Genomic DNA, 288,358 nt, shown 5'->3' on the forward strand with positions numbered 1-288,358 from the left:
GGAGGGGAAAAACAGAGGAATCGCAGAAAAATCCACAAAAACACGGGGACCACTTGAAAACTCCAAATATACAGCAGGCGTCAGGGTCGGGATAGAACACACGACCTTCTGTATACCAGGCAAGGTAGTTAACATCTCACCACTGTGGCGCCCCATACAAACGTTTCATTGTACGAAATGCATCCCTCAAATTATCATCCACACGTGTGTCCACGTGTATTGGCGATGCACATCGAATCCAGATGAGAGAGTCTATCTCAAGTGGGATTATTTAGAATGCTTCTGTTATAAATTTGGCAAACCACTTATCTACCTTTCTCACAACTTTCACATTTAATTCACACGCTTTCCAACTGCTGTCTAATTATAATTATTTTTTTTATAATCGTTGAAACTTTTACGGACTCCCCGCATGTCACGCATGCCATTTTTTTAAAATATTTTTTTTATATTTCAAGAAAGTATTTGTGATTCACAAATGCAACAGGCGATGAGTCAATCACACAAATAGCAATGGTTTAGTTGACAGTAATTGCATGCCCTCAATACTGAAGTGTCTACGCACACGCGCGCTGTATGCTGTGCAGATGAATGGCCTGGACTGTGTATCTTCCCTACCACCATACACCACCAGAACTCCAGATGGTTCCCCAGATTTCGATACACCGCAGGGCATACATTTACACGAGCAACGTTTGACTCTAATTTTAAGTTGTAATTGTTTGTCCTCATTAAACATCTAAAACAATTTTTAAACTAACGTTTGCCTGTTAAACGCGATGATTAGACATTTAACCGCTTAGCCAAATATACAACATCCAATTATCAGCACGTGCACGAAAAAAAATGTGTTGAACAATTAACCAATGGATTCAAAATGACTCAAGGTCGATTTGTAATTGTATGCAGCAATTACATCGGTCATTTAAAGGACATGTCTTTTGAGAGGATTCTTTTTACACGTTTCTTCAAGTTTCCCAGTAACTAGGTGATGCCCGTTTCAAAATTCATTTCCACCTCCCGCTAATTCGCATGCTCTACCTGTGCAAAGTCATTTAGATGAAGAGGATGAGTGTGAATACTATACCCCGTGTGTGAGCATCAAGAGCTTCTAACGCAAGATCCGGAGGGGTTTCCAAGATGTTGTGCAGAATTGGGGGGGGGGGGGGATTTCACGTGCCACACATTGAACGCCAATGTGATTCATTTTATACAAGTGAAAAACTTTACGGTGTGATGAGAACTCATCTACTTTTGGGTGGTACATTTTAGGAAATGGAAAATAGGCGGCGTACACACATTTATTTTGTTTAACCACAGTCATAAATTTAAAAAAAAAAGATTTCAGACTTATTGTATGTTTTCCTCAGAGCCGCGACGGGGCGAGGAGGTATCCCAATCGTAATGCCACTCCAAACGGTGTGAAAACAACGCGGGCACGAACACTTTTGGCTCCTTCAGATTTAACGGGGGCAACTGAAAATTAATGACCACGCTCATCCTAAACAGCGGACGCTCGCAACACCGGCACCAACCCCTTGTTCCGGGGGGGGGCCTTGGCATAAATTTTCAGCCCCCTCTGTTGTGGTTTTATTTATGCGATTTTTTTTTCTCTTTCCCGCAAGGTCAAATGAAGTACTCCTTCTTCTCCTCCGTGTTGTTCTGCGCGCCGTCCGCTCCCACGATTGGAGTGTCCGCCTCTTGAGTCCCCTCGGCACCCTTCGCCTCGTTGGTCAGGTACGTTCCTGCGAAACAGGTGGTGGAAAAAAAAGAGAATAAAAAACAGTTATTATAGATTTGAAGTTTTCGTGACTGCAAGGATCCATACTCTTTGGTTCTTTCGGTAAAGTCACGTTGGTGAAAAAAATAAAAAAAATATTTTTTTTTCATTAAAATTGTATTATTATTTTTATTATTTTAATTTTATTTTATTACTTTTTTCACTTACGTAATAAACAAACAGGCTGTCTGTACAGCGCTAGCAGCAGAGGGACAGCTTTGAGCTCTTCTGCCTGGAAGAAGCGCCAGAAAAGCGAAAGCCCTCGTCGTGGACGTGAAGCCGGATCATGGGTGAGGATAAACAGCAGAGCAGGGCGTGCCTGACAAGCCAACTCCATCCCATTATGCGCGCAACTGTATGATGAGCATTTACATTACTGGATTGCCTATCGTCACACCACTCTGACAGCCTGACCTAAAAAAACACGTGGCGAGATGTTAACCACCTCGCCTGGTATGGAGGAGGTCGTGGGTTCGATCCCGACCCTGATGCCTGCATATTTGGAGTTTGCGGTGTCTCTCTCGGTGGTCGCGTGGATTTTTCCCCGGGTCCTCCGAGTTTTTTTCGCTCAACACTTAGAATCAACATCGCGCGTTTAGAGTATTTGGCTGCTATAAATTTCCACACAATAAGCCAATTTGTTGAGCTGTCATTTGTGGCCAGGTCGCTTCTGAAAAAGACCTATGCAGCTCAGTGGGCCTTACCTGGTAAAATAAACATTGTTTAGTTTGTAGTTGAGTTTAAGACGTATAAGCGAGTGGGGGTCAGATGTGTACTTTAAGGGGGTGACATTTAAAAAGTAAGAAATGTTACAGTAAAATGCCCTGTCCGGATGTTGACCAATGCACCATCCTGGAACTATGGTCCATTAAAGTTCAACGGCCACAACAATTGTTGTTCACACGGGCCCCTAATTAGGGTTTTTGGTGACATGTCAGCGACCTGTTAAAACTGTGTTCAGAAAGTCTGTGTGTATACAGGTCGCAAAGTCATTGCGGCCAAACGCATTGAGGCCACCTCCACCGCATCGCTACCAACGCTTCATATCCTCCATCTCATCGCTATCAAGAATGGTGACTGCTTAGCGCGCTATCCAAAGATGCGCTCCTGCAGCCGTCTGGAACGCTCTTCCTTCCGATATTAGGAAGCCAAAGGAGCTATGCACTTTAAAATCAAGATCGCAAACGAATTTCTATAGAACTGCTTTTCTTGTTTAGTTGTCCTTCACCCGGCACCCACGATGAGCACGGTTGGCTACGTACGGTGTGAAAGAAGTTCAACATACATGTATGTATCTGTATGTACAGTACGTATGTTGAACTTCTTTCACACCGTGCGTAGCCAACCGTGCTAATTGGTGGTACATACACACCCTCCACCAAAATCCCGCAGCTTCTCAACACAGTAGACACACAGTGACCTCGAGAATCTGACCTGTCAGTATCCCACCATTTGCTCTCCGGTCTTTCCCCGTTGGCTGCATACACATGGCGCATTGTATAACGGTCCACCATAGAAATCCACCGTTGTAAAACGTAAATCGTCGGCGGACAACATCGCAAAGGGGCCCCGCATCGTGAAGAATATTTATCAGCTGCGCATTCCACGGAACGTGAAAATAATTTCATGAACAATCACACGAGGTGTATGAGCGTCGCCCTCCTGAAATTAAACGCTCATTGTCAGACCAAATTGAGCACTCCGTGCACGTTTGCACGCATTGAAATATCACAGAGATCTCCCTTTGGGGGCTCGCGCGGGTGAAATGAGATGCATTTTTACTATCGAGCATTTACGTTCTCCTGAATTGCCACCAGCGGTCTCGTGCACACACACACGCAATGGCTCTCGATTTGTTTGCGAGCACAAAGGAACGGGAGGCAGTAAAATGTAAATTGCTGAGTTGGCATAAAAAAAAGAAACTATAAGCAGCCAATGATATAGCATTCAGAGAGCGCAGCACAATTTTGAATGACACTGAGCAGTGACGCAACTGAGAATGAAAAAGTACCTCAGTTAAAAGCTGTCTGGAGCGAGTCTTTATCTCCACATTTTTTTTCGCAACTCTTGGCAACACCGGTGCTCTTTAGACTTTTCACGGCGGAAGAAGGAGGGGGGGGAGAAATGCCATCTCGTCTCTCTCTTTTTTTTCTTCCTGCAGCGTAAGATAGCGTCTGTCTCTTTTTTACTTATGCTCTTTAAGGCTGACACACTGCGAAAGACTTCCCCTTTTCATGCCTGCCTGGTACAACTGCGGCCCTCCCACCGCCCCGCGAGTGTCTACGTCATTATTCTTTGCGCTTTATTCAGTCAAACCCATTTTTTTTTACCTCTTCCAATTACACAGCTGGCAGAGTATAAATGCGCATTCGCAAGGGCAATCCTCCCCACGGCCAATTAATGTTGACACACGCGACGCCGAAAGAAGAAATCACTCGCGGGGAGAACCGCCGGGGGGAAGTGTGGCTATTTACCACGTGTTGTGCTGACACTCGCTCTAACGCCAGAAGGACTTGGAGAATATCTCTACGCGAACACGTCTGGGTACTTTTCATTAGGCAGCGATACGACATTGGCCCTCGAAATATATTGCTCGAGAAGGATACGAATGCATCTAAGCTGGGCCCAAAGAGTGACCAACACAGAAGTAAGATAAAAGTTGCATGTAGAATAAGACCTGATGCAGACAGTGATGAGAAGGAAACGGACACTATTTGGACACGTGCATAGGATAGATAATAACAGGAAAAAAATTTGTTGTTCGGAAAAATGCAAGGAACCTGAAATAGATGAAGACCTCACAGAGACTGGCTTGACGAATACAGAAGAGAGAGGTTGGTGCCAAAATGATGTGGCCACTACTTGAGAATATTGACACAAATACAGAGAGGAAAGTGGAAACGAATTACAAAATGTGCAGTCGACACCTTCGGGTTCTCTGCCCATCGATTGTGATGATATTTATTTTTCATGATGACAATTAAGACAAAAACACTTTCAAAGTTATTAGAAAATATTTAACTGGTTTGCTGACAGAACGAGTTTGTCATCCAAATATATGCAGCATAAATGCTGTACGATTAAAAAAACACAAAATTCTAACATCCACATTTGAAACAACTGTGCATAGTAAACATAAATATGCCTGTGCACCAAACATATATTTACAATAATTTAAGCCAATTTAGGTAAAATAAAAACATGAATAATTCATCCGAGATAATGTTGGCAGAAAAAAACTACATTGCACGAGAAAAGGAAGTCTTACCACACGAAAACATTGTATACTCTTAATCCATAGTAAAACAAAAACTGCAAGTACAGCATTTATCACGAAGTGGTGTTTGAGAAGACTTAGTAACAGAGCTTCAAAGCAATGTTTCCTTCACTGTCCATTCTGTTCCAGTTTCTCATGGCTCACAAGATCAACCAGCCAAGCTCTGCGGCCCAAACGTCACTCAATGCAGCTTGCAAGCCATGAAAATCCAATGTCGAAATGCCTATTAAGCATTGTGAAATTTCCACTTCAATTAATGTTTCATCCAAAGCCTAGATTGTGCAATTGATTGAAACCGGTGGCTCAAGTTCAAGAGCATCTCAGAGACATAACAATGAGCAGTGCCTTGAACCAAATAATGTTCCGATCTGTATGAAAATTTGCTGACCCGCCCATACTAGAACTTCGTAGTTCATCGGATTCCTCCAGGAAAAATAAATATTCTGATTCTGATGTATGTATGTTGAACTTATTTCGCACCGTACGTGGCCAACCGTGATAATCGGAAGAGCGCTATCTTGAGGGCGGGGGGGGATAAATACAAAAAAAGGAAACTTTGTTTCCATCAGGGTCAAGCACACGCTTCATTTAGTTGTGCAGCGGTGATGGATCCTGAGCCTTAAAAAGTCAAAACCCTGCTGTGCGTCGGGAAACTGAAGCCACCGTGAGCCCACTGGCACTCAGCCAGCCTTCAATTACCTCCGTTGGCCATCCCCACGTGGGGAATTTAAAAAAAATGCACTAGATCACTCATCTCACTCTCAATGTAATCTAAAGCTGGGACTGATTTCCATTTATCAGTTGCTAAATATTTAATGCATGAGACTTGACATTTAGGTCCATAATTATTATCTTTTTTTTAGCTCTCGCATGTGGCTGCAGCGAAAGCCGTTTTGGCATTTTCTCTTCACCAATTATGTCCCAATTGTGCTTTTGGCTCCTACACGGACAGCAAAGCATATTTCATTCTGGATCCACCCATGACAGCCCATCTACATGTGATTTTAGGGAACATCCCAGAAGGTTTATGACAGCTCTTCGCTTGATATTCTACGACGGCCTGTCTTAACATAGCCCCGAGCCTGCGCTTTTAAATCTTTATTTGTATGAGAGGTTCTTTTGGCACATGTCGATTAAATAAGCCAGCGGTGACTGAATTAAGGTGGTTATGAAATGTATACATTGATATTGGTGCGCCTTGGCTAATATGATGCTGGCCACACGTGAAAATCTTATTTGAAATGAGACGGACACTCAGAACAAGGGCTGGTAATATTAGCAGCAGCAGCAACAGCAGCTGCCTGAAAGCGATACAATCGAGGGAGAAATTAAGCTGCTCTATTCAATTCCCCAAGAAGCTGTTAACACGTGGAGTGAAACGTCGGACAACTTCCCGACCAACCCGCGGTAACAACCCCCGCCAAGGACACATTGGACGGTGAGCCAAACCCAAGGATCTCGACAGTTTCGATTCAAAACTAGCATTGCATCACAAGGCATAAAAAACTATAAAAAATAAACTATTTTTATTTTACCAGGTAAGGCCCACTGAGCTATGTAGCTATTTTTCAGAAGCGACCTGCCCACCAATGATAGCACAACGAAGTGACTAATCACATGGACATTTAAAGCAGCAGCCAAATACTGTAAAATGCACGTTGAATCTAAATGTGGAGGGGAAAAAAACGGATGACCCAGAAAAAAAATCACGCGACCACGGGGAGAGAGAGAGAGACACGCAAACTCCAAATATACAACAGGCGTCAGGGTCGGGATCGAACATCACGACCTCCTGTATACCAGGCGAGGTAGTTAACATTTCGCCACCACGGCGCTAGCAGAGTTGAGCTTTCGGGGTTCATCAGCTGCCGGACCTCCACCACCCTGACCTCTAGCGGCGTCAGGGGTGGGGGTGGGGGAGGGGGGCTCCTCACCTTTATGCCTGGCCAGGTAGCGTCCCAGGATGACGAGCAGGCAGAGAGTGGCGAACACCGCCACCGCCACGACGCCGCCCACCACCGCGTGGTCCGCCCCGCGCGCCGCCAGTGGCACCATATCTGCACTCCCCACCCCCACCGAATACAAAAGATCAACCCTCTCCCCCCCTCTCTCTGTGTAGACTTAGTAGACTGTGGGGGGGGGGGGGGGACAAAGTGCTGGTACACACGCAAAAGTACTCGCCACAAATGAACCGCAATTATCTTCTTGGTTTTTTCGGTAAAGTCACGTAGAATGGAAATAATAAAATAATAAAAATAAAACATTATAAAATCATTCTCACGACGTTTCGGCCACAACGCAAGCAGCCGTCCTCAGGTGAAGAACAGGTCTGTCGGAAAGACAGCGACAGACCTGTTTTTCACCTGTTCTCCACCTGAGGACGGCTGCTTGCGTTGTGGCCGAAACGTCGTGAGAATTATTTTATTTTATTATGTTTTATTTTTATTATTTTATTATTTCCATTCTACGTGACTTTACCGAAAGAACCAAGAAGATGAATCCCTGCAGTCACGAAAGCTTTAAATCGAAATTGAACCGCAATTATTTGACCTTGCTGATCTCTCGTCAAGGAGCAGTAAACCCTCAGGCGAAACTCCGGTCATCCTTGCAGCGGCGGCGGCTTCTGGCGAAACCGCTGAACAAGGACGGTCACCGCATCGTTCACTTTCAGATGCGCTTCCACGGCCATCTGGAACGCCCTTCCTTCCGATATTAGGAAGCCACTGGAGATATGCACTTTTAAATCATCTAGATTGAAAACTCATTTGTTGCGAACAGCTTTGTATGTTTAGTTTGTTGTCCCCCCCCCACACCTTCGATTAGCACGGTCGGCTACGTACGGTGCTAACGAAGTTCAACATACATACACAGATTTCTCCTCTTCCTCCTCCTTCTTGCCTTTGCACTGCTCGACTTTGGAACTCCCTCCCATCGTCTCTCTTCACAAGCACCCGGAGCTTCGTTCAGTGCAAGGAGCTCCTGTGTACTCAACTGGTGTCCTGTCACCAGAGCTCCGAAGCGCTGACCCCTTTGCGTCCAGGGGGCCTTTGTTCGTTCGGCAGCCCCTATCTCAAAATAATGCAGCTCCACGCGGGACAAAAATCCCCCCGTGTTAACCTTCACACACTGTTTGGGAAAGTGCTGTTCGCGAGCACCCGTGAAGGCCGGGAGGGCACACGAGAGGGTGGGTTGGCCAGCACCACGCCCAGCCACCTTTGTCTCCCCAGTGGTGATGTTTACACACCACACCAGATACTCATCTTGATGTATTTATGTGGCCAACCATGCTAATAAGAGGTGCGGGGGAAGGACAACAAACTAAACAAAAAAAGTATTTGAGGACGAGTTGACCTAGGGGAGGTCCAGGATTGGTTCCGACATTCGTTAGTGGTGTTAGCCATGAGCAGGAATCGAACTCAGGTAGATGGGTTGATAGCACAGTGCGCTAACCACTACACAGACACACACAACTCTGTGCATGAATGCATCGTGCATGCACATAGAGATGGGGTATATGTATATACAAACATAAAACAGGAATCAACAAAATATCTCGGCTATAAATTTTAATATTGATGTAAAAAAATAACATCCCAAAATGGGGCAGGTTTTTTTCTCCCTCCACCGAGTAAAGATGAAGAACCATCGATTCCTTGTTTTGTTGCTGAAGAAGGCACAATTTATATGACCGTGTATCAGCAAGCATCAAGCAGTGATAAAAAATAACGTGACATAAATCCGCGGGAATAGTTGAACGTAAAACATTTTGTTGCAAATCTCCAGAAGGCATTGGAAAACTCATCATGAACGGGGTGTTTTAATCAAGTACGGCAATGCTTGTCGGTGAGCGTAAAAAAAAAGATCTGTTTCTGGAAAAGAGAGATGCTGACGTGCACTTTGCTGGCTCGGGTCGCGCTGAAGGAGAGCGGTTGGAAGACAGCTGGCGACCGCACGAGAGGTGCAAAGAGCAAACGGTGCCCGGAGCAAATCGAGAGAAGAGCTGAAGCAGCCCCCCCCCCAATGCGCTGCCGCGAGCTTCGTAAAATAATAAAATAATAATAAAGGGACGGTGCGGGCGTAAGGATTTTTTTAATTGCAATCTGTACGTACGTATGTGCGTTGGACTACTCTCGCACTGTACGCAGCCAACCGTGCGATTCGGAGGTGCGTGCGAATGGGATGAGAGCGAGAAAGAGGCCGTTTGTAAGCGTCACGATTACCCCTCATCGTTGGCCACTTACAATAAGCTGGCGCTGGTCCACACGACAAACGTTAAAACATTTTTTTGTTGCAACGAAATTATAGTGAGCCGGGCGGTGGTGGCTTTGGCGCGCGGCCTGTGATCCGGCACTGTGGAGGCAGCGAGGGGTTGGTGGATTATCGCACACAGATGTCACGAAACTCCCTTCCTGTGAGCGTCGGTGTGCTATGCCTTGGCCCGCTGGGATAAGGCAACATTTCGACTCCACCTGCTCCATCTGTGCTGCACCCACAGGCACGCGTGACTTTTACTTGGGTGCTCCTTTTTCCTCCCAAATGAAAGCACTCATTAACTGGCCGATAGTGCCTTCATATATGGAGGACCGCAGAGCTTGGACGGGGGGGGAGGGAGGGTAATTTGGCACCAGCTCACTTCCTGGTTGCTGCCTTTCCTGCTGGTCTGCGTTGCCTCGTGCCTCTGAGTAGTTCTCTCTGTTCGAGAGTGAGCGGATACTCTGTGGTGGCGCGTTGAGATGATCATGACGTTGTCTTTACCATTTATCGGGCAGCTAAATTCAACTGCATCTCAACACGCTGTAAAGACAGCACGGACACACGCATCACAAGGATCGTCGAGACAAGGAGGCACTGTGAGTAGGGGATATGGCTTGTGACCCCTGCCGTTTGTTCCTCTGTCTCGGATGAATTTACCCCACCACTCTTTTCATTTGCGAATGTACGTTGAACTTATTCTGGCACCGCACACAGCAAACCGTGCTCCAGCCAAGTTGAAGCGGAGGAATCCCCCTGCAGAAAATGGGTTCGACTGGGGCTGCGGATAAAATAAGTTGCAGATCAAGGAAGTGCTCTCCTATATATTTGTATGAAGTTTAAGGTGATGACTATGCACATGTAAGAGACAAGCAATCATTCTGTATGTGGAAGAAACGAGGGAGGGTCTTGGGTCTGAACGTGGATTGACGAATCCAAGTTTATTTTGAGTAACCAGGTAAAGCTACTCAAGACACCAAGGATGAACCTCGTCTGCAACAATGATCTGGGTTGCCCAAAGTGGCTTTACTGGGGACAAGAGAACGTGTGTGAGCAGCAGCAGCAGCACTAGAGCAACTGTGGGATCTTGTTGCAGTAAATACGAGGTGACGAGGACGAGGAACAACAGAGCGTCACCCCCACTGCTGCCCGTAGAGACGCGAAGACAGCAAGCAGTCCCTCGTGGTCTCATGGCGAGGGACTCGCATAGGACTCGGCTAGGTAAGGTAATTTACCCTTTTTACCGGGTAAAAGGGTAAAGGTAAAGGGTAAAGGTGTCGACATGCCAAGGGGTAAGGTAAAGGGTAGGGTAAAGGTAGCTCGAAAGAATTACCTGGTAGGGTAAAGGTAGCGCGAAGTATTACCCGGTAAATACGGTGCCTTGTTTACCGATAAAAGCTCCGTGGCGCAGTCCGTGGCCTCCATTTAATAAGTAATATTTAAAAAAATACTTTTGTTAAAAACACGCTTTTATGAAATGTACGAGTAATGGCAGAACTCCACGACTCCAGGAAGTGGCCCCGAAGCTTGCCATAACGTCAGGGACTGTGGCCAATTACAGCCAACGTCAATTGAGCGTGAACAATTAGACCCAAGCCGAAACATAACATATACAAAAAGAATGTTTAAAAATATATATATATTTATTTTATTATATAATATAGTGTTGTCATCAGTATGACATAAGTATACCAAGTTTGCAGTCGATATCACATTGGGAAGTGTGTTAAAATTGAGTTACAAGATTTGAGGATACGACTACGACAACAACGACGACAATAACAAGCGTGTAAAATTGGAATCATCGAGAGTATTCTATATGAATAAAGCGCTCTACCTAGCATTTACCGTTATAAACCTTGTTCATGTGTAGTAGTACCCCAGTAATTACCCTGTAATCGGGTAATTTGTATAAGGTAAGGAGGGTAAAAGGTTGGGTGAAGGTAGGCTCGTTGCTTTTTACCTTTTACCTTACCTGCTAAAGGGTAAAAGGTAGGGTAGAGTGATTGTATTGTGGTAAGGTAAAATTAAGGTAAAGGTAGGCTTGTTTTTTTTTACATTTTAACTTTTACCTTACCTTGCCGAGGCCTAGACTCGCGTGTGAATTAATGGGGCCCAACCCTCCCAACCCCTCCTGCCCTTTGCTTCGTAGCCGTCACCGGAAGATAAAGCTGCACGCGTTCACTCTGCCTGCGGTTGTTTCTTACTCAATTTGTTTTTCTTCTCCTACGAGCGGTTTACCGAACCCACATTAGCACCAGCCGAGTTAAGATCCACCACCGACAAAGACGGCCACGGTGGTGACGTTTGTAAACGAATGAAAGACGCTATTTGGTGCCGCAGCATGCTTGTCCGGGCTCCTTCTCCGCCAGCAAAGCCACACGCAGAGTCACCGCGAGGGCCCCATTATTTAAAACGTCTCACATAACAGCTGGCAGAAAGCTTATCCCAGCGGCAGTAGCACTCACGATTGCTCGCTAATGCCGTCAAAGGGGGTGGTGGTGGGGGGGGGGGGCGCTTGGTGCAGCAACTATAGAGCTCTTAATTCTAGATTTGGAGCTTTCGTGACTGCAAGGATTCATATTCTTTGTTTTTTTCGGTAAAGTCACGTAGGTACAAAATTAAGCGGTTGTGTTTTCGCTACGTTGTCCCCACCTGAAGAAGGATGCTTGTGTTGCGCCCGAAACGTCGTGATTTAATTTAGTTGTTTTCATTTATTTGATTTTTTACCTACGTGACTTTACCGACAAAACCAAAGAGTATAGAGCTCTTTTTCAGAAGCGACCTGGCCTCAATGAAGTGGCTTATCACGTGCAAATTTATAGCAGCAGGCAGATACTCTGATTGAATGTTGATTTTATATGTGGGGGGAAGCACCGGAGAAAAACCCACGTGACCGTGGGGAGAGAGAGATATGCACATTCCAACTACACAGCAGGCGTCAGGACCGGGATCGAACCCCGCCGCCCAGGTACCGAGGCTCGGAGTCAATCTGAGAGTGAATATTTATCGCCGCCTCGTTTGTCAATGTTGTTGGCAAGCATTGTCGCGTGACGGGCATGCGACGGTGCTTCAAGGTGAATCTTTAATGTCTCAATGGACTAGAGTGGCGAACAATAAACGAATGATGTGACACATCTTTGTGATGTAACGCTTATTGATTGCATCCAGCGAAACCGCAAGCAGTCGCCCAGGTTGCAACAGTAATGTTTACGACTTTATCTCGCAAGAAAAAAAGTTGGAGATATTTTTTTAATTAGTTGGAGATCAAAGAAAATGGAACCTGAACCCATTCATTTGACATATTTGTGAGCAAGTAATTAAACTATTTTAAGACCACACATTTTCAGGTTATTATCCCTGCACGATGTGCCTGCTACGTGGAAAAATATACATATTTAAGTTGGTGATGCGGGATTCAACGCATTCGTACTGTTACTTGCCATGCAGACATCGGCAGTAGTTGTTCACGTAACTAGTTTTCACACAATCAAGACGAATTGTGAACAAGTGTAACTGGTGGGGTTCCTTTATATAAAAAAATAAATAGGCACACATTTTTTTTCATTAAGCTGTTTGAAAGCGACAGACTGAATAAGCACCCCCCTCCCACCGCACACTAAAAATGGATGGCGTTATACACTCTTCCACAAGTGTGACTGTCTGTGGTACACCTACAAATATATTTTCAGTCACACTCTTTAATAGCGTGCTAGAATTTCACGTCACGCGATTTTGGACAATTTTTACCCCCCCCCCCCCCATAGTCACACGGCGTCACAAAAAGTCAGACCCCCCCTCAAATATGACGTCACAAAGCTCTGCCCCCCCCCCCCCAAAAAAAATAAATATAACATGCTTCAAATCGCTTTAAACTATTGTCATTGTACTGAGTATTTAATGTGGCGCTGCACTCTGATGTTGTAGGAGAAAACATTTAATAAACGTCTATTTAATTAAGTAGAACGTGATGTCTATATTCATTAAAATTTGCGCATTTTGATGTGACGTCACATTTTTCAACCCCCCCCCCCACCATCGTCACACATCGTCACAAATGTCTGACCCCCCACCCCCAGGTGCGTGACGTAATTTATGGACGGCCCCATTAACATGTAACTGACTTGTAAATGTGTAGTGACATCGCGGGATGTCACTGTGCTGTGCCAGCCCTAGAGAGGCACGGCGTGCGATGTAACGACATCGCGGACACCACGATGGTGTGGGTGTAGTGCCGGCCCCAGAGGGGCTCGGTGAGCGATGGTTGCTTGCGCTGGGTGGCATCACGCTCGGCGTGCAGTGCCAGCCCTACAGGACAGGGTGTGGGTGTTCCCATGGGTTACTGAAGGCCGTGGCACTCCGGTTGACCCGAGAGGACACGTGACGGGTTAAGTCTCCACGGGAGCCCCAAGTGGGGGCTAGGGGTGGTCACGTGGTCGGGGTCCAGATCCTGCTCGAGGATTCTGGAAGGTGGGCGTGGCCAAGGGCAGAGCCGGCCACGCCGCAGAGAATATAAGCCGGGTCCCCCAGAGGGGCCGGCGTTGTTGTTCAGCCTGAAGAAATCTTCGTCTACGTTCTACATTCTCCGAGTCTCCAACACGTGGACCTGGACCCGAGCTTTGGTCCAGTCCGTCGTAGCTAGTGACGTTGTGACTAGTGCAGTTAGCCTGGTGGTCACCACCATAGGTTGTTATTCTGTTAGAGGGCAGTTACCCCGTGTGTTGGTGTTAAATAAACGTGTTGCCTCCAAGAGCACGTCTGCGACTCAGTTTAATCCACTACAAATGTATCAGCAACAATCGCCATTTAATATATGGAGTTTTATCACAAACATCACACGCTTTCTTTCGTAAAACATTTGGCACGATTTTTCACGCAAGAGTAAGTATTATGTTCACACATCTTATGATCGGGTTGGGAGTAAGTTTTCCTGTCAGGCAGAGACTTATTAATACATTTTCCAAATAAAATCATAACTTAAAAGACATTTCTAGATATGTTTTGCCCTCACCATCAAAAGTTTGTTTTCTCAATGCACAACTCAATATTTTCCATTATCTGCGATGGTTGTTCAATTCTCTAAATTCATTCGCAACACCACATTCTATTAACACACAGGAACAATTATATATAAATAATGTTCGACCACTTGCAGCATCTTAAAAAAAACGAACGTCTCCATCTCGCTGAGAGCGTGCGAGTGTTTGAGCACATTAATGTGCATCCGCGTGCGTTCATCTGTGTGCGCGTGTATGCATACGTGCGTGCGAGTGTGTGTGTGCGTCAGTGTGTAGGAGGCGTTCATTATGCATGCAAGTTCTGCACACATAGAGCGCGCTTAAGGACTAAACAGCTGTGCTATTCTCTTTTTTTACAATTCCGTTGAAATTGGCAAGCTATATTCGTAATGTTCCTATCGTGATCCAGTGCTCATTTTAATTCCTGTTTTGTTTTGGTGTTGTCGTTTGCACATTTCCCTTTTCATAAATGTATACACTAACGTGCGCACACACACACGCACACGAGCAAGATATTTTAATCACCAGAGTTCACATTTGCGCAATGTCAATGTCTTAAATGTCAGGCCTCATGCTGCATTATGCATTGAGCATAAATTGTCAAAATAATCACAAGCTGAACATTCAACAGTGTATGCCAAGTCAAATATTCAGATTTAAAAAAATAAAACTTAAGTCTGCTCGGGGTTCTACTTTTGTTGAACTGAACCTAAAATTGATCACAATCTTTCAGAATAGTTTTTCTGGCCATTATTTTCAAGTTCAGGCTGTCAATGTGTGTTCGAGATCTTCCGAAGTAGGACATGTGTTTTTTGTGTTGATTCACAACCAGGACAAAAATATTAGAAATGGTCGTAAAATATTGCACCACAAAAAACAAATGAATGCTCATCACCGCATAACACCGCTCTGTCAGTGTGGCACAATGATACTCAATGTCTATCTTACAATGGGTCAGAAACGCACGTCGATTCAGAAACCCGAATTTCCCCTTGGCGCATTATTCTAAATAGGTCAGGTGGTTCTTCGTAGAATTAAAAGTTAATTCAAAGTGTTTTAGAAGAACGCGCGATCCACACACACACGCGCGCGAGTGTACAGCCCACTTCAGTAAAGGTTAACGCAATGAATATTAGGGTAAGTTCAAAATTAGCATAGTGTATAACCGACTGCCACCTCCCCGACATCCCAAGCTCTTGGGATAAAATATCCGAGGAAGGACAAACATTACTTTAAATGACTATATTTCAATAAAGGCAGTAATGCCATTTTAATATTTCGATAATCCATCTTCACAGTGAAATTACATTGCAATAACCGGAGAGAGTCAGGTACATTCACCCTCTATTTTGACAGAGCTATGAGGTTAATGAAATTGTAAAAAAAAACTATAAATACCACGTTTGATGGTTTTGTATTGTGAACCAAATGAAGCAGCAATACCCCAGCCAGGTGGCTCAGTGGTCCAGCGAGAGGCTCACAATCACGAGGTTGAGTACAAATCCGGGTTTGACTTAGCCCATCAACTCTCCGGGGTCGATAAAGTGAGTCCCACGAAAACTACTCTTAACCAGAATAATCGAATATAGGAATTACATGTGAAAAGCATTACTCCGTTTCAAGACGATTGTACGATTGGAAGTTGACCTAAAAAATAAATACTGCTTTGTTTTAAGGATAATTACTTTCCTACTCCTCTTTCCTCGTGCTAATTCACTTTAGGGGGCCAGTGCAATCACTATTAATTCACTTACAATTTGTAAAATAAGTAAAAAATCACCGAGTTTACAAGACAGCTGTTTCCGCTTCCAAAACAGAAAACACAATGGAAACAAAGCCAGTCGAGATCTCAACGCTCATAAATAGACGTCGCCGATTGTCTGAGGGCATGTCTCAGCCCCACTTAACGAGCAATCGGATTGGCCGTAATTGGCGGCCCCGCGTGGACAACATAAACACAACATTAATAAAAAATTTGCTTTAGTTGAAACCATGGGGTCCTATGGGAGGTGAAACGTAACCCGAAAAACCAGTTTAGCGATGTAACTGTTAACCGAGGGACTACTTCTACTGCTTTCTGAGAAAGTGAACAGTGGTTGACCTGTTGAGAAACTCGCCCCCCCCCCCCACCATGGGAATGTGGCATTTTCATCGCCGTCTAAAAGGGCTGTACACAAACGTACTCTTTGGTTCTTTCGGTAAAGTCACGTAGTTAAAAAATTAAATAAATAAAAAATGAAAACTAAATTTGTGATTTAATTTAGTTGTTTTCATTTTTAATTTATTTAATTTTTCACCTACGTGACTTTACCGAAAAAAACAAAGAGTATGGATCATTGCAGTCACGAAAACTTCAAATCTGGCTGTACACAAGTCAAGTTTATTTGTGTAGCCAGGTTGGGAACTAATAAGTATAACCCGTAAAAACAAAGTTTTTCACTATAAATCCTTTATATGCGTGGCAGCGAACTTAATATAAAGGATTTAAAAATATATTCGCCTGTGGAGGACGCGGGGATCGATCCCGCGACCTTTGGCATGGGAAGCGAGGGCGCTACCAACTGCGCTACTCCGCCACGGCCTTTGGAGGGGTTACGCTCTGGGCTCTTACACTCTGACGTTCAGCCAAAGCCATGAATGCGTTCTATTTGAATATATGTAAAATAAAAATTGTTTGCCTAAAAAGTGTAAAATTTTGGGAATTATTTTTCACGAACAATAATTGTCTGGCACAACGAGTCTGTGTGGAAAATGTCAGCTCGATTGGATCACCGGAAGTGGGTTAAAAAACGACCGAAAGATTTGCACGGTCCTAAGCAAGCAAGCACCCAAGCAAGCAAGCACGCGAACTTAATATAAAGGATTTAAAAAAGAGACCAGCATGGGTCTCATTTGCAAAAAAAAGGTGACCTGGGTCTGCGAAGTGACAAAAAGCAAAAAAACTAATTTAAATAACGAGTACAGCAAACAGGAGATGAGCACTGTCTTCATTCTCTAAAACGAAACTATTTATTGTATTTCACCACTGAGCTATATCGCTCTTTTTCAAATGATAGCTCAACGAAGTGGCCTATCACGTGAAAAAAGTCTCGTCATGCAATGGCCCAGCCCTTGTGAATGCCATCAGGGCATCTCAATGTTCACCTGAAAGCGGACGGTGCGCATATTATTTTTGTGGTAAATTTACGCGCAGTATTAATCAGGGCGACAAACGAGTGGCGAAGGCGGTACCGATAAGGCCGTGTCCCCGCCCTCAAGGGTCATCCACGTGACCACGGGGAGAGAGACACACACATTCCAAATATACAGCAAGAGGCAGGGTCAGAATCGAACCCACGGTTCTCCTGTATACCAGGCGAGGGAGTTAAGATCTCGCCACCGTGGCACCTTCATTGGAGAAGTGACTCTGACTTGAACGACTGAACAATGCGCGGCGCTCTCCCATTGTAATCTCCCCCGCCTTCTCTGTCCGGTCAAATCCGAGCCCAGCGATCGTATCAGGGGAGCAATCTACACCGAGACACTGCAGACGACGCCAACTATTACCCCGGCGTCCACAATGTACGCGCGTTTCTACAGCGATAACCCCCCTCCGACGAGGAGATGGCGCGATGAAATCGGCTCGTGTGAAGGCGCTCCGTGTATTGTTACACCATCGGGTCTCGAGAAATGTGGAAGCCTTCATCCAGCAGTGGATTGAGCATTGCAGGATTACGACGATGAATATCTCTGTGCATGCACTATGCATCGAATGAAATCGTGAATAACGCCTCTTTTTAATTCAGCGGCACAAGTCACTGACACCGCAACCTTCGTAACCTTGCCAACGCGCTGTCAAGGAGCGATTGCATACTTGGGTTGCCATTAAAGTGATTCATGTGGAACGCTCAATCTTTTAGAACTCCTCTCCAAATAACTGTCAAAATAACGGCTCTTTACAATTGTAAGTACCCTAATAAATCCGACGGCACCTGTTTTGCATGCCCTTTGCGCAGAAGCAGATGGTGTTGAGACTCTGTCATACACAGCAGAAATTAGCGACACCGCACGCAGCGTTTCAATGCCGAAAGCCCTTAATTGAATTTTCTTTCTTGCTCTGTGGGACCACCGAACAATTTCGACGTCTCCAATCTGCTTCAATGGCGATACATTCCTCAGGATTGTATCGCTCTACATGCGTATGCATTCATTTATTTATTTCCAAAACATTTCCGACCAAAACAAAGCGCCAGCGCTCGTACAAAATGCGCCCCCCCGGGACGACGTCTGTTGAAATCGTCTCGTGTGTCGGTGCTGGCCGGATTGACGCATCGAGCGACCATTTGGGGGGGGGGGGAGGGTGCGGTGGGGGTGCGGTGGGGGGTAGGCGACGGCGGTGGCCTGTTGTGGCCTTCATCCAGCAGCACACTGACGATGCCAAATAACGACACGGAACTAAAGAAAAGGCCACACGATGAGGATCTTCATTCGACTATGTGTGGACTTCATTTAGATCTGTCACAGAGTCAAATAATCGCTCATTCTGATGTGAAGGATCAAGGGATGCTACCCCCTCCCAATGTATTGATGATGAGTGACATACATCCTGTGCCCTTCGACTTCGGTTAAAAAATAACTGTGGCCAAGTCCCCTCAATAATCTCATGGGGGTTTAAGAAATGTCTGAACGCTTGTCGCATTCCTCTGGCATTTGAGATGAGTTTTTTTTTTTGCGATAATAAATAATGAAAAAAATCCAAATAACATGTTGGGTACAACTTGAGTCTCTGGGCAGCACCCAAAATGATGAAATGTCATGGGCATTGACTGCCGCCGTGGGAGAATGTGGCAGTGCGAAATTAACCACCCGGACACACGCTGAGAAGTTCTCAATGGCAGCGGTGGCCTTCAGGGGAATGCTCGGTGTATGTGGGTGGGTGTCAGCGACGCGTTTGACTTCACTTGACCACTGCTTTTACTTGAACACTTTTAAACATGTCCTTTCTTGGCATATGCCAACCAACAAGCAAGCAGCCGCCAGGGGTCTCAGCCGAGCGGAAACATAACTGAACCAGGGAGGGAAGGTAAGCCAAAGCAATACGGTCAGTGAGTATTCTTTGTTTAACCAGCAGATAAAATAACTCATTGAACCACGTGAAATATTGCCTCTTATGCATGGGAAACTTGATACAGCTGTCGTGGCTGTGACGGTTCCACCTGAAGACGGAAGCTTGTGTTGCCTCCGAAACGTCGTGATTTTTATTTTTTAACTTTTATTAATTTTAATGTTTTACCTACGTGACTTTACCAAAAAAACCTAAGAATATGAAAACTTGCTTTAACATCAATGATGACAATTACCTTAATCTAGGTTAAAAAAAAAACATCGAGTCTGAAGATTATTTTTCAGGGGAGACCTGCATTTAGAAGTTTGGCCAATTACATGAATGGGTGTTTGGAGGAAACCATAGTTCCTCAGTGAAAACCCACCACGTGCATTAGGGTGTAAATACTCAAAGCTCGGCAGAGATGGATTCAATCCACTGCTGAAATGCAATCGCATAGCCAACTCGCAGCCTAAGCCTACAATCACCTGGTCTTCCCAGGCAGTCTTACATTTAGGATTTAGCCAGGCCTCAACTCTGTTTAGTGTCCGGCGAGATCGGGCACGCTCCGAGTGATGTGATCGTGAAAGAACCTGGCCTAATCCAACCAACATCCTCTGCTTATGCGATGTAAACAAAAATAACCACCCCCCAAGCAAGTGAAATAAAAAAGAGACATTGCTACGCAACGTTTGCAGAGTTGTGCTCATTAATCACGGTCCCTGGGTAATCATAGGGAGCTGCATCTTGCTGACAATGCTCCAAACCCCAGGAGCATAGAAAATTTGTAGCGTAATGCATTGCAACAATATATATTTAAAAATAACAGCGCACGCTGGCCAACACTGCAGTGGTGGGGGGGGGGGGTACATGGATGTTTAAGAGCACAAAACTCACAACTCCTCCTTTTCCTCACTCTCCCGCCCCATCACCCTCCGCATGAGCATACTGCCTCTACCTGACAAGCGTCAGGTCTCGGTGACTACCTGCATCTATTCAGCGCGAGGAGGTAGATGATGTGGTGGACCCGGGGAAAGCCTGCTGTTCTGCGTCGCCCATACCGATTAGTCTTGCCTGGGGAAGAGGACGGTGGGAAGGAAGGTTTGGGGAAGGAGTGGGGTGGAGGTCGGTGGGCGGGGGGATAAGGGGCGGGGTGGGGGGGCTTTCTCGGCTGTTTGATCCATACCTGCACGTGTCGGCTTTGCTGCAGGGGAGCTGGCGGTGGGATGGATTGTATTGGGGTGATCTGTGCTTCCGACAACAGCAAAACAAACAAACAAAACGTGCGTGCATGCATGCAAATGGTAAATGACAAAACAAAAATTCCGCAAAAAATTCGAGAGAATTTTTAAATCATAAATATGGAAGCATTTGTTATCGTGGAAACGTTTATATATAAAAACAAATATTTGGAATTGTAAAAAATAAGTAGAGACACAACAATAACCACACACTCATGCAAAGCAAAAACAAAACTTCTTCACGGCTATTTGGTTCATCTGTTCTGGCAGGTTTCAGTGTTGTTTCTCACAAGTACACCCACCATCGCCCTTGCACCCCCCCTCCCTCAATAGGCCCCTGGGATTGGGAACACAAAGGCACCAGTGTGCATTGGCACGAGGTGCAGGCGGGAATGAGAATGTGGTGGCTGGGCAGTAGGGATTGGGGTTCGGGGATTGGATGGTAGGCATGGAGGTGTGGTGGTAGGCATCAAGGGGGGCGGGGGGGGGGTGCGGTCGTAGAGGTGTAGTGCCTGGGTGGTCAGGATGGCTTGGTGTGATGGCTGGAAGGTAGACAAGGGGGTGTGATGGTTGGCTGTTAGGAGTGGGTGTAGCCTGACATTTGTGGCGCCGAAGTGAAGTTTGCAAGCTCTCCCCTTGGTCGCATGGATTTTTCTCCGGGTACTCAAAATTTTCCTTCCATATTTAGAAACATGCATTTAGAGTATTTGGCTGCTGTAAAATTCCACACGATAAGCCACTTCATTGGGCTATCATTTTATGGCCAGGTCGCTTCTGGGCCTTATGTGGTAAAATCAAATAAATATGAAATAAAAATACATATTTATATTGTAAGGCTGCGAATTCAAATATTTCTGGACGATCAATTTAATGAGTCCCACTTTGTGGGGCAAGTCAACAACAGTTTTAATTTCGGAAGACTTGTCCCTGCCATAGGAACGTGACATTTCCACCACTGGCTCAGGGCCATAAACAAGACACAAATAGTGCCCCATGCTCCGTTGAGTAGGAAAGCACTTTAGAATTTGATTTACTAGATATTCGCATGTTTGCTTAAAATTGCCTGTAATGTGAGCGATGCATTAGTTGGGTTAACTGCTCATGCGTAGTGATGACATAAGGCAATTCATTCTCACCTTTCATCTCCTCAGGATGGCTATGGAAGTGATGATTATTTGTGCACGTTTAAATGGAAGAGGGTTTTTTTTAAGGAACTAACAAAACCACAAAAAATAATCATGAATAATGATATCTTGGTATTTCTTATAAATGTGTTTTCTCTCCAAAAAAATAACTACACAAAAACTACTGTTAACCGAAATAACTATTAATCAAATATAGGAATGCCATGTTAAAAGCATTAATCTATTCCAAGACGATCAGAAGTTGACCCTAGTCTGCAAAAGAGCTTTTTTCAACTGCCAAAAACAGAAAACGTAATGTAAACAAAGTCAGTCGAGGTCTCAATACTCATAAATGGACGTCGCTGATTGGCTGAGGGCATGGCTCAGGCCCACTTTCGAGCGCTTGGATTGGCCGAAATTGGCACCTGCGTGCATAACATAAATGTACCGTTCAACATTTTAACATTAGTCGGGAAACCATGGGATCCTATGGGAGGCGAAACATTAACCGAAAACCCATTAACCGATATCACTGTTAACCGAGGGACGACTGTAGTCCATCGTTCTCACATCATGCGAGAAGCAGTCTCGCCGAACATAACGGCACTTAAAGTTCTTCCTATAAATGTGCCCTCTGCTTGTCCCTTAAGATATGATTGGATACTAACTGCGTATACACATCGCTTTTCGAAAATATCTGCAAGCGAGAATGTAGTAATGAGACATGGCCACAGACGTTCAAAATGGTTACATTCAACCAAAAGAGGGCCTGGAGACTATCACAGCAGGTGAGGTGGGCTGATGCAATAGAATTTTAGGCAAAGTTCACTTTGTGTAACCAGCTGAGATCTCGAGAGACCACGATGAGTGAACCAGGGAATTATTTACCGACCCACACTGACCGGTGCAGTGAAGTATGGTGAAACAAGCAACCTCCATGAGTGACGCGACAATGTGGGGAAGGGTGCTCGTCCAGTCATTGATTAACGAAGAAATATTCTTTGTTTGTTATTCCACTCTCGTTCACCTAGGAACGCCTCAATGAGTCTCGTGACTTTTTGAGGAGGGTCCTTGCCAACTTTTTGCATTCGTGGGTGCGATGAACGCTACTTAGATTCCAAATGAGTCATTTTCAGGTCATTTTAAAATGTAACAAACGCGGACCCAGATGTCCGGCATGCAAGGGCCGAATCCTCGTGAATGACATCAGGGCATCTAATGTTCAGCTGGAAGCAGACGGCGCGCACAGTATTTCTGTGGTTAATTCACGCAAAGTATTAATCAGGGCGAACCATCAACCTCTGCGACAAACAAGTGGCGAAGGTGGTACCGATAAGGCCATGTCACCACCCTCAAGGGTCATCTGGCCCGATTCATCTTCATCACCATCACCCCACCTTCATCTCACGATCATTCATCAAACCCATCAACGCAATCGCTCAGTCTTCCTTTGCCTTCTTCATCAACCGTCGCCTGCTGTGCATGGCGCGCGAGCCTGCAGGCCCGGCATTGCACTGGCTCTTACAACGTTTGGAGCATCAAAAAGCCTGTCGGAAAAGATTACGTGCAATGTGGAGAACTAAAAAGAAGTCACGGAGCGGAGGCAGCAACCACACGCTCGTGGACCTGTGAGGAGGAGTGGGCCCCTCCCGACCTCCTCCCAGGGGCTCCCCCACGCAAGCCACGCCTACAAATTCGTGATTGACGCCATTCCAAAAAAAGATGGTAGGACGTATTTTCCGCGATTATGCAATTGACACAAATTATGTGGAAGCATTCCGCCGCCAATGGTTACGGGGCCTAACCCCAAACCATGTTTTGTTCTCTCCCGCGCTTGCGGCAAGAGGAGCGGCGGAACGTGGGGTGGATGTACATTTCAAAAGGCATAATTTGGCGGAATGGCGGTAAAAATATCTCCACAAATCAGGCCTCATTGTATGCACCTAAAATAAATACTTAAAGCACCACCTACGTGAACTGATTCATCAGCGAGCACATAAAAACACATCGGATAAAATGAACACGCAGATATCTCTAAAATTGCGGTAAGCTTCTTGGGAGGCACGGCTGAAATAAAACATGAAAGACATGCAACGGATCATAACCACGCCGACGATAATGCTAGATATGAAAAAAATACTTTGTTTTGAAGAGCAAAGAACCAGCTGAGGCGCACGGATCAAACACGAGCGCAATAAAACAAGGGGAACGGCACTGAATCTGAAGTGTGCGAGGCATGGAAAACAAACATTTTCATTCATATCAGAACGAGGCGACCGAATAACAGGGACAGCCACGTCAGACGCCAATCTGGTTAGGGCAGGCGAGCGAGCTCGGACGAGAGACGTCGCGAGGAGGAATGTCGAAGAGCGAAGGATGCGACTCACAACGGAGGGGAGGGGGGGACACACACTCTCTCGGGAGCGAGGCGACGGAGGGGAAATGGTAAAGGTGAAACGAGGACGTGAGTGAGAGCGAGATCGATTACATCTAGAACGCTGGAGATAAGCGCGTCTGCCGTCGAGCGGTGAAACGAAATTTCACTGTGCATAATGCGAACAAATGCGCATTAACATTCGTGCATAAAGGGAAGGCAAACGCTGGAATGAAATGAAAACTGAGAGAGAAAAAAACGTGTCGCAAATGTGACCGGGAGTTGGCTGAATGTGCTCTCCATGAGATGTCAATATTTGAAGTCAGGCCCAGTACTCATGCATACTGGATGAGGGCTACTTAACGCATACAGCAATTACCGATCGAACGTTACATTTTCTCGGCTGTATTCATCACAAGTGAACTCATTGTTATCCATGTCAAGACATAATGTCTAAATCCAATCTGGAAAAATTACAGGGTGCCATTTACTGCACTGTCGGTTTCTTTTTGGCGATGACGGCCGTAATAAAAATACCAAAAAGAAAAAAACCTCAGCACATCAATGCAATCGTGAAAAAAATAGCAATTGCAGAAAATGTGACGGTGAAAAATGCATGCATCGCTTGGATCCGTTAACAAGTTGGACAAATTAATTTAGAGAAAGAAAACACGAAGGGAGAAAGAGAAAACGTGAAAGTCAAGTTGGCAGGCGTCAATTGTCAACAATCGCGTTCTGGTTCCCATACACCAATTAGGGGCCCTCTTGGGGGGGCAACTGTCAATCATTTCGCCGACCTGATTTTGATCATGTCGGGTGAGGGCGGGGTCGCGACACTTTGGTAAATGGCAACGGGCTCTCTTGGGAGGGTGCGTAATGTGAGCGGCGATGGCCTAATGCCGCCGCGTGCGTGGACGCGTACGCACGAGAGCGGAGGGCCGGGGAGGGGATGGGGGGAATATAGGTCGCGCGCAGCAGAATTTGAAGGTCAAATTGAGTGACTCATATGTCACGGGCAGAAATCAGAGGAATCAACAGCGGCGCGAGTTTAAAACCTTCAGTGTCAGGCGGTGTCGTTGGTGGGAGTGGCGTGCGGGCGGGGGCGGGGGAGACCCACTATTTAAAAAAAGTGATCTGCATTAAGGAATAAACAAACACGTCGATGTACGGCGCAGTATATTCATGAGGGAAGACACACGCGTGCGCACGCGCTCGTCCGTGCGCGCGATCGCAGAGACGTGCGCGGCATGGCAAGCGGTGCCTGCGCATAACGGAACTCCGAAATGTGTTTATCGATTGGCACACCGCTGAAGAGTCTGATGTGGGGGCAGTGGGGGGGGCGGCGGGCAACGGTGGGCGGTGGCTGGGCTCGTCTGTTCCGCTGATCGTAGTAAGTTACGTGCGGAACGTGGGGCGGTCAGAGAGGGGCGGTGGGGGGGGTGGGCAGGACGTGGGGGGGAGGCGAGGGCAGGGCTGGGGCGTTGACGGCTCACCTTGCACGACGAGGGTGTACTCGTCGGTGGAGGAGCCCACGCGGTTGCTCGCCTCGCAGCGGTACGTGCCGTTGTCCGTCTTGTTGAGCGCGGCCAACAGCAGCTTGGTGCCCGATACGTTGGCGCGCTCGGGCATCTCGCCGTCGACGCGCACCCACTGCACCCGCTCGGGGCTGCGCGAGCGGCAGCCGGCGTGGGCGCACGCCGCGCGCGCACACACACGAGAACGCACAAAGACAAAGGCACCCAACGTATGGCCTCTAGCAGACTTTGGGGGGCAAGTTCTGTTAGCGAGTAGCACCAATGAAGGGCGGCACGGTATACGAGGGGGTGGTTGGCCAGCACCACGCCCGACCGCCTTTGTTTCCCCAGTGGCGATGTTTTTTTTATACACCACACCAGGTACTCATTTGGGACCGGGTCGATTCAGATAATCGTCACTAGTGTTGGCCGTGAGCAGGAATCGTACTCGGGTCGCTGGGTTCGTAGCGCTGCGCCCTAACCGCTGGACTATCGCACGAATGCGCGCGCGCGTGCACACACACGTGCACGAACGGCTTCGTATGAGCAGGACAACTCTGAATAATTGAGCGTCTCGCGAATGACAATTTACACTTTGTATCGGTGGGCCCCTTCAATGCACGTGGTAGCGGTGCTATGGCCCCCAGGGAGCAACAGGCCACGGGGTTGCCTGCAGGCGCTGCGAACGTATTTCCCCGTTGCACACGCCGCACAAAAAATGAAATGTCTCACAAACCTGAATTTTATTCTTGTTTTTGTACAGCAGTGGTCGCGATTTAGTAACGCGGGCTAGCGACAAAGCCGCTTAGCAGTTGTAAGGACAGTTTAACAAGAATTTTTTTTTACGTGTTTGCATTGGATGTCATTTTCATACGCGACGTATTAAAAAACATAAATCATTAATTGCACCGTCTGCAATAATTTCTTTTTTATTTTCCGCTAAAACGCGGCAGGCTGCAGTTCAAGAGAAAACTCTCTCGCGACAATAAAGATGAATGCAGTTAATACCACAACAAACATATTCACTCCTGCGACATTGGCCCAACCACGGTTATTAACCCATTTATTAAGAATTTCGAGGATAGCAAAAGTTTATTTTAATATCAAAATATTATTTGCGTCGACCTCTCCAATCGGGGGGGACTTTCTCATAGAAGCATTCACAAACGCTTGCAAACGTTGTCCCAAAAAAACATGATAATAATGTATTATGCTAATATCTTAACCGTTTCCTGATCCGTCCTACAGGACATGATAGAGGCATGGACGGGTTGAAGGATCAATTTTGTTTAAAATCAATCAGTTCGCAGCTGACTTTGTTCCCTAGAGGTGACAGGCTGGAAAGAGGAGGAGGGTGATGGTTGGGGAGAAGCCATTAGGGTTGCTGAAAAGCAATCGACCACAATTTAGTACAGGGCTTAGGGCGGAACGTGGCAGAGCATAATTGGGACTCGATCGAAAAAAAAACTTTAATGCTAAATACGCGGGCAGGGAGGAGGGGTGCACGGTCACACCTGGGCTTGCTCGTGGCGTTGCAGATCAACTCCAGTTTGTCTCCCTCGCGGACGCTTCTGCTGGAAGCGATGATGTTGATGATGGGTTTGTCTGTGACAAGAAAATTGCAGATGTATTTATCTTTCCACGAGCTCTTTAGTAATTAAATAGACAGACGAGAGCAAAAGCGGCATCCACTCATGCACGGTCACAGCCCCCCCACCCCACCCACACACAAATCACGAACACAACGACGACAACAACGGCAGCTGTGCAATTCGGCGGTGACTTTCGCCGCGGCTGCTCGTGCCAGGCTAGGTGCACTCGGAGGCCGCGAGCAGTGGCGAAGGCTCGATGGTGGCAGATGATTGATTATCATTATTAATATTGGGAGATTATTTAGATTATTGAACAGACAACCCCCCCCCCCCCCACATGTTATGGTTCGACCACACAGGGTGAGTGGCAGGTGCACAATTGATGCAAGATTAACTCCCACACTTCCCATTGTTATGCACAAAGATCCCCCCCTCCCACTGTAGTCTTCAAAGACCTTTGGGGCAAGTGGCGTTAGCGAGTAGCACCTATGAAGGCCAGCAAGGCACACGAGGGGGTAGGGTGGCCAGCACCACGCCCGGCCGCCTTTGTCTCCCAAGTGGCGATGTTGCACATCGCATCGGGCCTCATTTGAGGCTGTGTCGACCTAGGGGAGGCCCAGGACCCATTTAGATAATTGCTACCGGTGTTGGACGTGAGCGGGAATCGAACTCGGACGGCTGGGTTCATAGTGCAGCGCGCAATCCGCTACACTACCGCTAACCACACACACAGGTGCACATTGAAAGATGAAAGATGAAAGATTCCGCCATTAATACAAAGATCCCCCAAATAGCCTTCACAGACTATCGGGGCAAGTGCTGCTAGCGATAAACTATGAAGGCCGGCACGGCACGCGATGGGCTGGGTGGCTAGCACCACGCCCGGCCGCCTTTGTCTCCCTTGTGGCGATGTCTCACACACCGCACCAAGGTACTCGTTTGAGGTTGGGTCCACACGCACGTACACACACGTGAACGCTCACACACACGGCACACGCTACACAGATACAAGCATGTACAGGGCTTGCCACAAAAAAAGGGCTGCGTGTGACCGCCAATGCGTCTTACACTCCGCACGCATCGCGAGCCTCGCGAATTAAACACCGCCGCTGCAGGGTGATTTGCGCCTCCGCTTGCCCGTTTTCCATGGCTCGTGGCGAGGAACGCATTAAGCCCACAGCCACAGCCAACGCACGCACCGTCAGACAGTAAATAATTAAACTTCAGTTGCGCATGCGAGACATCAAGAAAAGTAAATTTTCTGAAACACTGCACGAAAAGATTAAATATCCCGCGGGGCTTAAAGGAATACACATTTCTTAACACTGGTGGACAAACTGAGCTGCGTTGAGCAGAAACGTCGTATATATTCAAATGTCGCGCGACGCATGTCCACACAGCTTAACGGCTTTAGAACGGCAAAATATTTCTCGTTGGATGGACTGCTGTCAATAGAATCGCCGCAGTCACGGACGTGGTGAGATGGGTTATAGCATGTTCATGTTCGCATGGTGCTCTCTCATTGACACACCACGTGTTGTTGCCGTTTCAGATGTTTGCTGGGATTGATACTCTTAGGTTTTTTTCGGTAAAGTCACGTAGGTAAAAATAAATAATAAACGTAAATAATAAAATGATAGAAATAATAATAGAAATAAAATAATAAATCACGACGTTTCGGGGGCAACACAAGCGTCCGTCATCAGGTGGGACAACCACAACAAGAAAAGGCCAGCGTCTCGAGAAGCTGTGACTTCTTTTCTCGTTGTCTGTTAAAAACTCTAACCAGTTTAACAGATAGGTGAAATTCCTCCCCGTAGAGGGTATTAATTCTAGATTTGAAGCTTTCGTGACTGCACCTGATGACGGACGCTTGTGTTGCGCCCGAAACGTCGTGATTTATTATTTTATTTCTATGATTATTTCTATTATTTTATTACTTATTATTTATTTTTACCTACGTGACTTTACCGAAAAAAAACCTAAGAGTTTGAGTGCCTTCTTCAGTTTTACTCTCGCTGCCTTCTTAACGACGAATGAAAAAACATGTAACGCGCCAAATAATCACTTGAATACATTCGCTGCGTTTTCAAACTTTAAGGACCCTGGGTCAGTCCGTTGAAGCCTCAGAGGGAAGGCAAGCGAAGGGACTTGCATGTTGGCGACTAACTTGTGGGGAAGAGAGGATCACTAATCGTACACGGCAGCAGTTGTATGCTGTTTTTCCCACCGTCACAGTGACAATGTTAACTCTCTCGCCCGGTATGCAGGAGGTCGTGGGTTGGATTCTGACCCTGACGCCTGCATATGTGGAGTTTGCGTATCTCTCTCCTCGTGGTTTAGTGGCTTTTCTCCGTGTCCTCCTGGCTTTACCCTCCACATTTATAAACGTGCTTAAGAGTATTTGGAGTTTAATCTTGATTTGAAGCGTGACTGCAGGAATCCATACTCTTTGGTTCTTTCGGTAAAGTCACGTAGGTATATTTAATTTTTTATAACATTTTATATAAAATTGGAGTTTGTTTGGCTGTTATAAATGTCCACATGTTAAGCGACTTCGTTGAGCTATCATTTGTGATGGCCAGGTTGCTTCTGAAAAGAGCTGTACAGCTCAGAGGGCCTTAACTGATCAAATAAAGTTGAGTAGTTTGGGAACTTGGTGGGTGGGTTTGGCTGGGATTCCCACGGAAGCCTTACCCAGGCCACGCGAGTACCAGGCCGGGCTGCACGCTTCACTCAATCCGGGCAACGCTCAGAAGCGGTCAACACCGTCAGTCAACGGCGTCCCGTGCTCAGGTCAATTTCAGCACTCAGTTGTTGTTCAATAAAAACAACAACAACAACAACCGGCAAAAACATTTAGAAGTAAAAACATTTTTTTTTCTGGGGATATCGTCGCCTCATCCAAGCAAATGGTAGATTTTATTTAAAAAAATAAAAGTTTCCCAATTCCACTTGGAGTGTTGGGACAATAATTTGAGCCAAGGGGCCGTCCATAAATGACGTCACGCGATTTTGGACGATTTTGTACCCCCCCCCCCTTCGTGACACGGCGTCACAAAAAGTCAGACCCCCCCCCCTGAAATACGACGTCACAAAGCTCTGCCCACCCCCCAAAAAAATAAAACATGCTTCAAATCGCTTTAAACTATTGCCATTGTAGTGCGTATTTAATGTGGCACTGCACTCTGATGTTGTAGGAGAAAACATTTTTAAAAGGTATATTTAATTAAGTAGAACGTGTTGTCTATATTTATTTAAAGTTGCGCATTTTAATGTAACGTCACATTTCTCAACCGCTCCCCCCCCCCCATCGTCACAAATGTCTGCCCCCCCACCCCAGGTACGTGACGTCATTTATGGACGGCCCCCCAAACTCAGCCCTCCCAAGAACGTACGTTGAGCTTTCCCCGCACCGTACGTAGCCAACGGCGCTAATTGGAAGCACGGCAGAAGAAGGGCCGAGCGATGGCCCAGCTCAGCAGCGTTCCAGTGGCTCGCGGCGGAGATGCGTGCGGCGCTCGTGAAGTGTGTGGGGCGCCCGCGGTGGCAGTGCAGGGGTGACGGACGGTGCAGGGGCGGTTGCGGTTACGTACACAGAACTTCGAGGGTGCGGTGCGAGCGGAGGGGCGGGCCGCCCCGCAGGGCCGGGTGCTCCACCTGGCACGTGACCGGCGCCCCGTCGTCCTCGGGGGCGGCCAAAAACTCCACGTGGCTCACGAGCGAACTCGTGCGGCCGTTCTCCTCCACCTCCCACGTCGTTTCGCCCGCTGTTCCAAAGACAAAGTGATGTCAGCGAGCAGCGCCTATGAAGACCGGCACGGCACACGAGGGGGTAGCGTGGCCAGCACCACGCCCGACCGCCTTTGTTTCCCCGGTGGCGATGTTTTTATACACCGCACCAAGTACTCATTTGACCTAGGGGAAGCCCAGGACCGGTTCAGATAATCGTCACTGGTGTTGGCCGTGAGCCGGAATCGAACTCGGGTCGCTGGGTTCATAGTGCAGTGCTTTAACCGCTGCGGTATCGCCCGCTGTTCACACACACACATATGACAGCAATACCATAACAATGCCAACAATTGCAATAATGACACGCTTCCGATTAGCATGGTTGGCTAGGTACGGTGCAAAAGAAATTCACAATTAGTACGTACATAATCGAGGAGCAGTCAACGCGTCGTTACCCACATAGTTAAGTGGTGAGTATGAAATCATGAAAGCCAACCCACACAACAAATTATTTCAAATGCAACATTCGTCACTGAGCCGGCATCTCTATGAACTGGACGTCGATCTTGCAGCAATTACGTATATGCCGTTTTATGTGGGATTTGAGTGGAAAAGGGAATGCACAACTCCTGAAATGCCGGCGGACAAGTCTTCTGGAATAAAACGCACTGGCCATGACCCCGCAAAGGCGTGCATATGAATGATCCCATACGGTAACAGCCACCCCCCCCACCCCCACCTCACCATGTATGCCTGGATGCCTGGAGAAATGCACGCATGGATCACCAATCATGCACGGGTGGACTAAGAGCACACGACCGCGAGGGTAGAGACGGGGATGCACACAGATGTCCGCACTCGTACCCAGAGACAGGCACAAAAATGATTCGGCAATGCTGCACAATTGATCACGAGTTCAAGTAGCGGGCATGTGTACATGTGGCAGTCATGTAAACAAACACACAATGAGATCCCCATACCACCCGGAGAGCCACTCGGACTGTTTGTGTAAGTGATGTTTGTGAGCAACTGTCAATGCAGTCTTGTTCTTATTTTGAAGTCTTGTTCTTATTTTGAAGCCTTCTTCATTGGCCACTCCCTTGCTGCCCCCCCCCCCCCCCCCCCCCCCCCCCCCGATAGCCCTTTTGTGACCCTCACGTGTGCCCTCCGTTATGGCCACTCTTTCCTCGGCCTTGGCACTGCCCCTGCCATCTAAATCGCTGTACAATTGTGCCGCTTTTAAACTCTATTGTAGAGCGCCTTGAGCTAAGGCGCGCTATGCCAACATAAGGCACAGTGTGCAAGTGAGTAGAGTAACCACAACACCAGGCTTGGCCACTTTTGTCTCCCTATTTCTCATATTCCAATTCAAGGTTGAGTTGACCCAAGGAAAAGCCCTGACGCCGTTTCCCACTGATATTAGCCATGGCCGGGAATTGAACTCAGGTCGTGAGGGCCGTGGTGCAGTGCGCGAACCACTACGTCATCTCTTGCCATGCACACGGATTCACCCATATCACATTAAGCCGTATTCATCAGGCACGCGTGACGCATCACATTCCAATACTTGAACATAAATGACATGTTCAATGCGTTGCCCACAGAGGCAAAGCTGGAATTACATTAGCGTCAAATTCCATTAAAATGATGTTGCATTAAACAAAAACAACAACAACAACAACCCCCAATATTGTCTTGTACACACGTTTCCGAAATAAACATTCGGCCCTTTTAGCAAAAAAACACAACCGCACGCGATTGTGCGCGCACAAAACGTGCGTGCACGCACATACATAATGAATCCTGCCCTGCAATTCCCTTTCAAATGCCTCTCTCGTCTGGGCTCCAAGCCCGCCTCCCCTCTCTGATCTCTCTCAGTTCACTTCTCCCCTTGGCACTCCCCCCTCCCTCTCCCGCGCCTGCCACTCGCACACATTAGACATTCGGCTCGGACAGCACAGCAGCCACGGACGGTGTTTCCCCATCCGATGCTCGTGCATGGCGCACTGAGCGCTTCTACTGGGGCACACGGGGCCGCGAGCCGCCGCCACGGCAAAAGATGAAACTGTCCAACGGATTGCTTGACACGTCGGCTTTTACGGCCAATATTGTCCATAATAACCGCACTTAATTAGCTGTGTCGGGTGGTGGCGGGTTTAACAACACATTTATGTTTACGCGATCTAAACCCCTCCCGCCCCCAATCACTTTTTTATGTCCACGGATTGTTGCATGGTCAAACTGTGGGAGATGGCAATGGGCTTCGGGAAGCCTTAATCAAGCGGTAGATGAATCGAGATCGACGACGATGACGTTCGCCGAAGATATGTGACGGTGGGCTGTGGGTAAAAAAAACATATTTCATATGTGTTCCTAGGCCACACGTTTCCATGGAATCGTATGGCCTCGTTTGATATTTTAACAGTATTAACACATTGCTAATTAGGATTGGTGGCGAAAAATAAAAATAATAATAATCGTAACCTTGTTTGTCGCGGGGTGTGGGGAAGTTGAGGCAGGTTTAACCTTTATGTGGTATCCCTGAATTAATCTTATAATTAGCACGAGCGCAGCTTTCATTACTTTCCGGCGGCGTCATTAGGCTCGCGTGGAACGCACGGCGTTCAGGGACTGCACGCGATAAGACTTCGCGGAGCCTCAAAACACGGGGGGAAGCCTCCGTGCACTTTTATGGCCGCGATGACTCTGTGAGAGGGAAGCAGGGCAGCAATCAGTCGCGAGCATAAAACACGGACATTAATAAGTAAGGAGCCTGAGCCATGGGTAAGGGTAAAAACCAAGGGAGTGTCTCCCTCTCTCTCTTCTTGCAAAGGTGTAAATTTCCCTTTACATGAGCGGGGTGGGGGGGCTGTTTTGCGAAGGCCCAAAATCTAAGCACGGCGCCACGTTGGAAGGGAGTCATACGCGGCCGTCGCAACTGCTCCGCTGCACGGCCCGTCAGGATGAATCACGTGCCCTGGTTAGAGACGGCCGAGTTGAAGCGGTGGGCTGTGTGTGTGAGCGCGCGACTGGACTCGCATCGCACGGACAGGTACCGCTCAACTTTAATAGCAACAAGGTTGACACACACACACACAAACAACAGCTGCTGTTGCTGAGACTCATAGGTGAGGAATCCAAGCCTCCCTCCAACCCCGCTCCCCCCCCAATGCATTTCCTAGCAGTCGTTTGATGAAGGCTCCATCTCCCCTCTCGAGGTTGTCCTCATGGGGACTCTGTGATGTTGCTCTGCCTGCCCAGCCTGTCTCTGGGGCTCGTTGGTGGTATTGTTGTTGTCGTTGTTGTTGTTGATTCCGGGCCCAAAGTTGCATTTATCACATGCTGCCTTGCAGTGTTTCTTTCCCCCTCATATTAAATCCCCCCCTCCCCCAATAAACTAAACCAATTTTATTTTATCAGACAATGGCCACTGAGCTATATAGCTCTTTTTCAGAAGCGACCTTGCTATCACAAATGATAGCTCAGCGAAGTGGCGGCTTATAATGCGGATATTTATAGCAGCCAAAATACAAATCTCTGAACGCGTGATGTTGATTCTAAACGTGAAGGGGAAACTCGAAGGGCCCGGATAAAAATCCACGCAACCACGGGAAGAACATGCGAACCGCAAATATACAGCAGGCGTGAGGGTCGGGTTCGAATCCACAACCTCATGCATACCAGGCGAAGAAGTTAACATCTCGCAGTCAGTGTTTTTATTGGAAATTTGGGTGGACTTCTTGCTCGTTAGGAATGCAGTGGCTTTTGAACGGTACAATATTACACAGCTAAAAATGTATCTTGCTGGAAGCTGTTTTACTATATGTTAATAATATATTCACTACATTATTATTTATTGTTAATTCATTGGTAATATCAGGTTTATGACGGAATATGCTCAGGCCATTTGTTCAATGATAAAAAATATATATTAATTGATCCAAGAAAGCCACAAAGAGTCCAACGATTCTGTTTCAGGAGGGACCTGCTACATTGGGTTTTTATTTTAAGATGTTTTCAACCAATCTATGAGTGTTTATACAAGTGCGAGAGAACCGGGGCACCCAAATACATCCCCATGTAAACTATGTATTTTACCAGGTATGGCGCACTGATCCATGTAGCTCCTTTTCCGAAGCAACCTGGCCATCACAAATGATAGCTCAATGAAGCGATCTATCACGTGAAAATTGATAACAACAAATAATCTAAATGTATATTGATTCTAAATGTGGAGAGAAAAACCTGAGTACATAATCAGTAAAATCCACACAAGCACAGGGAGGGAGATATGCAAACTCCAAATATGCAGCAGGCGTTAGTCGGGATCGAACCCACAACCTCCTGTACACCAGATGAGGTAGTTAACATCTTGCAACAATGCACGAGGGGGCAATACTATATCACCATACAGATGGAAACAGATGGCGATTAGTTCACTTGCAGTACCGCCATCTCCTGGCGAGCCAGGGTATGGCACCTCCAACATTTGTGCAGTGATCCACCAACTCTCGCTGCTGCCTCCACAGTGCTGGATCACAGGCCACGTGCGTAGCCACTCCTGGCCCGCCGCTGTTACCCAGATGTCTCTTGAAAAAAGGAATGTTAGTCTCGGTGGCTTTGACCTGCTCCAGTATAGGGTGGTGTATGCTCCATGTAGGTGATACCAATACATGGCTATACAATATATGTGTTGACTCAAAGACAGATTATCATTTAAAAATGTAACCCATCTGGAATTATTTGGAGTTTCGTGTTTTTAAATGCATGTAGGTGATGCCACAACAGCAAGAACATACAGGAATACGAAGGGGAAGCGCTTAAAAAAATCACCTCCCAGTTAAAGAGCAATGATGGTCTGTGGTAGTACACCACCGCCAATGCAGTCTGTAGCTATGTTTTTTATTTCCTCAAATCAGTTGGTCAGTTTATTTCAGGTAAGGACTAAGTAGCGGCCTGGCCAAAACGACTGATTCGATGGTAGCCAGCACATTAGATGAGGAGGGGTTGCAGGAACTGCAAATATCAAAAGTAGGATCCCCGGTTTAAAATAGCCCGCTAACTGGCTTAACGGGATCATCCGTGTAACAATTCAAACAAACTAAAACTTTTAAAACATGGCTAGTAAACAATGAAAATTGTGTATGATGAAAACCTAGCTTGCCATCCATAGTCAGATTATGCATGACACGAGTGATAGAAACTGAAACTTGCCATTTAACATGCCATTGAAATTCGGCATGAATTCTATTATAATTGCATTTCCTATTTTGTATCGAAAAAGTCCTTCTAAAAAGGGCATTCTCAAATTCCAGTCACAAATGGCTTTCCTCGTGGCATTCACAAGTGTGGCAGTAAATAGCCATAAAGCAATGACCTCAATGCAGATACAGATTGTGGTCTTGGGATATTGAGATTAAAATGTTTACATCTTTACATAAGGATTGCATTCAAACAGATGTTATCATATAATATATATTTCTTGAAAATTGTTAAAAAATATATTTCTTGGAGGAACTATTTTATCATCTTAATGCACCACGATTGCCTGCCTGAGCCTGCTTGGAAAAATGATAAACAGATTTTATTTTTAGTTGCGGCAAGAGAATGAGTCCTCTTAGTGGGTGACATTCGTCCTTAATCAGTGCAAACCCTCTGTTTGTCATGCACTGTGATCACTTAAGCAGGGCCCTCTGTGGACTAAGTGGCACGACAATTACTGCAAATAATGCAATTGTGACATGTATACGGCCATTAGAAGAACCAAAGCCACTTATAAACGCTCAATTGTTGAACGTATAAAGTCATTCTGCCTTGCTCTTAAAATATTTAATGCCTGGAAAAATATATAAAATGTGCACTGAACTCCCCCCGCCCCCACCCATCCACCCCGCTTAAATCATGCTCGGTATAAAATGCCACCGCACCGACAATGCTTCTTTATGAAGCCATAAGCTGCCGTTTTAACATTTCTGGAATAGCTAACCACATGGCACACGTGGCAGAGACGACACACACACACGGAGCGCGAAGCATAACTGAGTCGGCAAAAAAAAAATCTCACAGACGAACCCCTGCCGCGGAAGCGCCGGGCATTGTAAATCCGAGACAAAAAGGTCATTAGGCGCTGGGCTTTTTCAAAGCATCCATTAGGATTCGTCACTTCCCCGCACAGCCTGCGTGTCCAGGGGGGGGGGAGAGGGAGGGGGGGCATTAACCGAGGGTCTGATTTGCGTAGCAAGCAGTTGTTGCCGCTCGGCCTGCAGCACAATTGGCGAGATAAGTAGCTCGCAGAGCCGGCTGATCCCCACCCACCCCCCTCCCCGGTTGTGCTGAGTGCCACACATTTTTTTTTATTAAACTGCCTTAGAATTTAAACGGACCGAGCGTACATTAGAAGCGGGCGAGTGACCCCTCTGGGTGGGGGGGGGGGCGAGCACCGGGCTGTAGGGGAACAACACTGCGGCGGGGGGAAGCGAGCGACGGTGACCCCCTCCGCACAAGGGTTCGCGCGACCTCCCTTGCACGACACAGACAACGCTTGGGCTTTTTGTTTCTGAGTGGAGCGGAGTGCGTACGCCGTGCGCGCGCGCGTGCGCGTGCTGTATGCGCGCGCGCGTGCGTGTGTGCTGTATGCGCGCGCGCGTGCGTGTGTGCTGTATGCGCGCGCGCCCGTGTGTGTGCGCGCGTAAATGGAAGTGCGCGGCTGGGTTAAGGTTGACCGCCCTCAGCAAAATGTGCACGGAATACGGTCGGCTGGCTGCATCCTCTTACTTATGCATGTGATGGCTTTTACGATTGTCGAAATGGACAAAGGAGATGCGTGAGTTATGGTTCGCGCTTACAGTGGCAAAAAAAAAAATCACACACACACCAACCCCCTCTACCCGCAGCCCTCCCTCCCTCCTCACATCAGTGAACCTACCGTTAAATTTATTTCACAAAGAGAGCTATGATATATGGAAAATCATCATTGTCATCATCATCGTGTGCCAGGCTCGGCTCCAGCTCCTCGCGGACAGGGGTGCCAGTAGAGGTGTTTTGTGGGGGGCCACCAGCATCGTGATTCACCACTAGCGAGGGTGAACTTGAGTGGGGGGGGCAAAGGGACATTTAATGGTACAGGTCCCTGCCCGGCACCTCCCCCCCCCGCCCCCCCGAGCACTCACGGTTCATTCACCGCTGGATGAGAGCCTCCCCCAAGCCACCACAACCTCTCACGGTCTTTCATATCTCTTCTATGTATGTATGTACACGATGGAACTTCTTTTGCACCGTACGTAGACAGCCGTGGTGTGAATCGGAGGTGTGGGGGAATGACGACAACGCTAAAACACAAACAGCAGAGGGAGTGTTTGCGACGACTCCGTCTGCTTTCACGAGAAAAGCCCTTTCGAGAGGGAGGAGGAAGCCAGAGTTGTGGATCGTCCACTTGACGCCTCAAGGCTAAGCTCCCACTGACAATAGCCCTGGGATCACCACCGAGCTCAATTCACCTTTTGTAGTCGTCCAGATATTTCCCCGCCCGACGCCTTGTGTGTTATTGGCATCATCGTCAGCGTCATTAGCGACAGCCATGGTCAATCCACGGTTGGACGCGTGCTTCCACTAAAGCCACCGTCACCTCCCGTGATCACACAATGTAACAATTCACGGTGCAATGAACACTCGAACACGGAACTGATAAATCATCGCTCCATCTCCCCGGTTGAAATTCTCCCGGATGCGTTCCATTGAAGAGGATATATACATATGCAACGATCACGTGACATTGATGTGTGGGAATCTGTGGGAAGCTTTTAGCAGATGGCATCTGCAGAATCATGTGCTTAATTACTCTCATTTTGCTTCGTCTCACTGTGGCTTTTCTCCACCTCCTCCCTCCTCCTCCACCCCCACTCCACTCCGCGTGCCTCGCTTCTTCTCTTCACCATTGTCTAGTCAAGGAGCATAAACCATCATGCGAATCTGGCCATCCTCGCAGCGGCTTTAGGCTCGCCATCGACCGCTTTCAGATGCGCTTCAGCAGCTTTCTGGAACGCTTTTCCTTCCGATATTAGGAAGCCACTGGAGCTATGCACTTTTAAATCATCATCTCGATTGAAAACTCATTTATCTAGGACAGTTTTTTTGTGTTGAGTTTGATGTCCTTTCCCCACACCTCCATTAGCCTGGTTTGCTACGTAAGGTGCAAAGAAGTTCAACATTTATACGCAGTTTTCATATACTTGTTCCCACGATGTAACAGCTCGTTTACCTTCAGTCCTGAGCGTCAACGGAAGCAATTCAACATAAGCTCAGACGTATCTTTGTTTATGCACACATTTTCTGGCTCGAGGAGACAGTGTGCAAAGGCCAAATTATGAGATTGCAGCAGAAGCCGGATATAGGCAATTGGGGTCGTTAACATTTGAGTTTTTTCCCCACTCCCGGTAAACCACGTGAGAAAAAGCGGTCACCGGTTTACCGCGAGTACAGAAATATCTCGGGCCCATAAACGTAACTTTTTTTTAACCCTTTCAACCGAGATGTGAAGGCCAAATGCACCACGCAGTGACTCAAGCCGCCATGCCGTTTGCACATTTGTAGGTGCCAATCGGTGCTTCTATTAAAAACGTCCCGCTGGAAAAAAGAAAAATGGCTACCCGTTTCCGGCTCTCTTTCGGAAACAAATAACCGTGTCTGTTTAACAACCCTAATAAGCACACCTTGTAATCACGCTTCTGATATACGCACACATGAACTTGACTCTCAAGTGGTGTGTTAATATCCAGCTTGAAAACATAATTATCACCACCGGTGGCAAAACATAATTACCACCACCATACCACCACCCGATATTTGCAGATTTCCTATTCAACGTTGGTTTTTAAAAGGGATAACTGATACTTCTCACAGCAGTAGCAACAGAGCATGGCATTTGGCTTGGCGATAGCGATATGTGCAGACGTCCTACTCCACGTTTGTTTTAAAAGGGGTAGCTACGGAAACTTTTCACAACAACAGCAGCAACAGAGCACGATGCCCCAACGCTGCTCTTACGACACGATGCGCCACTATAGCAAGTGCAGAATTACTGAACCGGAATTGATAGCTTGAAAGCATTTAGCGCGGGCCTTTGAAAGTGCGCGGCCTGTAGCGTATGAAGCTACTTTTGCTACGAGGATCATCCGGCACCGGATGAACAGCCGCGCGTTTCATCCTGCGCCAGGGATACATCGCCTGCCACGACTTCACCCTCTTTGCCTGGACTACTTTCGCTGCGCCCATTCACCCCTCGTAGCCCACAGCGCGCGGCGGCGGGGGGGGGCTTGACCTGACGTGTGTCCGTAAACAACCGCCTGTTGAACAATCGCTTGAGGAAATATCCACCGGTAAACACGGACGGGGCCACTGCGGTGTTGTATCGAGTCGCTTGCCTTTCACATTGGGGTTCAATTCAGTTTCCTTGAGTAGTCTCCTTTACCCCCTCCCCCCCATACGCATTTGAGGGGTTACATCAGGGGCCGTCCATAAATGACGTCACGCGATTTTGGACGATTTTTGACCCCCCCCCCCCTCGTCACACGGCGTCACAAAAAGTCAGACCCCCCCTCAAATATGACGTCACAAAGCTCTGCCCCGCCCCCCCAAAAAACATATTTTGAAAATAAAACATGCTTCAAATCGCTTTAAACAATTGTCATTGTAGTTCGTATTTAATGTGGCGCTGCACTCTGATGTTGTAGGAGAAAACATTTATAAAAAGTCACAAATGTCTGACCCCCCCCCCCGTAGGTGCGTGACGTCATTTATGGACGGCCCCTCATATTAAAGCATCCAATTGTCATTGAACATTACCTCAGAGGAATTAATAAATGGGTAAGCATTTACACGTTGCAAAACGCTGTTGAAAACGGTAATTGTGGTGGTGGTTCTTGTGTTTCATCGCAATGGCTGCTCCCGCTTTTATGATGAAGTTCTCTGAGATCAATGGCCATACCCCTCCCGGCACAGAGGTCTTCAATGGTGTAGTTAATTGATGACATGTTTCAATTAACAAGACACGAGACCTACAATTTTATCAGTCGTGTCATCACATGTGGGACATCATCAGCGGGTGGCTGAGCTGCTATACCGCTCAGGCTAGCGCCGTTTCAAAAAATGCAAATTTGTACTTAAAGATTTCATACCTCAAAACAATATAAATGTGCTATCGCGCATACAGTACAACAACAATATGTTATAAAGAGCACACAAATGTAGGGGTGTTAGAGAGAGAGCCGTTATGCATGGCAGCTTATGGGAAACAAACACAGTGGGCGGGGCTACGTGAGTGCACGGGGGGGTGCTCTCAACGACGTCCGCACCAGGCAGCCCGGGGCCCCACCCCTCAGCGGGGGTGGAGTATAAAGGGGGATGTGTCAGAGGGCTCGGGGCAGAATGTTAAAGCTAAACCAGTGAAGACCGAAGATCGTCTAGCTAGAGCCCTGGACTCCCCTGGGACGCCGCCCTTGTCAGGGCCGCGCAGGACCGAGCCAGCGGCGTGGTCCCGAGAACCAGAGCTAGTGCTCTGGGACTCCGGGTACCGTAGCCCGACTTACCAGTGTCGGGCCAGACAGCCTCCCCTAGCCCGTTAGTGGAGGACTAGGAGGTAGGTCAGAGATAGCTAGCAGTGTATTCCCAGCTAGCCGGGTGAGGGGGCCGATACCCCCTCTAGTATTGTATGTCCACAGTTGTGACTACTTGTACGGAATAAATATGTGTGCCTCACCAACGGTGTCCAAGAGTCATCAACGGTACTTCATCTGGTGTCAGAACAACTACGAACATGGACACGCGCCGGACAGCTCGAGCCGGAGTACCGCAGGTGGAGGACACCGCTGAAATTGTCGAGCCCGAGACGGCTCAACAAGACATCGTGCAGCCGGGGCCGGACGCATTCTTACCGGGGCATCAGGATGAAGAGGAGCCACCATCAGAAGGGCTGAGGCTGGCTCATGCGAGGCTGGCGGAGCTGCTTTACGCCGCTGCCGCCACACTCGAACACATCACGCGGCTGGGGGCTGGTGGACCACCACGGGGCGAGGAGAACCGACGTCCGATGCGCCTTCCCGCCATCTCAACGGATTCAAACTTTGAATCTCCCGCCATCGCCGCAGCAGCTGCTGAGGGCGTGGCCGGCCTGAACCTCGGGTCCAACATCGCTCTCGCTGGGGCTGCCGCGTCACCGCCAGCGGAGGGAGCGTCATCACGGCTGCGACAGGCGATACCATCTGCAGTTCGCGCCGAAGCGCAGCCGAGTTACGGGGACAGCAGCCTGCGAGCTTCCATGGCGACCGCTGCGCTGCACCAACGGCTGCCTCCGCTCAAAGAGTTTGTTGGCGCGGAGGGCGACTGGGGCGGCTTCCAGCGACGCTTCCTCGCCCACCAAGAAATGGCACGGTGGTCGGATGCTGAGGCTCTCTGCGCGCTGCCGGCGCTCCTCGACAGCGACGCACTCGCCGCCCTTACATCGGCGCCGAGGGAGAAGCGCTCCACGCTACAGATGGCACTGCAGTTGCTGGCCGGGGTCTACGGACCTTCAGCGGAATGCAGGCAGCAGTTTTACGATCGCCAGCGGGGTACAAAGGAGTCGCCCCTGGCGTACAGGACGAGTCTCCTGGCACTGGCAAAGACGGCCTTCCCTCGAATGGACGACGACGGCATGGACGCCATGGTCACAGAAAAAATCCTCCTGCTGGCAGACGACCTGGACATCGCCGTCGTTGCACAGGAGGACACGGAGATGAGTTCCCTCCAGGCTGCGCGGCTCCTCCACGCCAACCTGCTGTCACAGCGTCGGAAAGCCAGCAGGGCAGCGGCCGGGAGTGCGGTGGCTGCAGCCACCCTCCCGGCGGAGGAGGTTTACGCCGTCGACGGCAGCAGGGGACGGGAGCACGATCGGGCCGGGATGGGTCGAGCCGCTTCGACCGTCCGTCATCACCGCCGGCGCTCCCGCGTTGCTTCAACTGCGGCGTCCGGGGCCATGTCGCCTCGGGGTGCCGCTCTCCTTGGCAGCGCGGGACGACGCCTCGACAGGACGCCGGCCCTCCTCCTCCCAAGCTCAATCAACATAATCCGGCGAGTCGCGGCACCCCTCATGTTTGGCCCAAGCACACACTCGTCACACACTCGCACACCGCAACGAACGGGGGGCCGACATTGCGCTGCGATGGGCCAACACGCACCACTATGGGGACTCAAATCGAACCCAGGCAGTGGTCAATGTTGGCCCATCGCGTTGTGGCCGCGTCGTCGGGGTCGTCGGCCGTGGTGGGACACATTGACGGGGTGGAGGTACGCATCCTGGTCGATACGGGGGCATCGGCGACCATCATTTCCGAACTCATTTACAATATTCTACCTGTCCAGAGCCGTCCTTTACTGCCGGTTAACGTCCCATTCTATGCTGCTAACGGGGGCTCTCTTGGCATCATTGGACAGATTCGAGCGCAAATTTGTATCGGGGATATCAAATTGTCGGGCCCGATTTTTGTTTCCTCCTCGCTGGCGGTTCCGTGCCTGCTGGGGACGGACTTCTTGGGCAAAATGCCGATTCGTATTTTAATAGACGAGGGATGCATTGAGCTCCCGTCGGGACGACGCATGGCGTTCCTGCCTTCCCCTACTGCGGCTCGGACGGCGTTCGTAACAGTACCAGCGTTCGTCGTTAAAACAGTTCGTGTGCCGCCGGGAGCTCAAATGTTGGTGCCTCTAAAACTTCGTCGGCCCTTCGCTGAGGGCATTGGGGACCAGGGAATTCTGCTGGGACCATCTAGGGCCGGGGTTAGTGGACCTCATTTGATTCCGGCCCAGACCGTCGTAAGAGGGGACGGGGACCCTTTCATCGCGGTCCTCAATTGGGGTCGCAGACAGTGGTAGTTCCTCAAGGGACGGTGCTTGCTCACGCGACGCCGGTGCCCTGCGAGGAACCTGTTGCGAATCACGTCGGCACTGCCCCCCGGCCGCACCCACATTCGGACAGCGATGGAGGGTGGCTCGATGCGCTTTGTGCGGGATCGACGGACCTGTCAAATTCAGAGCGCCAACAGCTTAGAACGCTACTGTGGGAATTTTCCGACGTTTTCAGTCGGGACAAATACGATTTGGGTTGCACTCATCTGCTGCGTCACCATATTGACACGGGTGACAGCGTGCCAATACGCCAGAATCCGTTTCGGTTAAGTCCCGCCGAAAAGGACCATGTCAAATCGGCTATTGATGACATGTTAGCCGCGACATCATTTCTCCTTCCACCAGCCCTTGGGGAGCGCCGATCGTCCTGGTTAAAAAGCAGGACGGCTCGTTGCGGTTTTGCGTTGATTTTCGGGGCCTTAACAAAATTTCGGTTGCCGACGCATACCCGCTCCCACGGATGGACGAATCGCTGGACGCCTTGGCGGGAGCGCGATTCTTCTCCACACTGGATTTACTTTCGGGATTCTGGCAGCTTCCTCTGGACGATGATTCAAAGCCTAAAACTGCTTTCCGTACACCGCACGGCCTGTTCCAATTCAACCGGTTGCCGATGGGCTTACACTCAGCGCCGGCAACTTTCCAGCGTTTGATGGAATTGGTTTTGGCTGGATTGCAATGGGAGTCGTGCCTGATTTATTTGGATGACGTTATCGTCTTTAGTAAAACTTTTGACGAACATCTCCAGAGGTTGCGGGCGGTTTTCCTAAAGATGCGGGCTGCTAATTTGAAATTCAAACCCCAAAAATGTCATTTGTTACGCGATTCGTTGCGTTATTTGGGGCACATCGTGGGGCGCTCAGGTATTGCTACCGATCCCGCCAAAACGCAGTGTGTCAGCTCCTGGCCGACTCCCACCTCGGTGGGAGAGGTCAGGAGTTTCATTGGCTTCACGTCGTATTACCGACGGTTTGTCGTTGATTTTGCGACGATTGCCAAACCCCTACACGCTTTAACATCAAAAGGGGTTCGGTTCCACTGGGGTCAGGAGGAGGAGGCTGCTTTCTGCTCCCTTCGGGACGCCCTGGTAAAAGCTCCTCCCTTGATTTACCCCAATTTTTCGGAACCATTTTTGCTCGACACCGATGCGAGCAACACGGGTATTGGGGGCGTGCTTTCCCAGGTGGTTGACGGCGTGGAACGGGTGGTTGCGTACGGCAGTCGGGTGTTGTCTCCAGCGGAGCAAAGATATTGTGTCACCCGTAGGGAACTGTTGGCAATTGTCTATTTCATCCAACAGTATCGCCCATATCTGTACGGTCGGCATTTCACCGTCTGCACAGATCATGCGGCACTGCAGTACGCCCTGCGAGTTCAACAGCCATCGGGACAATTGTCCCGATGGTTGGAGATCCTCCAGGATTTTGATTTCGAAACCACCTACCGTAAGGGCATTCGCCACACCAACGCGGACGCTCTGTCGCGCATGCCAACCACCTCCGAATGTGCATGCCTCCTGGGGTTGGGACGTTGCAAGCCAGCAGGGGACATGCCGGTTCCGGTCCTGGCGGCCGCCGCCGACGACGAAACATTGCTTCCAAATTCTATCGCACAACAGGGAAAAGATTCCCTGCTGGGTTTGCCTGTTAATGAATGGGGGCGCCTCCAGATGGAGAATACCTCCCTCCTCGCGTCGCGTCGTCGCGCCGGGGAGGCGGGGCGGGGGACGGGTGATGCCGACGCATGGGAAATGCACGCAGGGTTGCTGATGCATTGGGACGGGAAATCCCATCGACACCGGCTGGTGGTCCCTTCTGGGTTACGGGGTAGGGTGGTGTGGGCTGCTCATGAGCGCCTCCTCCACCTGGGTACCCAAAAGACCCTCGCCTTGCTCCAGCTTGATTTTTTTTTGGCCAGGCATGACGAGGGATGTCGCAGATCTGTTGGCATCATGCCCTCGGTGTGCGCAGCGAAAACCACCAGCACGGGAGTCAAACCCGCCTTTGCAGTCTATCAGAGTCTCCAGAGTGAACGAACTTGTCGCGCTGGATATTCTGGGGCCATTTCCCGCCACCCCTAGGGGCAATAGATATTTGTTGACCGGGGTGGAATACTTTACGCGCTGGCCTATGGCCTGGCCCCTGGCCAACCAGTCGGCAGCAGCCATCGAGGAGGCCTTTGTCCAAGGTTACGTCATGGACAAAGATGCTCCGGAGCGGCTGCTGACTGACCAGGGAAAATTTTTTTCCGGCAAACTCCTCCAACAGGTCTGTGAGCTCCTGGGAACGAAAAAAATTCGTACCTCTCCCTATCACCCTCAAACTGACGGGATGGTCGAGCGTCTGCATCGAACCATCACGTCTATGTTGTCGCAGCAGGTTTCGGACTCACAGACCGATTGGGACTTGCAAATTCAAGGGGTCCTGGCAGCATACAGATTGGCCCCCCATGCTGCAACGGGATTTTCACCCTTCTTCCTCATGTATGGCCGCGAACCTGACCCACCTGTTCGGGCACAGCTGCAGATCCCCGCGCCGCTGGGAAAAACTAAATTGGCTGACCATGTTAAATTTAACCTTGCGAAATTGACTGAGGCACGGGATGCTGCCATGCTAAATTCCGATAGGCGTCAGAAAGCGAATGAGCGCCTCAGACTGGGTCGCGCGCACGTGCTACAGTGGAAGCCGGGGGACAGGGCATGGCTGCACTGTCCCCCAGGTACCACTCGCGACCTCCTCAAAACTGGTGCGGCCGTGGCGGGGCCCCGTCGAGGTGGTCGAGGTTTTGCGGCCTCAGTACGTTCGCATCAAATGGGGGAAGCGCCGGTGGTTTGTGCACCCCTCTAGGCTGAAACCCTTCGTTGCGGTGCGAGGCCCCACTCCACACACGCGTGGCCAAACATGTGGGGGGTCGGCCGACTCAAAGGGTCCGTCTCTGCTGCTCTCGCCTGACGTGTTGCCGGCTGTCCCGCCCCCAGGTGCACCAGGAATGACGGGCTCCTGCCCAACAACCCCTACGGGGGATGCCGAGGGTCTCGCGACATCAAGCGCAGACTCACTTCGAAATGGACAGCTGCCACCGGATGGTCCGCCATCCGGGGTTGCCCCGTGTGACGGGCCTGCGGCAAGGACGCGCGCAAGAATGCACAGACTCTTGTGATGCACAAAAAGAAGAAATTTTATTTATTTTTTTATTTCAACGTGTATGGTTACTGTGCGCTGCGTCGGTGGTGTGCTCCTGGCACATTGTGTTGTGTTGTGTGTGTCTTGGGGGTTCCTTGCGATTTGTATATACGTTGCTTTTACGGAATTCGTATTTATTCGGGGGGGGTGCGTCGGGTTGTTTTCCCTTCGGGGTTTTCTGGTTCTTGTTGTTGTTCTCTTCGCGTTATGTTGAAAAATAGTGAGGCACACGCGCGGCCAGGGGGTAAATGCGCTTTTATTGTCGTTTTTTTTGTATGTTGGCAGCCGGGACGGCTGCAAGCTATGGGGGGGGGGGGGGGGGTGATGTAGGGGTGTTAGAGAGAGAGCCGTTATGCATGGCAGCTTATGGGAAACAAACACAGTGGGCGGGGCTACGTGAGTGCATGGGGGGGGTGCTCTCAACGACGTCCGCACCAGGCAGCCCGGGGCCCCACCCCTCAGCGGGGGTGGAGTATAAAGGGGGATGTGTCAGAGGGTTCGGGGCAGAATGTTAAAGCTAAACCAGTGAAGACCGAAGATCGTCTAGCTAGAGCCCTGGACTCCCCTGGGACGCCGCCCTTGTCAGGGCCGCGCAGGACCGAGCCAGCGGCGTGGTCCCGAGAACCAGAGCTAGTACTCTGGGACTCCGGGTACCGTAGCCCGACTTACCAGTGTCGGGCCAGACAGCCTCCCCTAGCCCGTTAGTGGAGGACTAGGAGGTAGGTCGGAGATAGCTAGCAGTGTATTCCCAGCTAGCCGGGTGAGGGGGCCGATACCCCCTCTAGTATTGTATGTCCACAGTTGTGACTACTTGTACGGAATAAATACGTGTGCCTCACCAACGGTGTCCAAGAGTCATCAACGGTACTTCACAAACACCGCGATGCCGTGTGTATGAGTAAGTCCTGCAAGGCCATCAGAAATCCAATCCCCTCAATAAACAAGGACATCTTCATGCCACCACTGCACAGGCTCAAACACAGAAAACCTTTCTGGCAGTATGCAAAGAACCTCCACGACGAAGACGACGACAAGACCACCGAAGCACGATGGGGGGAAGCCCTGGGCAAAGACTGCTGCAGAAATCCATCGTCAGCGACCCCACAATCCTCCAACCCGGATCTGGTCTGCTGAGGAAGATCTGCTCCTCCTTGAATCGGATCCGGACACTCCGTGGAAGATGTGGCCACTTTCTCCATGAATGGACAATTAACGAGAGTCAAGTTTGTGATTGTGGTGGTGCGACACCTCAGACCGTGCGACGTATCGTGAACGACTGCTCCAATCAGATCATTTAACGGCGATCTGAAACAAATACACGCGGCTACTCCGGAAGCAGTCGAATGGAAATCAAATCTCGACATCAGTTTGCAATCCCCAAAAATGCCATACGATAGAAGATTATAAAAAAAAATAGCTCACAGCTATTTGCCAATCCACTGCTTGATGAAGGTCTCCCCATACACTATCGGTCATGGGGAGGGTTTGGACCATACTTCACCATTTTGGTCAGTGCGGGTTTAGGTGGTGAGGAGTGGTGGGGGAGGGGGGTACAGGGCCAGTTCTGATACCACTCGCCACTGATGCTAGCTGTGTCTGGGAATCGAACTCAGGTCATCGGTTTCAAAGTCCATTGTGGAACTTACTGCACTACCACTTGACCACACGTAATATAACATAAACAACAACAACAACAATCTACTGAAAACAACCACTGTAAATATGCACCAAATTAAAATCCAAAATATTATTACTCAAATAAAATGTGTAATTATAATTTAACATAAATTGATGTATATGCATTGATGAATGTATGCATGTATGTATTTTGTATACATGTGTATGTAATACGATGCATATGTTAATGGAATAAACAAGTCTTTCTGGCATAAATACAGGCGTTTAGATGTTCAAAGACCAAATAAGACACCTATTACAAGGCACTAAGTCTGCATTCATCACACATACCCGTGGTAAGAAATGCAAACAAGTACGCTCTTGATAATGTATCCACTGTCCTTGAAAAACTGATTCTGTTGCACCAGAGGCAGATTATTTAATTCTATCATTCAGTATCTTGATACTGGAAAAAGGGATCCCATAGATAGTTACATACGCTCATTATGTCCTCAAATCTCTGCGTGAAGGCAAGGCTGGGTTGATTGGTCTATTGAAGAATTTCTAGTCACTCCAGCTGGCCCTAAATCATGGGTTCTCCTCATGCTATAGTATGGACACTTCACAGACATAGGTTCTTGGTAGGGGTAGATCACTTCACCCAAATGCTCATCAAATGTGTTTTTTTTTCGCCCGTCCATGCCTCGTCATACAATAGAACCCGATGCAGCACAAGCGTGCAATCAACGGCCATTTAACTTCGTGGTGGAACTATACAATGCTGCAATCACGTCACCCTCTATCGCCTGTCCTCACCCACGATCTCTTAAAATCACGTATGAAGCAGGCACTGACCCCGCGTGTGTAGCACACGCACCCCACGCGGTGCGCACAGTCATTTCTGATGGTATTTTTTTTATTTATTTTTACCAGGTAAGGCCCGCTGAGCTATGTAACTCTTTTTCAGCAGCGACCTGGCTATCACAAATGACAGCTTAACTTAGTGGCTTATCACGTGGAAATGTTTCGCAGCGAAATACTCTTAACGCACGCGTTTCTCGACGTGGAGGGAAACCCCGGAGAACCCGTAGGAAAATGCCACGTGATCACGGAGAGAGAGATATTCAAACTAAAAAAATACAGGTGTCAGGGTTGGGATCAAACCCACAACCTCCTGCATACCAGGCGAGGTAATTAACGTCTCGCCACCATGGTACCTTGAAGTTTATTGAAACCCCTTTGAAACTCCCCAACTGACATCAAATGCCTATTTTATTTTCATTATTTTTTCTTATTTTTTGTTGTTGTTGCTCCTTTTTTTTGCGCACAGCAGGGTGTAGTTTGTCCTGAAAGAGACATTGTTTGTAGAACAGCATTATCATTGACGGCTCAGACGTGCATGCAGCGCTGCTGTAAAACCTTCCATGAGCACTTCCTGTTCACAACTTCATAATCTTCATAATCGCGGGACATTTTCAATGATTCGTTCCGACATTGCCGTCAACAGTATTGTGCACGTGTCAAGGTCCCATAATTACAGTTCACCTTTTAGGAGCCCCTTCACATTTGGTTGTCATTCCACCGCGATTGTTTTGTTACTTTCGTCCGTTTCATTTAACAAGCCTCGTACTCTTTGGTTATTTCGGTAAAGTCACGTAGGTATAAATCAAAATAAATTTAATCACGACGCTTCGGGCGCAACACAAGTGCCCGTCATCAGGTGGAACAACCACAGCAATAAACAATTGCCGATTGATTATTGCTGTGGCTGATCGGATTAGCCGACACTCACCCCTACCCTCTCTGCGATAACATTTACTTGAAAAATTCCATCCCTAAGTCCCGCCCGCTTACCCTTGGGTGTACTCACCACAAACTTATATAAGGCCGCCTGCTGTATTGTTTCACCTGAAGATGATGGCTTGTGTTGCTATCGAAACGTCGTGATTTATTCGTTATTTTTTCAATCTACGTTACTTTACCGAAAAACCAAAGAGTATCAATTCCTGCAGTCACGAAAGCTTCAAATCAATATTGCAATTTGTTAGTTTGTTATTAAACGCTGTGGGAAAATAAAAATCAATTATCAGCATTCAAATTGTAATTCGTTTGTGATGAACAAATGTGCGGTGTGCTAATTCACAGACACTAGGAGGAGGTACTCTCTCCCTTTTATTCCGGCCTTCACAGCCTTCAGGGATAACCACACACTGGGTCTGGACAGCCAACATGCTGCTAGACCCACAGCTTGAAGAGGGTGAGGATCACAACGACAACGGCACGAAGAGTTCCTCTCCAGATTGCAGCAGCCCTGACTGTGAGTCGGAGCTCGCATTATATCCTCAACAGCGTGGCCAAGCTCCGCCCTGGGCCCCGCACCCCTCTGGATCCCCTAGAAGGCTCCGTGCCTTGCCCACAGGTGCAACTGGTAGAAGGGGCTGTTACCCCGAATTCTATTGTCTACTAATTTCCCAGCGGCATGTGCTCCAGTTACTCATTCCACGTCACTACATCACCCCCCCCCCCCCCCCCCCGTGAAAAAAAACCCAGCCGTCCCGGCAGACCTCCATACGTCGCGTAGCGGGACGACTAACACGGCAATATCCACGCAACATTCGAAATGGCAACAATCCAGCCCCCAAAATAACAGCAACCCAAGAACAAGTAGGGGCGGTCATCTGAACTGAACCGTCTTGGAACGGGTCCTTGTCGCCCGTCCCTCGTATGGATCCCGCACTGGTCCCCCAGGGATCCTGGGGTGACTCACAGCTGGCCCAATGGGCACGTCCCCCCCGGGACGAAGATGGAAGAGAGGAAGAATCGGGTGGTGGTTGTACCATCCACCCCGGTCAGCCTGTGGGCGGCACCGCCGGCGGTTCCATGGGCGTCAAGCCCTGGGATCCTGCAGATGGAGGAACAGTCTCACAGAGGCGCAATCTCCATAAACGTATGTCCGTCTCCGTCGGACACATCACACACCCGGCCATCAGATGGTGGAGATGAATTTCCCTCATGAAGTGGAAAATATAGTTCCAGTAGTGACGGGTGAACATACCAACCCCTGTGACCAACCTGGATCCGTACACAATGTGGCTTCCAAACCTCAATTAGCTCCACCGGGCCATGTCATGGCCTATGTAATTTAGGAGATGTCCCACGGGCACCTGGGGGCAATGTAGCAATGCCCTCTCCCCAGGTTTCCATGATTTCCCCGATTCATTAAGCCTAGCCAATTTCTCATTTGCAGCCTGCCGTGTGGCCGAATTTCCCCAGGACGCCCATCAAACATGCGCACTGGCTCTTTGGTAATAACCCTGACAAAGCGTTTGCGTTGCAGTGGCACAACCCTTTCCTATAGGTGACTTCAAATTAATAATCCTGCAAGATTTCAAACCATCGCGAGAGTTGCGTAGATGGCTGGTCAACGCGTAGCGCATATTGCAAAGCCGCGTGATCTGTGTGTACCATAAACTGCCTACCATAGAGGTACGAGTGGTACTGTTGTACAAAGTGCACGATAGCCAACAACTCACGGTGCGTAACACAATAGCGCTGCTATGCGGGGGACAACACCCAGCTACCATAAGCAACCACCCTCTCCACCCCATTCTCCACCTGTGACAACACAGCACCGATCCGGTTATCACTGGCATACGTATCCAACGTAAACGGCAAGGAGAAATCGGGGTATTGAAGAGGGGGGTGCATTCACGAGGCCGTCGCGCATCGCAAACAAATGTGGCCTCCACCTCCATCCACCACCAAAACCTCTGGCCCTTTGCCGTGAGAGCATGGAGCGACTTCGCGATTGTCGCAAACCCGGGCACGAAGCGGCGGTAATACGACATGAACCCCACAAAACTGCGGACCTCACCCACCGATGTGGGGGTCGGCCACTTACGTATGCACACAGTCTTATCATGATACATGGTGATCCTGGACTCGCTAACAATGTGCCCCAGGTATCGAACCGATTTTTGCTACTTGAATTTCAATTTAGCTGCCCGCATTTTAACAAATACCGCACGCAACTGCTGCAGATGTTCCTGGAACGTGCGGCCAAAGACAATAACGTCATCCAAATAGATCAAACATGACTCCCATTGGAGCCCCGACAGTAGTAACTCCATAAGTTGCTCGAACGTGGCCGGAGCTGAGTGAAGCACCATCGGAAGCACATTCAATTGAAACAGCCCTTGCGGTGTTCGGAATGTGTTTTTTTTATGTTTTGAACTTTCATCCAAGGGCAACTGCCAAAACCCTGACAGTAGATCCAGGGTGGAGAAAAACCGCGCCCTCGACAGGGCATCCAACGAATCTTCCATCTGTAGGAGAGGATACGCATCCACCACGGAGACTTTATTTAACTTCCGAAAGTCCACACAGAATCGCAAATTTCCGTCCTTTTTAACCAGGACAATGGGAGCACCCCACGGAATAGTTGATTATATCAGCGGCCAACATCTCGTTGACCGCCTGACGAGCATTGTTCTTTTCCTTGAGACTAAACCGAAATTGAGTTCTGACGAATGGGAGCAGTGCCACCCATATCAATATGGTGACGTATCAGAGACGTGCGGCCCATATCGAATTTACCCTTACTAAACACATCAGAGAATTCCCGAAACAATGCCCACAACTCGCCCCTCTGCTCCCACGACAAATCAGGATTACCCATGCACAACCGCGGCCACGACCTGAGTGGTTACATCATCCGTTTCCTAACAACACACAGCCGTCGCGTGGACCAACACCGTACCAGCCTGTATGACTGTGGTATCTAGCCCAGCATTTAATACTTGCAGGAAGGGCTCCTGTCCCCCCTCACTATCGTCTGAGCCTCTATCAAAGTGAGCCCACGAAGGGGTTAAAAGAACCCCACCCCCAGTGATTTTCTGGTCGAGCCGCTTGCGCAGCCTCAAGGGTACGAGCATCTGTGCACCTGAGGGAACCCTAACAGTTTCACGCACCAGGGCCCGAACCACAGCGTTAGCGTTTTTTTCACAGCATTAGCCATACACCACCCAGTAAGGGACTCCAAAAACCTCAACTGATGCCCCGACGGTAACTCCACACAAACCTGGCCAATTAAAATCCGGTCGGGCATCCTCTTCAAAAAATCCATCCCCAATAAACAAGGCACCGGCAACGAACTTGAAACCAACACTGGGCCCGTCCTTTCAATATCACCAATCCGTATCGATGCCTTAATTTGGCCCACAATGCCTAAAATCCCACAATTAGCGGCAACACACGGATTATGGACAGGACTTAGGTAACCCACCGTCGATGGCAGAGTCCTAAAAATAAACTCGGAAAACCATGGTGGCGAATGCCCCCGCATCTATGAGCATCCGCACCTTAACACCCTGCACAAATCCCTATACCGCTGTCATGACACGGTGTGCCAGTGCGGTCCATTGCCCGGACCCCCGCGGCCAACCCTCACGCACCGAAGCACCACCTTCGTACCCCGTATCCCTATGAGGAGAAATGGCATGTGCACCTGACTCTGACTGCAATGGGGATGCATGAGGTGGCTGTGTCGGCCAGGTGTGTGACGTATCGCGACCTGCCTTTGGACCCAGAGGAGCCGAGGCCGGGTGCGGAGGACAGCGAAGCCGGGAAAAACTTCCGCAAATCAGCACGGCAGCCCCTGGAGATGTGGCCGGGCAGGCCACACTTGAAGCAGGTAACGGGGCCCCGCCATGGCGGAGGCAAGGTCCCCCCGCGCTGGTCCCATCGTCGTCCCGTTTTGATTCTCCCCCGTGGGCTCCAACCACCCGACGCGCAGATCCAGGGAGACTCTCGGTCCTCTTGGTCGCCCTCTTCTCCCAGAAATCAAGCCCCGGCCGCCACCCCGGCATGTCGTCGCAGGTTACAGTGGGCCTGGATGCATCGGGCTACTTGAATCGAGGACAGATCATCCTCCTCTGTGGCCGGCAAAATGACGTTCATTTCCTGTGCCAGCGTCAAAAGTTTCTCTAGCACCAGAGAATCCAGTCCTGCCCACTCCATCCTTGGGTACGCATCCTGGGCCAGCGACAGCAGTGCGCTGCGGAAGGCAAGGGGTGTCTCTGTCTCCCCCTGACTCCGCATCACGAACTTCCGCCGCGCATTGGACTGCGGATGAAAAATTGCTGCCAACTGGGCGTACGCCTGACGCAGCATCATTCTGTCCACCTCGGGAATGGAAAAAAAACGCCACCAAGGCTGCAACATCCAGCGCGGTGGGAAGAATACGTAGCGCCTCCGCATCGGACCACCCCGCGAGCTCGCAAGTGGCGGCGAACCGCTGCCGGAAGGCCACCCAATCACCCCTCGCAGCCAAAAATTATTTGAGAAGCAGCAGCTGCTGCACGAGAGAAGGTGCCCCCGGATGAGCAGTCGGCGGCAGGTTAAATTCGGCGGGACCCAATTCCAGTTCTCGGTCGGCAGTGATGGCGGAGTTGCCCGCTCGCCGCCCCCGAGCCGCAGCCCCTTCCTTCGGCTCTTCCCTACCCAGCTGTCCCACCAGCGTCGACACTGTGGAGAGCAGCCCCATGATGCGCGTGCGAAGCGCCCGCAGCCCCCCTTCCGCTGCCCTGCCGGGATCGCCACTCCGGGGCCCCCCACAGGGGTTCGGCTGCCGGCCTTGCCCTGGAATCCTCCTCGCCCGAGATATGTGGGTGAGAGCCTTCCTCTTCGCGGGTTTCAGCATAGTCTATTTCCCCCTCAAGGATTCGAAATAAAAATTCCTAACAACCCTACAATATATCTAAAAAAAGAAATGTTAACACTCCTGACACCAAATGTAGTGTGCTAATTCACAAACACTAGTAGGAAGTACTCTCTCTTTTTTTCCGGCCTTCACAGCCTTAGGGGATAACCACACACCGGGTCAGGACAGCCAACATGCTGCTAGACCCACAGCTTGAAGAGGGTGAGGCACGATGAGTTCCACTCCAGATTGCAGCAGCCCTGACTGTGAGTCGGAGCTCACCTTGTATCCTGAACAGCGTGGCCAGGCTCCGCCCTTGGCCCCGCACCCCTCTGGATCCGCCAGAGGGCTCCATGTCTTGCCCACAAGGCATGGAGCTGGTAGAACAGGCTGTTACCCCTAATTGTATTGTCTATCAATCTCCCAGCAGCACACGCTCCAGTGACTCATTCCACGTCACTAGAAATGTATCAACAATATTACCACGACTAGTTTGTGTTTTTTATCTTAAATTTATTGTATACTTACATGCAAAGTCTTCATTACTCTTGGCCCAAGCACCCAAGGTTTTCAGTCAACCTTCGCTAAGTAGGTCGCTCATTCTCCCCTGCTGCCCTCACAGTCTGGAACTCCGTTCCCCCAGCAATACGTGCTGTCAACTCCCCGCCCTTGTTCAAGTCCAAGACCTACCCTTTGTCCCTTTGTCCTCTGCCCACGACTAACCACTTCTTTACAAGGTAAATATTGCCCACCATTGCAGCGTCTGGAGAAGCGGTCGCATCCATATAATTCCGAACATCTTTTGTAGGACCCTGTGAATCATACGCTTTTGTATTTTTTTTTTAAGTAACCACACGTTGGTGTGTAATTGTACGGGTGTGTCTCCGAGCGGCCTGGCTGATAATTCACCTCGGCAAGGCACGGATTTGAGAGAGCCTTTGCAGCAGCGAAAATGCGAGCGTGCATAATGACACCTGTACCAACCTTCGATCTCTTTGTTTCCACGAAACCATCGGATGTTCGCCACGGGCTTACTGCCTCGCGTCCGGCATGTCAGGCGGACCCGGTCGCCCTGCTCGATCGGCCCCTGGATGCTCGACATCACCGGCTGCTTTGGGGGCACTGGGAAGGAGCGGCAATAGACGTCGTGCAAACATAATAGTCTGACTTAATCCGTGATGCAGATTTGATTTTTTTTCATCTCGATTGAAAACTAATTTCTTTAGAAGTGCTTTTTGTGTTAAGTTTGTTGTCCTTCGCCCCCACACCTACAGTACCATTAGCACGGTTGGCTACGTACGGTGCGAACGAAGTTCAACATACGTACATACATTTAATTTTAGAGACGAAGACATTTTGTAATAATAATAATAATATTCACGTGGAAAAGTACATGATGTATGATGAAATTCGAGTAGAATATGCATGCGAAGTCTTGGAGGACAGCGCAAGATTGAGCATAATTTGGTCCTGATAGGTACACACTGACGATGTATTTTAACAGCATAATTATCTCGTGGGCTTGAGATGTTGTAAACAAGGGAGAGAAAAAATAAACACCGCGGGCTCGAGATTTCTCATTGCCAGCATGACTCAGGTCGTGTTTAAATTTACAGTACGAGCACTTAAATAAAAAAAAACCTCCACAGCAATGAAAGGCTACTCCCGTAAAGCGTTAGTTTAATGGGGAAGACTCCATCCTCCGAGGAACTTCTCAGCAATGAAGTCAACTCCTAACACATTATCGCCATGACCGCTTACATCAATGTTCACATTCGTAAAACAGCACCGCACAAAAAGGTTTGAAACAACGAGCAAAGTACAACTCCCTGCAATACACTTCCACTTCATAATCACGTTGCTTTTTGTTGTTGTTGTTGTTTTGCCTGGGGAACAACACTATTGGAAATTTGCACGGGCGGTGCATCGCTGTAAATCTGCAGCGCAGAGCAATAATTATACTCCATGCAGATATAAACTGCAACAAAACACACAACAGAAGTTATAAGTGGACGATAATTTTTGTGTGGACACGGCCGGGGGTGTTTTGTGGTGGGGGAGTGGGGTGAAGGGGGGGGGATTGGGGGAGTGGGGTAATGTGTGGGGTAGGAGGGTGGGGGAATGGAGGGGGGGGGCACGTGAGTCGGAGGTGTTTGGTGGTGGGGGAGTGTGGTGAAGGGGGGGGAGGGATTGGGGGAATGGGGTAATGTGTGGGGGAGGGGTGGGGGGAATGGAGGGGGGGCATATGAGTCGGGGGTGTTTGGTGGTGGGGGAGTGGGGTGAAGGGGGGGGGATTGGGGGAGTGGGGTAATGTGTAGGGGAGGGGTGGGGGAATGAAGGGGGGGGGCACGTGAGTGGGGGGTGTTTGGCGGTGGGGGAGTGGGGTGAAGGGGGGAGGGATTGGGGGAGTGGGGTAATGGGTGGGGGAAGGTGGTGGGGGAGGGTGGTGGGGTCACGTGAGTCGGCAGCTACCGAGGATCGTGACGTAGGTGGAGGCGAGGCGGATTGGCCGAGTGAAGAGCGCGCACGTGTAGTCGCCCTCGTCCGAGAGCGTCACGTTAGAAACGGAGATGTGCAGCTCGCGGTGCGTGTGCCGCACCAGTTCGATGCGCACGTCCTTCAGAGCTGCACGGTCACACGCAGCAGCAACAACAACAACAACAGCATTAGCACCAGCAATGGCAGCATTAGCAACAGTATGATTAGCAGCAACAGCAATAGCAGCATTAGCAACAGCATCATAAGCAGCAGCATTATCAACAGCATCATAAGCAGCAGCAGCAGCAATAGCACCAGCATAAGCAGCATTAGCAAATGCATCATTAGCAGCAGCAGCATTAGCAATAGCATCATTAGCAGCAGCATTAGCTTCAGCAATAGCAGCAACAGCAGTAGCAGCAGCAATAGCAGCAACAACAGCAGGAGCAACATCAGCGTTCACAGCAGCAACAACAGAACCAGCAAACACAGCAGCAGCAATGGCATAAGCAGCAACAGCAGTAATAGCAACAGCAACAAAGATCCCCCACATAGCTTGTTAGCGAGCACCTATGAAGGCCGGAATGTCACACGAGGGGGTGGGTGGCCAGCACCACGCCCGCCCGCTTTTGTCTCCCCCACTGCTGATTTTTTTTGTACACACCGCTTCAGGTGCTAATTTACGGCTGAGTCGACCTAGGGGAGGCCCAGGATTGGTTATAGCTATCCGTCGCTGCTTTTGTTCTTGAGCGGGAATCGAACTCGGCGTTCGCAGTGCAGTGCGCTAACCACTGCGCCACCGCTCCCCCACGGCAACGTACACACACAGAGCACGCGCATCCGGGGCCGCGTTCTTCTTGCACAAAGTCACCACCCGGGTCATCGGGCGAACAGTCGCGTGGGGTTGAAATATTCATGGATTACTTCGCACAAATCTCTCAAGTAGATGGACCGACTGTGAGCCCTCTATAACCGATAAGTTGCCCGGCAAATAAGGGTGTCCTTTGTTCGCAGTACGAGTGCGAACGCTTATTAATGCTCGATTGTATTAATCGGCTGTGTAACTGGGTGGGCCGCCTCGGATAAAATTGGCAAAGCGACGTGCGATTTAAAAAAGAAAACACTTTTAATTAACTATTGGCACCAACGTTGGTGTGCGTGGTTGAAACAGTTGGACCAACGTTTCCTCAACGTCGGTCCAACGTTCCATGTCTACTGGGTACAGAGTGATAATCTGAACTGGTTCCATGCCCTCCACTCCCTATCCCCAGCCCGCACTGACCGGCATGGTGAAGAATGTTAAAAATAATTCCCATGACTGTAAGAGCGTGGAGAGGCCTTCAATTTAGAAGTAGATTGACACGTGTCTGTTAATCCAATGCATTCATTGGTATATAGGTACAATGTGGTGATGACCGACGGTCAAAGGTCAAGCATAATAATGGGGTTGCAGCCAAATAAAGGCACACGCTCGATAGGTTAATCTGTCGAGGAGATGGAGCGATGAAACCAGTTCGTGTGCAGGTGCCGCACGGATTGTTACATCGTAGTTGCGGTGGCTTGGGGAGGCCTTCACCCAGCAGTGGATTGACCAAGGCTGTCGACGACGATGATGATGATGCTGACATTCCAGGGAAATAGGTGGATGTCTACAAAAGTGAATTCAATTAGCAGTGATGGTCTCTGAGCCATTGTCACTGGGAGGAGCTCAGCCTTGAGACTTCAAGTGGACGATCAACAACAGTTGCTTCGTCCTCCCTCTGGACAGGTTTCCTTTCACGTGAAGCAGACGGAGTCATCGCAATTCAGCCATTAACACCGCTCTGAAAATCCCACGGTCGGTGTTTGGGTCCGATTCTTTTGGCTCTCGGAGATAGAGAGAGAGAGAGGGACGCAACGTTTCCCACTGACTGGCCTCGAGGGAGATAACTGGCCTGGTTTTGGGTTTTGTTTTTTTTCAGAGCGAGGCTTTAACGAGTAGACGCTGCTAATCGTCGTGCAATGTTCTTTCTCGAGAACGCGCGTGCACAAACGCACGCGCATAGCGCAGGGGGGTCACGTGCGTGGGGTCACGTGCGTGGCGCACGGGCCGCGTGCAATCTGTGCGCGATGCGTTCCTTCGCTTACGTCGCCCCAGGGACAGCACCTGTGCTTGGAAACTCGCAAAAGTTTCATGTTCAACAACGCGAATCGGAATATTTAATTATTTGTGGAGGAACTCGATGAGCTGTAAAGCTCTTTTTCACAGATGTCCAGTAGGGCGGGTCAGAACGTTACAACAAGAAACCATACAAAAACACGATATGATTGCAAAGTAAAGAAAAGGTTAACAAATCACTTCAAAATATATACACATAAAAGCTAAAAAAAATATCTTACCAGGTAAAGCCCACTGAGCTATTAACTTATGAATTGGAAGCGGCCTGGCCACAAATGATAGCTCAATAAAGTGGCTTATTACGTGGAGATTTATAGCAGCAAAATATTCGAAATAATCTAAATGCATGTTTTGTAAATGTGGAGGGAAAAACCGGGGGACCCGGGGAAAGAGACACGCAAACTCCAAATAAACAACAGGCGCCAGGGTCGGGATCGAAGCCCTGAACCTCCAAGCATACCAGGCGAGGGAGATCACATCGCACCAATAATGTCACGCCACACGGTAATTCGCTTATCGCTCGAAGAGAGAGAACCACTCGGAGGTGCGAGGAGCCGCAGAGAATCAGGAAAGGCGGCCACGCGGTGATGAGCCGGTGCCAACAATAGCCTCGTACAATCATACATCTCGATTTGTTGTTGTTGTTGTTACTCTTCGTCAAACCACTTCTGGATGCGTCTACCCATGTTGTGTTGGTGATTGGGCCTATTTGACCATGCTTCACCATGCCACAAAGCGTAGGTTTGTGATGGGGGGGGGGGGGCGCGGGATGGGTGGGTGTATGTAAGTACGTTGAACTTCCTTCGCACCGTACAAAGCCAACCGTGCTAGTCGGAAGGTGCGAGGAATCCGAGGTGCCGATGTCGATAGCATCATCACTGATGCACGATGTGGCTGGGAAAACTAACTTAACATTTTCTTGTCGCGGGTATAGTAAAACGAGCAAATTAGAGGCCACACAATAGCGTAAGCAAGCATTAAATATGATTATTAACCTATTTCCGCCCACTGAGATTGAAATTACTACCCAAAGCAGCAGAGAAACATCTAGACGCTCCGCTTTTAAAGAGTTAAATTTTCGCTGCGTCTATCGTCATCCTCATCACCGAGTGTCGACGCCCACGACGGAAGCTCTCTCGTCTTTCGTGACCTCCCTGTGCCCATCGCGTCCCGGGCCAGCCGCTCGCGCTGTCCCACTAAACCCACTCGTTTCCTAAGCCCAGCCTCTTCTAACTTCTTCCGCAGCGTGCGTAGTCAAGCATTCTCCCTTGCAGAATCAGACTGTGATAAATGACGTTTTTTTTTTTACAATATTGTTATTCAAGAACCCCGAATACAAAGTAGATTTCGAAGAGGGGGAAAAGCAGCGGGAAACGTGGAACAAACCCGGAGCGATACACCCTCAAAACGAGGCACCGACCCAGGGCGTCTTGGCTCGCTGCCCTTCCGCGGTCGGGGTAACAGTAGGGGTAACGGTAGGGGTAATTGTAGGGGTAACAGTATGGGTAACGGTAGGGGTAATTGTAGGGGTAATTGTAGGGGTAACGGTAGGGGTAACGGTAGGGGTAACGGTACGGGTAACGGTAGGGGTAACGATCAGTAGCAGGGTATTCATGGGGGGAGATGGAAGACGGGGGGTTGGGGGCGATATAATGTAACCCAACATCAAGTCATGGTGATTGTTAACAACCAAACAGCCAAACGCGGTCGGTGCTTTGAGGGAAGGTGAAAGAGCGCGTGACGTTTTTTACAAATTCTCCAACGTCGCCATCTAAAAACTCCGGGCCCTGTTGTTCCCCCATTACATTCTCGGCTGTACATTACCGCAAATAATTCAGAGCAGTTACCGATGTAGCGCGGCCGTTGAAACGATGGTGCGAGTTTCTTAAATCTCGCACCTACGTCCACCCCAGCAGTATACAAAGGCTACACCTTGGTGAGTCGATCAGCATATCGCGTCTGGTGGGGTAATGCATGTTGAACTTCTTTCGCACCGTATGTAATCAACCGTGGTAAGCGGAGGTGCACGGGGAACTAAATACATAAAGCAGTTTCAGAAAAAAATGAGTTTTCAATCTAGATTTAGAAGTGCATCGCTCCAATGGCTTCCTATTAATTATCAGAAGGAAGAGCGTTCCAGACAGCCACAAAAGCGCGAGATGCAACGACCGCATTTGTTCGATGGTTAACCAAAAAGCCGCCGCCGCTGCTGCGAGGGTGACGGGAGTTTTGCGCGATGGTTTATGCCCCTTGACGAGATCAGTTCGAGTTAAGTGTGGGTACAACGCAAGCAGCCGTCCTCAGGTGAAGAAACAGAGCTGTCGAAAAGACAGCGTCTTAATGAACACTGCTAAGCTTGGCAGCGTATTTTAAGCTGAGTGGGAGGAGGAGAGAGCCTTGACAAAGGAGTTTACATATCAACAGAGGAATTTAGCATATTGATGACAAATGCAACCCCATATCTGCATTTGTCATCAATATGCTGCCAAGCTTAGCAGTGTTCATGAAGACAGCTGTCTTTCCGACAGCTGTTTCTTCACCTGAGGACGGCTGCTTGCGTTGTGGCCGCAACGTCGTGAGAATCTCATTTTATTATGTAACATTTTTATTATTTTATTATTTCCCTTCTACGTGACTTTACCGAAAGAACCAAGAATATGAATCCCTGCAGTCATGAAAGCTTTACATCGAAAAGTGTGGGTACTTACACCTATTCCAAGGTGTTTGGCCAGCATGCACGAGTAGGCCAACATTTCCAGGAGAGGGGAAAGTCTTTCCACCAAGCGGTCGCTGGGCTGTACCCTCCACCTACTACCAATATAGAATCTTACAATAGGGACCAAATGCTCGAACGATCTCGAGAGTTGTTTCAGTTACCATGGCGCTGACAGGGAAAAAATAAATATGAAAACAGAAAAAAATCGTGGTACATGGCGAAAAATCCTGTTAGGAGTTACGTGATGAAACTGTGATTGATAGACACTTATTAGGAACCGTGGTGGCTTGTAATATACGGCATCATTATATTCGACATCTCATATTTGAGGTAGTGATATGTCACAATTTTACTGTGAATGAGACGTGTCATTTAAATGAGCTCCTGCGCATACAAATAAACAAATAAATACAACATTGCAGATTACTTTGGCAAGCTCGTGGGCTGTAATGAGAGAATGATGACGACAATAATAATGTCAACTTGTAAATGCGCAGCACCGTGGAGAAGAGAGAACGCGACAAGGAACAACGGACGAGCGGGAAAGGCAGCCAAGCGGCGAGATTGCTTTAAAATTTCACCCCCAAGCTCTACAGTCCTCTATATATTAAGGTGTTATCGATCAATTGATGAGTGTTTACACGTGAAAGGATATCGACGCGCTAAGGTAAAACCCACGTCAGCGAGGGGGAAACACTCTATTCCATATAGGTGGAACAGGTGTGTGGGTGGGGGGTGATCCACATTTGCTGTACTGCCTTCTCTTAGCGAGCACAGATCCTCTTCGATGCTCGCGGTAAGGGAGTTTCATACAACATCTGACATCTGCGTGCGATCCGCCGACCCATTTGTGGCTGTGTAGCATTTCGGGGGGCCCTTTTGGGCCTGTGGGCCCGTCCATAAATGATATCAAGCGATTTAGGACGATTTTTGACCCCCCCCCCCCCCTTGTCGCACGGCGTCACAAAAAGTCAGACCCCCCCTCAAATATGACGTCACAAAGCTCTGCCCCCCCCCAAAAAAAATATAAAACATGCTTCAAATCGCTTTAAACTATTGTCATTGTACTGAGTGTTTAATGTGGCGCTGCACTCTGATGTTGTAGGAGAAAACATTTAATAAAAAGTATATTTCGTTAAGTAGAACGTGATGTCTATATTTATTAAAAGTTGCGCATTTTCTATATTTATTAAAAGTGACCTCATTTATGGACGACCCCTATGCTCAGCATCCGTGATTTATACAGAAAAAAACACACACACACGCAGCTTTTAGCGCGGAGCGGGGTCTGCAGCCGATTAAAAAATGGGCGTCGGCATTGTCGAGTGGCTAAAAAACATCGAGTTTTAAAGAACAGCAGCCACGTGAAAGAAATAAAAACGCGCGCCACAATCGGAGAGCGTTGTAGCCGTGCCCGCGTCGATGCCGACGCGTCACGCATCGCGGGAGGAGGGGGAAAGAATTGGAACGCGGAGGGGGAGAGGGGAGGAATGTTTTCCAAAGTGCTCAAGAAAGTCTCGTTCATTCACACGACGACGACGAACAGTCGCTGGGGGCCCCCCTCCTCCTCTCTCTCTCTCGGCACTCCGAGAGCAGGGCCTGGACCCCCCCCCCTCTCACTCACTCAGCCCTCGAGGCGTTGAGCCGTGCGGGGGGAAAGGGAAGTCCACTTTAAAACATTATTTCACGGTTGGTTTAACTTTGGCGTAAAAAAAATCTGATTTTGTTATTGGTGTTGTACGCCTTTCAAGGGATCCCTCTGCTAAAGGCGCGTTCGAGACTTGCTCTCAGGAATAGAGGAACGCTTAAGGCCCCCCCCCCCGCCGCCACCCACCAATTCCGTGTTGTACAGAATTTAATCTCTCTGTACGACGCGGAAAATGCAATTTTGATCTACAAGTTTCCATCCTGATGGTGAATTGTAAGCACTGTGTTAATAAAAAACGTTACAAGGTCTTGTATTCCACATCTGTAAACGATTTTGATATATGTTATTTTTTTTAAACCGTGCAATAACACAGCTTGGTTATAACCGACGACGTCTGCCCCCTTGCATCTTCTCTCGCAGTTGCCCACATTAGTGGCCTTGTTCGCTCTTTCTCGTGCAAATCCATTACCGTGATCCAATTAGTATCTTGCAAAGGCAATCAATCAGCAGTCAAATGGCACGCGGCCCAATGCTGGGCATGAGAGATGCACGTTGACTAGTTGCGGATGAGAGCGGTGGAATGTCTTTAACGGGTGACGTTGAAGGTTTTATTTTTGGTCTTTGTGGAGGTGTGGATGGTACAGACTAGGGCTGAATGATTTGGGGAAAATATCTAATTGCGATTTTTCTGACAGATATTGCGATTTGATTTGCGATTACATTTTTGAAAGTCAAGCTTCAGTTCAATATTCACTGTGTAATAGATTTAAAACGTGTGATGGAGCATTACCACATGATACCATCAAAATATGAACTGCTCTATATATTGTAATGCAATGATGATGGCTTAAAATATATAAATTGCTTCCAACATGTATTTATTAAAATGTTTTTATTGAAATAGAACAATCACACATAGAGCAATTGTTAAGTTAAATAAATAAAGTTATAATAATACAAAAATTAAACAATTCCAATAAGAAAGTAATAGGACTTTTCAAATCGAAAAAAATCGCAGCATTTGCGATTGTTTGAAATTACGATTTCGATTTGAAATCGATTAATCATTTAGCTCTAGTGCAGACGCTCGTGCACGAAAAAAATACCAACGTTTTGATTTAAAGCTTTCGTGACTGCAGGGATTCATATTATTGGTTATTTTGGTAAAGTCACGTAGAAGGGAAATAATAAAATCATAAAAATGTAAAACACTAAAATTCTCACGACGTTTCGACTGCAACGCAAGCAATCATAATCAAATGTGAAATCCACTTTAAAAAAAAAAATATTGCTGTGGATTTCACACCTGATGATGATTGCTTGCGTTGCAGTCGAAACGTCGTGAGAATTTTATTGTTTTATATTTTTATAATTGTATTATTTCCCTTCTACGTGACTTTACCGAAAGAACCAAGAATATACAGTATAACCAACGATTTTTTTTTGTCAACGCCGCCCCGATGAAGCCATTAAAACCTCGCCTGGTCAGTGGCGGTGGAGCCACAACAAATCGTCGGGGTGGAGATTTTCGATTCCCCCGCGGCGCAGTGAACTCCCTGCGGGAAGCAACACGGCGAGGGCTATTGCCGTCGTCTGGCCCATTATTCATTATTCGTTGGAGTTTTTTTCCAAAATATATTTTTTTAACAAGTCTTGACATTCACAGACCTTTTCATTGGTTACAGTGATCCGCCCTCGCTCTCCGCTGCTGCCCACCTCATGTGGATGTTGCCACTGGCAGGACCCTATCCACGAGACGTACACCTCTAATCCGCGCGATCACCCAACGGGGAATATGCGGGCAAGGGGCTCGCTCGTCTTTTTCATAAAAAAAACTAAAGCGGAAAGTAAGAGCGCTTTCGCAGATATTTCATTGCGATAGTGAACTTGTTCAACAACGCTACTCTCCCCAGAAGCTTCCAGGGCAAACCGAAGAACGACAACAAAGGTCACAGAGCAAGCCAATGCCAATGGAGTCGCCGAATAAAAAATGAAGCCCGCAAATGTTAACATTCTTTCGTGAATACGCGGTATTGTTATTTGACAGCTTATTGGAAACACTCACAATCGCTCCGACTGACTTTCGGCTATTTAGGAGAAATAAGCCATCGCAACGACACTCGAATGCCTGTGCTCACCCTATGACTCCGGTCGTAAATGACGAGAAACTTATCAGACATAAGAAGCAAGTGCAGGCTAGGAACAAACGAGCATAATAACAAGAATATAATAATAAACACGCACAAAACGAGGTGTCAAATGGCAAAACGTGGAATTGCAACTGTACGATCGGTCTTCACACAATGCCTTCCATGGCAATCACCACACTGCGCGCATAATGCAAGTGGTCTTGTTTTTGACATCCAGACCTCGAAAGAGTGAAAAGCGTGGCTGTTTTATTTTCGACCACTCAGCGGCAGGACAATGAGACAACTGGACAGAGCATAGCCATCATTACAAACAGCAGAATTAGCAACACAACTTCACTTGCGTATGAACAAAAATAATCATGTTTTACTGCGCCGTCACAAAACGTCTTAAAGTGCAGTGATTTAGCCTAGGGGACCCCTGAGCAGAAGCTTGTCACTGTGTGGCACAAGGTGAACACAGCACCTGCCATCAAGTCAAGTGGGCATGAGCCTGCCTGGAGAACGGGAATACACGTTTCACCCGCTTCATGCGGAGTTTCTCCAATTTTCTCGGGTGTCCGTTTTGCCTGGTCTGGCCATCGTACCTTTCTTGTTCTCAAAGAAGAGGGTTTGCTGCGCCGGGTTGGACCACTGGATGGGCGAGCCGTCCGTGTGGTCCACGTGGCAGCTCAGCTGCAGCTCTTCTCCCTCGACGAGTGTGCCATTGCGGTTGGCCCACGCACGTACGTGGCCTGCCGGGGCGAGAGGGAAGGGGGGGGGACACATACAGCGGCTCTCATTGGTGACTCGCGCTCTCTCTCTTGCTCTCTCTAAGGCTCTCTTTCCGAGCGGCGCGCCCTCCCTGCCAGGCGCTCGGCAACGAATGCGGCGAGCGGCACCGATGGGAATCTCTTGCGGTTTGAAAAAATAATTACATGTTTGCACACGTACAGGGGAACTCAGACGCGTCAACTGAAATGTATCTCAAGTCGGCTTTAAATAAATAATGTCGAGGAAATAGTGCGAATTTTTTTTTATTTAACTAAATTTCCCCTAGCTTTTTGCTCTTTTGAAAACAATTAAAATCTGTGATAGACCTTTGTCAATCCATTGCTGGATGTAGGCGTCCCACAACACATCTCGGACACGAGGGGGGAAGGGGTTGTTTGACCATACTTCACCACGCTGATTAGTGATGGAAGCCCTGGACCGGGCTCAGATAACACTCACCACTGATCTTACCCAAGGGCAGAAAACTCACGTCGCAGGCTTTCACAGTTCAAATGTTCACTAACCACTGACATCTCTTCACCCCTTACACATTTTCGAGTCATGTTTCATTTATAAACCTTATTAAATACATTTAAGTATCACCGTCATAAAGAGTGTATGCATTTTTTATATATTTTTCAATTATTGCCGAACATGAAACATTTTATTACTGTGCGAAATTACAGCGGGAGTGGATAGGTGGCATCACAGTGATCTGGGTACTGGGTTCTGATCCCAGCCACTGGAGTTTGATTCCTGCTCACAACTAACATGAGTAGTGAGTGATAGCTGAACCAGTTCTACCCCCCCACCTCACCAACTTGAAGTGACTACATTGGTGAAGTAAAATAAAAGAAACTTTTTATTTTACAAGGTAAGGCCCACTGAACTATATAGATCCTTTTCAGAAGCGACCATAACATCACAAATTATAACTCAACGAAAGCGGCTTATCATCGCGTGGAAACGTATGCAAATACTATAAACGCACGTTGATTCTAAATGTGGAGGGAAAAACCGGAGGGCCTGGAGAAAAATACACGAGACTACGGGGAGAGTGAACGTGCAGACTCAAAATATACAGGCGTCAGGGTCAGGATCGGACCCAAGACCTGCTGCATACCAGGCGAGGGAGATAACATCTCACCACCACGGTGAACCAACACAGCATCGAGAGGGCTTCATCCAACAGTTGATTTAGAATAAAAAGTTCTCGAAAAAATGACACTAAATTTCGAAAAGTACAGAGAAAAATGCAGTTACCAAATATGAAGCGGAAAGTTTGTGTCACAGCAAGAAAGATGCGTGACAATGGCCATCGCGAGACCAGGAGGTGATTCGCAGCGGATCTCCAATCACACTTTGTAATTTTCTCTGCAGCTTCCTCTCCCTGCTATCTCCTTCCGTGGCAGTGGGAACTCGACGCGTGCACAAAACGAGCGCCCGATTTGATTGCATGCACAGCGGTAGAAGGAACGTGTCCATGATTACAACGAGTCAACTGCCATTTTTTTCGTTCGTGTGTGTGATTTGGATGGCTGTAACAAGTCCGCTTCTGGAAAGAAAGCAACTTTTGTGTTGCGCATAACTACTTATTTGAAACGCATCCCCGTTCAAAATGTCTAAAACGTAGGTATTCCACTGCGATAGATTGCGCTGTTGGTGCCATGTCGTGAGATGTAGACATCTCCAATTGGAACTCTCACAAAGTAGTGCACCACCCCCCACCATGTAGGGAATGGCCTGTGGAAGATTATAATGCGGAACTATTTCTGAGATCACTTTGCGTGCTGTCTTATCCACATTCAGGGCTCTGCACATGCTGATATAAGGTGCCACGGTGGCGAGATGTTAATTGCCTCACCTGGTATGCATGAGGTCGTGGGTTTGATCCAGACCCTAACGCCTGTATATTTGGAGTTTTCATGTCTCTGTCACTGTGGTCGCGTGGATATTTCTCCGGGTCCCCTGGGTTTTCCCTCCACATTCAGAATCAACATCGCGCATGTAGAGTATTTGGCTGCTGAAGATCGCTTTTAAAAATGAGCTGTATAGCTCAGTGGGCCTTACCTGGTAAAATGAAAAGTTTCTTTGGGTTTCGTTTAAACAGTTTGATTGAAAACCTAAACGTGCATTACGCAGTGCCTGGCAAACAGGTTGAGACCATAATACACTGTCCGTTTGAGAATGCAGAATTCTCGTGGGTGGCTGCCCAAATTCCCACCCAGGATGTTAGCGGTGCCGGTTCAGTGCTGCAATCGTCGGGCTATCCAGGCACCTCTTGCTTTTTGAATCGCATTGAATTGCATTTTCAATTCGGAAAACTTTAATATAATCCTGCTCCACTTTTTCGCAGCTCGCTTTCGCAAAAGTAGATTTAAAAGAAACAAAATCACAAGTCACACGTTCTTTATGCAACTTTTAAAATTCACATTTTTATGCTGATATATCGCTCACGTTGTTTTGTATCTGTTCATTCCCGCCGGTGTGCCTGATTCCGATTGCAAGGCTGTGCCCGGCCCCTCTCAAAGCCGCATGCCAAAAAGACACATCGCGCCTCGACCGGAGTTTTCGGAGTTAATTTAAACGAGGAGCACAACTCGGCTTAATCTAATCACGAGCGCAGCCACCGGTCAACTAACGTGGGCACGAACGGCCCTCGACTGACACAAGATAGCCAGTTGACCCCGACTGATTATTATTTTTAAATGTTTTTATGCCCTTCATTTAATCAGGAGGGAGCCCCATTGTGGATTCATCACTGCCCGGCAATGAGAGACCACGGACACATGGGGACGGCGGGTCGCAGCGCCGTCACCTTTCGCTCGCGCACGGTGACGTTCAACTCCCGGCAGCGTTTCGGCCACGGCATCGCTACAAAAAAGCTCCACCCGTGACAATGACGATGAAACCGCAGCATTGTCTTGGAATGCCCCATTGCACGGTAGTGAATATTGAGCTTCAGCTTTACAGCGATTGGTCAGCCCCGACTGCTGAATGAATGCCACCCCCCGACTCCTCTGGCGTTGTGTCGGCGGTCAAGGGGCGGGGGGAATTGTTTGGCCGGGTTGGTAAAGTGGGGTGGACAGGGAAGCAGGTGAGACGTCACTAGGCACTGATGTCACTAGACACTGACGTCACTAGACACTGATGTCACTAGCTACTGACGTCACTAGACACTGATGTCACTAGACACTGATGTCACTAGACAATGATGTCACTAGACACTGATGTCACTAGACACTGATGTCACTAGACATTGATGTCACTAGACACTGATGTCACTAGACACTGATGTCACTAGACATTGATGTCACTAGGCACTGATGTCACTAGACACTGATGTCACTAGGCACTGATGTCACTAGACACTGATGTCACTAGACACTGATGTCACTAGACACTGACGTCACTAGACACTGATGTCACTAGACATTGATGTCACTAGACACTGATGTCACTAGATACTGATATCACTAGACATTCATGTCACTAGGCACTGATGTCACTAGACACTGATGTCATTAGACACTGACGTCACTAGACACTGACGTCACTAGACACTGATGTCACTAGACACTGATGTCACTAGACACTGACGTCACTAGACAATGATATCACTAGACATTGATGTCACTAGACACTGATGTCACTAGACATTGATGTCACTAGACACTGACGTCACTAGCCACTGACGTCACTAGACACTGATGTCACTAGACATTGATGTCACTAGACACTGATGTCACTAGACACTGATGTCACTAGACATTGATGTCACTAGACATTGATGTCACTAGACACTGACGTCACTAGACACTGATGTCACTAGGCACTGATGTCACTAGACACTGATGTCACTAGACATTGATGTCACTAGACACTGATGTCACTAGACACTGACGTCACTAGACATTGATGTCACTAGGCACTGATGTCACTAGACACTGATGTCACTAGGCATTGATATTACGAGGCACTGACGTCACTCAGGCCACCAAATTAATTGTACAGTGCACTGATCACTTTGGCACCATTCCATTTTATTTTATATTAATTATATTTTTGTTACAATGATTCAGATATCACTCGCCACCTATGTCGGCTTTGGCCAGGGAAATGAATTCAGGTGGCTGGGGTTCCAGAGCAGAATTCGCTAACCACGGTGAAACTGCCTCTACCCCTCGGCAAACAACACACTTTGGTAATTTCGTACAACACTTGACCCACGGCTGTGGGAATTGAACCAGCTGACCCTCGCGCAAACTGGGCCAGTGGCGAATGTGCTGACCGCTGAGGCTATCAAACCGCTTGCATTGAAAGACAAAAATGCTCTGACTTCCCTTTTTTTTCCTCCATGCGGACGGAATTGCTAGCTCATAAAAAGTGAGTTTTCTTCCAAGTAACAGCGCCTTCAATGACTTTCACATGGGGATCCGATCTTTGTTCCCATGCCGTGCAGAAAGCCACGCGAGCACAGCCCGCGAGGTGCTTCACTGGGGAAATTAAGCTCGCGGTTTTATCTGATATCAGAAATTAAATGTTAAATCGTGTCTCAGGAGAGCAGGCCATTGAGGGCCTTATGTCAAGGCCACATTAAGAGCCCAGAGGATTTCTTAAAATGACGTTCTGTAGCAACAGCGCTGAACAGAGCATGCAGAGTGAAGATATGCTGACACCAAACGCTCTACTCGACCACTGTACTCTACGGCCTTTAATAGCTCGTACTGATACCAACTGATACCACAGGCTGTAGTCGGACACCTGGAAGAGGAGGGTAAACTTTGAGGATGTCTTTCGAACAAATATATTGCGAACAAAATGTGCCCAGTCTCATCAGATGTCAGAAGTAAAGCAGAACTGATCCTGGTTAGCACCAGGGTGACCTTGCCCCATGCACGGTGAGGTTGCCGCCGGCATTGGTCAGATCTTTTGACGCTCAGGCGGGCCTTCCAGAGTAAATCGTCACAATTGTTAAGATTGCATTCGGCTGTTGTAGGGTAACAATCGCGCCTCCGATCAGCACGGTTGGCTACGTACGCTGCGAAATACGTTCAACATGCGTACAACAATGACATTAAGGCAGCCAGATATATTTTTTCAGAGCGGCATTTTTCCATGCGAGCTCTGCGGTGTTTCGCTCAACGCAGCGCGAGACTGTGGATGAGAGCGCGGGGGCACACTCAAGAATCTTCTCCTGTCCCGATAACAACTCAAGTTTTGTTTTTATCCTCGGAGCACTTACCTAAAATAAACATGGGCACGCACGCACACGCACACGCATGCACACGCGCAACATCAGCAGCCTGCACGCGCTGCGAGCAGGTTCAGTGTGCGAGTGGAAATCAAAACGACGACGATTAACGGTGCAGCGCTGCACGGTGTTTAAGTGCGGCAACACTCCACTTACCCTTGTTGTTGTTTTTCTGGCTTTCCACTGTCCCCACCCGCCGACAAGGGATCGCAGCAGAAGAGAGGAGAGGGAAGACACACACACAAGGCAATTCATAATTAAACCGCGCACACCGCCAGATATTTTATACATTATTCATTTAAATGTAAAAAAATGTATGTTCACATTCTTTTTTCTTCACGCAGTTCCAATTGACGGTGCTTTAAAGAGATTGAAAATGCCTTTTTTTTCCCTGTCTTCGCTCCTTGATGCGGCTTTGACGTGGGATTAGAAAGAAGTTACCTGAAAGAAGGGTGTCGGAGAGAGTCCGTTTCATGTGCAGGGTCTTAGGCGATGAATAGCAAGACATTCCGCTCTGATTTTGATATCTCATCACTTTCTATAGCTACCCTCGATTTATACTTCTTTATTATTAGATGGGTTTTATATATATGTGAGACAGACCTCTTTGAAATATACTTTCATAGTATTACGGCATGCTTTTAGATGTGAGGACACCACAGTGGCGAGATGTTAATAACCTGGCCTGGTATGCAGGGGGGCGTGGATTCAATCACGGCCCTTACAACCCGTATATTTCGAGTTTCCTTGTTCTCCCCGTAGTTGCATGGATTTTTCTCCGGGTCGTCCCGTTTCCCTTCCTCATTAAGAATCAACATGCGCTTAGAGTATTTGGCTGCTATAAATTACCACATCATGATACACCACCTCGTTCAGCTATCAATTGTGGGCAGTTCGCTTCGGAAAAAGATCCATATAACTCAGTAGGCCTTAACTGGTACAATAAAAAAAATGTTTAGTCATATAATTGCATATGCTGCAAGTGCAGACGAATATTACGGGCATCGTGGCCATGACTCAGAAACAAATGAGTGGGCGTGAAAAGAGAACTGCGTGACCGCACGCTGAGACAGAAAGTGCCATTGTACCGACAACCTCGTCCCCAGACGCCTGGAGGATTCGAGATAAGGCCGTGAACACAAGTTCTCTGCGAACACCCGGTCAAAATGCGATGGGCAGGTAACGTACGTGGACAGACAGGGACACGGTTTTGGCAAAGCGGCGAGACTGGCAGGGGACAGAGAGAGAGTTGCAGGGAGGAGCCCGGGCACTGCCAAGACGATGCCAGACGTGGCAAGAGCCTGTGAAGCAACTTTGTTATCCTTATGCCTTGCAAGACATCTGCAAAACTTTTTTTTCTTCGTAATTTATTGTAACAAAAAAATCTACACGCACTCGCATTCACAAACAAAAATGTTTCAGACAAGCCACGCTGGTGCTAAAACACCGCCGTCTCTTTACGTTGTTGTTGTTGTTGTTGGCTAGAATACTGGCCAAAACAATACTCGACAGTGGGGGGGGGGGGTTTCCACGTGAAAGAACAGAAACTGCGGCTGGGTTTGTGCTGCAACAACGCCGCCCTCTCACGCGCACCCCTCGGTGAGAGAGAGAGAGCACCTTTTCCCAAATGCAGGCGGAAATGCGTTACAAAATGATCACACTGGGCAGAGATGAGGTGAACTGAGAGGCCGGGGCTGACGTCGGAAGAGAGGGAGAGAGCCAGATCCCAGTGGAGAAGGATAAAAGTTGCAGTAATTCAAGGCACCCGCCCCTCCCTCCCTCTACTTACGAGAGAGGTGACGGGGGTGGTGGTTAAGCCTTCGTACAAACAACGAAGCTCAAGCACCCAACACCGCACACTCTTATCGGTTGCTCGCTCAAGAGTTAACATTCATTCGGATGGATGGTCGTAAATCAGGGTTCACAGGTCAGGCTGCGAGTATCCACCCGCTCCTTCTCTGTACTTTTTCCCAAATTCACCCGTGTCGCCGGGAATGGCTGGCGGTGGATCATAACTCACCAAGACCAAGATGAATACGTGTAACAATTAACGTGGCCTATATTTCCATGCCGCCACACGCCAAGAGAAAGGAAACGGCGAATACCGTCACATCGGCCCAAAATGTTTTTTTCACCGACCAGAATGCATTATTAATTAGTAGCATCAATTTAACTTATCGGGGAGTGTGGGTCAAGGAACGGCACAGCGGTGGCTTCCCAAATCTCTGTCCCGGATTTAGCTGTTCCGGCGGCTCTAGCGCAAGAGAGAGGTACGGAATTGCGAGCCGCGTGGGAGCGCTTGGACCACTCGAGGCCACTCGCTACCTCGCGTTGTCGAGGCCGGAATTAGAGCCCTTTAATTGGACTGCGCCATGTAAGCGGCGACATCCTGCGGCTCGGTTTGGGCGTCCTCAACGCGCTCTGTCTGCCGGCACGCGTGCGCGAAGGAGAACGCACGCGTACGCTCCGGCATGCATACGTGCGTGAAATCCTCAAGCGGGGCGGGAGGGGCGGCGGGGGTAAACGATGCTGATGAAATTGCCATTTTTACACGCACAATACCCTCCGACAACCCTGACGCGCACACGCACCCACCCACACGCGCACAATTGCGGGCTAGAGCGACCTCCACGCTGCTTTCATTTGCAGCGCACCTCCTCCACCCTTCTCCGCATCCGCCCATCCCTGCCGTCTGCCAACGTGTCTGAGACGGCGGAGGAGCGCCGTTGCCTAATGGAACAAACGTGCAGCTCATCACGGCCCTTAATAAGCGACGCGCGATGATGGATCGGCTCTGCCTCGACGAGGCATCCTCCGCGGCGCGAGCACACGTCCCGTTCGTTTCCATTTCACCGGGGCGGCGCTTTAAGGGCAAAACGAGGCGGAATGTGGCCACGTGTATTCCCATTTATTTTCGAAAGTAGAAATAAACAAGGCCACTTTTGTAAACAGAAAGAGAATACGTAAACGTTTGGATAGGGGCCGGAATGTAAAAAAAAATGATATTCGCCCGTGTAGAATATGCCATTGTGCCGCATGTCCGACTTGATCAATCGCAGATTTTGGGAGGAAAGACGGAGGCGAAATTCACCAACTGGCCTCCGACGTGATATCAGCAGAGTGCCAAAATATAAAAAAAATAGAATTGTAGTTGATTAGGGCACTCACCAGTTAGCAACAGAAATGGTCCCGGCATCGTTTGATGTGTAGCACTGGAGCACCAATGGCAAGGAAGGGAACTCACGTTTGGATAAAGTTTGCGATGATGAAAACTAAACAAATGGCACTTCATGGATAACAAATGCCGCTGCAACGAGAGTCCCACGCGGAAAACTTTTCTCAATTGAATCGGTTTAAGCAGCGCCACACGAAGCACAACTACGCTCAACAATTTAAACATTCATGTCATTTATAGTTTCATTCAAACAATGTCGTCCGCTGCCCGTGGAGTCGAGTTTAGCACCCATCCTCAGCGCGTGTGTCTATCGCAGGAGTTGTCGTGGGTACCTTCATCATCGCGAGGCCACTGCTCACAGCGCAGCCTCGCCCACTGAACCTACTTACGATGCTCACCCCGTGAACCTCCATGTTTTCCTTCACAAGGCCGGATGGTCGAAACGTCAATACATTCCTTTCCTCATAATAAAAGGAGGGGGGAGGTTTGGCTTAGAGCGCGTAAATATAAATGTGTCGTTAACCAACGACCACCCGACACAGTCAATAAGTGAGGTTCGTCACGTGAACAAAACGTGTCCATGAGTTACTACTTCAGCACACAGGTGTGTTGGAGAGTAAACCCACAACATTCACAATTTGAGTTCACGACGTTTCGCTGCTGATTACAACAACCAGATTCATCCGGCGATTACGCGATCTAACCCCCCCAAAAAACACTTTATCCTGACTAATATTGGTCGAGAAAGCCTACGCGTTTAACTCGCCTCCTTTTCCTCTTGGTGACGGCATATATGTCAACCTCTTCTAAGACGTTTCGGCCATCGTGGATGAAGAACCAAAGCGACACGAGAGGCCTTATCTCGAGCTCGCTGCAGCGGGCGGCCCTTCCATCAGCAATTGCACGGCCGCACCTATAAGGGTTACCTGCGTAACGATTACCTGCGTAACGATTACCTGCGTAACGGTTACCTGCGTAACCTTTACATGCCATTGTACAGATGCAGCAACTGCATGCGAGCTTCATGCGCAACCGCACTTAGCCAACCGTGCTAATCGGAGCTTTGCGGGGGGAGGGGGAAAGGACAACAAACTAAACACGCACAGACACAAAAAACGACTATGCGTATACATAATACTAAGATGCTCTGATATATAATACTATATACGCATTTTAAAAAAATATCAACACAGGTGTCAAATCACACTGCCTTAAAGAGGGGAACAACAATGCATGGACGAAGTAAATATGTTAGGGGTAATGTCCCCTCTCCGTAGCACGTGCAACCGCTGCCGATGCAGCCACCACCAAGTCATCTGCTCTCCCGCACATATATTTTGCGGACTGCTGCGGACCCGGACTTTGATGAAGACCACCGCCACAGACAGTGACGGGTGATGCCGCGTGCGAAGCGAGAGTGGGGGGGGGGGAAATGAGCGATTTGTGAAAGAGGAGGCGAGGAGTCTCGCGTGATGGTGGGTTTGGGAGGTGGAGGAGGGGGGGTATTGTGATTCATGGCGTTGTCTAAACAAGTGCCCCGCGCAGGGGACCGTTCCCCTGGGCCCTCTCGCCGCTTGACTGCGTCGCTCCTGCCCCTCGTGTTCTCTCGCCCGAATGTGAAAGCGCTGTCAGGACAGCGCTCCGGCCCCCCCCCCCATCCATCCGCCTTCTTATTGACTCGGCGAATGCGCGGGCTGCGGTCTCACGGATGGATCCAGACTGCAAATGCAAACGAGTCCCTGGGTGGAGCGGGCTCAAAGGATGAAGTGTGCGCCCGGCGGTGCTGATGATGACGATACTCAGAGCGTGCAGCGAGCCGGACGCTGTCTTCCTTCTCTTTCGGCCCTTGCCGTGGACTGCAACAGCCTCGGAATGTCATGGGGAATGGAGCTCCATCCCTTTCACCCCCCCCCCCACCGGCCTCTACGGATTCTAAATTGTTATAGTCACGTAAATAAATATTAGCACTGTGTAATATTTACATCGGGGGTGAGAGCTAGAACAGCGGAACGCATACAAAATATATTTAGTATATTTTATTTTATATTTTTATTTTTATTTTCATTCACTTAATTTGTAATCACTTTCTTTTACGGTACTTTTCCGAAAGAACCAAAGAAGCGGAATGCATGGTAGGCAAACGCAGGCTGCGTCGTTCAATATTCTGTTTAGCGGCTATCATTTAACAATCGGCCTCACTGTCTATTTTTCGTTCCACCCTTAAAACTCGCTTATTGTCCCTTGCTTACACAAAAGTCCTCTTCCCTCCTAACTTCCCCATCACTGACGCTATCCCTTTCCCCAACTTTCCTACCCATTCATCACGCTCACTCATCATCACCAACCACTCACTGTCACTTTCATCATCGTTTTACTTCACTGATCATCATATTCATCACGCACTACCATCCCCATCTCATTTCACTATTCTGCTGTACAAATTGTTATTTCTTTGTTCAGCGCCTGAATCAAGGCACTATGAAATTGTAATTAAGATAAGAACCTTATTTAACATCGACTGTGACGTGCCCCACCCCCCCGCGTGTTTGTACGTCCCTCCACCGCAGTGGCAAGATGTTAACTACCTCGCCTGGTCTACAGGAGGCTGTGGGTTCGATGCCGACCCTGACGCCTGTTACATATTTGGAATTTTGTATGTTCTCTCCGTGGTCACACGGATTTTTTCTCCGGGTCGCTCGGTTTTTCCTCCACATTTAGAATCAACATCACGCGTTTAGAGTATTTGGCTGCTATACATCTCCACGTTATGATAAGCCAATTATTTGAGCCGTCGTTTGTAGCCAGGTCGCTTCTGAAAAAAAGCTGTATAGTTCAGTGTGCCTTCACCTGGTCAAATAAAACAAGTTTTAGTAGTTTAAGGCAGGTCACGCTACAAGGTGTACTGCCACTCCCGTTCCCCCCTCTCGCTCGCCGCTCTCTCTCGTAGTCGCCACCCCGCTTAGCCCTCTCGGGCTTGTTGAGCGTTGCCCACAGAATGCAGGGGCACGGCCATGGAGCCACGGGACGCCCGCATCTCCCGTATTTAGAGTATAACCTGGTACAATAAAATAAATAATATTTGTTTAATAGTAATCGCTTGGAGACAACTGCCGAGCTCACGGACAGCAGCATCCCCAACCATCACCGCACCAAGGCACGGCATCCGTCGTGGGCTTTCTTTCCATTAAACAATGCTCCGGCTTTTTGTCAATGGATCACATTGTCGTGCGAGCTCACACACGTCCCTCGCTGGGATGACGGCCGCTGGTGGAAGCTCACCACGGATCGGCAGCCGAGGAGGGGACACGGCAAGAGAGGGGCAGCTACCACAGAGACGGAGGAGGAGGAAAGCTAGCCGGAGCGTCACCGTTGCGGGTCTTGTAAATGGCGAAATCTTGGGAAAGCCTCTTCCCGTCAGTGGACAGGTTCACGGCTGCCACTGATGATGGGAATGTGTCATCGGGATTTTCACGGAGAGTCGTGCATTCCCTCTCCCCTCAACCCCCCTTTTCCTGGCAGCAGTTCCACGCATTGCTTCAGGGTCTGACCCAGCAGTGGCATCGTTCAGGGCCCATTGCTCGACGACTTTTCGAGGGTCTATCTTGGCACAATTCGCAGCCCGAGCTTCGCGAGTCGTGGAGTTCGCTGCTAAATCGCTCACTGTGCCAATCTGGCAAAAAAAATTCACTCGTCGCCTGGGAGCAGCTGAGTGAAAATGCAAAACCAATTTGTCCGCGATACGATTTTGTCACGGCTATTGATGGGCTCGGTCGAGGCCAGCAACTCCTCTCCACACTCGAGAAGCCCCCCCCCCCCGCCCCCCCACAGGGTTTAATCTCACAGCGGCTGAGGAGATGCACGCGCTACGGGGCGAGGCAGACAGACGCCACGACACCGCCGAATCTACCCGGAACAATTTCCATTTTTTTTCTTCTATTCTACTTCTTCTTGACCTCGCACATCGCACGCTCATCGCGTGAGCCTCCTGACACCGGCCAAACCGCCGTGACTGCGGTGGCCCAGTAGAGGAGTTCAACCCCTTCGTGGAACTTCAAAGCCTGCTCCCCTACCTCGAATGGTTTCAGCGCTGGCTCACCTAATTAATACGGAACGACGTATCTCACCAGAGCCGGCCCCACCGTTTCTTATCTCGTGCATATAAATGACTCCCATATGGGGATCCGAAATCACTGGAGAGCATCTGCTCTTTAAGAATTCATGCGCAATTGTTCAGAGTGTTCCTGTATCATTCCTTGTTTCTTTTGTTCAGATCAGTAGGAGGTTATGCGAATGTAATGATTCATAAGAACCGCCTTCTGCAGAGACGAGAATTGTGAGAGGGAAGACGGAAGCCGCTCGAAGAAAGCAAAGAGCGAAGCTGAATCTGAGACTTATTTATTTCACGGCCAGGACAGGAAATCTGATTATTTTATCTTCGGTTTTAAATTGGACCATCACACAATTATTTACACTCAGTGTGGTGCAATAACAGCGGCCTCTGTTTTCCAGCAACGTTATTATCATAGCGCGTGCACCAGGCTAGGTGCACTTTGAGTGGCAAAGGTCACAGGGCAGACCCAGGCGTTACGAGTTAATTGCCTGGGGTTGACTGGCAGATGCCCCACCTATACTGGCCATGGTGCCAACTTTGTGGGTTTTGAGCTACACCACTCTCTGTTCATTGTTGTGCCATCGTCCCAGGCTGCCCTCCAGCTGCCCAGTAGCATCCTTCACGTGTCTCCTCCACACGATTACGATCTTGACACCGCTTGTATCGGTCATCAGTAAGTCCACTCAGCTCCAGGTTCTCCTGTACCGCGTCAGTCCATCTCTTCTGTAGTCCCATATCACACACACTTAGCCCTCTTCTATCCAGGCCACGAGGAAGCTGCTTGGTCATGCGGTGGATGGGCATGTCGTGGCTGCACACATGGCTACATGACCCAGCCAATCTGCCAGAGGAGCCCACTGATGGTACCCTGTCCAGATCTCTGGAGAATCTGTGAGCTCCTCACACAGTTCTACGTGGAAAAATCCTGAATGGTGCATTGGCAGAAAGTATAAATCTGTCAAGCAAGTGATAGTTTTCCTTCAGTGATATATGTATGTATGTTGAACTTCTTTTGCACCGTACGTAGTTGACCGTGCTAATGTGAGGTGCGGGGGAAGGACAGCAAACTAAACACAACAATCGGTTCTAAAGACTTTTTTTAAAATCTAGATTTAACAGTGCATAGCTCCAGTGGCTTCCTAATATCACGAGGAAGAACGTTCCAGATGGCCGCAGAAGTGCATCTGAAAGCGTGCGATGCAGGGACCGTTTTTGCTCGATGGCCAGTCAGAAGCCGCTGCTGCTGCGAGGATGACCCACACGGTTAGATACCTAGGTGACGTGCAGGTTGGTGTGAAGGTATTGCATAGATTATATTATGCAAATTCCACAATACGACTAGAATAAAATTTACATCACTATGATCCATATCTTAGGATCTCGGAATCTAACCAGGATAGAGCCTGATTGGCACTTAGGAACGGTGATCACCATGCACAGCAGAATATCATATCAGCTTCTGGAGCGCTACAAGGTGGTCACCAGACGGAAGTGTAGCAATTTACATTATTGTGCTGTACTTCTCCGCTCCTGCGTCCATCCTCCTCGCCTTCCCCAACCGACATTGAGAAAGCGTGGTGAAGAATGGTGAAGAATGGCCAAACAGAATGGCCAAACAACCGCCGAGGCATGGACAAGCCCCCATCCAACAGTGTACGTCAAAGCATGAACGTGAATATAGTTCATCCCAGCCAAGGCAATGTCAACAGATCATTCCTGACAAGCTTACACATTCTAAGCGCAAGCCAATAAATCTAGGACTTAACTACGCGACTTCGCTCGAAGCTTGAAACTTTCTCGCCGAACTGCATGCCTTTAATGAGAAGCCAAACAGGTTTTCCAATATCGAAGCTGCCACCGCTTTGATGTTGATGTGGTTGGCAACAGATGGCAGAAGGGTCTGGTTAGAATATACCTGAGCAGATCAAAAAAACCCCACACACTTTTCTTTTAAGCAATAATTATTAAAAAAAAGTTTTTATTTTTTGGTTCTTTCGGTAAAGTCACGTAGATAGAAAAATATTAATAAAAAGAAAGTAAAAAAATGTAATAAAAGAATAAAAATGAAGTGAATAAAAAAGTGAAAAAAAGCATTTTTTATTCACTTTCTTTTTATTATTATTTTCCTATCTACGTGACTTTACCGAAAGTACCAAATAATATGATTTCCTGCAGTCACGAAAGTTTTAAGTCAAAATATATTAAATTTTCATTTACAGGTTTTTTTTTTCAGACAGTGAAGCTAACAATCATATTGTTTTCTCTAAATAAGATGGGAAGGGGTTGTTATTTGTATGTTGGATGGACACACAAAAGAGCATTCTCGATCAATATTAATCCTAGACTCTGCCGCAACATTTAAAGAGGGAGTCAATTTTAACTGTGGCGCGAATTTTTGCATCAGCTTCAAACATTTTTTTTTTGCGGACGGCCCGTCAATGGTGTTTGACGTGCGCATGACGGCGTGCGATGAAGATCGTTGCTTTGCAGCTGAGTTTATCTCCGGCAAGCGGCAAAACAGCTCAAAGTGGGCCATATTGATTCCCCCCCGCTCCCCCTTCCCCACCCACATTGGTCACAAAAGGCACAATTGCAGCAATTCCAACCTCTGGAGCCTGAAACTCATAAAACAATCATTTCAGAAGTTTTAACATCAAAACCTCGACCCCGGGAGACCTCCCTTTGCGTTTGTTCCATTGAACCCTTTCTCTTCGCTCAAATCTTCCTTCGAGCCTTTGAGATTGTTCCTTAAGAGGGAAATAAATTGTGCAAAAGGAAAAAAAAAGCAGAAATTGAATCAATATGTTTTAACAAAATTGTTTTTTGAATAGCCATTGAATTTGCAATCGCCATGTGTTGTTTGCCAACCGTGGTAAAAAAAAAGATAATTGTTTAAATTCGGTCAATATGTTTCACTGTCTTTTACGTGGTTGCTTTTTGCAATGTTTAAAAAAAAAAACTTCAAAATTCTAAAGGCTGAGCAAAGGTTCTATTCATCTTCCTTTACTGGCATTACGCACGACAAATGCAGCGACCACCACGAGGGCATTCAGACTTGCAGCGACATTTTTTTACCAATTTCACGCAGTACCCAATGCAAAAAAAGAAAAACAGAACTTTTTTATTAATATAATTTTCCAAGAACAACATTACGTGGAAGTACCGCTGAAAAATGTCTGAAATGCTTCGCTTGTTCCGATGTTAATTTCCAGCATAATAATACAAAATATGCAATTCCTTCAAAGAATGGGCCCCTTTCTCCGCAGAACAACTGCAGCTCTTGCTACGAATCCATCGTCTTCTGCTCGCACCTATTGCACCACAGGATTCCCAATTGCTCGCAATAAATACAGACCCGAGGCCCGCGTGTTATGCAATTAACGTTAGACCCTTGCAAGTGCAATCACTCTCGCGGCTTTCACTGACGTGAAGGATGACTGCCCTTCTGTATTCAAATTACGCTGAATTGTAAATACAAAAATTCCATGGGTTAGCCTTAGTTGGCCACGGGAAGAAATCTCCAGAGTGCATTTTGCCGCGGGCCTAATTTACACAAATCCTTAATCATAAGAGAATTGTCTATAATGGAGTGGTTCCTGTGTTGGCAAAATGCCGATAGATATTAGGCGGTTGATGTGGTTAGCATGCAATGGGTGTCGATGGCATCGTTACCCTACGCAGTCAGCGCAAACGATGTGCGTTAAGCATACGACGAATACAAAAAGCTGAAGAGACGATGCAGGTGTGGGGGGGCTGCAGTGTTTAATGAATTATCTCTTCGTGAGTGGCACGGTGCCAGTGAACCGCCCACGTGAACACAAGCCTCAGAAATAACTCCTCTGCAAACAAAGCTCAGTCGAGGTGTGAGGAATTCAAAGGCTCGGATTAAGAAAACCAATAAACAATGGTGTGTTTAGTTTAGTGATATGATATAGCTCCAACACACACCGGGGTTCCTTCTCATATAGACTTGTTTGTATTTTGCTTTATTCATTTTATTTTGTATTTAGCCCTTGCCAAAGGGATTAAAGTGCCTACATTGAACAAATATCTCCGGCAATTAGCGGCATTTCTTTAGGTTTAAGGCAATAATTTGATTAATAAAACACTCGCGTTTGCAAATATATCTATTATCCTCTCGCGACAGAGCGTATTTAATTTAAATCACACATCTCGAGTGGTTAAACTAGTTATATTAGCGTTAATAGCGCAAAGTGAGTCTCTGAAGTAGTTTAACACATAAGGCCTAAAGGTATGCTTTAAACAAGAGTGTCTCGCCAATACTAATGAAACTTCAGTAATTAACCTGCAGTGCACATTAAATACTTCAACCCTCACGGGCATTCACGAGCAATACGTGACTTCCACGTTTCCTCTCTCTCGTAAGCAGCTCTAACGCCAATCCCAAATGTTCATTATGTTTAAACATTATCTGCGTTGGATTTATTAACGAATGTCCGCGAACCTGTAAGAATTATACTTTTAACGCGAGAGGTCTCCACTTTTTTTTTGCTTTGCGCCTAACCCTTCTCTGAAGTAGCCTTCAAAAGAGATGCCCGGTTTTAGTTTGTCGTTCAAAAGAAAGAGAGAGAGAGAGAGAAAAAAACAATCACAGCTTTGAAGGTTTTATTTAAATACCTTTCAAACCTAGAACAAAATTGCCCACCTCTAAGAAGAGCGTGAAATAATGATTGCAGTACATCACACGCGCCCCATCATCATCATCATCTCCGTGGCCTATATTGATACTGAACGTGGGCCGTGCTCTGGAAGCAAAGGTGGTGCCGGAATGTGAAAATCAGGGCAGAGACTTCCATTCGCGCCTTCACCGCCCGTCGCCTGAAAGTCTTTAAGTTTGCAGCGCCGCTCTCCGCAAATAGACTCCCATCTCGCCACGGTGGCTAGGAGATGTTAATACTGTACCTCTTGCCTGGTATGCAGGAGGTCGTGGGTTCTGAACCCGACCCTGAAGCCTGTTGTATATTTGGAGTTTGCATGTCTCTCTTCCCGTGGTTGTGTGCATTTTTCTCCGGGTCCTCCGGTTTTTCCATCCACATTAAGAAACGAGAATTTAGAAAATTTGGCTGCTATAAATTTACAAATTAAAACCAATTTCATCGAGATATTATTTGTGGCCTGGTCGCTTATGAAAAAGAGCTATATAGCTCAGTGGGCCTTACCTGGCAAAAATAAAAAGAGAGTTTAGTTTATATTCTTTGGGTGTTTCGGTAAAGTCACGTAGATGGTTCAAAGAAAATAACAATTTTTTTTGTTATTTTCTTTGAACCATCTACGTGACTTTACCGAAAGACCCAAAGAATATGAATTCATGCAGTCACGAAAGCTTGAAGTCAAGATTTAGTTTAGTTTATAGTCTAGATGTTAACGCACTTCTGTTCCATTCGACGCGTCAAGGTGGCTCGGCAGTGGAGTGATTGGCTTGCAATCAGAAGGGCTCGAATTCAGGTCCTGTTTGGCGGTTGACTCTGCACATTCTATCTCTGCCAGAGAAGTGACACGCGCTGGAGCAATGTTAATGATGACATCGTGTTGACTGCGAGAGATGATTCAACTTGGAGAGGCTTTCATCCAGCATTGAATATATCTTGGCTGATGATCAATGAGTGAATAATTATGGTGGTCATAGCTGGCCATTTAAATTGACCCACCCCCCCACCGCCTACTGCACAATCCACACTATCCAGTTTGGTGAAGTATGGCTAAACAACATCTATGATTGATGTGACGTGGGGACGCCTTTATCCAGCAAGTGATTAACAAAAGGATACTTATTTGTTAATTTTGACGCTTGAGTACCGACGAAAGCCTCACTCACGACTCATTTTCAAGAGGGTCCCTACAAAGCTTTGAGAGTAGGAGGCGATGAATGTTATGTGGATTCCAGTTGAGTAAATTAGCGAGGATTTTTTTTCCTTTTTTCAATTTGGACCATGATGCCAGCACACAGTGACCTAACTCTTGCAAATCACATTATGTAATCTTTTTGTTTTTTTTTATATATACGTATAATTTTTTTTCAATGAAACAAGAGCCTGATGCAGAGCATAAGCGGTAATCAGAGAGGGGTACAGATCTCCCGTGGATGACAATCCCCGAGACCAGGTGCCCCCGGGGCAGGGGATAGGGAAGGTGGTTGGCCTCAATTTAGAAAAAAAAAACGATCGCGTTAAAAATACCATAATCGTGAACGTGGTAAAAAAAATTACCACGGTCATGAACGTGGTAAAATGATCACGGTCGTGAACGTGGTAAAAATACCATGATCGTGAACGTGGTATTTTTAGGGGAGCAGGAGATGAGGGGGTAGTGTTGGGGGGGTAGAGACATCAGGGATCGTTGACATCCACTGTGAAGCGCATGGCACGTGGTATTTTTAGTGGTTATTACACCCCACAATATTAATCAGGGCGGCCGCTGAATTCCAACTGCGAACCTCTGTGGCAAGCAGCAACAGCTAGGCCACGTCACTGCACCAGGGGTATTTATATTGTTATTATTGTAGTAGTAGTATTATTATTATATAAGAAACTAGCGGAAGTACCCGGCTTTGCCCGGGTGAAAAATATATTTCTTAAAAACCTTACATATATATACACAGATACTAAGGTATTGTCAAAGCCCGGTGGGCTGTTTGTACATTTCTCCACCAACAAATATATAAGAGGCTTTCACAAGTCCAAAAAGTTGTAGAAAGTGTGGGGTAAATAGTTGATGTCAAAAGGTTCCCGAAAATTGCGGTCTGCCCCCCCCCTCAAAAAATATCTTTACCCCTCGTAGGTATATATACTAACAACACCTTACATACAACAGAGGAAGTGGTATCTATTGACTCTGTAGTAGTATCTACTGACTGTACCGTAGTATCTACTGAGCCAGTAGTAGCTACTGACTGTGTAGTAGTATTTAGTGACTGTAATAACTACTGACCATAGTAGTATTTACTGGGCCTACAGTAGTATCTACCGACTATATACTCGTAACGACTAACTGTATAGTATCTGCTGACTCTATAGTTGTATCCACTGACTATAGTAGTAACTACAAAATCTATAGCAGTATCTACTCACTCTATAATAGTATCTACTGACTCTAGTAGCTACTCACCGTGGTAGTATGTACTGACTGTATAGTAGTATATACTGACTGTAGCAGTATTGACTGACTGTAGCGGTATATACTGACTGTTTTAGTATTTACTATAGCGGTATCTACCAACTCGATAGCAGTATCTACTATCGCTACAGCAGTGTATACAGACTGAGGTCGTACCTGCTATCACTACAGCAGTGCATACTGCTGTGTTGGTACCTGTTATGATGACAGCAGTGCATGTTGTGGTGGAACCTGCTATGATTACAGCAGTGCATACTGCTGTGGTGGTATCTGCTATGATGAGAGGAGTACATATTGTGGTGGTGGTACCTGGTATGATAACAGCAGTGCATATTGACTGTACTCATCATTCACCCTCACCATTCACCACTCACAACTCACCCTTACCACTCATCCTCACCACTCACCACTCCCACTCACTATTCACCATTCACCCTCACAACTCACCACTCACCAACCTCCCTCACCAATCTCCCTCACCACTCACCCTCACCACTCACCCTCAGCACTCACCCTCACCACTCACCAATCACCACTCACCCTCACCACTCACTCTCACCACTAACCCTCACCACTAACCCTCACCACTCTCACTCACCACTCTCCCTCACCACTCACCACTCACTCTCACCATTCACCCTCACCATTCAGCCTCACCACTCACCCTCACCACTCACCCTCACCACTCACCGTCACAACCACCACTCACCCTCACCACTCAACTTCACCCTCACTACTCACCATTCATCCTCACCACTCACCCTGACCACTCACCACTCATCCTCACCAATCACACCCTCACCAATCACCACTCACCCGCACTGCTCACCCTCACCACTCACGCTCACCCTCACCACTCACCCCTCACTAATCACCACTCATAACCGCCACTCACCCTCACCACTCACCACTCACCACTCACCCTCAACACTCACCCTCACCACTCACCATCACCACTCACCCTCACTACTCACCACTCATCCTCACCAATCACACCCTCAACAATCACCACTCACCCTCACAACTCACCCTCACCACTCACTCTCACCACTCACCACTCACCCTCACAACAACCACTCACCCTCACCGCTCAGCACTCACCCTCACTACTCACCCTCACCACTCACCACTAATCCTCACCAATCACACCCTCACCAATCACCACTCACCCTCACCACTTGCCACTCACCCTCACCACTCACCACTCACCCTCACCATTTACCCTCACCACTCTCCCTCACCACTCTCCCTCACCACTCACCAGTCACGCTCACCACTCACCCTCACTACTCACCACTCACCCTCAACACTCACCCTCACCTCTCACCACTCACCCTCACCACTCACCCTCACAACTCACCCTGACCACTCACCACTCATCCTCACCAATCACACCCTCAACAATCACCACTCACCCTCACCACTCACGCTCAACACTCACCCTCACCACTCATGCTCACCACTAACCCTCACCACTCACCCTCACCACTCACTAATCACCTCTCACAACCGTAACTCACCCTCACCACTCACTCTTACCACTCACTCTCATCACTCACCCTCACCACTCACCCTCACAACAACCACTCACCATCACAACAACCACTCACCCTCACTACTCATCCTCACCAATCGCACCCTCACCAATCACTACTCACCCTCACTGCTCACCCTCACCGCTCACCACTCAACCTCACCCTCACCACTCACGCTCACCCTCACCACTCACCTCTCACTAATCACCACTCACAACTGCCACTCACCCTCCCCACTCACCCTCACCACTCACCCTCACCAATCACCACTCACCCTCACCACTCACCCTCACCATTCACCCTCACCACTCACCCTCACCATTCACCCTCACCACTTTCCCTCACCACTCTCCCTCACCACTCACCCTCACCACTCACCAGTCACGCTCACCACTCACCCTCACTACTCACCACTCACCCTCAACACTCACCCTCACCGCTCACCACTCACCCTCAACACTCACCCTCACCGCTCACCACTCACCCTGACCACTCACCAATCATCCTCACCAATCACATCCTCACCAATCATCACTCACCCTCACTGATCACCCTCACCGCTCACCCTCACCACTCACCCTCACCACTCACGCTCACCCTCACCACTCACCCCTCACTAATCACCACTCACAACCGCCACTCACCCTCACCACTAACCCTCACCACTCACCCTCACCACTCACTAATCACCTCTCACAACCGTCACTCACCCTCACCACTCACTCTTACCACTCACCCTCACCACGCACCCTCACAACAACCACTCACCCTCACAACAACCACTCACCCTCACTACTCACCCTCACCACTCATCCTCACCAATCACACCCTCACCAATCACCACTCACCCTCACTGCTCACCACTCAACCTCACCACTCACGCTCACCCTCACCACTCACCCTCACCACTCACCCCTCACCGCTCACCACTCACCCATCACCACTCACAACCGCCACTCACCCTCACCACTCATCCTCACCACTCACCCTCACAACAACCACTCACCCTCACCACTCACCCTGACCACTCACCACTCATCCTCACCAATCACACCCTCACCAATCACCACTCACCCGCACTGCTCACCCTCACCACTCACGCTCACCCTCACCACTCACCCCTCACTAATCACCACTCATAACCGCCACTCACCCTCACCACTCACCACTCACCCTCAACACTCACCCTCACCACTCACCGTCACCACTCACCCTCACTACTCACCACTCATCCTCACCAATCACACCCTCAACAATCACCACTCACCCTCACAACTCACCCTCACCACTCACTCTCACCACTCACCACTCACCCTCACAACAACTACTCACCCTCACCGCTCAGCACTCACCCTCACTACTCACACTCACCACTCACCACTAATCCTCACCAATCACACCCTCACCAATCACCACTCACCCTCACCACTTGCCACTCACCCTCACCACTCACCACTCACCCTCACCATTCACCCTCACCACTCTCCCTCACCACTCTCCCTCACCACTCACCAGTCACGCTCACCACTCACCCTCACTACTCACCACTCACCCTCAACACTCACCCTCACCTCTCACCACTCACCCTCACCCTCACAACTCACCCTGACCACTCACCACTCATCCTCACCAATCACACCCTCAACAATCACCACTCACCCTCACCACTCACGCTCAACACTCACCCTCACCACTCATGCTCACCACTAACCCTCACCACTCACCCTCACCACTCACTAATCACCTCTCACAACCGTAACTCACCCTCACCACTCACTCTTACCACTCACCCTCATCACTCACCCTCACCACTCACCCTCACAACAACCACTCACCATCACAACAACCACTCACCCTCACTACTCATCCTCACCAATCGCACCCTCACCAATCACCACTCACCCTCACTGCTCACCCTCACCGCTCACCACTCAACCTCACCCTCACCACTCACGCTCACCCTCACCACTCACCTCTCACTAATCACCACTCACAACTGCCACTCACCCTCCCCACTCACCCTCACCACTCACCCTCACCAATCACCACTCACCCTCACCACTCACCCTCACCATTCACCCTCACCACTCACCCTCACCATTCACCCTCACCACTTTCCCTCACCACTCTCCCTCACCACTCACCCTCACCACTCACCAGTCACGCTCACCACTCACCCTCACTACTCACCACTCACCCTCAACACTCACCCTCACCGCTCACCACTCACCCTCAACACTCACCCTCACCGCTCACCACTCACCCTGACCACTCACCACTCATCCTCACCAATCACATCCTCACCAATCACCACTCACCCTCACTGCTCACCCTCACCGCTCACCCTCACCACTCACCCTCACCACTCACGCTCACCCTCACCACTCACCCCTCACTAATCACCACTCACAACCGCCACTCACCCTCACCACTAACCCTCACCACTCACCCTCACCACTCACTAATCACCTCTCACAACCGTCACTCACCCTCACCACTCACTCTTACCACTCACCCTCACCACGCACCCTCACAACAACCACTCACCCTCACAACAACCACTCACCCTCACTACTCACCCTCACCACTCATCCTCACCAATCACACCCTCACCAATCACCACTCACCCTCACTGCTCACCACTCAACCTCACCAATCACGCTCACCCTCACCACTCACCCCTCACTAATCACCACTAACAACCGCCACTCACCCTCCCCACTCACCCTCACCACTCACCCTCACCAATCACCACTCACCCTCACCACTCACCACTCTCCCTCACCACTCTCCCTCACCACTCTCCCTCACCACTCTCCCTCACCAGTCACGCTCACCACTCACCACTCACGATCACCACTCACCCTCGCTACTCACCCTAACCACTCACCACTCACCCTCAACAATCACCCTCACCACTCACCACTCACCCTCACCACTCACCCTGACCACTCACCACTCATCCTCACCAATCACACCCTCACCAATCACCACTCACCCTCACTGCTCACCCTCACTGCTCACCCTCACCACTCACCCTAACCACTCACGCTCACCCTCACCACTCACCCCTCACTAATCACCACTCACAACCGCCACTCACCCTCACCACTCACCCTCACTACTCACCACTCATCCTCACCAATCACACCCTCAACAATCACCACTCACCCTCACCACTCACGCTCAACACTCACCCTCACCACTCATGCTCACCACTAACCCTCACCACTCACCCCTCACCAATCACCACTAACAACCGCCACTCACCCTCACCCTCACCACTCTCCCCCTCACCACTCTCCCCCTCACCACTCTCCCCCTCACCACTCTCCCCCTCACCACTCTCCCCCTCACCACTCTCCCCCTCACCACATGTTAAGGGCGATCCTAAAGGAATCTACAACCTTCGATGATTCCTTTGCGCGATTCAAAGAATCGATTCCTGGCGCATAGGAGGTTTCTATTTTTAATTACAGAGTTTTATTTTTATTGTTATGTTATGTTTTAAAGTTTTCAGGGGTTTTTAATTATATTTTAGCCCCGGTCAACGCCAGATATTTTCCATTCGTAGCAGTTTATATCAACTCTATAACCAACTAATATTAAACGGAAATAAGGCGATTCTAAATGAATCTACAAACTTCGATTCCTTTTCCCGATTCAGAGAATCGATTCCTTGGCGCGGTCGGGTTTAGAGTTTTAATTACACAGTTGTATTTTCATTGGGATGTTATGATTTAAAGTTTTCAGAAGATTTTAAATGTATTTTTCCCCCGGGCAACGCTGGATATATCGAGTTTATACCACAAAGTCGACGCCTGACAGACTTGCATGTCGAGGCCTAGTACCGTGCAGAGCCTCCGGCCTCGCCTAGATTGCCCAACCGGCTGAGGCTGGGTACTGGGGCCGTTAACCCCCCCCCCCCCGCGCTACAATAATACTGTCTAATCTCTATCATTTTATTATCTACCGACCCTATAATAGTAATTGCACACATTGGGGTGGGGGGAGTGAAGAGGACGTGAAACTTTGATGAATTTACCTCAGAGTCGCGTGTTAATGCGTGCGCATATTTTTAACGGGAACTATAAATGGCGTCCACCCCGCAGCGAAGTTGTTGCTACCCGTTGCCAGGGGCAACCGCCGTGGTCCGCGCCGGTCGGCGATATTAAATAAATAAATAAAGCTTTAAATAAATAAATAAAGAGAAATCGCACTAAATCGATAATCGGGCTGATTTAAAGTTTAGAGACGAAAAATCGGAAATGCCTAAGTTTACCGCGGGGCCGGGGGCGTGCCCACCTGCAAAATTTAATCTCGGCGAACCCCACGGTCCGAGAGCTACATCCCCCGCAAGGGAGCGTACGCAGACGGACGGACAGACAGATAGATAGACAGACAGACAGATAGACAGACAGACAGATAGACAGACAGACAAAAAAATAATTATATAGGTTAGATGAAAGGGAGGCACCAACAACATTGAAAACAGAATCAACAGTTCAGCATGGGTCATAAATCTTGTGTCAGAAATATAATGTGCCAAATGCATCACGCAGGGAAAGCAAAAATTTCGTTTGGTTTCACCCAGCCAATTTGGCTCCACAGAGAGCATCTTCCCGCATGGATGTCCTCTCGCAGAAACCTCTGGAAATCCAAATTCTCTCTCCATTCCCATCATCATAAGCGCACGCCCTCCTCCAACGCAACACATGTCGCGTGAAAATTTTGAAGACGAAAAATGTCTTTTCTCTCTTGCTCTCCCTGCCAATGGCCAAGCTGATTGTGGCAAATGCATAATAATTCCCTCCATGGTTAACAATCATCTCTAACCCTCTTACAAGCTGGTGAGGTGCACAGTTCATAATTATCGCAATAGATGCCATGACACTAACTCATGGGGGATCTCACATTTATATTTCCCCACCCTGCCAGCCCCAAGTCTGATTTTAGTTTTATTCCTCCAACGTTCCAATTTGGCGGTGGCTCCCTTTCCGCTGGCACGGTGCATCGAGCCCAGGAGCCCCGTCCAGCCAGCCAAGTTTGTGTAGTGTCAGTCCACGTGAACGAAAAGGGAACGTGGGAAACTTTGAGGCACAATACCACTTTTAACGGGGCATCACAACGGCTCTCGTGTGGTCCTCTTTTGTTTTTCGCTTGGCAAAAACAAAAGTGCAATTTGGAGGAAAAATGTAAATACATACCAATTATTTTTTTACATTATCATAATTTTCGTCGACATCATCATCAGCAGCCTTGATCTATCCACTGCTTGATGAAGGCCTCCCCACGTGGTTGCCATCCCTCTTGGTGTTACGATGTCACAACGTGTCCTGCTGCTACGCTTCAACTGGTCTCGTCGCCCCTCTTGGACGTGCTCTCACCATCAGCTGTCATTCCATCAATGGTCTCATTCATGTGCTACCCATCCTTTTTTACTTTTCTTAACAGTCGCAATTGTGGAAAGAAGCCTCTCTCATTTTCCGAGATATTTTCTGCTTCGCCTGGTATACAGGAGATCGTGGGTTCGATCTCGACCCTGATGGCTGTGTCTTTGGAGTTTGCATGTTCTCCCCGTGAGAACATGCAATTAATGAGAGTTTAGAGTATTTGGCTGATATACATTTCCACGTGATAAGCCACTTCGTTAAAGTATCACTTTTGATAGCCAGGTCGTTTCTGAAAAAAATTCTAAATAGCTCAGTGGGCCTTAATTGGTAAAATAAAAAAAATAGTTGAATAGTTTTAATCTTAATATGTTTGAAAAACTACAGATGCACTGACCTTCTATTACACAATAAAAACAATTGTTGAGAAAATTATAGAGAATCAAATAGAAATCTGGGTTTAGGAAAGGGTGTGTTGCTTTTTTTTTATCACCAAAGAGCAAATGCATACAGATTATAAATCACATTCTAGAAAAATAAAACAAATGCAAATCAAATTCCTTCATGCGTAGCTATTGTAGACAATGAAAAGGAAATGGATTCAGTGTAGATTTCATGCACCTATTCAAGCACTCACTAACGTAAACCAAAATACAAACGTAAATAGAAATGATGGAAATCATTTTTTTTTTAAAACAGTTCCATACACGAATTAGTGAACTGCACTTATTAACTCAATGGCCTCAGTTAAATTCCTGCCCATGGCTAACATCGGTGCTCCACAATATCTCAACTCGTTCTCCGTCTCCGCCGCTCCCCTCCCTTCACTAACCTGTCCTAACCAGCGTGGTAAAGTACAGCCAAGCAGCGTCCGCTGCTGATGCAGCATTTCAGTCTCTAGCAGTGCACTGACGAGGCGCGCTTCATACGGTGTGTGATTATTACGTCATCGCAAATGATTTCATTTTAAAATAACTTGGTTTCAGTTGGATCGTTCCAATGCGTTCTGCAGCGCGCCATTCACAGGGCACAGCAGACGTGAGAGGCCCCACGTGGGAGGTGTTATAGCCAACGTGGTTGTTTCGGTGTTGGTGTTGTCGCCGAACTAAATTTTCCAATCATTTAACAACAATCGCACATTTTCAATGGATACCCATTGCAGAGTTGTCCAACCCTTAAAAAAAACCACGCGTGTCCATCGTGGCATTTTATTTTCATAGCGTGGGGGTGTGCTCTGCAAACGGCGTTGCTCGGATTGCTGCGGCAATTCAACAAAACCACCCCTGAACCAATTAGCCCAGTGTCAAGGCTCACGACCACTCGGCAGTCAAATCCACGGCGCTCTTTCCTTGTTCGTTCCATTAACAAGTGGCGACGCTATCCATGGTAATGCCATCTTTCTGCCCCCTTCGTAACAAATCCGCAGGCCGTTCGATGGCCTGCGGGTCATTCCTCTCATCGCTTTTTTCCCATTTCCCCGCATCAACTGTGTCGGCGGACATTATCCTCCCCAAATTCTCTGTTTTATGTGACCGCCTTGTCATTTCGTAACTCCCACGACCTTCGGGGATTTTGTCGCGACAACTTTTAAATAATGGGAGCCTCCTCCTTCCCCACCCCTCCTCCTCCTCATCCTCTTGTGAGGAGCACGATGAATAAATCTGCAAGTGACTTGTTAAGTTGACCGGTGACAGCTTTGCGATTTGGCAGAGTGACGGATCTCTTCGCGGTGGCTATGCTGTCTCCGTGCTGCGCAGTTGAGCGACGGTTTCTTGGCGTTAAAAAATGCTGCTGCGCGATCACATGGCTCTTGTAAGGGAGACATCAAACGCGCACTTTGTAGAGAAACGAATGCCGTACAGCCATCGTAAAAATGAGAAAAATGGACAGCACTTTTGCGCGAAAATAATTCTAAATAATAACAATGATTCACGGGGCTTTGTCAAGCCCACTTGTGGATGAAGGGCCTCCCAATGCCGCGTTGGTTATGGGGGTTGTTTGACCATACTTCACCACGATGGTCGGTGTGGGTTGATTAAGGGGCGGCCCAGGACCAGTTTTGAATGTCGCTCGCCACTGACACTGACTGTGCCCAGGTAACGAACTCAGGTTGCTGGGTTCACCACTCTGTGTACTAACCACTGAGCCGCGACTTGAGCCAGTTTTTAATCTTCAGTAGTAATACAAAATAATGAAACAACCGTAGAGGTGGTGTTATCTAAAGTGCATTCAGTGCAATAATTCCAAATTCCATTCTCCAAAAACCCCATACTGGTGGGTATTCTGAAAATGCGAGTGAGAGAATATGATTCTCAAATTAGCATCGATCACTTTATCGAAAGCTCAAGGCTACACCTATTTAGAGGTGTCTGAGACAAAAGCGGCAGTCAAAAAGTGTCGTGCAATAAATAATAATAAGAATGACAATGGCATTTATTTTCCCCCAAACAATGACACTGAGTCTACACCAACCTCGAATAAATCACTCTGTGGAAAGGTCGAGGGAGATATATTGACCTATAATAATCGTGTCTAATGCCAATGATTTACCGAGCAAATCCTCATCGAGTCCAAAAACGATTTGTCTGGAGTGTTCCTGCCTTGGGATGTGCTGGCTAATTCTATGAACGAGTGCTTGGCATGCGGGAGAAGAGTGCGGAGCCCGGGGAAAACCCGCGCTTACGATGGGATAACATTCATAGCTTTCACACATACGGACTCAAAAAATAGTACAGTACTTCCATATTCTGGCAGTCCAAGCCTACAACCAGACCAAATAACATTGGTATTTTATAATAAAAAAAATACCAAGAAAATGCATTGAAAGTTGTTTTTATGATTATGAACGTATGATCCCGTTTAAAAAGCTTGACTTTTTCGGGAATGCTCCCTACACACACACACACCGATTATTTGGGAATGTTCTAGATCCTCCTCTGCCTATAACACCTGGTTGTCTAAGGCAATTACAAAGAAAGAGAAGATTCTGATCACGTTTCACGGGAGTGGAAGAACCCGCACACTGTAGTTTGAGCAAAAGCTTGTCCGGTATCCAGCTCAAACGAGCGAATGTGAAATATGAGATGAAATAAAAAAAAGTCTTAAAGCTTTACTCTTCCCAAAAGCTATTTGTAGTTCGAACCCGACCTTCTTTAAGACACAACCTTGAACAGCGCTGATAATACATCATCGCGGCAATAACGTTTAAAGAGACGGATTCTTGTATGCAGACGCGTCCAAGATAACATAAATTTCAGACACATAAACACACGCCGCGCACGCACGCACACACACGGGTGCGTGCGTGCGCCACCTTCACCTAACGCCATCAGTTTATTTTCCCCGGGGGGCGGGGATGCTAAAGAGACATTTCGTACGTTCCCGAACGCAATAGTGAATGGCAGCCGTGCTATTGGCAGGGAGACATATCACGCCATAAGCCCGGGTCACATCACATGTGAGGCACATTCGATCCACACCAAAAATTGTGAATTTCAAGCCCACGGTCTCACATCTGCCACCCTAGGGTTTGACTCTAATGGATGTATTGTCACTAAGGGAATGGCCCCAGACCGCTCACGATTGGCTAAGCCCCCCCCAGCCTACGGTCGTGACACAGATGTCATCATCTCATGCCAATATCCTTCACGAGCAGCGCAACACATTGTTAAGTGAGGTTGTGTCCGTGTGTACAGAAGACTATAAGTAATGATCTGGTGTATATATATGTATAAAAAAGACAAAGATCCCCCCGTTTAGCCTCGGCAGACTGTTGGGGCAAGTGCTGTTCGCGAGAATCTATAAAGGCCGGCACGGCATGGCACACGAGGGGGTGGGTGGCCAACACCACGTCCGGCCGCCTTTGTCTCCCAAGCGGCGATGTTTACACATCGCACCAGGTACTCATTTGGGGGCGAGTCGACTTAAGGGAGACCCAGGACCAGTTCAGATAATCGTCACTGGCATTGGCCATGAGGGGGAATCGAACTCGGGTCGCCGGGTTCGTAGCGCAGCGCTAACCCACGACACTAACGCTCCCCACCCCCACGGCCCTTCGTCAATTCACTGTCTGTTGAATGCCTCAAGACAGGAGTTGGTCGAGCTTGCATCACTACAACGGTCATTGTGAGTTGATGAAGGAGAAGGTCAGATATCAATCACCACTGAAGTTTATCTGTGGCTGGGAATTGAACTCAGGTCACCGGGTTTGCAGGGTGGTGCCCTAACTGCTACATCACTGCACCACTGTTTATTACCCATATTGAATATATCTCTACTTTTCTTTCCAAGATCATTAGCCTTATTATTATCGAGCTTTAATCTCGGAATGTGACCGATATTGTTTCGCATGTTAGCTAAAAAGAAATATACGTGAAAAATGGCATTTAGACAGTCGACAAGGGGGAGAGAAATTGGTTACAATTAGCTTGTGACTTATACATTCCCATGAATTATTGAGTACACGAAAGAAGTGATTTTGGCAAGGCTACGTTGTTACACAAACACTAGAATGCGTATACATAATCGCGTGCACTGCACATATTCTAACAATTCCGGCTGAAACCCCATCTGAAAATCGTTTCATTAATGTCAGTGCAATTTATCCAATTAAACGTACTTTGTTGGATTAATTGATGAGTTTCCCATCAAATCAGGTGAGTCTCACAGTGACTTGCAATTATCCGTGTTGACATTTGCAGGAAGATTTACGATTCGACAATTAAGTGAATCTCAACTTCTTCTCGTTACCGCGCCGGTGACATATAGAACCATTGGTGGGCGAGCGTTCTCAAGCGCCAGTCCTTGCATTCATGGCATACACTCGCACCCACCCCACGTCCCACAAAATCAACTCCATCGTATTATTCAAAATCTGAACGAAAGGGCTTGTTATTCATCAAAATATACTCTGGAAAAAAAGGTCATCACTAAAGGGGCACTTCATCAGGCCCCTCTCGTGAAGGTTTTTGGGAAGTTGCCGATTGCGGTCCGAGAACTTTGAGACCGACTGGACTTATTTCTCTCTTGCGAAAACTGTTTTTTCGTTGTTTGTGCTTTTTCTTTTGGTGCCATTTTTCCATTTGTTTATTCATTTTTGATTTTACCTGCTAATGGTGGGGTTTTAATTTGCTTGGGAGTAAGCTGCATATGGAAATTGGTCCTTATATATAATTCATGTACAGCGTTTTGGGATACTATTAGCATGAATGACGCTATATAAAATGAAAGCATTATAGAAGAAAGGAATCAACATGAGATCGTCTTTTGTTTTCATGACACAAGGAAAAATATGAAAGCTATCACTGTATTTTACTACCAAAGGTTACGCGGTCGCTTATTGTTACCGTACTGGGAGGGGAGGAGGGGGGCGCTGACACTTTCAGATTCCACGAAAATAAAAATTAAACACATTTAAAAGTGTTCACTTTGTCTGTCATTGTGAGACGCCTTACCTGCGTAAATGAACTGGTTCTATACTCACCATTGGAACCTCTTTTGCCAGTAAAAAATATGATAATTGTTTTTTTACCCTTCTATCTGGCAACAAAACTGACACCTTTTTTACAAGGAGTCATGTTTGCATAGACCACAATACCTGCAGCCATAATGCAAGGGTAAAAAACCAATTATCATATTTTTTACTGGCAAATGAGGTTCCAATGGTGTAAATGCTTACCCCGAGCTCTCATACTCTGATGGTGCATTGTCTTTGAGTTGTGCGCCTTTTAGCGTCATCTGGACCAAACCATGTGAGACTAGGCTCTAACGAAAGCTGTCTTGGGTGTGGACCATTCAGCGTCAAGGACAGTGCAAATATTATCAGAGTTATGTTTTTTGTTTGCATTATGGCTGCAGGTATTGTGGTCTATGCAAACATTACTCCTTGTAAAAAGGTGTCAGTTTTGTTGCCAGATAGAAGGGTAAAAAAACAATTATCATATTTTTTACTGGCAAATGAGGTTCCAATGGTGAGTATAGAACCAGTTCATTTACGCAGGTAAGGCGTCTCACAATGACAGACAAAGTGATCTAGAACTGGTTCTAAATCATTGTTAGTGAGCATATTTCGATTAAAAAACACGCACTGTTATTTTATAAATTGAAGTCAAAGTGTAGATTATTTACAGGGCCACATCTTTAATTGCGCTTCCAGTTTCAAATTCACAGATGGAAGTTTCTCGCAATTGGTGATTATATTTGAATTACTTTGTAATTCGTAAGAAGCGAGCAGCTGCAAAAACGGTAGAATTTGCATACATAATGTAGACATGCATCATGTGCACTCATTATGTATGTTGATTAATTGTGAATGATCCAACAAATAATAGATGCCCATTGTAATTTATATGACCACATTAACCCCACCCACTGGTCTTCAAGCCTGATTGGCTCACAATTGACGAAATCACATTCCACCCCCACCCCTATTTAAGACAAAAAACAGGAGGATGTATCCACGATTCGGGGTGTCGTCTGACGAGGCTGGTTGTAATTGCCGGCGAAACGTCGTACTCGAATTGCAAATGTTGTGGGTTTACTCTCCAACACACAACCGGTGTGCTGAACTGTTAACCAATTGGCAGGTTTTGTCTACGTGACAAACCTTACTAATTGGCTGTGTCGGGTGGTGGTAGAGTTTACAACGTATTCATATTTACGCGATCTAACCCCACAACGAAAACCTCTATTATGGAAGCAGCTGCAGTAACAGGAACGTATCAGCCATCGAACCCCACCGCGGAACTTGGGTTTACCCTCGGGGTCACGCGTGACCAGAGGCGCTTGATATCGTCGGCCCAGCCGCTAAGAGTCTGAGCGTCTGTTCTGAATGAAAACGGCGAAACGAAAAAATTCCCCTTCCGTCGTTGAAGAGAACGCACGTGCGCGTGGAACAGGAAGCAAACTCGGACACCGCGATAACAAAGAAAAGCGATTCCGCGAAGCTGCCATTCTCCTCGGCTTAGTGGCCTTGACACGAACCTGAATCTCTTCATTAAATCTCCCTTTACCGGCCGAATAAGAGTTCTAATTCAAATCAAAGGAGGTCTAGATTTGAAGCTTTCGTGACTGCAAGGATTCATATTCATAGGTTTTGTCGGTAAAGTCATGTAGGTAAAACATCAAAATTAATGAAAATTAAATAAAATAAAAATCACGACGTTTCGGAGGCAACACAACACCTGATGACGGAGACTTGTGTTGCCTCCGAAACGTCGTGATTTTTATTTAATTTTATTTTCATTAATTTTGATGTTTTACCTACGTGACTTTACCGAAAAAACCTAAGAATATCAAAGGAGGTCGGGCGACAACCACACACAAACACAACACAGAAGGACACTCGGTAATGCCTGAGGGACTCATCATTAACCTCATTTCCAAGATTACTTACGTAATGAAAAGCACTTTAAAATACCCCTTACAGGCATATTCTCACAGACGAGGATGCCACTTTCACACCTCGCCGTTCAATTCAGAACGAGGACAGCGTCGTTTTGACGAGTACGAGGACAGAACGGGACTCGTTGAAGAGTGAATCTACTCCGCTGAAACATCGCGGACAGCTGCCATCGCAATACATTGTTGTTCTCCTCCGTCTGCGGAGCGTTTCGAATGAACTTTTTTTTTCCAGCCAACACGAGCCGAGTATTCGGATACTGCATTCTCCTTCAAAGCACGCGCTCGGGAGGTGGCTCAGATCACCCCGTGACCGTTGGAATAGTGGCTCAGATGGTGTAAGTAATGCCTCTTTCATCCCCGGAATATTAATTGTACTGGGGACTGATTAACGAGGCTCGTTGCGAAACCGGCTCAGTAATAAAGAACAGCACGAGCAATTTCTGGGCAGGGAGGAGCTGCGAATGTGGCAAAGACGCAGTCGGCTCGCTCGCTTGCCACGAACCCCGGCTTACAATGGGTTTCAATTGGCAGCCACTGATACTTCCACAAGCACCGCCACTCCCACCAAAGAAAAATACAAAGCTCCTCATATAGCCTTGGGGACCGTCCATAAATGACGTCACGCACCTGGGGGGGGGGGGGTCAGACATTTGTGACGATGTGTGACGAGTGGGGGAGGGATTAGAAATGTGACGTCACATCAAAATGCCTAAATTTAAATAAATATAGACAACACGTTCTACTTAATTAAATAGATTTTTGATAAATGTTTTCTGCTACAACATCAGAGTGCAACGGCACATTAAATACGCGCTACAATGACAATAGTTTAAAGCGATTTGAAGCATGGTTGATGAAGTAGGGGGGGTGAGAGCAGAACCGGTTAATATATCACTTGTCACTGATGTGAGCGTGACCGGGAATTGCACTCAGGTCAATGGTTTCATAGTACAGGGTGGTCCAAATGTCATGTGACCCCCAATTAATTGATTCCAAACATTTTTTTTCTATTTTTAAAAACTCCCTATTTAAAAAATATATAAAGTTTCAGAGACATTAAATAGGGGGGGGGGTCACAAAACATCTGGACCACGGTGTACAACGCTCTAAACGAATGTACCACCGATCCTCCCCGCTTACACACACACACTCACCGTGCATGAAACGACAATTAAATAATAATGAATCGTTGGTCTACCCAGGAAAGCCACGCTGAGCGTGAAGACTCTTTTTCAAGAGGGTCCTGCTGCTACATCCTGGTGCTTGACCAACACCAATGATACCGCACTCGAAGCTGTTGAGCTATAGGAGGAAACTGGGGGGCGGGTGAAAATCCAGAGGAAACTCATGCAGAACGTGGGGGACAGAACACAGAAACTGCACGCAGAAAAGTGCCTGAGTCAGGAATCGAACCTAGATTCTTCTTGCTGCGAGGGACAAGTGTTGCCAATGCATCATCTGGCCACCCGCCCGACATTGCATTCCGTACAACGTACACCGTACAGTCAGTGTCTACGTCAGGCATCATCAGTGTCAAGCGTTGTTGATTGCAGTCTTGCAGCTGCCTCTGGCCCCTCTGGACATTCGTTCGGCACGGAGGGAGCAACTTCCCTGCTCGACAATTACACTGCACGGCGAGAACCCTGTTGTTGCGGCTCCGCGCTTCAATTAAGTTTGCAGTTTAACACGTAGGCTTTCGCGACCAATATTATTCATAATCAACTTTTTTGGGTTTAGATCGCGTTATTTATAAATGTGTCGTAACCCTCCACCACCCGACACGCCAATTCGCCATTCTGGCAAATTGCCCGATGATGCTGGATGATGCTGTATGCAATTACCAGCGAAACGTCGTACTCAAATTGTAAATGTTGTGGTTTCGCGCTTCAACACACCGGTGGGCTAAAGCAGTGAACTAATTTGTCTTTTGCCAACGTGACACTGTTTTACTGATTGGCCGTGTCGGGTGGTGGAGGGTTACGACACATTTATAAATAACGCGATCTAAACCCAAAAACGTTGATTATAAATAAGTTTGCAGATTTTACACACCCTTCGCATTTTGCACACAACGGCCTGATTTAGCCAAGGGGAATCTCAGGGATTTTAAAGTGTACATTTCTGTAACGCAATCGTTGCGCTTCGGTAATTGCATGCGGAAGGCATCAGGTGGCCGAGGAAATCAAATTGGCTCGGTGTGGCTTAGCGGTCAGTGCACTGACCACTGGGAGATACACACACACACATATATAGAAATATACACACATAAAGCCTGACGATATATGCCCTTTGCTCTACTGAATTTTCGCAGTTTTCATTACCTCGATGTGAAACGAATGAACAATTGTCAAGTGACGAGAAGCGGGCCGGCACCTGCAGGGTAAGGAGGTACGAAACATCGACTGCAGAAAATGAGCCACGTGGTCCCGGGTGCTCCCTGTCTTAAGATGTACAATAATCAAACGAGTACACAGAAATCCATTAGATGCCAGCGCAATTTATTTCACGCTGCCAAACCACGGCCGCCCACCAGCTCCCCCCCCACTGCCCCTCCACCACTGAACGCCCCCCCCCCCGCCCGCCACCGCGAGCCAGACCACAGCGAGGAGCGAGCAGAGAGCAGCTGTAAAACCCGCGAGCGAGCAAGGACGCCCATAAATTTACCGAGACATCCTCTGGGTGCATATTTACCCCGCCCCCCCCCCCGTTGCAGCTCGCTTCGTTAAATAATGCCCCCCGCCTCGTGTGCTACCGGCGAGGAGGGCTGCAGGTGGCCTGGGCATCGTCCACCGAGAAGGGGGTGGTGGTGGTGGGGTCCATCTCAAGGTGGCTGGGAGATGTTAACTACTTCGCCTGGTATACAAGAGGGCGTGGGTTCGATCCCGACCCTGACGATGCCTGCTGCTGTATTTTTGGAGTTTGCGTGTCTCTCTCCCCGTGGTGAAATGTTAATTACCTCGCCCGGTATACAAGAGGTCGTCAGTTCAATCCCAGGCCTGACGACTGCTCTATATTCCAAGTCTGTATTTCTATCTCCTCGCGGTCGTGTAGATTTTTCTCCGGGTCCTCCTGTTTTTCTCTCCACTTTCACAATCAGCATGCGTATTCTTGGTTCCTTCAGTAAAGTCACGTAAAAGAGAAACAAAAAAATAAGAAAAATATAAAACAATAAAATTCTCACGACGTTTCGACTGCAACACAAGCAATCATTTTTTTTCTTGCTGTGTTTTTTTCACACCTGATGATGATTGCTTGTGTTGCAGTCGAAACGTCGTGAGAATTTTATTGTTTTATTTTCATTATTTTATTATTTCCCTTCTACCGAAAGAACCAAGAATATGAAACCCTGCAGTCACGATAGCTTTAAATCAAAATTAGTCGGCTGTTATACATTTCTAAGTGACAATAATCCCTATCCGTTGAGCTATAATTTGTGAACAGCCAGGTCGCTTCTGAAAAAAAGAGCAAAATACCTTACCTGGTAAAATAAATGTATAAAAGTGTATATTTTTTTATGGGACTGCTCGCTTGCACACACCTGGGCCTTCACCCTGGGAGGGCTCGCATGCCCAAGTGATCTCATTCGCCTTAAAATTTGTGGCAGTAAGAAAAAAAAACAGATTCTCGACTGTTTTGGGTAAATTTTAATCTTTGGTGTAAATAAATAAAGAAGCCCCAACCTCCCCTTCTCGGACAGATGTTCATACGTTTGGGGAAATTGAATAAATGAAAAAAAAATCGGCTCTAAAATGTTTTATTCAGTTTTTGTACGTATATCTCGAGACATTTTGAATAAAAAACAACAAAAAAGGCAAGCATACCTGATGAAAGCCAGTGCAAGTCACGTTCATGTTTATTAAATTATGACTCATTGCATTGCACTGGCATCATCATTATTATCATTTTTGACCTCTCATTTCCGCATCCATGCTATAAATAATCCCGGTGGGATTCAACTTCTCGTGCACACAAACATAGTCAGGCGAGGGGAAGTGAAACCCGACGTTAGTCTCCAATCCCCTCCAAATCGGATCCCGGTAATGCCTTCGAGTGGCATTAGGGGCATCAGTGGAGACACATTACCCATATTTAACCCTTTCCCTCGATTCTATATTCCACAGGGGGAAGTCAGCCTGAACTTTGTTTTTTGGATCAAAATACCAAACACAAAAACACAAGCGATGAATTATAAATAAAGGCAGCTCTGTGGAGGCCTGTTATGCCAGTGCCAATCCATCCGAAAGGCATCCGAGCTTGAGAGTTTTGTTTTCATTGTTGTTGTCTCGTTTTTTTGCAACCGACTTTATCCCGATTGCACAATCAACGTCGTGTCACGAGGCGAAGGATCTATTAGGGGGCCTCTGACGAGAGCGGCTCGCCCATCCGGATTTCACAGAACTACCTCCGAGATCCCCTCAATTAACCTCTGGTGCACGCGGTGGCGGGCAGCGCCTTCCCACCCGCTTTGCCACTGAGAGCAAAATCCATCACGGAATTCAATGCCCAAAAGACCCACGGTCTCAATTCCTGCTCCAGTGATGCCGTCCGTTTCACGTTCATCATCTACAATGACAATTTTGCGATGTTATTTTCATGCTAAAGTGTACGTGATCATATCACGTACACATCGCGTGCTTCGTAACATTTTCACAAACGGCTTCTAATTAACTCACCACAGGGATGTTTAGTGACAGGCGGAGGGAGAAAGTGTCGGAGTTGATTGACCCCCCCCTGCCTCCTCCCCCCCGCCTCCTGGGCATCGTCGCCGAAGGTTGCACGAGGTAACCACAGGACATCATCACGTGGGCGAGGCAGCGTGGACGGTGCCCTCGCCCACGTGGGGAAAAGGCGACGGCATCGCACGCTCCGAAAAAGAGACGTCTGCCGCTAAAGGTCGGGCTGGCGACGACGAGCCGTGCCATGTCCGCGCGGCACAAGGGGCCAGCATCGCGTCTTGTCCCCGAACCGCTGAGGACAGCGTGACCCTTTAACAGCGACGGAACTAAGTGGCCGTCTCGAGGGCGTGGCTCGAGATCGATGCGCGGCCACGTCGCAGTCCGCTCCACCACCACCACCCACTTGATGGCTATCGAGCAAAGTGCCCGCTAGAATGCACTTCCAAACACTCACGCATATGTATGTATTTACGTTGAACTTATTTCACACCGTACGTAGCCAACCATGCTAATCGGAGGCGCGAGTGGAAGGACAACAAACTAAACATATAACGCAGTTCTGCATAAATTAGTTTGCCAATATAGATGATCATTTCAAAGTGCACATCTCTCCAGTGGCTTGCTAATATTGGAAGAACATTCCAGACAGAGCCGCAGAAGCGCATCTGAAAGTGTGCGATGCGGTGACCATTCTTTGTGCGATGGTTAGCCAACAGCAGCCGTTGCTGCTGCGAGGATTATCGGAGTTGTCGCAATAATTCATGCTCCTTGACGAGATCAGCAAACTAAGTTTGTAGCGTTTCACATTTATTGTTGTTGTTATCAACTGCATATCGGAAAATTCGAATGCCTTAGCTAGAAAGTGCCGATGAGAAACATCGGTTAGAAAATAGCAATTTGGGGTAGTTTTTGTTTGCAGCATCACAGCGCTCTCGAGCGCCCGCACAAGGCGTGAAATGCCCGGGACGTGCGTAGGCATTCGTGCGTCTTCGCGGGTGAGGCACAGGAAGACCGTGGCACGGACATAAAATAGTACGCGCACACTGTGGCGGATGATTAATCACGCTGGAACAGTGTCATTTGCGCTGCCGCCGCTGTCAGCAGTGGCTGAAATATTGGCCAAACTCGTGACGTTTATTAGAAAAGAATGGAGGCGAAATGGCAATTTTTCTCTATCTGCCAGCAGCTGCCTGCTTTGTCGATGTCAGGGAATTAATATTGAAGCTAATTTGAACGGCAGTCGGGGTTAAGTGGAACAAGACTAATGTAACATTCCGATCTGAGGTACCACTCGACTTCAGAGTGCCTCCGCACACTTAAGAGCAATCCACAACAGCTGGACAAAGCTCTGCAGGTGAACTGGTGTAGAAACAAAAAATATCGTTATAAGCGTACACCGCACACAGCGGACGACGACATTGACTAATTTAATTAATCGAACGCACAACCGCAAAAAATTCATTCCGTGCATAGCCACGCAATTCTTGCGCCGTAAACTGTCAGGCTCCAAACAGATGCAAGACATCTCAAAAGGAAATGAGAAAAGCCAGCAGAGTTTAAAATGCCCTCATGTGCACCCTTTCACAGGTCTGAAGCTATTTTCCGCTCAGCAAGGGCTCTTGTACGTGCAATTATATATTTTTTTGACAATTATATTTATTTATTTCCCAAAGACGGACCCAAAGGTACTTCACAAGTTTTAATCAAAGCGCTGGGCAGTCTCCCGAATGCAACGGTGGTGAATGAACGGGGTGGAGGGGCTAGAAGGGCGATGGTGGTAGACGGTTGCGATGGGCTGGGTGGGGGGGGTCCTCTACCAGACAGATCGCAGATTCTGGGCCTTAATGGGACGGCTCGACTGTCTGTCGGCTAAGACCACGGTCGTCACTGGGCCCGCGCGGTGTTGCAACGGGTCCGAACACAGCGCTCGCGTTGCTGCTGTCGAGACGCTTCGCGTCTCCGTGATGGGTGTCTTGCTGTGGTCCGGGACTGTTCTTGCTGTTGCTTTTCTGCCTTGCCACAAATTGGGGATTTGTGTACGTATGCACTTTGAACTGATATACTTTTTTTTAATTGTGATTTGCCCTCCGATCGTTTTTTTTGCATTGTTTGTTGCTGTAACTTTCTGACTTGCCCCTAATGGACATCTGTGAAAAAAGAGAGCTTCACAGCTCATAGGACATATCCAGGATAAATAAAGATTCTAATTGTGACGATGTGAACGTGCAGCAGTGCGCGTGGTAGCCACGCCACCCTTCCCCGCCACAGCAGACACAACTCATTCGTGACATCTCGCCGGCCCATTTCGTGTTGGTCGCTTGAGAAAAAAACAAAAATAACAATCACCATGTAATGGGACGGAGAGTATTTCCATGCTAGAGCGAACAAATGTTAAGGCCGGGATATTAAAAGTGTGCAGACTTACACTCGTGTGTTGCTTTAAATGTCATAACTGCCTTCCCTATTAAAATGTGGCATTCTTGCACAATATTATATAACGAGCACATAAAGACTCGGCTTCAAAGGCAACCTCATATTGTACAATTTATTTTGTATCTTCTTGTTTTTATGTTGTGATTCACTTGACACTCACATACACAGTGCACACAGATTTTAAGTACTTCTGACAGTTTATTATGAAGCATACAACAGGAGAGGTTTTTATACCCAATATTATAAACTTTGCACTTTCATTCCAGTCCAAGTAAAATTGTGTTTACTCCCTTTAATAAAAAAAAAATTACTTGGCAGTACATTTTGATGGTCATTATGAATAGCCTAAGACAAAAATCCATAAGAAGTTTTTTAAGAAAGCATTGGGGCAAGTGCTGTTAACGAGCACTTATTAGTGCAGGCAGGGCACACAACGGGGTGGGAGGCCAACACCACACACCTTTGTCTCCAAAGTGAGAATATTTATGCACCATACCGGGTACTTGACCTAGGGGAGGCCCAGGACTGCTTCAAATAATCGCCACTATTATTGGTCGAAAGCTCAGGTTCATAGTGTAGCGCACTAACCACTACACTGCCACTCCCCGCACACACACACAAGCACTATACGTTACTATGCTGTGATGAATATATATTGGATTAATTTTCAACAGCATGGCCAAACATGACACTGCTAGAATTTTCTTCAAATTTTCTGGAAATTACATGAAAGAGAAAGTAAAACCCTGAAAATCACTTCACCAGCAGTCTCTACTGGAACCCATTATCGGAAGTGTTTGTCAAAAAAACACATTTGAAGAATGTAGACATTTTTGTTTTTCTTTAGTCCCTCGGCTGACCAACATTCCTGGCAATTACCCGCTTTTTGAATTCAACGTCGCAAAGTCGTTATTCGGTCCAATTATGGGTTGTTAAAATTTCCCGCTGGCCAAAATGGATTTACTCCCAGAGTCTGGCAGTTGTGGCAATGGCGTTGTAGCCTTTCACGTCGTAAGGGTCGGCCGGGGGGGGGGGGTCAGCAGTAAATAACAGATAAGGGCCCCGTGCAAATGCCTGCAAGAGGGCCCGGCACATGAGCATGCAAGTTTACGGAAGCGAGCCTCTAATCTCGGAGGAAAATTTAGAGGAGCCCTTCGCGGCGTCCGACATTTTGTTATTGTGCTCTCCACGCAGACGCTACACTTTATCGCTCGTGCCACATGTGTGTGCGGAGTGGTCAGCGCTTTCATTTTTGCAATTTCGGTGTTTCTGCATGCACACACCCCTTTTCCACTTACAGCTATCCGTGCGCTGTGCAATATCAAACAAAGTATTTTAAAGGCTGTTTAGTTATGGCAGACTCTCTGCTTGTCCCTTGTGAAGTGAAGGGCCAATAATCACAGATTCTATTTATCCATAAAACTGACTCCATATATCTGGAAGAAAAACAACTTTGCGGATAAAAAGACGAATTTGCCGACAGACTTCGCTTACTGCGGTAGGATGGGGGGGGGAAGTCTTGGATAATTGCAACAACAACAAAAACAGAAAAGAGAAATGATGAATGATTTACAGCTCCTGCAGATAATTAGAGCCGGGGGTAATATGATTGATGAAAATAGGAACTGTACTGTAGAGCATTTATTTGTTTTCATATCTATTTATTTTTAAGGCTGCACGGAACACGGAGTAGAGCAACACCCTGCATGCTGTTCACGGATCGGGAGTTCACTTTATCACTTATAATTACTTTGCATGTTTATAATGCGTGAGTTTTGCGCACCTGTGCGTGCTGTTTTCTAATTAATTTTCTTAATGACGCATGCAAGCGCCAACGTGTGGACGGTGAAGGTTGCTTCCGGCCCATTTGCGGGATTATTAAATCAGTACGCTCAACTTCCCCGCTTCTCCGAGTGCCTCGTTATAGCGCGCCGTTGATTGATTTAATGACAAAGTTTTGATGGATGGCATTCACACGTGCCACTCAACTTGTGCTCGATGAACGGCGAGCCCACGCTGCATCGCTTTCCCGCGTCAAAAACAAGACATTTTGCTCCGTATATATGTGGTGCCGCGGTGGCGAGATGTTAACTACCTCGCCTAGTATACAGGATGTCGTGGGTTCCATCCTGATCCTGACGCCTGTCTCTCTCCCCATGATGGTCGCACGGATATTTCTCCAGGTCCTCCGGTTTTTACCTCCATATTTAGAATAAACATGACGTGTTTAGAGTATATGGCTGTTATAAATTTCGACATTATGATAAGCTACTTCGTTGAGCTATCATTTGTGACCAGTTAGCTTCTGAAAAAAGCTATACAGCTCAGTGGGCCTTACCTGGTAAAATAAAACTAGTTTAAAAATAGTTTATCGTTGTATGTATGTATGTTTGAACTTCTTTCGCACCGTATGTATCCAACCTGGTTAACTCACAGCCATAAACCAACAATATACATTTCCATAAAATTGACTCCAGAAGGGTGATGGTGCTGAAGCAAACCACCCCGACCAGTAGTCGAACTCACAACCTCCCAATTGTGAGCCGCTCGCTCTCGCGCTGAACCACGTGGCCGCACCCCCCGCCCCTCCCCACCCCTCCTAAAAACTATCGAACAAGAGGGCTAATTGGAGTCCCCATTGGGAATCAATGATAGGGCAGACATCTGTGAAACCTTCACACGCGACTCCTCGCAAGCACCGACCCATGCTTCGATAAAGTGTAGCAATATCGTGCCACAAAAGAACATTTGTTACTGACCCAATTTATTTAGTATACTTTTACAACATTTTCACACTTTTACGACAAAAGGTGATATATTTGTTGGTTGACTGGCAACTGCGCCCAATGTTTTGGGGCCTCCTAAGGTCACACAGATGCTCTGTGAGTACAGGTCTTGCTAATTAAATCCAGTTACCAGGCACAATCTCTGTGAACTTGATATCCCAATTGCTGAGGGTGGCTGATCGAGCTATAGTTAGATAAAATGGGGACTGTGGCGCCAGTATAGGGACTGATCTCATCTCTATGATCTTTGTCACAGGGAAAGAAAAAAAATCGCTATTTTAATGTTACGTTTTTCAAGTCCCACAGAAAAACAGATCTCACACACCTCCTTAAACCCACCTTACTGCCATTCCTCCCTCCTCCCTCAGCCTGTCCCTCCTCTGAACAAATATCCGGGCATCCTGTTTAGCGCGATCACTCTTCACCCGTAAGCTGCATCCCAAAACAACACTGTAATATGTCTGCTATTGGCTGCCTGTATTGTAAATGGGTACTAGTACTACTACTACTAATAAAAATGTCCAATGTTGTATTGAACGAGTCAATTATTTACCCAAGAAGCCCCATTGAGACTCAGGCGGTCTTTTCTCTTCCTGGAATGTGTTGTATGAAGATGTTTGACCAGATACAATGAACTGCATGCATGACGGCTCAGCATGGTGGGAAAGAAATCTGAGAACTCGTCACAAAAGAGGAGGCCTTGAGGTTGGCAGACAATGGCCTCCTGTTGTAATTACCTACGACATCAGACCTCACGGTGTGTTACACCTAACACGTAGCCTTTATTATGATTCATCAATTTTTGGGGGGTCAGATTGCGTAAATTAAATGTGTGTTGAACACCCTCTTCCACCCGATACAGCTAATGAATGAAGTTGTCACGTGAAGAAACGTGCCAAATTAATTATTGCTTCATTGCACCGGTATGCTGGAGATAAATCCACAAAATGTCACACAGTTGGGTACGTACAACATTTCACTGGTAATGCCCTCCAGGTTTTACTGACCTACAATAATCATATATAATGCCGATCATTCACTCAGGAAATCCTCGTCGAACCTCCAAATCCTTTTTTGCAGAAGGGTCCCGTAATTTGGTTATTGGCCAGCAGCGTTCGTCAGCCTTTCACGCGGGAGAAAACCAAAGGAGCCGCAGGAGGAGGTGACACTCAGCGCTGCCATCTCCTGGCCACACCAAAGACAAAGATCCCCCATATACCCTGTAACAGACTGTTGGGGCAAGTGCTGTTAGCGAGCACCTACAAAGGCCGGCACGGCGCACGAAGGGGTGGGCGGCCAGCGCCACGCCTGACCGCCTTTGTCTTCCCAGTGGTGATGTTTACACACCCAGGTTGAGCCGTCCTCGTGGAGGCCCAGGAACGATTCAGATAATATAATCGTCACCGGTGTTGGCGGTCGTGAGCGAGAATCGAACTTGGGTCGCCAGGTTCGTAGTGCAGCGCAGCACTAACCGCTACACCACTGGCTACACCTCGCAGCTCCACACCTAATTGTCACCGCTGGCAAGTCCCCGGTGGTCGTGGAAATCCAAGGACTATCCAAGCTCAAACTCTGCATAGTTTTGACGGTTGTTTGGTTAGTGATAGGGAGCATGGTCGTGTGGACACGATATTTCAAATTGTTTGTAGATTTGAAGCTTTCGTGACTGCAAGGATTCATTCTCTTTGGTTTTGTCGGTAAAGTCACGTAGGTAAAAAAAAAATTAAAACAACTAAATTAAATCACGACGTTTCGGGCGCAACACAAGCGTCCTTCTTTCAGGTGGGGACACCGTTGCGAAAGCACAACCGCTGTGGAAAGCAATCGAACGCTTAAGTGGCTGTGCTTTCGCTACGTTGTCCCCACCTGAAGACGGATGCTTGCGTTGCGCACGAAACGTCGTGATTTAATTTAGTTGTTTTCATTTATTTTATTTAAAATTTTTACCTACGTGACTTTACCGAAAAAACCAAAGAGTATTTCACAATGTGTAGCACGTTGTTTAAAAAAGAATGTTCGCACAGTTAACAGCAGGGGACACAGCTATTTGTGAATATCAAACGAAGAGGTGACGAGGTGTGATTGCCGTGTTATTTCAGTCGGAACAATTATTTTTGAGATAATAAGTGAATTACAGCTTGTGTTGTGCGTGCTTTAGTTTTAATCGGGACGAAGTTAATTAAAATAAATCCTATATCGATATACGATTTTCCTAATTTATGAAAACAATCATTGCCATGATCAAAATTGTACAGCCTTCTGCCAATCCACAGCTGGATGACGGCCTCCCCATGCCATGACGTTCATGGGGGTTGTTTGGCCATACGTCACCACGCTGCACAGTGTAGGTTGTGAAGTTGGTGGGGCCTAAAACTGGTACGTACAATATATCACTTGTCACTAACGTTAGCCGTGGAAAGCAGGTCACCGAATGTATAGTGGGTTAAGCATTACCCCACTGCTCCCCACGTCAAAGATGTGTGTGTGCATGCACACTATTATGTAATTGCCACAACTTAAGAGTTTTTCTAGATTTGAAGTTTTCGTGACTGCAAGGATCCATACTCTTTGGTTCTTTTGGTAAAGTAACGTAGGTGAAAATAATAATAATAATAATAATAAGAAGAATAAAATAAAAAATAAAAAGTGAAAACAACTAAATTAATTCACGACGTTTCGGGCGCAACACAAGCGTTCGTCATCAGGTAGGGACAACCACAGCGATAACATTTAGTTGTTTTCACTTTTTATTTTTTATTTTATTTTATTATTAAGAGTACTTCCCTAATAATCTATCCAAGTGCGAACCGACTTTTGTGTCTTTGGTGAACATCACACGTTTCTTTAAAAAAAAAATGCTTTAAAAGATGACGTTAATATCCATCTCTTCCTTAGATGCGACTTTCTTGCTTTCGGGAAAACATCTCCAGAGATGAAGGATCCATTCTGAACACTCAGAGAGCAGCGCACCAGCGGGTGGTTCGAGATAATGGTCCACAGAAGAATATATCAGAGAACTGCTTCCGATTTCTCAAGCGATATTTTATCCACACTACTAGGTGGTGGTGGCGATTAACCTTCCTCCCCTGCTGCACATGACGGTCGATGATTTCGCAAATTCCCAGAGCTGGAATTTAGCCAAACGCGTGAATTCTTTGCCGTGTCAAGTAATCGGTGAACCGGGCTGAGACCACCAGCTTCGCTCGACTTGAGAGTGTTCAGTTTCATCACGGGAAGCTGCGCCGCCTCGAAGCACGGGTCTCAGAGGTGGCGGTTCGGAGAATGGAGGCTCCCGGCACCACTTCTTACAGTCGATATTTTAAAAACCCCGAAAATGATATTGGTGCAATGATAATGAAATAATCCAGTATTGTACTAATGGTAGTTTACAACGGTAGCTGTTCATTCATCACGGCATTGAATCACCGTCTCAATTTTTTTTTCATAATCCAAGAAGCAAATGACGGAAAAATGACATACATCCTCACCTTAGTCAAAACAACAATGATAAAACTTCACCAAAGTTGCATTATTACATAGCTACAATTACATCACTTCATCAAGAACAGGTACCAACCTTTTTTTACCGATTCAATTAACAATTAGCAAGAATAAATTTAGATTATTTTATGTGACTGGGGGATCACAACATTTCAGAAATAATCTGTACAAACAGTACGACTAACAATAACGTTGGCTCGTAGCCACTTTTATTCTTTAATAAAGGCTGAACTCTGTAACTACACGGATGTGTCAGAGACTTCTGTTTATATATGTCTGGTGTTACTTTTAATGGAGCCCACTAATATACTAATTACATCCTCAATTGCTTCATTAATAACCAATGTTTCTGTACAGCCGAGGCATGCGTTTGACAGTGGGATGACCTAAATGTTTATTTTCCGCGTGTACTTCAAAAATATTGAAGACAACACAAAGGAGTTGCTAACGTGGATAAAGTAGTATCGTAGTGGCAAAATAATAGCCTTATTGAGAGAACTATCGCCGCAAATGTAATACCAAGCATTTGTATCATTCATTCTCTCCGTGCACAAAACCTCGCTCGCTACATTATTACGGGATAGGCATTAATTTTTCATTTAGTAATTTGAAATAGATGTTTTCTTAGAAGCACCCCCGATTCTCTCTCCTCTCTGTCTCTCTTCTTTATTTTAAAACATCCAATAACAACAAAGAGAAACTCAACACGCGCCATGACAGAAAACGCATACGAAATCATTTAGAATATTTAACATCCAACAATACGTGCAAAACAATGTGCCGTTTCAGTGAGAGAGAAAAAACGCTGTCTTTCTTTAGCAATCGTTTGAAAGAAGCAGCCGGTTCTTGTTCTGCATATCTAAAAAGTGAAGGGGGGGGGGGGAAATGCACACCGACCGACCGTGGCACAATGTGTGATTCATCGTCGAACGGAAGCGAAATTAAAATGTTGGGCCCACCACCGAGCGGGGCTGATGTGCGAGGGGCCATGGAGCGGGCGAGCACCCTCCCCCCCCTGCTCCTCCTACCACCCCCTGCTCCCCCCACACACCCCTGCTCCCCCCCTCTCCTCCCATCGCTCAACGTGCACAAGCTTGACCTGGGGCCATTCAATTTCCCAGTGCGCGCACGCGCAGCGCGGCCCCCAGAAGGCCGCGGCCGCCTCGGGGAAATAAAAGCGTTAAAAACCGCCGCTGAATTTGAGCCAGGTATATTCCCCTACCATCCTCGGATACGATATCCTGCCGAGAATGGCAAATGCTAAGGGAATGTGGGGGATCAGGAGGGCGAGTGTTGTGGGGGTTGGAAGGGTTCGGCAAGAGAAAAGATGTGGGGTGAAGGTACGTGGTGGTTGGGGGTGGGGGGTGTTGGTGGAGGTGAAGTGGAGGGCTTGTGGTTGGAGGCCACGCAGTGAGAGGGTGGTGGTGGTGGTGGGAGAGTGGTGGCGAGTCTGGACAGGTTACGGGTCACGAGAAGTGAGGTGGAGTGAGAGAGGGCAGGGATGGGATTGTTTACACTGCCGCAAGTTCATTTTGAATGCCGGGCTGACAGCAATTTACATGCATTTGTACTGTAACGGAAATAGTACCAGGTTGAACAATGAGAAAATAATTTGTCATCTCAATGTGTGGCACTGCCAAATATATTTCGGCTTTGCTCCATGCCTTTCTTTAGCAAATCAGCCCACCTGCCACTATTTCTGCCCGTACAATGGCAGGCGTAGGATTGTAACAGCAGAAAGCCATTTCATGCAATAATTGTGTAGCCCCAAATTTTTTCCTATAAATAAAACCATCATACTGATACTGCGTTAATCCCCTTTTGACAAAGAATGTGATTTACCAGTTAAAATCTGTCATAATTGTTACAAAATTGTAATACTGCATGGTGAATAAAATGCATAAACATTAATTTAAACTTACCGCCAGCTCACACATATAGCACATAATTACGGCGCATAGCCCATAACATTAAAACCATATCTACAAGCTTTTTTGTTGCAAAAGCAATATTTTTGTTCAAGACTTAACCGATGCAAAAATTATCGCCATTTCTCTCGGTAGGGTAAAGTCACAGCCAAGCATACGGGACGTGTCGGAGAGAGCTTGAAATAGAGGAGATGGAGCCCTGAATTCAGTTCACGTGTAAGTGCTAGGTCAAGTTTTACATCACAGTATCATCCCGAGAGGTAGCGGACGCTTGGGGCGGCCTTCTAAAATGTTAACTACCTCGCCCGCAGTACAGGAGGTCGTGGGTTCGATCCCAACCCTGACACCTCTATATTTGGAGCTTGCACGTTCTCCCCGTGGTGGCGTGGGATTTCTCTCCAGGTCCTCCGGTGTTCCCTCAACGTTTAGAATCAACGTGCATTTAGAGTATTTGACGGATATACGTTTTCAACGTGATAAGCCACTTCGATGAGCTATCATTTGCGGCTAGGTCGCTTCTGAACCTTACCTGGTGAAATGAAATAACAATGTTCGGTTTTAGTTTGAAATCCGAATATACTGAGGGGAAGAAAATGCTGCCAAATTTCCTTTTGAGTCTGAAAGTTCAACTGTGCTTTGTAATGAGGGATGTGGGGATGGGGGGGGGGTCCGTGCACAAAGGGGAGACCCTCATTTTGCAAGGGGGAATTGTGCTTCGTAAGAATGGCTCAAAATCCCAGTGGGCGCAACTGACCCACATGTTTGTTCATTTGCGCCTCCAACCAACTGCCCCTGTGCCCCCCCCCCCCCCCCGGTTCCCTCCCCCCCGGCTCCCGACACCCAAACTACACAATTCCACCTGCAACCACCCATAATCTGCGAAAGTTTCACTGCAGCAGTATCTGCAGCAGACCGGTGAAGGCACAATCTTGTTCAGCCGTGTCTCAGGAATATCCACATAAAGTCAGCGGTGAATTTAAAACACGGTAATTAATCAAGTAAGGAAGACCGAACAGAAAATGGCTTAACGACCACATCAGAGATTGGTTCCAGAAATATGTGGCACTACTTGGGCATATTGGCACAAGACAGAGGAAAGTCGGAAACAAATGACAACATGTGCAATGGACACCTATACAGGCTATCTCCCATGAACCATGATGATGTTGAATTATTTATCTTGCTCACAAAGCGGGACACTGTTGTGGTGGAATGGTGAGCACACTTGACTTGGAATACCGAGGTTTTCCTGATTGATCTTCTGGCAAGGCAGTTCAAACAACGGGGCAAGTTTATTAAATCCCACCCAGCAGTTCGTGTGCAGTGGGATGAAGACCTAATCATATTCTTTGTTCTTTCGGTAAAGTCACGTAGAAGTGAAATAATACAATCATAAAAATTAAACATAATAAAAAATTCTCACGACGTTTCGATTGCAACACAAGCAATCATCATCAGGTGTGAAAACTACAGGAAGAAATGTTTTGCTGTAGTGGGAGAGATGCTTGGTAAGGGGTTATATAAGTTAGAGAGGGGGGAGGGACAAGGGGGGGATGAAGTTCCGTTTGCTCCAACATCTTCCAAGACGTCTGTGCCAGCGTGGAAGAGAAGGCCAAATACCCTCTAGACAGGCTCTCTCTCGAAAACTCCCTTGAGTGGAGGCCTATCCACCAGCGGTGGCCAGTGACTTCCATAACCAAGTGGTGCGTTTAAGACATTGGTGTTTACAGCGTTCGTACCGCTGCCGATGTGAAGACGAGCATGCGCGTGTCCCCACGAGAGAACTGCGAGCACGTGCATCTGTACGTGCGAGGCTGTGCGGATGCCTACGTGGGCATGCATCATTTAAACTCTTCAAATGAATAATTTTGTATCTTACCAGGTAAGGTCCACTGAGCTATATGGCTCTTTTCAAGAAGGGACTTGGCCACAAATGATAGCTAAACGAAGTAGATTATCACGTGAAAATGTATAGCAGCAAAAAAACACTCTCAATGCACGTTGATTCTAAATGTGAAGGGAAAAACCGGAGGACCCAGATAAAAATCAATGCGACCACGTTGATAAAGAGATACTCGCAAACTCAAAATACACAGCAGAGGCATCAGGGTCGGGATTGAACCCACAACCTCCTGCATACCAGGTGAGCTAGTTAACATCTCGCCACCGTGGCACGCCCTGTCGAGGCAACACTTCGTCGCAATCTGCAGCACCGCAGCATGGAATGCATTATCAGTGTAAAGTAAGTCAACGATGCTTTCTCCGCGAGCCACTGGAGATTTCTGCAGAGCCGCACTGTTTTTTTCAAAACACAACCATACGACGAAACTTCAAATGACACATTTCCTTTACGGACACTCGGTGTGAATTATGGCGTAATTAACTGCCAACGCTGGCCATGGACACGTGAAAAAGCAAATTCAATATAATTATGCTTGGTAAGTGAGTTGGTTTCATTTTCCGTAATGGCAGCTATATATCATCGCACGTGCCTTGTCGCGTTTCTTTAGCGTGCCCCTACTCTCTCTACCTTTATTTTTAATGCCCCCCCCCCCAAAAAAAATACTGCCGGATGATATTAAAGCAACATTTCCTCTACGATTTTATTTCGTTTCTCGTCAATGAGCTCCGCATCGCAAGGTCCGGAATGCCATTTGAAAGGTGCTGGGATAGTGAATTTCCCAGCGCACGCAGCCATGAACCTGCTCGGCATTCATTAACCGTCGGATGACATTTTGGCCGCTTCTTTTATTTCCTTCTTCCGCCTCTCCTCATTTTATCGGCCATTATCGAGCTAAAGGGTTGAAACCGGCCGCTCGCCGGGGCATGCTGAGAGAACGAGAGTGGATCGCTGCGAGCGGGCGAGAGAGCGACGGATCTATGGGTACCGTCCCATGCACACCGAGAGGTTCAGGTGGTGCCGAAGCGGCCACCGTGAGTGCCCTGCGAAATTTACCCCAAGAAATCTGTGGGGGAAAAAACGCATCGTAGCTCATCGGATTCCTCCCGTCAAAAATAAAGACTCTGATTCTGAAGTGCTTATAGGAGCATTTGATATATTACACTAAAACTGGATTGTCAATTCTAGATAAATTGGGGCGCCACGGTGGCAAGATGTTAACTACCTCGCCTGGTATACAGTTCATCATGGATTTTATCCTGACCCTGACGCCTGTATATGTGGAGTTTGTGTGTCTCTCTTCCCGTGATCGCATGAATTTTCCTCTGGGTCCTCCGATTTTCCCCTCCACATTGAGAAACATGCGTTAAGAGTATTTGGATGACATACATTTCCACGTGATAAACCATTTCGTTGAGCCATTATTTGTGGCCAAGTGGCTTCTGGAAAAGAGCTACACAGCTCAGTGAGCCTTACCTGGTAAAATAAAAGAAATGTAGTTCAATCGTGGCTGAGAATACCAATTGAATGAAGGTATGTCAAACGACGCAGTGTCGCTCGTAAAAAGAAAACAACTAATCATATAACGATGAGCATTCGAAGTTATCAGACTGTGGCTTCTGCAATCCACGTGCACGTCTTCCCATTGCGTTAGAACATTTATCATCGATCTAAAAAAATGCAACCATCTCCAACTCCACGCCTCCACTCTTTCCGTCACTTTATGCGAATATTGTGAATCTTGCAGCAAGATGAGTACAAGTGACCATATACTTGAATTAAAACAGGTCAGTGGAACGATTCTAATAATTGTATATTCAAAGGTGCTTTTGTGGGGGGATGGGGGGGGATATGCTTGAGCGATGGGGGTTTAATTTTACTCAACGTTGGGACTGGGTAACTTGATGACGATATTGATTTTTTGTTTTGCACGGCGCTCCGATGCATTCCAATAACGACACCGGCGCATTCTGAACGGGTCATCGCTTTCTAATTGCCCTGCGCTCTCTCTCCGCCCGCCGGGTGAGCCCGCTGAGTGTCCCGCGCTGACAATCCGTGCCCTTTGACGGGATCTGCAGATTGTTGATGCACATGACTGACCCCCCCCACCCTCCCCTCCCCTCCTCCAAATCCCGTCGCGCTGCGTCCACAATCACGAGGGGAGAAGGGCGGCATCAGTTTAGCATGCAGGGACGTTCCTGCACAGATGGGGGTGGGGGGGGGTGTTAACAGCCACGAAATATATTAATAATAGAACATTTCCCTTAGCCTTTAAACTTACCCGGTCTTGGCCCCAGACCATCTGTGCTGCGTGAACAGATGCTAGAGTTTTTACGCATCTCAATAGCATCACCGGTTATTGAGACGAGCTTCCCCTGGTTCAGCTAAAACTCCCAAAGCCGCGGCTGGGCACATTTGTGGCGTGCGGTCCCCGTGTGCGTCGCGCATCATTAAGTGCAATGGCAGAGTTGCAACAACAACAACAAAAACACACACAGGCAAGGGAGACGCGAGCGTTTGGTTGGGCGAGAGCGGCGTGGACAGAGAGCGCCGGTGGTGGCGCGCTGGTAAGGCGGCGGTGGTGGTGGCGGCAGTGGCAATGGTCGTGGTGGTTGCGGCTTTGGGGACGACGGCGAACGTCGTGAGACGCGTCAGCGGACTCTCGCGTGGAGCGCATGCACCGTGACACGGAGGGAGACGCGCGTGCGTGTGGCCCCGCTCGGAGGCCTCGCCCTGTTCGCCCGGCTCGCTCGGGGTGAGGCTCGAATCTTGCGCGACCGGACCCAGCAGGCACGCAAGGCCGCCACCACCGCGCTCCGTTCCCAGCCGGGGCACGAGGGAGTCGCTTTGCTCCGTAACAATGCTCACTTCACACCTCCGTCCACCTGTCATGCCCCATCGAAAGGTTACGGTACTTGATCTTCTGCCCAACTTAGCCACGTGTTATTCACACGGTTGGCTACGTACGGTACCGAAAAGAATACATACATTGTGGGGGTGGGGGGGGGGGCAATTTTCGCTGGGCTGAATACAAAAGAGGGCCCCCCCAAACGGTACCTGTGACTGGTGTAATAAGGGGTCCCCAAAACGGAACTTCTCTGCAGCCCTGTGGGTGTTGTAACTTGTAGTAGCCATTATGTACATATGTACAGCTAGTCCCTGGGTTGAGGAAGACCCGACTTACGGAATTTCGACCTTACGGAAATGCTCTCATAAATCATGTTATAAAATGCGTGGAAATGTTTGCGATAGTTACGTAAGCGCAAGTAAGTGCAGCACGCTGAGGTTGCGGATGAATACCGTGGAGCTTCACTCGGATTAAGGCAAATGGAATTTATGTTGATTTGGGGGGAAATTTATTCATATTCTTGGGTCTTTCGGTAAAGTCACGTAGATAGGTTCAAAGAAAATAAAAAAAGAAGAAAGAAACTACGACGTTTCGATGGCTTGTGTTGCGCACACATGCGTGGCTCCCTGGCAGCGCAGGGAATGGGGTGATTCGGCGCGGAGTCACAGATGCGTCTCCCCCCTAGATTAGCCCCACAATTAAATGGGCTGCAGCACAAGGCCATCTGCGCAACCCACCTCGAGTTGAGCGCAGCACCTCCCGCACAACGTGCACTGCAGCGAGCCGGCTCGCAGTCGGAAAGACTGCGAATTTAAATTCCTGGTTGGGTGACTCAGTTCATCATCCTTCTGGGGTCGATAAAACGAGCGCCACGTTGTGGTGAAGTAACAAGTGTCATTGTCCTGTAGATAGACGCGCCCCCTTGCCATAGGAATGTGGAATTTCCACCATTGGCTCAGAGCTGTGAACAGGATACAAGCATCGCCTGAACAAAAATAATTGAGCAGGAAATCACTTTGAATTGTTTTGGACAATGTCTGTGGACATCTACGGGCTATCTGCCCATGTATCATGATAATGACGACGACTCACTCTGATCTGGCAAACCGCGGCGACAACTGACGCTCACAATCCTCTGGGCCACGTTGCGATATTGGCGGAGCGTTCATTTGTTCGTCATCACGCGCACCGCAGGCAGCGCCGATCCCACGCGCTCGAGGTCTGCACGCACAATGATCTGACAGACACCTAATTATGAACATCGCAAAACTACAACGCAAGCCATTGCAATTTACTCAAACGGGAGATTTTATTTGCATATTAACAAACAAAAAATTAAACGCGATTAATGCAAAATGATTGTTTTGGGCTGCAACATTCGGATCAGCAAGAGGTTCATTTCACTCATTGCTCTTTGCCACTTAATTGCTTTTTTTCCCGTGAACTTGATGAGGGCTGGGTGAACTCTTGTGACCCACTACATCAATCTAAATTACATTTGCCTTGCTGCAGTGATGCCAGACCTCAATTTGTAAGTGCAAAGCACGGTGGGAGGAGGTGGGGGGCCGTGTGGTGTGGAGGTGTTTGGGTGTTTTTCTCCCCCCCCCTTCCAAACCACTCAACCTTTACGCCTCCTCCTCCTCCCCCCCCCCTAACCACCTCTCGACCTAATCACGCTTTTCTCTAAGAGGTTCTTTATAATATAGCTCATATCGCGAGATGCACTGATTTACAGTTAATTCAGCCATCGATCCCGGATTGCAAAGAAAAGAAGAAGCAGAAAATAAAACACTCAGCAGCAATCAAATGCCACGGGTCAATTAGGAGAGGCGAAACAGCGCGAACGGCACCAGGAGCCTGAACGTACGGATGGGATACCTGGACAGTGCATATCACCATTTGCATCCGATCATGATCTATTGAAGCAACCGTCTGGCAGTGACTGTCTATCCATTGAACAAGGATGGTCGGTCATTGCATCGCGCGCTTTCAGAACACACTTAGGCGGCCGTCTGGAACGCTGTGCCTTACGATTTTAGGCAGCCACTGGAGCTTCGCAATTTTTTTTATCTAGATTGAAAGCTCATTTTCTTTAGAACTGCTGTTTGTGTACAGTTTGTTGTCCTTCCCCCCCGGGCACCTCCCGACGAGCACGTGTTGATTACGTAAAGTGCGACAAAAGTTCAACATACATCAACATGCAAAGGGTGATGCATATAATCCAACCGAGCTTCATGCTTGGTGGGCGTCATCATCATCGTCGTGTTTTGCCGATCATAAAACTGCCTGACAGTGGGAACACGGCGTGCTTGCATGTGATCCGAGACTTGCAGTGTTTTGGTTCTGTTCGCATTTTGGTGTTCTCTGGTAAAGAAGGCTGTCTCTGGTGTAGGCCAATCAGTTTCAAAGACAATGCCATATATAATTATCAGAGCATGTTTAAAGGGGGGGTTTTTGGGGTTAAATCGCGTAAATATATAAATGTGTCGTTAAAACCCGCCACCACCCGACACAGCCAACTAGAAAAGGTTGTCACGTAAACAGAACGTGTTAAGCAGAGCATGATTGATTGAACGTTTTGCCACAAGGAAGTGTGGTTAATGCAGACTCGATGCCTTGGTGTTTGAGCATCTTAACACAACTGGTTTAATTGCCAGAAAGGGTAAAAAAACCATAGTTATATTTTTTTCATCATACCTCCGTGATAAAACTATTAAACTGGGATTCGTGCCTGTTGGGCGTCATCATCGTCGTTGGTTTTGTTGTTGTTGTTGTTTTGTTCACGCCTGGCAGCGGCAACACGGCAGCGACAGACGCGAAAGGGCACGTGCAAGGCGGACGACGACGACGAGGCGAGCGAAGAGTCGAGGCGAATTGCGACCAAGTGGAAGTGGTGGCCTATGAGTCTCCACTTGAATTCCCCTCCCCCCGAACCACGTTCCAATCAGTTCTGAACACCTATCCCAGAGCACGTATAATTCAGCATGACAGTAATTATGAACGCACTCACACGACGCTTCTGCTGCTTCTGCCCCAAGTGGCGTTAAAAGGCACCCAACGCCATTGGCTCCGTTGCCTGGGTGCTGTAGTCGCGTGCGTGCGTGCGATCGCGTGCGTGTCTGCGTGTGTGTCTGTGTTTGTGCGTGCATGTGTCTGTGTGTGTGTGCGTGTGACATCACGTGGGGAGCGGTGGTGGAGCAGTTAGCGCTACGCTGCGCTACGAACCCGGCGACCAGAGTTCGATTCCCGCTCACGGCCGCCAACACCGGTGACGATAAATCTTAACCGGTCCTGGGCCCACACCTAAGTCAGCTCAGCCTAAAATGAGTACTTGATGCGGTGTGTAAACATCGCCACTGGGGAGACAAAGGCGGCCGGGCGTGGTGCAGGCCACCCACCCCTTCGTGTGACGTTCCGACCTTCGTAGCTGCTCGATAACAGCACTTGCCCCAACAGTCTATTCAGGATATAGGGGGGAGTGGATCTTTGTCTTTGTGTATAACATCACCATTATCATCAAGTCATCACCATTACGTCCAGCGTCGCCTCGGAGAAGCTTTGGCCAAGAAGAGGAATTTCCTTCCCCTCACAGGTCAGCACAGGGTCGGGGGGAGGGGTGCCTCGGGCATGCATTATTCATCGCCGTGGACACAGTAACTATGTAAGTGTACATACCGGCAAAGGTGCAGCACTGCAATTGGTTTCTCGTGCCACTGCTGGGCAGAAATGGCCCTCCCCTCCCCCACGCTGGTCAGATGTATTTTGGAAGGAGTGTGAGCACCCACACTTTACCCCACCACACGTGACCTACCAATTGACTGTGGATGTGTGCATTTATACTGCTGGGTGGGATAGAGGCATTGGCGGTGGGGGAATGGGGGAGGTGGAATATTTTTTTTTTGCAATTGTTTCAACTGCCACTCCGGGAGATAGGACCGGCAAAAATCTCTAGATTACAAGTCATGTGTGCTAACCATCACACCACTGTGGTAGCATCATCGTTTTATATATTTTAGATACATCACGGTTTAATGGAAGATAACAACTCTTTTTTCGCACCTTAGACGAAAAATCGAAATCTCAATTTTCTCCTCTGTTGAAAGTTGAAACAAGCTAACATGAAAACCGAGTTTTTTTGCATCTGAAACCTGATATCACTCTACGCTTCATAATTCGCTCACATAATCGCATTACCTTTAAGGCTTATTAGATATGTTTTTAAGTGGCTGAAACAGTAATTTATGCAAATCACTCATAAATAATTGCGAACGGAATTATGCTTTTTTTTATATAGCTCAAGATAAAGTTTCTCCTAGCCCAATATTAATTTTAGAAAGGGCATCTTTAACGGTGTAATATTTACAATGCACCGGATGATGTTATGGGTGACTGCGCAATGCATGGCTCGTGTGGGTGCTTTTAAAATATCCGTGACTCCAATTTTTTTTTCATGTCAGCGCATATTTATAATATATGTTTACACCATTCATCAGCATCGTCAAACCTCGCTTTAATTAACTTTAAATATTGCCCATTATCAATCACTATACGAGTAAATAACTGACAATTTGCCTATGTTTATAACCACGCAGGCAAGAGTCCATTGAGACCAATAAACTATTTTTGAAATCAAAACGTCTATGATTTAGGACCAATTTATCCCATTAATAGTACAGTATGTCTATAAACACTCGATGATAGGCTGACAACATCTTAAAATTAGAAAAAAAATCAATGCAGGAGCCTTTTTGAATGGGAGTTATACGACCCAGTGTAACTTTTCCGGATAAATATTTAAAATAAAGTAAGGAAAAAAACAAGGTCTAAATATATCTCTGGAACCACAGCAGTGACATCGAACTGTTAGGAGGAAAATGCGCTTCTGCATGACACGTTGTAAAGAAGGGATGGTCAGGGGGATGATGATGATGATGGCTGATGGTCAACAATACCGTAATGGCATCCGATGAATGAATGTAACGGAGATGGAGCGATTCACTCCACTAGCGTATACGGAGAGCTGCTTCGGAGGATTGTGAGCATTGCAGGATTGTGAGAGATGGCGACGGCTTGCCGAAGCCATTGGTCCAGTAGTGGATTGACCATGGCTGATTGTGATACATGTTTTTATGCAATGAACAATCGAATACACAACATAAGCGTCACTCTGGCGAACTACCGACGACAGGAGCACGCCACGCCATTCGCATGCCTCTGTTGACTGTATCATCCATGGGCGAAAGGCGGGTTGCCCTGGAAAGAACCAACGGGCAACGAGTGGCTAGCACGCAGCACCGCCTTCAGGCGTCTCGACACTGAATGCAGAGCAGCGAGCGAGGCTGAATCGCTCTCCCACAATCGAGTGCGATGACCTGCAGCGGCATCGACAATGCGCTAAACCCGCCGTGCAAAAACCCAGCGAACCCGCGAACACACAAGTACTGTAAGACGGTGGCGTCGTCGTCATCATCATCACCACCAGCCATGCTCGATCCACTGCTGGACCAACGCCTCCCCCAGTCCGACCGCCACCTCGCACGATCTTGCGGTGTATTGTTTTAATCCGATGTCATCGTTCCATCTCCACCGCTGGACGCCCTCCCCCCCCCAGTCTGTCGGACGCGTTACAGTTCACAATGCGATGAGAGTCTAAGCACTGTTTTATGTTCTTCTTCTTCTCACGAGGGTGCCATCGACATTGCGATGGGATTTTTTTTGGTCCGTGAACACCACGAACGATGTGCTTTGACTCCGTGCGCGAGGAAACCGGAGACGCCGAATAAAACCCCAGCCGCGCGTACGAGGGGTGGTGTGCTATTCAGCATTGCCAACTCCTGACCAACAACATCTCGCAGCCTCCACGCCTACAGCACCTGGGCAAGCACCTGCTGGTGGTCACCCTTCTAAGTGCCAACGACGCTCAGGGGATCTTGGCTCCCCGCGTGACGCTTGACGGATGAACAAACGCAATGACTCGCGCGCGTTGGGTCTGCGCCGTGCGCGTGCTGACGCAGCGAAGCGGTTGGCGCAAAACGAACACGGTCGCACGAGTTCGATTCCGGTTCACGGTCAACAGCAGAGATGATTTTCTGATCATCCCTCGAGGTCGACTCAGCCTTCAAATGAGCACCTGGTGCGATGCGTAAAACATCGCCACTCAGGAGACAAAGGCGTCCGGGCGTGGTGCTGGCCACACTCCCCCCCCTCGTGTTCCTTAGCGGCCTCCATAGGCGCTCGCTAACAGCACTTGCCCCCAGCAGTCTGTTAAAGGCGACAACAGGAGATATTTTGTCGTTGTGCTTGCGTAGCACGCACACGCAGGTGCGTGCGATATACCGACAACGCGTTTTCGGCACGTGTGCGGGACGCCCGCAGTAGTATGCACATCGCACACAAAAATCTGTGCGCGATGTTTGTTTGTTGTTGTTGTTGTCTTCCCATTGCTTGATCTCCATCTCTTGCGTACGTGCGCACACGTGTGAGTGTTTACATGCGTGCGCGTGTGTGCGGGAAGCCGTGGCGTAGTGGGCTTGCACGAGTACTGTACTGTCTTGTAAAGTAATACCTCCTTGGTGCGATGTGTAAACAAACACAAAAACATCGCCACTGGGGAGACAAATACGGCCGGGCGTGGCGCAGGCCAACAACAACAATAACCCCCTTCGTACGCAGTTCGGGCCTACATCGGTTCTCACCACTTGTCCTAACGGCCTGCGTAGGTTATACGGGGAGCTTTGCTTACTTGCGAGCATGCTTCAGTATAGAAGGTGTGTGTGTGGTTGCTTGTCTGCGCGTGTGTTTACGTGCGCTTGCTTACGTGTGTGTGTGTTCGCGGACGTGCATGTGTACGTGTGCGCACTTGGGTATGGACGGGCTTGCCAACGCGCTCGCGTACACGTGTGTGTATGTGCCAGCGTACACGTGTGTATGTGCCTGTGTAAACGTATTTGTATGCGTGTGCTTGCGTCCGCGTGTTTGTTCACATACGCGTGTATCTGCGTAAACGTGTGTGTCTGCGTACACGTGTCTGTGTGTGTGTGTGAGCTGCGTCCGAACAATGCGCTCCATCTCCTTACCGTGCGGGAACGCCACGGCGCAGAGGCTGCTGCACAGGAGTAGGAGCCGCATCCTGCCGATCATCCCGAGCCACTCTTGCGCATAACTCTCCTCAGCCCCGGCGTGTGTGTGCTGCGTCTCCTTACCCCTCCTGTGCTTGAGTGAGTGAGTCTGCGTGAGTGAGTGAGTGCCGCGCTCTGCCCCACTCACACGCCACTGGCTCGACGTGCCTCTGCGTACCGCGCCTTTCCCTTATATACGCCAAGTCTCAACAGCGAACGGAGCTTGAATCGTTGCGCGGATGCTCCTCGCTATTCCAGCGCCATCTCTCGCTTAATTCGCTCGCCTCGTTCGCCGCTATCCGATCTACACCAGCGCCGACTGCGCACCCCTCCAAGCCCGTTCGTTCGCTTTTTCTCACCAACTCACCCGCCCGCCCGCCCGCTCGCTCGCTCGTTCGCCTGCCTAACACCCACCACCGCACCCCCCCTCCCCAAAAAAAAATCTCACGCGCGGGACGATGAATAATTTGGAACGTCGGGGTACGGCTGTGAAACGGTCGCTACCGAGAGCACTGGCACTGATCACGCAGCGTTGATCTCCCCTACCCGACGAGCACTGTGCTGTTTCTCGCACCAGGCGACGTGCCTGGCTGGTGCTGCTGCTGTTGTGGCGCCGAGCGGACGGACGGTGTAGGAAGGGAGGGTGTGGATGAGTCGTTTTGTTGGTGTCGATTCTCAATTCCAGCGGCACGAGGAGCGAACCAAACGGCGGAGCGGCGTGGGGAAGTGTTCGGTGTGGGCAGTCCGAGGATTACACGCGTCATCGGAGTTTTATGGTTTGTTGTGGGTTTTTTTTAAAAGATCTTTATTTTTTTTTACTCCAACAGATGCCAGTATTTTTTCTTTTTTATAAAATACGCATATAAATACGCAAATAAAGCCACACCCACCTAAAGTATGATGATACACTTAATCGCGTACACATAGGGCGCACTTAATCAATACTGACAACGTGCTTTTGTTTGGGTAAACAAATAATGAATAATTATGCGCTTGACATTTTTGCAAATGCCCTCGCTAATTACACCGCGAGCACCTGTCGTGGTGCCATTCCCGTTTAACCCAAGAAGTCGTTTCCCACGCGCGCGTCTGCGCATGGATACCGTTTGTATTGTTTGCTGCGTCTCTGAGCTAAAGTGCGCACTGTATGTGTATATATACACGATAGTCAGGGTTTTATTTTGAAATCCGTAAATTCCTGAACGTTTCTAAGGGCCGGCTTGTAGTAGGGATTGTCGGCGTAAGGCACTACCACTAGAGTATGCGTATCCATGGAAAAAAAACCACTATACTGCATTATTGCACCCAATATTCACGTAGTCATCTGACTAGATGCGGCAGAGTGGTGCTGTGGTAACACTCGTAGGCTCGCAGCAAGAAGCGCCTGGGTTTCATTCTCCACTCGGGCGCGTTTCTGCGTGGAGTTTGCAGATCCTCCCCCCTCTGTCCTGCGTGGGTTCCCTCTGGGTTCCCCGGTTTCAACCCAAAACAAAACAACAACATGCAATGTAAACTGAAATTGGACAAGCATCTTAATGCTGAAAACGTTCCTGCAAATTAGTCGATTTGCCTGCAAATTAGTCGATTTGGATCACTCGCAACAACATCGCTTCTCTACTGCGAAAAAAAAACTTGCCGGGACCCTCCGGAAAAAAAGAGTCGCGAGACTCAGCGAGCTTTTTGCTGGACAAACGGGCGCAGCAGCAACAACAACAACAATCACCACCAACATTCGCATTCAAAAGTCACGTAAGTGGAACAAAAATAAGTGCGAAGAACAGCTTCCAGACCGTTGCTTTGGTGAGGCTGATGGTACCCAGCGCATCGGGGGCTGCCTGGGATCATAAACAGTTGGACTCGGCCGTTCCGACACACGGCTCTGGGACTCCCTCGTTGCTCCTTTGCTCTCAGCCGTCTTTGTGCCCATTGGGGAGCGTAACACTTTGACGCTCCAGTGATAATTAACGCATTAATATCCAATTAGAGGAGCTGCCAGAGCGATGGGGGGGGGGGGGGGGGCGAGTGACGGTGGTGCGGGCGCGGTGTAAGCCTCGCTTGTCACTCGTATCTAAATGGCCGTATGATACATCTCACGCGCGCTTAATCATACGTGCCTCCTCCTCCAAGGCGGCCCTATGGCTCGATAATAATCCGTTTAACTCGTGACACCGCCGCCGACGCCGCTGCGACACAGAGAGAAGGGGGGGGGGCGACGACTCAGAAGCGCCAGGATGAACCACAGCTGGCGGTGGTTCGGCAGCGAACAATTCCCGCAAGCTCTGCGGTCCTCTATATATGAAGGTGTTTTCGGCCAGTTGTATCGACTGTGACGTCGCCTGACTGCGTAGGCTCCCCGTGGCGTGTGCGGGAGTTGTAATCCGACGTGTGAATTATTAAGCGCACATGGTGAGCTCCCGCCAATGGATGAGCGTTCAATCGACGTTATCGGATTTAGATATATATACATACATTAAACCAGGCGAGGAACATTCGCTTCAAATGAACATCGACGGACCCTCGGTGAATGCATTGACGGTGTAAGATTTGTCGTAATCTTTCACAACAACCGCCACCCTACCCCTGACACCTCCGGGCAATTCGATCGATCGCCGGGATTCAGGCAAGGTTCAAGAATTGATTCTTTTGGTTGTGAACTTTGCGGTTGCTGCAGCGACCCCTATCGGCCGCGGGGAGTCACGTGAAACCCATGACTACCGTGCACGTAAAATGTGCACGACATTGAACGACAACCGCCGGTCGCTGCGAAGTGGCGGTGACGTCGCCACGGCGTTTTTGCCAGGCTAGGTGCACTTCGAGGCCACGTGAAGTGTGGAAGGCTCGCTGACAGGCGGTCACGGGACAAACCCAGCAGGTGAAATTAGTTGACCGGGATGACTGGCGAATGCGTCACCAATGTCGAAAAGCATGAGGTTCTTAAACGTTAAGGGTGATGCATGCAACTGTTCAGCTTACGATTCGACGGCGATCGATGCATCGTTAAACCCATCGTGCTTGGCATGGTACTTAAAGCGGCTGTCCATAGGATCATTCCCTTCGGATATGTGAGTAGATCTGTGAAGGGGGACACACGGAGTCTCTTGAATTTCACGGGATTTTATTTTCTTCTTCAACTTGACACTAAACGAGTGACGCATGCTGACTTTAAGGGCTTTCCAACTCTGCCACCTCGAATGGGCCTATAAACGTGGCCGGCTCCCGAAGACCTTAATGGATTCGTAAACTTTTACGACGAAAATGTTTTGGGAAGAGCCTTAATGAACTTTCCTTGACACGACCCTAAATAAGGTTTACGGGGTAATCGTGCAAGACGCGCGACTTGAGTCGGGTTTTTTTCTTCCCCCGAACTGGCACATTAGTTAATGGCGCCCTAACGCTGTCTAATGCATAATAATAACAAAAAAACGCACCGGCCAACCAATTTCTGAGCTGAAATTGCAAGCGTGTAGAGCCACAATGGGAGCTATTACATTAGGGATAATCGTCAGCTCACATGCAAGTCTTAAATTCATCAACGTCCAAAGGACTTACATCGGAGCTACGCGTAACATATAATAATAATATGACCTAACGGTGGCAATAAAGGATCTGGGTTTTTGTGCGCATTCTTTAGATACCTCCCCCACTGAGCCAAAATGGTGCATTATTAGGTGCACATGCCTGCGATAGGGGGACATGTAATGCGCCTTAATTTGTGCGATGATAGCCTCGGTAGAATCACGTGGCACGGTGAACAGCCTACACACTCGTTGTTTCTTTTTTCAATGTTGCTTCCTTTTAATATTGCCTTGTTTTTTTGGACGCATTTTTACTCCGATTCAGCCATTTGCATCGATCGGACGAAGGGGCCCGATCGATGCGGCCGTATTGGGTCCTCGTCGATCCGCCACACTTTAGCGGACCGGTGACAACTGTTCATGCCGAGAAAACGCCTCAACTCTGCCATTTGCAATTCACATCGGGGCCATTTCCCTCCCCCACCCACAGCCACCCCCTTCACCATGGCCATCGTTGTTGTTGAGTAGCTCTAGGCGCCGCGTCTGCAAGCGAGAGGTGCAGTGAGAGTAGATCGATCGAACAAAGACGGCCACCGCATCGCGCGCTTTCAGATGCGTTTCTGCGGCCGTCTGGAACGCTCTTCCTTCCGATTCCAGGAAGCCACTGGGAGCGATGCACTTGGGATTCTAGTGTGAAATCTCATTTCTTTAGAACTGCCTTTTGGGTTTAGTTTGTTGTAACCTCCCAATTAGCGTGGTTGCCCACGTACGATGCCATAGAAGTTCAACATACATACGTGCACGGATTCAAGCTGTCTTTAGCTTGGCACTACAACTCCTTCCGTGGGAGACGGACGGAGCCCGATCTGGTCGCCTCATTCCGTCGGTGGGGTTAGCTTGCCGAGCCGGACATACAAAAAACAAAAACCTCGTCTCACGGCCGAGAGCCACGTGCAAACTCGTCAGGTCATGCGTGGGTGGTCACTTTGGGGTAAGCTCTCCGTGGATCATCCCCCCCCCCCACACTCAGCGCGAGAATGTGTAGTTTACTCACTTTTATTAACTTTACTTACGAGCAAAAGAGAATCGACTGAGACGTGTGGCTCATTTGCAAGACTGAGAAGGGGAAATATGCATGCTGCAGAATATCATCCTAAGTGAGACTCTCATTAAAAGTTTCAATGTTAAAAAGTGAGACTTTCTTGGTTGGGAGGCGGAGGGGGGCGAGAAAGAAATGACAAAACAATCTCAGGTGATTAAATAAAAAGGTACACTTAATCGATACCGCACGTACAGAACATAGCACACAGTCGCCGCACGCCGTGAGGTAATTTAAAAGCAAAGCAAAACATGTGGACATATCTTCGTTTGCCGATAAATCAGGTTGCCGCCACACTGCAACCACAACAATAAATGCGCTTGCCTTTCCTGAGACGGGTAGGCCTCTGAACGGAGCCACGTGGCTGAGCTACGTGGTTCTCATTGTGGCTCTGCTCGAGAGTAAATTCCAAGCGGAACTTTTGACTCTCGACATTTTTTTTAATTAACGTCACTTATTTTTTTCCGGTCCAAATTACACGAGACCATAATGGGGTTTAACAAATTTGATCGTTAATTAGATTTTCAAGTCAGATTTTGTATTTCCCTTTCCTCGCGCCCCCATTGCATTTTTAATAACGGTGACTTTACCCACTTTTGTCGAGTTGTTTATGTTAAGACAGAACTAAGAAACACACATTATTGTTCCAATATTTGTGATGTATTTACAATATTGGCGGGGGGTTTCTGTGTGTGTGTGCTGGTGACCCCTGGTGTATGTTGAGGGCACTTGGTGGGAACATTTGAGAAAGTGTCTATTTGGTAAGCATGACTGCTGGTGAGACTCAAAAATGTAAAACCAAATAAAAACATTCTGATTAAGCAAATGCTGGTGGGTAACATGAGTTTGGAGGGCTAATGGGGCGACAGAATAAACAAAAATGGTTCACTTTTATGCAGGCGTGTGGAAGAAAAGGTAATTTATCTCATTTATAATTTAAGCAAGATGATTTGCTTTTTACATGCAAAGCTCATTTTAAATGCCCATGTTTATTGTACAAAGAAATGAGTATATCTGTTATGATTCACATAAGAGTGAATCATAACAGATATACCTCTATACAACGAGTTAGTCGAAAGGTTATTTAGATTCTTTAAAAAGGTTTAGCCGAATTTTTTTTTTTACCTGAAAGTATGGGGGGGGGGGGGGGATGAGCGGAAGGTACAGTGTACGAGTGAGACGGCGTTGGGTAGAAGAACGCATCAAGGAGTAACATCAACAAGCAAGTTTGGGTGCCACACAGGAGTTGAACGTTATGAGTGAAGTGACAGTGTAGTTAGACACGACGTGGGTGGTGTGTGTGTGCGAGGTTGTGGTGGGTGTACACCCAGGACCCCATTCAAACCCTTAGTGGCATGGTCTCAGCTAGCTGATGAAAGTTGCAAGCGATAATTTCATCATCGCTTGCGGCTGGGGTTGGCATCGTCCCCCACTCCTCCTGATGTCGAGGGGAAATGGGCGAGGTTTAGGACTGTGGCTCATGCAGCTGCAATGGCTGTTTTGGGTACACGGTCCGGACCTCCCCAGAGAACAGATAAGGTGTTCAAGCTGGCTGAGAAAAAGCGACAGGCCCACTCTCATCGGCTACAGCATCCTATGTCGGAAAATGAAGAGGCTTACTGCAGCCTTCGCTCGGAGGTTCGGAGAGCCGTGAGGCGCTGCAAGGATGGGTGGTGGTCGCGGGTTACTGAGCAGATGAAGTCTGCCTCAATGGCCCACGATCACAAATCGCTCATTAATTCCATAAAAAAGTAACCTGCAGCGCCACACCTATTACCATCATTAGGGGAATGATTGTGATCCAATTTCCGAACCTCAGGAACAGGTTTGCAGATTTGCTGAGCATTTCTGTGAGGTCCTGGGGGAGGGGAAATCCCTCAGCCAGGAAAACAACGTGGGACAAAGTGGGGCTGACCCTGCCGAAGCTGCGGTGCCTCAAATATTTCAAGAAGAAGAAGAAGTCACCCCTTGTGAGTGGCTGGCTGAGGTGCCATCTATTGAGGAAGTACTGAAGGCGATTCAGATTCTGAGACCAGGAAAGGCACCGGGCAGAGATGATCTATCAGGCGAAATGCTGAGGGAGGGTGGCGTTTGTGCACAGGCTGCCCTACATGACATCATAACAACAGTCTGGACCACTGGACGGGTTCCACAGGATTGGAAGGATGCCCTGGTGGTCCCCCTATTTAAGAAGGGTGACCGCACAGACTGTAACAACTACAGGGGCATCTCACTCCTCAGCGTGCAGGGAAAGGTCCTGGCAAGGATTATTCAACATCGCCTTGCTAGGCACGCTGAGGAGAGGCTTGCGGAGCCCCAATGCAGTTTCAGGAAAGGGCGGTCCTGCACAGATGCCATATTTTCTGTCCGTCTGCTACAGCAGAGTTGTAGGCAATTCCAACAAGACCTACATCTCTGCTTTATTAACCTGGTCAAGGCTAATGATACCATCAGTAGGCCTGGGTTCTGGGTTGTTCTTCGTGCTTTCGGAGTCTCTGACCCTCTGCTCACGATCATTAAGGACCTTCATGATGGTGAGCGGACCTTGGTAAAACTACGTGGCAGGGAGTCAGAGCCATTCCTGTACATCTTGGGGTGCGACAGGGATGTCTTCTCGTGGCTAAAGCACATAAAGTTGGCACAGTAGGGGGCACAGGTGGTGCATCCGCCAGTCGTCTCAGTCGGTCGACCTGTGGCACCTGCTGGGTCTGCCCCGTGACCTCCTGCCAGCGGGCGTTCGACACTTCACGTGGCCTCAAGGTGCACATAGCCTGACACAAGCGTCGTGGTGACGTCACCGCCACTTAGTGGCGAAGGGCGGTTGTTGTTGGTGTGTGTTGTTGGGTTTGGGTGATTCACCGCGTAGGCGGTAATTTTCGATGCCGTGCGTGTTAATTAATTATGTCTGGTGGGGCTATAAGGAAGGGGGGGGGAGTTGTGGGTGTGTGTGTGTTCGCGCGACATACACACGGGCGAATGCGAATATAGTAACGAATCGAGCGTGGCGGGAGGGGCGACTGGGGAGAAGCGATGGAGCGGGGGATGGGGCCGTTTTGTGTTTCACAGGATGGGTGAAACACAACCTGTGGCATTCAAAGCGCACGAGGATGATCCACTTCAGTGGACTTGCCGGCGAGTGTGAAACGCTCCAAATTAATGTCATCCTTCACATGTTCGCTAGAAATAAACACACGCGTCAGTAAGCACCGTGCAGGCCTGTCGAGCTTGCGGGACACAATGATGAGTGTAAAGCTCTGTCGGTCTCGCCTGTGATCCTTGAGTGTTGGTTTCCATTGGATGTTAGAATAGCTGTAACAACAGCACGTCTCAGATGGTTCATTTTTTTTTATCTCAACAGCGGATGGACATCATGTCCTGCAGATTCCAAGTACATAACAAACTTGTTACGAGTTTTACTTTTTAAACACGGCCCAAGTTTTTTTGTGCATTACCGTGCCCATTCTTACTCATTCCCGATTTGTTTATCTAATACACGACATGGGTATGTGGTTCAGCTGGTATAGCAGGGGGCTCAAAGTTTGTGGCATTGTATAGTGTAAAAGCAGATCAGAGTCAACTAAGGCCATCGTCCCTTAGAGCCGGGGGGTGGGTGGGGGGCGTGTGACTGTTTTCGACATCTAAATGTGGCCGTGTGGCTCAGGCTTTTGAGAGCGGCAACTGGTCAGGCCTTGCGTTCGAAACTGTACAGGCGCCCGCGATGAAACCAAGCTACTCAAGTCGAGCGAATCGACGGTCTCAACCAGCGCACCAATCACTACACGGATGAGCCATCGCGATAGCATTGGGTTTTTCACTTAATTTGCAAAGTAAAAAATTTACAGCCCTAAGTTCATTGCTTTGACCACAGTGTAATGAACTATAGTGCATGGATCAGAGCAACTCTCTCTTGCCTTGAAGCTTTCGTGATTGCAGGAATTCATATTCTTTGGGTATTTCGGCAAAGTCACGTAAATAGGTTAAAACATTAAATGTATAATTTAAAAAAAACTACGAGTTTTTTTTAAAACAACTTGCTTTTAGTGGCTTTCCCACCTGATGGCAGTGGCTTGTATTGCGATCGAAACGTCGTAATTTTTAAAATTATCTCTTTATTATTATTGAAACTATCTACGTGACTTTACCGAAAGACCCAAAGAACATGAATAGAGCAACTCTCCTTTCTGTGGATGAAAGAGATCACTTGAAGGGTTCTCAGACGTTGTTCTGTAATACCACCTTCTGCGGGCAGTTCCGCGGTACATTAGAGGGGGTGTACTGCTTCATGAGAGATCTGAATTGACGCTCTTTCTCACGACGTGACTCCGTGAGCACAATTGAATACCACTGGGGGGGGGGGAGTGTCAACATTGACAACACAATACACCCTCACTGCTCTCACAGACAGCTTGCGTTCTCCATCCTGCGCCAGCTCTCCCACTGGGATTTTTGGACACAACGTTGGTGTACGGTGCATTTTCTGCAATATTTTGCTGTCTTTTCTTGGATTTTCAGTTTGCACATAGTCACATAGTCAATTTAAGATGTTTTCTTGTTCATGTTTTTGTTTGTTGCGGTTACACCCGATTCAAGAGCCGAATGGCTCACAGGGCTATACCAAATCAATGAAAACTGAAACTGCCTCGTGGAGCTGCGAACTTCAAGCGGTGAACGAGACGTTTTGCTGTTCAGCAGCAGTCCAAGCGCAGCAAAACAGTCGCACCGACTCAATATTTGCGACCTATTTTAAAGCCTTTGCATTTATACATTAATACGGATCGACACTATATACTACTATATGTATATGGATTGACAGCATTTATTGAATAATAATGTACAGACTGCAAATACATATTTTTAAAGATGCAATTTGGTAGGCAGTGGTTAGGTATAGTTTAGTAGTGGTGAGTTGTTAACAAACTGCACTTTGAAACACGTGACCTGAATTGGATTTCTAGCTACAGCTATCAACAGTGCCGAGTCATATCTGACAAAAGACAAAAATCCACCGTGTAGCCTGAACAGACTGTTTGGGCAAGTGCTGTTAGCGAGCACCTATGAAGGCCGGCACAGCACACGAGGGGGTGGGTTGGCCAGCATCATGCCCGGCCGCCTTTGTCTCCCCAGTACCGATTTTTACACACCGCACCAGTTACTAATTTGAGGCTGAGTCGACCTAGGGGAGGCCCAGGACCGGTTCAGATAATAGTCACTGGGGTCGCCGGGCTCGTAGCGCAGCGCGCTAACCGCTACACTACTGCTCCCCACGTGATATCTGAATGGTCACTGGGACCCACCTCTACTGCCCCCTTCACCAGCCAAAATCCAGCTATTGTTGAAGAAAAAAACAACAGCCATTTGTCAATCCACTGCTGGATGGGGGTCTCCCCCATGCCGTTTCATTCACAGGGGTTGTTTGACCTTTACTGTGTTGATTGGTGCGGGTTCATGAAAGGGGTACGGACAGGACCGGTTCTGTTACCACTCGTCGTCATTAATGATAACCGTGGATGGGAATCGAACTCAGGTTTCTCGGTTCAGCGCGCCTCTTGAACTGATAACTGCGCTATGAACTCCGGTCGTTGGGTTCGCAGTACGGGGCACCAACCACTGAGCCACCCCCCCCCCCCCCCAAATTATTATTAAAAGCCCATTTTAGTAAAACGCATGTCAGTGGAATTACTTCCCACGCAAGCTTGACCGCGTGACCTGCACGCACACACGAATTTGGCCTTAATCACGCGAGTGGTTTCACAGCGGATGAGAGACAACAACAACAACGACAACAACAACAACGAGAAAAGGCGCGCGCTGCCCTTGTTCTGGCGACGACTGCACCACTGGGCACTCGCGGGGCGCTGACGCAGCGTCCTAGAGTCCCTGACACGTAATACTATGCTACACAGTGGCAGAGGGTCGCAAAATGCCGATTTATTATCAATAAACCCCAATGATCCGATTGAAATTAGGGATGTCGATCGGATCATTGTGGGGGGTACGTGCCCCCCCCCCCCCCACTGGCTCCGCCAGTGCTCCTAATGGATGGTCAGCGCGTGCTGCCGTCAAGGGGCAGCCGTGCTAATTTTTTCTTCCCGAACGGTCGCTGGGTGCCGCTTCACGTTGCCGTTATTCAATTTGGTGGATTATTGCTTTGGCATCGTTCCCAAGCCGCGAAGTTGGCAGCGTGACGACGAAGATTCATCCAACAACTCGACGCAACGTCCCTAGTTGGGCATCACCTTTCGTTTAACAATCTCGATGTTTTGTTTACTTGACGGATTTTTCTCCAACACAGAACACACCTAATGGGGGGGGGGCTATCGCATCACCCTGTTTACGCGAGGCACGGGCTATACTGACATCGCACGCTGGTCCCGCCGGTTCTATCCCAGCGCTTGCCGTAATCGAACACGTAAGCGTGGCAATTTTCATTTCAATTAGACCAGAACATTGCCAATTTAATTACACTTCACGTTGCTTGCAATAATTGCATTGTAATAACGCGTGCATTGGTGAGCGCACGCTGCGTTAGAAACCAGGTAACCTCGTTTCGATTCTTGGCCACTGCTAAACATCAGCGGCGAACCGTTCCTGAGGTCCTCCCTCTTCACCAACCCGAACTGACCATCGTGGCGAAGTATGGTCACACAACCCCCATAACTCACACAGCGTTAGGAGACCTTTATCCAGCACTGATTGACAAAGGACAGTTAACTTAATTAGTTATTTTAAAATAGATCTGAGAGGTGGTGCAGTGGTTAGAACACTGCGCAGCAAACAGACTGAATTGAGTCCCATTTCCTTCAGTCGCAAGTACTACCAAAGCTTGTGCCCGACCTCCCCTAAGTTAACTCGGCCTCAAATGAGTTCCTGGTGCCGCGTGTAAACAGCAGCACTGGAGAGATAACGTGAGTCGGGTGTGGTGTCGGCCCACACCACCCCCTCGTGCGCAGTGCGGGTCTTAATAGGTGCTCGGTCTAACAGGTACTATCTCCGAGCAGTCTGTCAGAGGCTTTACCGTACAGGAGACAATGTCATTGTATGCAAATGGCAAAAAAATGATTTCCGCCGCTGCGTAACGATTAGCAGCACGCTAGACTTCGGCTCCGGATGTCGCCGGTTCGATTCCATCTCTTGGCGTGGCAGTCGAAACAAATGGGGGTCAAGCTTCTTAACAATCGCTTGCACTCCTCGCGTGGTGAGTCGATCGCCAGGTGACGCGTGGTGGGGTAGAGTGTTTAACACGTAGGAGGCTTTCGCGACCAATATCATATATGCTCGAGGTTTTTTTTAGGCTTGGATCACGTACATATATAAACGAGTCGTTTAAACCCTCCACCACCCGACACAGCCAACTAGTAAGGGTTGTCACATAAACATAACGTGGCCAATTCGTCACTAGTACAGCACACCGGTGTGTTGGAGAGCCAAGCCACAACATCTACAATCTGAGTACGACGTTTCACCAGTACTTACAACCGGATTCATCAGGCCACAGCCAGGCTTTCGCCTGATGAAGCAAGTATGGGGTCGAGTGTGCGGATTTTACACCTTTTCCACCCCTTCCAGGACGTCGGGCCGGCGTGGGACAATTGGCCGCGAAATCCCCCGAGAGCGGTTTCTCAACAGCTGCCTCTGGCCGAGATGCTCATGGCAGCCGAGTGACGCAAGGGAGCAATTGCCAGGGGGCCAGGGGGGGGGGCGTTCGTTTGCCATCGACGGAAAATCGGTAACGCAAAAGCATAATGGGAGTTGTAAGAGTGCTTGCCAGCAACAAAGACATCAGTCTGCCGTCGAGTTTGACAGAGCGTGAGACACCAACCAGGGGGATCAGTTACTCAAGACTGTGGAGGTAGCAAAGCGCAAGTGGTGGCCCATGTCCCATTGTGCGGCAATCGATGGAGGGGGTAATTAAGCAGGTCACCACTATTGTCCAACAGAAGCTCGGAGAAGACAAGTGGTAGAAGTTTGTAGAAAGCTACGCGGGGTGATTTCAATCGACGCGGAACGTACAAGGCGCTGCAATGCCTTTGCAGTGTTTTGTAGGAGTGACGGCGGAGAGAGGTTGTTGTTGTTATTATTTGGTTCTTTCGGTTAAGTCACGTCTAAAGATAAAATAATAAATTAAATTAAATAATAGAATACGACGTTTCGATTGCAACACAAGCAATCATCATCAGGAATAATGAAATAGCGACATAAAATCTAACCAGAAAACTATAGACAGACATATTAGCAGACAGATATCACCAAGATACATAGCGAGAGCAACACAGGTAACAGAGAGGGGTGATCGTCTCTGTGGGGTGGCCTTAAATAGACAGAGGGGGGGGCGGAGGCAGAGAGAGGGAGGGGGGTTAGAGAAAAAATTATCATATCAATGAGTGGTCAACAGACGTGGTGCTGCAAGTACGATGGCACGGCAAGCAAGCCTGAAAATCAGGAGAAGGACACACTAAAATTAAATAACCTAGTAAAATATCGAAATGTAATGTAATACAACACAGAGGGTCGGTCAACACACAATTAACGCATAGCCTGGTTGATTACGTATTTCAAGGATTGCTAAGTTAGAATTTAAGTGTGAACATTCTAAAGAGGACACAGGCAGAGAAAACAAGTCGCCAGAGAGAGAGATAAAAGATTAGCTTAAAACTTCCCCGTAGAAGTGGTTCAATCTTAATTTTAGAACTTTCGTGACTGCAGGAATTATTATTTGGTTCTTTCGGTTAAGTCACGTCTAAAGATAAAATAATAAATTAAATTAAATAATAGAATACGACGTTTCGATTGCAACACAAGCAATCATCATCAGGTATAATGAAATAGCGACATAAAATCTAACCAGAAAACTATAGACAGACATATTAGCAGACAGATATCACCAAGATACATAGCGAGAGCAACACAGGTAACAGAGAGGGGTGATCGTCTCTGTGGGGTGGCCTTAAATAGACAGAGGGGGGGGCGGAGGCAGAGAGAGGGAGGGGGGTTAGAGAAAAAATTAGCATATCAATGAGTGGTCAACAGACGTGGTGCTGCAAGTACGATGGCACGGCAAGCAAGCCTGAAAATCAGGAGAAGGACAAACTAAAATTAAATAACCTAGTAAAATATCGAAATGTAATGTAATACAACACAGAGGGTCGGTCAACACACAATTAACGCATAGCCTGGTTGATTACGTATTTTAAAGATTGCTAAGTTAGAATTTAAGTGTGAACATTCTAAAGAGGACACAGGCAGAGAAAACAAGTCGCCAGAGAGAGAGAAAAAAGATAAGCTTAAAACTTCCCCGTAGAAGTGGTTCAATCTTAATTTTAGAACTTTCGTGACTGCAGGAATTATTATTTGGTTCTTTCGGTTAAGTCACGTCTAAGCTTATATTTTTTCTCTCTCTCTGGCGACTTGTTTTCTCTGCCTGTGTCCTCTTTAGAATGTTCACACTTAAATTCTAACTTAGCAATCTTTGAAATACGTAATCAACCAGGCTATGCGTTAATTGTGTGTTGACCGACCCTTTGTGTTGTATTACATTACATTTCGATATTTTACTAGGTTATTTAATTTTAGTGTGTCCTTCTCTGATTTTCAGGCTTGCTTGCCGTGCCATCGTACTTGCAGCACCACGTCTGTTGACCACTCATTGATATGATAATTTTTTCTCTAACCCCCCTCCCTCTCTCTGCCTCCGCCCCCCCCCCCCTCTGTCTATTTAAGGCCACCCCACAGAGATGATCACCCCTCTCTGTTACCTGTGTTGCTCTCGCTATGTATCTTGGTGATTCTAGATTTGAAGCTTTCGTGACTGGTGATATCTGTGTGCTAATATGTCTGTCTATAGTTTCCTGGTTAGATTTTATGTCGCTATTTCATTATACCTGATGATGATTGCTTGTGTTGCAATCGAAACGTCGTATTCTATTATTTAATTAAATTTATTATTTTATCTTTAGACGTGACTTAACCGAAAGAACCAAATAATAATTCCTGCAGTCACGAAAGTTCTAAAATTAAGGTTGTTGTTGTTGTTCTGTGCAATTTTTTCTAGGTGGCAATTGATCACACGTGTCTGCATATGTACTGCATATATACAACTCGCGCAAGCCTCGACGAGTGTTAGAATGCAAAACTCCTGCATTGGAATAGCTTACCCGGACTCCTTTGGGAAGGAAGCTGTATTACTGAGAGAAACCCCAGAATGCACACGATGGTGTAATGCCAAAACCATCCATATGGCTGGGTCAGCAAGCGATTTGTTGTACACCATTCCACTGTCACCTCAAACGAATTCACCAGCAATGCAGTCTATCTTGTCAGATCATGCACGCTCAGCAGGTTTGAGCCTGGACATTTCTTGGATGGGTGACCACCACGGGTGGCAGATTGTGACAGGGTTGTGTGGCTGCATGGTGGGCAGTGCAGGGAAGTGCAAAAACGCGTATTTGTTGCACTGTATTTCTATGCTCCCAAATATATGCTCTCAGCTTTTGCCAACCCGCATTGACCAGTGTGGTGAAATGTGATCAAATAACCACCTACGACCCTTATCCAGCAGCGGATTGACAGAGAGCCGGGCATTTACATTCGACTTGACCATGTCATGATCCAGCAGGTTGGCGAGTTTCCACAATCACGAGTAACCTTGTGAAACACACAACCCCGCCACAGCACTGCACCACCTCGCTCGCCACAACATCGTTCGGCGTATCTCTCAAATCGTTTTAAACCCCGAGAAAAAGATTTCCTGTACACTGCATTGCCGATACATTTCCCCAAAGCTTGTCGCTTATTATCTGCGAACCGCTAAGACAAGCAATTAATGCCTCTTAATATCCACACGGTTGTATTAACTCTTCAGTCGGCCACGGGTAATACGCGAGCCACCGTTGCGGCATTAATAGGGCAGCTTCAGATACCTCTCTGGATATGTTAATCCTCATGAAATGCAGTATCAAGGGTGTTGTGTTTTTTTGACACGACTAGTCCAGCCATACGCTGATACAAGCCACTTCATTTAAGCCCCCGGAATGCCTATGACAAATCCCCTGATACGCCGTGCCCCCCCCCCCCCCCACGACGCATCCTTCCAGGCGGTACGCTCGCTCGTACTATATCGCGCAGATCTCCAGCGAAGCCGGAAAGCGCGCGGCAACGTTCAGAACGCGCCGTTCAAAGAGATCCATTAAACCACTCGGTAGCATGCAACAACAAGAAACCCCGCCGCTTATTATTGTTGACCGCCATCTGTAAAATATAAAAAGTGGCCCCTTGTCGTGCGCGGTGGCCCGACGACGTTGCGTTTGGAGGGGAAAGTGCGGCCTTTGAGAAAGTGCGGCCTTTGAGAAAGTGCGGCCTTTGAGAAAGTGGTGGCGTTTGAGAAAGTGTTGCGATAGATGGCCGGAGCCAATTCCATCCTTCACGTCTCATCCCCGGGGCTCATTCAGCCATCACCTTATCTCCCGAGCGCAGCAGCCTCGGGTTATAAATGTGTTTAAGGTTGGGTCCTGAAGGGTTTAATTTAATTTAAAGGTTGTAGGGGTTTTTTTTCTTTAAAAAAAACATCAAAACCAAATAATAAGGTTTTTTTTTGCGTCGTCGCTTATTAAATACTTTGTGTCGAGCCAGTCGATAAACCACGGGTGGCTGAGCCAAATTGTGCGGCGTTGCAGATATTTAGAGGGAATTTTAATATATATTTTGCTCAGTTCACAAAGCCAGACTTACAAAAGCAACATGATGTCTGCACGGAATGTTACGCAACTTACTGAGATTGTCTGGCACTTGCCGTGCAAAGGATTGAGGCGCACAGCCCCAAAAACACACACGGCTCGTCCACATTCATATTCCTGCTCCCGTAGCACGATAACAGATTAGATTTTTTTATCGATCGTTAAACTGAATATTTTATTTGAATTGACGCTACGCGTCGGAACACGTTTGTACCGATGAGTGCGGTTGTTGTGAACACGCGATCTTGTGATATACGGCGGAGGGGAGTCCGAGTTTAATTATTAAACGTGGTGGTGGTGGGAGTGTGGGGATGTGCGATGTGGAATTTGGCGATAAAGAAAAATATGGAGGAGGCGGGGAGTGAGACGAAAATGGCGATTGCATAAAATTGACGGCGACTTTGAAATATGTTGGATTGGTTGGGAGGCTTCTGGCTGTTATTTGTCAAATCGCTCGCGAATCATTTCGCCAAGAGCTTGGCTCACACCTCTGAGTATCACATTCCCACAAGTTGCATTCATTACATGAGATCGCACTCTATTTAACGCGTTCAGCCACCGAGCTGGTACGACAGTGCAGCGCAAGAGTCGTCTTGAGTGGAAGACGATCGTGAATAACGCCACCGGGGCAATTGCCCTCCGTAATTAATGTGAAGCAAAGGCGTAACACACATTCTAGATTTGAAGCTTTCGTGACTGCAAGGAATCATCTTCTTAGGTTTTTTCGGTAAAGTCACGTAGGTAAAACATCAAAATGAATGAAAATAAAATAAAATAAAAAATCACGATGTTTCGGAGGCAACACAAGTCTCCGTCATCAGGTGGGACCGTCACAGCCAGATTAGCTGCATCAAGTGAGGCAATGATTCAAGATGTAATCCCTTAAAAGCGAGTTGAGAGGGGGAGGAGAGGGAGGGGGGAGCTCATCAGACTATGGTAGCCAATGAATGGAACGTATTGGGAGGGAGGGGGGGCGAGGCCAAAAGGGTGGCCGACGGCGTGCAAGCGATTGTGCGCAAGCGGCTAATTACTGCACACGCCAACACAATGGAGCGATTATGCGCAAGCGGCCAACTGCCGCACACGCCAACACAATGGGCAGAGAGGGGGAGGGAAGCTCTAATACACATGATAGACAAAAGAACGAAAATGACCATGTTAATACCAATGCTGGCTGAACAATGAAGAGAGTACTGTTAAAAAATAACTGGGGATGTTAACACTCGGTAAAGTAAAGTAAAATAGTGCCTGTCAGATAAGATGGTCCAAAAAATTGTAATTAAGTCTTTTTTGCGTGGTTGATAACATCTTTCCAATGATTACTAAGTTTGTACCCATCATCACGGTTGAAATTATGTCTGTGTTTGTATATTTGTATGGCTTCGTGTACAAACCTTTGATGGTAGCCGGGAGGTTTGCAGAGAACCTTGGTCTCGGAAAAGACAATTTCATGAGAGCCCACCGAGTTGTAGCAATGATCGGCAACGGCAGAAGAATCAGTTCTGCCGTGTTTCAGATCTGACTTGTGCTCGCGGACACGATCAGAAACATGACGTTTCGTTTCTCCAATGTAGCAACCACCACAAATGCAACTCAATTTGTAGACTCCAGGATACTGTAAGTCAGGAACGACATCCTTCACAGATGGAATCAGATCACGGATTTTATGCACTGTACTGAATCGGACTTGGATCTTATGTTTGTTTAGAATTTTGGAGATCTTTTTGGTCACGCCAGCTATGTATGGTAACGTGATGGTTTTGGTCGGAGTTTCATGTGGCTGTTTCTGTGTGGTGGGAGAGACAGCTTGGCTGATAGTACGGTCAGAGTATCCGTTCATCCTGAGGGCCCGATGTACATGTCTTAATTCACCAGTCAGGTGGTGTTTGTCAGAAATGCCATGGGCTCTGTGGTATAGCGTTTTGATGAGAGAATTCTTTTGAGATGGGTGGTGGTGGGAATCCGGTTTCAAGTAGGAATCTGTGTGGGTGGCTTTTCTGTAGACAGAATGTCCCAAGGATCCGTCAGGCCTCCTCTCAAACAGAATATCCAAAAATGGTAGTTTACCGTCTTTCTCCACTTCCATGGTGAATCTGATGGATGGGTGTCTGGAATTGATGTGGTCCCAGCATTGAACCACTTCTTGGACCACATCAATTCCGTGATCTGATTCCATCTGTGAAGGATGTCGTTCCTGACTTACAGTATCCTGGAGTCTACAAATTGAGTTGCATTTGTGGTGATTGCTACATTGGAGAAACGAAACGTCATGTTTCTGATCGTGTCCGCGAGCACAAGTCAGATCTGAAACACGGCAGAACTGATTCTTCTGCCGTTGCCGATCATTGCTACAACTCGGTGGGCTCTCATGAAATTGTCTTTTCCGAGACCAAGGTTCTCTGCAAACCTCCCGGCTACCATCAAAGGTTTGTACACGAAGCCATACAAATATACAAACACAGACATAATTTCAACCGTGATGATGGGTACAAACTTAGTAATCATTGGAAAGATGTTATCAACCACGCAAAAAAGACTTAATTACAATTTTTTGGACCATCTTATCTGACAGGCACTATTTTACTTTACTTTACCGAGTGTTAACATCCCCAGTTATTTTTTAACAGTACTCTCTTCATTGTTCAGCCAGCATTGGTATTAACATGGGCATTTTCGTTCTTTTGTCTATCATGTGTATTAGAGCTTCCCTCCCCCTCTCTGCCCATTGTGTTGGCGTGTGCGGCAGTTGGCCGCTTGCGCATAATCGCTCCATTGTGTTGGCGTGTGCAGTAATTAGCAGCTTGCGCACAATCGCTTGCACGCCGTCGCCCACCCTTTTGGCCTCGCCCCCCCTCCCTCCCGATACGTTCCATTCATTGGCTACCATAGTCTGATGAGCTCCCCCCTCCCTCTCCTCCCCCCCTCAACTCGCTTTTAAGGGATTACATCTTGAATCATTGCCTCACTTGATGCAGCTAATCTGGCTGTGACGGTCCCACCTGATGACGGAGACTTGTGTTGCCTCCGAAACGTCGTGATTTTTTATTTTATTTTATTTTATTTTCATTCATTTTGATGTTTTACCTACGTGACTTTACCGAAAAAAAACCTAAGAAGGCGTAACACACACAAAAAAAACACTACGAAAGCATGACAAATTAATTTAGCGGGTTGCATTGTTACAGCGGATTCTGAAAATATTCCCATCTGCCCTCGCCAAACTATCTGGGTTTGTCAGAGAGCCATCGTCGTTCCACACGGCCTTGCCATGCACCCAAGCCTGGCACAGGTTCACAAACCAATTTGTTCAGTGAACGACACTCGTATCATCGTGGCGCATTTGCGCACATAATCACGTTGATGCAAATTATCCAAATGCTGTGAATATCTCTCAGACGTGGTTACAAGTAATGTATAAGCAATGCCTGCTGGAGTGGCTTCACATATTGAACTACATGCTGAACCACGCTCGCAACGATATTCACACAACGCATGCTAATCACGCGCAATAGCCTGCCACACACAACAAACTACACTATAAACTACTCAGCACATGGGCACCGTGCGCATTCCAGTTTGGTTTACAAACCGTAAATGCAGCTACCGTTTAGCCATAATAGAGTCTTTCCTGGGATATATCGCGTAAATATAAATGTGTCGTTAAACCCGCCACCACCCGACACAGCCAATTGGCAAGGTTTGTCAGCTAAAAAAACACATGGAGAGGAAACTCACAACGTTTATTGAGGATAATATTGGTCGCGAAAGCCTACGTGTTAAATCTGGTACACTGCAACCGCCATATACAGCACGTGCGTGGAGTTGAGGAGCAGTGGCGCAGTCGTCAGCGCACCGCTCTGCAATTAACCCGGACGCCCAAGTTAATTTCGCGTCCACAGGTAACATCAGTGGCAAGCGATATCTCAGCTGGCACTGCCCACCACCCCTTCGCCACCTCCACCCCTATCATCAACCCGCGCTGAACAGCGTGTGGTGCCGAACGATCAAATAAGCCGCGGGACTGACGCAGCGTGTGGATGCCTTCGTTCAGCAGGAGTGGGTTGGCAAAGGGTCGTAAATTACGGTTATGACTTGCGCATATACATGCTCATGTCGCCCCATTGCTGAGAAATGGAGGTAATGTGCATGCCCGCCCATGAACGCTCATAAACGGATGGCTATCTCTGGGTCACAGAGGCTGCGCAGATTTTTTTTTTCACAGCAGCTGCAATAGGAATTTACGGGTCATGAATTTTAAAAATGTACATAAACGTTTATTGGACCGCATTACAAAATGAAAATTGTGGAATTCAGATACGGTGAGAGTAAAACAAAAAAGAGCGTATATTTTGATGAAATTCCCATCATAGCTCCATGTTTCACGTGTACCCGCTAATGGAAATCCATGGTTTCTGTAGCAAGTCTTAAACCGCGCCTCTTCTTTCATGGTCTTCATGTGAAGGGGGGAAATATACGAGATTCCATAACTTAGCGGAGGAGAACGAGGAACAATTGCGCAGTGGTAGACACACTTCAATACGAACCCAGCGACCTAAACTAAAAGTAAACTATATTCTTGGTTCTTTCGGTAAAGTCACGTAGAAGGGAAATAATCAAATAATAATACATTTATTTATTTTATAAAAAAAAATTAAAAAAAAAATTTATTTGATTATTTCCCTTCTACGTGACTTTACTGAAAGAACCAATAATATGAATCCCTGCAGTCACGAAAGCTTTAAATCAAAATTTAAAAGTAAACTATTTTTTTTTTACCAGGTAAGGCCCACTTAGTAATATAGCTCTTTTTTAGCAGCGAACGGGTTACAAATGCTATGTCAACGAAGTGGATTATCACGTATAAATGTAAAGCAGGTCAAATACTCTAAACGCATATTTATAAATGGGGAGAGAAAAGCCGGAGGACCCAAATAAAAAATCCACGCGACCACGGGGAGAGAGAAAGAGATAACATGCAAACTCTAAATATACAGCAGGCGTCAGAGTCGGGATCTAACCCACAACCTCCTGTATTCCAGGCGAGGTAGTTAACATCTCGCCACCGTGGCGCCCCTAAGTTTGATTCTGAGCCACGGTTAACATCAGCAGCGAGCGATATCCCAAACGCTCTTGAGACCCCTCCACGACACCCCACCAGCATTGACCAGTGAGGAAAAGTACGTACAAGCAACTCCCACGATTGATAACAGCGTGGGAAGGACTTCATCAAGCAGTGAATTGACAAATACCTGCAAATTATTATATCTTCGTAGGATGGTACACATTAAATTGTTATCATGTCTGCTATCGTTATAATGTGTGCCTTCTGGCATCGTAAGTGAATATGAATATGCACGTGCCTTGCTTCAATCTACCCTCAATTTAGCACGACCGCTACGACGCCGCTCATGATCGAATGCGAAATCCGCCTCATTTGTCCCCCATGTCACGAGCATCCACATTGAAGGTCGCCCTCACGCCCACCGGATCTGCCTGTTAACTGCGTCGCGTGCGATGGAGGCTCGGGTTGGGAAGGCGACGATCCGTCTGCCTGTTCTCTGCAAACTCGCCGAAGCTCGAACTCTCTGTAGACGGCACCCTCGTGTTCACCTCCTGAATCGCTCGCTCGTCACCGTGGCGTGCGCGATGGCCACCACCACCACCACGTGACTTTTCTTTTGTGTTGTGCGCGGTGCATTTAGCGCCACAGCGCGTGGATTTATAGCGTTTGTTTTATTTGTTTGCTGGTGACTTTGTGTATTTCATATCGGAATCGCCTCCAGTGCTGTTGCTACTGGCGGCAAGTTGTTTAAAAGTCAAGGTCTCTCTAATTGTGCGTACGTGCGTCTATTCTTCCTCCGTGTGCATGTCTGCGTGTGATTTACGAGCACTCGTTGGCGAGAGCTACGGCGGGTTTAAAATCTCTTGTTTGGACCCGGGCACAGGGCGGGCGGGGGTGGGAGAGGGGTTCAATGAGCGTGGAAAATGTGCGGGCTTCCTTCTCGCTGTTTGCGCTGCGGTGGCGAGATGTCATATCCCTCGCCTGATATGCAGGAGGTCGTGGGATTCGATCCCGATCCTGACACCTGCTGCTGTATATTTGGAGTTTGCGTGTCTCTCATCATCATCACGGCGGCTAGGAGATGTTAACTCCCTTACCTGGTATGCAGGAGGACGTGGGTTCGATCCCGATCCTGACGCCTGCTGCTGTATATTTGGAGTTTGCGTGTCTCTCTCATCGTGGTCGCGTGGAATTTTTCTCCGGGTCCTCCGGTTTTAGAGCGTTTGACTTCTATAAGTTTTCGCACGATAAGCGACTTCGTTGAGCTATCATTTGTGGCCAGGTCGCTTCTCAAAAACAGTTAGATAGCTCAGTGGGGCCTTACCTGGTACAATAAAAAAAGAAAGTGTTTAATTTGTAGTTTTGCATCCTAATTTGATCAACGAACGCTAAACGTAACTGAACAAACCCCTAAACGAAACGTAACAGACACGCCACGTCCGTTTAAACCTCGCGCGATGTCACCGGCTAATAACAACAACAGCAAATACGACGTGTATGTAAAATGCAAAACGCTTGTTAAGGTCACATAATTCACCCTTGTTTATGCTTACATAATGTCCTGCAACTCGCACTCAAGTCGTGTTTTCTTACACACGGGGGCGACGACTTGGATCTGTCATTCACGGTAAGCCTTCATAGTGCGATGTAGGCCAGGTGTGTTATCCTGAGACAGACGATAAAGCATCTGACGGCTCAAAAGACATTAAATATTGCACAACTCCCAATTCCACGTGTGCCATTACACGCCCAGCCTGATAAACAGCCAATCTCGCCGGCTTGTTTGTATTACAAGCTGATACGCAGCTTTTATCTGTTTGCACTGTGATGGACATATGGCATAAACCACAACAAAAGTTTTTTTTTATGCAACAGCTATGTGAATATATTGCACGAACTCAATCTGTTAGTGATGTATTATATTTGTATTGTAAAATATTCAAGGATTGTTCAAGGTTAACGTGCACTTGTCGTTGAAGATAATGTGAAAGGGAATTCAAGTTGCCCTGCGCTAAAGGTATTCCTTCTGATAGCCGTAGGTAATTGTCCCACTAGTCTGGTGCCACGCTGATGCTAGATGCACGCAGTTCTTTGAGAAACGTACGTACGCAGCCATCTCAGGAAATATATATATATATATTACTTCTGCATTCTCATCACGTTCGACCGAAGCCTGTCCATTGTAAAGAAACCTCAAAGACGTTTCGGCATGAAACGATGTGGCATTGGAGTGTACAGCTAAAGTAAATTTCAATCGGTTTGACATTATCCTTCAAAGTTAGAATTCATTGCATTGCCCAAAAAGCGTATTGGCAGGGCTGGAAATGGGTTTAAATTACTGGGGGAACTCATAAATGATTCCCACCCACCGCCCACTAGATCTGAGGTAGGCCACACTTAAATATCAATGTTCTTTTTTCAGGAGGGTCCTGCATCGAAATGTTTGGCCAATCCCAGCTACATCATATTTTGTGGGATTTTTTTTAGCTATGGGAGGAAACCGCAGAACCCAGAGGCAATCCGTGCCGAACTGGGGGAGGACATACAACCTCCACACAGAAAGGTGTCCGAGTCAGGAATCCAACCCGGCTGCTTTTGCCTGTGAGGCACAACGAGCATGACCACAGCGTCGCCCTGCCGCCCGCGTCGTCGTGCAATTTCAATTGTTTTGGCTCTGTGTTGTTGATATCGCAGCACCGCTTAATGCACTCACGCTGTCCTGTTGCATTGTAAATGAAATACGGTGAGGGGTTACCGCACTGCTCTGTCAGGGGGCTATTTTCTCACGAGTGCATTCGGTCAATAATGCGACGCGATTTCTGAAGACAAGTGTGTATGTAGAGCCAGCTATAGCCACAACAGCGGACTTGCCGTGTGAAATGTGCCCACTGATGTAATAGGACTATCCCAGTGGTCCCATTTGTAGCGCATGTGGCACTAAAAGCTTGTTTGATGTGCGATGCATGATTTTGTCTGATGTGGTGCGTATTGAACTGCATCTATACTACCTTACAAGCTGATCTCGTCAGATCTAAAGAGCGAAGCGATATTGAGCGTGGTCACCGTGTGAAAGGGGCGGGGGGGGAAGCATCCAAAGCAAAAGCAGCATGCTCATGGCATTCTCTGGGTTTTTTTCCATTTGGAAGTCAGAAGAAGAAACCACCGTTTAGCCGAACGAATAAAAAATGCCCGTGTTTTTGTATCCACGTAAGTTGAGTACATTGTTGCTTTTCCCGAATCGACATAGTTTCTTATTTAATGGCCACTTCTAGTGTTGTGGCGCTGGGATTATTTTGTGTTTTGTTTCGCGGCGTTCTGATTATAACTGTGATTGGATAGAATCCATCACGTGTAGCTTTTTTTGCCCACTTACAACTCATTCAACTGCCTCCGAAATGAATTTTTTGTCAAAATACAAAGTCCATACGTTTTTATCTCGTTTGTGAGTTAAGGTACACGATTGTCTCATATTCATCCTATACATTTTTTTTTCAAATGTCATTTCCTTAAAAAAAAACAGCACTTATTTGAATGAAAAATCGAATTGCAAGCACCATAATTGGCGCCTCTGTTGGAGCACCGTGCCTCTTATCGGCAGCCTGGCTCTACCCAACATGGGGTAAGCCTGTGAGTGCGCACCGTGTACAGAGAGATGCCATGCTAAAAGGTGCAATGTGAATTTAATCAACAAAGACAAACACCCCCCCCCCCCCCCCCATACAGCCTTAACAGAATTTTGGGGCAAGTGCTGTTAGCCAGCACCTATGAAGACCGACACGGTACACGATGGGGTTGATGGCCAGAACCACGCCCGACCGCCTTTGTCTCCCCAATGACAATGTTTACACATCGCACTAGGTACTCATTTGAGGCTGAGTCGACCTAGGTGAGGCTCAGGACCGGTTCAGATAATCGTCACTGGTGTTGGTGGCTGTGAGAGGGAATCGAACTCGGGTCGCCGGGTTCGTAGCGCAGCGTAGCGCTAACCGCTACTACACTGCCTTAATTGAATCACCACCACCATCGGCGACAATCTGTCCACTGCTGGATGGAGGCACCCCCGAGCCATCACCATCCGTCGTGGTCTCGCAATGCTGCAAACTGTCTCGCTCCCGGACACGAGCTGATCTTATCTCGCTCCATCTCCACGGCGAGCGGTCTCTGAGGCTCTTTCCCTTTTTGTGGCTTCCACTGAACGCGATTTACGCCAAACATAATTTATTGCCCGTGAAAGCCTCGCTGCAGGGAGGTTTCTGAATTGGGATGTCTGCCTATTTTATTCGTTAGATGTTGTGCGTGTGCCAGGGAGAGAGCTTACCCACCTCGCACACGGGGCGATAACGTTCCAAAACCCACACAGATGGGTTCACGAGCCCCCTTGCTGAGCTTCCATTTCCTCGGCACCTCGTAACGCAGAGATATGGAATTACACAAATCTTCATGATCCACCAACCATTAGTGTGAAAGTGCTGCTTTATGAGCCACCACGGCCACCAATGTGATGGCTGTAATGTAGTGATAACTGAAACTAAGCTAACATTTAAGGTCCTTAAAATCCACTGCCTGAGAAATGCAGCTTATTAAACATATATATGTTTTAATTTATAAGGTAATGTTTGTTCCGGTTGAAGGAAGGAAACTGGGGTCGTATGTGTAGAGTCTGTTTTAAAATTCTACTGGCTGACTTTGATAGGAAGCGAGAATGTTGGACCCCAGTGTCCTGGATAAATTGCCACCACGGGGAAATAAAATCACTGGCCTGGAAAAATTCTCCCACCTGCCTTAGTGCCTTCAGTTACCTTTCTTATACACACATCTCAATTTATCAGCACAGAACATACACTCTAAATGATATACAAAATGCCCATGACGATACAAAAAAATACGAAATTATCAAATCACACATGAATTAAAAATAATAACAATGCAATATACAAATACATTTCTCGCTGCATCCGAAGAATCTGTCTCAGCAGGGTCTTGCACAGGGATGTTTAGCGAATACTGTACCATGAAATAGTGTTTGTCTTCGCGTGGGTCGAAACAGGCGCTCCCACGCAGAGTTATTACCTACAATGCCCCACAAAGTTAGAATCCAGAGTCCACTGCTGTGCCACCATTGCGCCCTCAGGCCTAGGGTACCTGCTATTCTCAAGAAGCCTCCCGTCCAAGGTGCAACAAAGGCTCAGCCGCTTACGGGAAACGCCAAGATTGTGAATTTGGTTAAACTACATCGCTTCACTAAAACATTAACTGAAGGTGAAGCGTTCACAGGTGTCACTGAGGACGTTTGCAAATCCAACAACATGGAGGCGGAGCTGGTGAATCACACAAATCTAGAGCCGTTCCATGAACATGATGGCCACGTCCCGGAGCTAGAGTGTTATCACCCGGTGTGGATATTAATCTCTAACTGAATATTTTGTTGGGCCGATGGTAGACTGGAAGGTGGTACATGGTTAAGTGTCGCAGACGTGGTTGGAGATATATTGGATACTGTGTGCCGGGTGGAGAAATGTTTTCCGGGCTACTGGTTGACTGGAGGTAGCACGTGACCAGTAGCCACGGTCGTAGCTAGACACATACTGGATGTTGTGTTCTGGCTGTGGGAATGTTTTCCAGGCCGCCGAAGCAGACAGACCCGGCTAAAATTGAGCCCCGGCTTGCCGTGAGTTTACCCTTGGCACTTGTCCTCTCCCTGCACAAATCCTCAAGAAATTGCCCCTCACATCCCGAGGAGCAAACTTCCTGAAAATGAGTCTTGGGACTCGATATGGTTCCATGAGTAAATGTACTTTTTACTGGTAAAATAAATAAATAAACGTCCCTTTTTTTTGCACACGCCGTCAAATGAACCAACCGACCTGAATTGAAACCGCGTGCAGATTTTGATTGGCTGGCTTCGTATTCTGAGTGCGTGACAACTGGAGCTCAATCAAAAGCATGCAAATTGGGAACAAAATATGGAAAAGGATCTCCTAAGCCTCCCCCCTCCCTCCCCTAAAGAGTTATGAGAAAGGGAGATAAAAACAAATATGCTAAAGAGTTTCTGATAGATTTTTGGTTATTTAAGGCGGGGTGGCAGGGTAGGGAAATTACCTTCATGCACCACTGAATCGGTGCTCATGTCTATTGACGGAGCCCAGTAGTTACATAGGATAACTACAGCTGGCATCTCACAAAGGGGCATTAGTTGTTTTATTGCCCCCTAGTAAAAGAACGAGCTTCGTTTATCGCTAACCGGGATTTTAACTCGCGCACCTTCAGACTATACGGGGTCACAACGCTCCACCACAGCGCCATCCCCTCCAATCTTTTGTCCATCCGTCAATTGAGAATTACAGAATCAGATATCAGAATATTTATACACGAAACTACGTGAACTCCTTTCTACACGATATGGTCATCATCGTCATCCATGTTCTACACACTGCTGGATGAATGTCATCCCAAGCTGTCACCATCTCTCGCCGTCTTGCACAACAGACACTTAATCGCTGCAGTAAAACAAGGCGCAGCCCTGCAAATGTCCTGCTCACGCCACTGCTGACGGAAGGGCAACGACCAGAGGAAGCTCTAAGAGAGTGTATCTTTGGCCTACTCTTCCATGCCCGGCCAGTACGTCTTGGAAGAAAGACGCACTACAGTACTTTATATGAAATACACTGTGGTCTCAGACATCCCATGCCACAAACGGGTGCACGTTTATATAAAGCGGTGTGGTGCTGCTGATCGTGTTTCTGCTTGTGAAATGAGGCAGAAAAGATGGCAGGAGGCGGGTGTCTGTCCAGAAATGTGATTGCATTGCACTGAGCCAGGCATTGAGTTTTTAATCATTTCCTGTATTGCTCCTGATAGACTGTGGTAGTAAAAAAAAGTATGGCTATTATTTTCTCCGGAATCCCAATACACACAACAACGATATAGCCTTTGTGATTTAAAAAAAACCCGTCTATGTATTTTCTCTCTTCTCCCACGATCCTCTTAACATTCGAGATACATTTAAAATATCACAGGGTTTTTTTTTTCCAAACGTCCCAAGTCAGGTCGTAGCGATTTCCTGCTCAAATTAGCATTTTTGGCATTGGTGCACATCTCCCACATCTCTTGCTTTACAGCCCTGAGCCAGTGCTGGAAAATCCACATTCCTATGACGGACGCGAGTATACCCACGGGCGACAAACACCATTAACTTTCCCCCATAAAATGGTGCGTATGTTATATTTTATTGATCCTAGAGGGATGATTGGTTGAGTAAATCCCCAATCGGAATTTGAACTCACACCACCTCTCAGGTTGTGAGCTGCTCACTCGACTGGTGAGCCACCTGGCCAGTTTCAGAACTCACACGTGCCAGGGATATGAAACGTGCCGTCACTTGGCAAGTGAGATGACGCGCTCGAAGATACAAATGTCCTGCAGGATATCCACATAACGGTATCATCGATGAGTAAAAAACTAGCATTATAGACACCAGTATAAGCTAGTTCAATACAACTATATATATGCAAAAATACAAAGACCCACCGTGTAGCCTAAACAGACTGTTGGGGCAAGTGATGTTAACGAGCATCTATGAAGGCCGGCACACGAGGGGGAGGGTGGCCAGCACCACGCCAGGGCCGCCTTTGTCTACCCAGTGCTGATGTTTACTCACCGCTCTAGGTAGTCATTTTTAAGGCTGAGTCGCTCTAGGGAAGGCCCAGGACCGGTTCAAATATTCGCCACTGTTATTGGTCGATTGCAGGAATCGAACTCGGGTCGCCGGGTTCATAGCGCAGTGCGATAACGACAACACTATTGCTCCCCACACTGATTATATTGTGTCCACACAAGACTTGGTCGTTCGAGTATATTTTTATTGAGAGGCGCATCCCTCTAAACCCCCATGGCATTGGCGACACGCGCCGTATCGAGATGTGTGAGTCCACGTGTGTTAACGCACGTACAGGTACGGCCCTTTTTGTCCATCCACTGCTGGATGAGGGCCGTGCGGGTCATGGGAGTTATTTGATTAGACTTATCGACGCTGGTCAGTGCAGGTTGGTGAAAGCGCTTGAGAATGGAAGCACAGCACAGCGATGTATTGTTTTGCTGCACTGCCACATTGCTGCCCATAGCTTAGTACCATAGCAGACTATAATACCTGTTATGTACGTATGGTGGTCGCCCATCCAAGGACTATCCACAGGCTCAAGCCTCAACTTCCGAGACATAAAGAGATCGGCAGAATTCCGGGCAATTTAAAACAGTCGGCAGACGCGTGTACACATCAGATAATTCAGGCGACATTACGGGGCGTGCAATACAGAGGCAACCACCCAGCCACACGCCCTGAAACAGTCAATCTGATATCATGAATAATAATCAATACCGGGTCCAATTTGCTTAAACCGATGGCAACGTGTGATCAAATCTTTCTTGAATAAAAGGGCACTCGGTTGCATTACAATCAGCGCAACTCCCAGGTTTAAAAAATTGTGGGTGCGTGTTAAGTAAAGAGACAAATTAACGTTTGTTTTTTGACCTCCACACAATGAAACACATTTTTACGTCCTTTATTTTATGCGTTCCAAACCAATTTCCATAATCATCTGCCATGATCAATCCTCTGCTGGATGAATACCTCGCCAGGCCATTGCCATCTCCCCCGTAGCCCTCTGTCTGTTTAAACAAGCAAACGCGGGACCTTCAGGGTCTCATTAACCGAGTCGAGCTTGCCAAACAAACCACTGCCTCCTTCTCCAGATGTTATTGGCAAGAGCACTTTGCTTACAAGACGGGGGACCCGAGTCAATGCAAAGGGCAATGCGGTGTTTGTTTGAAACGAATTATTTATTGTTGCGCAGTCTTATGAGGAATGTAGCTTACGCAAACTCCTCTTCTCTCGTAATTTAAAACGTAAAATATATCTATATCCCATGGGCCTCGAGGCTTTTCTCGACCAATATCATTCGTCAAACTTGTTAAACAAGCAGATTTCGCGTCGCATTATTCCACCAAATGAAAACGCGTACTTCAGTCCGAAAGTTTGTTTTGGAAGGAGGCCTTGCATAACAAAAGAATCAACAAATACAAGAAATAGACATTTGCGCAAACATTGCATCACATTTGAAAGTTAACGTGAATTACGTAAACAAGGCCGACGAACAAATAACGGCAAACTAACATTGAACTAAAATAAACAACAATAAATCAAACCAAATAGAATGACACGCCGAAAAAATTAAATCTGGACCGGTCTCATCAACAGCTGCTGTTTCAATAAATATGAACATCTAAAAACGGTCATTCGGATTAGGGGGGTTATTTGACCACACTTCAGATACCACGCACGACCGACATTACAGCCGCGGTCGCGACTCGAACGAACCACCCAGCTTCATCGCGCTTAACGTGCTAACCACTGCGCCACCGCTCCGCGCGTGTGTCTACGTCCTCACCGTTACACAGAACGTCCCCCCCCCATTCTGTGGGGACGCGCGCAGTTGCTGGAATGAATGCACGACGGCATAGCGTGCGCTCGCATGAAAGGCACCGCCGATTTGCTTCTAATCATCCTCCATAACCTCCTAATTGCTCCGCTCGACGCGTCACCACGCTACACGTGTCACCTCGGATGATGGTGGTGAGCGGAGGAAATAGAGGGGCGGTGGTGGTGGTGGTGGTAATATTGTTACGGGGTTGTGTAGCGGTTAGCGCGCTGTGCTACGAACCCTGGGACCCGAGTTCGATTCCCGCTCACGGCCAACAACAGTGATGATTATCTGAGCCTCCCCTAGGTCGACTCGGGCTCAAATGAGTACCTGGTGCAGTGTGTAAACATCACCACGAGGGAGACAAAGGCGGCCGGACGTGGTGCAGACCACCCACCCCCTCGTGTGCCGTGCCGGCCTTCATAGGTGCTCGCTAACAGCACTTGCCTCAGCAGTCTGTTAAGGTTATACGAGAGATGTTTGTCTTTTGGGTTTGGGTCCGTTGGGGGGTGGGAGTCGAAGAGTGGCTGTTGGAGGAAGAATCCAGAAAATGCAGGGTCCCCCCGGGAGACTTGTCACTGGCGACGGCTTACACGGCGATATCGCCACAGCTAATTTCCCACACAACGCGCGCCGCCTCGAGACTGTGACACCCACCAAATATAATCACGCCCGTCGCTCGCAATCCCCTCTCTCTCTCTGCGCTCCCGGCAGCAGCCCGCTGTGCAGCATCAGCATATATATTTACTAGCTTTACTACCCGGCTTCGCCCGGGACTTGGATTCACCATGCCCGGCCGTCTTTGTCTCCCCAGTGGCGATGTTCGCACACCACAGCAGTTACTCGTTTGATGCTGATTCGACCTAGGCGTGGCCCAGGACCGGTTCGAATAATCGTCACCGGTGGTGGCCGTGAGCGGGATTCGAACTCGGGTGGCCGGGTTCGTAGCGCGGCGCGCTAACCACTACACGACATGCGCTGGTCACGTGACAGATTTGACGTCACAGCTCACTTGACGTGCAAAAATCTCTGCATTATTGAGCTCCCCCCCAAAAAAAAAAACACAAAAGTGTATTTTTATAATTTTTGCATGATGTACAGTTGGAAAGTACATGGCAAATTTTAAGTTTGTTGCATGTCGGGAAGTACGCTAAACATTTTGAACAGACACACATAATCACAACTTTGCCTTTTATATGTGTGGATATATTGGAGGAATCCGATGAGCTCTAAAGCTCTTTTTTTCACACATGTCCAGCAGCGACACGGGGTCAGAATGTTCCAACAAACAATACAAAAAAACGACAGGAGTGCAAAGTATAGTAAGGGGCCGTCCATAAATGACGTCACGCGATTTTGGACGATTTTTGACCCCCCCCTCGTCACACGGCGTCACAAAAAGTCAGACCCCCCTCAAATATGACGTCACAAAGCTCTGCCCCCCCCCGAAAAAAAAATTTGCTTCCAATCGCTTTAAACTATTGTCATTGTAGTGCGTATTTAATGTGGCGCTGCACTCTGATGTTGTAGGAGAAAACATATATTAAAAAGTCTATTTAATTAAGTAGAACGTGTTGTCTATATGTATTTAAAGTTGCGCATTTTTATGTGACGTCACATTTCTCAAACCCCCCCCCGTCACACATCGTCACAAATGTCTGCCCCTCCCCCCCAGGTGCGTGACGTAATTTATGGACGGCCCCTAAAGGTAAACAAATCACTGTAAATAATATACAAATAAAACGTCACTATATCTTTTTTTAATCTTCCCAGGCAAAGCCCACTGGGCGATTCACTTATTTTTCAGAAGCGACAAAGCTAAAATTAATAGCGCACATGAAGTAGCTCATCGTGTGGAAATTCATTGCAGCAAAATAATCTAAACGCGTGTTTCTAAATGTGGAGGGAAAACCCGGAGGACTCGGATACAATCCATGCGACCACGGGGAGAAAATGCAAAATCCAAATATTCAGGCGTCAGGGTTGGGATCGAACTTCCCGACCTCCTGCATACCAGGCGAGGTCGTTAACATCTCGCCACCGTGAACATGACCAACACGTTATAGGGGCCTGAGACTATTACTACGATATTATTGTCATTATGCCCAAAGTTTAATACAAATCGCAGATGCAATTGTGCTGCATATAGCGGCCTCTAGCGGCTGTAAGTTTCGTGTGAACACGTTACATATGTAATGCGGGCGTAAACGACCTCCCGGAAGTGACGTCATGGGGGGAGGAGTTACGTCACGTGGGGGAGAGGGTTCAGGTCTATAAGGGGGGAAACCGGAAGCAGTAGGGGAGTGATCGGAGACTGGGAAAGTGTGAGGCCACGCAGGGCGAAGGGTGAGAGAGAGGGTGGCGAGATCGCCACACACACACGGGCCACGAGGATCGGCACCGTCGGCCAACGGTGACCGACCCCGGGGCAGCAGGAGCAGCGAGGAGGCTGCGGAGAGCAGCGGGTCTGCAAGGGAGGAGTTGGGCAGTGGGGGTCTGCACGACGAGACAGCAGCGGGTCTGCTAGGAGGGAGTTGGGCTACGTGAGCGACAGCAGCCTGGGGCTGCAGAGCGAAGAGTATATAGGGGAGTGCCGTGAGGGAAAAGAGATCGAACCCAAATAAAGGACACAGGACAGAGAGAGAAGCGTCCGAGTCTTTTATTACACTGGTGTCAAAAGTGTAACGGCATGGCTAAACAACTGAGAAAAAAGAATATTCCGTCTCCGGCATCGGCTTCATCTTCCGACGACGATGACCTTCCTCCTGCGGTCGACCTGACTCCGGCAGAGGAGGAGATCCGTGCTGGGACGAGTGCGGGTCCGGGGGTCCAAGATGTCGCCGCGTCGGCGGACCCGTCTGCACCAAAGGACGCGGATTTAAGATGGAGTCAGATGGCGGAGCAACTTGAAACTCTCAAGAACGTACTTGCACAGTTGTGTGAGCTCGTCACGCCGAGGGCGGCGTCGGAAGGAGATGTTGGTGGTCCGCATGGAGCCCGGGATGTCTTCGCTGTCGACGCCATCGGCCACGCGGCACGAAGACGCCATCTTGGGCGTGGCGCACGACGAAAGGCGGGAAGCCGCCATTTTGGGCCCTCCGCGACGGAAGGCCGCCATCTTGTCGACACCACGTTGCGACGCCATGTTGAACATGCCACCGGATGAGTCAGCGGCTGGAGGGAACGCGCCAAGGAGTCGCAGTCGTCACCTAACGACTGTCAAGGAATTCTCCATCGGGGGCGATTGGAGTGCGTTCGCCTGCAGATTTTTGGCAGCGGTACGCTCGGCGAGGTGGACTGACGCCGAGGCATTAGAAGTTCTTCCGACTCTTCTCGACGACGAGTCCGTTAGATTCTTTCGCTCTATAAAAGCCGCGAAGAAGAAAACATTGCGAGGTGTGTTCGACGAAATGGCAGACGCCAACGAGCCGCCGGATGATGCTCATCGCCGGTTTGTGCAACGACAACGCGCACCCGAGGAGTCCCCGGTGGCGTATAGGGGCGCGGTACTGGAGCTGGCTATGGCCGCATACCCGGAGACGGAGCCTGACCTGCTGGAACCTCTCATCCTGGGGAAGATGCTGGAGTTGTCCCGGGATCTCGGCATTCCTATGCCGGTGTGCGGTCACGAGAAGCTCACATCCCGGGCTGCGGCTAAATGTCTGGATGCCCAGTTCAACCTGCGCCGGTGGAAGCAAGTTACGGCGTGGACGGGGGGGCCCATCGTCGAAGGGGGAGCCTTGGGTTGGGACCCCAAGAAGGCAGTTTATGTGCCGGACGACAGGAGCCCGCAGGAGCTGTCAGCTGCCGCTGCTCCGTGGCCGGGCCGCGGTGGGCCGGGGCCGCGGGCTGCGCCGCCGACACGGCCGCGTCGGGACGGGGCGCCCGCAGCAAGGCGCAAAGACATCGACTGTTTCCGCTGCTGGCGTAAGGGGCATTACGCCAGGGACTGCTGGGCCCGCGTCCCGGGTCCGCCCCAGCAGGAGGCCTCGACAGCGGCCGCTCCAAGGAAGGATTCGCCAGCACAGGCAAGTCGGTGCGCACCAGACACCCGGCAAGGCTTGACACCTCACTCATCACCGTTGTCATGCGATCCGGGAGTTGTTAATAACGGGAGGCCATTGAATGCGCCTTGTCGCTCGGTAATGCAGTGGCGTAAGTTGGCTTGGCGGGTCGTCGCGGCCGCTACCGGTTCGTCCACCGTACCTGGGTCGATACAAGGGGTGGACGTACGGATTTTGGTAGATTCCGGAGCGTCCGCGACCATTATTTCGGATGTAATATTCCATCTCTTGAACATCCCACCAGAGGCCGTGAGTCCGGCTTACGCTTCCTGCGTTGCCGCGAACGGGGGTAGCATGGGCATTGTGGGCCAGGTGGACGCTAACCTCGCTATCGGGAGAGTGTCGGCCTCGGGAATTGTGTTAATTTCGAGGTCTCTTGCGGTTCCTTGTTAATTAGGGACCGATTTTCTGGCCAAAATGCCCATTCTAATTAGAATTAATGAGAACTGCATTGAATTACCGGAAGGCCGTAAAATTGCGTTTTTGCCGTCGCCCTGGGGGCGACGTGCTCCTGTCGCCCAGGTGCAGGCGTTGTCCGAAGTGTCTGTTGATATTCCACCTGGCTCACAGATGCTCATTCCTTTGCGTTATCGGAAGCTTGTACCTGGTCGTCAAGGAGCGATTGGGGTTTTGATGTCGCCGTCCGCCACCATCACGGGTGGATCGGCGCTGGTTGGGGCACAAACTATTGTCCGGCCAGACCAGCAGCCGTTTTTGCAGGTGCTTAACGCGAGTGCCGAAAGCGTGTGTGTGCCGGCGGGTACCGTTGTGGCACATGCCACTACTGCGTTTACGGCTCATGATGATCTGTCCAGCCGGGGTTTTGTTGGAGGTGTTTCGGGGCCCGGAGATGCAGATGATCGCTGGATTGCTGAATTGTGTGGGGAGAATTCAGCTCTTTCCGGGGAACAACGTTGTGCGATTCGTAAATTATTATTGAGCTATTCTGATGTGTTTAGCTCCGACGATTTGGACTTAGGACGCACCTCGTTGCTTTACCATCATATTGACACAGGGCACGCTGCCCCTATTCGGTTGAACTCGCAACGGATGAGTCCGGCTGTTCGAGGGGCAGTGGATGACATGTTGGCTGCGGACATATCTCCGTCTAACAGCCCATGGGGCGCAACTGTTGTTTTGGTCAAGAAGAAAGATGGCAGATTGCGATTTTGTGTAGACTTTCGTAAATTAAATAAAGTGCCGGTGGCAGATGCGTATCCCCTGCCGCGTATGGACGACTCTCTCGATGCCATGTCGGGGGCGAAGTTCTTTTCAACGCTAGATCTCTCTTCGGGCTTCTGGCAGCTTCCCCTTGACGAGTCCTCGCGAGAAAAGACTGCTTTCCGTACGCCGCAGGGGTTATTCCAATTTAACTGTCTTCCGATGGGGCTGAATGCGGCCCCTGCCACTTTTCAGAGGTTGATGGAGTTGGTATTAACGGGGTTGCAGTGGGAGACATGTCTTATATATTTAGACGATATTATCGTCTTCAGCCGCACATTTGACGAGCATTTATCGCGGTTGGAGGCTGTGTTCACCAGGATGCGTTCTACTAATTTGAAATTTAAGCCTAAGAAATGTCACCTACTGCAACACTCCGTGCGTTATTTGGGGCACATCGTCAGTGCGGACGGGGTGACCACAGATCCGGACAAAACTGCGTGCGTCCGTGACTGGCCAACCCCTGCCACGGTGGGGGATGTGCGTCGGTTTTTGGGGTTCGCCTCATATTATCGGAGGTTTGTTCCAAATTTTGCTACGATCGCGAGGCCTTTGCATCTCCTTACGGGTAAAGGACACAAATTTGCTTGGGGACCGCCAGAGGAGGCGGCGTTTCGAGGCCTACGCGATCTATTGGCTACGGCACCGACGTTGGATTATCCGGATTTTGCACATCCCTTCATTTTGGATACGGACGCGAGTGACACGGGCATTGGGGCGGTGTTGTCTCAGTCCAAAGGTGGTGTGGAACGCATGGTGGCGTATGGTAGCCGGGTTTTGTCTCCCGCTGAAACCCGCTACTGCGTCACTCGCAGGGAACTTTTGGCTATTGTTTTTTTTCTCCGCCAATTTCGACCGTATCTGTACGGTCGTTCGTTTATTGTTTGCACGGATCATGCGGCCTTGCAGTATGCTCTTAAAATGGACCAACCATCCGGCCAGCTGGCGCGGTGGTTGGACACGCTGCAAGAATTTTCCTTCCAAATTCACCATCGGAAGGGAGTGCGTCACGCTAATTTTTGACGCACTTTCCAGGCTGCCGCAGCGATCCCCTTGCGCGTGTGCGTCGGGGACGCATAGGTGTGGCCCGATTCAGCACCCCCCTCAGCCTGTCGCGCTGGCAGTCGAAGTGCCTGAAGCTCCGCTTGAGCCGGGGCCGGCTGATGGGGGACCGGCTGATGGCATTCTACATCTCCCGAGGTCTGTGTGGATTCTGGAACAAATGTTGGATGATTCTTTGGTAACATTACGTAAGCGGCCTATGAAGGGGAGTGGGGGACTCTGTGCGGGAGGCGTGCCAGAAACCGCTCTCCATGATGGCTTGCTGATGTGGAGGGAAGGAATGCAGGAACGCTGGCATCTTGTTGTACCGGCATCATTGCGGTACGAATTGATTAGGACTCTGCATTGTGACACGCTTTTACATCTGGGGGTGCAGAAGACGCTATTGACGCTGCAGCGAGACTACTATTGGCACGGCATGACGACGGATGTCGTCGGGCACGTTCGCGCGTGTCCCGATTGTGCCCGCTGTAAGCCACCTAAACATCCTTATGTGCCGCCGATACAATCTATTCAGGTGTCTCGAGTTAATGAGTTGGTGGCGTTAGATATTTTGGGACCCTATCCGCCATCCGCTAGGGGAAATAAATATTTGCTGGTAGGGGTGGAGTACCTCTCCCGCTGGCCGATGGCCTGGCCTTTGCCTGACCAGTCAGTGGCGTCTATCATAGACGCCTTTCTATTTGGGTATGTTATGGACAAAGGGGCGCCGGAGAGGCTCCTTACAGACCAAGGCCGGAATTTTTCGTCTAAATTGTTGGGGGAGGTGTGTGCGGCTCTGGGAACAAAAAAAATACGGACATCTCCCTACCACCCACAAACGGATGGTATGGTGGAACGGCTTAATCGGACCCTGTCCGCCATGTTGTGCCACACGGTTAGTGAAAAACAATCGGATTGGGATTTGCATATCCCTGGGGTGCTTTCAGCGTACCGGATGACACCGCATGCGGCTACAGGATATTCGCCGTTTTTTCTAATCTACGGTCGTGAAAACGTACCGCCGATTAATGAACAGTTGGGAACCGGAGCGAGCGGACCTGTTAAGCCTCTTCCTGATTATATTCAGGACACCGTTCGCCGAGTCACTGAGGCGCGGGACGGGGCCCGCATGGCTACGGCCAAAGCCCAGGCTCGGAACGAGCGGTGTGCGCGACATTCAAAAGGGGAATGCCCCTGGGAAACGGGGGACCTGGCCTGGCTCCATTGTCCACAGGTGCGGCCAGGTACCTCTCCTAAGTTACATAAACCATGGCAAGGGCCGGTTCGCCTCATCGAGGTTCCCAACCCACAGTCGGCGCGTGTTCGGTTTGGTTCTCGGCGTTGGTTCGTCCACACATCTCGGTTGAAACCATACGTGGCCCCTCGACCGGATGCGTCATCTCCTGAGGTTGCCTTGCCGGGGTCTGTTGCTGCCGACTCGCCCTTGCCTCTGCCTGCTGACCTTGCAAGAGCGCCTGTCGTGCCTTTCACAGACGAGCCGGCCGTGACGCGGCAGGGGAAAGAAGACTCAGCTCGGGGTGCGCCTACCACGGCTGCGGAACCTTTGAGGCCCGCAGCCCTTCCAACCCCGCTGCGCACGCGATTGCGGGACGCCTCTGATGCTGCGCCTTCGAGAATCGGGGACCGGGACATTGCCAGGCCTCCAATAGCGACAGACGAACTTCAGCCTGTCGCTCTTAAAACCCTGCCACGTTCCCGCTCGGCGGGAGGGCCACCGACCGTCCGGGACGGCCCGGCGACCCGCACCCGCTCGAAATCCCTCACATTTCGTTAATTATTGTGTTGTGTTCTTGTTCTTCGGTATATTATTGCGTGTTCTGTGTCCTATTTCGTATTCGGTCGTGTTCGCTCGCATTGCTTGTTGGAGTTGTGTTCAGCCGAGGTCGGCTGGATTTTCTTTACGGGGGAGGGTGGTGTAATGCGGGCGTAAACGACCTCCCGGAAGTGACGTCATGGGGGGAGGAGTTACGTCACGTGGGGGAGAGGGTTCAGGTCTATAAGGGGGGAAACCGGAAGCAGTAGGGGAGTGATCGGAGACTGGGAAAGTGTGAGGCCACGCAGGGCGAAGGGTGAGAGAGAGAGTGGCGAGATCGCCACACACACACGGGCCACGAGGATCGGCACCGTCGGCCAACGGTGACCGACCCCGGGGCAGCAGGAGCAGCGAGGAGGCTGCGGAGAGCAGCGGGTCTGCAAGGGAGGAGTTGGGCAGCGGGGGTCTGCACGACGAGACAGCAGCGGGTCTGCTAGGAGGGAGTTGGGCTACGTGAGCGACAGCAGCCTGGGGCTGCAGAGCGAAGAGTATATAGAAGAGTGCCGTGAGGGAAAAGAGATCGAACCCAAATAAAGGACACAGGACAGAGAGAGAAGCGTCCGAGTCTTTTATTACACATACAAAGTATTCAATTAGGAAAAAAACAATATATTCTTTCACGCGATATTTGATGAAGGTATCGTGAGCTTAAATGTCTATGACAATGAGAATGATCGATGAATCTACGCATCATTATATCCCAAATGCGCAATCAGGCCTCTCAGTGCAAAATAAATGTGGCTTGCGTGCATATTCTTCTACGCCATGCTATCAAATGCAGCATAAGTAATCTGTTTATTTGTCATGCTGTATATAAAAAATGAGTAGAAACCCTCTAATGAACAATGCAGTCATTTGTAAACGTTTTGACTTTACAGATGTAGTGTGCCAATTCAGAGACACTAGTAGGAGGCACTCTCTCTCTCTCTCATTTATTCCGGCCTTCACAGCCATAGGGGATAACTACACACCGGGTCAGGACAGCCAACATGCTTCCTGACCGCTCGAAGAGGCGAAGACCATGACGACGGCAGCACGACGAGTTCCACTCCAGACTACGGCAGCCCCGACTGTGAGTCGAAGCTCGCCTTTCATCCTCCCCAGCGTTGCCAGGTTCCGCCTTCGGCCATGCCCCCTTCTGGATTCCCCCAGAAGGCTCCGGGCTTCCCCCAGAGTAGCAAAATTAACCACTGCCAGTTAGGAATGCATGCCAAACTGCAATTTGTGAAATGCAAATTGATATTTATATTCGGTGTGGTTCAATTCTCGCTCATTCCACCACCAACCACTCACGTCCTTGGAAGATTCGATTCAATAATCGATTTGTTTGTTTCATCTTAAATATAAATGTTGTTCCGTTGTTAATGTTTTATACACACACTGGACGACGAACTCCGCGACCTGAATTCGATTCCCGCTCACGACCGATAACAGTGGCTAATACTTCGAACCGGTCCTGGGCTTCACCTAGGTCCACTCAGCCTTTAGTGAGTAACTAGTGTGATGTGTAAACATCACAGTGGGTGGTGAAGACACAATGGCAGCGGGGCGTGGTTGCTGGCCACCTCACCCCCTCGTGTGACGTGCCGGCCTTCATAGGTGCTACTCGCTAACAGCACTTGCCCACACAGTCTGTTGAGGCTATACGGGGGTGGAGGAACTTCGTCTTTGAAACTGACCCTTCTTTGTGCTTGAACGTGCGGATGGATACGGCGGTGACAGGGTGTCTGTTCAGAGACGCGTGCCACGGCAATCGATTTCAATTATACACGATGATTCTTAACGGGGCTAAGGGTCTTCTGAATGGCCGCGGGATAGCTTGTGAATTCGAGCAACAATCGATTTTCACCAAATATGCCCACCCCGCAATAAATTGATATATTAATTGATTTATACGCGTATGTATATTATTTATATATATAAACTACGTAGACTAGGGTGGAGCAGCGGCGCGGCTGTTTAGGGCACCGTACTTCGAAGCCGGCGACATGAGCTTGATTTACTGCTCGCGGCTGACATCAGTGGCGGGTGATGCTATCCGCAAGGTCCTCTTGGCCACGACCTCTTCACCAACTCACGCAACCCCCGTGACTGACACTGCCGTGGGAAGGCCTTCATCCAGCAGTGGATGAGCAGTCGGATCATTGTTGTTTAATGCCATAGATAAAATGTACTGTATTTATATATTTATACACCGTATAGAGACGATCATTATAAGCTGATCGATATACGTTCTAATGATATTCATGAAGGGGCTAGAACGATGCATGGAATGTGGCACAAAAATATTCTTGAGTGTTTATACTGCACTCATAACCGACTCCTCTGAAGAATTGGGTCTCCAAAAAGAAGTAAAGTTTGGTTTCACTCATTCGGACAGCCTCGGGGTAAAAGGTCTTCTACATTGCTCGTGTTCAACAAAAATGCCAATCGGTGAGTCGAGCGAATCTTGTCTCCCAATGGGAGTGCGACACTATCAGCCAGCTGCCGGTCAATTAATGCCCCCTAAAACCACGGATACGATGCAAAAAGACCCTCTCCAAACTTTTAGCCAAAGTAAATAAAAATAAAAAAATATACTGCACAATCATCTTGTCACAGCAGCAGCTGTTCGCCACGGAGTGGCGGTGACGTCACCACGGCGTTTGTGCCAGGCTAAGTGCACTTTGAGGCGACCGGCCTATAAGATGCACCACTCGCATTTTTGTTCTTCACAAAATCACACAGAGGGCGATCGCTCAGTGCATCTTATATTGCGGAAAAAAGAGTGGCAATAGAAACTCGTATGTCCACACACAAGCGAACATAAGCGCGTACAACCATGCGTTAATACGTACACGTGTAATAAAGGATGCAATTTATTGTGTACGTATGTATGAACTTCTTTCGCACCATACCTAACCAACCGTGCTAAACGGAGGTGCGGGGGAAAGACAACAAACTAACCACAAAAAGCAGTTCTCGAGAAATCAGTTTCCAATCGAGATTAAAAAGTGCATAGCTCCAGTGGCTTCCTCATATCGGAAGAGCGTTCCAGACGGCCGCAGATGCGCATTCGAAAACGCGCAATGCAGTGTACACTATTTTGCTCAACTCTAAATAAGGATTCTGATTCTGACTTCACCTCAACATAAAACCCCCTTCTGCCATTCCGAAGCCACACCCAAATACTCCACATATGGGCCTGAACATTTTACAAATCATCATTCATTCTGTCGCGATCATTCATTGTGTCCTCATAGCGCGAATTCTCATAACCCAACGCTGAATTTACGCACGAGAGGACGGCTAGATGCAAACGAACATTTCACGTTGTGCGTGTCGTGTGTATGTTACATCGAATGGCTAGATGCATGCAGCGATGAGTGTGAAACATCTACGACACTGACTGGAGAAGAGATGGAGCTGATGCGGTACGGACGGATGTAGAGCTGTGTGGACTTGCCGAAAACTTATACCAACGGTGTCAAGGCTGGCCTCTGTGGAGAAGGCTCGTGAAGGATGCTACTGGGCAGTTCGGAGGCTTTCGCCTTCCAACAGCAGCGTAGGGCGGAGGATCGACGCTCACAACAACGAGCGGAGCGCCGGGCGGATACAATACAAAATGTTCGCACAGTAGAGGGCACAGGTGGCGCATCTGCTACTAATCTCGGTCAATCAATCCATGGCACCTGGGTCTGTTCCGTGACCTCGACTTGAAGTTTCCAAGGCTCGCTGACAGTGCTGATGTTATATGCCGCACCAGCTTACTCGATCAAGGCTGGGGAGGATGTCTCTATATATACATGCATATCCCACGCCACTGATTTTAGCCGTGGACCGGATCGAAGTCAGCCAGGGTCGACGGATGCGTGGCGACACTGCGCTAACCGATGCGCCCACCGTTCCCTCCAAACACAGACAGGCAGTGAGACACAGAGACACCCACCTGCAGACGCTGGCTGTGGACGAAGGCTGCGCGCTCATTGATTGGGTGCGGACTCGCGTGCGTATTTATTGCCATCGATTGCAGTAATAGGTCTCGGCTCGCGCTTGGCAGCCCGAGCGAACGCGTGGCGTTTCAAATCTTCGCGAGAGAAGAAATTCGCCCGCGGGGGGGGGGGTTCAGCCTCTACCCCACCCCCCACCAACCCCCCCCCCCCCTCACCTCTTCATTACTGGCGATGAAATTTGTCTCCCGTCTGTAAGGCCAATTTTGTATGGGGGTTTTGTTTTTAACTCACTAGGTTTATTGGGATTTTTATTATTATATATTATTGCTTATTCTGATTGCTTTTTGTACGAATTCATCAGTTTAAGTGATATAACGCGCATGCTTTGTTTAGGGTCTATTCCACCACGTGCCCCCGTTGTATTATATTATTGTAAAGCATTTCGATTTGATGTTCGTATCTCATCACGGGACGTCGGCGTCGCCTCCGTTATTTTAACGCGAGAAAGGAGAGGCGGGCATTCATTGCCCCATCGATTTTACTTCGCTCACTAACGAAGGCCTTTGCCCCCCCCCCTTCCCACACCCCCCCCCCCCCTCGTGGCTGTTGTAATGAGCGAATAGCGATCATCGGGAAGTCGCGCTCAACGCTGTTTTGTCGTGACCTCTCCACATTCTCCCCCCCCATGTGAGACTCCCCCTCCCCCCCGCATTTACGGTCCCGCTTTAAATGTGAAAAACGAAAAGTATCAAAAGTCTGCGAGGCTCAAGCAGGACTCAACGCGGTCTCCTCCCTCCGCCTTGACATGACCACACCCACTCAGTTTCACGCGCAGTTAGTAGGATGGGGCTTTCGCGACCATTATTATCCATAATCGAGGTGTTTTTTGGGGGCGGGTTAGATCGCCTGGATGTAAACGCGTCGTTAAACCCGCCACTACCCGACACAGCCAATTAGTAAGGGTTGTCACGTACGAAAAAAAATGCCAATTAGTTACTAGTTCAGCACACCGGTGTGTTGGAGAGCAAACCCACAACATTTACAATTCGAGTACGACGTTTCGCCGGTAATTACAACCAGCCTCGTCATGTTTTGTTTACGTGACAAACCTTACTAATTTACTGTGTCGGGTGGTGGCGGATTTAATGACACATTTATAATCTACGCCCAATCAACCACTCTGCCCATCGAGTGATCTGGACTCAATATGTTGCCCCCACTCGGGTAACCCCGCCTACTACTCAGGTAACCCCGCCCCCTGTTCAGGTAGCCCCGCTCACTACTCATGTAACCCCGCCCCCTGTTCATGTCTCCCCGCCCACTCATCGGGTAGCCCCACCCCCATTCTGATCGCCCCGCCCACTACGCAGGTCACGCCCACTTTGCCACGCCAATTTACATAGGTAGCCCCGCCCCTGCGGCCATACCATTGGGCCAGGCCATTTTCAAGCCAGGGCAAAATCACGACTTTCTGCGAATGCTTCATCATCGCTTCTGTAAAGCGGGACTGCTTTGGCCTAACCAAGGACGTTTTGTAGCTATAGGTCAAATAAGACGCACGTAGTACGTGACAGGTTGAGCTCCGTTGATCTGGTGGTTGAGAAAAGGCTGAGGTCGTTGTACATGCAATCTGAGCCATGAAGGGAGTCATGCAATCTGCTCTTTGTGAGAACACCTTTGTTTTTGTAAATCTATTGCCTTATAGCCTACATGCATTTTCTTGCTGTGCTGGCTTTCATTGTCATCTTTAACAAAAAAATTTGGATTTTAAACGTTAGTTTAATAAACACTTGCCAGAGGATGTATTGTAAGCGAACACCTCTTAATATCCACATGGCACCAGGCATACCTTTGTCCCCCAATGGGCTGATGACCTACCACGTTAGCCATTACAATTTTAGGCTAAATGTATCTATGGTAGTTCCAGATTGAGCTCTGACTCTAAATGTCAATGGTTTCCTGGCATTGTAACGCATTATGTTCGAGCCAATATGCCACCTTTAAAGTCCACCGTGATGCAGACGGCGCATCCTACCATGGCTATTACACCCGAAGCCGTAATAATTTACTTTATCATCGTTATCAGCCATTATTTATCCACTGCTGGATGAAGGCCTCTCCACGCCGTCCCAATCCCGGTTCTGCGATGCCACAATCCATCTTACTCCTGCTTGTCCTTCATTCCTTCGATCGATGTGTCCTTGCCCAAGCTCACTCCTCCACCGTGATTATGATGTTTCCAATTTGAGTTTGTTTCCTGATCCATGTGCTCCTCTTTCATCCTCTGTAATCATTCTGGGCATGCACCTTCCCACATGCATCGTCACGTACTTTTCAGCTTTCTTTCCATGTTGTCACTGACCGCGTTTCTGATATGTCACAGATGGTCACCGTCCACTCTATGTCCACGATGTATTTACCTGATACGTCGCTATTATTCATCATCTCTTATAGAGTCAAAGTTATGCGTGAACACTTCACTGACCCTCTGCTTACAAATCAACCCATACGATAATTTACTTAACATGTAGGTTTTTGCAGCCAGCATTGATTCACCCAAACATGATTAATCAATATCAGCTTTATATATATATAATAACAACAATTACCCATGAAAACTGAATTGAGTCTCAAGACTAATTTAGAATCAGAATATTTACACTAGAGGAATCCGATGAGCGATACAGCTCTTTTTAGGAGGGTTCTGTATTGGCCATTGTTGAGTGTCCGGCATAACCTGCTCGGATCCGATCCCTTGCAATATTTTGCACACGCACGCACGGACATATAAAATTCCCATCTGCTTCTGAATCAACTCGGATTCAACAGCCAAGACATTGACCTTTGAGTGCGCGGCCCCGTAATCAGGTGTCATCGCGCTCGCCATCCTGCGAGCCGCCAAGGTCAAACGCTAGCTGGGCCCGCCTTGCCAGTGGCACGGTAAGTTACAAAGCCGGAATCATACATCTGTCAGTCACCGTGATGGCTTTGCCAGTCAGCCTTGCTCGCCCCAGGCTGTGTCTCTCTTACTCAATATCACCTATGTCTCCAGCGCCGACCCCTGTGACCGCAGCGGGATTTTAGGTGGAATATATAAAACCAGCAGACATAAGAGAAGCGCCGTGAGCCAGCCCACGCGTGTGTTTCCTGTGTACAAGTCTGTGTGTGTGTATGTGTAGTGGAGTGGTGGCACAGTGGTTAACGCACTGTGATTTACAGCAGTGGCATAGCGTGCTTGGCATGGACCCTGTGCAAATTATTCAAAAGGACCCTCTATTCTATTCGCAATTTCCACCCCTCCTTGTATCCTACCTGGGCCCTTCCGGCTCTAGTATAGGCCCCAGTGCAGTTTCACCACCTGCACACACGCCACTTCTATCAATACCGGGTGTGAACGTCGGCACTGGAGAGGTGGCCGGGCGTGAATTATGAGCACACCACTCTCTCACATGAATGTACGTGCTTTTAAAATGTTCTTACATAAATACAATGAACCGCGTGTTGTGACACTCTTGCATCAACAGTCTATTTGACTGTACCGGATATCTTTCCCCCATCACCAAATACCCCCATAATGCACCTTCCCTTGTCATATCTCCAACGCTAAGCAGGAATTTGCACTTGGTCAGTATTTGGATGGGATGACCACCCGGGTTTGCCACGAGTCGTAGGCATGAAGTTGCCAGGAGGGGCCCAAAGATGGCAATAGTGAGTGTCACCTCGTTTGTGTGGTTGAGTTTCTCCGGGTTTTCTGGTTTCCTCCCACATGAAGTCAGCATCGTCCAAACATCCCAAATGTAGTAGGACCCTCCTGAAAAATGAAGTATCTTGAGACTTGGTGAGGCTTTCCTGGAAATATAACTGGTATAGCTGTATTATGATTCTTACTGTTGTCTTTGTACGTTTGTGGGCACATTCTTCGTGGGCTTCTTCCATGGCTCACAGCCAGACTGTGTAACAGTTAAAATAGCAGGCACACTCATTTAGTCTGCAGATCGGCTCCAGCGCCTCGTGGATTCGACGGAACGAATATGGGCTCTTAATGCCACGCATCTTCTGTGACCCAGGGTCTCGAGCGCAATGATAAGTTGGCGTAATGCCTAAGCGTCTGGCTGACGAATACGCGTGTTGTTGTAAGGAGATTATACATTGCATTATAAATAAGCTTGGTTATTGGAAATAAGCCACCTATATGAGACCATAATTTTGACGTGTCTAATACTTTCTTCTCGGTATAGCTCAACGTACCCGTAGATCCTTATTATCTGCAAATAATCACCGGGCACGTCAAGTGCGGCAGTCTCGCCGCATCAATCTATCAGCCCATCTTGATACCGTGTCCCTTGGTCGCCTCGATATAATTCTGAAAAGAAAAAAAAAATTCGAGTGATTTATTTATGGCGAGCCAAGCAAAACTTGGCTGTCTGCGCTTGCTATTCTTGTGTCCCGTCAGATATTTTTTTTTCTTCCCGTGGATCAAAATGGACTGGGAAACCCACTAGGGTGCATTCCCCGAACCTCTTAAGAGAAATTGCAAATACGGCAGATGCATTTTTTTAGAACTCTTCACACCGAATATAAAATGCGGTTGTGTAGTTTTTCTCTCTCTCTCTCTCTTCCACATGTGGCTGTGGTGAGTGGAATGCATATAGGCCCGTGGTTTAACAGCTTCGAGGAATTTAGGACGTGCCAAATGTGTGGGCGTCCTGCCTTAACCCCTGAAAGCCATTTCGCAATAAAAGAAACCCAAGGAAGACTTGGAAATAAATGAATGATGTGGGGGGTTTGGAGCCATCAACAGGGAGAGAGTGGCCGCTTTTATTCCGAGAATAAAGCCCACCAAGGCGAGCGCCAGTCCCCACAGCCGCTGTCTGCCGTTGATATCTCTTTCAAAGTTTCCATTTACTTTTGAGATCAATAGCAATATCTGCCAGACCAATTGCGTTGCCTCTGGATGGTATCTATCATGTGGGCGTTGACATGCATCGGAACAGCGCCCACGAACCAGTGACTCCAATCCTCGATGCTCTATCCCCGCCGCCCTCGCCCCCTGCCATGCTCTGCCGTCACGCTCACTTCAACACCTCCCCCCACCTTCCCTCTCCATCTTCCGATTGATCACGCGCCCACGCACGGGCCCACGCACCCTGGCGAGTTGGCTCCATCGCGGCGCACATCCGTGGTCCCATGCCAGCACGATCCATGGATTTTTATTTTGCTCTTCCTTGAGCTCCTTCCAGCAGCAGCGGGGTCCCGGCACGATCCTGGGACGGTGTCATTTTAGCCGTCTGATGCAACGAAAGCGATGTTCACAGCAGTGTATGACGTGAACACCTTGTTTGGGTTATTTCCATTATCAACCGATTGCTGCACAATGTTCCTGTCATTGTTTGTGAATGTCCACATGCACGCATTGATTTCCGTACGAAAAGGCATGTCTCTTTTACTCCCCCGCCCCCCCTTTCATCTGTAACGTCCTTTCACAGTCATATGTGTTGTTGACTCCCTGTCCAAGTTCAGGGTTACGACGTTCTTATTTTTTTTTCTGCCTATGGCTGGTGGCTAGGAGATGTTAACTACCTCGCCTGGTTTGCAGGAGGTCATGGGTTCGATCCCGACCCTGACGCCTGCTGTATATTTGGAGTTTGCATGTGCTCCCTGTGGTTGCGTGGATTTTTCTCCGGGTCCTCCGGGTTTTCCCTTCACATTTAAAAACGCGCTGTAAGTTTCCACATGATAGGCAACTTCGTTGAGCTATCATCTGTAGCCAGGTCGCTTCTGAAAGAGAGCTATATCGCTGAGTGGAGCTAACCTGGTTAAATAAACATAGTCTAGTTTTCTATGTAGTGCGTACAGCTATTATTCTTTAGTGACGCACGTCACAACGTTTTGTAGGGCGTCTTGAGATGTGGTTGCAATCAGAAGCGTTATTATGAATCCTAATCAGAGAGCAATTTTAAAACTTGTAATATATCCTCCCTTATATGTTCCACACTATGCTCCACACCTTGTAATTATTTGCAATTGTCCGCATCTCCCATTGGCACGGTTGGCGGCGTACGGTGCGAAAGAAGTTCAACATACAAACAAAGGTCTCGTCACATAGCGCGGATCTTAATGGGTTTTGAGTTATAACCGCTGAACAAAAAAATTATGTTTGGTTATCATCAGAAATTGTTGTTGCCCCCTTAATATGTCTGCGGGAACAAAGTGAAGACAAGTGGCAATTAAGACGTGGCACGCCACCGCCTCATTAGCTAACGACGTGCGTTACTCCCAATGGATTTCAGAGTTCTCAACTGTTTGCCTTTTCGCGAGGCTCTCCGAGCCTTTGTGCGGATTACGCAGAGCCGAAAGAAATCCAGCAGCAGCTCGACGTTCGTTCCGGCAGCTTAGGCAGCCGCGGCAGCACAAAAGGAATCCTGCTTGGCGTTGGCCACGCTGTTGTTCGCACGCTCACACTCTGAGGCCCCCCCCGCACACAACTGCGGCGTTGCAAGTGCGGAGCGTGGAATCGCGGCTTCGTCACTGGTAGCTGTCCCCTCTTGTAAGACGGCGCTGCCGTTGTTGTAGTGTGCGGTCCTCGCAACTTCCGCTTGGCAATCCGCTGCTGGATGAGCGTATCTGTAGAGTAGAAGCCTCTTAACGACGGTAATGGGTTCCAAGAAACCAGTCGAGTATAGGAAATACATAATAACGGATTAATTCGTTCCGATAGCACTAAAAGTAACCCCTATTTTCGCCCGAAAAAGGTACTTTACAATATTAAAAAATGTATATTAATACATAAAAGATACTAACAACATTAAAAACACATGGTATTAAAAGAAACACGGTTAATAAATGCATGAATTAATATTTACTGTAACTACAACAGCCCGTCAACAGGGAATGGTCTGTAAGTGAACACATTGGGCTCTATGGAGGCACTACACCACTCTCCACTACACTATACACTACACTATACACTACACTACTATACACTTCACTCCTATAAACTACACTACACATTGGGCTCTATGGCGGCATGTCGTTAAGCGATTAGTCGTTAATAGGGGTGGTCGTTAAGAGGGGTTGTAGTCTACACTACTATACACGACACTGTACACTACACGACTATACACTACACTATACACTACACATTGGGCTCTATGGAGACCCGTCGTTAAGCGATTAGTCGTTAACAGGGGTGGTCGTTAAGAGGGGTTCTATTGTATATCGTTCTGCGGGTCGTTAGAATTATTTCACCGAACTTTACCGCACTGCGGGGTGACGCAAGCTCGGAGCGCATAATGTCGCTCCAGTGGACTTTACGGCACTGCCCTCAATGTACCTCCTCGGGGTACAGCAGCTGCTTTGCTTGGTGGTCGCCCATTCGAGGGCTATCCAGGCTCAGTCTTACTTGGCGACCGAGGTTTCACGAGATCGGGTGGTGCGTCCTGTGCAATATGGTCATACGTTTATTTATAGTAGATATATGATTTTAAATGGGGATGTAGAAAAAAAAGCTATTAGTGCCAGACAGCGATGTGGTGTTGTCAGCTGCCAGCTAATGGCACGTCTTTTATTTGCGCACTGTTGCCACGATTGTTATTATGTTTTCCAGGCGGCAAAAAAAACCGTTGGTTATGCTATGACAACCGTTTTGTGATTTGTAATGTTTCGCGGCATATATTCCATGTTTAGTGTAACTCATGTAAGGTTTATTTTTTCATTTACCAGGTACCTCTGAGCTATTAGCTATTTTTCAGAGGTGACGTTGCCACACATGATAACTCATGAAAGTGGCTTATATTACCATCACATTTGGAGATGTATAGTCGCAGCCGAATAATAATTTAAACGCGCGTTGATTCTAAACGGGGAGGGGGAGGGGGCGAACCGGAGGGACCCGGAGAAAAATCCACACGACCACGATGAAAGAGAACACGCGGACTCCAAATATACAGGCGTCGTCAAGGTCGGGCTCAAGCCTACGACCTCTTGCGTACCAGGCGAGGGAGACAACATCTCATACTCTTAGGTTTTTTCCTCCAAAACGTCGTTGCCTCCGAAACGTCGTGATTTATTATGTTATTTTATTTCTATTATTACTTTTATTAATTTAAATTGTATTCTTTTACCTACGTGACTTTACCGAAAAAACCTAAGAGTATGATTCCTTGCAGTCACGAAAGCTTCAAATCTAGACAACATCTCGCCACCGCAGTGCCCACACTTAGCCCACACGAGGCACAGGTGTAGAGAAAGAGCACTGCGGCATCTTACACAGCACGGTGGTACCAAAATGGCCCAAAAGGCTCCGTCCTCCTGAGAACCACAGGCGTGTATGAGCCCTCCTCCCCGATGCGTGCAGCACGCCTTCTCGACTCAACACAGCCTCTCTCCGTGCAGGTCGCGTTGCCCGTCCTCTGGACCACACGAACGCGCGTCTCGTTAGGATGCAGATTACGCAGATGCGAGCAGGTCGAGGCTGTGTTAGAACTGAGAGCAGAATGTTGACGGCGAGACTTTTTGCTACGTACGTAAAAAAAATACACCCTCGCTCGGAAGGTGTACAAGAAATTCCAGACGCCGAGTGTTTTATCTACGCACGCGAAATGTAAGAGAGCAACAATTAATGTTTTCATTATTATTGTCGGTCAATCGGAATGCGATGCTAAACCCTCACTAGGTAACTAAAGACTACTCCCGGTGGGGCCAATTGCTAGGCCCCCTGCACAGAGAAGTGGTTTTCAACAAAAGCCATCACCAACCCAACCTTGGTAGGGTTCATTCTCACGTCTCAAGCTATGCTTACCGTGCAGTGTTCAGCACAACGCGAGTTTGCGTTAGTGTACGGATTCACCCTTACCGTCGTCACAGAAGAGACAATAAATACAGCATGCCTCTCGCCGGTAATTGGAAAACCGATTCAAAATCTCGTGACATATCGGGGCATCTTCTCCGCCTACGCGATACCCTAAACACACCGCAGTTTGCGCACGTTACACACATTATGATTATTACTCAGTAACTCATCATCATCAGCCACGATCAATCCACTGATGGATGAAGGCCTCTCCCGTGCCACCGCCATCGCTCACGGCGCTTGCGATGCAGCAATCCCATCGAGCACGCGCACATGTATGTGTACGCATGAATGTTGAACTTCCTTCACGCGTACGTGACCAACCAATGCTAAACGGAGGTGCCGGGGAAGGATTTCATCGCTCGCATCTCCGCCACTCCGTGGTTCGTCAACAACCAGTCAGCAGCTCTTCTCGTGATGCGTCCCACCAATGGCCACTTACCTTTTTGCAGCTGTCAATTGTATGCATCTTTGTGCTGTTGTAATAAAAGACTCGGACGCTTCTCTCTCTGTCCTGTGTCCTTTATTTGGGTTCGATCTCTTTTCCCTCACGGCACTCCCCTATATACACTTCGCTCTGCAGCCCCAGGCTGCTGTCGCTCACGTAGCCCAACTCCCTCCTAGCAGACCCGCTGCTGTCTCGTCGTGCAGACCCCCGCTGCCCAACTCCTCCCTTGCAGACCCGCTGCTCTCCGCAGCCTCCTCGGTGCTCCTGCTGCCCCGGGGTCGGTCACCGTTGGCCGACGGTGCCGATCCTCGTGGCCCGTGTGTGTGTGGCGATCTCGCCACCCTCTCTCTCACCCTTCGCCCTGCGTGGCCTCACACTTTCCCAGTCTCCGATCACTCCCCTCCTGCTTCCGGTTTCCCCCCTTATAGACCTGAACCCTCTCCCCCACGTGACGTAACTCCTCCCCCCATGACGTCACTTCCGGGAGGTCGTTTACGCCCGCATTACACCACCCTCCCCCGTAGAGAAAATCCAGCCGACCTCAGCTGAACACAACTCCAACAAGCAATGCGAGCGAACACGACCGAATACGAAATAGGACACAGAACACACAATAATATACCGAAGAACAAGAACACAACACAATAATTAACGAAATGTGAGGGATTTCGAGCGGGTGCGGGTCGCCGGGCCGTCCCAGACGGTCGTGGCCCTCCCGCCGAGCGGGAACGTGGCAGGGTTTTAAGAGCGACAGGCTGAAGTTCGTCTGTTGCTATTGGAGGCTTGGCAACGTCCCGGTCCCCTATTCTCGAAGGCGCAGCATCAGAGGCGTCCCGCAATCGCGTGCGCGGCGGGGTTGGAAGGGCTGCGGGCCTCAAAGGTTCCGCAGCCGTGGTAGGCGCACCCCGAGCTGAGTCTTCTTTCCCCTGCCGCATCACGGCCGGCTCGTCTGTGAAAGGCACGACAGGCGCTCTTGCAAGGTCAGCAGGCAGAGGCAAGGGCGAGTCGGCAGCAACAGACCCCGGCAAGGCAACCTCAGGAGATGACGCATCCGGTCGAGGGGCCACGTATGGTTTCAACCAAGATGTGTGGACGAACCAACGCCGAGAACCAAACCGAACACGCGCCGACTGTGGGTTGGGAACCTCGATGAGGCGAACCGGCCCTTGCCATGGTTTATGTAACTTAGGAGAGGTACCTGGCCGCACCTGTGGACAATGGAGCCAGGCCAGGTCCCCCGTTTCCCAGGGGCATTCCCCTTTTGAACATCGCGCACACCGCTCGTTCCGAGCCTGGGCTTTGGCCGTAGCCATGCGGGCCCCTTACCGCGCCTCAGTGACTCAGCGAACGGTGTCCTGAATATAATCAGGAAGAGGCTTAACAGGTCCCTTCGCTCCGGTTCCCAACTGTTCATTAATCGGCGGTACGTTTTCACGACCGTACATTAGAAAAAACGGCGAATATCCTGTAGCCGCATGCGGCGTCATCCGGTATGCTGAAAGCACCCCAGGGATATGCAAATCCCAATCCGATTGTTTTTCACTAACCGTGTGGCACAACATGGCGGACAGGGTCCGATTAAGCCGTTCCACCATACCATCCGTTTGTGGATGGTAGGGAGATGTCCGTATTTTTTTTGTTCCCAGAGCCGCACACACCTCCCCCAACAATTTAGACGAAAAATTCCGGCCTTGGTCTGTAAGGAGCTTCTCCGGCGCCCCTTTGTCCATAACATACCCAAATAGAAAGGCGTCTGTGATAGACGCCGCTGACTGGTCAGGCAAAGGCCAGGCCATCGGCCAGCGGGAGAGGTACTCCACCCCTACCAGCAAATATTTATTTCCCCTAGCGGATGGCGGAAAGGGTCCCAAAATATCTAACGCCACCAACTCATTAACTCGAGACACCTGAATAGATTGTATCGGCGGCACATAAGGATGTTTAGGTGGCTTACGGCGGGCACAATCGGGACACGCGCGAACGTGCCTGACGACATCCGTCGTCATGCCGTGCCAATAGTAGTCTCGCTGCAGCGTCAATAGCGTCTTCTGCACCCCCAGATGTAAAAGCGTGTCACAATGCAGAGTCCTAATCAATTCGTACCGCAATGATGCCGGTACAACAAGACGCCAGCGTTCCTGCATCCCTTCCCTCCACATCAGCAAGCCATCACGGAGAGCGGTTTCCGGCACGCCTCCCGCACAGAGTCCCCCACTCCCCTTCACAGGCCGCTTACGTAACATTACCAACGAATCATCCAACATTTGTTCCCGAATCCACACCGACCTCGGGAGATGTAGAATGCCATCAGCCGGTCCCCCATCAGCCGGCCCCGGCTCAAGCGGAGCTTCAGGCACTTCGACTGCCAGCGCGACAGGCTGAGGGGGGTGCTGAATCGGGCCACACCTATGCGTCCCCGATGCACTCGCGCAAGGGGATCACTGCGGTAGCCTGGAAAGTGCATCCGCATTAGCGTGACGCACTCCCTTCCGATGGTGAATTTGGAAGGAAAATTCTTGCAGCGTGTCCAACCACCGCGCCAGCTGGCCGGATGGTTGGTCCATTTTAAGAGCATACTGCAAGGCCGCATGATCCGTGCGAACAATAAACGAACGACCGTACAGATACGGTCGAAATTGGCGGAGAAAAAAAACAATAGCCAAAAATTCCCTGCGAGTGACGCAGTAGCGGGTTTCAGCGGGAGACAAAACCCGGCTACCATACGCCACCACGCGTTCCACACCACCTTTGGACTGAGACAACACCGCCCCAATGCCCGTGTCACTCGCGTCCGTATCCAGAATGAAGGGATGTGCAAAATCCGGATAATCCAACGTCGGTGCCGTAGCCAATAGATCGCGTAGGCCTCGAAACGCCGCCTCCTCTGGCGGTCCCCAAGCAAATTTGTGTCCTTTACCCGTAAGGAGATGCAAAGGCCTCGCGATCGTAGCAAAATTTGGAACAAACCTCCGATAATATGAGGCGAACCCCAAAAACCGACGCACATCCCCCACCGTGGCAGGGGTTGGCCAGTCACGGACGCACACAGTTTTGTCCGGATCTGTGGCCACCCCGTCCGCACTGACGATGTGCCCCAAATAACGCACGGAGTGTTGCAGTAGGTGACATTTCTTAGGCTTAAATTTCAAATTAGCAGAACGCATCCTGGTGAACACAGCCTCCAACCGCGATAAATGCTCGTCAAATGTGCGGCTGAAGACGATAATATCGTCTAAATATATAAGACATGTCTCCCACTGCAACCCCGTTAATATCAACTCCATCAACCTCTGAAAAGTGGCAGGGGCCGCATTCAGCCCTATTGGAAGACAGTTAAATTGGAATAACCCCTGCGGCGTACGGAAAGCAGTCTTTTCTCGTGAGGACTCGTCAAGGGGAAGCTGCCAGAAGCCCGAAGAGAGATCTAGCGTTGAAAAGAACTTCGCCCCCGACAAGGCATCGAGAGAGTCGTCCATACGCGGCAGGGGATACGCATCTGCCACCGACACTTTATTTAATTTACGAAAGTCTACACAAAATCGCAATCTGCCATCTTTCTTCTTGACCAAAACAACAGGTGCGCCCCATGGGCTGTTAGACGGAGATATTATGTCCGCAGCCAACATGTCATCCACTGCCCCTCGAACATGCTCTCGCTCAGCCGGACTCATCCGATGCGAGTTCAACCGAATAGGGGCAGCGTCCCCTGTGTCAATATGATGGTAAAGCAACGAGGTGCGTCCTAAGTCCAAATCGTCGGAGCTAAACACATCAGAATAGCTCAATAATAATTTACGAATCGCACAACGTTGTTCCCCTGAAAGAGCTGATTTCTCCCCACACAATTCAGCAATCCAGCGATCATCTGCAGCTCCGGGCCCCGAAACACCTCCAACAAAACCCCGGCTGGACAGATCATCATGAGCTGTAAACGCAGTAGTGGCATGTGCCACAACGGTACCCGCCGGCACACACACGCTTTCGGCACTCGCGTTAAGCACCTGCAAAAACGGCTGCTGGTCTGGCCGGACAATAGTTTGTGCCCCAACCAGCGCCGATCCACCCGTGATGGTGGCGGACGGTGACAACAAAATCCCAATCGCTCCTTGACGACCAGGTACAGGCTTCCGATAACGCAAAGGAATGAGCAACTGTGAGCCAGGTGGAATATCAACAGACACTTCGGACAACGCCTGCACCTGGGCGATAGGAGCAGGTCGCCCCCAGGGTGACGGCAAATACGCAATTTTACGGCCTTCCGGTAATTCAATGCAGTTCTCATTAATTCTAATTAGAATGGGCATTTTGGCCAGAAAATCGGTCCCTAATAAACAAGGAACCGCAAGAGACCTCGAAATTAACACAATTCCCGAGGCCGACACTCCCCCGATAGCGATGTTAGCGTCCACCTGGCCCACAATGCCCATGCTACCCCCGTTCGCGGCGACGCAGGAAGTGTAAGCCGGACTCACGGCCTCTGGTGGTATGTTCAAGAGATGGAATATTACATCCGAAATAATGGTCGCGGACACTCCAGAATCTACCAAAATCCGTACATCCACCCCTTGTATCGACCCAGGTACGGTGGACGAACCGGTAGCGGCCGCAAACGACCCGCCGAGCCAACTTACGCCACTGCTTTACCGAGCGACATGGTGCAGTCAATGGCCTCCCGTTATTAACAACACCCGGATCGCATGACAACGGTGATGAGTGAGGTGTCAAGCCTTGCCGGGTGTCTGGTGCGCACCGACTTGCCTGTGCTGGCGAATCCTTCCTTGGAGTGGCCGCTGTCGAGGCCTCCTGCTGGGGCGGACCCGGGATGCGGGCCCAGCAGTCCCTGGCGTAATGGCCCTTACGACCGCAGCGGAAACAGTCAATGTCGTTGCGCCTTGCTGCGGGCGCCCCGTCCCGACGCGGCCGTGTCGGCGGCGCAGCCCGCGGCCCCGGCCCACCGCGGCCCGGCCACGGAGCAGCGGCAGCCAACAGCTCCTGCGGGCTCCTGTCGTCCGGCACATAAACTGCCTTCTTGGGGTCCCAACCCAAGGCTCCCCCTTCGACGATGGGCCCCCCCGTCCACGCCGTAACTTGCTTCCACCGGCGCAGGTTGAACTGGGCATCCAGACATTTAGCCGCAGCCCGGGATGTGAGCTTCTCGTGACCGCACACCGGCATAGGAATGCCGAGATCCCGGGACAACTCCAGCATCTTCCCCAGGATGAGAGGTTCCAGCAAGTCAGGCTCCGTCTCCGGGTATGCGGCCATAGCCAGCTCCAGTACCGCGCCCCTATACGCCACCGGGGACTCCTCGGGTGCGTGTTGTCGTTGCACAAACCGGCGATGAGCATCATCCGGCGGCTCGTAAGCGTCTGCCATTTCGTCGAACACACCTCGCAATGTTTTCTTCTTCGCGGCTTTTATAGAGTGAAAGAATCTAACGGACTCGTCGTCGAGAAGAGTCGGAAGAACTTCTAATGCCTCGGCGTCAATCTCGCCACCCTCTCTCTCACCCTTCGCCCTGCGTGGCCTCACACTTTCCCAGTCTCCGATCACTCCCCTCCTGCTTCCGGTTTCCCCCCTTATAGACCTGAACCCTCTCCCCCACGTGACGTAACTCCTCCCCCCATGACGTCACTTCCGGGAGGTCGTTTACGCCCGCATTACACTGTGAAAAAAAAATCATATTTGGATTATTGATTACAATAATGCACATGCACGGGTAATTTGTCGATCCACTGCTGAATGAAGGCCACAACCACACCATGCAGGCCATGGAGGTCATTCGACCATACCTTACCAGATTGGTCAGTGTGGATTGGTGAAGGCGGGGAGCATAGGCATGCGAGCATAGTAGAGGACAACAATGGATTTGTTTTTGCTGCGCTACCCTCTGCTATGTTATTACAACAATAACAGCAACAGCTACAATGTGGGCTGATCGCCGCTTAGCCCCACGCTCATTGAAAAGTGGAGTTCTTGTAACACGCGCCGAGATTGCGGTAAGCTGTGCAGGGTAATAGATGGACAAAGTGAATGGACGGAGGTCATCACCTCCTGCGTGAGCTTAGTCATAACCCAGGCCAACACCTCTGCAATTACAGCTCCATGTGTACACTGCGATACGAGATGGTGGCTCTTAGCGCCACCGCAAGCACGCACGAAGCTTCAAACCATTCGCGTTATTTGTTTATGTCTATTTTTATATTTTAAAAATAATAACCGGTCACGCACATGATATCATATGAAAGGGGGCTTCATTTTCACCCAGACCTCTCCGGGTCAGTAACCTGGAAAATATTCCTGAGGCCCGGTACATCTCATCCAGTATACCTATCGCTATGACTGTAGATCGATAGTGATGTGCCTGATCTAGTCTACCAGCGAACCGCAATACATTTGGTGGGAAATTAAACCATTAATATATATATGCCAGAATGTGACTACAAACAGAACACAAATATAATAACAGGAAGCGCTGCATGAGTTGTATGTCAAGATGGCATCTCCATTCTTGCACATAGTCAGCCGTGTACAATTGCTATCAGCTCAAAAGAGCTGAGACTGACATTTTATAACATTTTAGGCAACAGACGAATGAGACATCTGTATTAAGTGTAATCATTTTAAGGACTCATCACTACACTGCAGCAATGTGCACACCTCTGCAGGCAAAATGTTTAGTTTAGATATTAACAATCAATCCCGAGTTCCAAAATGGAAACCACTGCAACAAACGGCGAACGTGATACCAATAGGCCAGTGGTTCTTAACCTATACTGCATCAATCTAGATTTGAAGTTTTCGTGACTGCAGGGATCCATACTCTTTGGTTCTTTCGCGAAAGTCACGTAGGTATAAAATTAAATAAATTTATTTTATTTGTAAATTTATTTTATTTATGAATTTATTTTATTTATAAATTTATTTTATTTTATACCTATACTGCATTTTTGCTCCCCTTTGGTTCTCAACCGTTAAAATGTATAATGCTAATAAATACATAGGGTTTGATGAAACAAAGTAGTTGTATCTTGACGTAAAGCTTTCGTGACTGCAGCAATTCATATTCTTTGGGTCTTTCTGTAAAGTCACGTAGATAGATTCAAAGAAAAGAACAACAACAAAAATCTGTGACGTTTCAATCACAACACAAGCGATCGTCATCAGGAGGCAAAAAAAGAGGGGGAAAGCTGCTGAGGCAGACTGTTTTGAAGGTTTAAAATGTGTGTAGCCCAAGGGTCATAAACGAAGTGGGCGGGGCTAGTGATGTTAATGTGAGAAATTAGCATGTTAATTTCATAAATTAACATGTTAATGTAAGATGGGAGGGCGACCTCCACGACGAGCGCACGGAGGTGGCTCTGTTAATGTGAGAGATTAGCATGTTCATGCAAGATCGCAGAGCAGCAACGTCGAGCTCGGCGAGCGAGGTGGCTGTGTTAGTGTGGGAAATGTAACCTGTTAATGTAAAATCAGAGAGCCGAAAATAACAACTAACATCGGAAGGTGGTAGGATGGGAACATCACAGCCAGTTATGACTTGAACTGGTTGATAACGTCCTTCCAATGATTGCTCAGTTTATACCCATCTTCTCGATTGAAGTTGTGTCTGTGTCTGTACATGTGGATGGCTTCATGAACGAATCTTTGTTGATAGCCAGTGGGGTTGCAATGTACCTTCGTCTTAGATAAATAAATTTCGTGTGAGCCCACCGCATTAAAACAATGATCAGCCACGGCCGAGGAATTGGTCCTACCGTGTTTCAGATCTGCCTTATGTTCACGAACACGGTCCGAGACATGTCGCTTAGTTTCCCCAATGTAACTACTGCCGCAAACACAGCTTAGTTTGTAGACGCCGGGGTATTGCATGTCAGGGATCACATCCTTCACACATGGGATCAGATCACGAATTTTATGTGCTGTGTTAAAGCAAACTTGGATCTTGTGTTTGCTCATGATTTTGGAGATATTTTTGGTGACCCCTGCTATGTATGGCAAGGTGATGGTTTTGATTGGGTCCTCAGATGGTTCTTTCTCAACGGTTGCGATGATAGCATTACGGATTGTGTAGTCTGAATATCCATTCATCTTGAGAGCTTGGTGTACGTGTTTCAGTTCACTGGCTAGGTGATGACGGTCGGAAATACATCGAGCTCTATGGTGTAGAGCAGGGGTCCTCAAACTTTTTAAACAGGGGGCCAGTTCACTGTCCCTCAGACCGTTGGAGGGCCAGACTATAGTTAAAAAAACTATGAACGAATTCCTATTCACACTGCATATATCTTATTTTGAGGTGAAGAAACAAAACGGGAACAAATACAATATTTAAAATAAAGAACAAGTAAAGTTAAATCAACAAACTTGCCAGTATTTCAATGGGAACTATGGGCCTGCTTTTGGCTGAGATGGTCAATGTCCGGTTCCATATTTGTCACTGCTAGTCGTAACAAGTGATGCAAGTGTGCATCCGTTAGTCTAGATCTGGTTGGAGATTTAAAATGTTTCATTCTGGAAAAAGTCTGTTCACAGACATAAGTGCTGCCAAAGATGGTTGCCATTTTGAGTGCATGGTTCCTGAAATGAGGATATGTTTCAGAGGGGAGAGATGCATAGAAATTATGAAGGCTGCTTGACTTGAATGCGTCTTTCAGAGTCACAATTCTGCAGTTCAGCCAGTTCCATTTGGTAAATTGTGTCCACATTTTCAATGTCAATAGAAAATGGGTTACGGAAAAGCTGTATGTCCTGTTCATGGAGATGAAGTTCTTTACATCTAAATTGGAACTCCTTTTGCAATTTTTCCAGTGAATCCACACATGTTTTGTTTGGGAATTGCAACCAATGGTTTTTCCGCTAACAGATTTTGAGTTGTGGGGAGATGGCAGAAGTTTTCGTCCTTAACTTGTTTGATGAGGAGGCCTAATTTTACTTCAAATGCTTTGTCATGTGATTGTATATCACAGAGGAGCTTCCCCTTTCCTTGAAGTTGCACATTGAAACTGTTGAGTAGCTCTGTTACATCTGTCAGAAAGGCAAGGTGCCATTTCCATTCTGCATCATTGAGCTCTGGTACTTCTTTGTTTTTTTAAAGCAGAAAAGCTGTAATCTGTGGAAGTAAGTCATAGAAACGTTTCAAAACTCTCCCTCGACTCAGCCAACGGACTTCTGTGTGGTACAGAACATCTTCATAGTCAACATTTAGTTCAGACAGAAATTCCTGAAATTGTCTGTGGTTTAGTGCATGAGCTCTAATGAAGTTAACACAAGATACCACAATTTTCATAACAGAGTTCCACTTCAGTGATTTACTACACAGCGCTTGTTGGTGGATGAGGCAGTGTATTGGATGAGAATGGTTATGTTTGTCCATCTCTTGGTTAATGCGAGCAATTACTCCTTTCTTAGACCCCACCATGCTAGGAGCACCATCAGTTGTCACACTGGCTAGTTTAGCCCAATTCAGCTCCAAACCATTCACAGTTTGGCAAACCTTTTCATAGATATCCTCTCCTGTAGTTGTTCCTTTGATGCTTTGCAGTGCAGCAAGCTCTTCTGTGACTTCGAAATAGTCATTCATCCCACGAATAAAAATTAGAAGTTGTGCAGAATCACGAACATCATTGCTTTCGTCGAGTGCCGAGGAAAAATAGGAAAGTTTTTTTTGTGGAGTTTTGCAAATGCTGATGCAAATTGTCTCCCATTTCTTCAATCCTCCGTGTAATTGTAGGTCCTGAAAGACTCACTGTACTAAATAAATCGGCCTTCTCTGGACACATCTCTTTGGCAACAGAAAGAAGGCATTCTTTAACAAATTCTCCCTCCACGAATGGTCTGCCAGTGCACGCTATTAGCTTGGCAACTTGAAAACTTGCTCGCAGTGATGAAATATTTAGCTGCTTCTGCTTCACAAAAGTATTTTGCTGAGTTGTTAATGTATTTTTCAGTTTTAATATTTTATCTTTTCTCACTTCTCCGACCAAACAATCATATTTATTTTTACGTTGAGTTTCATAGTGTCGACGTAAATTGTATTCTTTGAACACAGACACTATATTCTGGCATATCAGACGCACAGCTCTTTTCTTGTACTGCATGAAAAAGTAATCATAAATCCACCGTTCTTTGAATATCCTACACTCCGAGTCAATTTTTCTCTTTCTTGACATCAGTTTCCTAGGGAGTCAAAATTGCTATTAGTAAAATACCAATATATATACAGCTTTCGATTTAAAGCTTTCGTGACTGCAGGGATCCATCTTCTTGGTTCTTTCGGTAAAGTCACGTAGAAGGGAAGTAATAAAATAATAAAAATAAAACAAAATAAAATAATTCTCACGACGTTTCGGCCACAACGCAAGCAGCCGTCCTCAGGTGAAAACCAGGTCCGTCGAGGCGACAGAGTCATTCAGACTCTGTTTTATTTTTATTATTTTATTACTTCCCTTCTACGTGACTTTACCGAAAGAACCAAGAAGATATATATACAGCGCTACAAAAACAATATACCAGCAATAACTTTGCCCACACAGAGACATACAGACTGCACTGCCCATCAATGCAGTCTGATTGGGGGAACTCCGCTTTTACCCCAGGCTCACACTGGTGCGGGTGCCATTAAAAAGTTAATTACACCTGCAGTTTTGTTCACAGATCGCAGTACATCCCCAGCACACAGGAATATCACTGGGAGTGGAGCCGAGGGGCAAGTGAGGGAGCTGAGGGAGGGAGAGCCAGTCAAGCGGAGCCAAGGGAGGGCTGGCAGCCTTCGGCCTGGGGGGCAAGTCCAGTCAATTGGCCCATTGAACCATTCACCAGCGCAGCCCAATGAGTGCCCACCGCCACAGCTCAATCAGTGCCCACCAGCGCAGCCAAATCAGTGCTCGCCACCGCAGCCCAATCAGTGCCCACTACCGCAGCCCAATCAGTGCTCACCAGCGCAGCCCAATTAGTGCTCACAAGCGCAGCCCAATTAGTGACCATGGGCCAGATAAATGTCCTCGGCGGGCCGCATGTGGCCCGCGGGCCGTAGTTTGAGGACCCCTGGTGTAGAGTTTTAATGAGGGAATTCTTCTGGGATGGATGGTGGTGGGAGTCAGGTTTTAGATATGCATCCGTATGGGTGGCTTTCCTGTAGACAGAGTCCCATTGAGCCATCTGGTCTCCTTTCGATTAAAACATCCAAGAATGATAGCTTTCCATCCTTTTCCACCTCTATGGTGAATATGATCGCTGGGTGTATGGAATTAATGTGCTTGAGGAATTGGTTCAGAGCTGCTTGGCCATTTTTGTTACTTTTTTTGTTATTTTCTTTGAACCTATCTATGTGACTTTACCAAAAGACCCAAAGAATAAAAAGCGGTTGTACTTACGTGCTCGTGCTTAATTTGTGTTTCGATGATTTACCTTCTAAAAACATCTGGCCATGTCTCGCACCCCCAGAAAGGGGGACAAAACAAATTTGAATGTAATTATCAAAAGCGTACACCGCTAGCAAAAACAGTGTAGTCTATAAACGTACTACCGCTGGGTCATACTGTTTTTGTTACGAACAGGAACAGATGGTTCGTCTCGGGAGTGTGCCCCTGCTTGAAATGCCTCGAAGTGCGCGCAAGAGGCGGTTGTGTGTTCTTCTTCATAGCCTCCTCATTTCTCAACAACAACAAAGGGCTGCGTGTGACACTGGCCTCTGTTAACCAATAAATCTGCTCGCGTGAGCGTAACGGACGTTTCCTGAATTAAAATCAAACGTTGTGTCGTCATCGCCCCCCCCGCATCCCGATTTGTCTCCTCGTCTCCCACCTCCACCGTCAACGCGGCGCTCGCGAAGGGGACGACCTCAAGGCTGCCCGCGGCTACGGACGCACGCGAGCGAGCGAACGAGCGCGAAGCCGCCGCTGGGACGGTGCCGTGAGCAGCGAAGGAAGAGGAGACGATTTTTGAATCAGAATATTTATTTATACCGGAGGAATCGGATGACGCTAATAAAGCTCTTTTTCCCCCCCCCCACAAATGTTCCAGTCGGGGCACGGGGTAAGAGGCCGTCGATAAATGACGTCACGCACCTTGGGGGGGGGGGGGGGGTCAGACATTCGTGACGATGTGTAACGAGGGGGGGGGGGGGTTGAGAAATGTGACGTCACATCAAAATGCGCAACTTTAAATAAATATAGACAACACGTTCTACTTAATTAAATAGACTTTTTAACACATGTTTTCTCCTACAACATTAGCGTGCAGCGCCACATTAAATACGCACTACAATGACAATAGTTTAAAACGATTTGAAGCATGTTTTATTTTTTTTTGGGGGGGGGGAACTTTGTGACGTCATATATGAGGGGGTTCTGAAATCGTCCAAAATCGCGTGACGTCATTTATGGACCGCCCCTAAGAACATTACAACAAACAAAAAAACGATGGGAGTGCAACACATAGGAAAGGTAAATAAATCACAAAATAATTCAAATATAGCTTAAACAAATTTTTTGGTACCTTACCAGGTAAGGCCGCTCGTCTTTAACACGGCGCCCGTGCGGTTGTGTCGGGAGAATGAAACAGCGCAGCGTCACCGTCTTCTCAAATCGTCCGTCGAGTGCCACGCCACGCTCGGTGAGCTGGCGAGCCACGAGGGCAGTTGTTGTGCTTCTGAACCATTGGGAGAAAGGGGGGGGGCGAAGCAGAAATTATTTTGGGGGGCTGCGCTCCCCGCCCACCAACTCCTCCCCCCCCCCCGTACATCACCCCTGGCGATGTATAAACTACAAGTAAGATGCAAAGGCATGCTGTATCCATGAGATGGATATGTAGTGAGATGGGATACATGGAGACGATGATAGAAAAGAGAGATGCAGCCAAGAGATTTAAAAGTGTATTTTTACGTTAATGAGTGGGTTATGTTTATCGCATTAAGATCTGGATGTGAACTGATATTTGACTCACCCCTATTTTTGCAATTGAATCAGGGAGCCTATGGGCTCTTTGTGGGGGTGGGGAGGGTGGGCTACGCTTTTGCGCGGTTTGCTTATGCCCCGGAGTTTGTATGTATGTGCGCCAGGGTTGCCAGATGTTCACTATCTCTCTTGGTATACAGGGGGTCGTGGGTTCCATCTCGACCCTGACGCCTGCTGTATATTTGGAATTTGCGTGCTCTCCTCGTGGTCAGGTGGATTTTTATACGGGTCCTCCAGTTTTCCCCTCCACATTTAGAAACACGCGTTTAAAGTATTTGGCTGCGAAACATTCCCGCATATGAAGCCACTTCGTTGAGCTATCATCTGTGGCCAGGTCGCTTCTGCAATACAGCTACATAGCTCAGTGGTCCTTACCTGGTAGAATAAATAAAACAAGTTTCGTTTCGATTTAAAGCTTTCGTGACTGCAGGGATTCATATTCTTGGTTATTTCGGTAAAGTCACGTAGAAGGGAAATAATAAAATAATACAAATATAAAAATATAAACAATTAAAAAATAAAATGTTTTGTTTTATATGTTTTATATTTGTATTATTTTATTATTTCCCTTCTACGTGACTTTACCGAAAGAACCAAGAATATGTTTCGTTTTTGTTCGTTTAGAATGCACGTTTAACTTATTTCGCAACCGTGCTAAATCGGAGGTGCCGTTTACTTTATGCCTCGTGGGTTCCAGTTTGCTGAATAAATATTCAGTCACAGCAACAGCAACAACGTTTATTTCGCACCAGTCCAGCTGGCAGCGTTGTATTATTCACACACTGACCCCAATTAGCATGATGGCTTAGGTGGGCGGCATTCAATGCAGCGAATCAGACATCAAAGTCTTTGCCTGCTCCACAGCAATTGCTAAGTTATACTTCGCGAGTGCATTATCAGACACAGCTGTAAGGAGAACGGGCACGAAAGTTCACAAAGGTGAGAGAGAGAGATACTATTTTGGGCCTCTCTATGTCTGTGGTGCTTAACTCAGGAAACGCGCCTTCAAATCGCGACCGCGCGAACCTGGGCAAGACCCCGTGACACGCCTGGATGTATTCTTATTACGTTGAACTTCTTTCTCACCGCACGTAGCCAACCGTGCTAATCAGAGGTGCGGAGGAAGGACAACACACTTCACACAAAAAGCAGTTCCCAAGAAATTAGGTTTCAATCATCGAGATTACACATTCCTGCGGAGGGACCTGGTAGGAACGTTTGGTTGCTCAGTCAATGGCCACGGTCAACGGCGGCGTGGTGTATTCCGCAAATATGCCCGACTGTGAGGGCGGGCACAAGCCGGCGTGAGTAGGTTAAACGTTGAGTTTTATAAGGGCACCACGGGGTGACCAGCCCCTCCCCACCCAGCCCCACCCCTCCCACCCCCCACCCAGCCCCACCTCCCCACCCAGCCCCTCCTCACCCTCCCCACCCAGCCCCTCCCCACCCTCCCCTCACCACCCAGCCCCACCCTCCCCACCCAGCCCCTCCCCACCCAGCCCTCCCACCCAGCCCCACCCAGCCCCTCCCCACCCTCCCCTCCCCACCCAGCCCCACCCTCCCCACCCAGCCCCTCCCTGCACGACGGACGCAATAATCCCCTGTGGGCTGGTGTAACCAGGAGGTTCCTACCAGTAAAAAAAGTGCCTATTACTAGTGGCTTCCTAATATCGGAAGGAAAAGCGTTCCAGACCGCCGCAGAAGGCGCATCTGAACGCGCGCAATGCAGTGGCCGTCTTTGTTCCGATGGCTCGTCAAAAGCCGCTGCGAGGATGACAGCAGTTCCCGTGATGCTTTATGGTCATTGACGAGACCAGCGACGTATTGCGGTGCATTTGTGGCAAGCACTTTTTGTCGCGTGTCACGAGTTTGGGACAACAGGGGCTAAAGGGTTTCATCCAACGGACGCGTCCCGTAGGCGACGCGCATCGAGGGCGTTGTTGGAGCACGAGGGTGCGGCGAGACGTGTCGCCCCCAGACGCCACTGCTCCACGTGCACCACTCGTGGACGGGTGGACGGACGGACAAAGGCGTAGACGAGGGAACACGGGGCAGCATCCAGGCGGAGCGGCGGGATGAAGGAAGGCTTTCTTTCTCGGCTGTGCGGTCCCTGCTTATCCTTGCGCGAAATGCATTCCGACTCATCATCATCAATATCATTTTTACCCGCTCCAGAAAGACAAACGTTCAGCCGAAGCGCGCCGGAACAGGTGAAAGCCGCGTGATCAAAACGTCCCCTGCTTTTCACGTTATGAATTAATCGCCTGCCGAGGGATTTCACATCGGGTCGTTGTTGTTACATATCACATCCGCGCACAGCGTTCTGCTCCTCGTGTAACGTGCGTACGTGCAAGGGTGTGCCGTGTCGTGCTGCATGAAGGATTCGCCTGCCTGAGCAAATGCGCTGGCGCCTTATCAATCTCCTCGTACGCCCCCCCCCCCCCAAAACTCCTGCCAGCCCCGCCCCCCAGTCCCCCCCCAGCCCCCCCTCACTCCCCCGTCTCCGCACCCACTCGCGCCGCCGTTCAAAATGAGCAGCGCTCGTCATCAATTCTCTCTCCTCGCGCCACCCACCACCGGCCATGCGTGCAAGAGGGGACGGGGGGGGTGGTGGCCGTTTCGCTCTTCCACGTCTCACAATCTAGGCCGGAACCTTGGGGGCTTCAAGCGCGCGCCGTTTGTAAATTGGAACGGCGCCAGCGCTTCTCAAACTTCAGTTCCCCCGCGGTCGACGTTGCCATGCTTACCAACATTACTCATTCAAATTTCCAAGCCCCGTCAGAAATTCCTTCAGCGGGTCTATATGCGTCTGGGTGGTAGAATTACACCGTGTATTTTATGCGGTTCGGCGACAGCGGTTTAACAAACAAACAAACAAAACCCACTCCTGCTTTGTGATCTGGTTTATCATCAGAAGCGGCAATAGAAGACATCATTAATCCACTGCTGCGCGAAGGCTTCCCCAAGCCATCGCCGACTCACACTCTAGCGATGAAGTAGCCCACACAGCAAGCACCTGCACATGAGCTGATTGAATCGCTTTATCGTTGAAGCGAATGTCTTTTCGGGCACGTTCTCTCCCCTAGCTGCCATTCCATCGTTAGTCTCGACCGCTGGACATCGTCCATCAAACTCTACTGTTCAAGGTGGTTGGGTGGCTCAGGTGTCAGAGTAATGAGCTGGCACCGCTGAAAGATTGGTTTCGAAACCAGTCAATGTCTTTGATTGAAACGGGTTCTCAACTCATTTCTTCAGAACTGCTGTTTGTGTTTAGTTTGTTGTCCTTCACCGCACCTCCGATTAGCACGGTTGGCTACGTATCGCACGAAAGGAGTTCAACACACATACGTACAGCCCGGTCACCAATGACTGCACAAAAAAAACCCTTGACATTACATTTGCTATTGCTACTCGATTTGGCTAAAATTCGCCTGTGAGAAGGGATATCGGAAGTAGTTTGTGACATTATTTTACACGGCCTGTTCTCTGTAGGAATTTAAATTAAAAAAAACGTCTTAAAACCATAACTCTGTTCGCACAATGGGGGATCAATTGTGGGGGAAATACAATAACATTAACAACATAAACACCTCCACTGGTCACCCGCACGGCATATTAAGTCCACCCTGCAGTCAGCCTGAACAAGGGTTAAACGCCCCGGTTCTCCGGAGGAAGAATGAGAAATACCGCATGATTCAGGTCTCATGCCATGTCTCCCTAGCGAAAGAGGGGGTTTTTTCCTCTCTCTCAACAGGCTTTCACTCAATTAAAAAATATTGTTTTTATTCATTCAAATGTAAATTATGGTAATGAAACAGCGCACATCTGTTTACCGAAGAAATTGGAATATGCCGACCACAGAGGAGGTGCGGGGAAAAAAAAGTAACTGGGAGCCCACGGTTGTGGGATATGGTGTGATATTTTTTAATGGCATTCATTGCACATTTGCCACAGTAGTAATGGAGTCCGTGTTCACCGGTGAATGAGCTTCCCCATGTCAGCTCCCCGGAGGAATTGAAGTGCAATTTGGGTTCGCGTTTTTGGTTTTGCCTCGGGGGCACGGCGCCAGACACATTCCCCGCGGTGCTATTTGTGTGGTTTATTGTTTGTTTGTTTGCTTTTCGCACCTCGCAGCAACAACAACAACAAAAACACCGAGCATAACCCAACAGATTAATGTGGCGGCCGTCTGAAATGCCCTACCCGCCCGCCCAACTGGAAGTAATTAGACTGAGCGAAAATGAACATCTGTTGAGTCAGGGATGCTCGATATTGATATCAGAAAGGAGCAATAAGTAACCATAACAAACTGGAAAATAAATACGGCGGGCTAATGGACATTGATTTTTGCTTATGGCTCGGATATGATGGCAGGGCGCAGCTCGCTACGGAGTGTAAGTGGCGAGGCTTAGTGCAGACAGACAGCTTGCCGCCGAGACAGGCTGATTTGGCGCTATACGAATAGGGTGGGTGTGGTGAAGACTGAGTGAGTGTGTGGGAGGAGGGGAGGAGGAGAGTGGGGTGGATGAAGGAGGTGCGGGTGGTTGGGTTGGTTGGTTGGTGGGAGGCAGAACGGTGGAGCTGTGGCTGGAGCGGTGGGTATCGGGTGGGGTGGAAGCCTCTGCTTCTGTCTTGTTGAGTTGGCCAACGGGCCACGGTTGATCCTCTGCGTCGCTGGGGCGGGCACGGAGGCACCCGCGATCGACCCACGCGACGTGTCTGCTGCCACGGGCACGCGCCACGTGCAGTGTGAACACTGCATGCTGCCCGGCTGTCCCACGGGGTGCTTGGAGGAGGCTACGCTCGGAAATTGGTCGCCACAATTCTCCAGATTTATTTTTTCCCGGGCTGCATAATTAATCCACAACGACATCATGCCCACATCAGTGCTTGTTTCTCCCCAACCACCGCCCCCCAAATAATAACACACGCACAGCACAGGCAATTCATGATGTATTGAGAGTTCGTGGAAAAATAAATCACGATGCTTAATTGCTTCTCGTTAGCTAAATCGCACAAGCTAATAGCAAAATCTGTGACATTTTTGCAGGTGATATGAGCCACTCACCCCTGGAGAGTAAGGTAACTACAAAAAATACCCCCCCCCCCCCCACGGTCAATTTATATACAAACAGGGTCTATTGTGTGTTTGGGGTGGTGAACATTGGCTATAAGGAACAGGCCCTGACATTCAGATGAGAGCGCGTGTCTGTGCCTATATATACACGTGGTTTTGCACACGAAATCCCAGGTGTAGCCAATTGTCTTCGCCTCGTGCGCCACACCTGCGTCACGTGTCCAGTAACTTTCCCTACATCAGGAAAGGTCTTCGTTTTGGTAGTCACGGTACGTGATGTTTCTTTAACCAGCGGATGTTTTTAGCATTGTTTTGTGGCTTTCATACCCATATGGACAAAACCACTCACGAAACCCATTGGGCAATTTACTGCATCTGAATAGTGGAGAAATACAATTAGAAGCTTTAGGTACTTCCAGTGACATCCACTGAACATCTAGAATTGAACAATTGTAATGTACACTGCACTAACGTGGATTTAAGTCGTGCCTCACAGAGAATTCACCTGGAAAATGTGCCCGGCAAATATGCCCACGTGTTGTTCCAAGGTCGATTGGTAAATAATAATAGTGGAGCAGTTGGTGCAGTGTGGCCTGATCACATTGCGGTTACTTGAATCAGAATCAGAATATTTATGCTGGAGAAATCCGATGAGCTATGAAGCTCGTTTTCACAGATGTCCAGTAGGGGCGGGACAGTTCATTACAACGACAAACAACGAAAAATCACGATAGGAGTGCAAAGTATAGGACAGGTTAACAAATCACAACAAATAAAACGAATTTTTTTTTATCTTACCAGGTACAGTCCACTGAGAAATTAGCTGGCGACAAATGGTAGCTCACCAAAGTGGCGAGCGATATGCGAACTAATCCTGAAGGAACTCTCCCCCCCCCCATTCCCCACCATTGCAGCAACCCACATTGAACAGCGTGGTGAAGTATGGTCAAACATTCCCCATAACTGAAAGAGCTTCATCCAGTAGTCCTCGGTTTTCCATCTTCGCAAACCTGCACTGACCAGTTTAAACACGTAGGCTGTCGCGACCAATATCACAACATCAGAAATCTGGCTGTCCGCCTGATGATGCTAGCTGTAATTACTTGGCGAAACGTCGTACTTAGATTGTAAATACTCTTTGGTTGCGTCGGTAAAGTCATGTAGGTGAAAAATAAAATAAATGAAACAACAATTTTTTCCATTTATAAAGTTTTCATTTATTTTATTTTTTACCTACGTGACCAAAGAGTATGAATCCTTGCAGTCACGAAAGCTTTATTCTAAACAGATTGTAAATGTTGTGGATTTGCTCTCCAACACACCGGTGTGCTGTACTAGGAGCGAATTGCCATGTTCTGTTTACGTGACAAAGATTACTAATTGGCTGTGTTGGGTATGGCGGGTTTAACAACACATTTATATTTACGCGATCTATCCCCCGCAAAAAAAAAACTATTTTATGGCTGCACTGACCAGCCTGGTGAAGTATGGTCAAATAAACCCGCTTGACCGACGTGTGTCTGGGAGGCCTTCATCCAACAGTATATCGAGAAAGAGATATGAATTATTATCATGTATTATTATTATTCATATATGTGTGTGTGTTGCGGTTAGTGGGCCGCGCTGCGAACCCGGCGACCCGAGGGCCAACACCAGTGACCATTATCTGAACCGGTCTTGGGGCCTCCCCTAGGTCGACTCAGGGTAGAGAGAGGGGGGAGGGGGGTAGAGAGAAGGGGGAGAGGAGGGCTAGAGAGAGGAGGGGGTGGGGGTAGAGAGAGGAGGGAGATTGGGTGGTAGAGAGGGGGGGGGGTAGAGGGGGGCGAGTGGGTTAGAGAGAGGGGGGGGGGTAAAGAGAGATGGGGAGAGGTGCGCGACTGCCCCTAATTTCCACCGTGGGAGCCACTCAGCCAAACGGAGACTTCGAACCGTGGGCCCTTTGTCAAACGGATCACCTTCTTTGAAGATTGCAGGTCCCGCGCACCCGCCTGCAGCAAAGTCCCGTGACTGCAGGCTCACCGTTTATGCGGGGAAGGGAGGGTGCAATCTGTCACGTAATCTGACAAGACCTATAAATGGAGTTGGTAACCCCTACTCATATTGTCTAGGAGAGGCCAAATAAGGACTATTGCCGTAATACTCGGGTGGCTCAGCTGTGCTACTGTTTTTTTGTTCGGCTCCCGTCCCGCGCATCTGTGTGCAGGAGGCCGGCTTCGCGTTGAATTTAGCCCAAAGATGTGACCTCGCTGCTCGTGTGATGTATAATGTTGGGGTGCATCCGTTGGTGGTGGGTTTTTATTTTATTTTTGTATTTTGACTCTTCCCTTCCCTTGCCCTCATCCCCTATGCTCTAAGAAGTTCCGAGCAGCTGAGCGTAAAACAGACTGGGATATTAAGGCTGTTTGTTCCACTGCCAGCCCTCTCTTGCGCACGCTAAGCGTGCGTGCACTGTTATGCTCATGGCAGTATTTCCTGTCGAACGCTTTGTTTTGTTGCACACACCCAAAGACAAAGCACCAATTTATGTACGATGAACTTCTTTCGCACCGTACGTAACCAACCGCGCTAATCGGAGGTGCGGCGGGTGGGTGACGACGAGCTGAACACAAAAAGCTGCTCTAAATAAATGTGAGTTAAGATAGCAGAATAAAGTTGCAGTTATGGAGCATGAACGAGATACATTATGCATGCGAATAGTGCCAATGGGGCTGTATGTAAACACATGTAAACATCGTGTCCTTGTGTCTACAAACTTGTCTTTACATTTGGTTGTGGGTTTTTTTACATTCTCACGAATTCTAAGGGTTAATAATAATGCCTCTATTATTATTATCAATGCTTCGTGATGCTTGAGCGCGGGTGAGTGAATGTTGAGCCGAGGACTTGTTCAGGTCGTAATTCACCAACACACCTTAACCGTGGCACAAGGCTCAGCGCGTATTACCCCCCAAAACTGTGCCACCGCTTCCTGTCCAAATATATAGTTGCGTGTAATGCGTGTGTATATCTCTGTATTTTGACGGTGAAGGCAGGAAGCGACGATGTATCGTGACAATGGGACATCCCTTTTTTGCAATCTGTCATCCGCAAGTGAAAAGCATCGACAATTGCGGGGGAGGAGGGGGGGGGGGCTGCTGGCAGCAACATCAGGCGGTGTGAATCTACGAGCCTTGTCTCCGTGACAGAACACATTATTTGCCGCCCGCTTTTCATAAAAAAATGGGGGGGAGGGGGGGTGGCGCGATAAAGAGGGCGGGGCATCTCCCCTTGCCTCCCAGCCGTCTGTCCTCGCGACTTTCAGGGCCACCTCTTCCCTCGATGGGGGGATTTAATCGGAATTCGAAGAAACAATGAATCCCCTTAATGGGAACTTTGTTTTTCATATTCAAAGATTTCCGCGTGAGTTTTAGGGGCCGTTCATAAATGACGTCACGTGATTTTGGACGATTTTTGACCCCCCCCCCCCCTCTCGTCACACGGCGTCACAAAAAGTCAGACCTCTCCTCAAATATGACGTCACAAAGCTCTGCCCCCCCCCCCCCCAAAAAAAAAACATGCTTAAAATCGCTTTAAACTATTGTCATTGTAGTGTGTATTTAATGTGGCGCTGCACTCTGATGTAGTAGGAGAAAACATTTATTTAAAAGTCTATTCAATTAAGTAGAACGTGTTGTCTATATGTATTTAAAGTTGCGCATTTTGATTTTACGTCACATTTCTCAACCAACCCCCCCCCCCTCGTCACACATCGTCACAAATGTCTGACCCCCCCTCCCTAGGTGCGTGACGTCATTTATGGACGGCCCCTTAGTCAACGTTCTGCGAGGTAGCGATCACGAGAATATCTGAATGCAAAGACAACGATCACCCATATAGCCTTTACAGACTTTTGGGACATGTGCTGTTAGCGAGCATCTATTAAGATGCTTAACGGCATGGCACACGAGGGGGTGGCCAGCACCACGCCCGACCGCCTTTGTCTCCCCAGTGGGCGATGTTTACATGCTGCACCAGGTACTCATTTGAGACTGAGTCGACCTAGGAGAGGCCCAGGACGGGGTCGGATAGTTGCCACTGGTGTTGGCCGTAAGTGGGAATTGAACTCGGCTCGCCGGGTTTATAGAGTAAAGTGCTAACCGCTACACTGCCGCTCCCCATATATCTGAATACTCACACGCACAGACGAATAACGTAGTAACACCGCTGGTACTCAGAATCATGTGGAGTATATATGTATATACAGTATATAACTAAATATGATGGTAAATATGATGCGTTCTGGTGTTCTAAGTTTGGTTTATGTTGGAGAGATTCAACATGAAAATGCATCACGTATGCAGCAACGGGAACATGTCATTCTTTAAATACCATTTCTCAGTTGGTTTACACCACCACGCTATGAACTTCATTTACATTTAAACATTGAGCGACTGAAATGATCATTAGCAATTATTCTGGAGATTCTTCCTCCAGAATGGAAATTGCTGATTTAATGAGGCCAATGGGACAGCACTTAAAGACAATGAATAGCCAAATGGAACAAATTTGGGAGAGCCTGGTTGTAAAATGGTTTATGATCTTGATTAAAATATACAATTTATTCCACAATTGGGTAGGTTTTGAAAAAAAAATCAAGACAACTTATGAGTTTTTGACGGCCTCATTTGTAATGAATGTGATAAATTCTGCCCTTTTTTAATCAATTCACACGCGACCTCGCACACATGATGACATTGCACCAAATGTGCTTCAATTTACCTCTACACTTTACTTCATACGCACATTTATGTTGAGGGCAGGGCGTGTTCTCAAACAGGTAACATACGTATCCCATGTCCACTGTGTTGTCGCTTCTTGCTGTAGTAAGTACACACACCGTGTATTAAACATTTTAAGCATTTAATGATTCAACATCCCACCCCCCGCCCCCTCCCCCAGCGATTTGTACCGATTCGAGGGGTCGTGATTTTATTCAATCTATTCATTTTGGATCGTTTTTACCACCTCGTTTGTTATATTGTTTATCTCCCCCCCCCACGCAACCCATCTCATTTTTAAGATTTCCCTTCGCCCCATTAGCCCAAGTGTGACATTTGCAACACCTTCATACATCTGGAACAATCAATTCTCACGTACACAGTTCGATGCGTGTATCGTGTGTGAGTGTAGGAAACGGTTTTTTTCATCTCAAACAATGCATCGCTGAATTCCTACTGATCCTATGCCCACACAGGGTCGTGGAGGAAGCGTTCTCGTGTTGGCTGGGCGTTGCACTCAATCCAAACGTGCACGAACGTAACATCGTTACGTCAACGTTCTTGTACTGGTAGGAGCCTCCTGGTTACACCAGCCCACAGGGGAGTATTGTGTCCGTCAGTCCGTCGTGCAGGGAGAGGCTGGGTGGGGAGGGTGGGGAGGGGCTGGGTGCGGAGGGGCTGGTCACCCCGTGGTGCCCTTATAAAACTCAACGTTTAACTTACTCACGCCGGCTTGTGCCCGCCCTCACAGTCGGGCATATTTGCGGAATACACCACGCCGCCGTTAACCCTGGCCATTGACCGAGCAACCCAACGTACCTATCAGCTCCCTCCGCAGGAATGTGTTTTCATCGGTGAGAAGAATTACATTTGACTGCACGCATTACGGTGTAAACATTTATGTAAATGTCACGCCCTCTCCCACGTCTGATTTATAGAGCAACATCGCGCTTATTGACATTTTAGAGTCATTAAATCAGCACTAAAGAGGATGAGCGCTCCAACAAAAAATAATAATGAATGTCTAACCTCCGGAAAGCGGAAAGTTACCATGAATCACCGAGCGTGGCTGATGAAAGCACCCGGGTGCCACAATGCCGCACCGCCTCTTAATCAATACGCGCCCTGGCAGCGTGTGCCACGAGTATAGATCTCGGCAGCGGGCAGAGGGGATGTGTGGATTAATGAACGTGCAGGCGGATGGGACGAGGAAGAGGAGGGAAGGGCTGACGAATGGATAGGTACGGGTTTGGATAATTTTTCAGCGGCTCGGCTGGCAGAAAAATTGTTCAAAAAACGAAAGGTGGTGGTGGTGGTCTCCCTCGGGCACAGCGGGCGCTGGTCTCGCGCTTGCCTGGGGAGTTCTTTCGGACTCCCCCCCCCCTCGTCCAGGGGAGCCGTCCGTGACTCTCAAAGGGGAATGCTCTCTCGCTGTACCCGCTGACATTTCTCTGCTCCCCGACACGTACAAGGACGCTTCGCAACGCTCCCGCACCCCCCCCCCCCCCCACCGTATCGACCGTCCGCCTCCCTTTAAATCACCTTTCCAAGAGGTGAAAACAGGCAGCACACAAACCCAAAAAAAACCTCCCACATTGAGAAAGAAATCCCCAAAGCAAACGAAAAATAGATTACCAATTCGAGCTCGCATTTTCACCGCTGCAAGACCGGCCGTCAATATGTTTACGTAAAGAAAGACACTTAACGGGAGTCTGCCACATAACGTACGGCCGACGCGCTTCGCATACGATCGCCTACTCCCTGTGACAAGGGGGACGTGAGCTTGGCACACATTTCGTCGAATTCCACGCTATTCCTGTGTTGCAGCCGCACACGGAGCGTGTATTTTATTTGAGCATGCGTTGTTGTTTAGGTTGTTTTGTTTTCATATCACCCAATGTTGGTTTACTATTTGTTGTGAGCGTTCGGGATGTTGTTTTTCCTACTTCTTCTTTCGCCGCTGCAATTTCATTTGAAATACGGTACATAAAACACAGTGGTAATGCACTACAACGTTGCATTATTACAGATCTCGATGCGGGCTCTCTCTGCGAGGATTTACCCACAACAAGTTGAGCACTACGTGCTTATTTCATGCCCTTGGGTGGGGGTCCGATCGTTCACGTCACCCACGTGAATTGACATCGTCTTCTACAACCTACTTGTATTCATTTCGGATGAATTTTCCCTTTTAATGTAGCTATGTTGCACGTAATTAAAAGCATGTAGCGATGCATCTGAGTGACATGTTATTTTTTGTTGTTCTGTCGTTGCAGATGATTAAATTGGGTTTACACACAGTAGCAACATCGGCCCTCCCCCCTCCCCCTTCCCACCCTGCGGCAAAAATAACTTTGCCAGGACCGATAACGGTTTTTAACCCTTTTATCTGGCAACAAAACTGACACCTTTTTTACAAGGAGTCATGTTTGCATAGACCACAATACCTGCAGTCGTGATGCAAACAAAAAACATAACTCTGATAATGTATGCACTGTCCTTGAAGTTGATTGGTCCACACCCGAGACAGCTTTCCTTAGAACCGATTCTCACATGGTGTTGTGCCAGATGACGCCAAAAGGCGCACAACTCAAAGACAATGCACCATCAGAGTATGAGAGCTCGGGGTAAGCATTTACACCATTGGAACCTCATTTGCCAGTAGAAAAATATGATAATTGTTTTTTTACCCTTATATCTGGCAACTCTGATGGTGCATTGTCTTTGAGTTGTGCGCCTTATGGCGTCATTTGGTCCAGCACCATGTGAGACTAGGCTCTAAGGAAAGCTGTCTCGGGTGTGGACCAATCAACTTCAAGGACAGTGCATGCATTATAAGAGTTATGTTTTTTATTTGCATTACGACTGCAGGTATTGTGGTCTATGCAAACATGACTCCTTGTAAAAAAGGTGTCAGTTTTGTTGCCAGATAAAAGGGTAAACAAAAATTATCATATTTTGCTACTGGCAAATGAGGTTCCAATGGTGTATTTGCCAGGACCCTCCTGCACAAGAGTCTTGAGACTCGGTGAGGCTCTCCTGGGTACCGCCAGCGTCCAAAAACATGCCACCACTTGAAGCCGCTGTGATGCGTGGATTAGAAACTCGGGCACTGAAACAAGAACAATTGAAAACAATCTGTAACGTGGGCGTGGAGAGGTGCACGCTTGTAATTACACTTCGAGGAATGCCTGTATCCGGGAACAAATGGAAACTGGAGAGATCACCGTCGATTGTGAGTCAAAGCATCTGTGCTTGGGTGGGAACACATCGCTTGCAGCAAGAATGATGGTCGACGGATGAGACCGGTGAAGGAATGGCAAACAACGCGCGATGGAGGACCTAAGAAGAGTCCCTGCAGTGGGTGGAGCGATGAGGTCATTGCACGTGTGTTCGTGACATGGGGCGTCCTCCATTTAACAGCGGATAGACAGTGGCTGACAATGTTGATGACAAGCAAGTATGAAACACTGGACGTCTGTGACTACAGGGCATCTGTGAACACGAGCTTTATAGCTCATCGGATTCGTCCAGTAAAAATAAATATTCTGATTCTGAACAAGAGAGCGTCCTGAGGTCTGGAGTTGCCATGCTCCTCAGTGCTGAGGTGCAGCTTTGCATGCTTGACAATTACTCTACTACCTTCACGATAAGGGATCGAGTGACGTCAAATATGTTGATGTAGAATTCACCGAAGGGCGAGGAACGACTGCTGGAGCGGGCCACGTGCTAGACGAAGTGAGCAGTGGGAGGATGGCACGGCCACCACCACTGCACTGCGGCATCTTCAGTGTGAACACGCAAACGATACATGCAGCCCAGCCTTTCCACAAGTAAGCTAACACTGAACTATTTTGTTTGTGTTTTACCAGCTAAGGCCCACTGAGCCGTGTAGCTCTTTTTCAGAAGCGGCGTGGCTATCACAAATGATAGTTCAGCGAAGTGGCTTATCGTGTGGACTTTTGCAGCAGCCGAGCATTCTTACAAATGCGTGACGTTGATTCTAAATGTAGAGGGGACAAACCGGAGGACCCGGAGAAAAATCCACGCGACCACGGGGAGAGAAACATGCAAACTCCAAATATACAACAGGCGTCAAGGTCGGGATCGAACATACGACCTCCTGTACACCAGGCGAGGGAGTTAGTCTTTAAACGTAGGATGTTGTGCACCATTGTAAGAGTGCAACCAAGTTAGATAAAGGATATTGTCACGGTTTAACATCCGCTGTATTCCATCTCTCTTGTCGGTCGTCAGATGGCAGCTGACGACTGAGTGAACTTCTTTCACTCTTCCCGCTTTTCCGCGGAGTGGAGAGAAGTCAGCCCAGCCTCATCGTCAGCTTCATTCCCCGGCTTAACTTTCGCGCCGAAAAAATAATTATCCCAATTAAATTGGCCACACATCCCGACGTGTTTTTTGAGTGGGCGAGGAATCTCTGGCCAAGGTGGTAATGAGAAATTACCCTACGTACGTGCTGGCTCATTAAAGCACAGCGATGAGCAGAAAGCAACGGTAATCGATGTGAATAGATTATTGTGTTGGGGCGGAGGGAGGTGCAGGGGGTGGGGGGGCTGACGTTAAGAAGAAAAGATTCGCCCAGAGCGTATCTGTGCGTTAGCTACCGCTGAGCAGGGCGGTGCGCAATGAAAAACACAATCAAGGCGCGCGCGTGTGTACATCGTCGTTTGGGCTCCTCTCTTTTCAAGAATTGTGCACTCATAGCTCGGAAAACGATTAGTTTTACCGCAGTACAAACTCCTGATGCTGGCATATACAAAAAAAGCAATTTTCACCCTCTAACGCCCACTATAGCAGGGAATTCCACTAAGACAAAGATCCCCGTATAGCCTTAACAGACTGTCGGGGCAAGTGCTGTTAGCGAGCACCTATTTATGCCGGCACAACACACTGAGGGGTGGGTGGCCAACACAACGCCCGGCCCCATTTTTCTCCCCAGCGGTGATGCTCTTAAGGCTGAGCCGCACTAGGGGAGTCCCAGGATCGGTTAAAATAATCGCTTATCATCGTGTAGAAATGTATAGCAGCCAAATACTCTAAACGCACGTTGATTCTGAATGTGGAGGGAAAAACCAGAGGACCCGGAGGAAAATCCAGAACATGCAAACTCCAAACATACAGGAGTCAGGGTTGGGATAGAACCCACGACCTCCTGTATATCAGGCGAGGTAGTTAACATCTCACCACCGTGGCTGACAATGGACATCAGGTCGCTGGGTTCAAATTGCAGTGCAAGATTTGCTGGGTTGCCACTCCACCCCTCGTGAAGTAATAATCACACGAACTCGGATGGATCTGTTTCATTCCTGGTATGAAACTAAAATAGTCTATCAATCTATAAGCCCTGAATCGCTTGTGACTTGTCTATATTTCGTCAGTAGGACGTGCCTTGATGGCTGGGCATTAACTGCAAAAAGGCTTAACGCGTAGGTTATCACACAAATAGTAGAATTCATCATTGATTTTTGGGTTCGGCTAACTAATGATCTGGACAAATCTGTGTCAGTAAGGCCCGAGGCCATCCAGCACAGTCAAACAAATTAAATGGCCACGCGTTGTACAAGCGTCGAACGTGCCATGGATTGTTTCAGCTTGCTGGTTATTTGAAGAACATTTCTCACAACGAAATTTCGCAAATGTACCTTTTTAAATTGTACAATGTTACAAAAGCCAAGTAATTATGCTGGTTTAATTAAAAGTAACATGTTGTCAGACTGCTAAGCAAGCAGTGAGCGTTCCCTTTGTGTTTTGATGGTGAGTAAAAATCAAAATGAATTCTGATCTAACGAGGGGAGTGGCAGCGAACACTGTCCCCCTGATAAGTGATTGTGATTTTCACTTCGGTGACGCCCATGTGTGTGATGTGATCATTGGAAAACATGTGCCGACTCCAAACACTCGCGCCTGAGTTTCCGCTGTGCGTCAATCAAAGCGATGAATCAGAAGTGGTCATCATTCAATTTATATATATGTGGAAAATGTGCAAAAGGAATTTTAACGACAGTATGTGTTCCCGAAACACTTAACTAAGTCTACGGCGTGCCCGTAAAAGTACGAAGCATTGTTGACCAATTATAATTAGATACAACTTTTTACGAGGTCGACAAACCTATGTACATGCTTCCTATGAGCCGTATGAAGAAGCTCTTGTGAGTGCACATTTTATTTTTTGAAAATCCTCCACGTGTCCGCGGCGGTGCTGGCGACGCACGCCGTGTCGAAATTGGAGTCTCATGCGTTCGACAACATCGCGGCTGTGGCTTCGAATGCTCGTGCTTAGTGCGGATGGAATTACAATGAAGATTTTCAGTTTTGAAAATGCAAGCACACGAGTTGTATGTTGCCGATATTTCAAGCACACAGTCCAAGCTACTGTATAATTACAATGCTTTTACTAACATGATAAATTTACGTACATCCTGTATTAACGTCCAAATTGATAGTTACGGACAAATGCATCTGTCATCTGTCGGACGTAAATGGTTCCAATCTATGACCGCAGTTCCACAAGAGAATTGTGGACGTCTTTACAAGCAAAATGACCGACAAGACCAAAACAAATCCGGACATTTCAAAACGCTGTAAATGGATAAATAGACCAAAATGGCGTACGAAGGAAACCGCCGCATGAATCTGGGTTTCGTACTAAATCTAATTTTGATTGACTTCGTGACATCCCGATTATCCTGTCAGACACGGCGGGAGCTCCTTATGGCTGGCAAAGCAGATAGCCGGTTCAGCCAAACGCCACAAGGAATCGGTAAATGTGCTAATTTTTTACACGGCGATCGGTGGCGCCTTCACGATCTGAGTCTGTTCCGCGAAACCTTCCGGAGGCGACGCGCTCCCATAAACCGGCGCGTTCGGCGAGCGCAAGCGCAGTCATTAATCACGGAGAGTTTAAATCTTAATTTACATCTGCAAGCCTTTAGGCAAGGTGTCTATTTATAGAGATTTTGTACGTTTTCCAGAAGGTGGATTTCGCACGCGGTATGGAGATGAACGTACACCCCCCCCCCCCCCCCCCCTTGGTGTTCTATCACCGCGTGAGCCCGGCAAACATCTTCCAAATCCCACAGATGTCTCAGGTGGTCACTTTAAGGTCAGATGGCCATGCTCATAAATGGGTTCTGAAGAATACACTCCCCACGTTATTGTAGGAGGAGGGCGGGGGGGGGTTTATATCCATTTTCACATCATCTCAACGTATTCTATCAATGTATTGTTTGTGTCTGATACGGATATCCACGCATGTTATTAATTTAAGGCAAGTGCCAGCGAACGTGGATCTGCATTTCAAAATTATTGTGTTTCTTTTCCGCACTGTCATGTTTGTAAATTATTTAAAGGCCCTCTGTGAGCACGTGCGCGTCGGGTGTTGTGGACTCTCTGCTGAGAGACACCAAAGCAAAGTGCTGCACCGCGCGAAATGTGATCTGGCGCCCTCGGAAATTGACCCAACCCAAAAGGCCCGTCAACTGAGAAGCAATTCCATTGCACGTCGCATCTGGCCGTTGAACGGTTCACAAATGCCTACTACGGTCCGAGCAAACAAATTATAATTGGATTAATGGAGAGAGAGAAAAATAACCATCACGCACACACACTTTTAAAAATAAAAGTAATTTCCTCCATGGGCCACTTTTGTTGTGTGCGTATATATATATAACTCAGCCCAATTGACAGCTGACGGCTCAACCAACAAAAACTATTACCATTATTACTGTGCACAAAATGGTTTGGCTCGTAGTATTTTGCAAATATTTGATTTTACAAATTGATTGCGTACACACTTAACGTGCCTCTCTCGCCCGCCCGCCCGCCCGCCTTCACGCGCGTTCCTGTGCCTCGGATGAAGGTCAAGCACTGGTAAACAAACTAACACTTCCCCAGAACGCGACAGATCGTTTGGTTGCCACGCAGAGGAAATTCATTAAAATTAATATCCCTTCTTTGGGCCTAATTAATAACGACGGCAGCCTGGTACTGAAGTGGGGGATGGCGGTGGGGGGGGGGGCTATGTGAAATGTGGGAGCGGCGGGGGTGGGATGAATGTTCTGCTGGGATAGGGAATTGGGGAATGGAGACGGCGCCCAGTGGAGAGATATCGAGAAGGGGGCTGGGGCAGGGGGTGGCCTGGCAGGATTGTCGGTGCGGCGGTCCGCCAGGCTTCTTATCGACAAAACAGACGTGGGAAATCAGCCCGTGTTCGTAACGGGGGACAGCCAGTCTGCTCTGAGCCCGGGACATGTTCAGCTTCACCCACTCACCATCCACTCACCACCCACACATTAATTAACCCACCCACTAACCCACCATCCACTCACCCACCCAACACTCACCCACCATCCACTCACCCACCACGCCTCCCCTTTCCTGCCCGCTTCGTCTCACTTTTACGGCAGATGTTTTTGTTGATAAAAACGAAGCTCATTTGTGAATTGTGGTAACACTCGATCTCTCACACGTTACATTTTAATGGATAGAAGCATAATGGGTGTTTTTTTGTAAATAATAATAATAACACGTAAAAAAAACAGACAACTGAAGGTAAATCTAGAACTGAAGGTAACATTGCAGTCGACACAAGTATAATGGCACCTCCATTGCAAACTATAGATTGCTCTTGATTTGCTTGAAACAAATGGCGAGCAGCTAATGGATTTACTGCGTGGTTATCTGCCCAGGTGTTCTTTAGAAGCCTTGCATTGATTAGACACTGAGTCGGTAATGATTCGCACACCCCCCTTCCCTCCCAACTAAGCCCCCTCGCGACTCAATTGATTTGGTACGACTCGGGGTACGTAGCACCGGTGTCTACGTACAACTCCGGCAGTAGCGTAATGAGCGGGGGGAAGGGGTGCCCCCCCCCCACCCCTCGGTGGCCAAAGCTACGAGTTGGCGCCCCTTTGATAATTACCACCATGAGATTTGTTTTAAACAAAAATATGCAAAAGAGCAAAAACTTACTTAAAACGCGGTTAAAATGTTGTGCATATATAAAAATGCTTTCATTTACGTTCCACGTTTTGTTTTAATTAAATGAGAGCGGTAACGTTTGGCTTCCTCAAATTGCGCAAAACATATATCGGGGCAACACTTCACCGATTGCCACACCCCCTGAGCTGATGATGTAGTTGTTACTACGCCACTGAGCTCTGGCGAAGGGCTCGCAGATACAGACACAATTTAAAATGTCCCGAGCCTCTATCCTTTATGATTACTATGCAATTTATGTCAAAAAAAGCACTCGAACTAAAATTAATTCTCGCCATCGCCAACACCACTGCCTTATAACTGGAAATACTATTTATAATTAGCTCGTGTTTTTGGGGCGATTGCCCTTCCCCGAGAGCTGAGCGAGAAGAGCATGTGGACGATTAGGACCAAGCTAGAAACAGCGTCGAGCAAAGCGGCACAGCAGTGGAGCACCGTGACACGCCTCCACTCTCTCTCTCTACTCTGAAAGTCAACGTCCCAAAACGTCCACTCATTATTGTGAATATATACTTCACCCTAGGTTTGGAAGTTTTCGTGACTGCAGGGATCCATACTCTTCGGCTCTTTCGGTAAAGTCACGTAGAAATATAACAAAATAAATTAAATAACTACGTTTCGGGCGCAACACAAGCGTCCGTCATCAGGTGGGACAACCACAGCACGAAACAACTGCTCAGGTGGGCCAAAGGGCTGCTTGCACAAGCGTAGTACTATATAGCCCCCACCCCCCACATCGCCAAGGAAGTTCCTGAACTTGTATGGCTCTGCGATTGTTTGAATGTACGTGTAATAGAACGAACTGAAGCATCTCGCACGCATGCAAGATCGTGCTCTAAATATAATCATTCGAATTTTTTCTCAACTCAACAGTAAAACTCCCAGTGATTTGTTTGTGGAATGTCACGCCTCTTCAACGAGAAGCATACGTGCGCAATTAATTTTTCACGATCATTGTTAAGATTCATACTTAGTCATCGTCATTATCATCATCGTCGGTCGTTATTTATTTACTTGTTGATGTAGGTAGGTCAATACAAGTTGTTACATTGCAGACATCCATTTAGCTCCTGCACACCAAACGATATAATTGCTCCATATCCATGGCAGTCGTGCTCGCACGGCGTGTCTCCCCTCCTTTGGCTGCCACTTCATCATGCGTGTCGACTACGGGGCCATTGCCCACTTTACTTCTCTTCTGCGATGACACGTGGCCCAGTGGCCCAGTGTCCACTGGTCCACGCGTTGACCGGGAATGTCTTCGTGCCCAAGTTAAAATTGTCACCAAAACGGTTGACCCGCTCCTACATTGGCCTCGAAGAGCTGCGTCAATATCGGGGAATTTCTGGGGGAAATTTTCAATTAATATCGAATGACACCTTTATTATAGAGAGCTGAAAAGAAACAACAGTACGGTACTGCACTCCGTTTCACACGACAGCAAATGTCATGGGAGGAAAATGGTAGTTTTAAGGCCATCATTTTTTAATTATACATTTTTATGCACAACATCGTTAAAATGCACTTATGGGTACCCATATCTATTAGTGTGCAGCATTTAATGCATAATTAATTATGCGTTTTTGTGATTCAAGAGGTGAGCCGAAACAATAACGTGTAATGCAGTAATTGATTAGTTATATTTGTATTGTTCACTTTATAAATAATGACATAACAATTACATGGCTAAAATCCTCTCGTAATAGCTAATTTTCCAAAAGTCATGGAATTACATCACATGCACGACGTCCCTCTATCAAAGATGAAAATGGTTATTTGCTTGACCGTACACAACCACATTTGCTCTGTACAATATATCACTTAGTTAGTTTGGGCGTGTGCGTGCGTGTGAGCGGTAGTGTAGCGGTTAGCGTGCCGAGCTACGAACCCGGCGGCCCGAGTTCGATTCCCGCTCAACACCAGAGACGATTAATTATCTGAAGCGGTCCTGGGCCTCCCCTAGGTCCACTCAGACTCAAATAAATACCTGGTGCGGTGAGTAGACATCGCCACTGGGGAGACAAAGGCGGTCGGGCGTGGTGGCTGGCCACCCACCCCCTTGTGTGCCGTTCGGACATTCATAGGTACTCGCTAACAGCACTTACCCCAACAGGCTGTTAAGGATATGCGGGGGATCTTTGTATTTATTTATTTGTGCGTGCGTGCGTGCGTGCATGTGTGCACGACACCAGCGACCCGAGTTCAATTCCACAGCCAACATCATCGGCTAATATCTCGACCGGTCCTGAGCCTCTCAATGTCAACTCAACCTCAAGTCAGTGCCTTGTGTGGTGTGAACATCAGCACTGGATAAACCCGAAGTCGGCGGGTGTGGGTACCGGCCGCACCAAAGACAACGATCTCCTGTATAGCCGATAACGGACCTGTTGGTGGCAAGTGCTGTGAGCGAGCACCTACGAGGCCGGCACGACACACGAGAAGGTGGGTGGGCAAGCACCACGCCCGACCGCCTTTGTCTTCACATCGACGATGTTTTTACACAAAGCAGAAGTTACTCATTTAAGGCTGAGTCGACCTAGGGGAGGCCCAGGAGCGGTTCAGATGATCTCAGTGGTGTTGGCCGTGAGGGGGAATCGAACTCGGGTCGCCGGCTTCAGTAGCGCAGCGCAAACCGCTGCACCGCCGCTCCCTTCTATCGAGCACACCACTACTGTGCCGGCATTCAGAGGGGTTTGTCCACAGACTTTTCCCCACATAGTCTGTTCAGGCTACACGGGGAACCTTTGTCTTTATCTTTGTGTGAGTGTGTGGCTATCTATTTGGGCCAGCGGCAGCTCATGGCTCCGTATCGATGTGTAGTGAGTCATTTCAGAGACGCTATTTAGGAGGCAACAACGTTTAGTCTACACTTATGCAGCACCGTTACACCTATCTCACACTCTCTCATTACACACAGGATTACAATACACCTATTTCTCACTCTCCCGTTACACGCATGATTACAATACACCCATCTCTCTCTCGTTACACGCAGGATTATAATACACCTACCTCTCATCCTCGTTACACACATGATTACAATACACCCATATCTCACTCTCGTTACACGCAGGATTACAATACACGCATCTCTCACTCTCGTTACACGCAGGGTTACAATACACCCATCTCTCAGCCTCGTTACACGCAGGATTACAATACCCATATATCTCTCTCTCGTTATACGCAGGATTACAATACACCTGTCTCTCACTCTCTCGTTACACAATGGATTACACTGCACCCATCTCTCGTTACACACAGGATTACAACACACTCATCTCTCACTCTCGTTACACGCAGGATTACAATACAACTATCTCTGACTCTCTCGTTACACAATGGATTACACTACACCTGACTCTCTCGCATACGGGATAACTATAATCGGGTCAAAGCAGCCAACGTGCTGTCTGACCCACGATGTCGAAGACGTAGCACTTGGGTTCCACTTCACCTGCGGACAGCCCCGACCTTTGATCGGAGCTTCCCTTTTATCCCTCTCGGCGCAGCCTGGCTCCACCCCCGGCCGCGCCTAACCTCTGGAATATTCCCGAAGGTTCCAGGCCACCTTGCACACCTGTTCCCTCTCTGGCTTCGCCCTTAACCACGCCCCCCTCGGGAACTCTCCAGACGTTTCTCAGCTACTCTTCCCGTGTCCCCTCGTTCACCTTTGGCCCACATTCCTCACCCCGCCCATCACGTGCTTAACCCGGTGCCGGGGTGACTCGTCCCCACATGCCCCCCCCAACCGCCAGCCACCCCCACCACGCTCCTCCAGTGACCGACTCTGGCAATTACCTGCGGCGCTGGCGGAGACTGCTATCACCTACTCTGTCGGTAGGACTCATCTGGCTCTCCTCGGCTAGCACCTCGTATGCGCCTATTTCTACGGCACGGCGCGACGCGCCGTAGTGATCCATTTAACGTCACCACATATGTATATATATGTTGAACTTATTTCGTAGCGTTACGGAGCCAACCTAGCTGATCGGAAGTGCGGGGTTTTGTGACGAACTCTCGCGTCTTGCTCCGATGACGTAGAGGCATCATCATCGACAGCAGCTCGGCCGTGCCGAGAGAAGCACCGTGGGTCGCGTGCGCATCCGTTTGTGTGGAAGAACGTCTGATCAAGGCACCGCCATCTCGGTCAAACTAATCAATCAGAGCGCTTACACACTTCGGCTTGAAAACTCGCAAAGCCGAGGAAGGGTCTTGTTCTCTCCACTCATGACCCGTCCTCGTCCTGCTCTCGTTCCAGCGATCTCTGCTCCAGCAACAAAGAAAACGGCTTCCTGTTCAAAACCCCAATTAGCCTCCATCCTGTGGTGGGGTGGGGGGTCCATTTCCTCTGCTGCCCCTGCAACCTCGGACCCCTCCCACCAGTCATTTGCACTGCAGCTCAAGGCTCAAGACTTTCAAAATTTGTATTTATCCTGGAGAAATCCGATGAGCAATAAAGCTCTTTATGACACATGCCCCTCTACCCTCCCCCACCTAAGACAAGGAAATAATATACAAGCCTAATTTTTCCCCGCGCGATGCATGCCCCACCATTTTCTATACACCGTCTTAAGATGGGACGGGGGTGGGGTAGGGTTACATCTGGATGCTCAATAAATCCAAATCGTATTGCACTTTGCGTGTCTCTCGCACCCAACGGCAACGGCTGTGCCACAGAAGCTACTCTAAACGCAGTCGAGAATTGCAAAGGCAATGATGCACACAGCCCCCCCCCCCCCGCTTGGGTTAAAGGCGGCGTTAGCAAAGCACAACCACGGAGGGCCTGTGGGAATCGCCCAATGGGGGCCCACGCGCAACCTGTGCGTGACGCGTGGATCCGGATTAGGGGTTAAATGCTGCTGTCGATCAACGCAAATTGTCGCTCCAACCGCAACAATTTTGCGCGCGGGTTTGAGAGCACGCATGCGCGCACACAAAGAGAAAGATCCCCCGTGTAGCCTTAACAGACTGTTGGGGCAAGTGCCGTTAGCGAGCACCTATGAAGGCCAGAACTGCACACGAGGGGGTGGGTGGCCAGCAGCACGCCCGGCCGCCTTTGTCTCCCTAGTGCCAATGTCTTTACACATCGCACCAGGTACTCATTTGCGGCTGACACACACACATACACAAAAACAAACACACACAGAGAGAGACATATACATATATACACACATATACACACGCGGTGCCCACCACAGTGCATTAAACCAGGATTAAGCCCTAAAGAGCAGATCAACATCTGTTTTGGTGCCCCCCCACGTCCCCTACTCCCCCGACACGGGCGCGATTGCCGTAGGAGGGGAGAGAGACGTGGCGATCGAGGGCGAGCCCAGCCATTGGCTCGCTCCGCCTGGCACCGCGTGGTGCATACTGATGAACGGCAGCAGCACCGGCTACGATGTGTTGTTGTGTGTTGTGTGGCGGCGGCGGCGGTGGTGGAATCTTGTCCGCCAGAGATGATCACAAAAATAAAAAAGCGCTCGCCACTGCGAGCCAAATGCATTTTCTTTTTTCCCTTTCTCACGGTGGCCCAAACGTCAGAAGAGCTCTCTCGCAGGCGTCTTCGTTTTGTCCGCATTGTGCGAGAAAAGATGCAGTGGCAGGGGGTGCGCGCGGTGGATGCGCCTGCACGCGGCCGAAATCATCCCACAGCACGTTCCCATGCGTCGCATTACAGCAGGATGCATCTCATGTGTTCGACGAGTGACACGCACGGACATTTATGTGCCAGGAACCGTGGCAGTCCACGTATGTGCGTGCAGCGTGCACACGCGTGACCGTGTCAACGCGTAGCTACGAATTAATTTCTTACGCACGCACACACAAAAATATGCACATCTGACCAACAGAATTGAAGGTGTGCAGCTGGTGTGGTTAAGCCACATTCGATACTTGTTGATTACCAGTCCTTCACGTAGCTGAAAGCTTTGAGAGTGCCCGTGATGACGAATAGTACCTCCTTTAAAAACACCGAGCCCTCATCGCCAATGGAGATATCCTCATGTCCGCAACTAAGATACGTGACCTGACTATTTACACGGCCAGCAGGTTACACCGGGAGTGGGAGAGGGAGCAAATGAACACGGGTATTACGTGTCCCTACATCTCGCATGACGTATGCTGATTCACGCTATTAGCCACTGCTTTGCTTTTATGGGGTTGTAACCTTTTTGAGGGGGTTTGGGGATTTGGGAATACCACTCACGGGCTTACCTTAGCCTTTCACTGCTAAAAACAGCGAACAGGGACGCACAATGTCACAGGCGGGGCAACTGCACTGGGGAGCGACCCAGGGAGCACGGGGATAAGGGATAATACGATGGCGAGATGTTAACCACCTCGCCTGGTATGCGGGAGGTCGTGGGTTCGATCGCGACCCTGACGCCTGCTGCTGTATATTTGGAGTTTGCGGTGTCTCTCTCACCTTGGTCGCGTGGATTTTTCACCGGGTCCTCCGGGTTTTTCCCTTAACATTTCGAAGCAACGTCACGGCGTTCAGACTATTTGGCTGCTGCGATAAATATCCACGTGATGAGCGACTTTTTCGGACTATCATTTGTGATAGCCAGGTTGCTTCTGAAAAAAAGATATATATAGCTCAGTGGACATTACCCGTTAAAAAAACAATAGTACAGTTTTACTTTATGGGAGCTATTTGGACGTGGGATTCCATTTCATTCCTAGCCCCAGGGCGCCGTGCCCCTCCCCCCACGCTATAGTCACCAGTGGATACGCGGCACCTCAGTTTAGCTGACTTTCACCACAATTAGCCAAATTCATCAGCGCGTGCATTGTTTTTGTACGCTGCTTAAATTAGGCGAGACAATACGTTAATAAAAATTTGTAGGGGGGGGGAAACGACGAAGCCGACTAATGGAATTAGATATTTTAGTTTAAAGTATTTGTTTTAATTTTCATTTATTTTATATTTTTTACCTACGTGACTTTACCGAAAAAACCAAAGAGTATGGATGGATCTTTGCAGTCACGGAAACTTCAAATCTAGAATTGATATAATTTGTTTGCGCACTTTGGGAGGAAAATAAAAAAAAACATTGCCCGGAACTGCTTTTGCTAATTGTTGTGCTCGTCAGCTCCATATGTTTCGCGCAGTGAACCAATATATAATCAAGCAATGCGTATAATAATTAACAGTGCGGTTTAGCCAATCCACTGCTGGATGAAGGCCTCCTATGCCGTAACAGCCATGCGGGTTGTTTGACCCCACTTCACCATGCTGGTTAGTTTGGGGGACGGACAAGTGTGCAGAGTGGCGTGGGTGGTTTGATTGTGCGGGATTGGTTCAGATATCACTCAAAGCTGGTGTTTGCCGTGGCCAGGGATGAAACTCGGATTCTTCATCTTCATAGTGCAGTGGCACTGTCCGCTGCTCGCCACCTCTTCCCTGACACCCGTGCTCTTCATTGCGAGGCCCGAGGGGGCCACTGGCGGCGCGTGTTGACCTTTAGTGCCGCCACTGACGTGCGGGTCCCCCCGACAATACACAAACGGTTAAAACATCCCCCATCATCATCATCATCGTGCCGCTGGAAAACCCGCCAATGGTGTAAAATGCGTGGCGGCACTCACACTGACGACGTCTCATCGGCGAAAGTGGCCCCCGTATGAAAATGAGTGAAGAAACAAAACACTGCCCTATATTGACGCAACACTCCCGCTGCAATGCCAATGTTCTGAGAAGAAACCAGTACGTTCTTACTCATTGTAGTTAAACTGCGGCGATCAAGGCATCCGCGTGGATACTGCCGTGTGCGTGGGCATGCATCGTGCCACTTATGTGCCTGGCGGAGAGGGGTGGGGGGTGAGCTGACCGCATCAATGGAGCACGCGAAGGTGGGCATTACTGGCCTCCGGCCCATCATCTCTCCCACCATATCACCGCATTCATTGGCCTTCCAATTTACCCCCCGGCTGAAATGGAACGCTCCGAATTAATGATCTCAAACCTACATCCATACGCAAAGAGGGCTGTGCGCAGCCGTGCAGGTGCAGTCTGATTGCACGGTATTGATGTCGTTGTTGCGTTGAATGGGGTCCCAAATTTTAGGCGGACTGCTCTCTGGCCAATGCCGTCCGATAAGCCAGCAGCATTTACTGAACACGCCCGACCGCTGCTGATGAGACCAAGAAGGACAAAACTGTTGACAGAGTTGTTTTGTTCCGATTTAAAGCTTTCGTGACTGGCTGCTCTGGAATGCCATTAGGTGGATGGACTGTGATGTGTATGTGTGTGTGGAGAGACGAGATGTGTGAGGAAAGACGTTTGCATGCGCGGCATGAAAAGACTGAAAGCCACATTCCCAAATCTAACGTGAACATGTTGTGATGCAACTAGACAACACTTCCAGTAAAACACACACACACACATTATCCTAAATATACACAACAATTGTAGTCGTATTGACAGGATTATGTTTAAAACATTTTGCCATTCATTTGACGACAAATTGCATTTCATTTATAAAAGCTAGGCACTCTCAAACACATCGAATTTTGAAGCCCAGATTTAGACATTTGCATGCATACAAATGTTATAATAACAACAACCTTTGTCCTGAAGAAGGCCGATTGACCGAAACGTTGAGATCTTACTCTTCCCTCATTATCATTTACCATGATCTATCCTCTGTTGGATGCATACATTCATCCCCGCATCAATTTGAAAACGACTTTTACTGGTGATCTGATAGCGGCGTGTATGACACTATGTCTGCAACTGGAAGTGAATCTGGCTCACGCAATCAATCGAGTCGGGCATTGTTAACGCCCCCCCCCCCAGCTCTCTAGGGGTCCACAGTAGCTCCAGACTCCCCTACCGCTTACAACGGTGTTCTTCACTAATTTTCAGCGAGGAGGGGGGGCACTTTCGCCGATGGGACATCATCAGTGAGAGGGCCGCTACACATTTGAAACCGTTGGGGGGTTTGACAGCAGCACGATGGTGATGATGATGGGGTATGCTTTCACCATTTGTGTATTGTCGGGGGGACCCGCACGTCAGGGGCCACACTAAAGAACCACCATGGACCGCTAGTGGCCCTTGGGCCTTGCAATGAAGAGCACGGGGCTTTACAGCGGTGATAACCTCGAGGCCCCGGCAACCCAGGGAAGGGGCAGGAACGGCACGGGAGCTCCTGGGGTTTTCTTCTGCGTGCGCTATGAGCGATCCATGGGCTCTACCCCTCCCACTCCATTCCCCCACGAACCATCTTCCATCCCACGGCCATCCACGGTCACAGTGTACGGGGCTCAGGAAACAATATTCGATTGAAAGTAAGTTCGGGAGAAAGAACACAAAAAGGTCACGTCTACGTGCGTCTTGTCTTCGGAAGTATGTTGCATTAGCAGCACTGATGTTGACGGTAGCTCAGGGATAGTGCATACACGCTTTTCAGCGTAAAAAAACAATTAACATCATAACAGACGGAAGTTACGTAGAGGCTACCTTAATCGGAAACGTGTTTGTTTAGCGATGTTCTTCCGTGCGCTCTTCACGCTAACGCAGCCGCTAAGCTGAACGTCGGCGGCGATGCGCCGGCACGTGCGTCTCGTTTGCGCGTTGACCCCGTGGTGTCACGAGCGGCTCTGGGGGTCAGCCCCCGTGCTCTTGAGCGGGGGGTCCGGGATGAGGAGGAGGATGAAGAGGAAGCGAAGATCTCAGCGGCCCGGCTCTGGAGATTAGACGGAGAGTTGCGCTGCCCAAAGAGAGCCACCAATCCCTGGAACAGTGCCTGCACCATGCGGGCATCGTGCCAGCACCGTGCCAGCACGGCTCCCAATTCAGGCCTCCATTGTCCAGAAGCCCTTTTTTTAGAGGCGCTATCCTTTTAAAAAAAATCTTACGGGTACCCGCAATGCTTACGGGTCTCCGCATATATTAACGTGCACAGTGCCAGCCTGTTGCCTGTGAGGCCGCCAGCGAGATTTATAAGGGAGTGCCGGCCATTATCAACCCACAGGCACGGGACGGTGCCCATTATTACGGTGCTGACTTCGGGGGCCCGGCACGACCTTAATTCAAGCCTGGAGAATTGTCATAGCATCTTATGAGCCCTATATATCTTCCAACTGCGATGTCGTATAAAACAACGGTACCCCCCCCCCCCTTCTCCTCCTCTCCATCTCCATGCAGTCGTTTGACGCTGCTTTTAGGTTCTTCAATCGCAGACTCCATTGTCGGTGCGTTCACAGCGCACTTGATAAGTTCTGGTGACGAATGTTTAATCCTGTGAGCTCAATTCCGTGGCTCACGCGCAAATGAAGTAAAACGGCACGGAGAGCAAAAAAGGCAACGAAATCTTGCGGCTTCCCATGTCGCTCGGTTTATTTATTTTTGTTATTTGCCACTGTGGCTGCCGTGACGATTAGACCTCGGCGGAATGCCCGCTCTGCTCTTCGTGTGCAACGCCGCGCGCCTAACGCGCAAGTGGGCACCAGGGAGCCGGCTCGACCCAGCTGGCTCCGTGCGCCTCCTGCACAAGCCCTATCGGATAGCTCGTCGGTTAAAGCATCAATCGAGGCATTTTTTTATCCAAACCGCAACGCCTCCTCTCGACCCCCCACTCCAGCCACTCTCCACCCACCCACTCCAACCTGGCCCCCACCACTGCCTATCCCACCATCCCCCACCCCCCATGCCTTAAAGGCTCGCGACCAACTTACATAATGTAAACACGAGCGACAGACGCCCGGCGGTTAACACCCGGCAGCCACATGCTCCAGATATTCAGATTGATTGCCACTCGTCAGCTAAACGATCGTTAGTCTCGTGCCACTGCCGGTCTCATGGCGCGTGATGCCGTTACTCGACGTCCGTGGGGTTTCACGTAAACAAGGCTGGCGTGAGCATCGTGCTCGGAGTGCGCACTAGCCCCTTACTACTCCCCCTCCCCTCCACTCACCCTACCCCAGGCACTTGCTGCTGAGAAGCAGCGGTGGCTTGGGATGTGTTTTTTGTTGTTGTTGTGGTGGTTCTCGTCCAGTCGTGATTTGTGGAGGGATACTCACGGGAGAACGGGGCATCGCGGCCGCTGCCAGAGTTTGTGTTCTGCCTCGCCTTTTTGGCGGATGTTTGCGCTTCTGGCGACGACAACGCGGGAGGCTATCAGATGGGCATGTACCACCGTACACCGTCCATCAGAGAGGCTGAGGTTTGCTTATCTTGTCGTTTCCAAGAATTTCAAAAAAACATTCGAATCTAATGAATTATTCCGCAGAGATATATATATAGTCTGGATGTATTTCACATCCGTATCTCGAAGCCCGAAATTGTATGTTCATGATTTATTTCTTGATTGCTCTGAAGAAAATCTGCGCGTGCGCGGTCATGCATCGCGCAGGGAGCGACTCTTCCGTCTCTGTGGCTCGGTGTAGGGATCGCAGCGGCCAGCTATCCGCCCTCGCTGAACTCTTTTTTTGGGTGGGCACTGTGAGAGATTTTCTGCAAATAAAAAATAAAACAACCCCCAAAATACACGCAAGGGGGGTAACCGGCGCAGCACAACTGCGCACGGCTGCCTGGCGGACTGTTTGGCGAGCAAAGAAATTACGCAAAGCGCTCGGGTGCAATCGGACTGGCCGAGATGTGGCCACAGTAACAGCAACACGAGCGCCCAAGGCAGAGCAGCGCGAGCGCGTCGCATGATTTACCATGAGAATACAGAAACGCACACACACACACCCAGATACACACAACAAAAACAAAGACCAAAAAAATCCCCCGTACAGCCTGAAAGACTGTTTGGGCAAGTGCTGTTAGCGAGTAGCAGCTATGAAGGCCGGCACTGTGGCACACGAAGGGGTGGGTAGCCAGCACCACCCCCGGCCGCCTTTGCCTATACAGTGGCGATGCTTTAACACGCCACACCAGGTACACATTTGAGGCTGAGTTTACCTAGGGGAGGCTCATGACCGGTTCAGGTGTTGTCCGTGAGCGGGAATCGAACTCGCGTCGCCGGCTTCGTAGCGCAGCGCGCTAACCGCTGATCCACCACTCCCCACACAGATAGACACACTGACACACACGCGTGCGCACACATTGTGCCCCACAGCAGAAAACATCCGCTGCTACTGCTGCCGCAACTCACTTCGCTGCAACAGGCGCGAGTGTTAACCCCGGCCACAGCGCCGACGTCACATAACGTTACACGTTGTCGCCGCTGATACGAGCATAACTCATTTCCTCAAGGAACTAATTTATGCGCTTGGCTGAATCTTAATTTTTTAAATCTTAAATCACTCTTTTTTTGTCCGTTGCATAATTGTAAAAGGCTAATTAACGAGTCGTTATGGACCGTATATAAAACTTATGAGGCGCGACCACACAATATGGTAGCATTGCATCTGACTGTAGCACTGTAAGCTATCATTGCGCATATTAATTGCCTTGAGTTAAAACACAAACACTGCGGTCCTGGAGTAGGCGTAATGTGTCATCATCTTTCCATGGTCTCGGTCATATTGGCCGAACATTGGTTCTTTTTACCCCCCTCACCCCCTTCTAAACACACCAACATTTTAGCACGAATTGGCACGTTATTTTTTTTCAGAACAATCATGGAATTTAGTAATCAGAGCACATGCCTTTTTTTTTTTATTAGCAAATCCTTTTGGGAAATATGGCACATTTTGTGTACGTAAAAAACAGCAAAATAAACGTTCAATAAATGGTAATAATCCCTCGCACATCTTATCCAAAGTGCTCAAGTTGAACAATGGTGGGTACATTATGAGACCTCCTTTGCCAGTAGCAAGATATAGTAATAGGTTTTAACCCTTTTATCTGGCACCAAAACTGACACCTTTATACAAGGGATCATGTTTACAATAACCACAACACAAGCAGTCAAAATTCAAACAAAAAGAAACAACTGTGATAATGATATGCACTGTCCTTGAAATTGATTGGTCCACACCCAAGACGGCCTTTCTTAGAGCCTAGTCTCACATGGTGTTGGACCAGATGACGCCAAAATGGTGGGTACCCTAACCAGTCTTGCGTCTCAGCCACAAATGTTTATATAATATTTTATTCTTTATTATTTATATTTTTATTCACTTTATTTTTTATCATTATTCTTCTATCTACGTGACTTTACCGAAAGAACCAAAGAAAATGAATTCCTGCCTTCACGAAAGTTTAAAGTCAAAATTTCATGTTTATATAACTTTGTGTGTACGTGTGTTTGTCTTTTATATGTACACGCTATCTATGTATAATAAAGGACTCTTCCACTGGGTCTGTCTCCGTTGTCCTTTATTGTGGTTCGTACAACTTTGCCCGCACGGCGTCTTGCTCAGAGTCTCCTCCGTCTCCCGCTCGGCAGCCCCACAGCTGCCGTCGCTCCTGCAGACTTGCTGCTGGCTCACTATGCAACCCCGCTGCTGGCTCTTCCCTCAGCCTCTCTGTCCCCGACCTGCAGCCCCACGGCTGCTCTCTATGCAGCCCCGCTGCTGGCTCTCCGCCTCCTCCGTGCCCAGACACCGCTGGCCAACGGTGCCGAGTCCCGACCTGTGGCGATCACGCCACTTTCCACCTCCTGCCCTGCGTGGCCTCCTCCTGTCTTTATTCCCACACTCTCCCCTAGCCCTTCCGGTTCCTGCAGTTAAAAGCTCTCCTCTCCCCCCACGTGACCCAACTCCTCCCCCCTGTTACGTCATATCCGCGAGGCCGTTTAAGCTCGCATTACACCACCATCCCCCGTAGAGAAAATTCCAGCCGTCCTCGGCTGAAACAGAACAAGTAATGCGAGCGACCACCAACCATTAGCCATGAATGGACAACGGAGAATACAACGAATATAACAATAACAACAAGAACGAGAACAACAATAATCAGCGAAAAGAAAGGGACTTCAAACGCGTGCGGGTCGCCGGCCCGTCCCGGACGAGCGGCGGCCCCCCTGCAGACCGAGAACGCGACGGGGTTTTAGGAGCGACAGGATCAAAACCGCCTGTCGCTATTGGAGGCCCGCCAACGCCAAGGTCCCGTTTCCCCGAAGGAACCAAAGTCCGGGGTGTCCCGCAACCGTGTCTGTGGTGGGGTTGGAGGGGCGGCGGGGCCAGGTGTCCCCGCAGCCGTGGTAGGCCCACCCAGAGCAGAGTCCTCTGCCTCCTGCAGTGTCACGGCCGGTTTGTCTGTAGAAGGCACGACAAGCGCTCTTGCAGGGTCAACAGGCACAGGCAAGGGTGCGTCGGCAGCAACAGACACCGGCAAGGCAACATGAGGAGATGACGCATCCGTTCGAGGGGCCACGTATGGTTTCAAGCGAGACGTATGGACGTACCAGCGCCGAGATCCGAACCGAACGCGCGCGGACTGCGGGTTAGGAACCTCAATGAGCCTAACAGGCCCCTGCAATGGTTTATGTAACTTAGGGGAGGTCCCTGCTCGCACCTGCGGGCAATGCAGCCAAGCCATGTCCCCCACCTTCCAGGGGCACTTCCCCTTCGAGCGTCGAGCGCAACGTTCGTTTCGGGCCTGGGTTTGGCAGTAGCCATTCGGGCCCCCTCCTGCGCCTCAGCGACGCGGCGAACGGCGTCCTGAATGTAATCAGGGAGGGGCCTAGTAGGTCCTCTCACTCCTGTTCCCAACTGCACATCCATTGGCGGCACGTTTTCGCGACCGTACATAAGAAAAAACGGAGAATATCCTGTGGACGCGTGAGGCGTCATCCGGTATGCCGAGAGTACCCCAGGGATGTGCAAATCCCAGTCAGCTTGCTTTTCATTAACCGTGTGTGCATGGTGGACAGAGTCCGATTTAGTCGTTCCACCATGCCATCCGTCTGCGGGTGGTAGGGAGATGTCCGGATCTTTTTAGTCCCCAGAGCCGCGCACACCTCCCCCAACAATTTAGAAGAAAAATTCCGGCCCTGATCCGTGAGCAGCCTCTCCGGCGCCCCCTTGTCCATGACATATCCAAATAGAAAGGCGTCCGTAATGGACGCCGCCGACTGGTCGGGCAAGGGCCAGGCCATCGGCCAGCGGGAGAGATACTCCACCCCAACTAGCAAGTATTTATTACCCTTAGCGGATGGCGGGAAGGGTCCCAAAATATCCAAAGCCACCAACTCGTTAACTCGAGACACTTGAATAGACTGTATCGGCGGCACATATGGGTGTTTAGGCGGCTTCCGCCGGGCACATTCGGGACACGCGCGAACGTGCCCGACGACAACCGTCGTCATGCCGTGCCAGAAGTAGTCTCGCTGCAACGTCAACAAGGTCTTCTGCACCAACAGGTGTAATAGCGTGTCACAATGCAGAGTCCTAACCAATTCGTACCGTAACGACGACGGTACAACAAGACGCCAGCGATCCTGTAACCCCTCCCTCCACATCAGCAGTCCGTCGCGGAGAGCGGCCCCCGGCGTCCCCCCGGAAACCAGTCCCCCCCCTCCCTTAGCAGCCTGACTCCGTAGGGTCCCCAACGAGTCGTCAAGCATTTGTTCACGAATCCACACAGCCCGTGGAAGGTTCAAAACGCCATCGGCCGGTCCCGGGCACACTGGAGCCTCAGGCACCTCGACCGCCAACCCAATAGGCCAAGGGGGCTGCTGGATCGGCGTACACCTATGCGTCCCCAACGCGCAAGCGCAAGCGGATCCTTGCGGTAACCTGGAGAGCGCGTCCGCATTCGCGTGACGCGTCCCCTTCCAATGTTGAATTTGGAAGGAAAACTCCTGCAGAGTGTCCAACCATCGTGCCAGCTGGCCAGATGGTTGGTCTACCTTCAGAGCATATTGTAAAGCCGCATGATCCGTGCGCACAATAAACGAATGGCCGTAGAGATACGGCCGAAATTGGCGGAGAAAATAGACGATAGCCAAAAGTTCCCGGCGAGTGACGCAGTAGCGGGTTTCGGCGGGGGACAAAACGCGGCTACCGTACGCCACCACGCGTTCTACACCGCCTTTGGACTGTGACAGCACGGCCCCAATGCCCGTGTCACTCGCGTCCGTGTCCAGAATGAAAGGGTGATCAAAATCGGGATAGTCCAACGTCGGCGCCGTTGCCAACCGATTGCGCAGGCCCTTAAACGCCGCCTCCTCTGGCGGTCCCCAACTGAATTTCCGTCCTTTACCCATAAGGAGGTGCAGAGGCCTCGCGATCGTTGCGAAATTGGGAACGAACCTACGGTAATATGAGGCAAACCCCAAAAACCGACGCACATCCCCCACCGTGGCCGGGGTTGGCCAGTCACGGATGCACGCCGTCTTTTCCGGATCCGTGGCAACCCCGTCGGCACTGACTATATGTCCCAAATAGCGCACGGACCGTTGCATTAGGTGACATTTCTTAGGTTTAAATTTCAGATTGGCGGAGCGCATCCTGGCGAACACCGCCTCCAGTCTCAGTAGATGTTCGTCAAATGTGCGGCTGAAGACGATAATATCGTCAAAATATATTAGACATGTCTCCCACTGCAACCCCGTTAATACCAGTTCCATCAACCTTTGAAATGTGGCGGGGGCAGCATTCAACCCCATCAGAAGACAATTAAATTGAAATAGACCCTGCGGCGTACGGAAAGCAGTCTTTTCCCGCGAGGACTCATCGAGGGGAAGCTGCCAGAATCCCGAAGAGAGATCCAGCGTCGAAAAGAACTTTGCCCCCGACAAGGCATTGAGGGAATCATCCATACGCGGCAGGGGGTACGCATCCGCCACGGACGCTTTATTTAACTTGCGAAAATCGACGCAAAATCGCAATTTCCCATCTTTTTTTTTTACCAAGACTACAGGCGCGCCCCATGGGCTGTTAGACGGAGATATTATGTCCGCAGCCAGCATGTCATCCACTGCTCCACGAACATGGTCTCGCTCCGCCGGGCTCATCCGATGCGAGTTCAACCGAATCGGAGCAGCGTCCCCCATGTCAATATGATGGGAAAGCAGGGAGGTGCATCCCAAGTCCAAATCGTCGGAGCTAAACACATCGGAATAACTCAACAATAGCGCGCGAAGCGCGGATCGCTGTTCCCCAGTCAGGGAAGAATTTTCGCCGCACAATTCATCGATCCAGCGATCATCTGGGGCCGCAGGGCCCGAAACTCCGGCAACCATATCCCGGTGGCCCAGATAGTCCTGGGCCGTGAACGCCGTAGTGGCATGGGCCACGACCGTTCCGGCCGGCATGCAAACATTTTCCGTACTCCCATTAAGCACCTGCAAAAATGGCTGCTGGTCCGGCCGGATAATAGTTTGCGCCCCGACCAGCGCCGATCCGCCCGTTATGGTTGCGGACGGCGATAACAAAACCCCAGGCGCTCCTTCCCGACCAGGCACCGGTTTCCGATATCGCAAGGGGATAAGCATCTGTGAGCCAGGTGGAATGTCAACAGATACCTCGGACAGCGCCTGCACCTGGCAGACCGGAGCGGGTCGTCCCCAGGGCGATGGCAACAATTCAATTTTTCGACCCCCCGGTAATTCAATGCAATTTTGATCAACTCTTATTAGAATGGGCATTTTGGCCAGAAAATCAGTTCCCAACAAACACGGAACCGCCAGGGACCTCGAAATCAACACAGTCCCCGAGGCCGACACCCCCCCGATGGATATATTGGCGTCCAGCTGGCCCACAATGCCCATACTTCCCCCGTTCGCTGCTACGCAGGAATCGTAAACCGGGCGCACTGCGCCCGGTGGGATGCCCAACAGATGGAAAATGACATCAGATACAATTGTGGCGGACGCACCGGAGTCCACTAAAATGCGCACGTCCACCCCTTGTATAGAACCCGGCACAGTGGACGAACCAGTAGCGGCCGCAACAACCCGCCGCGCCAATTTACGCCACTGCATTACCGAGCGACATGGGCCAGTCGGTGGCCTCCCGTTATTAACGACACCCGGATCGCGCGGCAACGGTGATGAATGAGGTGCCAAGCCTTGCCGGGTGTCTGGTGCGCACCGACTTGCCTGTCCAGGAGGGTCCTTCCGCGGCACGTCCGTGGTCGAGGCCTCCTGCTGGGGCGGCCCCGGGATACGGGCCCAGCAATCCCTGGCGTAGTGGCCTTTGCGACCGCAGCGGAAGCACTCGACGTCATTACGACGCACAGCACTCCCCCCATCTCGACGCTCCCGCGTCGGCGGCGCAGATCGCGGCCCCAGTCCTCCGCGGGCCGGCCACTGCGCAGAGGCGGCCGTCAATTCCTGCGGGCCCCCCCCCGTCAGGAACGTACACCGCCCTCTTGGGATCCCAACCCACGGCACCCCCTTCCACGATGGGCCCCCCCGTCCACGCTGTCACCTGCTTCCAACGGCGCAGATTAAACTGGGCATCCAAACACTTCGCAGCCGCCCAAGACGTCAGCTTCTCATGGCCGCACACCGGCATAGGGATCCCCAAATCTCTCGACAGCTCAAGCATTTTGCCCAAAATCAGGGGTTCCAGTAGGTCAGGCTCCGTCTCAGGGTATGCGGCCATGGCCAATTCCAAGACAGCACCCCTGTATGCCACCGGCGACTCTTAGGGTGCCCGCTGGTGCTGAACGAATCGTCGGTGAGCGTCATCTGGTGGCTCGTACGCATCCGCCATCTCGTCAAAAACCCCTCTCAGTGTCTTCTTTTTCTCAGCCTTGATGGAACGGAAAAATCTGACCGACTCATCGTCGAGAAGAGTTGGCAGAACTTCCAGGGCCTCTGCGTCCGTCCATCTGGCGGAGCGCACCGCCGCCAAAAATCTGCAGGCGAACGCACTCCAATCGCCTCCAATCAAAAATTATTTAACTGTTGTCAAGTGACGGCTGCGGGTCCTCGCTCCGCCGTCCTCCGCAGACGGCGCGTCGCGTGGCATATTCAAGATGGCGTCGCACCGCAACGTGTCAAAGATGGCGGCTTCCCGCCGCGGAGGGCGCAAGATGGCGGCTTCCCGCGGTTCTTCTCCCGCCACGCCCAAGATGGCGTCCTCCCGCCACGTGGCAGAGGGCGCTGGCGGCGCAGGCAAGGCCCTGGTCTGTCGATCACCCTCGGGCCTCCCCGACGCCGTCGTCGGCGTGACGAGGTCACACAGTTGCGCCAAGATGGTCTTCAAAGTCTCCAGCTGGGCCGCCATCTGTCTCCATCGCTGGTCAGCGTCCTCCGGCGCAGGCAGATCAACCGACGCGGCGACCTCTTGCACCTCCGGCCCACCACTCGTTCTCGCTTCGATTTCCTCCTCCATTATCGCCAGCCCCACTGCCTGAGGAAGGTCGTCGTCGTCGGAAGATGTAGCAGACGATGGTGCGGGGATATTCTTTCTTCTGAGCTGTTTTGACATGCCGTTTCACTTCTGACAACAGTGTAATAAAGGACTCTTCCACTGGGTCTGTCTCCGTTGTCCTTTATTGTGGTTCGTACAACTTTGCCCGCACGGCGTCTCGCTCAGAGTCTCCTCCGTCTCCCGCTCGGCAGCCCCACTGCTGCCGTCGCTCCTACAGACTTGCTGCTGGCTCACTATGCAGCCCCGCTGCTGGCTCTCCACCTCCTCCGTGCCCGGACACCGCTGGCCAACGGTGCCGAGTCCCGACCTGTGGCGATCACGCCACTTTCCACCTCCTGCCATGCGTGGCCTCCTCCTGTCTTTATTCCCACACTCGCCCCTAGCACTTCCGGTTCCTGTCCTTAAAAGCTCTCCTCTCCCCCCACGTGACCCAACTCCTCCCCCCTGTTACGTCATATCCGCGAGGCCGTTTACGCTTGCATTACATATGTATCGGTGTCTACACTAATCTGCTCCACGCGATCTGATGGATACGTGGTGTGTGCTGCTCCACTCACCCACTCATCCACCCACCCACTCATCCACCCACCCACTCATCCACCCACCCACTCATCCACCCACCCACCCACTCACCCATTTACCCACCCACCCACACTTGATGAGTGCCGATATACTCTATTGTTCATCGTCGCCATATCCGTTCAGCAGCTAATGGTGACACGCTGATCGTTATGCGCACTCAGACAGCGAAATTTGGACCGCGTCGCTTCGTGGTTAGCAGTCCATATGCCTGGAACGCAGCTACTCACTCGCTCATCTACTCACCCACCCACTCACCTTCTCAGCGGTTCATCTGCCTGGAACTCAGCTACCCACTCGCTCATCTACTCACCCACCCACTCACCTTCTCAGCGGTCTATCTGCCTGGAACTCAGCTACCCACTCGCTCATCTACTCACCCACCCACTCACCTACTTAGCGGTCCATCTGCCTGGAACTCAGCTACTCACTCGCTCATCTACTCACCCACCCACTCACCTACTTAGCGGTCTATCTGCCTGGAACTCAGCTACTCACTCGCTCATCTACTCACCCACCCACTCACCTACTTAGCGGTCCATCTGCCTGGAACTCAGCTACCCACTCGCTCATCTACTCACCCACCCACTCACCTACTTAGCGGTTTATCTGCCTGGAACTCAGCTACTCACTCGCTCATCTACTCACCCACCCACTCACCTACGCAGCGGTCTATCTGCCTGGAACTCAGCTACCCACTCGCTCATCTACTCACCCACCCACTCACCTACTTAGCGGTCCATCTGCCTGGAACTCACTGCTGTTGCGCGATGTTCGAGACTCTTTACAGACATTTAACACGTTCTGTAGACAAATGCAAGACATAACTCTTCAATATAGCTTACAATGTACGAAGATTGCGTCCTCGTGATAATCTAGGTTAATGGAGTTGCGCGTTTATAAATGTATTTTTCGGCGAGCAAACTTTCATAACCTCCTCCGACTGTGACGATGTGCTGCGTTTTCTTACGTCGCTGCATAAAATTTAAGGTTTCTTTTATTTTTTTTGGGGGGGGGGGGGGCAGAATGGTGCTGGGATCTGAGTGAGAGGTGGGAAGGGTGAAAGGGCAGGTTTCAGACATTACACTTCGCAATTCAGCAAGGAGCCACAACGCTCCCCGCTCAGCCCACATCTTCCTAATGTCGCCCCGGAAGGGACACACACAAAAAGCAACCTGTCGATATGCCACGAGATTTCTCATCCTCATTTTCCAACCTCACCCTGTTCTAAATTATGCCTACCTTTAGAAGAGATTGGATTTTCAGAAGCAGACCCCCCGGCCCACATGCAGGCACTGTATAGAACGCTATATCAGATGTGTAACGCTGGGGAAGGAGCAAAAATGGCCTTGACAGCTGCATAAAACTATAATGCGACACGTGCAGAAAAAGAGAGAGAGAGAGCTTGATGAAAGTGTGCTGAAGAATACTAACGTGTCTGCCGTTATCGCGGTACCTCGTTGCAGCAGACACACACAACGGCACGAGTGTTTTACAGGTCAAAAGGACACGTGCATGAATTGCCGTACGGATGCTAAACGGCCGATGCACGTTGTCAGGAGGAACCCGAGAATTAGCTGCTGTGGCCTGCAATCCCCAGTGAATAGTATTTTTGGCAACAATTTATTATGTTTAGACAATGGTGTAATCCGTGGCTATGTTTAGGTGTTTGCTGTTGTTGGTGGTGATGGTGTTATGACGATCACTGTTGATTGCGAATCCAGAGAGTTATCATTCCCTCTTCGGATTTCGACGGTCCTAAGAGAGTCCTGCCTGGGATGTTCGCCTATTTTTTTCCGTTGGTACAAAATGTCCCCAGTGCAGCAACACACTCCAGATACTGGACTTTTTTAGTGGAGCGGTGGCGCAGTAGTTAACGCACTGATCCATCAACCTGGCAAACCGAGCTCAACGCCAAGCCACGGCTTACATCAGCTGGGAATGGTAGCCTAACTGATCCTCAATGGCACCTCTAAAACTATAAACTAAACTATGATTATCATTTTAACCAGATAAGACCCTATTAGGCTCTTTTTCATAATCAACCTGGCCAAAAATGACATCTCAACGAAGTGCCTTTTCATCTGGAAATGTATAGCGGCTAAATAATCTAAACGCATGCTTCTAAATGTGGTGGGAAAACCGGAGGACCCGGAGAAAAATCCACGCAACCGCAGGGAGGGAGACACGCAAACTCTAAATAGACAGCAGGGAGGGGATCGCACCCACCATCTCCTGTATGCCAGGCGAGGCAGTTAACCAATCTTGATTTGAAGCTTTCGTGACTGCAGGAATCCATACTCTTTGGTTCTTTCGGTAAAGTCACGTAGGTAAAAAAATAAAATAAAACTAAAAATAACATATCACGACGTTTCGATCGCAACACAAGCGGTCGTGCTCAGGCGGAAAAAATAATCCAGCAGTGGAAATGCTGAACCAGCGAGAAAGCTGTTACATCAAGATGTTATTGATGTGGCGATGGGCAAGCAAGCGGGGTCAGGGAGGCAGTTAACATCTCGCCACCGTGGCGCCCTCCCTTCACACCACCCCCTTCTCTGAGCTGCACCGAGCGGCATGGTGAAATTTGAGTTTGATAGCTGGCCAGGGATAACGTCAGTGGCGATTGATATGAGAACCGGTGCTTGGCCGCCCGCTCTCTTCACCATCCTCGTGCTGGCCAGAGGCGGTCAAGTTTGGTCGTACGACCCCTGTGACCGACACGTTATGCGGAGGCCTTCGTGCTAAGCGGTGGATTGACAATCGGGTGAAACTTGAACTGGAGCTCCACGTAGACTTCAGAAAAAAAAATGAAAATAAGCGGTAGCGCAAATCAACCACTTTGTGCTTTCTTCGGCACAAACTCCTTCAAATCAGTCGAAGAAAACAATTCGAGGCGTTTATGCTTTGCTCCGGACGTGTAGCTTTAATGTTTTTTTCTTTTTCCCCCCATTATTTGTAACCAGGCGAGACTCTAATGAGATGAATCATCCTTGAAGCGATGGAGCTGTAGTATTCAACATAACAAAGCGGGCTCTTGAGTCTTGCAAATCGCTCTCACTGAGCAGCGACGCGCCCGCTCTCCCTGCATCCAACGCCCTGCTCTGATCGTTGGGTGTCTGCCAAGCCACCGGTTTCTCCTGTGCTCTTAGAGTCCGAGACGTTTTTGTTGTTGTTGTTGCAAAACGGGCACTCGCCATTCTCCCTTGTACAGAGACCGGCAGGTTGAGTTCACACAGCACCGCGATCTCCCTCAGACATTTTAATAATAAGAAGCAGCAGCAGCACGCATACATCCATATAAAACAGAGCAGCCTCGCAAGACAAAACACACATTGTTACCGACAAAGAGGTGAAACGTTCAACCTGCCCTCCACCACATCAGTGGCGAGTGACATATGAACCGATCCTGGGCCCTATCCCTGACATGACAACACATGCGTGTGATGCATTTCATCTTCTGGCTATCATGGACGTTTTACAGGCACGGGGGGAGGGGGGGGCGGCACAGTGGATTCCTGACCATAGCTAAAATCATTGCTAGGTGATATCTGCTACGGGTGCTAGGCCCCTGTCGTTTAGTAAAGCCACACGGACCAGCGTGGTGAAGTATGGTCATAGGACCCCTCCATCGACTGGCCACGGCGTGGGGAGGCCTTCATCCAGCAGTGGACTCGATGTGTCTGTCGGTGGTCCAAGTTCCCCCTGCGGCCATCAGGGGAGTTCCCTCCCCTTTCACCGCAACGCGAGAAAAAGATTGATTCCAGACTACGAAACGTCAAATAATAATTGCATCTCCAAGAGGGGAGGGGGGGGAGTCTGAGGGGATGAATAATCCCACGCGTAGTCCATGCATAAGCCATGGACAGCGCTTGGCATTTGTTCTAAATTAAATAATAACAAAAATAAAAACGTCTCCTGTTAATACCTCTCCATCTTCATTGTTTATCTGTTCTTACAACCGCTTTCAAATGTTAATTTGCGCGCCCACTTATTATTCTGCTTACAGATGGCACAGCGAGGATATGTTATGAAGGGCTCTCTCTCTCGCTCTTTAAGCTCCAGAGAGGCAGCCCTGTGATTGTCATTGCGCATCAGCCACCGCTAATGAGTAAAAGGCACTTGATAAACATTTTCAATTGGAAAACTCGGTTTAAAAAAAGAAACGATAATGTTAATTATTTTTAAGTCATTAATACATAACTAAGATAACACCGCCAATAGACATTTAAAACATTTTCAAACGGTGATTATATCAAATCGGCTGCTTTGTACGATACAAATGTAGTATTCATGTATATCAACACAGCCATTCACTTGTGATAAATTAGGACACCTACATGTCAATACAAGTCTAAAGAATTTCAATTTATTCGTGGCAACAACAACGCAAGCTGCTTGTGGCATTTACTGAGAAATTTAATGGGGAACAACCATGGCATTCTTCTAAAGACACGAATATTATATTGCTCGGAGTGCTTCCGTCGTGAGTTTTGAAGAGCCGAGATGGTGGAGCGATGACGAGATCAAGGTCCAGCCACGGTACAATCAGCAAAGCGTGAAAGGAGGCGATTTTGCACATAGCTGAGAAAATTGCGCAACAAAAACATGCGGTGATTCACATTCGTTAGGTGCACGTTGGGTCCTTAGCTTTTATAATTAACAAGTACAAAAATAACTGCCCGTGAATGCGGACAACTGCTCACTTGTGCTCGTGCGCGTGTGTCTGTCACACATGCACATGCATGAAAGAACTTTACTCTAAGCCCTCTATCGCAACATGAGAGATAAAGTATACTCTTTTGCTCTTTCGGTAAATTCACGTAGGTAAAAAAGAAAATAAATGAAAACTTAATAAATGAAAAAAGTTGTTGTTTTTGTTTATTATATATTTCACCTACGTAACTTTACCGAAAAAAACAAAGAGTATTTACAATCTGAGTACGACGTTTCGCCAGTAAGTACAACTAGCATCATCAGGCGGACAGCCAGATTTCTGATGTTGTGATATTGGTCGCGACAGCCTACGTGTTTAAACTGCTCAGTGCAGGTTTGCGAAGGTGGGGAACCGAGGACTACTGGATGAAGCTCTTTCTGTTATGGGGATTGTTTGACCTTACTGTTCAATGTGGGTTGCTGCAATGGTGGGGAATGGGAGGTGGAGTTCCTCCAGGATCAGTTGACATATCGCTCGCCACTTTGGTGAGCTACTATTTGTCTGCCAGCTAATTTCTCAATGGGCTGTACCTGGTAAGATTTTTGTTTTGTTTCGTTTTATTTGTTGTGATTTGTTAACCTTTCCTATACTTTGTACTCTTATCGTCTTTTTTCGTTGTTTGTCGTTGTAATGAACTGGCCCGCCCCTACTGGACATCTGTGAAAACGAGCTTCATAGCTCATCGGATTTCTCCAGCATAAATATTCTGATTCTGATCAAAGTAACTGCAATGGGATCAGGCCACACTGCACCAACTGCTCCTCTATTATTATTTAGCAATCGACTTTGGAACAACATGTGGGCATATTTGCCGGGCACGTTTTCCAGGCGAATTCTCTATGGGACACGACTTAAATTCACGGTAGTGCAGTGTACATTACAATTGTTCAATTCTAGATGTTCAGTGGGTGTCACTGGAAGTACCTGAAGCTTCTTATTGTATGTCTTCACTATTCAGATGCAGTAAATTGCCCAATGGCTATCGTGAGTGTTTTTGTCCATCTGGGTATAAAAGCCACAAAAAAAGCTAAAAACATCCGATTGGTTAAAGGAACACCACGTACCGTGACTACCAAAACGAAGACCTTTCCTGATGTAGGGAAAGTTACTGTACACGTGACGCAGATGTGGCGCACGAGGCGAAGGCAATTGGCTACACCTGGGATTTCGTGTGCAAAATCACGTGTATATACAGGCACAGACACACACTGTCATCTGAATGCCAGGGCCTGTTTCTTACAGCCAATGTTCACCACCCCAAACACACAATAGAACCTGTTTGTATATAAATCGACCGTGAGGGGGGGTGGGGTATTTTTTGCAGTTACCTAACTCTCCAGGGGCGAGTGGCTCATATCACCTGCAAAAATGTCACAGATTTTGCTATTAGCTTGTGCGATTTAGCTAACGAGCAGCAATTAAGCATCGTGATTTATTTTCCACGAACTCTCAATACATCATGAATTGCCTGTGCTGTGCGTGCGTTATTTTATTAGGGGGGCGGTGGTTGGGGAGAAACAAGCACTGGTGTGGGCATGATGTCGTTGTGGATTAATTATGCAGCCCGGGAAAAAAAGATCTGGAGAATTGTGGCGACCGATTTCCGAGCGTAGCCTCCTCCAGCCACCCCGTGGGACAGTCGGGCAGCATGCAGTGTTCACACTGCACGTGGCGCGTGCCCGTGGCAGCAGACACGTCGCGTGGGTCGATAGCGGGTGCCTCCGTGCCCGCCTCAGCGACGCAGAGGAGCAACCGTGGCCCGTTGGCCAACTCAACAAGACAGAAGCAGAGGCTTCCACCCCACCCGATAGCCACCGCTCCAGCCGCAGCTCCACCGTTCTGCCTCCCACCAACCAACCAACCCAACCACCCGCACCTCCTTCATCCACCCCATTCTCCTACTCCCCTCCTCCCACACACTCACTCAGTCTTCACCTTTTAAAACAGTCTGCCCCAGCAGCAGACCATGCTTTCCCACCTGATGATGGACGCTTGTGTTGCGCCCGAAACATCATGATTCATTTTATTTTATACCTACGTGACTTTACTGAGAGAACCAAAGAGTATGGATTCCTGCAGTCACGAAAGCTTCAAATCAAGATAAATTATATGTATTATCCCTTTAGTGGGGTGCAGCAGTAGTGCAATGGTGAGCGCACACCACGTGACACCCAAACGGATGAGTTCAATTCCTGGCCACGGATAACACCACCCTCACAGCTAAGGCCTCACAGCTAAGGCCACCAACGAGCAGTGGATTGCCGAGGAAGCAGTCGAGAACGATAAATATGCGATGAATGTCATTGACGTAGTTTTCATTGCTTCGATCAAGATTTGAAATACATCATCAGGGGCCACGTGCCAGTGGCACCGTGTGACTTTTTAATGTCCACTTCAGTGAGGTTTCACGATTGGCTAATTCCACACAAACATATCTGGGAGAATGTGCAGAACTGAACCGACGGCCTCACTCGCCGAGCCCCGTCTCAATGGCACGTACGCTCTGCACAAGTGTAATGCGAGCAAGGATTGAGGGGGGGCGGAGTCTGGGTCACGTGGGGAGTGGGTGGAGTTAGGGTCACGTGGGGGAGAGGATTTAGGGAGAGAACCGGAAGGGGAAGAGGGAGTTGAGACGGAGTGAAATACAAGGAGGCCACGCTGGGCAAGACGGAGAGAGTGGCGCGGTCGCCACGCGGTGGGAGACGTCGACACCGACAGCCATCGGTGTCAGACAAAGAGAGCTAACGGGGCATTGAGAGGCTAGCTGTGTAAGGGGCAGCAGTGACGCTAGACAGCGGGGCAGCGGTGTGGCTGCAAGGATTGCCTGACGGAGCAGCAGGGAGACTGCATATTGGAGCAGCAGGGAGACTGCATAACGGAGCAGCCGAGGGCTGTGGAGAGGTCGTCGAGCGGGACGCGGGCCTGAGCGAGACGCCGTCGTATCGAGATTCTACGAACCCAATAAAGGACAACGGAGATCGACATCTGAGAGAGAGTCCTTTATTACACAAGCATCACGCAGCCACCTCCACAATACAGGACTCCTTCGTTGTTTGCGCGGGATACGTACCGGAGATGCTGGTGAACGGTACATTTCGCGGATGATGATATTGGCCTACGGAAATCTACATGTGTTTTTAATGAATTATGTTACAGAAATACGGAAATAAGCAAATACATCGAATCACTTTATCTCATCACCTTCTCTCAGATGCGATTCGCCGATTGCCAAAATTACGGATAGCAAGTTCGTGAATAAGAAGGAAATACTGTGCTGCGTAAAACCCACGATCCTCTCAGCCCTTCGAGCCAACTGAAATGACAAGAAACGCTCTGTGGACGATTTGAACTTTGGATTTTCTCAAAAATGTCCTCAATGTTTGTTATAATTTATCAGCCCATCTACCACCACTGGCTGTTTTGTCTAATCAATACCGTACCGTGTTTAAACCACCACACCGAGGGTCACAACGCTTCTCTCTCTGTGCTAATTCCATCGCTCTGCTCCACTTGGGAATTCTCTGGTGAAGTATAACAAACTTAAACTTGATTTTATACAACGTCGCTCACACAAGGCCTCACGGCGCTTTACAGACAAACGCCCGACCCTTAACGAACCCTAAACACAATCAACTGTAATAACCTTGCTCAATGCAAGAAACGCATCAACTCGAATCTATTACAACTGGGAGAGTGCTGTTTACTGCTGGCCGTTTGACGTCTCTGACCTTAGGGCCCTGTGCTCAGCAGCATAAAGAAAAATAAATATTTTCGCCATTTTAATAGTAGCGCAGATCATTGGAACGCCGCAAGCTCTGAGGTTTTACATCTGTCAATACCAGTATATCTTGGAAAAAACATCGTTTCTTAAGTGGCACATTTTATTGTATAAATGAAACATAAAGCGCCTAATTGAATCAACGATGCACTGGAAGGCACAGACGGGCACATGATTGAGGCATCGTTTCGTCGAGGTAGCGTCATGCTCCTTTGCAATTGGGATGTTTGGCTGATAGCATTAACAAGTGACTTCATGTGATGGGAGGATAGCCCACGCATGCGAGGAGCGATGCCCAGCCCTGCCATGTCCTGGTCATGACTCATAGTAGCCCCACGCCAACAACTCCCGTCAAGGACCGGTGGCCTTCCATCCAAGTATTGATCAGGCTTAATCCTACTTATCTTCCGAGGCCTAAGTACGGATGCGTTTAGAGTGATTTGGTTGTTGGCAAAGTATTTAGTGAAACATCGGTAATTGTGTTGGTCTCCTGCCCTTCCCTGCCCTTCTCTCCTAATACCCCTTCCAAACCACGTGCCAGCCCTACTTGTGCAGCCCTCTGTGTTTAATTGCCTATCGGATAGCGGTGCATTGCAAAGTGTGTGGGAATTATTTGTAACGATGTGCCTGCCTCTGCGCGCGTGCGTGCATGCGTGCGCGCGTCTGTGCATGCGTTTATGCGCGTGTCAGATTTGGCAGGAAAACTTAAGCCAAAAGTGGGAGTTGCAGGCCAATCTCTTTTACGTCCTTCCATTCTTTTCCCATTACGAGACCGGTAAGGACTATAAGGCGCATTTGCCGATAAAAAAAGGCATTACCTTGGTTAAGGGGCAGAGCACGTAATTGCTGTTGGAAGATTTTTTTTCAAGAACTTCACTTGGACTCGTGCCCCCTCGACATTCCGATTACGATGCACGCATGAAGTCGCCAGGTGCACGACAGTCGCAGCTTAAAAGTTTTGTGAAAGGGATGTCACGGTGTCCCCATGGAGACTCTGGCCACACCTGTGCAATTCGTGGGTCAGTTTTGCAACAGAACTGACGGTGCCAGTCTTCTGAGTCGATGCTGAAACCACATGCAAAAACAGAGGATGCTAATCATAGCGTGATGTTAACTACCTCGCCTGGTATACAGGAGGTTGCCGGTATATTTGGAGTTTGCATGTTTTCCCCATGGTCGTGTGGATTTTTCTCCGGGTCCTCCGGTTTCTCCCTCAGAATTTAGAATCAACGTCACGTGTTTATTGTATTTCGCTGCTGCTATACATTTCCATATGATAAGTCACTTCATTGAGCTATCATTTGTGGCCAGGTCACTTATGAAAATAGCTATACAGCTCAGTGGTGGAGCAGTGGTTCGCGCACTATGCTTTGAACCTGGTGATCTGAGTTCAATTTGATTCCCGGCTACGGCTAATATCATTGATGAGTGACATCTGAACCGGTCTTCGGCAGGTCCTTCACCAACTCCATTAAAACAGCCGTGACCAAAAGGTGTGGGGAATCCTTCATGCAGCGGTGGATTTATACAAGTCTGTAGATTGCGTTACATTGTTATGTTTCGCATTGGCATAAACAAGAACGATATGTGAAATTCTACTTGCGTGGGTTTATGCAGTTGTGCTGCGTAACTCGCCAGTGTGCATTCGGGTTATACCCCACGTTGTTTGGCACGGTGTCCGACGTTCAGTTCCACGTGCCGGAATTCAGTTTCTGACGACGTAGAGCGAAACGTGCGGACATCGTGGAGAACAACGCACGGTACCACCTGAAAACACACATCGGAGAGTGATACAGAAATTTCGACACCAGGTCCAAGAAAGGGAGGAAGAAAAAAAAAACAGGTGTGCCAATATTAAGTGCAATGGATCAATTCTATCCAATAGAGTAACGTGAATATGTGAGTCAGCAAAGTGCAGTGCCAGAGTGCTTTCAGGAAGCTGCTGGAATAATACCGCAATCAAAGACAAACTGCATGATTCAGGACAGGGGTGGCATTGCTTCAACAGATGTGGACATAATAGGCGCCATTATTTCCCCAGTCTCCCTGACAACCACTCAACAATAAAAGAATAACATTGAGCATCACACCTCTTGATAGGAGAAAGAAAGAGAGAGGACTATGCCCCACAGAGACAAACTGCAATGACAAGGCAGGACTTTAAAGCCCCGTTGATAACTCTCACAACACGACAGCCGCTTGTATGCACGTGTGTGTGTCGAATGGGGAGCGGTGGTGTAGCGGTTAACGCACTGCACTATGAACCTGGCGACCCGGGTTCAATTCCCGCTCACGGCAAACACCAGTGACGATTATCTGAACCGGTCCTGGGCCTCCCCTAGGTCGACTCAGCCTCAAATGAGTACTTGGTGCGATGTGTAAAACATCGATGCTAGGGAGACAAAGGCGGTCGAGCGTGGTTTTGGCCACCCACCCCCTCGTGTGCTGTGCCGGCCTTTATAGGTGCTCGCTAACAGCACTTGCCCCTACAGTCTGTTAAGACTATACGGGGACTCTTCATCTTTGTGTGCGTCGAGCTTATTTGTGCCGTACGTAGCCAACCGTGCGGATAGGAGGTGCACGGACAGGCGTTGGTGGTTCCGGGTTGAATTCTGCAGAAGTGCAAAAGGCAATGGGGCGGCGATTCTTGAGCTGAATCACAGCCAGTGAAACGCGTCGTTTAGATTGCTTCGATTAGTTTTGCTGCTATAAATGTCCACGTGATAAGCCACTTCGCTGAGCTATCATTTGTGGCCAGGTCGCAAATAGCTCAGTGGGCTTTACCTGGTAAGATATATGTTTTTGTATATGTTTTAAGGCATTGTAAATACATATTCTGACGAGTGAGGGTGCTTGGAGTGTTGACTCTTGAACACGGTTTTCCTCGCTTTCATATTCAGCAATAGACCTGGGAGATTGTCAAAGCAAAGAGGTGCAGTGCTTTATTCCGACGAAGAAAAAAGGCAATGCAATGCTTCTACATCACCACTGAAACTAAATTAGAACTAAATTAGTTTAAACATTTTTAACTAAACTGTTTTTATGTTGCCCCGGTAAGGCCCACTGAGCTATAGAGCTTTTTTGCAGATGCGACCTGGCCTCAACGAAGTGGCTTATCACGTGGACATTTATAGCAGCAAAATACTCTAAACGCGTGTTTATAAATATGCTGGGTAAAACCGGAGGACTCAGAGAAAAAAAACAAGCGAGAGAGACACGCAAACTCCAAATATACAGGATCGGGATTGAACCCACAACCTCCTGCATATCATGCGAGAGAATGAACATCTCGCCAACACTGGATTCCAGAGGACACCTTAGAGCTGAACTTTCCCATCACTTGAACGCAACATTTTCTCCATTTGGTTTTTTCAACAATCCGTGCAAGTACAATGACCAGAATGTACACACAAATGTAATAACAATTGTCTTGCTGTACATCTCATTGAGACCTGTGATATCGACCCAACGCAAAATATTCAGTAGTGTATTCTGTAATTTAATCAGACAATGGAGCCCTACTAACTAATAACTCACTTGAAATCGTTTTTTAAAAGACTATAAAGAATTAATTGGAGGTCATAGGAAGCATTCAGAATATGATTTAGGTTCACATGCAGGGCGATGTGGCATGGACGTTACTTATAACCACACTCTCTCTCTCTCCTTTTATGACGATCAAATTTTATGAGTACAGTTGAAGTTGTATATAAGCACATCCTTTATAAGCAAAGTGATGATACAAGCAACACGTCCCAGTAGTGAGTTGCGTAAGGCAACGAGCGACTTAGGATAAAAGTGCAATGTGGCCTTGCTCCCAAGGGGCGTGCTTTATTTAAAGCAGCGTCTACTCTGTATGCAAACAATGCAACGCTTCTCTCATTCACAGCTCGGAGGAATGCCGCCACGCCGTTTGCAAGGAGAGGTCTGCCACCGTCACGGTCCAAATTTGGCAATTTAAATAATCGCTCATTGATAATTAAGTATTCAATGAGAATATGCAGAGCAAGTCACGTAGGCCCACCACTGCAAGCAAAAAACAAACTTGGCAGGACCCTCCTGAAATGGCGTCATCAGACTCGGTGAGGCTTTCCTGGGTAAGTAAGCATAACTAAAAACAATGATTATTAGTATTATTATGAGCCCTGAGCTATTCTGGAGTCGAAGAGGGAAGTGCAGACGTGGGGAAGTGGTCAACGGGGGAGGAATTGGAAGGGGCTGATGGGAAATGATCGCCCCATCGATCAGACGATCTGCCCTCCACTACTTTTATAGTTGAGATTTGAAGCATACACTTCATTTCATTGCAAAAACCTGCAATTCCAACCCCATTTTTGTTGAGCAAGTGTAGCATAAACATGCCTCACTTATCATTCAGATGCACTTTGGAATTCACGTTTGCCATTCCTGCATTCCGCACAGTGAAACGGACCGAGGTGAGGCTGTGTCCATTGCACCGGACTCGTGTGCGACGCAGTGGAATTTCTTCAAAATGCATCAACAAATATGCGCAATGCGCTTCGCGGAAAAAAAGACCCTCTGCCCAAAATAATCACCGTGTCCGTTGCACGATGCCCTACTCACGAATTGCACCGTCCACCTGTGTGACACACCTACAGCGTATCAATTGCATAGCGAACACCGATTCTTCGTCAGATGAAGTCTAAAATTGTTATCGTGAATACCAGGGGAATTTATTTTGTCAGCAAAGAGGCCTTCCCCAACCAAAAACAAATTATCTCTCTTCACAATCTGGTCCTGTTACTTTAAACTCCTGTTGCGACCCTGTAGCAGTCACGTGCCAAGCCCTGGAGGCCACAGCTACTACAGAGAACGGAGCGCTGCATAAATACAGAGGCTGTCATCGTGACCCGCTATGAAGAGAACTCTGTTTCTTCCCGGGAATCAAATGAAGGTCCGCTCCACATCCCGAGAGCAAGGTATGGTGATTTGACTACCTGGGGAGCGCCCTTTCAGCAGACTCAGACATCGCACCCGATGTAACCAAGAGTATATGAAAGGCTTCAACGAATGTCCTTGCATGTAAGCACTCGTGGCAGTAAAATGGCATCAAACTGTCAAGTAAATTACGGGTCTTCAACTCTGTTGTCATGCCAGGAGATTTTTTTTTTTGCCGATGGCAGACATGAAGGCCACCGCTGACAATACACCATAACGCAAGCAACGGCCTTAATTTTGATGTGTTCCTGTCACCGCACGGACATTGCAGGGTTCAAGAGTGCGTGCACACCGTTGAGTCAAGACACCCACAGGTGGGACGCATGCTTTGCGATGACAACGGCGGCACGCTGCGTTCCCCAAATATTTCCACCGCTTCAAAGCTATTGTCGCTTTAAGATGCCAACCTGATGAAGGTGTGGGCACTTCACCTGTGAAGCCCAGCGACTTACGTTTCAACTCCCCGGCCCCCGTCGAACCTTCGGCGGCGAAAGATACCCGCGCCGATTGTGGCTCAACCTCCATTGCACCGACCCCCACCCCCCCCCACTGATCAGCGTGGTTAAGTATGGTGAAGTATGGTGACGTATGGTGAAACGAGCCCCTTGGCTGACATAGCATTTGGGGAGGCATCCGTGCAGCAGCGGATGTTTTATTTTTTTACAAAGTACTGCCAATCATCATTATTTTTATCATTCCTGATAAAAAACAAACCTTTGTTTGGGGGGGGGGGATTATCACAAATCACCGAAGTTCACAATAATATTTGGACAGCCTCACGAAAAGGGATTTCACTGATACGTTTTGTCAAGTTTGTTTTTTGCCCGTTAATGTGTTGCGGGGTTCGTCAACTCGTCATCTCCATGAATTTGTTGGCACCGGTTTCTTCCAAAGCGTTTAGAGATTCAGGATTAAAATCGCTCCACTTGCCAATGCACAAATCAAGTCCCCGCTGACCCATGAAGAGCAAGGAGTTTCCATGGCACCCCGTATTTTTTTGTTTGTCTAAAATCAATACTGCATTTGGCTCTGACTGTTGATTCAAATACTGTTACAGCACACACGCAGGCATCGCAGTGCTCCAGAGTGTGCTCAGTATCGCGGAGTGTGTGTGTGTGGGTGAGTGTGGGTGTGTGGGTGAGTGTGTGTGTGTGGGTGAGTGAGTGTGTGTGTGGGTGAGTGTGTGTGTGTGGGTGAGTGTGTGTGTGGGTGAGTGTGTGTGTGTGGGTAAGTGTGTGCAAATGAACGCCCTTGAACGTAGAGCACGGCCAACGTTGTTTCGTATTATAAACCAAAAATATCGCGATTAATAATTATCTATACGTGCATAATTATTCTGGAGAACATTTATGTTGATTATGATCTAACTTGCATATGCTTTTAACACGGAAAACATTATTTATAAATAAAATCACCGAGGAGAATTAGTTTATTTTTTGTGTAGTTCGTCTCAAAAATGTTGGATTTAAAAGAATCTACATTTATTTTACGTGACCGTGTGGTTCAGAGGTCAGAGCACTGAGGGCACTACGGTGGTGAGACGTTATCTCCCTTGTCTGGAGTTTGCGTGTCTCTCTCCCTGTGGTCGAATGTTTTTTTTTCTCCGCTTCCTCAGTTTTTTCCCTCTAAACATGCGTTTAGAGTATTTGAATGCTAGAAATTTCCACACGAATAAGCCACTTCGTTGAGCTTTCATTTGGTGTGGCCAGGTCGCTTCAGAAAAATAGTTATATAGCTCAGTTGCCATTACCTGGTAAACACACAATCGTTAACCTCCTTCCGTCCCTCTCTTAAAGCCTCACCATTTATCCGTTGTCCATAGCTTCCTCTTCCCTCACCTCGCCCCTCCACCGCTTCCCGCCCCTCCCTTACCCTTTCGTGATCCCTAAGTACCCCCAATCGCTGGAACTCATTCCTCAATCCTTGTAGTACTCCCCTGCCATCGACATCATTCCATTCGGTCATCTTTTAGTAAGCTACATCAAGCGCATTGAGTGAATGCGCTTAATGTAGCTATATAAATATACAAGTAGATTACATACCAGTTTCACTGTTCATGTGCCAAACAATCTTATAGCAGAGTAGATTGGACAAGTGGGACCCCTTCTGTGTAAGCTGTAAATAAAATGAACGCCAATTGAAGGTTTTTTTCCTCAGCAGTCCCGTGAAAGTCTCTTCTGCAGGCCGATCTCAAACGCATGGGCAGCGTTGCTCTGCGAAAGTCATGATTGGCCTCCGCTTCACACGACCCGATGCTGATAGCACTATTCTAATAAGTCGGTGGAAATTACAAGATAATATATTATACACACACGTATATGGATTTCTTCTCGGAGCGTGGCCAGTGGCTGCCTTGGCGTGTCGACGAAATCTTCGGTGTCGCGCGCGTTTGCATGCCGAACGATATTCTCGTGCAAGTGGTAAAGCTCCAATTTACAAAAACAAACTTTAGACAGTTAAAATCTGCGATGAAACATTACCGCTCCTACAAAACACGGCATATTAAGGGGACCGTTGTATTCTCTTAAGTGCACTATGTAAAAACCATCACTCAAACGTCGTGGAATTACCACGTGCTTTCCCAAGTTGTTCTGCACAAACCGAAAAACAAGATTTATTTTCCATTTTAATAAACCGAATGGTGCCGAATTATGCAGCGTACGGCATAAGCGTCATACAGAGTGAGCATCAACAATGCGCAAGGGTGAAAAAGGAGCTATTAGGCTGTGTATGACGAATGCGCAGCACACCACATTTCCGTACATGTGTTTGTCAGATTCTTACAAGTCCAGTGCTCATACGGCATTAATATTCAGTGAAGCCACGGTACAGTGCATCACATAGTCACACTGTTTATACGGGTTTCATGTTTTTTTAACACGCAGAATCTCCGCTACAATCACAGAAATCTATAATGAAGTATACTGCGTTGTGTCAACGTCATCATCGGCCATGATCATATCACTGCCGGATGAAAACTCGCTCCCATCCGTCATCTTCCCTCACGGTCAAGAAATGCATTGATGCTAAACTATGAACTTAACTATTTTTATTTCACCAGGTAAGACCCACTGAGCCATATAGCTCTTTTTCTCAAAAGCGGCCTTGGCTATCACAAATGATAGCTCAACGAAGCAGCGAAGCACGTGGAAATTTATAGCAGAAGCCAAATACTCTAAACGCGTGGTGACGTTGATTCTAAATGTGGAGGGAAAAAGCGGAGGACCCGGAGAAAAATCCACGCGTCCACGGGGAGAGAGACACGCAGACTCCAAATATACAGCAGCAGGCGTCAGGGTCGGGATCGAACCCACGACCTCCTGCATACCAGGCGAGGGAGTTCACATCTCATAGCCACCGCGGCGCCCCATCTCGCTCAGGCACACAGCAGATGCTTCGACCACTGCATCTCCATGACGGACGCCCTCTTGGGTGCGTTACCTTCTTTGGCTGCCTCTCCGCCACGAGCATTGACCACCGGCTGTCACCCGTCGCTCACGGTTAGCCCTACCCAAGCCCCCACGTTTCTTTTCTCAACAGTCAATGTGATTCACAAAAAATACTTCTTGGGTTAGATCGCGTAAGCACAAGTGTTACGTTAACCCGTTAACCCGCCACCATCTAACCCAAAAAGCCTTTATCATGGATGATATTGGTCGAGAAACGCCCACTTGTCAAACATTAAATGTGATGTCTCTGGCCCGCATTAGTCACAGTAGGTAATATTCACCGCTCTGTTGATTTTTCATGATAAAATTCAGTTTCCAAAAAAGCTACGTTCAACCTGTTCTCGTCCGCCTCTATATTAAATAATTTCCATCCAATAACTGTCAAATATTTAAATCTCTGTAGTTGGACTGTCAACGGCCAACAGAGAGGTGGCGTGACACCTCATGCTGATGCTGTTGCGACGTGCCAGACTTCTTCCCCCCGCACCGTCGATTTGCGCGGTTGGCTACCTATGGTGCAAAAGAAGTTCAGCGTACCAGCATGCGTACCATCTTGGAGTTTAAATCCCGCACACAGGTCAACCCAACACTTCATTGCTCTCAGGTCACGAACGTCAGTGACAGTTTTAAGTCCAGTCAAGAAGCTTTTGCCCTTTGGCGAGGGGACCCTACCAGAGGAATGCTGAAATTGCCATCACTGGCTCCAGGGCCATGAATGGGGATGAGTGCAAATCAGTGCCACCTATCTCGTTAACGTAACGAGGTCTTTTGAATTTACTTAATTATATAATACAAATCATGCATTCATTAAGCACATACACGAGTCCTGTTGACAGCATGATGCTAAGAGCACATCTAGATGAGTTTGTCGTGCAATTAAACGAGACATTTTAACACAATGTCAGACGAAAAAGTAATCGCTGTGGACTTGTGTGATTATGTATGCGTGCGTGCGTGTTTGTTATGGATTATCTGAGCAACACAGCCACAGATACTCGTCTCCCAGGAGTGCGAACACTTGTGAGTATGTGTGAGAAGCACGGCAATGGCGAGTGGCGGTGCAGCGGTTGGCACGCTGAGCTATGAACCCAGCAATTCTCGGTCACAGCTAGCATCGACAGTGGGTGATATCGGAACAAGTTCTGGGCCTGCCCTAGGTCCGCACAGCCTTGAAAAAGTACCTTTGTGCATTACTTAATCATCGGCATGAGGGAGACAAATGTGGATGTGTCCAATATTGGCCATAGGCCATAGCACCTGCTCGTGTGCTGGTATCACAGGGCCCCGAGGCATGGCAACGATGTAGAGATATCTCAATTCGGTAGTTGATAGACCACGGCTCATGATGATGATGATGATACATCTAAGCATATAGAATTAATATTATGTTAATGCAGTGGCAAGTACTCCAGTGTTATGTGCATGAAGAAGAAAAAAAACAATTAATGATATTTTAATTGATGGCACTTCCTTTTAGAAACAGCCTCAGGTTTAACCCTTGGCATCTATATTTTTAATTAATATTTACAACTTTAATTTTGAACTGTACAAAATGAGTATTCCAAAAATCAATAATATCCATTGAGCATATTTTTAAACAAACAATTGGCAACTGAAAAATAAGTAACATTAAAGCACAATTTCTATAATCGGGGGGAAAAACCCCAAAAAGACATATATTGGAGCAACTCCTTGGGGTGCATACGTTATATTTACAGGCATTTCCTGTCTGAACAGGGTACGGATTCATTTCACGAGTTATCTCCTTTGCGCGAAGGTAAATTTCTTTCACAGAATAGAAAATTGCATTGCGTTGTGGTGGGGATTTTTAACCGGCATGTCCAGGTCATTATCAAAGACCAATGGCTGCCACAGGACCTCTGATTGCTCGTGGGAACAGAGGTGGCGCGCCATTTGCTCGTTGGATCGTTTAGGCCACCAGAGGCCAACACAATATCCTCATCAACGCGCACCGGATATTCTTGGGGATTCTCTCTCAAGGTTACTCCAAAATGAATAGCCTCTAGTTTTCTCAAATATATCTGAACAATGGGCTACCACCCACACTCAGCCCGATATGCTTTATTATTATTACTATTTGAGCACGCTTTCACTGATTGATGCGACCTTGGATATTACGCTGGATAGGCCGTGGGAGGATGTAAACAAAGAGAAAGAGCTAAAGGTGCAGCCCTGCAATTGCGTGCTCATTCCACTGCTGGCAGAATAGTGTCCCACTAGAACAGGGGTCGGTAGCCTGCGGCTCTGGAGCCGCATGCGGGTGGCTCTTTACGGACTGCAGTGCAGCTCTTGAAATTCGAACCAAAAAAAATGGCTCTTCGTGTTGCAGTATTTTGGTTGCCGACCCCTGATCATGGAAGTCCAGTTCACCATTGAAGTCCAGTTCACCATGGAAGTCCAGTTCACCATGGAAGTCCAGTTCACCATGGAAGTCCAGTTCACCATGGAAGTCCAGTTCACCATGGGCAGAGGATTTGCAACCTGCGGCTCTTATTCATTAAGGACCACCATCTCGTATTCCGCATGCATTGCGGCTCTTGAACATTGGTCTTTTTTTACCGAATTCGAATAAAATGGCTTGAATTCGAATAAAATGGCTTGAACTTGTTGTTTTGGTTGCCACCACTGCACTTCGGAGAGCTCTCGAGAGCTTTCTCTATGGGGGAGGGGGTGTATTTGGCCTACTCTTTCACGTTCGCAACTCATCTTAGAAGAGGTGGGAATACCCACATTTGACCACAACCACACGAGAACTGCCAATCGACTTACAGTCCCTTACCCAATGATGCTGCTGGTTGGATAGAGGCGGTGGTACATAAAAAAAATTGTGCCAAAGTTTCGACTGCCTTGCCGGGAGATCCGATTGAACCGGCAACGTCTGGATTGCAAGTCCAGCGTTGCTAACCACCACTGCGGCAGCATTGCGGTAGACATGACCAGCAGAGACTTGAAGCTTTTGTGACTGCAGGAATTCATATTATTTGGGTCTTTCGGTAAAGTCACATAGATAGGTAAAAAAATAATGAAAAATTAATAAGCAAAAATCTACGACGTTTCGATCGCAACGCAAGCGACCGTCCTCAGGTGGTTGTTTGTTTTGCGATCGAAAACGTCGAAGTTTTTTTTTCATTCTTTTTATTATTTTTTAAACCTATCTAGGTGACTTTACCAGAAGACCCAGATAATATGACCAACCGAATGAGTCCTTATATTTTATTATATCGTCATCGTCATCATCATCCATGCTGCTTCGGCTGTAACGCCCAGTGTCCGCACATTAATTTTATCCAGGTTAAGAGAATGCAGACGCGTTTTCTCGGTTTGGAAAATTGCAGGACAAGTGCCGACATTTCTAGCAAGCACGCTCTCACCCGAGTGAGTGCAATTCTGTTGACTGAACCCACAGCCTTTGGAGGTAGGCAACGAAAGGAGCATCACCGGTATTGAATTAAGATTAAACAGCAGAATGTTGCATGTTAATGACTCCATAAGAACACGCATACCAGAGACTTTCCAAAACTGCAGTTAACTATTGCCAAATACATGTCAGTCATTCATTCTCAGGTGGCTAATGGTTACAATTGTTCATTTTGTATAAGGCCATATAATAACGGTAATTGGCTTAAAGTGTATTAAGTAAATTATATGTACGTACTTTTTTTATTGTCATTATTAATACCCTTATCACGATGGGGTAGGATAAGCAGGTATTAGCCTGGTGAATACCGCGGTGGCGAGGTGTCACGCTGGCAAGATGTTAACTACTTCGCCGGGAATACAGGAGGTCGTGGGTTCGATACCAACCCTGACGCCTGCTGTATATTTTAAGTTTGCGGTGTCTCCCTCCCCGTAGTCGTGTGGATTTTGTCTACGGGTGCTCCGGTTATCCCCTCCACATTTAGAAACAAGCGTTACGAGTATTATGCTGCTATAAATTTGCACGCGACAATAGGCCACTTCGTTGAGCTATCATTTGTGATCTCCAAGTCGATTGTGAAAGAGAGCTACATAGCACAGTGGGCTTTACCTGGTTAAAATAAAAAATAATTCATAGTATTATAGAGGGCATGTTTAGGTGGTCCCCATGCATGCCAGGTTGTCATAGGGCTGTGTGGTGGCTAGCAGAGGACAGTAGTGCAGAAAAATGTATTATTGTCCCGTACGTCTACGCTCCCAACATCTTACTCTCCACACATTCGCCAACGCGCACCGACCAGAGTGGTGAAGTATGGACAATTAAGCCCCCCGAGACTTGCACAGTGCGGGGGATGCAAAAGGCCTGTACCGTGTATTTTTGCGTGCACAAAATGGAAATATGTCTATCCTTTTTATATATTTATTTATTTATTTTGTCTGTGATTCGCTAGTTTAATTAATTAGGTAGAAAAATGTATCTTCTTTTGGTAAAATATAAATTAGTATATCTTTCCCTGGCCAAAACTTCATTTTTTGGAGCACATGGGTCTTTTTCAAATGCTGTCTCATTAGTGCGCCTGCTTTCACATGTATCTCGTTACACATTTAGATAAAATAACACTATGTAACGCAATTTTTGTTCCTGGGTAGTAAGTGTTATTTCGTAATTGCTTATGCCTAAAAAGTATAGAGAATGGCTATTATTCCCGACGTACGTCAGCAGTTCTCTTGCTGTTCTCCTGCTGTTTGTTTAACCTGATGACGATTGCTTGTGTTGTGATCGAAACGTCGTGATCTATTAATTTTCTATCTACGTGACTTTACCAAAAGAACCAAAGAGTATATGAATCAAAATTAACATGTATTTATACTAAACTAATACAAAAAATACTACAAAACATTTACAAGTGGGTAGTTTTTCGAGATTTACGATTATACTGTAAATCACTTTCACGAATCAGCCCCCAAATGTAGTCTCCCATCATGTTCTCGTTATACTCTCCTTGGTAGCGGCGTTCAAAGTCCAGTATATACTGGTGGAAGCGCTCGCCTTACTCCTCCAAGTACGCTTCCATGTTCTCCTTGAATTTATCAAGATGAGCATCAAGGATATGGACTTTGAGGGACATCCTACAGCCCATTGTGCCGTAGTTCTTCACCAGAGTCTCAACCAGCTCCACATAGTTTTCGACCTTGTGATTGCCCAGGAAGTCACGAACCACTGCGACAAAGCTGTTCCAAGTCGCTTTTTCCATACAAGTGAACTTATTGGAGAATTCATTGAACACCAGGATCTTCTTTATCTGTGGTCCGATGAAGAAACCGGCTTTGACCTTTGCCTCAGACAGCTTAGGGAAGAAGTCTTGAAGGTACTTGAAGGCTGCCGACCCTTATCTACAGCTCTGACAAATTGTTTAATTAGGCCCAATTTCACGTGCAGTGGTGGCATCAGCACCTTCCAGGGGTTCACCAGTGGCTCCCACTTGAAGTTGTTCCTCCCCAAAGAGGACTCGGTCCGCTCTGGCCAGTCCCACCTGTGGTAGTGCGCCTTGGTGTCCCTACTGTCCCAAAGGAAAGATAGCAGAGAAACTTCGTAAAACCGCCTTGGAGACCCATCAGGAACATCAGGAATGCCACCATTTTTTCAATGACCTCCCAGCTGTACTCATCATACTTCAAGGCGTCCAGAAAGGTTTTGATGCTGTTCTAATCCTCTTTGAGGTGCACCGAGTGAGCCAGGGGAAGAGACGGATACTTGTTACCTTTATGGAGCAGCACGGCTTTGAGGCTCCTGGATGAGCTGTCAATGAAGAGGCGCCACTCATTCTGGTTACAGGGGATTCCGATTGCCTCGAACAGACTGGTCACATTGTGGCAGAAGCAGAGCCCATCTTGACGGGTGAAGAAGCTGCAAAAAGGTTGGTGAGGCTTCCTCTGATCTACGACTTGCACACTTTCATCCAACAGGTTCCACTGCTTGAGCCTAGACGTCAAAAGCTTGGCATTGGACTAGGTGAGACCAAGATCTCTGATCAAGTCGTTGAGTCCTCAGCTCCACATTTGAAATTGTCATCTGGATCTACAATGTCTTCCTCGCTCTCTGACTTGCTGCTCTCTTCTAAAGACAGCTGCTGTCTCTCCGGAGGAATAGGTACGGGGAGCTCATGGCAGTGTGGCACTGGGGCGATGGATGAAGGAGGTCCGGATACGTGATAGCAGGTGCATTCTTGCCAGTCCGACGTTTGCAAGGGTCCCCCATGCAGAAGTAGCAGTTGCTTGAGTGGTCAGTGGGTTCCCGCCAAATTCTTAAGATAGCGAACTTCATGGCTCTCTTTTCCCCTCTTCTACTATCCTACAAAAATACATTTATTTCATCCATGACTAATGTGGAAGAGAGTCTCACAACATTTTTCATATATGATTTTTTAAAAATAACATTGAAAAAATTTAAACATTTTGAAATGAAAAACTTTTACAATTTTTAAAATTGTAACAAAATTTATAACATCAAATTCTGAGCAACAATTGTCCATCTTACCTTCCAGAGTTTTTTTGCATTGGTCGGAGGTGAAATTAAGTGCCCAGGGTTTGTCTTGATCCCCGACAGGCATGCCGAAATATACGTTGTAGGCCTCATACATCTTAGCAGATGCTTTCACAGAGTACATTTTTACTCTTGTCTTGATAAATTGGCTACAGACATAGCAAGATGCGTCTGCCGGATGCTTGCAGCCTCTTGATGCCATCTTAGAAAAATGCAGATATATATCAACTTAGGCAGCTAAAACTAAACTGAACAGGTGGGCTTAAGGCCCTTGTATTTATACTACTATTTATATGACTCGAAAGTTCTAGAATGTTCTAGAAGTTACTCCAAGTTTACCCAGCACTGAATCTATCTGGAATGTTCTGGAAAATAAGTAAATTTCAAATTATCACGGTCCTGGTCATAAAAGCAATGAGGAAATAACACTTACTACCCAGTAACAAAAAAAAAATTGTTACAGTGTAATTAATTACACCACTCAATCAATTCAACACGGAATGACAAGAGAAACAATGCACATTGGTAAATTTAACACGTGATGAGTTCATTTATTTGGTCCCGTTGTGGCGGAGGGTATGCGACACACAATTTGCACTCGACTTAAAGCTTTCGTGACTGCAGAAATCCTTATTCTTGGGTCCTTTGATGAAGTCACGTAGATAGGTTCAAAGAAAATAACAAAAAAATAACAAAACTACGACGTTTCGATCGCAACACAAGCAATCGTCATCAGGAGAAAAACATAGCGGGAAAGCTGCTGAGGCAGGATGTTTTAAAGGTTTGAAATGAGTGTAGCCCAAGGGTCATAAGCGAAGTGGGCGGGGCTAGTTATGTTAAAGTGAGAAATTTGCATGTCAATGTAAGGTCGGAGAGCTACCTTCACGACGACGAAGCTGAGGAGGTAGCCATTGTATTGTGAGAGATTAGCATGTCAATGTAAGATCGCAGAGCCACTGCCAGATAGAGGAAATTCGAGCAACGGTGGCTGTGTTAGTGAGACATTTAATCTGTTCATGTAAAGACATTTAATCTGTTAATGTTAAACCAGAGAGTCGAAAATAACTGCTAACATCAGAAGGTAGGATGGAAACATCACAGCCAGTTATGACTTAAACTGGTTAATAACATCCTTCCAATGATTGCTCAGTTTGTACCCATCTTCTCGGTTGAAATTGTGTCTGTGTCTATGTATATGGATGGTTTCATGAACGAATCTTTGTTGATAGCCAGTGGGCTTGCAAAGTACCTTCGTCTTAGAGAAATACATTTCGTGTGAGCCCACCACATTAAAACAATGATCAGGCACAGACGAGGTATTGGTCCTACCGTGTTTCAGATCTGCCTTATGTTCACAAACACGGTCCGAGGCATGTCGCTTAGTTTCCCTAATGTAACTACTGCCACAGACAAAAGCTTAGTTTGCAGACGCCGGGGTATTGCATGTCAGGGATCACATACTTCACAGATGGGATCAGATCACGAATTTGATGTACCGTGTTAAATCGAACCTGGATTTTGTGTTTGCTCATGATTTTGGAAATATTTTTAGTGACCTGTGCTATGTATGGCAAGGTGATGATTTTTATTGGGTCTTCAGATTGCTCTTTCTCAACGGTTGGGGTGATAGCTTTACGGATTGTGTGGTCTGAAAATTAATTCATCTTGAGAGATTGGTGTACGTGTTCCAGTTCTCCGGCTAGGTGATGACGGTCGGAAATACATCGAGCTCTATGTTGAAGAGTTTTGATGAGGGAATTCTTCTGGGATGGATGGTGGTGGGAGTCAGGTTTTAGGTAGGCATCCGTATGGGTGGTTTTCCTTTGAGACTGATTGGCCTACACCAGAGACAGCCTTCTTCATGGCCTTATCTCACCAGTGTTAGACCAGAGAACGCCAAAAGGCAAACAGTACAAAGACAGTGCAAGTATCAGAACATTCATATTTCGGGACGAGCAATCATTGCCAGAAAGGGTCAAACTATATTCCTATTTTTTCAATAAATATGTTTGCTTTTAGGGACTTTTTACTTTTAGTGGCGTGGTGGCGCAGCACTTGGCACACTACCCTATGACCTAAATTCGATTCCCAGCTATGACTAGCATCTGGCCCATTCGCGTACTGACTACTGCGGTGAAGTATGGTCACAAGCCCTACGTAGGAAAGCCTTCAATCCAGACTTGGATTGGCTAAGGGTTGTAAATTATTATTCATGAAATATTATTAATTTTACTGGTGTGTGCAATGCACTTCTAGGTTTTATTTTGAATCTGTCACTTTTCCATTATACTTCACAACACAGATTGAGAGGTCCAGAGTCAGCGGCTCCATCATTTGTTGGCTGCCAGGACAGACACATTTCTCCAGTACCATAGTGGCATCCGTCAAAAAGCCCGTTAACAATGGGCATCACTGTTTGGACATAGCTATTCCTGGGACATCAAAAGTGAACACCAACTCAAAACATATTTGTCAAAAAATACATCTCCAAAATGAATGTGCTGCTTCAATTTGGAGTACATAGATATTTCTATGAAGCATGTTGACTGCCTGCTGTGACTGTTGGTTGGTTGCTATCTTGTGCCATGCAACAGCATGGCTCTCGCTGGGAATTAATGGCGTTTAACAGAGGATGGAATTGAGTTTAACATAGTATGAATTGAAATTCAACAGGATATGGTCAGACCTGCAAACCACATTGTTTCTAATTATCTCTTGATCTGTCCTGCGTATAAGCTGTGAAACCGTGAATGTTTTTAAGGGGTTACTTGTATTATATATTTTTTTTGCCAATTGCCTCTGTGAAGAAAAAAAATCAGTGCAAGCACTGGACAGAAAAACAAAGGGTAATACATTTCGATGACAAATAAACCCTTCTTAGACTATACGGGCAAGCAGGCGCAGGGACAAATACCCGGCTTTTCTGCAAGATCATGTTGAACTTAAATATTCATCATTTTTTGGTGCTGAGCATCAGATGCAAAACCGCAGCTCTGCAGCTATAATGTATTGGGCCGGCGCTGGATGGTATTTCAAACTAATTTGCAACAACCCTTGGCTTCGGTCGAGTATCATTAACATTCCACAGGCTCGTCCCTCAGCAAAAAGCCCCACCAAGTACATTGTCATTCGAAAGTGAGTTCAGCGGGAGATGCTTGAGAACACGTTCACAGAGTGTGCAAGGTGTGTGTGTGTGTGCGCGAGCAACGCCGGCTACCCCAGTTAATTAAATTGATGATGTTGTCAGCGAGATGATTGCATATGAAAGATTCAACCGGGGTGACAAATTGAACAATTTTTGGTTCGTTGTCCCTAATTTGAGACCAGATAGCGTGACAGATGGCCAGTGCTGGCCGCCCTCGCCGGCCAGCCACGGGCGGACCGCGAGGAAGCGCGCAGGGTTGACTCGCAACAAGACAAGCGGGCGCATGTCACGCCACGCGCACTAGAGTGTAAAAATCATTAGCCAAAAAGGACATATATAACAAACCTCAACATATCCGACCGCTCTGCCGCGAGCAGTCGCAAGCATGGTAATGAGGCCGCTCTGAATTAACATACGGCTTCTTGTAAAAAGCGCATTTCTTGTCCGTATTTACTTGAAATATCGCCGCCGCGCATACACGGTGACGCGGGGGAGGGAAATGAAGACCAATTTTAGCACGGGGCTTTGGTTCGTGAGAGAGAGAGCAGACTCTCTCGGTGTTGCCGTGACACGGACCACGAGACCAGATCATCCCCCACCCCCGGCGAACACCTGGTGACACGGAAAGCGAGGGGAAACTGGCTTTTCATACGAATAACACTGTTGTGCATTTAATTGGACACCCCAAGGTAATTGAATTTAAGTGCATGTAAAGCACTTAGCGGCAAAAACACAAAGGAAGAAAAACGCCATTGCATAAGATACTTTGTGTAAATGGGACACGGGGGTAATGACATAACGCATCATTCTCATTTGGAATGGCTTTGTCGCAAAACGCAGCATAGCGCAAGCTAAATTTGTAAGAGTCTGGATGTAGAAATATTTTGTATAATAGGTACGTCCCGTATGTTGGACTTTTTTCGCACCGTACGTAGCCAACCGTGCTAATCAGAAGTGCGGGGGAAGGGTGACAAAATTAAACTCAAAAAGCAGTTCTAAAGAAATGGGCTTTCAATCTGGGTACAGGAAGGCGGGGAGGGGTTATCTACTCACTGCTATGTTATGGAACTGACGCAATGGAAACTTGATGTGGGGGTCAGGAGCATTACAAGTGACAACGCAGTCCTGTGATTAAGGTGCCGACCGGTAGTGTCGAGAGCACTGCTCAAGGTTAAACCGATTGGGACACGTAGCACTTACGTGTGTTTGCTCCTTATCGAATTAAGTATAGACGGCGAAGCAGTCACATGGTGGTTAGCGCGCTGCACTATGAACCCGGCAGATGCGAGTTTAGTTCCCTTTCTAACGTCGGTGGAGAGTGATCTTAGAAGCCTCTCCTTCACCAAGCTATGCTGAGCAGCATGGCCACGTGTGGTTGAAACGCCCCAAAAATGATGACCCACTGGATACGTATTCTTCCAGCAGTAGATTGAAGGCAGTAAATTGTTATGATTGTACAGCAAGTATGCATCTTTTCAGCAATGCATTAAGTAGATAAGGGGACACACCATCTTCTCTTCTGTACAAAAACATGTATATTTCAAAATATATTTCGCTCTATCAGCCCATTTTAATTAAAGATATGAAACCGGAGATGTGTTTACATCATGAACCAGGATGCTTCGCCACAGCACTGGATGAGGTTTTTGCCTCGTAAACGTTAAAGGTGCAGGCCTCGCATTGCCTTGACCGTGCCAAAGCTCCTGGAAGGGCTTCCAGTAGCCCAGGGGTCAGCAACCCGTGGCTCCGGAGCCGAATGCGACTCTTTAAGGGACTGCCTCATGACGTTATTTATTAAAGACCACTGTCTCCTATTCACACGCACTGCGGCTCTTGAAATATTGTGGGGTTTTTTAATCTACCGAATTCTTAAAAAATGGGCTCTTCTTGTTCTTTTGGTTGCCGACCCCTGGCCATGGAAGTCCAGTTCACCGTGGAAATCCAGTTTACCATGTAGGTCCAGTTTACCATGGAAGTTCAGTTTACCATAGAAGTCCAGTTTACCTTGGAAGTCCAGTTTACCTTGGAAGTCCAGTTTACCATGGAAGTCCAGTTTACCATGGAGGTCCAGTTTATCATGGAAGTCCAATTTACCTTAGAACTCCAGTTCACCATGGAGGTCCAGTTTATCATGGAGGTCCAGTTTACCATGGAAGTCCAGTTCACTGTGGAACTTCAGTTCACTATGGTCAGGGAATCGGCAACCTGCGGCTCTGGAGCCGCATGCGGCTCATTGAGTACCGCCTCGTGCACTAGACAGAGCACTGGTTTGTTTCCCCCCCCCGCACCTCCGATTAGCATGGTTGGCTGTGCACGGTGCAAAAGAATGGTATCATACATCAATACAAAGAGGGTATTTGGCCCACTTTGGAAAAGGTGGGAGTACCGGAAATATACGTCCCTACAGAAAGCCATTTTTTGCTCCTAAACTTCACGAATGTCAACTGAAACTCAACAAATTTTATTTTACCAGGTAAGGCCCACTGAGCTATGTAGCTCTTTTTCAGAAGCGACCAGGCTACAAATGATAGCTCAAAGAAGTGGCTCATCTTGTGGAAATGTACAGTATCCAAATAGCATAAAAGCATGTTCATTCAAAATGTGGAGGGAAAAACCACAGGAACGGAAGAAAAATCCACACGACCACGGGTAGAGAGACATCCAAATTGCAGGCGGGGAAGATACCATCTCGCCAACTGTTTTAATTACTACAAATCATCCGAGTGGCCTCAAATCCCAGCAGCGAGCATTGTTTCAACCTCTCACGAGCAGTGCTCTGGATTTTCCATGGTTCGCCATTTAATCTCACGGTCAACAAATGGCAAGAAAAACACAAAATGTCACTCAAAACCCAGAGCGCTCTTCACGGTTAATTCGACTAATTGCACTTGTTCGAATATCATAATCCGCTATGCGACGCTTTAATAATAATAAAAATCCCAAAAATGTACAGAGTTCGTGGTCAAATTTGAGTGAATATAATGCTGCCTTCTATTTTGGACACGTGAAAGAGGTGATTGGCAGAGGTGATTGGCAGCAAAAAAAGTGATGGAGGGACCAGAGGCGTTCGGGGGGAGGCGAAGAGGAAGATCACGATCTGACCGGACGTCAAACATCACACACTGGGCTAGGATGAAAACCGTCCCAGTCGAGAGAAACAGTAAATGATGGAGAGAAGTTTAGAAAGCACCGTAAGGAGATATGGGTGAAGGGAATGGTCATGCCCCAATGGTCCAACATGCCAAGAGCTCAGATGAAGAAGATTTTCGATGCCATCCACACGTACTCATTTGATGACCTCCACATCTTACACTGTAATAACCTACACTTATTTTTTTGTTATAAATAAAAATGTTACATAAGAAAGGAATAAGGGTGAGTGTGCTGAGCTATGAATCTAGTAACCTGAGTTTGATTCACCACCTTGGCTAACATTTGGACCGGTCCTGGAATCCACCACCACCTTCCACACAGACTAGCGTGGTCAAGTATGGTCAAACAATCTCCACGTTATGAGGGGGCCTTCATCCAGAAGTGGATTGACGAAGAGCACTACATTATTTAGTTGTTATGCAACAAAATGCCATCCTGAGTTTGAAATAAACATTAAAGGAAAATTGCCTGTTATACAGTATATATTTTTTCAAGGATACATACCTACAACATAAACACACACACACAGTACAAATATTTGCTTTGGTTTATGATTTCATGAAAGAGTTTTAGTGTAAGGTAAAATAAATTATATTCCCATGAGAGGGGCACAGACCTGCTTCTCGTGGCCATCGGTCATGCAGCTCTTGATTTCTACGATTCCCGTGGCGGAAACCACGCAGTTGCGGGCCGCCATTTCGCCCACAGAGGGAACGGTGAGGCCGGCAGGTACCTTTTGGCGTGGGCGCGGGGCTCGCTGGAGCTGCCACTGGCAGCAGCGGTTCCCGGGGCAGAGACCACGCAGTTGCCCACCGCCCTTTCACCCATAAAGAGCACGGTGTTGTCGGCGGGCACCGCTGAAAGTGGACCGCGGGACGCGTCGGAGCTGCCGGTTGCAGCGGCAATGCCCGGGGTGGAGACCACGAGATGCCGGGAGCCATTTTGTCTGCGGAAGGCATGGCGTGGCTGGCAGGCACAAACTGGAGCGGGACGCGGAAAGATGTAGTGGCGGAGATGCAAGGGGCCATATGCCCACCATGACAGCTGCCTCCCATTCAGGAGTTCATGGTGGCGGGAGGCGATTGGACGGCGTTCCATCACCACAACTTGGCTGTCTGTCGGATGTGTAATGCGGGCGTAAGCGACCTTCCGGATGTGACGTCACGGGGGGTGGAGTCATGTGACGTGGGGGGAAGGTTCGGGTCCTTAAGCGGGTAAACCGGAAGGGGAAGGCAGTCGGGGTGTGAGCGGAAAAGAGTGAGGCCACGCGGGCGAGTGTGGAGAGGGGGGGGCGCCGACGGCCATCGGGAGCCAACCCCGAAGATAAGAGGAAGCTGCGGAGTGGTGTGCAGCTGCATAGGAGACAGCCAGAAGGGCTGCGTGTTAGAGGCAGCGGTGTGGCTGCCAGGAGGAGCTGCGGAGAGAGAGAGAGACAGCAAGAGGCTGTCAGAGCTGCGGAGGGAGAGGAGTTGCAGCGAGTACAGCCAAGGGGGGCTGTGTGAGAGAAACAGCAGCGGAGCTGCTGTTGTGGATCGGGCCGACATTGGAGTCAGCACCGTGGAGAAGCTACAGAGTAAAGACAGCCGTGTGGGTGTACAGCACGAACCGAATAAAGGACACTGAGCCAGACATCGTGGTCCAGTCGTTTATTACACTGGTGTCGGAAGTGCAACGGCATGTCGAAACAAGTGAAGAAGAAAGTTAATCCGGCGCCTGCATCGGCTTCTTCGTCCGACGACGACGAACTCCCTCCAACCACGGATCCTGTTGGGGTGGTGGAGGAGAGCCCGGCTGAGGCGACCACGGGAACGGGAGTGGAGGATGTTGGCGCGGTGGCGGGTCCGTCGACATCATCAGACGCGGATCAACGATGGCAAGCGATGGCGGTACAACTGGAGGCACTTAAGGACGTCCTGGCGCATCTATGCCATCTCGTCGCGCCAGGGACGATGGATGATGCAAGTGGTGCTCCGCGGGCCGCCACGTTGCCTGTCCTGCCGCCGCCATTGCCCACGCGGCAAGAGGCCGCCATTTTGCACGCTCCGTGGCGCCAAACCGCCATCTTGGCCACGCCGCGGGCCGACGCCATTTTGAATTTGCCATCACAACCACCACCATTGGAAGACGGCGGGAAGAGGAGTCGGAGTCGCCACCTTACAACGGTTAAAGAATTTTCCGTCGGTGGGGACTGGAGCGCGTTCGCCTGCCGCTTCTTGGCGGCGGTACGCACAGCAAGATGGACCGATGCGGAGGCTTTGGAGGTGTTGCCGACTCTCCTGGACGACGAATCTGTCCGATTCTTCCGTTCCATAACGACCGATAAGAAGGCAACTTTATGTGGTGTTTTTCAAGAAATGGCCGATGCTTATGAGCCACCAGATGATGCGCATCGGCGATTCGCTCAACGACAACGAGCACCAGAGGAGTCGCCCGTGGCGTTCAGGGGTGCGGTGCTGGAGCTGGCCATGGCAGCTTATCCTGAGACGCCACAGGACCTGCTCGAGCCTCTCATATTAGGGAAAATGTTGGAGCTGTCTCGGGATCTAGGGATCCCCATGCCTGTGTGTGGGCATGAGAAGCTAACTTCCCGGACGGCTGCTAAGTGTCTCGATGCGCAATTCAACCTCCGTCGCTGGAAACAAGTGACGGCGTGGACGGGGGGGCCCGTCAAAGAAGGGGATGCGCTGGGGTGGAACCCTGCGCAGGCTGTCTATGTTCCGGATGACCGGGGCCCTCAACAACTGACGGCCGCCTCCGCTCCATGGACGGGACGCGGCGGGCCGAGACCGCGCGCGGCGCTACCAGAACGGGGCCGTCAGGAGGCGAGGCCTGCGCTTCGGCGCAACGAGGCCGAATGTTTCCGCTGCGGGCGTAGGGGCCACTACGCCAGAGACTGCTGGGCCCGCTTCCCGGCTCCGCCGCAGCAGGAGGCCTCGGCACCGGTCAAGTCGGCTAAAGATCCTCCGAAACAGGCATGTCGGCACGCACCAGACACTCGGCAAGGCTTTACACCTCACCCATCACCGTCGTTGCGCCATCCTAACGTTGTGGTTAAAGCATGCCCTTCGACGGGGCCTTGTCGCTCGGTCACGCAATGGCGCAAGTTGGCACGGAGAGTCGTCGCGGCCGCTACGGGCTCGTCCACTGTACCGGGGTCTATACAAGGGGTGGACGTACGCATTTTGGTCGACTCCGGCGCGTCTGCGACTATTATTTCGGATGTCATTTTTCATCTGTTGGGCATCCCGCCGGGGGCTGTGCGTCCGGTTTATGGGTCGTGCGTCGCTGCCAACGGGGGTAGCATGGGTATCGTGGGTCAGGTGGATGCTAAGATATCTATTGGGGATGTGTCGGCCTCGGGTGTTGTGTTGATATCGAGATCTTTGGCGGTTCCTTGTTTGTTAGGCACCGATTTTTTGGCTAAGATGCCCATTTTGATCAAAATCAATGAGAATTGTATTGAACTGCCGGGGGGCCGTCAAATCTCGTTTCTGCCGTCGCCCTGGGGGCGACCTGCTTCGGCCGTACAAGTGCAGGCGCTGTCCGTCGCATCTGTGGACATCCCACCTGGTACACAGATGCTTATACCCTTGCGGTATCGGAAGCCCCTGCCTGATCGGCTAGGAGCAGTAGGGGTCTTGTTGTCACCGTCCGCCGCGATAACAACCGGGTTGGCGTTAGTGGGGGCACAGACCATCGTCCGGCCGGATCAATTACCGTTTTTACAGGTGCTTAATGCGGGGGGAGAAAACGTCCGTGTCCCGGCCGGTACGGTTGTGGCACATGCCACTACGGCGTTTGCGACCCATGATTGTCCACATAGCCGGGGAGTTGTTGCTGGGGTTTCCGAGCCAAGGAGTTCGGATGAACGTTGGGTTGCTCATTTATGTGACGAAAATTCTTCCCTGTCCATGGAGCAACGTGGTGCGCTGCGTAAATTGTTGTTGACATATTCCGATGTGTTCAGCTCCGATGATTTGGATTTGGGCCGCACTTCGTTGCTTTACCATCACATTGAGACGGGCGATGCTGCCCCTATTCGATTAAATTCGCATCGGATGAGTCCTGCGGAGCGAGAACACGTACGGGGGGCAGTGGAAGACATGTTGGCTGCGGACATTATATCGCCATCTAACAGCCCATGGGGCGCTCCAGTCGTCTTGGTTAAGAAGAAGGATGGCAAATTGCGATTTTGTGTTGATTTCCGCAAATTGAATAAGATATCGGTGGCAGATGCGTACCCCCTGCCGCGTATGGATGACTCCCTCGACGCATTGTCGGGGGCTAAGTTCTTTTCCACACTGGACCTCTCTTCGGGATTTTGGCAGCTTCCCCTTGACGAGTCCTCACGGGAGAAAACCGCATTCCGTACGCCGCAGGGGTTATTTCAATTCAACTGTCTCCCGATGGGATTGAATGCGGCCCCTGCTACATTTCAAAGATTGATGGAGCTCGTTTTGACGGGGTTGCAGTGGGAGACATGTCTTATATATTTGGACGATATCATTGTCTTCAGCCGCACATTTGATGAACATTTGACGCGGCTGGAGACAGTGTTCACGAGGATGCGTTCTGCCAAATTGAAATTCAAACCAAAGAAATGTCACCTACTGCAACGGTCCGTCCGCTATTTGGGGCACATTGTGAGTGCTGAGGGAGTGTCCACGGATCCGGAAAAGACGGCGTGCGTCCGGGATTGGCCGACTCCGGCCACCGTGGGGGATGTTCGGCGGTTTTTGGGATTTGCCTCGTATTACCGAAGATTTGTGCCGGGTTTTGCGACGATTGCGAGGCCCTTGCATCTCCTTACGGGTAAAGGACGGAAGTTTGTTTGGGGACAGCCGGAGGAGGCGGCCTTTCGGAGTCTGCGTGATCTATTGGCCACGGCCCCAACATTGGATTATCCCGATTTCGATCACCCATTCATTCTTGATACGGACGCGAGTGACACAGGTATTGGGGCGGTGTTATCACAGTCTAAAGGGGGTGTAGAGCGTGTCGTGGCGTATGGTAGCCGAGTCTTGTCTCCTGCGGAAACCCGCTACTGTGTCACTCGCAGAGAACTATTGGCGGTTGTTTTTTTCCTACGGCAATTTCGACCATACCTCTACGGTCGTTCTTTTATTGTGCGTACGGATCATGCGGCCTTGCAATATGCCCTTAAAATTGACCAGCCATCCGGACAGTTGGCACGTTGGTTGGACACGCTACAGGAATTTTCCTTCCAAATTCAACATCGGAAGGGAGTGCGCCATGCGAACGCTGACGCACTTTCCAGATTACCGCGGCGCGCCCCTTGTAAATGTGAGTCGGGGACGCATAGGTGTTCGCCGATTCCAAACCCCCCTCAGCCGCTTACGTTGGCCGTCGAGAAGTCGGACACTCCGATGGAACCGGGACCGGCTGACGGGGTTTTGAATCTGCCGCGGTCTGTCTGGATCCGGGAACAGATGATGGATGAGTCATTGGTGTCCTTGCGGAAGCGGTCTGCTAGGGACAATGGGAGTCCGAGTACGGCTATGGGGCCGCAAACCGCTCTCCGAGATGGTCTGCTTATGTGGCGGGAGGGGTTCCAGGAACGTTGGCGCCTGGTGGTACCAACGTCCTTGCGATTCGAGTTGATTAGAACCCTCCATTGTGACACTCTCTTACATTTAGGGGTGCAGAAGACCTTGTTGACGTTGCAACGTCATTATTTTTGGCACGGCATGGCGACAGATGTCGTAGGGCACGTGCGCGCGTGCCCTGCGTGTGCACGACGTAAGCCGCCGAAACATCCTTACGTGCCGCCTCTCCAGTCGATTCAGGTGTCTCGCGTCAATGAATTGGTGGCACTGGACATATTGGGACCTTTTCCACCATCGGCGAGGGGTAATAAATATTTGCTGGTAGGGGTTGAGTACCTCTCCCGTTGGCCGATGGCCTGGCCGTTGCCCGATCAGTCGGCCGCGGCCATTACCGACGCCTTTTTGTTTGGGTATATTATGGATAAGGGGGCGCCTGAGAGACTCCTCACGGACCAGGGCAGGAATTTCTCTTCTAAATTATTGGCGGAAGTGTGCGCGGGCCTTGGGACTAAGAAAGTACGGACATCCCCATACCATCCGCAGACGGATGGTATGGTTGAACGGCTGAACAGGACATTGTCTGCCATGCTTTGCCATACCGTGAGTGAACAACAATCAGATTGGGATCTGCACATCCCCGGGGTGCTTTCGGCGTACAGGATGACGCCTCATGCGGCTACAGGATATTCGCCGTTTTACCTTATGTATGGTCGGGAAAACGTGCCGCCGGTGGATGTGCAATTGGGAACTGGGGTGAAGGGACCTCGTAAACCACTTCCTGAATACATTCAGGACACGGTTCGCCGAGTCACGGAGGCGCGGGAGAATGCCCGCGTGGCTACGGCCAAAGCCCAGGCCCGGAACGAGCGATATGCGCGACGGTCTGAGGGGGAGTGCCCTTGGAAGGTTGGGGACCTAGCCTGGCTTCATTGTCCACAGGTACGTCCGGGGACCTCGCCGAAATTGCACAAACCCTGGCATGGTCCCGTACGCCTCATTGCGGTTCCCAACCCACAGTCAGCACGCGTCCAGATTGGGTCTCGTCGCTGGGTTGTGCATACGTCGCGCTTGAAACCATATGTTGCTCCCTTACATGATGCGTCATCCCCCAATGTTGCCTTGCCGGGGTCTGTTGCTGCTGACTCTCCCCTGCCTGCGTCCATTGATCTTGCTAGAGCGCCTGTCGTACCTGTTCCAGACAGGCCGGCCGTGACATTGCGGGGGACGAGGGGCCCTGCTCGGAGGACGCCTGCCAGGTCTGCGGGACCTTTGAGCCCTGCAGCCCTTCCGACCCAGCTGCGGGCACGGTCACAGGACAAGCCCAAGACTAACTCTTTAGGGACACGGGACGTCGGTGGACTTCCAGCTGCGACAGGGGGATTATCCCCTGTCATTCCTCGACTTTCATCGCGTTCCCGTTCTGCGAGTGGGCCGCCGACCGTCCGGGACGGGCCGGCGACCCGCACACGTTCCAAATCGCTTACGTTTCGTTGATTGTTGCTGTCTTGTTATTTTTTTTCTTACAGTTGTATTTATTGCATGCTTTTTGTACGTTCTTTGATGTTAATTGCGTTGTTGTTGTTGTTCTTGCTGTTACATTGTATGCTTAGTGTCCTTTAGGGGGGGAAGCTCGGTTCGCCGCATTACGATTTGCTATTGGTCAGCCGAGGTCGGCTGGGATTTTTCTACGGGGGAGGGTGGTGTAATGCGGGCGTAAGCGACCTTCCGGATGTGACGTCACGGGGGGTGGAGTCATGTGACGTGGGTGGAAGGTTCGGGTCCTTAAGCGGGTAAACCGGAAGGGGAAGTCAGTCGGGGTGTGAGCGGAAAAGGGTGAGGCCACGCGGGCGAGTGAGAAGAGGGGGGGGGCGCCGACGGCCATCGGGAGCCAACCCCGAAGACAAGAGGAAGCTGCGGAGTGGTGTGCAGCTGCAGAGGAGACAGCCAGAAGGGCTGCGTGTTAGAGGCAGCGGTGAGGCTGCCAGGAGGAGCTGCGGAGAGAGAGAGAGACAGCACGAGGCTGTCAGAGCTGCGGAGGGAGAGAGGGAGACAGCACGAGGCTGTCAGAGCTGTGGAGAGAGAGGAGTTGCAGCGAGTACAGCCAAGGGGGGCTGTGTGAGAGAAACAGCAGCGGGGCTGCTGTTGTGGATCGGGCCGACATTGGAGTCAGCACCGTGGAGAAGCTACAGAGTAAAGACAGCCGTGTGGGTGTACAGCACGAACCGAATAAAGGACACTGAGCCAGACATCGTGGTCCAGTCGTTTATTACAGATGGATGAAACAGGAAGCCATTCGAGCCCTACCGACGGCCCTCGACGATGATGCACTGGTGGCATTCCGTGCCATCCCAAAGGGTGAACGGTCAACTCTCCAGCGGGCATACATCCAAATGTTGGCGGTTTTTGACCAGCCGCAGGAGATTTTTGCAGCGGAAGCAGGGGAAGGCCGAGATGCCTCTCGCTTTTCGTAGCGCTCTGCTGGCGTTGGGGCAAGAGGCGTATCCGCACATGGACCGGACGGCGCTCAACTCCTTAGCAGTAAAAGATTGTTGTCATTGGTGCAGGAGTTGGGGTTGGTCCTGACAATCACGGAGGACGACGAATTGATGTCGTTGATGGTGGCCGAGTGGATTCAGGCTCACGTCAACATGCAGCAATGGCCCAAGGTGGTGGCTTGGACGGGAGATGTTGAAGTGCAGGGAAGCGGAGATGGTGGCTACGGTGTACGGCTATGGGCCACATGGGAAAGGTCATTACAGAAGGCCGATGGGTCGGAGTTGGCAATAAGGGCAGCCCTTTCCGCCCTGGAGTCACACGGCCACCTGATTTAAGTGCGGTCGGCTGGGCGACATCGCAAGAGAATGTCGGGGTGCTAACCTGACGTCGATAGCGCCAAACGACGGCCTACATCCTACCTGCTTCTGCTCCTCAAGCCCCTCAGGATCCGAGTCTCTGATACCAGAATGTATGCTGAGGTCGCTGTGTGCGAGAGATCGGAGGCTGTAGCCCAGTCACGTGCTGCTATGTTGAATCCAGGGAGGGACCGCGCCCTTTAGGCCGGTGTTTGTATGTTCCTCGGAACCCAAGAAGTACAAGATCCTGCCCAAGGTGGGGGACCGGTGTTACAGACTCGGTTCATGTGAGCAGTGTGCGGCAAAGCGGACTCTCCCTTGTACGGCATAAATTGAGGAATAATGGCGTGTAAGGGGTAATGGGCGTTGAGAAGGGGTTGTGTGGTACCGTGTAACAGAGTTGTCAGGAGTTGTTCGTGTTGTTGTTATTGATAGGGTTTTTTTGCCTTTGCTGCGCACCCAGTGTCACGGTGGTTGTGTTGTCGGTTCGCGGGAGGCATCGCGGTTGTGCTGTGTGGTTGCGTGCTATCGTGCTCGGAGGGAGCGGGTGTTGGGTTGTGGATGCGCGGGATGTATCGCGGCTATGCTTTGGATAGTTGTTCCTTTCTTTTCTGTTGTGGTTTAAGGGTTTTGATGTTCCTTGGTTGTGGGAGTTGCTCTGCCTGTCCACTGTGTATTAGCAATGCAGCCGGGGGGGGTGGGATGATGTAGTGTAATAGCGCCGGCTGGTGGACCGCAGCAGCAAATGTGGTGAACAGATAGTACACACACCGGTGAGGGCATGCACGGGGTGTAGGCAGAGGGAGGAACTCGGGTAAGGGTCACGGAGGACCCCATGTAGAGGCCCCTGGAACCTGCTAGCGAGTTCAAGAAGGGAGGCGCAGTCAGGGTGGAACCAGGCCACGCTAGTAGTATAAAAGTAACTGAGAACAGGGGCACGGGGCTGCCGGTTCTGGGATTGGACTCGTCTCATCGTTGCTGTCATCTCATCGCCGTCATCGCTAAACGTCTCCGCTAGATATTGCACTACGATGGATAGTAGTTGGCTACCTCAGTCAGCGCCGTCAGTGTTAGATGGCTAGTGTAATGTACAGGCTAGGCTGAGCTACTATGGAGAGTGTGCGGACGAGACCGTGAAGGTTGTTAATAAAGAAAGTGCCTCCTAGAAACTCTGTCTCTAAATCGTTGACACTACACATGTGTAGGGACATCGCGAATGTCGCTGAATAATGCCGGCTCTAGCGAGGCACGGCGTGCGATGCATTTTCATCGCGGACACCCCGTAGGTGGGTATAGTACCAGCCCTAGAGGGGGCTCGGTGAGTGCTGGGATAGCGCTCAGTGGCACCACGCGTGGCGTGCAGTGCTGACTCCTACAGGAGGGAGTGTGAGAGTGTCAGCCATGGGATGAGGTTACCCTAGTCCATGGCACTCTGGTTGACCCTGGAAGGCACGTGACAAGATTTACACAGGGACCCCAAGTGGGGGCTAGGGGGTGGTCACATTTCAGGGTAGATCCTACGAGAAGGGTTGAGAAACGACAAAGAGGTTTCTCGAAAGTGGTCGTGGCCAAGAGCGGGGCCAGCCACGACCCAGGAGCATATAAACCGGGTCCCCACAGGGACCGGGGCTCAGCGTTGCTGTCGTCATCTGAAGATCTACGATCTACGCCCAAGAAGAAGTCACCAACACGTGGACAAGGACCCAAGCTAGGGTCCTGTCCGTTGTAGCTACTCCCAGTAACAAGCGTAGTTAGCCTGGTGGTCCCCCACCATAGGTTATCTAGTAAAGGGGCAGTAACCCCTTTGTGTTAATGTGTTGGTGTTAATAAATGTGTTGCCTCCAAGAAGTACGTCTGCGACTCAGTTGAATCCACTACACATGTTTTGGATCGTGTTTGAGAATCGATTGAAATTTCTATTTGTAGATGTTGCACGTATTTGATTCACATCACCCCCTGCAGCCACTAGAGGCGCCTTGCAGATTAACATTTTTAAATAATTTACTCATTCAATTGAATCCAAAACAAGCTATTTTATTAATAGCCACATTTTAAACAAAAAATCTGCCTTTTTGTCAATCCACCGGTGGACGAAGGCCTCCCCTACACTATTGTCAGTTTAGGGGGGGGTACTTGAACATACAAACAAAGGTGTGCGCTCCCTTTGGGACCACAACGTGAGCGCCCATGGGAAGCAGAGGCGATATCGGCAGTGGCAGACACAATTAGGTTGATAACAAATAACAGACAGGGTGGCAGCACTGATTCTGCTAATGAAGACACGGAGAGCATTGCATGAATAAATATGAATTTTAAATAATAATGGTGCGCCCTTTGTAAATATTCTGATGGATGAAAGTTTATTCACACAGTGTCAGTCATGGAGGTTTGATTGGCCATACTTCACCACGCTGGTCAGCGTTGGTTGGTGATGAATGGGAGGAAGGGGGGTCCCAGGACGGGTTCAGACATTACTTGCCACTGACGTCTTCCATATCTGGGGATGCTGACACTATCAACGATTACAAAAATAGTGAGTGGTGCAGACAACAACTGTGCAGAAAAGACATCTCATGATGATTCAACTGAAATTCATATCCCAAGGAAATATGGTGCAGTGGTTTGAAAAATAAGGAGAGAGAAAAACACAGCAAACCTGAATATGGAAGCCGTTGGCCTTTGAAATTGAAGGCAGCTCGGACAACATGTGTTCAACATGAGCGAGAACAATGCCTCGGTTGTTGGCACTGAAAAGAAACGCAGCTTCTGTTGGGTGCAATTGAAGTGGGGTCAGAAGCAAACACCTGCTTTATCGTCTCTCCCCGCTTGTCAAATAAAGGACACACACACTAATCAAAATCACCAGAGGAGGACTTGACATTTCTGACCAAGATTGCTTAATGCCACGTCCTAAAAGAGCACGGCGCCCCGATCTTCTCAAAAGGAAACAGGGCTGCCATTGTGAGCCCAGACACAGGAGCGCCACAGTCGTGGGGCACGAGGAGGTGGTGGCCCCTGAAACCGACTCTGAAACGTCCAGCTGAAGTTAATTTCGCCCTGAACGTCACAACAAGCGCCATTCGCCACTAAGTGGCGTTGACGTCATTACGGCGCTTGTGCCAGGCCATGTGCACTTTAAGGTCAGGAGGTCACGGGACAGACCCAGGTGCCACTGGTTGACTGACTGAGATAACTGGCAGATCCACCACCTGTGCCCCACTACTCTGCCAACTCGCTGCGTTTTATCTGCTCGTTGTTGTGAGCGTCGCTCCTCTGCCCTTCGTTGTTGCTGGAGGGCGGACTGCCTTCCAACTGCAACAGTAGCAGCTTCCTTCACGAGCCTCCTCCACAGCGGCCGACCTTGACAGCGCTGGTACCTGTCATTGGCAAATCCACTCAGCTCCACGTCCTTACGTACGCAAGTGGTGTAGCCATCGAGTTTGCAGGCTGTGCAACTCCCCCGAGGCCTGTGGTGCGAGAGGAGCTCGGTGATTTGGTTACGAATAGAGAGGGGGGAGGAGTAGAGGGGGGGGTAATTCATTCCTTGCTAGCAGGCCAAATGCTCTCAAACCCCATTCCTTTGAAACTTCATGGAGTTCAAATTGTAATGTTTTGCCAAGTGAATGATGTGTCTGTTGTGTGTTTTTTGAAACCTAATTGATATTAAATTTAATATTTATTTCACTGTCGAGGTGACTGCTGTTGAGAGCATTGGCTTTTCTTAAACTATGATCATAAGAATAATAATGCACGGCCTTTGAAAATCTAATTTTATATGAAGTTGTTCCCAAGCCATGTCGGTCAAGAGAGTTGTTTGACCATACTTCACCACTGGTCAGTGCGGGTTGGTGAAGGAAGCGGGCCCAGCACTGGTTCTCGTATGGCTTGCCACTGATGTTAGCCGTGGCCAGGTATCAAACTCAGGCGGTCGCGGGTTCATCGTGCCGTGCACTAACCACTGTGCCACTGCTCCATTGCTTTCTTCCACGAAACAGGCCCAAACTCGTTGCGTTTGCTCGATTTGTGATTGGAGATTGCTCGTGCACGTGGTAAGAGCTGAAGTCCATGGCAACAAAGGCACAATATGTTTACTCAGTTGATCTGCTTGGCCATAGCGAGTACCGTGTGCCCTATGATTTGAGCTGCTTCGGCCATTTTTGTCCTATTGTTAGCCAAGGTGCGTGCAGACATCTCATAGTTTTGAACCAGAGGTTAACTTCTCGCTGAATATTGACTGGGTCTCAGCTAGACTGGATCAGGCCTAGTGAGAGATGTACTTAACGTGGTGACTCAACCAGCCCCGGCTGAAATTTAGCCCTGGCTGGAACCCTTTAGAATAGCTAGAAACGTCAAAGTGATTTCCTGCTCTGAAGAGCACTGAGTCGATGTTAATCTCCCGTTTACTGCCCTGTGCCAGCGGTGAAAATCCCACATTCCTGTGGTCGGAGGCGGAGTCTATCCGATAGGAGAAACAGCTGTTGACTGCAATGCAAAATTCCAAACGAGTGTCTCAAAAACAAGTGGAGTATCCAACAGCACGTTGCTGGCTCCCGAGAACTCCGTCGCGAGCGCCCGGTGCATCGCGATCAATCTCCGTCGAGGAAGCGACAGCTCTGCTCTACGGGTTCCCTGTGTAGCGCGCACCTAACATCGCGTTGCGCGTGAGCTGGCGCTTTAACAATGCGTGCAACGTTGCTGTTTGTAGGCGCCCCGGCAGTCAGGTCATCCTATGGCAGTGGTTTCTTTACCCTTTACTGCAGCCTGCACGCCTTTGGTTCACAATCGTAAACAAAACAAAAATGTGTTAATAAATACATAGGGGTTTGATGAAACAAAGTAGTTGTAATAATATGGTTTTCCCCTTTTTTCTGGCAACAAAACTGAACCCTTTTTACAAGGATCCATGTGTGCATTAACCACAAATACTTGCAGTCAAATGCAAACAAAAAACACGCTATGATAATATATGCATTGTCCTTGAAACTGGTACTTGCAAAGGAGGTCTAATGATGAAAGTAGCTGTACCTACGTGCCCGTGCTCAATTTACGTTGTCGATGATTTACCTGTAAAAAAAACAAATCTGGTCATGTCTCGCACCCACAAACAGGGTATCACCCCCAGGTTTAGAAGAAGAACCGCTGACCTATGGGGAGTGTGTTCTTGTCAAACGCAGCTGCAGCATCTGCGGATTGCGGACAATAATCGCACGCGCACTCACGCACTTATTTGTACGTGTGCAGCATATCGGCACAAAGTGCTGTCGCTAAATGTACCTTGCCGATCTCGTCAATGAGCATGAACCATCATCGCGCGAACCCTGGTCATTCTTGCAGCAGCGGCGCATTTTGGCTGCCCATTACACAAAGACGGTCACCGCATTGCGCGCTTTCGGATGCGCTTGTGCGGCCGTCTGGAACGCTCTTCCTTCCAATATTAGAATGCCACCGGAGCTATGCGCTTTTACATCACCTGGATTGAAGACGCACGTCTTTAGAACCGCCTTTTTAAGTTTGTTGTCCTTCCCCACACCTTCGATTAGCTCGGTTGTCTATGTACAGTGCGAAAGAAGTTCAACATACATACATACAACATGCATTTGTACAGATGCATATGGCACGTGTGTAAATATATATTACATCAGCATTAATCATTGCTTCCACATGGCGTGTCCGTGTGTGTGGAGTAAATCCGAGAAGTAATTTGCAGCCGTCTGTCACGCCACTATTGTATTGAATCGTCTGGCCGCGCCACGCAGCTCTTGAGCGTTGTTTGACCATACTTCACCACACTGTTTCAGTGCGGGTCGGTGTGAAGGGGAGTTCCCGCTGGGTCCAGCGGTTCCAAACGAACCCCAGATCTGCGGAGTTCATAGCGCGGTGTGCCAACCACTGCACCACAGCTTCTCCCGTGCCTGTGTATATATATACACACACATTGGGGGAGCGGTAGTGCAGCGGTTAGCGCGCTGCGCTGCGAAACTGGCGACCCGGGTTCGTATTACCTCTCACGGCCAACACCCGTGACGACCTCCCCTAGGTTGACTCAGCCTCAAATGAGTACCTGGTGCAATGTGTAAACATCACCCACGAGGGAGACAAAGGCGGCCGGGCGTGGTGTTGGCCACCCACCTCCTCGTGTGCCGTGCCGGCCTTCATAGGTTCTCGCTAACAGCACTTGCCCCAACAGTCTGTTAAGGTTATATCTTTGTCTTTATATGCACATATTATACTGTATATTCCATGTTACGTATTTCCTAATGTTGTCGCAGCCACCAATGGATGTCTAAGAAGAAAGCAAAAAAAACTGAGAGTAGTTATTACTCTTGCGGAGCGAGGCATCAGTCACCTTGCACGAGACTCGGGCACTTAGGTGGAGTCCCACCTTTTGCAATGTCACCCGAGGGCGTGTTTGCAACATTCTCACTGCTGGGGGAAGTCAATGACGCAGTCAATTTGACTGCCACTCGCAGAGTGCGCGCGTGATTGCGGGGCCTGGCTTGCTCCTCCGAGCATGACTTTGCGGGCTGGTGGTGGTGGACGCACGTTGACAATACGCCGGTGTTGTGGAGAGCGTGTTTTATTTCGCCTTGCGTAAATTGAAGACGGAAATTTTCAACAACATTGTCCCCCCACCCCCACCCCCGCTCTCTTTTTGCCATTTTAGAGAAGAATGATTATTTTTTTCTCCCCACAGTGATATTCCAGCCATCCCTCAGCAAAGGTTGCATGCTAGATGACATTGAAAGACAGAGGGAGAAGGGTTGGGGGAGTGATGAACACTAACGCATATGGAACGATGCCTCAATCGCTCTTCTATTTCGAAAAAGGGCGATAAAAACTGACTTGAAATATGACGGACCCATTAGCTTCTTATCACACGTATATAAATTTTTCATGAAGATCACTGGGAACAGAATAAGGGGAAATGTAGATGACAAACTAAGACAATTAACAAGCTGGGTTTCGGAAAGGTTTTTCTACCACCAAGAACATTAAATACCATCAACCAGATTCCGGGAAAGACCAATGAATGCCATTAGCCTGGCCTCTGTAGAGATCACGATAAAGCATTTGACTCAGCGGATAACGATGCAGTAACCCGAGGTGAAATATATTGGTTAAAAAATGTATCCATCAATATTGATTCTTAAAAACATGATACATGTATTGCATCCTCCTTAGATGTAATGGTTGCCGATGCATATGTGTTGTGTATATTAAGTTCAGGCTGAGGATTACAAGTTGATCGATTCCATCATCGAAATGTAGCCGTAAAATGACTGAGTTGCCCGAGGTTTGGGCGGTGTGGGGGAGTGGGGGTGGTGGATCATCTGGAATATGTATTTTCAATCCTGATGAAAGTAAGATAGCTAAAACAAAACTCGAATGTTTTTTTTTTCTCAGAAACAGATGAATACAAATTAGTTTTTGTTATTAACAATGATGCAATTTGTAACGCGCGCAAATTTGTGGATGGAACGGCCGCAACCCAGAGGCGCGGAGCCAAGCTCAGTCACTCGAAAGTCAGGTGATGCAGGTGAGTTTTTAAGTGTCTCTTGAAGGAAACGACGGAGGTGATGCTGCGAATGTGCAGATGGGATGGCGGCGTTCCAGACTGCGGGGGCAGCCCACGAGAAGCGGCGCGTAGCCGTGACCGTCCCGGATCTTGGTATCGAGAGGAGGTCGTGAGTCGCACCGCGAAGGCATCTGCCGTGTGCTGTGCTGCTGCAAGTCGTCAAGAGTGAAGAGAGTTCAGGTGTGGCCAGCCAGATGTGAAGGCGCGGTGGTGCAATAATTGAAATTCCCAAATTCCACCGCGTCATGCTCACAAAGAGGGCGCCATTCAAAATGTCGCCAGTGCGAGAGTTGACGGCTCACTGTGACTGCGCGACACAAGAGATTTTCACAGCGAGTTTTCTCATTCACATTTGGTCGGTAGCTAATAGCCGCTGATGGTGACGATGAAGACGGTAATGTACGCAGTGCGCCTGCTAAAGGGGGTTGTGGTCAGAGCGACCTGTGAGCGTTTCAGTGAAAGTTTCCATATATTAATGTTGAACTTCTTTCGCACTGTACGTATCCAACTGTGCTCATCGGACGTGCGGGGGAAAGACAACAAACTAAGCATAAAGAGCAGTTCTAAAGAAATAATTTTCTATCTAGATTTAAAAGTACATAGCTCCAGTGGCTTCCTGATATCGGAAGGAAGAGCGTTCCAGACGGCCGCAGAAGCCCATCTGAAAACGCGTGATGCGGTGACCGTCTCTGTTTGACGGTTAGCCAAAAGCCGCTGCGAGGATGACCGGAGTTCACGTAATGGTTTATGCTCCTTGACCAGATCAGCAAGCTATTGCGGTTAACGTGTGGCAAGCACCTTGTGTGTAATGAGTGTGACCACATAATGTCTGACAAATGCACGCAGCCACTGACATTCCCCCCGTGCATGCGCAGAGCCTCGCCAGCTCTGACCCGTCATCTATACCACACGTGGACTTAAATATAATCTACGTGCAACTGCATCTCACGGACTCGAGCAATCTTAATTATTTTTGAGCCCCAATTTAACCAAGGGTCAGGAAGTTGACGGCATGGGTGGCCGGGGGAAGGCAGCACTGAGCTCTGCTTCGTAACGCCGACTTCTATGCTCCCCATCGTCACCACCCCGCACTCGCAAACATGGTCAAGTCTTGTCAAATAACCCGCCCGCCTGCACGCTGTGGTCGGGCATGTATCCGGCAGCAGATAGACAAAGGCCTGCCAGTTATCTAGACAAAGGGCTGTACACGTGCATGATTGATGTTTACAGGCTGACGCAATTTATAGACCTGCAATTTGGTGTAGCGTGGCAAAAAAACATGGGCCACACTTCGCCGAGATGTTGGTCGCATCCACAATTGCGCAAATGAAATGATTTCAAGGTAGGATTCAAAAAGGAAAACAGACGTTCCTTCCTCTTCAGCCATTTCAGGGTTCTCTTTCAGCTACGGGTAGGAACATAACCATGGCATTATTTTATCAGCGGGTTTCACGAAGAACCTCCAAATACAATGACACAGCACGTGAATATATTGGTCGTCAGGTGCGACAAGAGCACTCGCTATCACGTAGCCAGGCGTACCATGGTATCAGGGAGATAATGGAAGACCAATCTCACCAGTCCAGTGACAACCAATACCTATTTCTGTACGAATCTCATCTGAGGCATGGCGAACATTTCTATCAAAGACCACTCAAAAAAAGCCATCTTCTTGGCAAACCGTAATTTTTCCACATGTCTGGCTGTTATATAATCATAATTAGAATCATGTATAGTCCTTTGCCAATCCACTGCTGGATGAAGGCCTCCTCATACTTTATTGGCCACGTAGCATTGTTTGACCATACTTTACTACACTGGTCAATGCTGATTTCTTAAGTGGGGGCAACCCAGGATTTGTTCATATATCAGACACCACTGTTAGCTGTGGCCAGGAATTTAATTCAGGTAATCAGGTTTGTCGTGTTGTGTGCTAACCACTGCACCACCGCTCCACCCCACCTGTTGTGGCGATTAATATAGTTGCCGCCCACCGACAGTTATGGCTGTATCAGACCCGACCATTTACACAGGCTACATTGAGAACACATAAGTACACACACACACGCAGGAACACAACTGTGTCCATACAAGAAAGAATGCATTGGATGACAGAGTGTACATCAGTGCACGGAACACAACGTGCCCGGGTCACGTGGTAGCGAGTGTTTATTGTCGTCAAGTTTTTGATTAATCCATCCTCATGTCTCATTGACAAATAATGGAGCAAATAAACCACGGGGAAGTGTGGCAGCCTTTGAGTCAAATATTGTGAATGTGGCCCAATAATACCAAGGTGTGTGCTTTTTTTATTCTTCTCATATTGAGGGAGCTTGTAGCTGCTGCTGATCTTTATTTATGCAGCCTGCAACATAGTTATTACTATATAAAGAGGGCTATTTTGAAATTGCATTTTTCATACAATGCAGAAAAAAATGTGTGCCGTCAGCAATAATAATAGCATCGATAACGGCAATAAAACATTGTTTTGCTTTCACGAGGAAGGTCTCGCAGCGGCCCTATTTGGGATGTTTTTGCCATGCCTGAATTTTTTTTAATGAGCTGTGCAACCAGGATGAGAAAAATAAACTGGAGCACCCTGAGGAAGTTGACACGCATCGGGTGATGACACTCAAATAAATCTAGACAAACAGTAGACTGAACATATGAGTGAATATTCGAGTAGAGTACCCAAACTTACATATACATAGGGCGAAAGCAGAAGCGAATAGGACACGTGAATATGGCGTTGTTGAAAATCCGGTAGCATTTCAATATATCAAACTGTTGTGCCTTTTTTGAGTCCTCTTTAAATTCAGATTCACAATGGGCTCTGTTAATTACTTATTAACACAACAAATGTGCCCAATGCTGTAGCGTGCGTATGTTGTGTGGGCACGCGTTCTCTCTCTCGGAGGCTTCGGTTTTGTTAACCATCCGCTGGTGTGAGAGCAAAGCTGTCTTGCAATTTACACATCTAGGCGGTAACATAGGAACACTATGCGAAATGACTGCATTGCAGTGTTACGACGATAATTGTTTCATAATAATATGCAAAGTGTTAAAACATGTGTCCACGACCGACACGAGATGACAAAAAGTGTGTATGCCAAAGTTAGATTGTTTCTCTTGCGGTGATAACCTAATCATATATACATCATCATCATAATCACGATCTATGGGCAGAGAGTCCGTAGATGTCCACTGCACATATCGTCTGTCTACTGCCAATATGCTCACGTAGTGCAATATCCTTCTGGCAACGATCTCTCATGTCGTTAGGGTCTCCCTCTCTTTCCGGCTACTTCCAGTTTTTTCCCCGAACAATACACTTTACATTTTCCTGTTGTCCGTCCTACATATGTGTCCAAAGAGTGTCAGTTTCCTTCTCATATATATGCTTACATAATTTAATGCAATCCTTAGCAATGCCTTTTGTTTATCTGGGAAAAGCCCCCCCCCCCCCCCCAACAAATCTTAAGATGCATTTTCCGGAAGATCCTCATTTGGGATTTCGATCCAATTCCATTGAATGCGTGTTTGGCGTGTGGGAGAAAACCAGAGGACCAATGAAAGAATGCACACCATGGTAACACTCGGAGCTATGCAACGGGGGATTAAATCCACTTTCTGCATGCATGTGTATTGAAATTTAACACGTAGGCTTTCTGGCGAATTACCCGATGATGCTGGATGCAATTACCAGCGAAACGTCGTACTCAAATTGTAAATGTTGTGGTTTCACGCTTCAACACACCGGTGGGCTAAAGCAGTGAACTATTTGTCTTTTGTCAACGTGACACTTTTTTACTGATTGGCCGTGTCGGGTGGTGGAGGGTTACGACACATTTCAAAATAACGCGATCTAAACCCAAAAACGTTGATTTTGAATGTATTGAACTTCTTTCGCACCGTACGTAGCCAACTGTGCTGTGCGAGAACTGTCATGCCATCTCCTCCCCACATCAAAGCCTTCGTCACATCTAACAGATATGTCTATTTAGCTTCTAAGCTATGACAACTCGGATGACTTTGAATGATGTGAAATAGAATAAACTGTCGTGGCAAGTGCTGTTAGCGAGCACCTGTTAAGGGCAGCGGTGAACAAGGAAGTCGACTTGGCCGGCACCACAAACTCTGCCACCTTTGTCTCCACAATGTGTTTAACACAGCGCACCAGACACTGTACTCTTTTAAGCATGAGTCGACCTAAGGGAGGCCCAGGGACCAGTTCAGAGATCACTCACCACTCCACATTAGCCATGGCCAGGAATCAAACTCGGGTCACCGAGTTCGGGGCACACTGCACACAACTACTGGACCGTCACTCCACACACATGCAGGTACAAAGACAAAGATCGCCCATATAGCCTTCAGCAGACTGTTGGGGCAAGTGTTGTTAGCGAGCACCTATGAAGGGCCGGCACGGCACACGAGGAGGTGAGAGACCAGCACCACGCCCGGCCGCCTTTGTCTCCCCAGCGACGATGTTCACACACCGCATCGGGTACTCATTTGAGGCTGAGTCGACCTAGGAGAGGAGGGCCGGGTACCGGTTCAGATAAATCGTCACTGGTCTTGGTTCGTGGCCGCGAGCGGGAACCAAACTCCTCGCGTCGCCGGCTTTTGCGCAACGCAGCGCGGCTCTCGCCGCCGCGGAGGGGACGCGTGGTGGATTGAGGAGCACGCGCGCCCGGTGCCTGTGAAGGCGAGGAGGGGAGCGGGTGGAGTGGGGAGCTTCCCGAACAATGCGCCGTCGTCGTTGATTAATGTCGACACGGGCGGAGTCGGGAGCGAGCGCGGCTCTCGTCCTTGAGCGTGGGAAGGACCCCGACCGCCCACGGTAGCCGCCACGCGCTCTTCCCCTTCAACCCTAATTCCAAACCGAGCATTTCTCTTCGTCGCAACAAAAAAACAACAACTATACATTAAAGCAATGAGATATCGAACGCAGAGCGCATCAATGTAACTTAATGAATCCAAACACATCCCATTTCCCCACCTGCTGTCGTGCATGAACACACATGTTTTTATTGGGTTTTTTGTTATCTTTATGATTGTTTTTTTCTTTCACCCTTAAAAAAAAATTAGGTGCCTACTTTAGTAAATGCGCAGCTGCCACATCAATCCGCATAACACAGCGGGAAACGCGCAAGGAGGCTCCGAGTTGTAAAGCAAAGTCGCATCGTCGTCTGTCAGCAAAATGAAAATCGCCTTTGGATTGGTTACAAGACAATTGATCCAAGTCTTATAAAACAAGGCAATGGCAACAATACCGTCCACAACCCGGGAAATGTACGGCCACATAAGTCACACACCCAAATGTATGCACGTGCTCAGCGTTACATACGGCCCCTACGGTGGCTCAATTAATCGGGGCTCAGCGGGTGGAGAGATGTTATCTGCCTATCTGCCTGGATGGTTGTGGATTCGATCCCGACCCAAACGCCTGTAATATTTGGAGTTTCCATGTCTCTCTCCCCCTGGTTGTGTGGATTTTTTCCAAGGGGCATCCGGTTTTTCTCTTTACATTTAGAAACACGCATTTAGATTATTTGGCTGCTATTAATTCCCACGTGACAAGAATCTTCGTTGAGTTATAATGTGTGGTTAGGTTGCCACCTGAAAAAGAGCTAACACAGCTCAGTAGGCCTTACCTGGATAAAATAAAACAATTAAAATACCTTCTCCATCCAAAATGCCAACAATCCAGATCATCATTTGATCCTGATGGCGGTACCCCGGGACACCAAATAATACAAAATGGCCGAGGCAATTAGATATTTTATTTCTGGGACACTATTTTTATTCCAGGGGTGTACTTCACTCCGCGACTGGGGTACCAATCATTTCGAACTCAGTGCTACTCCGCGATGTCGAAACGCCGAACATTAGCATCGAAAAATCCGTTATCAAAAATTCAACTTTGAATAGTGCATCGTGTACAGCTCGTCGAGATGAGTCGATTGCCGCATCGCCGACCATCAACAGACTAAACAATACTGCATCACGGACATCGTGCGAGAGCCGGAGTCCTCTGGTTTCCCGGGGTACCGCCACAAAGTTCATTTGAATTTTGCACCAAATGAAAGCGGATGGTGGGATGTTGAGTGGTGGAGCATTTTACAGTGACTCACGCATTTCAATTGGAGATCATTAAAGAGGCTTTTGAATAAATTTTGCTGATTTCATAGTGATGTTAAATACTGAGATAAAACAATTTATCTGGGTGCCTAATTAACAGTGGATGCACTGCGCAGTGGTGGCCGCGCAGCTCTTCGCTGGTAACCCGAGTTCAACTCCTAGCCATGGCTGACGTCAGTGGCGAGTGATGTCTAAATCGTACTGGTCCTAGGCACACCCCCCCCCCACTTCATCAACCTACACTGACAAGAATGATGAAGTATGGCCAAACACCCCCCACACCACGCCCCCCTTGTGACTGGCATGTCGCGGTGAGGCTTTCATCCCACAGGAGGCTGAAAAATGGCCAAAATGAATATTTTTATTTTGGGCTTGATGAAAAGTAGTTTTTTGTTTACGAATAAAAATGAATGCAATCCAACCGAAACAGTTCCTAAAATTGAGACTGCAATTTGTTTGGCATATAAATCAAAGGTTTCATTCGCATCTGTGGTCCCTTCCATTCTCTGAGCTCACTGCCGGAACCCACCACACGCGGTCGCTTAGATGAAGCTCTAATGCCGGTGTTCACCAAGCGATAGCCAAATAACACAGCGGCAGGGTAGCACTGTTCAAGTGGACGATCAGGATGAGGCCTAGATTGAAAAAAATGATAAATGGCCGTCGTGCGATATTCGGAGTGAAAAGTTCAACCGAAAATATGCACAGAGTTACACTCACAAACAGACAGAGGAATATAAGTTAGATGCCTCACGTTGAATGTAAAGGAAAGGGGACGGAACCCTTAACAAGGCATGGCCCGACGGTCAAGACGCATGACAGAGTGGCAGCCAAGGAAGGAGAGAACCTCGGAGAGGGAGCGATGCAGTCCTCTCGTGCGCGGCGACTCCACGGTTTGTTACATCGCAAAACCGTAAGAGACGGTGACGGCTTGTGGGTGCGTACCTTCCCGTCTTGAATTAAAACTATGGCTGAAGACGACGACGATGAGGACGATGCATGAACATGGAAAACGTTCAGTTCAATTAGAAAGCAAATGACCTCAACGTTGGACTTAAAGGCAATACTGCAATTGTTGTTTTTTTTTATAGAAACACTTGAAACACAAAGTCTTGACGCGGCACAAGCTATAAAAGCTTTTAAATTACTGGTGCGATGCACGGCATATTGCCTTGGCTTGGACATACCTCGGCCATATGGGGGGCGTATCAAAAACGCGTCCACAGAGCTAAATGTGACAAATGACTTGGCAACTGGCAACTTTAACGACAACACAGCATGTTTTTTTACTACTATTATCCTGTATTCCTATAAAAAAACGTAATGGGTTTCAAGGTTGAAACTTCATTATCCCGTGGTTTTCCTGGACGAGACACAGACGGTCACTGGTACGGGCCACATTTCATAAAATGCTTAACTGTGAACGAGGATCATTTGTGACTGAGTGGGCATTCATCGCAACTGCCAAAAAGGCTTTCAATCATGGCCTCGGTGCATACTGATGGCAGATAACGAAAGCGGATCTCATGCATATGTACGTCTTTAATCTTTAAATGTAAATTCTCGAGAAAGCCTGTTGATTGAAGCATTTGCTATGTTTTTTAAGGATCCAGATATATTTTGTTTAACTCACGGAAGGAAAATCAATATCTATTTCTGCTAAGCCACATTAGATCCTCGAAAGATGCACGTTCATTTGCTTAAATCTTTATTCCAAATGTTGTACTGTGATTCAAAATTACGTTTCTATTCCAAATTAAACCACATATGCGAGGGAAGTAAAACAAAAACATCGACTAAAATTGATCCCAAAAAATGCAAATATTCCATGAGGCAGACAAAATTACTTAAGATAGGAAAGTTTATTTTGAAAGTCATTGACCGATCTCATATGCAGAATATATGGGCCTTCTCTAACTAATGGAAACCCACTCTGCGTGGCCGGGAATTGCTATCACGGCCGTGATGTTACACTCATTAGCTTTCAACCATCGCCCTTCCATCATGGCTTTTATTATTTATATATCTACCAATATCCCTGAGGAGTCTATGTATTCCAGTTTACATAATGAAACTCAATGAAACATAAAGCAGACACCGAATAGCAAAACCAAAAGTTATTTTAAGCTTAACAAATAAAAAATGAAATACCTTGTATCAGGAAAACACACAATTAATTTGAATTACTTTAATGTGATCGGACTTGTTTCTGCACATCATAACCTTACTTCACCGTGCTGGCGAGCATGGTTTAATGATTGGTGGGCCCTGGACAGATTCTTATATCGCCTGCCACTGCTGGTAAACAAAACCGGCCAGGTGGCTCAGTGGTAGATCAAGCGGCTCGCAAGATGAAAATTGCGAATTCTAATTCAGGGCTGATCCATCATTCTTCTAGGGTCAATAAAATGAGCACCATTTTGTGGGGAAGGCAATAGTGGTCTGTCCTATGGATAGACTCACCCCTCTTCTTGGTTCTTTCAGTAAAGTCACGTTGAAGGGAAATAATAAAATAATAAAAATAAAACATAATAAAATACAATTCTAGTGAGAATAAAAATGAAAAATTAAACATAATAAAATAAAATTCTAGTGAGAATTTTATTTTATAATGTTTTATTTTTATTATTTTATTATTTCCCTTTTACGTGACTTTACCGAAAGAACCAAGAAGATGAATCCCTGCAGTCACGAAAGCTTTAAATCGAGACTCACCCCTGTCAAAGGCATGAGCAATTTCCGCCGCTGGCTCAGGGCTGTTTAACAAAAAGTGCTCATTTGTGCATGTTATATATGTTATCAGTTTCGGATTTGTGCATGTTATGAGTTTAGGATTTTATCCATAGCTGGCGAACTCGGGTCAGAATAAGGAAGAAAATATTCCGCCTTTTTTTAATCCACTGTTGGATGAAGCCGTCCCTATGCCGAGTCGGTGGAGAGGGTTGTTTATCCACACTTCACCATACTAGTAAGTGCAGGCTGGTGAAGGATAGGGGACTATTATTAGTTGAAAACGAATGTTCACCGATGAAATGTGTATAATATATCTGCCACAATAACAATTAATTAGCTGCATCAAAGAACACAAACAATGGAGTGCGTTCCCTTTGGGACCCCTACCTGAGCGCCCTGGAAGGCGGGAGGCGATATCGGCACTGGCAGACACAATTAGGTTGATAACAAATAACAGGGTGGCAGCACTGATTTGCTAATTAAGACACAGAGGGCATTGGATTAATAAATAAGATTTGTATTCATAATAATCGTGAGCCCTTTGTCAATCTTCTGCTGGATGAAAGTTTATTCACGCCGTGTCAGTCATAAGGGTTTGATTGGCCATACTTGACCATACTGGTCAGTGGCCGGTTGGTGTAGGGGTGGGGTGGGGGACAGGACCATTTCCGATGTCACTCACTCAGAGATCAGTTTAGCACGTAGGCTTTCGCGACCAATATCATCCATAATCGAGGTTTTTTCGGTTAGATCGCGTAAATTGATAAATGTGTCGTTAAGAACCACCACCACCCGACAAAGCCAACTAGTAAGGGTTGTCACGTAAACAGAACGTGGCTAATTCGTCATTCGAAATTACAGGCGAAACGTCGTACCTAGATTGTAGATGTTGTGGCTTGGCTCTCCAACACATCGGTGTGCTGTACTAGTGACGAATTGGCCACGTTCTGTTTACGTGACAACCCTTACTAGTTGGCTGTGTCGGGTGATGGCGGGTTTTAACGACACATTTATATATTTACGCGATCTAACCAAAAAAAAACTCTATTATGGATCACTCAGAGATATTGTTAGCCTTGGATGAGAATTTAAATAACCATTCCACCACCACTCCACTATGTCCCCCCCCCCCCCATGCAATGCTATAGAACGTGACACAATTGAAAATGTTTTAGTCAATTTCTAAACACAAGTTCGATATGTATGGTAGGAAATATGAAATGATACAAATCAGAGATATGGCTTTGGTGCTGGTAGTAATGTTTTACTCTAGAAAAAAAACATCCGCAATTTATTTGTAGGTATTTCATATCCACAGTTTCTGCTTTTAAACCAGTGCATTCTGTCGGTTGATATTGCACCTCGGTCTCCGTGTAATTCCCATTAACCTTCTCCAGGGTGCCTTTC

General features: G+C 48.5%; 1 protein-coding gene across 1 annotated transcript; it reads right to left on the bottom strand.

Annotated features, from left to right (window-relative positions):
- Window positions 1-1,252: 1,252 nt before the first annotated feature.
- On the bottom strand, window positions 1,253-129,120 carry LOC144719135 (cell adhesion molecule 2-like). Its single transcript, XM_078595003.1, has 11 exons — window positions 128,470-129,120; window positions 72,732-72,758; window positions 67,156-67,302; window positions 57,894-58,046; window positions 56,406-56,543; window positions 30,851-31,024; window positions 27,177-27,267; window positions 25,642-25,814; window positions 20,596-20,655; window positions 6,992-7,114; window positions 1,253-1,745 (listed from the first exon to the last, which is right to left on the bottom strand). Exons 1-11 carry the CDS (start codon window positions 128,531-128,533, stop codon window positions 1,627-1,629), a joined length of 1,269 nt encoding a protein of 422 aa, XP_078451129.1. The 5' UTR covers window positions 128,534-129,120; the 3' UTR covers window positions 1,253-1,626.
- Between the last annotated feature and the right edge of the window lie 159,238 nt (window positions 129,121-288,358).

Source organism: Lampetra planeri, chromosome 5 (genome assembly GCF_965212315.1).
Source record: "Lampetra planeri chromosome 5, kcLamPlan1.2.h2, whole genome shotgun sequence".
Taxonomy (NCBI): domain Eukaryota; kingdom Metazoa; phylum Chordata; class Hyperoartia; order Petromyzontiformes; family Petromyzontidae; genus Lampetra; species Lampetra planeri.

Coding starts and splice junctions, on each gene's coding strand:
- LOC144719135 (XM_078595003.1), bottom strand. CDS start 128,533: ATGATCGGCAGGATGCGGCTCCTACTCCTGTGCAGCAGCCTCTGCGCC. Junction 27,268..30,850: donor CCGCACCCTCGAAGTTCTGT/GTACGTAACCGC, acceptor TTCTTGTCACAG/ACAAACCCATCATCAACATC. Junction 20,656..25,641: donor GTACACCCTCGTCGTGCAAG/GTGAGCCGTCAA, acceptor TCGGAAGCACAG/ATCACCCCAATACAATCCAT.